General features: G+C 53.1%; 1 protein-coding gene across 1 annotated transcript; it reads right to left on the bottom strand.

The window, feature by feature from the left end:
• Positions 1-5,304: 5,304 nt before the first annotated feature.
• Positions 5,305-203,029, bottom strand: MYO5B (myosin VB). The gene is made up of 39 exons (XM_036323412.1): positions 202,752-203,029; positions 119,878-119,988; positions 113,750-113,921; positions 112,100-112,244; positions 93,106-93,262; positions 90,284-90,427; positions 88,703-88,784; positions 86,714-86,821; positions 85,483-85,592; positions 80,512-80,777; positions 72,877-72,958; positions 72,275-72,415; positions 69,163-69,285; positions 68,380-68,463; positions 65,240-65,389; positions 64,402-64,499; positions 60,095-60,181; positions 55,634-55,745; positions 53,755-53,966; positions 51,518-51,674; positions 50,062-50,301; positions 44,746-44,979; positions 40,548-40,632; positions 39,340-39,488; positions 38,118-38,237; positions 35,971-36,111; positions 33,464-33,529; positions 31,627-31,866; positions 29,854-29,954; positions 22,654-22,852; positions 19,395-19,488; positions 18,307-18,450; positions 15,695-15,846; positions 14,250-14,339; positions 12,896-13,046; positions 11,241-11,526; positions 9,981-10,155; positions 8,579-8,659; positions 5,305-6,619 (listed from the first exon to the last, which is right to left on the bottom strand). The coding sequence occupies exons 1-39, from the start codon at positions 202,776-202,778 to the stop codon at positions 6,467-6,469; spliced, it is 5,469 nt and encodes a 1,822-aa protein (XP_036179305.1). The 5' UTR covers positions 202,779-203,029; the 3' UTR covers positions 5,305-6,466.
• Positions 203,030-211,477: the final 8,448 nt, after the last annotated feature.

Genomic DNA, 211,477 nt, shown 5'->3' with positions numbered 1-211,477 from the left:
CTGACTCCAGGACCAATGCTTTTACCCTATGTCAGTGTTTTCGTTCCTAAAGTTCTCATTTTGCTGACGCTCTCCCTGAATTACTTGATTCTACTCTCAAGGTTGGTGGGCATCCTTATGACCATTTTTTTGAACTCTTTATCTGACAAATTCTCTCGGTTTCACTGGCTTTAGTTTCCGGGGATTTTGTTTTTTTGTTTTGTTTCTTCAGCTGAGAGATAATTCTCCTGTCTTTCGTTTTGTTTGACTTTCCACATTTGTTTACATGAATTAGACAAAACAGCTCTCTCTCACAGTCTTGAAAACAGGGGCTGTGTAGAAGTGACCTCTGTGTAAACTGGGTACCAGGTGGTCTTGGCAGGGCTGTTTGAGCCAGGCGGGCACTCACTGTGCCAGGCCGGAGTGGCCAGTTGTGTGTTGTGACATCCTGTTGGCTCTGCTTGCTCCCTTTGGGCTCCCGGCCAACGTGGGCTCCAGGCAGTTTGGCTGGGAAAGCGCTGCTGCAATCTTGCAGGTAGGCCAGAGCCTAGGAATAGAGCCACGCTTATCCTGTCCAGCGGTAAACATTAGTGTTTACCAGTAGCTCCAATCCTCCATCCCCACAGAGTTCGGAGAGCTCTCATGATTTCCTGACCTTTTCCATTCACTTTGCTTGTTGTGCAGAAGCTGTTCAATGAGCCTTTGGTTGTCTCAGGAGGAAATGCTATATGTATATAGTTGTATATTTTTGTGTGCTCGTCAGGGGGCGAGTTCAGGGTCCTTCTGTGCTGCTACCATCTTGAACTTCCTCACGTGTGGCTCTATCCCTCCTGTTTCACTGGTCAGAATTGAGGTGTATGCTCCTGCCATAGCTGCAGACATAGTTTTCTTGCTGAGGTCTTTTTTTAAAAAAAAATTTATTTTTCAATTTCAGCAGACATACACTATTATATTAGTTTCAGATATACAAGCCAGTGACTAGACATTTATATAACTTACCAAGTGATCACCCCAATAAATCTAGTACCCATGTGACACCATACATAGTTATTATTGACTGTACTGATATTCCGTATGATGAACTTGATCTCCCATGACTGTTCTGTAACTAGCAATTTGGTACTTCTTAGTATCTTCACCTTCTTAACCCATCTTCCCAACTCCTCTTCCTTTTGGCAACCGTCAGCATGTTCTCTGTATCTATGAGTGTTTCTGGTCTGCTTGTTTGCTTATTTTGTTTGGATTCCACATATAAGTGAAATCATATGATATTTGTCTTTCTCTGTTTGACTTCTCTCACTCAGCACAATGCCCTTTAGGTCCATCCATGTGGTTGCAAATGGCAAGATTTCATCCTCTTATTTTTCACGTATCTATAGATACAAAAGGCTGATATGCAAAGTGTCCCCTCGGGGGTTCAACAGGGAGACCAGAGTTCGATCGCTCGCTATGACGTGCGCTGACCACCAGGGGGTGGTGCGGAATGAAGGAAGGCCCCAGCCAGCAGCTGGAAGGCCCCCAATCAGCCGATCGCCGGCCAGGCCTAGGGACCCTACCCGTGCATGAATTTCGTGCACTGAGCCTCAAGTATTTTATAAACTCTTTCATACAGATCTTGTAAATATTTTCCCACTGATTTTTTTTTAATGCCATCCTGACCAGGAGCAAAGTTACACATATGACTGAGTCTGTTCCTACACCCAAACTGCCTTGTTTGAATTCTTTAGCTTTAAAGTAATTTCTCAATAAGTCTTGTTATTTTATGGGGAATGTGTCCCCCACCCCAACTTTTGCAGGCTGTAGTTTGCTAACCTCTAAACAGTCATGATGCATGTTTGAATACAGACCCCAGAATGATATTTCTCAAGAAAGCATTAAAAAATAATCTTTTCAGCCAATATGTAGCTACAGAATTTTAAATTTCATTTAGATCTATCACAGCACTTTATTTATTCAAAAGTATTTATTTCCACAAATTTTTATTCATAGTTGAATATTACAGTGACTAGTACAAGCATTTTTCTATAAACAAAGGTATAGTTTACAGATTTGTTCAAAATGAAAAAATATTTTTATTATTGTTTCTTCTACAATGTCAGATTCACTCCTGAATATGTGCACCCTGTCAGAGAGGCAATCCTTCATCTAAACATCAGTTGGTGGCAAAGTGTTATATACAAATCTGGATTATTCTGATATGTGTCACCTTAGAAAGTAGCTTAAATTCATTTCTGATTGACCCCTTTATCTGAATTAGATTTTTTTTTTTTGAGGAAAAACTGTCTTTAGTATCTAGTGACCTTTATAATAAGAGAACAAAAGTCTTGTGTTTTATTATCATTGGCATAAACCACTATTTTTCTGATACCCCCTACTTTTCTAATTATGGCACCAATGTGTATAAAAAGTGAATTGTGGATATTTGGCTCATGCAGCAAATTAATTTGAGAAACAGACCACAGAGAAATACTCTATGAGGAAAAACTACAGGGTCCTGCCCCATGCTGTCACACTTTAATATCTGTTTAGTCATACAGGCATTATACAAGAGTTCAATTTAGGATAACCTTGCTGCCTTAGAATTAGGTCAACCATATGAAAACGATTAAATTTACTGTATGCCAAAGAAACGGATTCTAATTTATTTGTTACTATAATCTTAACACATTATTTAATGTTCTAAGTAAATATTTGATGAATTGATGGTAGCAGTGTTATTTTTCTAAATTTTCCAAGTTCCTAGTTTTGTCACTTTTTTTTTTTTTTTTTTTTTTTTTTTTACAAAAGCCTTAAAATTTAGTATAGGAAAATCAAGAGAAGAAACTCCTATTGACGTGCTCCATGAAAAGAGAATAAAAGTCTTTCCCTTTGGGTCTAATCTGCTTGCCAGGTACCATATGTGGAACTGCAGATATGGACAGGGAGAATGCATGTCAGTAATATGCTTGCCAACTTCAGCAACAAGTATCTACACTAATAAAAGAGAAAGATGCAAATTGATTGTACCTTTGCGACGCCCACCAGCCAATCAGGAGTATGCAAATTAACCCAACAAAGATGGCGGGTTAATTTGCATACACAGGCGCTGAGTGGCCAGGGGTGGTGTGGGACGCTTGCGTCGTCGCCATGGCGTTCTACACAGCCCCAGCCACTCCAGGCCTCTGGGCAGCGCGGAAAGGCGGCTCCGGGGCCGGAGTGGAGGCGGTGCCGGCAGCCAGGGGAAGGAAGGCCCATTCTTGCACGAATCTTTGTGCATTGGGCCTCTAGTTAACCTATAATAATGAAAGCGTAATATGCTAATTAGACCAGACGTTTGAACAGCAGAATAACCATTCCTGATGACCTTCCGGATGAAGCTGGGGCTGCGAGGGCCGAGCCCCTTGCACAAATTTCGTGCATCGGGCCTTTAGTATGTACATAACACACATTACTATAGGTAAACGGGTAGGTCCCATATAATACTTAAAGCACAACTTGTTTAATCTATAGATACTTGATTCTTAAATAATCTTTAAAATGCTTCTAATGTTTTAAAAGACAAAACTTCACCATGATGTTATGCCAGGCATTAAAGTTCTTCCCACAGCAACACTTAGTTCAGAGAACTAAGTGATAAGTCAGTTATCTTAGTAACTGCTAAAGGCACATAGTGAGAAGTGTCAAATAAATTATAAATATTAAAAAGTAAAGACACATCTAGAACAGAGTTCAAACCTTTATGTTGAATTAAGTTATTTAAACTAAAAATACTGATTTCATGAAGTTGGAAAAAGTTTGAGTTGAACTGACTTTTAAAAATGCAAAAAAATATAAATGCTAACAAAAGATTATAGTTTCTCTAAAGATGCTTATTCCAGTCTCTAAGTGTTAAGTTAAATAGGGCAGATCTAAACATTAGGTAACCAACTACTATATTGTTTTATTGTTAGTGGTCTATAAAAGGCTATTTGTTTTTAAGTATATATAAATTTAGTTTCAGTGAAACACCTTTATGTTTTGGAAGAAGAGAACTAAATCTGCCATTTCTTAGGCTAAGTAGAGGACTGTTCATACGTTTTCCATTTATTCTAATTGCCAAGCTTTCATTTAGTGAGTTGTTGGCACCTGGTGATTAACCAGTGACAGCAGAGAGGTAGTGACCCAAAGAGATGGAGAGAATGAGGGTGTAAGTCAGAATGTAAGGACAGTAAGCCATGGCGTTTATGGAGTCACTGCTTTCAAACTCCTTGACTCTCTGACAAGGCATTTTTGGTTATCTTGAAGAGTAAGGACAGTCCTTAAATGAGAGACTCAGTTTTAAACACATTGCAGTAAAAAGTAAATTATCCTAGATAATAAAAGGCTAATATGGAAATTGACAGAATGGCAGAAGGACTGGTCGCTATGACACACTGACCACCAGGGGACAGACGCTCAATGAGGAGCTGCCCCCTGGTGGTCAGTGTGCTCCCACAGGGGGAGCGCCACTCAGCCAGAAGCCCTGAGCTGGACTCATGGCTGGTGAGTGCAGCGGTGGTGGCGGGAGCCTCTCCCACCTCTGCGGCAGCGCCAAGGATGTCCGACTGCTGGGAGCGAGCCTAAACCATCAGGTGGACATCCCCCGAGGGTTCCTGGACTGCGAGAGGGCGCAGGCCAGGCTGAGGGACCCCCCTCCAGTGCACAAATTTTGTGCACCAGGCCTCTAATACTTAATAAACATTTTAAAAAAGGGAGCCATGGACCCAATTGGTTTTAGACTGGCCTTCCACACACAGTGTGTGTGTGTCAAAGGGTGTGTGTCATGGATGTCAGATGATGTCACTGGAATTGGGAAAGAGGCTCAGCTCTGCGTACCAGTAGACACCCAAGAGCAGCCAGGATGTTGAATGTGGCAGTAGAGGGGGTGAGGTCAGTGACAGATTTGGGCATGGTGGTCAGCAGTCTTTGCCCCGGTGCTATGCCTTGTTCTGCCCAGTGGGCAGGGAGAATGACCGAGGAAGCTGAGCTGTAAGAGCACAGTACTCAGATTGACTGGTTAGGGCTTGGTGTGTGTTGTGTTTCCAAGAGCCATTTAAGATGAGTGGCTGCATTAACGGTGGGTGTGTGGCAGGGTGTTCTATGTGTATTTCATGGAGAAATCTTATCTTGACTCAATATGGAGGCTCTATGATTTGTAAACAACATCTGTTCTTATCATGAAAACAGCATACTGTTCCCTACCAGAAGTATGGAACAAATAGTAAAAACACGGGTGTGAAGAATATATGTAGGGTTTTCTAACTGAATGCCTGATTTTGAAGAGATGACGACAAATTTGTGAAAGCAGCAAACATATAAAATCTGTTGTAATATCATCAAATACTCTTTTAATCTTTATTTCAGAGCAGAGATATTTATGATTTTTATGTGGCAAATTTGAAAATAACACGAAAAGAGAAAGTTGGCTTAAGTTATTCTCCCTTTTAAAAGAATACTTACAAAAAAAAAAAAAATACCCCCAAGATCTCTTGTATAACTTAATTCTTGAACTGATTTTTACAAAGGTTTTTCAAACAACTTGATCCTCGAGATGGTTTGCTTTCCTGTATTATTTGGGTTATCTGGAATCACCAGTGCATTCTGTGATGTTCTCATTGGAGGTTTCGTGGCAGAAAGGGATTAAAGGCTTTCATACTGACTTGTTTGGTTCTTAATCTGTAAATAAAAGAGTTGCTACTCTTTTCTAACTTTTCGCTTATATAGGTTTTTGTTGACTCAGTAAGTACATGGACTAGCATTGGGAACGTTTTTCCTCCTTGCTCTCATCCTTAGTTTGGGACAGCAGCCTTTTTAGCATAATTCCAATAGACTCAGGGCTGCACAAAAGCGGCTGAGCACGTGAGGAACTGCCTCATCTAATTTTGCTTCAGAAACCAATACTCAAAATGTCTGGTCTGGAGGTCAGTTACACCATTGTCTCTGCATCACCAGGCATTAAAAAATACCTTTGGGAAACTTCTCAGAAGGCCCAGGCCTGTATTCCTGTTCTCAAAACATTTCCCCACAAGCTCATCCATACCTATAGTTTGTCACCCTGGGGAGACGTCACGCTATATGACAGTGTCAGGCGCCTCTGAAGGCAATTTATGTGACTCACGTAGTTTTAATATTTTATTTTGGACATTCTCCAGTTATATGCAGAGATCAAAAGAAGGCAGTTTCCATTTTGTAACTTGGCACCTTTTTTATGGCCACGGGGACTGCTTTGCTTGGTGGTATAAATGCTAATGTGAACTTTATTCTGAAATCGTACTTCAAAAACTCTCCCATACTTCAAGTGTTTTTATTCTGAGCAGTAGGTACAAAAAATAATGACAGCTGTGTTCTCCTTCTTATGGCTCAGCACTCGGCGCATCCTCTCCGTGTCTGATCTGATCCACTTTTAAAGCCTGGACAGACCCTTAAAGCCACTTGACCGTAGACGTCTTGTTCTCGCTGCCAATCCAGCCAGGCTGGCAATGCGCGTTGTTCAGACTTCAGTGAGGAACTCAAGATTGAGACACGCTGGGATGTGGATGGAGTCCATAGTCAGAGCGGACGGATTAAAGGGGAACAAAACGGGAAACATGTGCTTGTAGTCCAGCAGCAGTTGCTGAGGGTCATTCCGATCTTGTAGTTGTGCCTGAGGGAAAGGACAAGACCATGTAAAATACTTACGACACCTACAAATATTTCCCCCCTTTAGTCAGATGTATCAGTAGGCTCTGCTATGAAAGGGCTTGAAGAAATTGTGAAGGTGTGAGAGGACAGTATAAAAATGGGACAAAGTTAACGTATGTAAGTTATTACAACTCAGCAGCAAAAGGTGTGTATACATTTAATTATTTAAAATTCACAAAGTACCTGTAGTCATTTCACAGGAACCCTTTTGTGAATCCTTTATGAGTTTAACAAGCCCCTCAAATTAACATTTTCAAAGGTTTACATAGTCTACCCATACTGCCCTAGCAAATGGTTTGCTTTAATGACAACTTGTGTTTATCCTACCTAAGGTATGCACAAACATAGAAGGATAGCGTGGATTAGTCCACCATTTCCTCTGAGTACTGTCTAGGGAGCAATAAAACATAAAACTATAGCTGGAAAAACAAACACATTTTTAAATCCTCACCAGCGGATATGCTTTTATTGATGAGAGAGAGAGAGGGGGAGAGGGAGAGGGGGAGAGAGAGAGAGAGAGAGAGAGAGAGAGAGAGAGAGACATCAGTTGCCTCCAGTACGCACCCTGACTGGGGATTGAACCTGCAACCTTTTGGTGGATAGGACAATGCTCAAACCAACCGAGCCACCTGGTCAGGGCACAGAATTTGTTTCTGATAGAATTGCCAAATACTGAACTTGACTGCTGAGGAAGACTCGCAATCTGAGTGCATATATCTTTCAGAGAATATCCGACCAACCTCCAGTTACCTTTCTCCTCCGTCCTTCATTCAAACCCGAAGTCTGACTTGGCACATAATCTTTTACCTTTGGTCTGAATTCTGTTCTCGTAAACGGGGCCCTTGTAAGTTTATAAGCAGTTCCTTTCAAAACAGTGAAGACTTTCTAACCTTGCACTTTGGTTTGTGTAAAGTGTAAAAATCAGTAGCGGGCCAGATATTTCAGTGGCTTCTTCTCTGTCATCCAACTCCTCCTCCCCTTTCAGCAGTGACCTGCACATTTGTCCTAATAACGGGACTCACCATCAGTGCCCCTGCCTGCTGGCGTGGCCACGTTGGCGAGTCTCTGCCCGCTTCTCTCTGTGCCCGGATCTTTACTAACCCACTGCCTTTTCCCCACTGCACGTGGGGAACAACCTTTGATCTGACTTGGCCTCCTTCCCTTGACCTTCAGCCTCTATCCTCCACTCAGACACCATGCTAAAAGTCATTCATCCGTCTTCCCTGTCCCTGCCCTGACCACTTTCCCCATTTCTCTTTATCCTTGTTTCGTGTTGCCATGAATTCACTGGCTGAAGGGTGTTTTCCCACAGACAGCGGAGAAGTGTTCACTGTGTAATCTTGATATGAGTCATCATTCGGATGCTATCAGCTACAGTCACACCACAGGTTAGGCGCTCAGCCAGAATCACCCAGGGCTCAGCTTTAGGAAGCTCGTCTTTACGTGAGAAATCCCATCATTTAAAGGCCGATTAAATAACCATTTCCCTGGTGTTTTCTTTCGAGCATATTCCTAAGGGCAAATATTATAAGTCTTACAGGAAAGACTTAAGAGCTCAAATTGTCCTCTTAAAAGATCATTTCTAGTTCCATTCGTGAATAAGCTGATAGCCTTCTGCTTACTTTGTTCATGCCATTTGGCACTGTGGCTCGGAAACATGCTGCTGGCGAATGAAAGAATGCTTGGACTGTGTCTAAAATCTGAGAGGCAGAGATTATAAAAGTTCAGTCTTCTGTGTATATAATAAGTTATTCATGAGTGATGTGGTTCATGTTTATATTTACCTAAAGAACGTAAGGCCTTTTATCATATAATGTAACCAGTATTTTATTAATAAAGGGAAGGTTAAAAATCTGAACTTTCAATTTCCTTTATTAGTTTTAGACTAAGAGTTTATAAAATTGATTATTTAAAAACTCACCTGGATCGTGCGTATGAAGCCCACTGTTACTCGTTCTTCAAATTCATTCAAGGGAGTATAAAGGTTTAGAATTTTGACAATCTGTTGGAATAAAAAAAGGTTAGTGGAGAGCTAAATGAACATAAGGAAACTTGAATGTTAAGGACCGTGACATTGACACGAGTCCAGTCCTCTGTAGACAGGCCCACAACAGAGCGGGGCCGGAGTCACCGTTAGTAAAGGGGTTCCGAGCCTTGCCTGGTAGGTCTGAGCCTTCTCACCACATTCCTATCTCCTCCAGCCCCTCCCCCCCTGCTCTATGGCTTATAACATGAGGATTTTCGGAAACCTGAAATCCTCAGCCTCTTATCTACTCATAATTTAAGGGTTTTTTCAAAAGAGTACTGGGGATCTTACCTTAGGAAACAAAGGTCTTGTTTAGCCACCCCTCTCTCCCCCTCACCCTCCAAATCACTTATAAAGGAACAGATTTTTTCCTTATTTGAATGGAGGATAACCTTTGGCTGCCTATCAATTGTTTGGTCGTAGTAGCATGTCCCAATGCCAATCAATGGCAGTTGCATTCTGGAAATAAACTTAATATATTTAAAAGGGGGGAAAAAAGTTTGAAAAATTTCAGTGCATTTATAGAAGGGAAGCAGTTTTCTGAAGAGCTTGCTATTTCATCTTTTAGTAGTTCATGGAAGAGGTAAGGGAATTGTTTACTTAGTTTGGATTTTGCTGTTCTTTCGGTGCTGAGCAGGGAGAAGGTACATGATTTAATTCAGAAAGTCCCATTTTCTTGGTCTCATTTTGAGAAAGGGTGGGGTCCCCCTGTGTGTGGACAGGACTTATCTTTTCATACACTAGTAATAGCTCTGCAACCCTGTCCTAGAATAAATACAATTTTTTGGGGAGAGGGGGGAAGGAAAGGAACACTTAAATGCCTCTGGGTTCTTAATGATTTTATTTAAAACATGTAAATGGATTCTAAATGAAAGCATGAGCATAATGAGATTATAACTTGTAAGAAAACAATTTATTTAATGCCAAATGCCTGATGCTGCCAATTTAAAAATAAATTAAATTTCTAGGTGAGAAACATCCCAGACTTCAGTGTGAGTGTTTTTAAAAAGTTTGTACTTCAGATTAATGTTTGTGCAATTACTACCTCATCTAAGTGTGCAAGAGGAAGCAGACAGTCAGTGGGAAGCAGTGACACCTCCTTTCACAGACCAAAGTACTCTTTGGCTCCCCGAGGGATGGTATCATTAGGGGATAGAAAGACTGGAAGTGCAACCCTGAAAAACAGCTACCCACTGGCAAGAACAGACTTGGCACGCAGCTGGGCAGGCTCTGAGTGGCTGGCTGACGGGTGTGCGGGGGTGGGGTGGGGGCACTGGGGGGAGAGCAGTGGCCATACCTGCTGGGTGCTGAGGGAGGTGCTCAGGGAGCAGATGGCCTCAGCGTCCTCAGGCGTTTTCTTCTTTAACTGCAAGAGCTGGGCTGCTTGGATCAGGGGTTCCATGGTTTGAACGGCTCCACTCTGGTGAAGGTTTCTCCCTCGAAGCCACTCCTCCAGCTGACTTATGTTGTACCTTGGAGGTAAAAGGGGGTGCGGTGAGCTAAGCGGCCCTCCTCATTCAGGATGAGCACACCTGCAGTGTGTACTCTGCAGCCTCGGCACTACCCACTACGGTTATCGGTCTCCTCACTTTAATTGTCCCACATGGGCCAAAGCTTGAAAAGCGCCTGGCACTCTAACTGTGTTGAATGGATAGGTGCCTAAAACAAAACATGAAGTACCTAGAGGGGCTGTATAAGTTAATGGGGAAAAGAGCATTAAATATACTGAATTAAAACAACTAATCTATATACTAAAGGCCTAAGCGACCATTATGGTGGAATGACCAGAACAACCAGTTGCTATGATGGGCACTGACCACCAGGTGGCAGACACTCAATGCAGGAGCTGCCCCCTGGTGGTCAGTGCGCTCCCACAGGGGGAGCGCTGCTCAGCCAGAAGCCGGGCTGATGGCTGGCGAGCGCAGCGGCAGTGGCAGGAGCCTCTCCCGCCTCTGCGGCAGCACTAAAGAGCAGGGAGCTGGCGGGTGGTAAGGAGCGAGGAGTCCAGGACTGTGAGAGGGATGTCCACCTGCTGGCTTAGGCCCAATTGGGGTCCTCGACTGCGAGAGGACACAGGCTGGGCTGAGGGACCCTCTCTCCCCCAGTGTACGAATTTCATGCACAGGGCCTTTAGTATTTAATATTAACAAACTCACAGGGTGGAGCAAAAGGAGGTTTACAGTTGTGAGTACCTGAAACACAGAGTTTATTCTTGTATTACTATTTACTAGTTACTGTGTTTTCCACACGAACCACTGTAGACCTACTTTTGGACCACGGTGTTACACTTCTGTGTGAACCTTCCTGGCACTTGCCGCATTGATTTTTCTTTCGGACCTACCCACACTGTCTTTAGTCTTTCAATGAGAGTATGTAAATGTCTTTAAGCTTTGAACCAATTTGTTTACCAAGTCACCATCTCAGTGTTTGATGAATTTCACCAGCACATGAGAGGCGAGGGGTGTGAGGTGCACGCTGACTGGGACAGGACTGCCCGGTGGACGTGGGTTTCACTTGCAGAGAGGAGTCTCGGCTCTGACCCCGGGCCGGCTCCTACCTGAGCTGCATGCCCGTGCTCCAGGAGCACACGTCCTTCCGCAGGAGCAGGTTGTTGAGCGTCACGGCCGTGATCATGTAGAAGAGCTGCTTGAACACCTGCAGGATGATCTCGGGGTCCAGGCCCTGGTCGCACATGACCGTGTGGAAGGAGCTCATCTGGCGGATGACGGCTTCCAGGCAGTAGGCGTGGTCCCCGTCCGCCATGCTGGACGAGCGCTTCCGGTAGCCCGTGGGCTTCACCCCGGACAGGCCCTGGATGCTCTCGTTTTCCAACATGGCCGAAACTGCAAGGAGAGCACATGACAGAGGCCGGCACGCCCCCCGAGGTCCCCCAAGATCTGGCGCCCGGGCCATTCAGCCCTCTAGCACCCAGGCCCGTGGCAGTGGTACCAGCCAGAGGGTACAGTGGCCACATGCCCACAACTCACAGCATCAGCACAGACATTTCTAAGGCATTGGTCTCTCTGGAATAAGGGAGCTGTTGACCATTGGGGATGGGACAGAGGGGATGGGCATGTACCAACTCGCTTCTGTTTCTGCACTGGGTTCTGTGTGAAGGGTCCCAGGTTTGAGAAGTGAGCAACAGGGGTGTCATCCTGGCCCTGGACCCAGGGATCCTGCCGGTGGTCAAACAGCTCCTCCACCTGAGCCACTGACACGCAAACCGTAGGGTCCTGTCTACTGCGCAGCACTCGACTGCGAGCCGGGTACTTGAGGTTCAGGATTTCTCTTCATCTCCCAGCAACCTATTTGCTGAGGAAACCGAAGTGTACGGAGGCCACACTGCTAGGAAGTGGCAGGGCCAGGGGTTGAAGCCAGGCCTGTCCGACTCCAGAACTGGTGCTGCTGGCCGTCACGTTACCCTGAGTCATGAGGTATTCCCGTTCTCCCAGTGTCCGGTGAGAACACACTGTGCCTCACGGGCAGATCTCAGACAGGAGGGCGAACTCAGAGTGACCTTATCCAGGGATATACTTCTGGACGGCATGGACTCTGTCCTACTTGGAATTCTCCTCGGACCTACTTATGTTGTAAGAACCTGGGGAAAGCATGACATGTAGGTCCCGGGGACCATTTCCACCCCAGCCGCATGGGACAGCGAGTGTCATTCTTTTACCTTAAAGAACTGCCTTTTGTTTTTTGTTTTTAATTCGGGTGTCATGTTAAATGCCCAGGTGCACTGCCCTGGACAGAGTGGGCGCTCAGTCGCAGTTGCTGCATGAGCGCTCACCATTGCTTGCTTTCACACGAACACAGTTAATGCTTCCCTTTTCCCATACATGAAGCATCTCTACGGGCAAGAGGATTCTATATCTTTACGGCATATGTATTTGTGCCTTTGAACTTATATTTATGACCTATGGAAATTAGTTTGTTTGGGGAAGAATAACACCATGTGCTACAGAAGAAGAGATAAGGGGAAACGATGTATATTCTCCACCCCGGCACTATGGACTCCGATGGGAAGGCGTTGGAAATGTCGTAGCTCCTCTCGAGCGCTCAGCACACTGCTCGCAGCTGCCCTCACTGGGCGGTCCTGGGTTCTGGGGGCTGTGCCCAGTAGACCCAGTTCCCTAAGGGTAGGCAGGGCTCCCCACACCTCCCCCTCCCCTCAGACCCGTGGTGAGGCCGGGAGAGCAGCTGCCAGCTTACCGATCATGGGCTGCAGCACGCCCTCGGCGATTTTAATGAGCTGCTGGTAGATCTGGATGGAAAGGTCGCTCAGCACCTGGCGGTACTCGGTGAGGTCGAAGTTCTTAAGACAGTGCTCATTCTGCTTGGCGGTGTTCTGCGTCATGAAGCCCTGCAGCGGGAGAGGCTGGCTTTATTGAGGGGCTGGGGTCTGCCCGGCTTGGCAGGAGTCCTGATTGCTCTCTGTTTACCTGATGTGCTGTGAGTCCCTGCCATGTCACATGACAAAGGGGAACAGGGACAGAATATAGTCTGTTATCCCAGGCGGAAGAATGCGTCAATCAACCCTGTCCTGGCACAGACGGACTAGAGGGGAGCTTTGAACATTGTGCTATGCTGAGTGACACACACCTTGCCCTTGGGAAGGGTGGAGGCTGAGACGTGAAGGAAGGGGGACAGGAAAAGCGAGGGGACCCGTAGGGAGGGGGCAGTGTCTGGCACAAGCTGGGTTCTCACAGGTGAGACTGGAGTGAAGACATGCAGTGTGTTACCGCCCCGGGCCGAGTGCAGTGCACGGGGCACCAGTGCTGGGAAGGGTGGACTCGGTCAGATAAGTCTGGGCCCGAGCAGGGCATGACACAGTGAGGTCAGATGGCCGCAAGCCAAGGAACCGCATGTGGCTAGAAGCCGAAGCTGGGCCTCAAGGTCAGCCTGTGCAAATGGACTGGCTGTGTTGTACCTCTTTCCTGTGGTTCTCTGTGTGCACTTGAACGTGGACACACTTTGTCAGCTGGCATAGCAGACAGTCTGACGCACCAGACGACTGACTGGGCTTTCTCCCAGCAGGCACTGCCAGGCAGGGCTCTTAGGAAATTCAGTCTCCAGGTGTCCCTGGAGAGTCCCAGGTGCTCTCAGACGGGGGTGGGTTATGCAAACTCATTTCCTAATGCTGCTTACGTCATCCAGGGAGGGGAGCCCTCGGGGGCCCTCGGATCAGGGGGCCTGCCTCATTCCTGCTTCTAGCTCCAGGGAGAGGAAGGCTGCCCAGGGCCTGGTCTCAGAGGGCACTCCCCACACCTCACCCCCTCCTTAGGGAGAGGCACGGGGACAGAGCAGGCTGCCCAGGGCCTGGTCTCTGAGGGCGCCCCCCACACCTCACCCCTCTCCTTAGGGAGAGGCACGGGGACAGAGCAGGCTGCCGGATCCAAGGTGCTCCCCACACCTCACCCCCTCCTTAGGGAGAAGCATGGGGACAGAGCAGGCTGCCCGGATCCGAGGTACTCCATGTTGCTGCCGGCCCGAGGAAACTGCTGGAGGGTTTGGGGCACCTGAGGAGCTTCAAGGTAGACGCGGGGGCTTGTCAGGCGGCACTCACCTCGTCCCCACTGTACTGCTTCAAACAGTGAAGCAGGCGGCAGGTGTTGGACAGCCAGAACGATGTCATCTCAAAGTCGTCGCTGTGCTTCTGAGGAAAGGAAAAGCCGTCCCTCCTCAGGAGTCAGGTTCCCATTCGGTCTCACGGTTCCCACTCTTACCCGCAGGCCCCCAGCAGCCTGATGACCGGTGGGCACTTGCCGGTCACAGAGGCCAGACCCACCTCTGGGCATGGCACACAGACCCTCCTCCTGGTCCCCTGACCAGTGGCGCACACACCGGACAGGCTGCTTTCCCAGCTGAACAAACAAAGCCAAGTGACACCGACGAGCTGGCACCCAGGGGCCCTGGGTGGGCGGTCCTGGCAGGTCTCTCAGTGACCCAATGCGAGAGAGGCAGGAGCAGCCGTGAACTAAATATTCTGGGATCCCATTCACCCAGAGGCCGCATGGCCCCCGTGGAACTCTCTGGAAAATGGCTACCAACCAGCCGCTGCGGTGCAGTTTCTGCACTAAAACTAATGAGTCCCCGCATCGCCTCTGCCAGGGACACTGGCTATTCAGCAGGAGATAGGGGTGCCTGTGGGACAGTAGGATAGGAAGCTGAGCAGAAGGTGACGGCGGGCTGGGCATGCTAAGGAGCCTGGGGGTTAGGAAGTGACCTCTGAGGTCAGTCCTGGACTCACCTAGACTGGCCCAGGCCCTCGTACAAGAGGTCAAGGCAGGAGACACCATCTGGGAGTCGCCTGCATATGTTTAGAGCCGGGAGTGGATGAACGTGCCTACGAAACCCATGGCAGAGGCGGGGGTGCACCTACTGATACGAAGCTGGCATGAAGCTGGGCGGGAAGGCGGCTATGGCGCGCTCTGGAGGCAACGGGGCAGCCCGGCCCAGCGGGTGGCAGGATGGGTCTGGGCGCGGTGCTGCGAGGATGGCTTGCATCCTGAAGTGGCAGCTCGGGTGAGAACTGGAGAAGATGGGCTCCCGGGGCAGCGCCTGGGCCTGGGCCTGGGCCTGGGCCTGCTGGGAGGTGTAAAGCACTTCCCCTCCCACCTGCTGGCCCCCCGTGTGGCCAGGCCTCACCTCCCTCTGCCGCCCCCTGGGAAGCGGGCACCAGCCCCTTGGGAACGTCAGGGAGAGAGAGGGTCTGTGTTCAGGTTGGTCCCCTGAACGTCACTTCAGGGCGGGGCAGCCACATGGCTGAGGATGGACAGCTTCCTAACGCTCTGGGCCCTGGGGCTCCTGCCGTCTCCAACCTGAGGACCTGAGCATCCTTCTCTGGGAACCGCCAGGTCTCCCAGTGACACGCGTGAGCTGCTGCCGCCCTCATGTCATTTACCGGCAGAGTGGAGCCTGGAGGACTCCCTGCTGCAGCATGCAGACGGGGAGAAGCAATGGGGAGAAGTGTGAGTCCACCGCCAGCGCCCCCTGGTGTGGGGCACGTACCTTGAGGACTTTCTTAATGCCGTTGATGGTGGAGGTCAGCAGGGAGTGCACCTTGAGGTCGTCGTTGACGTAATCCGCATGCCTGATGCACATGTAGAGGATGTAGGCGGGAAGACAGGGCACTGTGCCCGCCAGCGCCTGGGGCTTCAGCTCTGAGCAACAGACACGAGGGTTAGACTTACAGCGATGCCTGGGGAGTGAGAATCATCTGCCTGCAGCTCACCTGAGAAGGACCGCGCACGGGACTGGAGGAGCAGGGAGAAGCTGCACCCAGGGACCCAGACTTCCCTCACCCTGACCACCAGCAGTTCCGGGAACTAGTTAAAACCCCTCGCAGCCCTGGCCAGTGTGGCTCAGCAGTAAGAGCATCGGCCTGCGCACCGAAGGGCTATGGGTTTGATTCCGGTCAAGGGCACGAACCCGGGTTGCAGGTTTGATCCCCGGTCAGTCAGGGCAACCAGTCAATATTTCTCCTCTCTCTCTCCCTCTCTCCTCCCTTCCCCTGACCCTTCCCCTCTCTCTAAAAATCAATGGAAAAAATATCCTCACTTCTCAGGTAAGGATTAAAAAAACAAAACAAAAACCCAGACACACACAGTGCTAATCACTCCGTCCATAACATTTGAACGGGCTCCATGCCTTGTCCTCACAACACGGGAGGAAAAGAGCCAGCAGCGGCTCCCGCCCGGATTCACACACCGTGGCCGAGGTCCTCGCCAAGGGGCCCAAGGGCAGAGGACAGCAGAGACTGGAGCGGCTCCCCCGCTGGGGAGGGTCCCACAGCACTGCTGTCATGGGCGCCAGCGCAGAGGAAAGATGCAGGAGAACGGTGCCTGGGTGTCAGACCCAGCTGTGCGGCTCCCCCGCTGGTGAGGGTCCCACAGCACTGCTGTCATGGGCGCCAGCGCAGAGGAAAGATGCAGGAGAATGGTACCTGGGCATCAGACCCAGCTGTGCTCACGGTGGCCCTCACCCTCCACTCTCATTACTTCCACCCCGATCTCCGCCCAGCCCGGGCCTCCCCAGGTACCTCCAGGCTTGGAATGACACTGAGGGAGGCCCCTCCTCTGCAGCTGCAGGTAGGCCACGGGGAGGAAGGGGCAACACCCTCAAGTCTTCTGCCAGGGCGATCCTGGAGGGGCTGGGATGTGCTGCCAGCATCTCCAGCTGGAACCTGGGCTCCTGTCCCCTCAGTACATCCCACCCTTCGGGCTAAATGCTAACTCTATGGGGCGGGAGGGCTAGAAGAGGTCAATGGGGGGAGAAAGAGGACGTATGTAATACTTTCAACAATAACAATAAAAAAAGAAAAAAGTGCTAACATAGGCCTAATGCTCTGGGTACATTTGGGCAGTTATAGGCTCAAGAGATGGCAGGGGCTTGGCCTGGCTTTAATGATAAGGCCAGTGACATTCATTGAGAAGAATGTATTTTAAAGCCCACACTTCCGACCCACAACTTCTCGCGTCGAGCCTGCCGCGTGCGGAGATGGCACCGCCTGTCCTGTCCAGCGAGCTCTGCCTGAGAGCGGGTGACCTCAGCCCGTTTCCCAGAGCTCGCCGGGTCTCCCGCGGAACACGAGGATCGGGAGCAGGGCATGGTCGCGCCCGCCTCTCGGTCCTCCACGGCAACCGGCCAAGGCCGGGCCTGAGGGGCGGTCGGACTGGCGTGGTGTTCGCCTGCATGGGGGTCTGTGGGGTGGAGGCGACGGGCTGCGCTCAGGCAGCTCACGGGCGGGGACCTGGCCTTGGCCACCTGAGCAGCGACCGTCTCCGTGATGGTGAGGATCTGTTATCTGTTACTCGGAGGCTGTGACCTTGAGTTTCAGTCACTAGAGATCAAAGGTTCATTCTTAGCAGCATTGGAACAACATGCAGCCTGTTTAAGGAAGTTTGAGATGAACTGGTGTCACACTGAGTTGTTGGACAACAGGGGGAATGTATCCTTTATGGAAAGAGCAAAATACTCTGCTGCGACCAAGGCAAAGAGCCGAAGTCACGCTCCCTTCCTCCTGTAGCCCTCGGCACAGTGGACCTTGATAAATTAAAATTTCTCTAAAACAACGCTTACCTCTTATTTGGGCTTCAAGTGCCCCCGCCAAAGCTACCTCTTCAGATTCCTCACATTACAGAGGGGCTCTGTGCGCTAACATTGCACGGTCACCTGTGCTATATTTCACGACCTGGGGGGGGGAGGGCAGTATCCTCATCCCCATTTCACAGGTGGGAGAACCGAGGCCCCGCAGAGAATGGAGCTGATGGCTCAGGGCCCAGAGGACCAGCCCACCAGCGTCCTTTTCTCATCCGGGACTCTCTCCTCTAAGATGCTCCCTCTGGCTCTGCGGGCGGCTGCTGCACTGGGCTGGGTGCCAGTTAGATGGGGAACAAGACGAGAGGAGAGGGAACCATACAGTTGACAGACCAGGCCCAGGGCATCTCAGCCCCCACACAAGCCACAGCCGCACCCCCAGAAACTCCCCAGCCACACAGCAGCTGGAGGCCAGGGGTGCGAGGGGGAGCAGAGAGGGGGCAGGGGTTGTGCAGGGGATTGGAGGACAGGGGCTGAGGAGGTGGAGGGTGACGGGAGAGGATGGTGGGTGCCACGGGCCTGACCTGTCACCAGGTTCCGGATGAGGAGGGCCTCGTCCTCCCGGTGGTACTCCAGCATGCCCTGGAAGTCCTTCTCCTTCCGCTGGACAGCGACCTGCCTGCTCAGCTCCTGGTGCCTCTTCCCGTTCTGGGCTAGCGTCTGGGCAGCTGAGGGGGAGGAGACAGCTGGTCACGGGGGTCGGGAGGGTGGACAGGGCACCCGAGGAGTCCCGGGTTCAAGATGGAGCGGCGACAGAGAGGAGCACCTTACTTATCAGAAAGCAGCAGCTGCCGCCGCCACCCGGGTGACCAGGAGAATGAAAGCTCAAGGAGTAGGAAGCAGGAACCCACAGACGGAGATGGGGGAGGGCAGAAATGGAGGGAGCTGGCCCGAGGCTGAGCAGGACAGACTGCCCTGCCCTCTTAGAGCCTCGCCGGGGGCAGCAGGCGGGCAGAGCGGGTGACGGAACACCTGTGACGGGCGCTGTGCCCCCTAGGCCCAGGGGCGGGACAGTGAGGGCTCAGCCCGCCCTGGGAGGCAGCTCCTGAGGAGGGTGGAAGGAGGGGAGCATCCAGGTGCTGAGGTGAGCAGGAGGGTGCCACGCGAGGTGCCATGTGCCAAGGGGTGGGGAGTGATACGGTTAGAGTTGCGGTAGAGAGTCAGAGGAAGAGAACGTTCTGGATGCTTCTAAAAGAGCAACTGAAACCTGCTTGACCTCTGTGGGCAGAAGCTGAGTCAGACCTCCCTCTCCTTGCTGACTAGCACGGCAGGCGTGAGGCCCTGGGGTGGGGACTTTGCATTATGTGGCTCCTTCCACACCAGGTCGTGCCTCCAGCTTCAAGCCCGTGGAGGGCAGGGCCACAGGCCACTGTCTGTCCGTCCCGCGCTCCAGCCCTCGGAGCTCAGAGTAAGCACCGAACACCTGCCGTGTCCGTGTCGTTAGCCCAGATTCTGGTAGGCGGGGTCAGGCGCAGCTCGCGGGTCTGAGCGATGCGGTTCCGTGGCTGGGCCCGCACAGGCACCAGGAGCAGGTGATGTGGACGGAGCGGCAGGGGAGGCGGGCGTGCGAGCACATCTGTGCCCCACAAAACCCGCACTCACATGCACCTACCTTCTAGGTCCTGGACTCTCTTCATGTGAATCTTCAGTTGTTTCTTGAGTTTCTTCTCATTCTTTTCCAGCTTTTCCACCAGTTCTTTCAAGTCCTAAAGCAGAAGGTGCAGAGGGAGAACAGAGGGCAGTGTGAGTGAGGAGCCGCCCGGGACGGGCTCTGTGCCTGGTCCGGAGGCCCGCCCTCGAGGCTCACTTCCCCCAGGTCTGGACCCAGGAAGTGGGAGGGAGGTCAGAGTTCATTCTCACAATCCAGATGGACCAACTCCTGCTTCAGCTCTGGCTGCCTGGTGCCCTGCTGAACCCCCTGGTTACCTAGGCCCAGCGTCTCCGGTTGCCATGCCAACCCCCCAGAGATACTCAGCCTGGGGGTCCCCAGCTGTGTGGGCAGCACCCTGGGAAGGGTGGACAGTGTGACGGTGGGGGAGGCACTCAGCTGGAAGAGCCACCAGGCTGGTGAATTACCTGGGGCCCAGGGTGAACGGGACACCGGCCCCTGCCCCCTGTGGCTACCAGTCCCTAGCAGCCATGGCCCTGGCAGCAGCAGCCCACTGGGGCAGGGAGCAGCATTAGCGTCACCCCTATTGTACGGGGCGAAGTCCTCTGGCCGGGGAGGCAGGGAGCCCCATCACCACCACGCCTCTGTGCCCAGGAGTGCATGGGAGACCAAAGCAAACATGCCCCCCGGAGCCCCAGCCACAGCTGGTGGCGCGTTTTTGAGGCCGATGTTCAACCGCAGTGCACGGCCTGACGAGCCACAGACCTCGAGGACGTCAACTATTTATCTTCATAAAAATCTTAAAAAGCTTGTCCACAGCACATTTGGGGTAAATGGAAGGGAACAAGTGCTGGCCCAGTGGGTGGTAAACGTGGGGAGCTACTGAGGCCCACAGTCCTCAGGGCCAGGATGAGGCTCAGGGAAGAGCGAGGGTGAGCCCCAGGCATCTTGGAAACGTGAGCACGCCTGGACCCCTCTCAGCTTTGCCAGCTGCCACCAGAAGAGACACCACCTCCTCCCTCCCGAGGCCTGTGAGTGTGTCCCTGTGGTGGCTCCGCAGGACCCGGGTGTGGTCCCAGGCACAGCCGCGCCCTCCACTGCGCTTCGCTGCTGGCACCAGGGAAGCACTATGTTTGCTCAGCCGGGAACCCTGCCCTGGAGCTCGGTGCTCGGCTTAAGGGCGCGGCCTCTCAGGCTCCTCCTGCTCCGGCCCCAGGGCCCAGGGCGGGGCCGAGAGGGGCCCCCAGTGCTGCCTCCTGAGCAGCACGGTTCCTCCATGGGGCACAGGCCTCCACACCGCTTGTCCGTATGGCGCCAGGGGATGGGCCGGCCAAGGCACTGCCCACACTGCCTCCTCCACCTGGACAAGCCAGTCCGACAACCTAGTACGTATATTCCTTCCCATACAGCTACCTATGTACACACCTGTGTGAGGCAGGTAGTGACACGCAGATGGGAGAGGGAGACTAATGGGGGGAGGGGGAAGGCAGTTCATTTGTATATGATCCTATTCAGGGACCTGTGGTCCAGGCCCACTGCACCCCTCGGACTCAGTGATCTGGCCACTGGCCACCCACCATAGGCCACCTGGCTGTACAGGGGAAAGGGCATGGGCCGACTGGCAGCTCTGCTGGAGGTGAGCCTGCAGGGCCGGTTTGGGCACTTCCTGCTGCTGCCCCATAGGCTGCTGGCCGTCCTGTGCCACCCCTCACCTCCCCACCCCTCTCGCCTGCCGAGCCTGTGTCCACAGCATCCCTCCTCTTCTCCACCAGCTACATGGCTGACACCCCTCCGTGCCTCCTGCCTCAGCTCCAGCCTCCTCTACAGGTTGGTCCTTTTCTGTTAATGATCCCGTGTAGAATCATGTTTTCAGAAACATGATATCTCCCTTTTTTATGTGTCTTATTTCCCCGAGTAACCTGCAAGCTCTCTGAGGACAGACTGCCTTTCCTTTCTCTGGCAGCTGCCAGGCTCCTTTGGTGACTGTCAGCAAGAAGGGCCACCAGCAGTTCCTCCCACGACTCCTGCTAGCAAGAGGGGTCTGCCCCCCCCCCCACATACTCACACACATATATACTCACACACCCATACACATATACTCACACTCCCCCACCACACTCACACCCACACCCCCATATTCCCCCATACCCCCACCCCATATACTCACACACCCATACCCCCATACACATATATTCACACTCCCCCTCCCCCCACACTCACACCCACACCCCCATACTCCCCCATACCCACACCCCATATACTCACATACCCATACCCCCATACACATATATTTACACTCCCCCTCCCCCCACACTCACACCCATACCCCTATACTCCCCCACCCTATACCCACACCCACACCCCCATATACTTACACACCCATACCCCCCGTACACATATACTCACACTCGCCCCCATACACACACTCACTCTCACACACACACACCCATACCCACACACACATATACTCACCCCCCCACCCCCCCTCTATCCGGCATAGCTTATTTTGATCAGTGAAAGTGGCAGAAGCGACGGGGGAGGGGGGGCATCTCGGGGACTGGGTCCTAAGAGGCCCCCTGCTGCTGTGTTCATCCTCCTGGAAGTCAGCTGCCACGCAAAGCAGCCCAGGGCAGACCAGAAGTGAGAGAGAGTGGAGAGAGACCCCACAGAGGGGACCAGCCGGCACCGCACCCAGGCCCAGGATGGGCTGCCTCAGGTCCTCCGGCCCAGCCACCGCCAGGGCAGCCGAGACAAGCCGTGCCCCTGCGCCCAGCCAGAAGTCCTGACCGCACACACGTGCTGCCCTAACTGCCACGCTTTGGGCGGTTGGTGACACGGTAGTAGATGACCGAGATATCCCCACAACCCTTGCCGGCTGGAGGCTTCTAGATCCTCTGTTCCTGCTACTGGGCCAAGGACATGCACCGTGTCCGTTTAGCTGAAGGCCATCCCTGATCCCACTGTCTCCTAAACCATCCCTGATCCCACTGGTCGGCAAACCGCAGCTCACGAGCCACATGCGGCTCTTTGGCCCCTTGAGTGTGGCTCTTCCACAAAATACCACGTGCGGGCGCACATGTACAGTGCGATCGAAACTTCGTGGCCCATGCGCCGAAGTCGGTATTTTGTGGAAGAGCCACACTCAAGGGGCCAAAGAGCCGCATGTGGCTCGCGAGCCGCAGTTTGCTGAGCCGCAGTTTGCCGACCACTGTCCTAGAACATGACCGCCCAGAGCTGGGATCTGCTGGGCACGGCTACTCACCAGGTTCTCGTTGGTCAGCCGGGACATCTCCTGCTGGACGCCAAATTCCACCTGGGCCTCCGGGGACAGCAGCAGTGTCTGGGAGAAGGTCTGCTGCTGCCTGTCCATCTCCTCCTTCAGGGCCTCCACCTGGGTCTTGAGGCACTCCACCTCCTCCTCATGGGCACGGCTCTGGGCCTGCAGCTGGGCCTCCAGCAACCTGCACCCGGGAGAGGCGTGCAGATGACGTGGGGCTGGGTCAGTGACCCCAAGTGAGGGCCCCGGGCGGACATGCAAGGGGAGCAGCCAAGCACGAGCAGCAAGTGCACGAGCCCAGCGGGCGGACGCTCAGGGGAAGGTCTATGCAGCTCACGGGGCCAGCAGGCCAGCCCTTCCTCTCGGAGGACTCGAACCCACAACCCTTCGGTGCACAGGATGATGGATGCCCAACCAGCTGAGCCATGCAGCCCGTGCCCTTGTTTGTCACTTGAGCACAGTCTGGTTGGCTTGGGGATGAGAGATTGTCTCCACGTCAAAATGTCACCAGCAGAAACGCATTTTGTACAGCATCTTCCAAACAAAAGCACCCACATTTGCCCCAAAGCTCAAGAGACTCTCCCTTAGATGACTCTGGCAGAGCGAACGAACCATTTGCACTTTCTCCCTATAGCAGATTCCCTGCTGGCTGCAGGAAGGCAGATCCTTAGCCCCTTTCCTTTTTATCTTCACCACTGCTACGCCCACTTTACCTCCAGCCGCACATAAACACCCCCAAGTCAAACAGAAACAGAGCCTCTGCAGATGACCTGGGGGAGGTGTGTCTCTGAGTCCAAAAGGCCCAGGGCCAGGGGCAAAGGTGGGAGAGCACCTTCTTCCATCGCAACCGAGGAGGCGCTTAGTGAAGGTCCCCAAGCAGCCCCCATGCAGGGAGTTAAACACCAGCACGGCGACGGTGCTCTGTGCCTGGACGGACCGCCTGCACACGCTTCCCGGCCCCGTCAACGCCACGTGAAGGGAGGTAGGAGGCTCTGGGTGAAAGCTTCCTGCCACGATCCCCCCATGGAAGGCTCACCCCGTCTTCCTGGGATGCAGATAAAGACTGTGTCCAGAGCCGGGCACAGCTGGCCCAGGGCAGGGAAAGGCTCCCCACGCCTGCCTGAGAGCAACACCAGCCTCTCTTCTCGGGAGAAGAGCGCCCAGGTCGCTGGCTCTTGGGAGAGTGTGTCTCCTGACTCTGGGTTCGGACGTGACCCACCACCTGTGAGCAAGGCAGCCTCTGGCTCCATTTCCTCGCGGGTAGAATAGAGCCGGCTTCGCTGGGTCCTCACAAGTCGTGGGGTGACACAGGACGAGCGTCCTGCGCATGGCAGGCATGTCGTAAGTGCAGAGTTTATTCTCTGCTATTATTCATTAATTACTGTATTACCTTCTATACAAACACTGTAACCCTGGTTTGCCCACCCCTGTATTAGCTGCTGTTTCTATTATAATGGTCAGATCCCTGACCCATCAAGAGGTTTGTTTTATTGGGGGGGGGGGGGGGGGAACGACTTCCTTGTGAAACCAGGGAGTTCCTCCTGGCCCTCTGTCCGCCCAGGGCCATTGGGTATTTATAGCATCATTCGCGGGCATACAGAATTATGAGCTTAAAAAGCAGCCTGCCACATCTGGTCAAACCTTGAATTACCTCACCCCTACTGCCATGGCCAAATGATTTCATGGGCCTTATATGGCCCGTGGGCCGGGCGTTCCCACCCCTGCTCTACTGGGGCCTCCACCGTGTCCTCCAGGCAGACCTCTGAGGAAGGTGCATGCGCCCGGCTCCCAGCTCCCGTTCTGAGCGCCCACCTCACGGAGCCTCCGCTTCCTCTGCGGGGAAGGAGCCTGCAGGCCCCGCCCACCCGTGAGACTCCGGTGCAGAGCTCTGCCTGGGCCCCACGAGCCGCGTGCTGGCAGCAAGCGTGTGACGTGGCCCGCGTGCTGTCACCGTCCATGTCTGACCCCCTCGCTAACCTGCTCACCACGCTGCAGGCCGTGGTTATGGATTCAGACTTCGGGATCAAGTAAAACCAGGGTCAAATTCTGGGCCTTCTGCTTAAGCTGCAAGCTCCCTAAACACTGCAGCCTTCGGTGTCCTCCCCCCACACACGTGCGGTGAGGGTCAGGCGTGACACATGCAGCATGCGTGGCCCAGGCTTGCCAGCTGTTGCCAGCTCCGGGCAGTCATGGGCGCAGCGGCCAGCAGGCGTGTGGAGGGACGCAGGCTCCCGGGAGCCCTGTGCCCGGAGCACAGCCAACAGCTCATTCCGGCCGGTGCTCGCAGCGGTCCTGCGGTCAGGTCCTGTGCCACGAATTAAATTCCCTTCTCTGCCTTGTTCTAAAGCAGCGGTTCTCAACCTGTGGGTCGCGACCCCTTTGGCAGTCGAACGACCCTTTCACAGGGGTCGCCTAAGACCATCCTGCATATCAGATATTTACATGACGATTCATCACAGTAGCAACATTACAGTTACGAAGTAGCAACGAAAATAATTTTATGGTTGGGTCACAACCTGAGGAACTGTATTTAAAGGGCCAGAAGGTTGAGAACCACTGTTCTAAAGGTAGCCGTGTGTCTGTGACGTTCCCCAGGCTGCTCCTTCAGACCCAGAGCCGTGCGTCGGACCGGGGGTGGGGGAGGGGAGCGGGGGGGGGGGTGGGGAGCGGGGTGGGGGGGAGGGTTTGAGCCATCAGGTGCTAACAGGCAGCTTCCCCACCTCATCCAGGCAGCCTGGACAGCCTGGACAGGGGCCGCTCCCACCCCGTGAACCGGGCCCCTCCCCCTGCACCCAGTCCAGCTGGCACACAAGCTCAGACACAGCAGGCAGGACAGACGAACAGACACAGGAGAAAGGCATGGATTCCACCTGGCAACTTGCTTTAGGCCTTGGTAGGCCAAGCCGAGTTCTCCGTCTTCATTCAAATAGCCCCAGTCCTCAGTCTTGCTAGAAATAAAGGACACAGAGACACAGGGCGTCCAGTGCAGAGGAAAGAAACAGGCAGAGAGCCCAGCAAAGCGAGGCGAGTCCGGCCGAGGGCTGGGAACCAGAAGGGGGAAGGCTCACCAAGTTGGGGCCCCGGTCCTTCCCCTGCTGTCTGCAGCGCGTGGGCGCCCGCAAAGGGCCACCTCTCCCCCAAGTCTCCTGTGGGACTCGCTATCCACACAGAAGGGAAAACCCGTGGCCGAGGAGCGAGCAGCGGGGCACCGGTGCGGGTAGTTCTGTGACCAGCAGGGGCTCGGGCTGGGCGGGCCTTACACGTTCTCACTCAGCGTCCTTTGCCCTTTCAGGGGGAGTCTTCAGGAGCAGAAAGGGAGGACCCGGGGATGCAAACAGGGAGGGGAGGCCCCAGCGCCCTGGGACCTGCGGGCACGCGGCGGGCCAGGGAAAGCAAGCAGACTGCATGCTCGCCTGCTTTCCAATGGCATTCCCTCTCACTACCTACGGGCAAAACAATGAACGCATCTCAACCCCAGCCCTCGCTGCAGTCTTGCAAAAAGCAGCAGCTAATGAAGACTTGTGATGAGAACTGATCTTCCCCCCTGGACCATGGGACTGGGGGTTGTTAGTCCTGTTTACTCCACTTGCAAATTCTTGTGCCCTCTCCAGATGCCAGCAGGCAGCGCCTGGAGGTCAGGCACATGTCACATGCACCTCTGCCATGTCCCTCTCCACCGCGGACAGCCTGGCACGCGGGAGACGGCCAGAGGCCAGCGGGCTGGGTGGCTCAGAGGCCAGCGGGAGGGGTGGGGGTTGCGGGCAAACCCCTCAGGATTCTGCCCCTTTGTCCCCTGTTCCTAGGGCCTCTGCTCCGGGGGAACCTCCTGCTGGTTGGAGCCCAACTTTCCTGGCAGGAGCTGCAGCCACGCTGCCTGTATAAGGACCAGCCCGCCCTTCCTAGCTCCCGGGGAAAAGCAGCCGTCCCCAGGAGGGTCTTGGCCGTGGTCAGCCTCTGTGCGGCCCGTCAGGCTGTGTGCGCCATCCAGGGGATGTAGCTACCATTCCCTCTCCCAGGGCTCAGCCGCCCGAGGAAGGGCCCACCCTCCAGGGCTCCCAGGCTGCTCACGTCAGCACCGGGCCCTCGGAGGAGCCTGCCTGGCAGGAGGAGGGAGGTGCGGCGAGCACAGCTCTAGGGCTACTTGAGGCCTCTGTCCCGGTCCTGCTGCTCACTGTCAGGCTTGTTCTCTCTCTGGTCAGGCCGTGGGGGAGGGCTGCCAACAGGCTTATCCTGGGCTCCCCTCCTACCCAGGGCTCCTGCCCACAGATGTCCAGAGCCCTCACTGGCCCCCAGACACTGCCTTTGCTTGAGGCTTTCTGCTGGCCCCTCCTGTGCCAGCTGCCTGTGTGTCCCCTTGATCCCTGCAAAACCCAGCAGTGACCGGGGCCATGGAAGAGGAGCTGACAGCTCAGCACCGCTCCCTGCGCAGGTACTGCCGCTTCCACTTCAGGAGGCAGGGCCTCTGAGTAGCCCGGGCTGTGACCCACCGCACTCTCTGGCGGGGCTGAAGGGACCCAGGGCGCCCTCACTCCCACACGCCAGCCCTCTAGCACACACGTGGGCACAGCAGGATGCAGATGACTTGCCTGATGCTGAGCTAGACCAGGTGGTGTCCGGTCCCTGGTCTAAAGCACCTTCCCTGCCGCCTCTCTTACAGCGTCCTCGCAACCCCGACGTTCCCAGGACAGCAGACGCTCCAGCCCTAACGCTCTCCAGGGAGGGGCAGGTGTGTGGCCGGGCTACCCAGGGAGAAGCCGGCACTAATCTCCCCGCCACCAGCCTCAGCGGGAGACACAGAGTTCCTCCTCCTGTAACGTGCCAGGTGTTGTGCACAGAGATGAGTAGAGAACCCTGCAGCCCCGGTGCAGCCCCGTCACCCCGCGGTGCTCGGGAAGTCAGGCGCCCGGGGAAATGAAAAACCAGTGGACCGACTGGCGTCCACCCTTTGTTCCCAGATGAGAGAGAACCAAATCCTCCACAGAGCGTCGCCCTCTCCCTCCTCCTCCCACACACCATTAGGGGCAAAGGCTGAGGAGGGAGCGCCACCTGGTGGCAGGAGAAGGAAGACCCCAGACAACTCAGCTCCTAGGAATCTGCTAAATGTTAAGTGATGTCAATCAATCAACAAATACTCATGGCCATACGCCCCTGTGCTAAGCCCATTCCCAACGAGACCACAGACACACTGTGAAAGTTACCAAGTGAAAACGGTTTTGAACTTGGGGACCATGGGCCCTTTAGAGAGGCTGAGGTTGGGTATGGGTCGTTTCGTATCCCTCTAGAAATATAATCAGAACCCACTGTATGTTTAAGCTCTTCCCAACCCCTCTTCCCCATCACCCCCACACGATACAATTTAGGTTTAAACCAGAACACCCTCCATTACAGGAAAACAGTAGGAGAGGAAAAGTGACTCTGTGCTCAGGGCAGCCCCCATGGTGACGAGATGTCCTCGCCAGCTGGACTCCAGGGGTCAGTCCGAGTCCTCCTGTCCAGCCTGGCAGGCCTACTCCCTGCTGGGATCCTGCTGGGATCCCCCAAACTGAAGACAAGCAAACCCTTGGGGTCACCCCAGGGCCAGCGGCCCCTTTCTGTGCTTGTCAGTTTCTCAGGCTGGCTCTTGGTTCCCTATCGCTCCCTGGGCTTGCTGCGAATGCGGTGATTTTAAGATATCAGAAAAGTTATTTTTATGTTATCACCATCATTACTGCTGCAAGGGAAGGCAAGTCCAGGGCATTAAGCAGCTCCTAGAAACCTATTTTGACAGCCACTGGGTGAAGAAAAAGGGAGCTGAAAACGGTGATGGTTCCCACGATCAGAAAGATGCTTACACTTGCTAGTCAGGGCCAGCCATGCCCGCTTCGCTCTCCCTTACATTTTAAGCACCCCCTGTGCTCTTTTTTCTCTTCGTCTCATTTCGTGTCGTCGCCCAAGATCATGTAAAATGACTAAATCTTGACTAGCTTTAGCACTGTGAGGTTCACCTGCCTTTTCTTCTCTCCCTCCTGAAGGGAAAAGAATTACATCTCTATTGAAATGAATTTAGTTTCCTCCTGGGGTCCTTCCAGTTACCTACACAGTGGGCTGGAGGCAGGCCAGCCTGGAAGCCAGGCCTCCTGGATGCTACCTTAACGCGGCTACAGGACGCTCAACCCCCCCGGGCCTCAGTTTCCCCTCTGCAGAAAGGGGTGAGATGAAAAGCTGTGGAAATCAGGCCACAGAGTCAGCGATCCTGGGCCATGCCTGCAGGCTGCACGTTGCTCTCGAGCGCCACCTGCTGGCATTTCCTGGAAGTGCGTGCTGTTCTCAGCAATCCCGAACAAATGCTTAGGGGTTGCTCCGCATTCTGTACATTGAGGTTGGGAGAGACAGGCAGCCCGGGCAAAGGCCAGCCGCCAGTGCCCACAGAGGCACAGAGGCACAGGTGGTGATAACGGGGACGACCACACGCTCACCACGTGCAGCGAGTGCTTCTAACTCGCGGAATCTCAATCACCATCGGAAGCATGCGGCTCTGATTGCCCCCAACTCGCAGGGGAGGACAAGGAGGCACTGAGCGGCCAGGAAGCAGTTACTGCGCAGTAAGCGGCTGGGCGGGGGAGTGCACATTCCCCAGCGTCCGCCACAGCCCGGGCCCTGCTGCTCCTGCAGGCAGTCACTCCTGCCTGGTAGCTCATCCTTGAGGAGGGCCCGGAGGTGGTTGGTAACTAAAACCCAGGGCAGTCTCATTCTAGCCGACATGGTAGCGGCCAAGTTCTCCGGCCCAACCTCTGGAGTGCCTGGCGTGGGTTCTAGGGGTGGTATTGCAGCCAAGAGCTGGGCAGGCCCCACCTCCTGCTTAGTGGACCACATGTGCAACTTCCCTCTCAGTGAGAAAAGCCGCTCTTTCCCTCTCCTCAGCCCCCAGGGAAGCTCCCTTCCCCAGTGCTTGCAGGGACCTGGCTCCTGCCGCTCCAGGTGCCACTGGAGTCCCGCCGAAGCAGCAGCAGGCTTCCTAGGGTGATGGCTCACTGCCTGCTCCTCCTCACTCATCTCCCAGAACAGAGGAGACACCCTGAGGAGAGCACAGTCAGGAGCGTGCAGTCAGTGCATGAGGAGCGCACAGTCAGTGCACGAGGAGATGAGGTTGGGCAGGACCCCTTTGCCAGTGACGGCTCCAGGTACAGACCGCGAGGCGGGACCTACCTGTTCGTCTGGCAGACCCCGTGATAGGCCTCGATGGCATCTTCCTGATCCACGTGCTTTTCACTGTTGGGCCAACTGGTCCTGGCATTAATGTTCGGCTCCTACAGGTCCCGGGGGAAATAAAGAAATAACTCCGGTTATACAAATAGCTGTCACGAAATGACTTCATATCCCCGGAGAAATTCAAAACACGAATCCAAGAAGACACGCAGCCTCTGTTCCCTGCAGCGTCACTGACCACAGCCACGACCTGGAGGCGGACACGTGCCCGCCAGTGGACGAGTGGACAAAGGACATGTGGTGTCTGTATGCGGTGGCATGCTGGCCACGAACAAGAATGAAGCCTGACAATTTGTGACAACGTGGATGGACCAAGAGGGTGCTGTGCTGAGTGAAACGAGTCAGACAGAGAAAGAGAAATTCCATATAATTTCACGTATTTGTGGAATCTAACGAGCAAAGGAAACATCCCCTGTGCTCCTTTTTCTCTTCGTCTCATTTCGTGTCGTCGCCCACGATCATGTAAAATGACTAAATCTTGACTAGCGTTAGCACTGTAAGGGTCACCTGCCTTTCTTCTCTCCCTCCTGAAGGGAAAAGAATGACGTCTCTGTTGAAATAAACTAAACAGAAACAGACTCAGAGATGCAGAGAGCAAAGTGAGGGTGGCCAGCTAGGAGCGTGGTGGGGGGCTGGGTGGAAAAGGTGTGGGACGAAGAAATACAAGTTGGCGGTGAGAGAACCGTCGCGGGGATGTGAAGTGCCACCCAGGGAACACAGTCAACGATAACGTGATGCCTATGGTGCCAGGTGAGTCCTAGAATTATCGGGATCACTTCATAAGTTATATAATTTTCTAACCACCATGCTGCACACCCGAAACTAATGCAAAATAACACTGAATGTCAACTGTAATAGGAAAAAAAAAAAAAAGGAATGACTTTCTACCCAGAGGATAAAGCGAATCTTTGGGGAGTGGCGCGAGCCCAGGACCACCTCAGGTCCCAGCAGTTAGCCGGGCAGGGACGTGACTTTAGGTCCCGTTGGAAGAATGGCGAGGCCTGGCTGGGGAAGGCACGGGGTGGGGGTGTGGGGTACGATGCGAGGACAGTGTCCCTGGAGGAGAAAGCACTCCAGGCCCAGAGGACGAGACCCAGATCTGTCTGCTTGGAATCCTCCACACCAGTGGTTCTCAACCTTGGCTGCACATTAGAATCACCTGGGAATCTTTTTAAAATCCTGATTTCTGGGCCTCATCCTCTGGAAATTCTGTTTCTTTGTTACTAATGTTGTGGCCCCACCCCCATAACAAAGAAACAGAATTTCCGGAGGATGAGGCCCAGAACTCAGGATTTTAAAAAGATTCCCAGGTGATTCTAATGTGCAGCCAAGGTTGAGAACAACTGCTACACACCCATTCCTGCCACCCTACCCCACCCCATCCTCCCGGCTCCGAAGCCACCAGCCTGACCCGGTGGCCTCTGCCCTTCCCTCCGCTCCACACTCTGTCCCAGACGCTGAAACATGGGGAACAAATGCTGAGTTGGACTTGTCACCCTGAGAGGACCAAGAAAGAGCAAAGACTTTCACCTCAAAATTTAAGTAAAGAGCAAGGGGCAAAGCACGAGGTGAAACACCAGGCGAGGGGGGGAGGGGGGGAGACGATCTGCTGGGACCCTAGTTCCTTCTGGACATGCTCGTATTGAGAAATGTTTTGAGGATTCTAGAAACTTGTCCCAACACACCCACCCACCGAGGCCGCCCTGCTGTTACCGCGCTCTTGCCCGCCAGGCGGCGCTGGTCGGCACTGACGATCTGGGTCCTCAGGATGAGCACCTCCTCCTTGCGGACCTCGAGTTCCTCGTTGGCCAGTCGGAGCTGGTTCAGCAGGAGGCCGTAGCCGTCGGGGGAGCCGGGGGCGGCGTTGTTCTGGGTGGCCTGGTCGGCCACGGCCTTCCTCAGCTCGTTCAGGTCATTCTTCAGCTTCTTGTTTTCTGACTCCAGCTCCTGCCTCTGGAAGACGGCCGAGCGACAGGCTCCGTCACTCCTGAGCCCACAGCGCTCTCCCCACGCGGGTCCCCCTCCGCCTCCCTCACCCAACCTGCCCATCCTCCCGAGGAACCGAGAGCAACTCGGTCGGTCGGGATCAGGGCGTGACCCGGGGCTGTTCTGGGCAACGCAATGGTTCCCAGAGTTATGTGTGGTCCCATCACACTAACCGACCCTGGGAGATGGGAGACGTTCCCAATGACGAGGCTCGGGGAATGGGAACGGGGGTGGGGCAGCTCTGATGCCCCTTTCTGCACACGCCCCCCTGCAGGGGGCCCACTCCCCCATCACAGCAGGAACGCAGGCCCCTGTGCCCTGGGCCTCTGGCCTCCCTCCCTCTACCTCCCCACCTCTCCCGGGCCAGCACTGGACACAGCGGGATCCCTGCCTCACATCTCTCCCTGAAAATCCTGATGGTTTGTTCAAAGTGGTTTTATCCCACTGGCCACATTTTATTAGAACTGAAACCGAATCCGGCAGGTAAGACATGTGACATAAGAAACGCGTGTTAATGCCCTAGCTGGTTTGGCTCAGTGGATAGAGTGTCGGCCTGTGGACCCAAGGGTCCCGGGTTCGATTCTGGTTAAGGGCACGTGTCTGGGTTGCCGGCTCAGTCCGCAGTGGGGGGCGTGCAGGAGGCTGAAAATTGGTGATTCTCTCTCATCATTGATGTTTCTCTCTCTCTCCCTCTCCCCGCCTCTCTGAAGTCAATAAAAATATTTTTTTAAAAAAGAAAAAGGAATACGTATTGAGTCTCTGGCCCCAGTTCCTGGCACAGAGCCTCTAAAATTCTTTTGTCACATCCTGAGTGTGTATGCTAATGAGGTGACTCTTGGAGGATGCGGATTGGCTGCCAGAGGAGCCAACCTTGTGATTAGAAAGCCCCACCCACTGACCTCCAGAAAGGGAGGGGGAGGGCCTGGAGATTGCCTTAAATGCCAATAAACTGATCAATGGGGCCTATGCGATGGAAGCACCATGTAAACCTTAAATGATGGAGAGCTTGGGGCTGTGAGCACACGAGGTGCTGGCAGGGCTGGGCCTGCAGAGGCCGCGGAGGCGCCCATCTCCCCTCATACCCGTCCTCTGCCCCCTTCCATCGGCCACAGCATCCTTATGCGAAACCAGCAAAGGGCTTTCCTGGTTTCTGTGAGCTGTTCTCACAAACGACCGAACCTGGAAGGGGGGGGGGGGGCGCTGATTTGTAGGCAAGATGGACGGAAGCGTGGGCAACCTGGGAGCTGCAAATGTGATGGCGTCTGAAGTGGGGACAGTCCTGTGGGACTGAGCCCCCAGCCTGGGGTCTGTGCTGACTCAGGTAGTCAGGGCCAGAGAGGAGGTCAGTGGCAGGACACCTGGGCGTCCACAGAGACGTGGACAATTGCTTGGTGTGGAAAACCCCAGGTTTGGGGTCAGAAGGAGGGAACAGTTTCCTGTTAACATATATGACAGCTCCTCGTAGTAAAAACAAAATTCCCTTCATTTCGAGGACATGGTGTGGGTATGGCCCTGCTTATTAGCAGCCTTATGGGAACCTCCCCGGCGGGAGTCTGAGCCTCACCTTCAGCGTATTGTAGGCTAGATCTGTGTCCTGGTCCAGGTCGATGTCGTTCTTTGGTGGCTCCACCTGCCCAGACAGAGGCAGAACGGTGAGCACAGACGCCCAGCTGTGGTCAAACTGTTTCCCCCACACACGTGTGCTCCCTCCCCACCTGCCACACGCAGCTCGCCACTTCAGGCCACCAGGAGGCGCTCCATAAGCATCTTCCCCAGCCCCCCAACTTTACTCCTTGAGGCTCACAGGCACCTGAATACGTGTAACACCCTGTTAGGGGTTCAGTCCCCCCAACAGATAGGATGAAATCCCAACCCCTGTTGAATGTCACCTAGTCTGGAAACCAGGTCTTTGCAGATGTTATCCAGTTAAGATGCAGGCATTAGGATGGGCCTCATCCACTAGGGCTGTCCTTTAAGGAAGGGAGGACAGACAGATGCCAGGATGCCAGAGGTGAGCTGCCACAGCTCAGACAGAGCGCGGAACAGGCTCCCCGAAGCCTACAGGGAACACGGCCCCGCGGACACCTTCATTCCTGACCTCCGGCCTCCGGAACTCGAGACAGGAAGTTCCTGTTGTGGTGCTTTGTTTCGGCAGCCCCGGGAACCTAGCACTGTGAGACTCAGGTCCTTGTTTAAGAGGTTAATTAACGCATCATAATGATGTAATTATTAATGAGGTGAAACCCGAGCTACTCAGGTGAAGGGGGCATGTGTGCACATGTGTATTCTGTTTTCCCAGTTACATCTCTGAGCCCTTGGGGAGGAGCCCAATTCCTCATCCACCCCACAGCAGACAGGGTGGCAGGCGCCCCCCCCCCCCCCCAGCTCAGCCAGTGCTGTGTGACACCAGAACTCGGGGCTGGTGGGTGTGGCCCAGGTGACTACCAGGCCTAGGAAAGGGAGCCGGGCAGATGGGAAAGGGACAGCCTGGCTGGCTGTCACCGCGGCCCCTCCTCAGGGCAGGCGCAGTCAATCCCACACAGAGGTACATCTCAGACGTCCCGGCATCCCTTCTGCAAAGGCTGGGCTCTGTAGCCGAGACCCCGGCCATCTCTCTCCAGAACAAAGACCCTCAGGGTTCTTGGGACCCAGGGCAGGTCCAAGGGCACGTCCTCAGAAAGCCTGGTCTCGGGGTGCTGCAGAGGGATCCATCACCCCGCCCCCCGCCCCCTCTTACTAAGCCCCGTGGGAGACAAGGCCGCTCCCCTTGAAGAGAGACCCTCGGTGCATCCACAGGGCTATGGGCCACACCTTCAGCTCCGACTCTTGCCGGGTCAAAGAGATGCCCTTTCTCATTTGGTATCCAGACAAACAAAAGATGTAAAGCCAGGATTTCAGAATGACGAGGCCTTTCCGTGGTGGGGACCGGGGAGCGAGTCCTAGGGGCAGCCGGGTGGGCCGGAAACCTGTGAGCCAGGCACCGTCCGCTGCCGTCCGTGCAGTTTTGAATATATCTGATCTGTGCTCACCTGTCAGGGCAGCTTTGCTTCTAACTGAGCGAGTCATTTATAAACCTAATCTTTTCCCTTGTCATTCGGAATCCAGCCCCCCCGAGACATTTAAATCCATCAAGCAAGATTTGCCTCCCCTCCCCACTTATGGCTCAGAAACCCCAGGAATAAACTAGCATCGGTGACACATCCGATCGGGAAGGGAAGTCAGGTGTTGCAGAAGGAGACTGTGTAGGGGAAGCAGGGGGAGGCAGGGCTGGGGGGGGGGAGAACGGTTGAACCCCCACAATGGGTAATTCGGATCTGAGAACAGGCCAGAGGCCCTGGACAAACCCACTGTGAGGTCAGCTAAGGATATGACCCGTGTCGGAAACGGTCTTGCATCGCTTCGAGGGTCCCTATCCCTCCCCAGCAATAGCAGACCGCTCTCCCCCATGTCACCCTCAGCTCCCATCTGTACCCACCCATAGTTACTTCAGCACGACAATGCTATTTCCTATTCCCCCTGCTTTACCCGGTCCTCCCGAACTAGCTTACAAATTCCTCATGGCTGGGGCTTCCTCTTACACCTTTATCTCCTCTCACTCAGTGAACATTTCAAATATGCATTCAGGTGCCCAGCGGGGCCTTGCTTTGGAGCGAGTGGCATGTCTGGGGACGCTAAGGCTTCCACACAAGCCACTGAGATAACAGGGCTGTGGTGAGGGTGGTCGTGGGAAGGAGGGGGGTGATGCAAGCTGGGCTGCCCGCCCAATGGGGCTGGACGCAGCCGGGAAGGGGCACTCGATGTTCTCTGCTCTGATTTCACTTCTCGTATTTATACTTTGACCCCACACCCTGCTCCACTTCCCAAGTGGGTGACGGACGGCTCGCTGGCCTCGCCAGTGGAACCCTTTGCCCTGGGGGCACTGTAACCCTTACTTCCGTCCATCCAGGGTGATGTGGGTGGCACACGTGCAATGATGACGTCAACACAAGACAAAGTTCCTCTCTGAGACCCACAGGGCGACACCCCCGCTGAGCCCCGGGCGAGCGGGCTCTGCGGCCGCAACCTCCGCACCTGGACTTTCCTGCCGTCCTGCTGCTCTCTCCTCTCCAGCTGCGCCTGCAGCTTCCTCCGCTCCTGCTCCAGCTCCCGCACGCGCTTCTGCAGCTTCAGGAAGACCGTCATGTCCAGGGCCGCCTTCTCCAGGCCGGTTTCCTTCGGAGGAGGGTGGGGCAGGGAAGAGGAGGCCTTAGGAGAAGTGCCCCGGGGGACGCACAGCACCTCACTGCCTCCCGCCACCTCGCTGTCCCCCCTCTCCTCCCAAACATCAAATCACGTCTTGGGTACAAAGACAGCCCCAACCGGCCATCACTTCTCATGTGAACATCGTGCTCCGGGCGCATTTCTGTCTGCGTAACATCTGAGTCTCAGCCATTTACATTCCTCCTGTGTGAGCCACGTAAGATGACTGATCATATATCCAAGAACAAACAGATGAAGACACAGCCATTTCATTTGGAAATTAAAAGAGCTCCCTTCTGGAAAACAGTCTCATCCCAGAGGAACGGTAAAACGCGGGACGTCTGCTTCCTGATGAGGGACCAGCGTGGTTACCAATCACGGCAGGTGGGCTGCCACCCCCACAACCGCGCCTGGAAACCGCCAGCAGGCACCCTGCCCCGGACCCCCTGCTCCTGCAGCTCTCACAGCTCCAGTCCCCACATTTCCCCTTAGATCCACACCCGGGGTTGCCCTCCTGAGCTCTGTCACATGTGGGGTGTATCTGGATGAGCCTATCCATGTGGATCTTTTAAGCACACGTATGGACATATGTGACAATGGAATTTGGTTTGCCCAGCATTTAATGAGGGCTTAGTGCACAGCCAGGACTGTGCCTGCTGCTCTGGCCATACAGCCACACGGAAGTGCTCCTGTCTGCATGTGATGGCCACACACACACACACATACCCATGGGTGGTGCGTCTAGAGTCCAGGCTGACTGCGAGTGCAGTGGCAAAACCAAGGCCTGAAGCCAGCGTTTATAAAATGCCTACTAAGTGCAGATGGCAAACAACAAACTGCACTTTTATTCCAAGGCCCTCCTTTTCTATCCTCCTATTCTTTTTTATTTTAAATCATTTTTTAAGTATTTTTATTGATTTCAGAGAGGACGTGAGAGGGAGAGATAGAAACATCAATGATGAGAGAGAATCATTGACTGGCTGCCTCCTGCACTCCCCTGCCCCCCCCCCCAATGGTGATTGAGCCCGCAACCTGGGCATGTGCCCCGACCAGGAATCAAACTGTGACCTCCTGGTTCATGGGTCGACACTTAACCACTGAGCCACGCTGGCCGGGCTCTCCTATTCTTTACTCCATCACTCACTCTCGTAACCTTTATTTTTCCTGACAGCACTGTTGTGCCTGCAATTATATCACAGACTTCCTCCATCAGCTCATTCCCGTCCATTCCCCATCAGACGAGCTCCATGTGCCCAGGACCTTCGCACTCTGTCACCGCTGTTTCCCCAGCACCTGCCAGCAACACCCAGCACAGGCGTGCTACACACACACACACACACACACACACGCACACGCTGCTATAACTGCCCCTCCCCCACACCCACCTTCACCTACTCCCTACGGTTCATACGCTCTCGGTTTTCTCCTTTTCAAAGGCCAGAGGAAAAACTGTGTCTTTGTACCTCTGACAAAATTACACATCGACTGATAAATCCACGGTGTGTACATTATGTAGCGACTCTAAGAGGCCATTACTGACAAAAATACAGTCAAAATGACTAGTATGTGTTGTCCTTCGAGTGTTACCCAGCCTCTGAGTCAGGGAGGAAAACGTTCTTGCGCATTTATGAGACTACTGTATGCACTGAGTGGGAACAACCAATTACACCCATTCTAATGGCTGAGCTGTTCCTTCTGTGCCACTTCACGTCTCTGCAGTCACTCCTCAGCTTTGCAAGAGGCACCCGGCCCTACCTCCTTCCTTCCTTCCTGGAGGGCGGGCAAGGCGAACGGCTGTGCGTCCAACAGCAATGCACTGTTTTGCACGGCCTGCTCACTCCAGAGTATTGCCTGTACGTCACTGCAGCCCAAGGGCCTGCTGTCGGGAACGAGCCCCCTGGGACTCTGGTCACCACCAACCGAAGAGGAAATCCCTGTGGGGCTCCCCGCCTGGGCACAGGGCGAGGCCTGCCGCTCACCTCCACCTGCTGCAGGGCGTCCTCCGTGTCTCCCACCTCAGACGTGGAGATGGAGGGGTAGTTGGAGTCCGATTCTAAGCTACTTTGGTTTGACGGGTTCCGCTTGTGGCCTGGGGTTTGCTGTTTCAGGAGACAAATGTGAAAATGAGCTCATGTGCTAAGAACTGTGACTTTCCACGAAAGGAGGCGCTGGAGGTGGACTCTGCCTCGCTGGTGAGCGCTGGGTTCCCTGGTCTCTTAACGAAATACACCCCCACCGAGGCCAGTCTCTCCGGGGAGGTCTCCCTTCCCCCCGTCCTGCGGAAAGAGCACAGTCCTGTCCCGGGACCCCGCTCCCACACCTGCCCTCAGGCCCCACGTCAACCTGCCTCCACCAACCGGCTTATGAAAACCGTCATCTTGTTAGAAATAGAGGCTACCGTCTATACTGTTCATTGAAAAATGCCTCCCCGCCCCTCCACCCCCTGCATCTGATTTGGAAACTGGTCTTGGTAGCAACATCTTAGATTTCTATATTCCTATGCAGCTTCTCTTCATGGTTTCTACGCAATTAACTAGTCCAGTGGTCGGCAAACTCATTAGTCAACAGAGCCAAATATCAACAGGACAACGACTGAAATTTCTTTTGAGAGCTAAAGTTTTTAAACTTAAACTATATAGGTAGGTACATTGTTATTAACTTAATTAGGGTACTCCTAAGGCTTAGGAAGAGCCACACTCAAGGGGCCAAAGAACCCCATGTTTGGCCGACCACGGAACTAGTCAGTCTTGCTTGAATGTGCATTTCTGGAGGGAGTGTTTGTAGGTGGTGAGAAACCATGACAAGTCGTGAAATATGACATTGCCACGTGGAGAGCATTTCGTCAACGATTAGGGAAAACGACCAGACGCCGGGACCTCTCAGTGTGCACACAACTGCAGCCGCGGTCAGAACTCCCCGCTCTGTTACTAAGGCAACATGGATGCTCCCCCAACAGGAAACGAAAGAGAACACATCCACTGACACTCCTGAGATCTCGGCGAGATCCCAGAGCCGGGAAAGGCCCCGTCCTGGGGCGTGACAGCCGGCCCAGCTCTCCTCTGTGATGCCTCCCAGGAAAGGCCGGGACACGGACACCACACAGATGCCCGAGCCTCGCGTGTCGGACGCTGCCCGGGGCTGGAGCTGCCCGAGACCAGGCGGGGAAGCCGGAGGGGCAGCAGGACCGCCCGCCCTCCTCGCCTTTATAATGGTCATCTCGTCCCGGAGGTTGTCGTATCTCTGCTCCAGCCGGGAGTACTCCTTCACAAGGTTCTGGTACCGGGACCGCTCCTCCTCCAGCTCCTTCTTCACCAGCAGGTTCTCCTGGGCGGAGCCGCGCGCCAAGTCATCTGGAAGCAAGACACGCATCCTTCAGAACACCCCGACATCCCCACGCGTGTTCTGACTCATGCTTTATGGTCGGCCCCTTGTCAAAGGCTGCCCACGCCAGCCCCTGGCACAGACACGGCGAGCTGACCCAGCGCCCTCACCTGCCTCCCAGCCCGGGAAAGCTTGCTCTAGCGGCTTACGCTTTAAGGGGGGAGAAAGCCGACCTGCCAGTGGGGCGTGGGGGGCAGACCAGGCAGCACACGGGTCAGCTCCCTGGCTGGACACACCAGCGGCTGCTGGAGCATCCCTGCAAGAACCTGGGCTTTGTTCCTGATTTCTCTCCTGTTCCGGGTCTTTCTAGTTCCTGGAGTTCAGGGAGGTTCAAGGCAATAAGGCAATGAGGCCAAAGGTTAGGGGGCTTTTCTCACACCAAAACGTATTACTGGGGGACGGGGGGTGGGCAGGAGGGCGACAGGGGGAAGAGTGATCTGCTGGAGGCCACACTGAGTCAGGCGAGAACCGGGGCTGGGACCCCACGGCTCCTCTGTGGCCAAGCAGGATGTGGGGGTGACAGCACCAGAGGGGCTGGTGGGTGCTTGAGACAGGTGACCTGGATGTGACCCACAACCCTCTCCTCAGCAAACGGAAACAGATGACCCCCCGGTAGAAGGAAGCACGGCAGGAACGGTGATGCTAACGAGGAATTTAACAGCAGCAGCCACTGGCCCCTGAGTGCTCGCTGCGTGTCCATCACCAGCGTAAGCGGCCGGCGCAGTCTCTACTCCTCCCTGAGCCCCGCAGCTCTGTGCCCGGATGCCCATTCTGCAGACGGAGAGGCCGAGGACGGCACTGCTCAAGGCCCGCAGGAGGGACCCCTGACTCCAAGCCCCAGGCACTACACTGTCCGTTACCCGTGTGTCTCCACGTGAAACGGAGGGCCCTCCTCCTGCACCTCCCGTCGACAGAAGCCCCTTCCCCACGGCAGCCCTGATGAACCCACGCTGGCTGGGCCCCTGGGGAGATCGCCGCGGGAAAGAGATGAAAGCTCAACGTGAAGACTCGAGCTCTTTGGAGCTTACCTTTCGACTGGCTCAGGATTTGGTGGTTAAGCTGTTCTTTCTCATCTTTCAAGAGAGCGTTTTCCTGCTCCAGGTCTGCGACGCGCTGAAAGAGAGGATCACAGAGCACGTGTTTCCCCAGAAGCTGGCAAAGGCGAGGCTCCTTTTGTGGGGTCTGACTTTTAGCTGGTTGAGTTCAAATGCTCTTTTGATGTAAGAAAATGGAACCAGGGAAAGGTGCTTTCCTTTCCAGGGAAAATGTGCAATGAAAGACAAAGTCCATTAACCATCTGTATACCATAAGCGTCTACAGACGCAAGCGGAGGACTTTTTAAATTAAATTCAAAATATCGTGGCAGCTAACTGGTTAAAACAAGACAGTCGAGCTCGTCACAGTTTAGGGTCTCCCGGTGCCCACAAAACCCCAAGCTCCCCTGCCTTGCTCAGGCCCTAGGCAAGATCCCAGTTGGCTTTACTGCAAAAACTGACAAGCTGATCTGAATAATCACATGGAATATCTAGGGATCCAGAACAGGCAAAATAATCTTGAAAAAGCACTAGAGAATTCATACTTATAATTTTAAAACTTACTACAAAACTATAGTAATAAGATAGTGTGGAGCTAGCATAAGAAGAGACACAGGGATCAATGGCAAGAACTGAAATCCAGAAATAAAGCCCCCATTATAAGTCAATAAAGAAAGAAAATTTTTTTTCAACAAACGTGGCTGGGACAACTGGATTTTCACAAACAAAAGAATGAAATCGAACTCCTACCTCACACCACATACAAAAATAAGCTTAAAATGTTTCAAAGGCCTAAAGGTAAGCGTTAAAACTATAAAAATCTGAAGGAAACATAGAAGCAAATCTTTGTAATCCACCAGGAGGCACATACTACATAGGAAAATCATTCTTTAAGTGCATCTAATTTGCTATTATTGGAGGCAGTTCACCCCCAATGGCTTCATGAGCGCCTTCAAATTAGTTTGGCAAATCATCGGAATAGCTTGCATTTTCCTTTCCTAGATGCCCAAGCCAAGTCATGGAGAACAGTGACAGAAGCATCCACGTGGGGGGTGCCTTCCACATGGAGCCTAGAGTGGGGCCTGAAGGTCAGGCGGCCAGGAACAGGCTGTCCCCCTGTCCTGGCTGACCTTGGGGCTGGGGGTGATGTCACAGCAGGCTGGGAAGGACGCGACCACGGAACTGGGACTCTGCTTCCCCTAACCGCGCTCTGAGCAGGCAGACGGCTCACCAGGCAGGTGTCACCCGAGAAGGCTCCCCAGGCCCCCCCGTCCTCGTCACTGTCTTCTGGGCACCCCGAGGACAGTCACATCCCTTGGAACTGGAACACGTCCTCGGACCAGTCAGAGCCAATGCCTCACCACTGGGTGGGACACGAAGCTCCATTCCTCCCAGCGCACCCGGCATCACCTCACTTCCCTGCAGCCGCTGTGGTCCAAGACCTCCGCCCGGACTGCCGTCGGGAGACCCAGGTGAGCGCACGCCCCAGGAGTCCTCTGTGTGCGGGAGCCTCATGTCCTCCCCCACCTCCTGCCAGGCTTGATGCGAGGAGGCTGGCGGCCAAGGCGCTGGCACTGCTGTTCTGAGCCATACATCAAAGTGGCACGGGCAGCGTTGCCGTTCCTCCTGCCTGAGCGGTTCTGGAGGTGGGCCCAGCGGTTCTGGAGCGGTCCGGCAGACAGACAGCAGGAGGGACGGTCCCCCCCCTCGCCTCCGCGTCCGCCTCCGCGTCCCGGGGGGCAGACAATGCTTCCCCAGTCACACCTCCCGAGCACTGGCCACCCTGCCTTCCCAGCTGCCTGGCGTGGGGAGTGTGCTGGCAGACAGGGCAGGCGACAGACTTCTGCAGCCAAACGGCCCCCCTTTGCGAGCTGTCAGGGATGCAGACGGCAGAAAAGGACACTTAACAAGAACCAGGAGCGTTCCCCTCAGCAGGATGGGGGGGGGGGGACCTTGACTCTCACAGGCAGTATTCCTGGGAGTGTCTCCTCTCAAAGGTGACCTGGGACAGACCGCCAGAGCCAACGCCGGGCAAACCTGCTCCTGTCAGGCTCACGGCGCCCGGGGAAGTGAAATGAAACGAATGTCCCGCCTCTCCCAGCTCATCTCTGGGGACACAGATGTAGCGCTGGGCTTTTGTTTCTCTCGACTTAATCTTTTCAAGTTCGGTGTTTGCACTGGAGAGCGAGCCAGATGCAAAGGAGCTGGTAGACGCTGTGGAACGAACGGCTGGATGCTGATGGTCAGGAAGGCTCACCGGCTACGGTTGTGACCGCGTCTTAGATGCCGCGCACCTACCACCCAGCAGACAGGACAGGCCCAGGGGCCCTGGGCTCCCGCAGCCACGGCAGGGCAGCCGCAGCCTGACAATGAGGACTGTCACGGTGGGGAGCCCCAAGTTCCCGGATGCCGGTTCTGACACAACATGTGCCGACAGAAATTCCAAATCCATCCGTTAAACATCCCCCGGCAGTCGGCTCGCTCAGCGCCGAGCAGGCCCTGGACAAGCCGGGGGAACCGCTGTCTGGTTACTCAGCGTTTGCCAGGATCGGACTCCGTGCCTTTGACTAGGCCCCGAAGGTGGAGGGGAAAACGCCAGCCGCCCCCTCACACCCCCGGCCTCAGAAATAAAGAGGCTCTGGAGGCCCTAGAGAAGGGATACATTTTGCTTCCACGTTTTTCTCTTCCTGGAGAGAGGCGGACATTGCACTTAATGAATCGTCTTATGCCCGTTGTGCTCCCGGTACCAGCTTGGGGCCTGCACGTTTGGGGTCAGGGAAGGTGCCGTGCTGGTTCTGCCTCGGCATCGACTGTTCCCATGCTCTCAGCGTCCTCGAATTTCCTCTTCCTGCCAGTTCCAGACTCTCATCGTCTGTAAGACCTAGCTCAACGCACTCCTAGGACACAGTAACACCTTTTTTAAAGGAGAGGGGCAGGGTGTCCATTTCTCCATTTTGCTCTGCCCAGGGAGATTTTTGTAAGAAACCGCAGGCTCCCCTGGATGGAGATGTGGATGTTTAAAAGTGTGCTGAGCCCTGGCTGGTTTGGCTCAGTGGATAGAGCGTCAGCTTGCAGACTGAGGGGTTCCGGGTTTGATTCTGGTCATGGGCTCGATCTCCAGTAGGGGGCGTGCAGGAGGCAGCTGATCAATGACTCTCAATATTGTGTTTCTCTCTCCCTCTCTGTTCCTCTCTGAAAGCAATAAAAATATATTTTTTAAGAGCAGTGTGCTGAACCCCCAGTCACAGTGCCCTGGGGCAGCCAGGCAGGAGGCTGGGGGTTGAGTCAGGGCTCTCTGTGGGGTGGAAACGGGAGACCCATATTGTGGATCTGCTGGGTAAAAGGATGTCCTGTGTCTTATCTGACTGGTCCCCTGAGGGAACCCCCTTTTCCGTTTCTCCCAGTGGCACCAGTCTCAAGTCTCCAGTTCTAACCTGGCCCTTCTCCTGCCTCAGACGCCCCTTCTTATTTTTATCCACGTGGAAGGGTTACCATCCACCAGTTCCTAAGGGTCAATGGACAACAGGTGCCATGGTTGGCAGGTGACGGGCTGTGGTCCCGTGTTCCCAGCACAACACACTTCACCCCAAAGGATGGAGTGGTGCGGCAGTCCCGTCACTGTGGAGTGTGGGAGAGAGGGGCAGGGTCCCGGGTCCGTGGAAGCCTCCCGCGGCAATCGGGGCAGCCCTGGTCTGAACAGCTCCCCTGGGAGTGGAGACCGGAGTGTTCGCATCCTGACTTTGGAGATGGGTGTGGGGGTCCATCCCAGGAAGATCTATCTTCTGGGGCGAGCACCCCGACCAGAGTGGGCGAGTCAGACGGAAACCATCAACACTGAGACGCGGCAAACTCCCCAGTGACGAGGACTGAGCACGAACAGGGGCGCGTGGAGGCTGCCTGTCAGCCCTGCAGGCCACGTGGAGAAGAAAGTCGCTACGTCTGCAGGTCCCCCTGCCAGCGAGGACTCAGGCCGCGGGGCGGACGCGGAGACCCCAAAGCCAGCGTGTGCACCCCTCAGCTCATGGCAGAAACTCACCCAGGCCTGAGGGTGCCTGACATCGAGCACAGAGAGACAGTCAGCAGGCGGACGGCCCCCAGGAGGCCACCCACAGCGTGAAGGAGCATCACCTGGAGGGGACGTGCGCGGCCAGCCCCCGTCCGCCGGCCGCCCCTCGGCCCGCCGCCGCCGTACCTTCCGCAGCTCGTCGTTCTCCCGGCTGTGGGCGTCCTCCAGGATCTTGCGCTCGGAGTGGGCCCTCTGCAGCTCCGTCCGCAGGCTCTCCACCTCCTCCTGCAGCCGCAGGCCCACGTCCCCGCCGGGGCTCTGCTGGTAGTGGGCCAGCTCCTTCCTCAGCTTCGTCACCTCCATGGCGTGGGCGGAGGCGGCCGCAGACAGCTGCTCCGACAGCGTCTTGAACTCTTTGTTCTGAGGGGAGACACAGGGAGAGGGGGGAAGAGGCGGAGAGCAGCGTTATCTGGCCGGAAAATACATGAAGGCGATTAGAAATAAAAAGGACGGTTCAAGGTGGAACTAAACCTCACAGTCCCTGCATGCTCGTGTGCCTCCTGGCAAGTCCCTGACGAAACTCTTTGTGGGGCGGGGAGAGCGAGAGGGAAACAGAAGTCACCAGCACGGATGCTCAGGGGGCGCCCCGGGCAGTGGGGCGCTGAGCCGGCGGCAGTTGGCTTTCCCCGGCCGCGGGGCAGACCCTGGGCCTGGTGTTCAGGTGGTGGGAACAGCGCAGCTGCTTCCCGGTCCTTCGCGGCTCTGCAGGACTCCCTGCTGTCACCCTGCCCTCCTACCCTGGGGCTCACGGCACAAAGAGCTGCAACCTAATCTCTGGCTATGAGACAAAGGACCCCTTCCCGCCCTCTCCCAAGGAGGCCCCAGGACCCCTCACCACCTGTCAGCTCGCCCTGCAGGGCTCCAGCTCAGAGACCGAGGCCCTGACAGAACCTTCCAGGCCGCACCCCATGGGTCACGTGTCCCCTCAGTGAGAAGCACTCGCCCCCATGGGCCTGGTGCAGGTGTGGGGGGCCGGGGACATGGACGCTGGCTGAGCTCACATGGAGGGAGCACTGAGGGCCCAGGCCAGTGTCGTGCACCCGTGTAAACATGGGCAAATCGGTGCTGCAGGAGCCGAGTGTCAGTGGGCAACGTGGAGAGAGAAGGGGGGCTCCCCACACACTCAGCAAATAGTCACAATGACCGCCCGCGGAGCTCCACGGAGAACAGAACTACTGGCTAAAACACCAATAAGCTGGCCATCAGGAATCAATGCTCATTGACGCCAGAAATTAAGCTCCATGGAAAGCAGTGAGGAGCAGAACAGCTGTTGGACCCATTCGCTGCCACGCCCGCCATGGGACCTCACGCCTGAGACACCCCTTCCTCAGGGCAGCGCTGCACCCGGGCTGCCGGGCAGGTGAGTTGGACTGGAGCGCTCTTGTGCCCACAGCCAGCTACCCTGTGCCATGCTCAACCCGACAAGCTATACACAAGAGCTTCGTGGTCCCCAGCCGGGGGGGAAGGAGGAAAACCATCACAAGACAGTATGCAATATGACAGTATGCACACATTCCATACACAGCACCAGCACTCAGTGGGGCGCTTGCTATGGGGCAGGCTCTGTACTACGTGAGTTCATGTATTAACTCATTCACTCCTCAAAAAACCCCTATGTAGTAAGGCTGACTCACAGTCCCATTTCACAGTTGAGAAAACCAAGGCACAGGAGGCCAAAAGCTGTGACTTATAACACACTGTTTTTCAAATGTAGATGGATGCTTTTGTAAGTCACAAACATTAGCTAATTTAACATATTTACTGAGTGCATGCTACGTGTACTGAATCAAATTGATTCACAAGGCTACTGACTGAATCCATGTTTGTGGGGTTGTTTTTTTTTCAGATAAAATATATTTAAATATAGCCATATATTCATAAGGTCTAAGAAACTTGACCTATAAAAAATTATAGGTGTGTGCTGGCCAGTGTTGCTCAGTGGGTTGGGTGTCATCCTGTGCCCCAAAAGGTTGCCAGTTTGATCACCAGTCAGGGCACATGCCCAGGTTGGGGGCTCAATCCCCATTAGGGGGCATGCAGGAGGTATTCGATCAATGTTTCTCTCTCCCTTTCTCCCTCTCCCTTCCTCTCCTTCTCCTTTCCTCTCTCTCTAAAAATCAATAACAATAGTTTAGAAAATAATTATAGGTGCAACTGGCCTAGTCACTCTACATGTTGTGCGTAAAGCAAAGCCGGAGTGATAGAAAGCCGAGTTCATAGGTTACAACATTTTGGCTGAAAAATGTCACACCACAGGCTTCAACCAGGGCTGCTGCAAAAAATGGTGGTAGAAACGGTCACTGTATTCATTGCTGAAGGATACTGCGAAGGATGTGGCTCATTTACTTCACGTGCCATAAAAACCCACAGGAAGCGTCAGCACCAAGGACAGCGCCAGCCCTCCTCCTCCTCCTCCTCCTCCCTCCCCTCCTCCCTCCTCCCTCCCCCTCCTCCCTCCTCCTCCTCCTCCTCCTCCTCCTCCTCCTCCTCCTCCGCCTCCTCCTCCCTCCTCCTCCTCCTCCTCCTCTTTCAACAACCCCCAGGTGACCCCACTTCCCTCTCACTGTTGTTTCCTTGGAGCTCAGCACCAATGTTGTGTTTTCCTAGTTGAGACATGAGCTTTGGGTGCCAGCCTTGCCCTGGGTTTACTTTTCAGTTTGCTCCCTTGCTGGCGTCTTGGCGGTGGGGATATGGTTTGAAAGTGTCCCCTCCCCCAAGAGTGGGAATCACTCCTTTAGCCACATCCTGGCATCATGCATCGCTGAGATCTAGGCCGATCCCCCTAATGAACTCAGGGCTCAACTAGAGATTGGCCATGACCCCAAGCTGTCAGCTCTGGGTGCAGGTATAACAGACAGAACTCAGGCCTCCCTCCATCCAGCTGGGAGTTCGTCCACGACCCTGTGCTGCTGTGAAAAGTACTTTGAGACGCTTCGCCTAAGTCAGTGATGGCGAACCTATGACATGCGTGTCAGAGGTGACACACGAACTCATTTTTTTGGTTGATTTTTCTTTGTTAAATGGCATTTAAATATAGAAAATAAATATCAAAAATATAAGTCTTTGTTTTACTATGGTTGCAAATATCAAAAAATTTCTCTATGTGACACGGCACCAGAGTTAAGTTAGGGTTTTTCAAAATGCTGACACGCCGAGCTCAAAAGGTTCGCCATCACTGGCCTAAGTCATCCCCAGCACACGTGTGTCCTCTCCTCTGCCTTGGGAACCCTGTGTATCGGGGGGGGGGGGGGCAGCCTGAGTTGTTCCAGGCATCACGGAAGGAATAAGAGCCTGTCCATTCCAAACGGCTGGCCCTTCTGCTAAGAGGCTGTGATAACTCACGAACCTCTGAAGAGCTGGTGCCACGGATTACACGGATGCCCCTCCCACAACAGGGGGCCACGCGTGTTCTGTGACGCCGGGTCACACACCCGCTGTGAAGGCCAGCCAGCCCAAGGACAGTACTGTCTGCGCTGGTCGGAGGCGGCAGAACATGCCGTGGGACTAGGTGGCCAAAGTTTAGTGCCAGTCGTGCTACTTACTCGCTGTGTGACCTTGGGCAGGCTATGTAACCACCCTGTGCCTCAGTTTACCATGTGAACAATATTAACATTATCTCACAGGGTTATGGTGAGGACTTAATGCGTTCATATATGAGGACAGCGACTGGCGCACAGTCGGGCAACATGGGGAGGGGTACAGGGAAGCAAGATCCCATCCACCCTACCCCTCTCCTCCGACCACCCTCTGCACACAGGCACCCTGCCAGGGAGGTAACACCTGCCACCACTCGCAGATGCTTGCCAAGCAGGAATCGCAAGGCAAAAGCTCTGTTTAAAAATAGGCCTTTTAAATCTGCTTCCCTTGGATGTTCAAGCACGTGAACTGTAAAATACCAGCTCTATTTTTAACCGCTCAAGTCGACTCTGGAAATCAGCAACGCCAGTGCAGGGCTGGCTCCTGGAAACCCAGGGGGAGGTGGCTGGCGGTGCCCAGGGCTCCTGGCAGGGTGCGGCCGCGCCAGCAAAGCCTGCTTGTCCCCCGGACTATACTTTGCTCAGAAGGTTCACTGGCAAAATCTGACCCAATTATCTCTTCTGGTCAGAGATTAACACACAATAGCAATCATGGAAAATGTGGTCAACGATGAGAGACGGGGTCTTCTCTGCGCAGGCATTTTCCCAATGGCCTGTCCCAGGGACCTGCCCTCTCCTGTCCACCTGTCCCTCCAGGTGGAGGCGCTTCTCCCGACCTGGCACATCGCGGCAGGCAGGTGCCGAGTGTCCTCTACCCACGTGAGCTTTCTGTCTTGCTTGCCAATCCAGACACCCAGTGAAACTCACACAGAACAGAAACATACAGTCTCTTGTCAGATTTTTTTTTTTTTTTTGCAAGCAGAGAAGCAAGCCCGTTTTACTGCTCTCTGCACTGCTTCTGGGCTCTTATTCTGGGCAGCTGACTATGGTGTAAATGGCTCATTTATTTTCTTGCCCTATTGGGGTCATGAGAAGCTTAAAAATACTTACTGTAGAGAAGGTACAATAAAACCAAGTGGCCTCCCAAGCAATGCCCGGTGACCCCAGCTCTAACTCCCCCTCTTCCTCCACACCCCACACCATGCGCACTCGTTGGTTCTCTCCCTCTCCCTTCTCGGGGGAACTGCGGGAGCCTGGTCCTGTGGTCGCCCTAACACCCCGCACGAGCACAGTAACATTGAGCCCACTTTCACTGCCACCGGGAAGGCCTGAAGCTGAGTGACGTTTGGGGTGAAAACATCAGCCTCACCCTTGCAGCTGTGGGATCCGACCAACCTGGGTCGAGATGCTGGTTCTACAACTTGCTAATTCTGTGACCCTGGCAAGGGACTCGATGTCCCTGATTCACAGTTTCCTCATCTGTAAAATGACCTCACGGAGTTGTGTGAGGACCAGATGAGAGGGAACATAAAACACCCATCCCAGGGCCTGGCACGTGGGAGGCGGCCAGAGAGTTCCGAGGGCAATGGGGGCTGTTGGCCCCATCGGCACAAGACTGCTCCCTCATAACCCAGCATCCAACGTGTCCAAGTCACCCTCTGTTCACCGAGCCGACGAAGTATGAGAAACAGTCCATAAAGCTGCTCTGAAGAGAGAACGAGGAAGACTGGCCACTCGGACACCAGAAGGGGGGTGCATGGGTGTGTGCGCACCCTTCCACGCCTCATCTTTCGCTCTGTAAGGCGACATAGGCTCTGGGGATTAGGACGTGGATATCCCCGGGGCTGCTAGTCTGCCTGCCATAGTCGTAGCCACTCTTGCGGAGAGGGTGACGACCTGGGGACACATGCCCGCTCTTGGGTCCTCCCCTGGCATGTGGTTCCCTGAGGGAGCCGTGGGTCCCGGTCACACCTGCCCCCGGAGCACCCACCACCCGCACCCCTGGGCGGGAGCTCGCGGCACCCACCTGGTCGTCGATCTTCCGCTGCAGCTGGACCACCTTGTTCTCCATGCCCACGTTGAGGCGCTTCAGGTGCTCTGCTGAGCGAGCCTCGATCTTGAGGGCCTTCAGCTCCTGCCTGGCCTTGAGCCTCCGGAAGGCGCACTGGATGACGATGGCCGCGCCCCGCAGCCGCAGGAAGTGCCTGCGCGCCGCCCAGCCCCGCACATGCTTCTGGATGACGGTGGCCTTGTGCTCCCGGAGGACCTGGCAGGGGACAAGCACACACCTGTGGGTTCCCACTGCAGGACGGGAGCGAGAGAGGCTCACACAGAACCCGGGCAGGTGGGGTGGAGCCGTGGTCAGCCTAGGTTTTAGGAGGCACAGAGAACAGGCCTCCCTCAGGCTCAAGCTTTCACGGCTGTTTGTTTTATGAACAGGTCCGCAGCTTGCAAGCCTGCAGGGAGGTGGCTGTCAAACCACAGGTGTGGGGGTGAGTTGGTGGACGGATACGCTCGGACTTGGGGCCACCTAGCCAGGTAGCTCAGCCTCTCTGGGTCATGGCCTGGCGGGGAGGAGGTCAGGGTCCCTCTCCTGACGGTGCCTTGCTGGGTTTAAGGCTCCTGGTCTGTTAATAAAGGATCTAGACCTGATGATGCCTATCACCCCGCTCTCATCTGAGCGAGCCCAAGATGGGCCACCAGGCTCTGCTGCAGGCTGAGTGTCCCGGGAGCGGGGGTGGGGTGGGGTGGGGGGGGGGGGAGGGTGGAATCAGCTTCTCCAAGCATCTTGGCTGTCGGAGGGGAGGGGTACACAGGTGTGCACCCTTCCTGGCTGTGGCAGTTCATCTTGTGTCAACTGGCCGTGGGAGCCCAGGTTAAGCACTGTTTCTGGGTGTGTCTGCGAGGGTGTATCCAAAGAGGTGAGCATTTGAGAAGGTGGGCTCAGCAGACTGCCTCCCAGTGTGGGTGGGCACCCCCAATCCACAAGGGCCGAATGGAACATAAGGCAGAGGATGGAGAATTTGTTCCTTTTTCACTGTTGAGCTGGGACATCTCACCTTCTCCTGCCCCAGAGGGGGGTTTGCACCAGGGCTCCGCTGGTTCTCAGGCCTTCACACCTGGCTGAATGCCGCACCAGGGCTCCCCTGGGTCTCAGCTGAAGTGAGACGCCGGCCTCCACAATCACTGAGCTTTGGCTCAAACACACACACACACGCACGCGCGCACACACGCACATGCGCACACGCATGCACACACATGTACACACATGTACACATGCACACACATACACACACACATGCACATATCTCCTATTGGTTCTATTTCTCTGGAGAACCCTGGCCAGTGCACCTCCTCATGGGACTCTGGGTAGGGCTCCATGAGGACAGAGTTGTGAAATTACTTAGGTAAACCAACATTCATGGTGGTGACAACTCATCTGCTGGGGCTGAGGGCTGGGGTCACGCCCCGCGTGCACACACCTGGCGGTAGATCCTCCGCACCAGCATGCCCCGTGTGCAGGCCTGGATGACAATGGCCGCTCTGCGGACCTTCCGGTGGGCCAGGCGGGCCCTCCGCATGCGGTACTGCTTCTGGAACACCACGGCCGCCCGTGTCCTCCGCAGATGCTCGGCCAGCCTGGGGAGGGAGAGGGTGGGCCTGCTGACAGGGCGCCTGAGCTGGTTCTGAACGGAGCCCCTCCCCCTGGGTCAAGGTCACCCCAGGTCAAGCCGGGTCTCCTCCTCTGACTGATGGTAGCAATGCCTTGGGCCCTGGACGTGCAGGCTCAGAACAGAATTAGCCTCTTCCTTGTAACTCCAAGTCTTCCCACAAGCCCCAAACTGTCAGCCTGACCACCTGTGCCCTTCCCCTGCCCACTCCTCACCTGCAAGCCCCTCACTGCCACCTGGGCACATCACGTGTTCGCATGTCTGTCTGTCTCTCTGTGCCCTGGGCTCACCAGGACTGGAGATATCAGGGGCCATGTCTCAATCGTCCTTGCACCCCCTGCATCTAGTGCAGGGCCTGGCCTGGCTGCCACTTGGGAAAGGTTTGCTGAGTGGACAGGACCCTCTCAGGCTTCCCGTTTCCTGTCCCCCAGCCCTTTCTGCCTGGGTCGCACGGCACGTGGACACTGACTTTGCTGTTGCATTTCCGCTCCCCTCTACCACCCTCCCCCACCCTCCCGCCAAAAGACAGAACATCAGTCTAAGGCGGTGGTTCTCAACTTTCCTAATGCCGTGACCCTTTAATACAGTTCCTCATGTTGTGGTAACCCCCAACCATAAAATTATTTTTGTTGCTACTTCATAACTGTAATTTTGCTACTGTTATGAATCGTCATGTAAATGTCTGATATGCAGGATGTATTTTCATTGTTACAAATTGAATATAATTAAGCATAGTGATTAATCACAAAAACAATATGTAATTATATATTCAATATGTGTTTTCCGATGGTCTTAGGCGACCCCTGTGAAAGGGTCGTTCGACCCCCAAAGAGGTCGCGACCCACAGGTTGAGAACCGCTGGTCTAAGGCTTCTTACCTCCTGAAGGGCTTGGGGACAGACTCACAGCCAGCCCTCAGCCGGAGACTCAGAATATTAGAGCTGGAGGGACTTGGACTTACCTAATGCAGCCCCATGGCCCGAGGTGCGCCTGACTCCCAGCTCCCCCAGGTTCCCCGCGTGGCTGGGCCTGCGTGTCCACTAGCACGGAGTCCCCACAGCGAGCTCAGAGCCACGCAGGCCTGTCCGTGAGGACGGTGGCACAGGTGGCTGTGGTCACTCATTGTTGCTACCACGGACAGTCCTCCCATTCTACAGCTTTGTCCCCGAGGTCGTCCCCAGCTGTCTGGAGGTCCCAGAGGCCTCACCGACTCTGGTTATGCTCAAATACACAGCCCCTGCCGGACCGGAGGGTGAGCAGCAGCGAGCCTCCGGGGGTACGATACAAAGGACCCCGCTCTGGGCGTGTGACTCAGGGGCTCATCATGTTCATAGTCCAGCAGAGGAGAGCCCGTTGCATTGGCTTCCAACACAAGACCTACGGCAATTACTGCCACTTCCCCAGGGGGATCCCGAGGGCAGAGGTCACTGGCTGCTCCTGCGAGTTCGTGTCAGTGAGACGCCCAGACCCTCGCCCAGTGACACCATCACGGGGGGAGCATTTCAGAGCGGGAGGCTCCTTGGCAGGGCAGCTTCTTAGCTGGGCAGCCTTTGGTTATAGTCACCCTCCGATGCTGACTCAGCGCAGCAACTCAAAGGGGCCCCCAGGACTTGCCAGCCCGACTTTTAAACTCCCAGGGGAGTCTGAAACTGTGAGTGTAAACCTGAATCGGAGTGTAAGCCAACTGACAGAAAGGCTAAATTTATCACTGTTTCTAAAAGAAGATCATTTCACTTTGGAGCTTAAGCAAAAGGAAAGTGGTGGTTTTGGGGGCACAACCAGCCAGTCCTAGGCTAGCAATGGGGGGATGGCTAGGCCGGGGGGGGGGGGGGAGGCAGGAGACCTGGGAACTAGACCTACTCCCTCAGGCGGGAGGGGCATGGAAGAGGGAGGCCCAACTCCTGGGAAGAAGTCAGGGTGTGGTCCGGGCCCAGCAGGAACCTCTCTAAGGACAGAGGCCAAGAGAGGCCACCCAGTTAAGAGAGCCGGTCCCGGGCCCCTGCCGCTCACCCACAAGCCGCTGCCCAGAGGGGCCCCAGCATGGCTCACCTGCGGGCCAGGTGTCCTCGGCAGTACCTCTGCAGCGTCAAGGTCGCCCCCTTCAACCTGCGGTATTTCACCCTTTGCAGCCAGCCCCGGACGGTCTTCTGGATCGTGATGGTGGCTGCCCGGAACTTGTCGGCCCGAAGCTTCTCCAGGTAGGCTACCTGGCCTGCCCGGAAGAAGATCTTGGTGCGGCCAAACTGGAACTTGTCCGGGTCCTTTACAAGGCAAGGAGGGCAGCGGGCTCGCCATCAGGGAGCAATGAGGTGACGTGCCCACCACTGCCCTCCCGTGCAGAATTCTCGGGCGGAGCTCACGGGCCCTGCTCCGTAGGCCCACAGCCACTCAGCGCTCACGTAACCCACGGCCGGGCCCTGCTCCGTAGGCCCACAGTCACTCAGCGCTCACGTAACCCACGGCCGGGCCCTGCTCCGTAGGCCCACAGTCACTCACATAACCCACGGCCGGGCCCTGCTCCGTAGGCCCACAGTCACTCAGCGCTCACGTAACCCACGGCCGGGCCCTGCTCCGTAGGCCCACAGTCACTCACATAACCCACGGCCGGCCCTGCTCCGTAGGCCCACAGTCACTCACATAACCCACGGCCGGCCCTGCTCCGTAGGCCCACAGTCACTCACATAACCACGGCGGCCCTGCTCCGAGGCCCACAGTCACTCACGTACCCACCCACGGCCGAGCCCTGCTCCGTAGGCCCACAGTCACTCACGTAACCACAGGCCGAGACCCTGCTCCGTAAGCCCACAGTCACTACACGTAACCCACGCCGGGCCCTGCTCCGGAGGCCCACAGTCACTCACAGTAACCCACGGCGGGCCCTGCTCGTAGGCCCACAGTCACTCACCTAACCCACGGGCATGGAGGCCAGTCAAGCGAGCCCTGCTCCGTAGGCCCACAGTCACTCACGTAACCCACGGCCGGGCCCTGCTCCGTAAGCCCACAGTCACTCAGCACTCACATATCCCACAGCCGGGCCCTGGCCGAGGGTCCAGGATGACTGAACAAGACGCCTGCCCCTTGAGCAACTGGCATGTGAGGGCAGACGGACAAAGACCAGGTATGTGTTCAGGTGAGGATGGGAAAGACAGAGCTGGGGTTGGGAGGGTGGGATGGGGGCTGTTTAAACAGGGTCACCAAGTCAGCCATCTTGACAGAGGGGGCTGTTTAAACAGGGTCACCAAGTCAGCCATGTCAACAGAGGTGACCTTGGAGCAAAGACCTGAAGGAACCGAGGAAGGCAGCCTGGAGGAGAGAGTTTGGGAGGGCAGAGCTGATGCAAATGTCTGTGGTGGCAACAAGTTGTGCATGGTGGAGGGACGGGAGAGCTGGCGTGACTGAGTGGGGAGTGAGGGTGGGTGGTGGGAGGAGCCAACCACCAAAGGCCAGAGCACTGGCGGGGGGGGGGGGGGCATGGGGGGCTCTGAGCAAGGGAAGGACCCGATCTGGTTGACATTTTATAAAGATTAGCTCCAAATGGCCAGTCAACTGAATAATTTCAGATTGCACATAACTCCCCAAGTCAATTTTATTTGGTTTCAAACTATGTTATGGAATGCTGGGGGGACAGGACGTGTAATTACTGTCTTAACTGCATCTATTTACGTTAAAATCAGTCACCCTTCCCTGTGCTCGCCCAGGGGGATGAGGGACACTGTGCTGAGCTGTGAACAAAGCCAGGATGTACCCCGGGCAGGAAGGTGAGGGGGCTTTTCCTTAGTCACTGATGTATGAAAAGGGACTCACCTCTTGAAATCAGTTCCAATGAGAAGGATGAAAACCCAAAAAGGCAGGTAACCCCCACCCCACCCTCCGCATCTCGCGGCGTCCCATTTCCCCCGGAGCCCGGCCGCCCGGCCGCCCGGCTCACCTTGATGAGGCTCTCCAGCACAGACCTGCAGATGGCCTTCTTGTCCCCGCCGGCGAGCTCTCTCTTCTTGATCAGCATCCGATAGCGGTTGAAGAAATCATGGTAGGTCCACCTGGAGGGACACAGGTGTATCAGGTGACAGGCCCTGCCTCTCGGCCACAGGAGGGCCAGGGGGTCCCCAACAGTGCCCCAGGGGGTCAGCATTTCTGAGGGCACTTCCCACATCCGGTATCATGGTTATTAGTGTCCTCACTTGTCTTATTTTTCCTTATGAGCTTGTAATTTCTCTGGGAAAATCATTAGAGCAGCATTCCACAGGGCTGAAAACATCAAATGCTCTTCATTAGAAAATTTCCCACTGCTGACGGTCCTATAACCCAGGGAGGCCACAGGCTAAGGAAATGACAAGAGAGCAGGGCCCTGTGACCACAGACAGACACCGCGGCGGGTACCGGAGAAGCTGGGGTAGAGAAGGAGAGGGGCCCGGCTCAGACAGTGGCCAGCCGTGTGACGTTCGGCGAGTCACGGCTGCACGCCTCACCTCCGCTGCCTGCAACATCCAGAGGCCGTCACCCACCTCCCACAGCGCCTCCCAGAGCGCCAGTAGCCAGGGGGTTCGTGGATGTGCAGTGTTTGGAAAGATGCAAAGCTTCCTGAAGACCGAAATTACACTCCCTTCCCGCCCAGCCACCCCCTCCTCCCGCCCCACTTCTCTAGGGTCCCAGTCAGGGCCCGACACTGGACGTAACCATCACCTGTGGGAACGCTGTGCCCGAGCCGCCCAGTGCCCAGTGCGGGCGGACGGAGGATCTGCATGTGCCGCCTCCCCTCTTGGGTAGGTCTCAGGAGGGCACTGCCTGGATGGGACCAACTCTGAGAGTCCTGCAGGACCTCACAGCCTCTCAGACCATGTGCACGACATCAGGCCACAGAGAAAGTCCCTGAGGTGGCGATCCAGGTGCTCACAGGCCCCTTAGAAAATGGTGAGGATCCTTCAGTTTGTCAGGTCAGGGTGAGGTGGGCAGCCCAGCACCCACTGCCCTGTCACACTCGACTTGGGCCCTAGATTCCTAGTGCAGAGGTTTCCCGAGACCACACCCACACGGACGTGAGGGGCGTGCTTTCCTTTTGGTCCGAGACACTTCGGGAGCCCGCCAGCCTTGCCAAAGGTGTGGGGGGCCATGTGCCCGGTCTGAGGGGGAGGGCCTGGCTTCTGAAATGGTCAGCCCCTTCCAGGTGACCACCAGGAGCCACCCAGGTGAAAACCCTGTGCCTGACTCAAGTGCAAGGACAGGAGCACAGCTCTCAGGCCAAGGAGCCAGAACTGGAGGCTGCAAGACCCCGAGTAAAGAATGACCACACTCCAAACATGTGTGACATCGTCCTTCCCTGTGGACCTTCAATAGCAGGGCTGGGACCCTGTGCGAGTTTAATCATGACTCAGCAGGAAAGCCAATCAGGCGTTTCTCGGGCCTCCTTCTCCGTCTACAGCCCTGAGCCACTCAGTTCATGGGGCGGGGATGGGAGGTGTGTGTGTGTGGCGGGGGGGAGCATCTTTCCAGAAAGCACACGGAGGTTGTTGTTGTTGTTTTATGTAAATGAGAGGAGATAAATGAAGTGAAGGAGAACTGAAGATGTAGGAAAAGGTGCTTTTGAAACTAATGATATATATTTTATTGATTTCAGAGAGAAGAGAGAGAGAAACATCAATGATGAGAGAGAATCATTGATCGGCTGCCTCCTGCACACCCCTACTGAGGATTGAACCCAAAACCCGGCATGTGCCCTGACCAGGAATTGAACCAGGGACCTCCTGGTTCAGCTGTATCTGGAACGACAGCTACTGAGCCCACCAGCCGGGCAGAAAAGGTGCTTTTAAAAAACACACTAAACACTGTCCTGGGTGAGTGGCATTTGCTTCACGATTCCTCCGGGACACAGAGCTGCTCTGAGCCCCCCACGAGGAGACGGATGACTGTGCGGGCCCAAGACAGAGGGGGGCGGGAACCGTGACGGCGGACCAGCCCCTCCCGGACAGAGCATTCATCACGGTGCTTTATGTACACGATAATGGACATATTTCTTAGCCTCTGCTGCACAGTTCCAGCTGAATGATTCATTTCCATTCTAAATAAGACTCACAGAGAGCACATGTCCTCAGAGGATAAAAATAGACAGGTGTACGGAGTCCGGGCGGGCGGGGAGCGCAGAGCGCTGCTGGCCGCGGGCTGCGTCCGCCCTCTCCGGTGGGGGCGGTGGGGCACTGAGCGCTGTTCATGGCAGAACAGGCTGAGCGCTGTGCCCAGGCCTCGGCGCTGAGCGCAGGGACTGCGCCTGGCAGCCCAGCAGGAAGCGTGGCCCTCGCCTGGGCTCCTGGGCGAGCCCCCGGGACCGGTTCACCCACAGCCTGCAACCCAGGACTGCATTTTCTTCCCTTTGCCCTTTTCCTCGTGGCAAAGGATATTTCCCTTTGGCCATGGAAGTGGGAGAAAAGCAGGAAAACGGTGAAAGTTATAATTCCCCTCATCGAGGAAGCCGCGAGGTTTCCTTTGGGAACAACTGCAGAATTGTGCGGTAACTTGACAAGCGAAAGCAAGCGCCATCGCTCTGCTGTGCCGGTCTCAGCCGCCAGGGGATGACCCACCCACTCAGGCCCCTCTGGTCCCAGACGTTCTCTCCACTCCAGGCCCCAAGTCAGCACACATGATGGGTGTTACCAGCTCGATGGAACCGGGTTCTGTAGAACCTCTGGCTGCATCTCCAGATACGGCCCACCTGCCAATTTCCTGGAGGAAGCAGGCGGGCAGGCAGCACTTTTTTAAAAAACCCAGTGATGCTACTCCAAGATCCAGCACGGTTACCATGGCTGGCAGGGGGCGGAGAGGGAGTCAGCTATCACAGGGTGGGAGCCGCCCACAGCTGCCCCTCACCACTCATCTTCACAGACAGATCACGCTGGGTGCCGTGGCCTGGAAGTGGGGAGGGGCGAAAAGGGACTGGGACCTACATGAGATACTATGGATGATTCCACTCTGCCTCAGTACTAGCAACAGTGCCACAAAACCACGGTGCCTCTTCCCAAAAGCTAGCTTTCAAAAGGTGGTTTGGGAGGGAAATCCTCTCTTTGAGCCTTTCGCAAAGCCTGCTAAGAACGTGAACGTGAGGAGGAGGTGCAAGGCAGCGTCCTGGATCCGAGCCTAAACCTCGAGACCACAGCTCCAAGGAACATCTTCTGTGATATCCTATAGTCCTCCCTTCCTTCCCTACGCTTTCCACAACGCCAGCCATTACAGAAACAAAAGGTACAGGTGCCCTTGTAACTATCTGCTGGGAAGAAGCCGGAGGCAATTAGGGAGGCAGAGAAAGGCATCCATCACGTCCCTACACGAGGCCGGCGAGTGGGTGGGCACCCCGGCTTTGCTGGAAACTCTGCCGGCAGCCAGATGGAGTGAGGAGTCGGAGGAGCCACTACCTACCGGGGCCTCAGGGCCTGCAGGAAATGCGCCCTCCCAGCTGCCACGCCCTCCCAGCTGCCACGCCAGAGGCGGTCTGATGAAGCGGAAAGCACACCTGGCCCCCAGGATGCTTCGCCGGAGGGTTGGGGTGGGGGGCTGGACTGCAGGACTGGGGCCTCTTCCCGAATCACTGGACGGGAAAAGCAGGTCTGGCTCCTTCCACCCCAGGACCTGGCCCTGCCCTCATTCCTCTGACGAGCCTGAGCTTGGACGCCAGCGCCTCGCCGATGTGGGGCCGTAAGGTGCTTGGCAAGGACCACCCAGCGGGCAGAGGAAGGTGGTCCAGCCACCCGGTGGCCTTGAGCAGCTCCCTTCCTTCTCTGGGTCTCGCGTGGGAAAGTCCATTTACATCAGGACGTGCCCACACCTGTATACAAACTGATGCCAGGTCAGGCCACGGCGCCCTTTCTGCCACCAACGGCTACCTTCTATCTTCCACCCGTTATTTCATTAAAAACCAAGATGCTGGTCACGACCCATTAAACTGATTTCTGACCCACCCACGGGTTGCGATGGGTTTTGAGGGACGCTGGATGGAAGGTGGGGGCTAAGGAAACCTTCCTGGGAGCGGGGACAGAAGAGCCAGGGGCAGGAGGGGGAGGGGGGCCGCGGCCTGTGGTGCACACTCAGAAATAGTAAATATGATGTGTGTTTTACCACAATAAGAGGGAAGAAGGTAGGGGGACAAGGTGGGAGCTGAGTAAAGGAGAAATCTCCTTTGCAAGCGGCCAGTGCATCACCCAGACCAATGCCAGGTTGAAATCTGAAAGTTGCCCCGAGGATGTCACGGGCGACCCCCACACTTTTCAGACCCGACGGGAACACTCGTTTCCGCCAGCACCCTGCCTGGCCCTCAGTGCTCGGGAACAGTTTTGAGGACCTGTTTCTGGCGGACAGCCCACGAGAGGGCCCCTGGGTGCACCAGGGCGTGGCCGGCGGCACGTACCTGGACGGGTAGCCGGCTGCGCTGATTCGGATCGTCTCCAGCACCCCGCACGCTCGGAGCTGCTGCACCGCTCTCTTCGGGTCAAAACTGCGGAACCACGAGACAAGCAGTGAGTGGCCGTCGGGCGAAGCAGAACCAGCGCCGGAGAGGGCAGCCCACCTCCTCCCGCCCTGAGCTGCCGGCCCTCCAGCCACTGAGCACAGCCAGGTGAGAAGCAGAGCGAGGACGCGGATGGGCAGCCTCACGAGCCATTTCAGCATCTCCGCTCTGCACGCATTCTTCTTTAAATATATTTTTACTGATTTCAAAGAGAGGAAGGGAGAGGGAGCGAGAGAGATGGAAACATCAATGGTGAGCAAGAATCAATGATGGGCTGCCTCCTGCATGCCCCCCTACTGGGGATGGAACGCGACCTAGGCATCTGGCAAAGGATTTTTAGACACAGCTCGAATCTTCGTCCCTGTGTCTGGATGACCTGGAGAAGGGACCCTCTATGTCCCTTCCCTCCCTGTGGGGAGGGTGCAGGAGGGCACCGGCCCTGGAGCTGCCAGGGTCATGTGGGCAGAGCACTCTCTCCAGCTCCGTCTCCTCCTTACTCAATGGAGTGAGGATATCTGCCAACTAAAATCCACTGGCTGCTGTGATGATCAGGGGACGTAAAAGGGGGATGCCATTAGGAGAATGAAGACACGATACAAAGAAGTTACTGTCATCATCGTTCTCTGTTCACCCTCCTCCACCCCCCGTAACCCACCCTCCGGGGACGTGTAAAGACAAACAGGCTTCTGTGTCTTCATCTTATCTCCCCGACAACCAGGCAAACTCCCTGCCAAATGCTTCTCGCATTCTACGAGCGTGACTAGGTGACTGGGAGGGAAAACAGCCCTGCTGGTGAACACCCGTTTCCTGGTGAACACCTGGTCAACGTGGGAGGCCCACGTGTGCTCAAGCAGCACTGAGTCTGGACTGAACAACTGCCCAAGATGCACAGGCCCACCTGCTGAACCGCGGGGCGACACTGTCCTCCGGTACAACGCGCAGGCTCCCAGAGCCGGGCTCGCGGGATGCAGAGCGAGACTCCGGGTGTCCGATCGGTTCCACCCCGGCAGCCATGCGCCACTTCCCCGATCTTGGCACGGCCGCAGGCTCCCCCGCCCCCCTCACCGGGCTCTGCGGCCTTCGGGGTCACACTGCAGGGCCCTGAGACTCTCAGCACTGCTCGCCTCTGCGACCAGGGGACTGGCCTCCGGAAAACCTGGCGGCTCCTCTGAGGAGCCGTCCCAGATGGCCACCCTCGCTCGGGGCCGCCGCCTCCTGGACGCAGCCATCTCTCCCCTCCCGCTCCTGCCCTTTAGGAGGCAGTCACGGCTATGCCATCGCCAGGTGACTCCTGAAGGATAAGGGATGGATCTTCTTCGCTGTCACTCCACCTGTCCGAGCCCAGTGCCCAGGGAGCCACAGGGGTGAGAGATGTTTGTTGTTGTTTAAATAAAGGAGGCAGCAGAGGGGAAAGGACTTGTACACAGGAGACACAGAGGCGGCTCTCCATTGGGGGGTGGCTCGGTCCTCAGGCAGCATTTGGCAACGTCTTAAAACACTGCAGTGTCACACGGTGGGGGTGCTACGAGCATTGAACGGATAGAGACAGGGGTGCCGAGCTCCCCACAGCGCGCACGGCAGCCCACAACCAAGAATTCCCTGGCCCCACGTCAGTGGCATCAGGGCTGAGAGAGCCTGGCGGTGCGGGACGGGTGGAGGGACACGGCACTCTCCTGCGAGGGTAGCGTCAATAACGCTACATTTTCATCATATAAATAACGTAAGTTATCTTCTTGAAGTCATTTATAATTGTTGTTTAACCTCGACTAACAGACGACGAAATGAGACGGAGTAAAGGACTCGCTTGTGAGTGGCCGAACCGCTGGGGCAGAGCCCGGACTGGAGTCCAGGTTCTGCATTGGTTCAGTCCTCTCCCCGCTTTCTTTACTGGGGGAAGATTTTTTTGGTCCAAAGGAAGGTCTCAGACAAATGGGGTGTTTGGACCAGAAAGTCCCTTTCCAAGTCCCCAACTTCTCTCCTTGGGAAGAGGAGGCCCAGCAGGAACACAGCACAAGGTGGGCGCCAGGCTCTGCGGGAGCTGCCCAAGGTCACGGCTGCGGGGCCCACGCTGTCTGCTGCCCGGCCTCCTCCCCTGCTCCTGCCCTTCACACATAATCTGTCTTTCACACACGCCGCTCTGCTAGCCGCCCCTTTCTTCCCGCGTCAGCTGGTAAACAGATGCCAGGAGGGCGGGGGGCCCTGAGCGTGTCTCAGACGCTGGGGGAAGGGAAGACAGGGCCCAATCGGCGCCCGTCACGGAAGGCTGGCTCAGTCCTGCCTCCCAGCCTTTCCAGCACGAGGCCCGTCGAGTGCCAGTCGGGCTTTATCGAGTGAGAGGAGCAGAGGCAGCTCAGGCATTCACTCCGAGAGTCAGAGTTGCCAAAATAAATGACTTCACACAAAGTGATTATGCGAGGACCCAAAGGAAATCAGAAAGATGGGAAGAAAGTGCTTAACATTTTTTAAAGAATGTGTGTTTCTGGCCAGAGGAAATAGCATGTGAGGAGGCTCAGGTGATGGAAGAAGAGGCTGCAGAGGTGGGACCATCAAGGGCTTTGGGCAGCCCTCCAGGCAAGAGAGGAAGAGGGTCTGAGACAAGGTGATGCAGGAAGGGAGGCAAGAGGGAGACCTGTTGGCCTCCGTGGGATTCTAACAATGACTGCACACTGGGAGGAAGGCAGGAGGAAGACCCAGGGGTGATGCTGTCCCATATGGCAGCCACTAGCCACCAATGAGCATCTGAACGTCACTGAAATGAAATTAAGAATGAAATTCAGGCCGGAACCGGTTTGGCTCAGTGGATAGAGCGTCGGCTTGCGGACTGAAGGGTCCCAGGTTCGATTCCGGTCAAGGGCATGTACCTGGGTTGCGGGCACATCCCCAGTGGGAGGTGTGCAGGAGGCAGCTGATCGATGTTCCTCTCTCATCGATGTTTCTAACTCTCTATCTCTCTCCCTTCCTCTCTGTAAAAAAATCAATAAAATATATTTTAAAAAAAAGAAAAAAAAAAAAGAATGAAATTCAGCTTCTTGCCTGGCCGGTGTGGCTCAGTGATTGAGTGTCAACCCATGAACCAAGAGGTCACTGGTTCAATTCCTAGTCAGGGCCCATGCCCGGGTTGTGGGCTCGATCCCCAGTAGGGGGCGTGCTGGAGGCAGACCGATAATGTTTCTCTCTCTCCCTCTCTCTCTCTCTAAAGTCAATAAAAACGTATTTTAAAAAGAAGGATTCAGTTTCTCAATCACACTAGCCACATTCTCAGCACCCAAGAGCCGCACGTGACCAGTGCTACCGCGAGGACAATGCCGATGACAGGGCGGTCCCGTCATCACAGGAAGCGCTAGTGGCCACACTGGTCCAGAGCGACTCTCGGGTTTCTAGTTTGCAAGACTGTCTGGTGGGTGGGTGAGACGTCAGGAAGCGGTTATGCATTCACCCCGACAGAGACCACATGAAGAGGAACCTGGCGGGGAAAAGGTGGGGTTTCAGACAGGCTGAGGGGAGGTGGCCCTGGGGCTGCCGTAGGCCTGCAGAAAAGACGGTCTGGGATTTGGCAGAAACCAGAGAGGGACAACAATCTTTAAGTATCGCGGTTCTCCAGATTCGGGTAGAATCCACCGTGTGAGAGTGGACAGAACTGGAAGGAAACGTTCAAGGTCGGCACAGAGGCCGGGTCTGGACCGGAGAAGGCTGGGGAGTGAGGGAAGGCGAGCGAGTGTGGACGGCCCCGGAAGCTCAGCGGCAGCAGGTGAGAGGAACAGGACCACCCGGTGTGTCAGCACTCCACAGGTCACCTGAGGCCAAGCTGCCTCAATGCCAGGAGCCTTCCCCACCACGCCAGCGAACCTCCGTGTCTGAGCTGGACATTCACCTGCATTCAAGGCGCACTTCCACGTGGTTCTCTATCGGATTCGAGTATGCACCCTCCGTGACACCACTGTGAGCGCCCCGGGGGGTGGGTGGGGGACTGTATCTTCTGACCCCCTGTCTGGGCAGCAGACAGGTGACCCTGGGAAATGTCTGAGGGCCTGCACTCAGCACAGAAACCATGTGGGGGGCGGGAGGCCAGCCACTCACCCCAGTGGAGACTGCAGACCCCGTGCGGCTGTGCCTGCGGCTCCCTGTTCCTCCCGAGCCCCTAACCCCTAAGGAGGCGTGAGGAGGCCGGGCTGGCCGACCCTGACGGCACAGAGCGGCCGCACACTCACTGGAAGGGGAGCTTCTCGTCGTTGGGCTTGACGCAGCGGACGTAGTGCGGCGTGGTGGCGTTCAGCGTCTCCATGAGCAGCTGCAGGGAGGTGCGGAACTGCGGGGAAGAGCAGAGCCTGGTCATCGACGCGCCTTTCACGCGATGCATAATAAGCATCCAGGCGCGCCCACAGCAGCGGCCGTCACTGTTACTGCTTTGATTATGACTGCGAACCCCGGGGACAGGAAGAAACTCGGAGCCCTGGGTCCGACTCTAGCTCGGACCCTCCTCCCACCGGGATGACTAAAACCAGTCCCTCCTGTATTTTGGCCTCAGGGTTCCCGGAACCAAACGGGGAGAGGCCACCCCCGCTGTGTCTAACTCAGGGTCGCGGATCAGAGGAGATGACGGGCGACCAAGTGCTAGGAGAGATGATCACAGTGCCTGGAGGCCTCGGACCCCTGGTCTGGGCCCCGGGGCCTGCACAACGGTGCCCGGCCGCTGGGAATGGCTGCATTTATATGAAAGTCCATAATAGGCAACTCCGGTGAAACAGGAAGCTTAGTGTGGCCAGGGCTTGGCAGGCACTCCCGTCGCTTCTCTTGGGAGACACGCTGGACGTGACATCCCATGAAGACTGAATGCCCCGCCTGGGGCTACAGCCACCCTTTCCCTCTCCTGCTCGCTCCCTGTAGAGAAGGTTCCGCAGTTTCCTTCTTCAAACAGCACAGAAAGACTGAGCCGGTGGCGGGCTGGGACACCGGGCCCCCTGGCCTCCCTCTGACCTGGTGGCTCCCTCCTCTCCACAGGCCACCCTGCCCGGCCGGCCCACAGCGTCCTGCCCCCCGCGGGCTGACCTGGTGGCCCACGGTCTTCTTGTGCTCCTTGTTGGAGGCTTTCAGCAGGGGCCTGGAGGAGCGGACCTGGATCTTGGAGCCCTTTGCAGAAGTGGAGGGGGCAGGAACAGAGTCCTTGTCGTCGTGAAACAAGTCAGCCACCAGGGGGCACTAGAAACAAACACAGGGAGGGCACTGCAAACAAGGCGGCTTGGACTTGAACTTTGCTCAAACTCGTTCAGAGAAGCTCCCCAGTATATACCCCAGAGGCGCGAAAACACGTCAAAACTTGTCCGCCACTGTTCGCAGCGGCCAGCCCCCAAGGGAAAGCAGCTCCGACGATGTCCACCGGCGGAGAAACGGTGCACAGAATGTGGTATGTCCATGCGGCGGACTGTTACTCAACAACATAAAGGAGTGGGGCCCCGACACACGAGACAGTATTATTGGATCCTGTAAAGCTATGGCACGTCCCTGAGCCCTAACTCATGAAGTCACCACACGAAGGCTTTGCAGAGCATAAAGCCCGAGCCGGGCGTAGCCTGGAGGCGCTGGGATGAGCGTAGAGGGGCGGGGGCTTCCCTGCCACCTGCCGGCTGAGTGAGCAGGAGCGGGCACTGTGGGCGTGTTGGTGAAAAACGGGGGTAACTGGCCTGACCCGAGGGAGGAAACCCCTTCAGCTTTGTCCCATGAGCTGGGGCATTCTGGAGAATTTGTATTTTCGTTTAAGAGCAACATGTGCTGCAGGTCCCTGCTATTGAGACTGCGTTTGAAAGGGCGGGACCTCCGGGAGGGAGAGGGAGAGGGGTGGGTCGGGACATTAACTCTAAGAAAGAAGGGGTAGGCTATGCATTCTACTCAGAATGCGCTTTATAAACTCAGTGAACGTAGAAAGGCATCTCGTCTGACCACAGGGCTGAAAGACCGTGTTTGACCTGGGGCTGTAGGCAGCAGTACAAGACCACGCAAGAAATAGCAATTACTGCACCACCCACCCCATCCACCACCTGGATGAGGGGCTGGGCCAGACAGGCACCTGAGGGGCCCACCTGTGAACCAACCTCCAGTCTCCATGAAAAGCAGCCGCCTTGACTAAGGATTCACGCAAAAGAACACACTTCTGAGTGAGGGAGACGATGCTTTTTCTTTAATTGACAAACTGCACGCAGGCCTTTTCAGAGCTATTGCCAAGTCTGTGTATACGCTGGCTCACTGGCAATGGACCTAATATAATTCCTCTTAAGCCATAAAAAACAGCATCCACCTGGGCCTTTAAAAAAATGTTCCCCCTTCAACCTTGGAAACACTCAGATGATACTTTCAAACCAGCCCAGCAGGTCCCTAATACTTTGCCACTATTTGCTTGTCCACAGGAACTGGCTTTGGCGTTCTCTGCTATTCAAGTTTGTATAGAGATTGTAAAAGCCTGAGGCAAACCTATTGGGAAGGGATTAAAAATATGAAAACACTTTCTAAAGACCATTTGACAGTTTAAGAACATTGTCAATTACAGCTATTCACATAGCTGTTACCTTGGAAATCGCATGGATTCACCGTTCACTTCTGTTTATAAGAACATAAAACATATTCCCCTTAAAACAGACATGTGAAACTAAAACAATACACTGTAGTAACCATTTGGTTGGGATCTCTCACCTAGCATCTTCTTTAAAATTTTAGTAAGCATAGTAAAAAAATAAATTTTCTTTTCAATCAATTATTTTACAAGGTACCCCTTTGGGGGAAAAAAAAATCTACACTTTTAAAGAAAGAAATATTTGCACGCAAAAGGGTTTTAAATGGACTTTGGAGAAAAAGTCTTAGCATTTCATCTTCCTACATTGGAAAGGGAATGGTCTGTTTATTCCAAATATCATTAGAAGCTTTTCAACTACCAGCACAAACTGATTTTATTTTACTTTGTTTTTTTAAGTTTTTTGGTTTTTTTTATTGCCCGGCTGACATGGCTCAGTGGTTGAGCATCAACCTATGAACCAGGAGGTCATGGTTTGATTCCTGGTCAGGGTACATGCCCAGGTTGTGAGCTCAATCCCCAGTGGGGGATGTGCAGGAGGCAGCCAATCAAATGATTCTCTCTCATCACTGATGTTTCTATCTACTCTTTCCCTTCCTCTCTGTAATCAATAAAAAAAAAATTTTTTAAAAGAAAGAAAAGCTTTAAAATTGATTTTTAGAGAGAGAGGGGGAAGACAGTGGAGGGGGAGAGAGGGAGGGGGGGAGAGAGAGAGAGAGAGATCAATTTGTTGTTCCACTTATTTATGCATTCATTGGTTGCTTCTCGTATGTGCCCTGACTGGAGATTGAACCAGAAACCTTGGCAATGCTCTAACCAATTGAGCTACTCAGCCCGGCACAAACTGATCTTAAACAGAAAGCAAATTAAATCAAATGCCTTTAAAAGCAAGTGTTTTATAGTATGTCGAATATATCTCAATAAAGCCATTATATAAAAATTAATTAAAAATTAAAAATAACGAAAAAAACATTAAAAATAAAAAGCAAACATATTTGCTCAAAATGGAATGTGGGTGTCACCTGTAAGGAACATGCCAGTATAGGAAGCAGCAGGTCTCCTTCCTGGGTGAGACGCAGAAAGGAGCCGGCCCTCTGAGCCCCACCGTGACTCTTGGACCCCAGGGCTGGTCACTGCCCACACGGTTCACCCGGCCTCTGGGCCATGCTGGCCTCGAGCTCCCTCTACTGAGATGGAGCAGAGAGATGGCACCTGGACTGTGTGCCAGGAAACTGCCCAGGACGACCCTTGTCACCTGGCACTTACTGGCAAACACTCGATCCACCGCTCGGCCCTCTGACCTATACTCAGTGCTGCCCTGGAATCGGAAATCTTCAGAGGAAAAATATTCTCGTTTGAGGTTTAATATTTCGTAAGCCAAAGCTGGGAGGGAAAGCCTCCATCCCCTACTGTCTAAAACACATCAGGCTGGAAGAGGCATTTCTTTACTAAGTATTCACCGCTCTCTGACGGCTGAGAAAGCAACTAGCTACACTGTGGCCTCTTAGGCCGGCATCGGGCTTCACTAGTTACATCCTCATCATCTCAGGTCTTGAAGGCCCTGGCTGTGGACACTGGCTGTCCCCTGGCTGTGGACACTGGCTGTCCCCTGCTTCTCCCGCGTTACCTTGCTGGCCTTCAGGATGTTGATCTGCTCCTCATACACCGTGTCTCTGTTTTTCTCCAGGAAGCCATCTGAGAGGTACTCCACCTGGGCCACAGGGAAGCACGCAGGAGTCAGTGCTGCGCTGGTCAGCTTCCCTGGGCAGTGTCGTCGGGCCCAGGCCCACACCGTGTGAACGGGGACCCCCCAGCTGCTCCCATTTAAAATGCAAACCAAGACGTGGTCGGGAGCTATGCAGAGGGAACTGGGCATCCCTTCTGTGGAAAAACAAACTGTTTGCAAAAGAAATTCTTTTTCTGAGGAGGCTTCCTTTTGGGGGTGTAAACGCAGCTGTCGGCCACACTCCAGACCTGCTGAATTAGAACCTGCGTGTGAACAAGACGGCAGGCACCTTCGTGCACATGGGATCTGAGCAGCACTGGGCCAGTGCATTCGGAACAGAAATCTATGGAGAAAAATCCCGTCTCCACCAGCTCCTGGGGAAGGAGGCTCCTGGGAATAGCGGCTCCGTTTCCCCTTCCGCTTCTCTCTCAAGCTCCAGGAGGGCCGACTCGGGCTCTGTTACGCTGCCGTATTCCCAGGAGAGACCTCAGCAAAGGTTTGTCAGGCGTACACCTGGGAAACCACGGCCACCCACTGGGTTCTGCCAGGTGGTGACGAGGTGGCGCACACACAGTTGGCGTGGGGAGGGAGGGGGGTGGGAGGGCACCCCACCTAAGAGACTTTAGGCTGCAGCAGCTCCCTCACAGGCCAGAACCCCGAGTCTGGGGCAGGGAGCAGACCCACCTTGTCGGCGAAGTGTGCCACGATGAAGGCCGTGTTGGACATGCGGGGTTTCTGGAAGTGCTGGCAGCCCCCGTGCCGGTCGTACAGCTTCTGGGCCCAGTTCTGGTCAGTTCCTTTGGGGACCTGCAGAACCACAAAACCAGGGGCTCCGTGAAGAGGACAAAGGAAGCCAAGGGCTGAGGCCGGGGGATGGAGTCCTCCAGGAAGTGGACCTCACGACCCTACGTGGACATGGAAAACAAGAGTCAACCGCAGACACGTAGGATCCTGCCACGGTATGTTCCCACACTGAGCCCGGAAGACCCTGCTGGCTGGTAGACGCTGGAAGGGTTAGAAGAGCTTGAAGATGGAGGCCAAGGTCACGGAGGAAAGTCACAACTCAAGGAACAAATCTGAAGAGGCTTCCTCCCTCCGGGCAGGCCAGGAACCAGTGTCACCAACACGCCCGGCCACCCGCAGCGCCCGCTCTGCTCACGCAGGCCGACAGGTGGCAGGAAAGCCCTCTCCGCTCTCCGCTCATCTCAGCGCCGCTGCCCGGCCCGGCTCCAGGCTGTCCTTCTCCCCAAGCCTTTCCTGACCGCTCCAGCTCACTCTGGAATTCCTCCCAGTTAAGCTCTCTCATACATACACCACCTAACACGGCTCATCGCTGGTTTTTGCATATTGTCTTGTCACTACAAACTGTAAGCTGGCTGAGTTCCGGCCGCACTTTGGGTGCTAAGTACCTAGTGATTAAGCTACTTGGTCCTGATCTCTGCTCCCCCAAATTTAAATGTAGATGCAGAAGTTCCACTACATTAGGGATGCTGCCCCTCTCACTACATTTAGAGGTGGCTTCAAAATGGCACAGCGGCTTGCTTTGTTGAAAATGTAAGAGTCACTGTAACCACCATTCCAACAGTCAAGGAAGATGGGAACCCTGGCGACGAGAAGGTGCCCCTCCTCTGTCACCCCGAACACCGTCGCACACCCCCGCACCCCAGGTAGGGGTGACCTATGGACTTGCCCGCCCTTCATTAGTTTAGGTTGCGTATTTGGACCAGGCAGGACTGAAGGTGACCCTTGCACTAGCTCTTGAAAAAGAGCTTTGTTTAGTAAATTAATGCAATCTGTGCCACATGGAAAATGCTTACACAGATGAGAACGAATTTCTCAAATACTTTGTAAGCAAAGAGATTTTTCTCAGTGTTCAATGTGGTATAGCTAGTATTGAACATCCAGGGCTAAGTGCCGTAGGAAATTCAAGCAAACTTTCTCTTGAAGGAGGCTACAAATTGTGGTAGGCAGACAAAATAAAATGTATAGAATTCAGCATTTTATATATATACTGTTTGATATTTAGAACCACCAGGTATGGGGGGCGGAGGGGGGCGGCCAGGGGATGAGCGCTGGTAGGCTGGGGTCGACAGGAAGGGCAGCACTGTGATGAGCAGCCCCACCTAAGTCAACACTTGTATTTGCTGGGATCAAAATCATGGTGCCTGGCCAGTGTGGCTCAGTGGTTGAGCATCAACCCATGAACCAAGAGGTCACTGGCTTGATTCCCAGTCAGGGCACATACCCGGGTTGCATGCTTGATCCCCAGTAGGGGGCGTGCAGGAGGCAGCCAATCAAGGATGTTCCTCTCTCATTGATGTTTCTATCTCTCTATCCCTCTCCCTTCCTCTCTCTCTAAAAAGCCAATAAAAACATATTAAAATCACCTTGTCTTGACAACGAAACTGGACTTCATAATCCTACATATGCACTAATTCAGACGGGCCTGAACCAATGAGCAAGGTCATGCGCACACATATTTCCTGATGAGGGTCAGTCTCTCTGCTCACGCCCCATCCTCAACTAAAAATGCAGGGCAGCAAGAATTCCAGAGAATACTAACAGCGAATGCCCACAATGCTGATTATTTGCCGGGCGACTTTCCTATAGCTTTTGGACATAGCAACTCATTTAATCCTCACCATAATCCTATGAGCTAGGCACTATGTTTAGACACATTCTATAGACAAGGGAGCTGAAACAGAGAGGGCAGGTAACTTGCCCAGGGACACACAGCTGGGAAGCGGCAGAGCTGGGTTCAGTCCAGGACAGGCTGCCTCCGGAGCCGTGTTCTTCCCTCTTATGCTCTCCTGTCTGACAACAGAGTTTTGAAGGCAGCCCAAAGGCAGGGTTAGATGGAATGAAGGCACTTATCTCCAAAAATCTGCCCATAGCAGTAGATTTAAAATGGGCACAGGAGAAAGAAAGCCAGACTTGTGTTCTGATAAAATCTAGACCGCGGCTATCAGCAACTCTGGAATATGCAGCAAATCGAATCCTTTAAAAAAGAAGGTACAACCAACTATATTTTACCACTGATTTCTGAATGGTGAGATGGGTCTTCTTGAATGGTTAGGGGTTTTTTTGAAGTAGAGTTTTTTTCATGTTTAATTTGTATTTGTAAGATACACACACACACACACACACACACACACACACACACACACACACACACTATCCAAATAGCAAAACTGTCGTGCCTTTTATTTATCTCTGATTCCAGTCTTGGCAATCGTTTTAAAGAAAAATACTTTTTAAAAGCCTAGCGGGGGTTAGGGGGGGTGTAAATGTACACGTGGCTTCATACAAATGCCTACACTCTCCTGTCAAGGTCCCAGGAAGAGGGCCCCGGTCAGGAGGGAGCCTGGGTCCCAGCTCTGCCCTCATCTGGGCAGGACCTGTCCCTCCGCCCCAACAGGTGGAGTCCACAGGAGCCCACAAAAGCTCAGCGGGGAAATCATGGGTCTCACCTGCCACCAGGCCAAGCCTCTCTGCCCCTCACAAGCCACCTGGCACAGCTACGGAGACCCCTACCCTCTCTCTGAGCCTAGGACACTAGGGCATCGAAGCCATGCCACCGTCATATCGTGACTTTCATGCCACCCAGTATTTGCCAAAAGGGGCAGCATACTTGCCAGTCACAGGACCTACTGGTACCTTCTGGTGTGCAGAACCGACAGTGCTTCTCTCGGCAAACTCCAGCTCTGGGACCCCACACTGCCCCGCACCATCCAGCTGCCCTGTCCCACCCCAGCCTGGAGCTGACCTAATGCAATGACAGCACCAGCAGCTTTACCTTACACTCCTCATCCAACAGGTCTAGGATGCCCAGCTTGGCTTCTATGAGATCGATACAAGGCTGGTTGTCGTAAAAGTCAATCAAGGTCCAAGGGATCTGCTCCTTCATGTACTCTTCTTGCTCCAGTTTGAAGACATGCTAGGGTGGGAGCGAAGGTCAGGGTCAGGGAGCTGCATGCAGGCCTTCACATCCGCCTGCCCTGAGCTGCAGCCACGGGGTCTCAGTCAGTCATGACTGCAGGGAAGAAAGCTCGGCGGAGGCCCGCCCTCCCAGGTGATCCCCTCTCCTCGACGTTCGAATCACCACCTGCAACGCCACACCCCAACCAGCCACAAGAAGCCTCATGCTGCTTGCAATTCTCAAATGGCCCAGACACCCAGGCTCAGGAGGGCTGGGTCGAAGCCATCACCCCGCTGCCCCATCCAGACCTCCTCTTGAGCAGCGGGGAGCACCTTCGTAAAGCGGGGGTGCCATCAGGAACCCTAGGAAGGTCAGGGCAGAGCCAGAGCCCCTGGCCCTGATGGAGAAGTGGCCGGGCCGTCGCTCTCGGGAAAACAGAGCCCCCACCCCGAAACCCCAGGTCCAGACACCGAGCCCACCGAGTTGAACTGCTGCTGCAGCTTCTCATTCGCGTAGTTGATGCAGAACTGCTCAAAGCTGTTCACCTCGAAGGTCTCGAACCTGCAAGGGAAAGAGGAGAGGACACAGTGAGAGCCGCTTCCTGTGACTGAAGGAATCCCTGGGCAAAGCTGCACTCTCCCTCCCCTCCCACCCATCCACCCTGAGTGCCGGCTCCAAGGCAGGGTCCTGCTCTTGAGCCTGGAGACCGCTGGTGCAGGTGCTGGCAGGGCAGAGTCCTGCTCAATCAGGAGAGTAAGGATGCAGAAAATTCAGGAAGGGCAGATATAACAGAGAAATCACCCGGGAGTCCACCACTCCCTCTGGCCACCAGTTACATTTCGGTAGGTTTCCCTTCACCGATTTTACGTTTTTCAGCACATTGGGATTACATGTAAAATGAGACCGATTTTTATCACTTAACTCTCCACGGCATGTTCCTCAGAGGCATCTGTCTTAGCATCTGCCCCATCGACCACTGCACGGATTGCCCCGAGGAGTGCACCGGGCGCCCAGGTGAGGGGGCAGGAGGCGTGGAAATGTAGCTGGTGGACCCCCTACGAGCTGGGAGAGGTCGTTCCACCCAGAGGCGAGCCTTTCCCCAGGTCACACAGAGGCTCGTCAAGGGCTGGCCGTGCCCCCCCGCAGACGCATCACAGTTTAACCATCTCCTGTTGAGGAACATTCTAATTCTTTTCCCACTTTTCAGCAGTAGCGACGCCGTGACAAATACTGCAGGTACATCTTTGACTTCGCGATTCTCTCCATAGGATGTGATCCTAGATGGAGACACACACTTCGGAGCACCGTTTCTTAAAAGGCAGAAGCAAAGTAACTTCCGGAAAGGAGGGACCAGCTCATGTTATCACCCACCCCCGGCCCAGCCTCCCAGTGCACAGCCGTGTCCTGTTCTCTCAATCCTGGGTGAGCACGATTTTTACTTTTTAACTACGTTCATGGTCACTGGCTTAGAGTTTACATACAATAAGATGCAGCAAATTGAAGGGTGTACTTCTATGAGGTTTTTGTTGTTGTTGTTGTTAATCCTCCCCAGAGGACATTTTTTCCCATTGATTTTTAGAGAGAGTGGAAGGGAAGGAGGGAGAGGGGAAAAGAGAGGAGAGAGAGAAACATCGATGTGAGAGAGACACTGTTTGCCTCCTGCACGCAGCCGGGGATCAAGGCTGCAACCCAGATACGTGCTCTTGACTGGGAATTGAACCGGAGTCCCTTCAGGGTGCAAGGGCCGGCCCTCGAACCACTGAGCACACCAGCCAGAGCTACGTGGATGGGTTCTTGACAAATGTACAGTGTGTGACGACCTCCACAACTCAGCTATCGGACAAGTTCCCTTGTGTTCCCTGGTCCTCCCTCACTGGGAATGTTCATGCATCACAGCTCTCTGGCTTTCAACTTCTAAAAGCCTCTGGTGACTTGGCACATGAATAATGTTTTTGTTGGAATTTTAATCTCTGGTCCCTAATGGAGCTCAACCTTCTTCTGTGTGCGGGTTCCAGTCATCTCACTCTGTGAACTGTCTTGTATCGTCGCTGACGTCTCTGCTGGGTTTTAACTTTAAAAAATGGATGTGTTTGAACTATTAATACTTCATCAACTCTGTCGTTTGCTCATCAGCTCAAATGTTTGCAAACAGCTGGATCCCTGGGAGGAGGGGGAAGGCGGAGCAGCAGGAGGCAGAAGAACCAGTACTTGGACCCAGAGAGTGATTCCCGAGGCCACATTCTTACTTTAGAGAAGAGTGAACGGGTCACTGGGAAGAGAAGGAAGCAATGGCCCGGAAGGGCTGTGAACAGGAAGAGCTTCCAGAAGAGGAGGTACTTGAGATGGAGAGTGGTGATGACTGAGGGCCCGGGGCTGGGGCACAGGCTTCCGCCTTCTCCGTGACCTTAAATCTTCACCTCGCTCATTCTTCAGTGTGGACACGGCACTTCCTCAGTCTTACGTAAAAGGATGCCAGTCCTTCCAATGGGCTCTGCAAGGACCACCCCAAACATAAATGTCGGTGCAGCCCTGGCAGGGGTTGGAGACGGTGCTGGTGGAGGGGAAGTGCCCCACGCAGAGGGACCAATAAAATAAATGCATCAACACCCAGCGGGCGGGCCAGTGCCCAGAACACCTCTGGCTTCCCTTCCTCCCCAGGGCCCACCTCCTGCTCCAAAGAGTAAGACCTGGAGACACAGAAAGTCACTTGGGGGTCAAAGGAGTCAACTGCTTGCCGGCAACCGCCTTAAAGAACAGCCCCGGTTGTGCCTGGAGGAGGCGTCAGTCTGGGTCAGTGGTCGACAAACTCATTAGTCAACAGAGCCAAATAGCAACAGTACAGCGATTGAAATTTCTTCTGAGAGCCAAATTTTTAAACTTAAACTATATAGGTAGGTACATTGTTAATAACTTAATTAGGGTACTCCTAAGGCTTAGGAAGAGCCATACTCAAGGGGCCAAAGAGCCGCATGTGGCTCGCGAGCCGCAGTTTGCCGACCACTGGTCTGGGTTAATGAGACAAGATCAAGGACGCAAAGTGCACGCAGGGGCTGCAGTCCGCGCCTCCAGAGCAAGCAGGGGGAGGCACTGGGTGGGCAGGCGTTGCCCTGGTCTGCGGCCCTCGCAGCCCGGATGGTGGTCCTAAGACCTGGTCATGTCACTTAGAACCTCACTTCCTCCCCGCCCCCACACGCACCCCACGAGAGGCTGCCAATGCCAACCAAGCCCCAGCAGAAATTTAATTAATAAAGCCGAGAAGGAAGATAAAAGAGCCACCCTAGCAACTGGCCAGATAATAGCAATTGTGTGTGCTTTGCAGGGTTTCTACGGAGCTCCACAGATAAAGGAATTAAATATCTCCCACTTATCACTTTTTAAAGGTTTACAGCGATAGCACTCCACAAAGAACATGCTCATTAATTTGCGATGGCCTGAAATTAGCTCCTAATTCCCCATTTCTAAGGATATTATCTGGGAACAATTCCTCTGCCATCCAGGATAATTACTGCAATGCTGAAGGGCCAGAGATGAACGAGGGGCCTGGGGAGCCCGGAAAATGTCTAAGATGACTGATCTCAGGAAGCCAGGGGGACAGGGCACCTTCTCCTCGACGGCGGAATTCTATGGGGAGTAACTCTTCCCACCGACAGAGATGACTTTTTAAAATAAACACAATGAATCAATGTATAATTCACAACATTAACACGTCACACAGACATTTCTATACCAGAGGGAACTGGATTTCCCCGGTAAAATCAACGTTGATGTTATTTAGGCCGATGCCTCGGGTGGGAGGAAGGTCAGAACAGGGACTAAGACCTGAGGCTGAGACCCGAGATCTGTCCTTGTGGGGGTCCGCGTCTCACCCCAGTTCGGTCTCCTCCTCGCTCCCGAAAGCAGGCGAAAAATCATTTCCTTCTCATTCCGCCCCTTGCGGAGCGTGGCAGGGGTCACGCATGCCTCTAGAAAGAAGGCAGTGTTTGCTGGAAAGTGAAACTGCAATAAAAAAAAATAAGCAGACCAGCCACTCCAACCACCACGAACCTCGCACCCCGGGCGGAGAGGCAAGGAGGTGCTGGGCAGTCGGGGAAACAGTCCTTCCTGGAGCCCGGGGCAAAGGAACAGCCATCTCTTAGCTCAGCCTCGTCTGTGTTTTACTAAGATCGCCCTCGACCATCTACTGTGAGAACACACTGTATGAGTCCGTACCTGTGAAGTATCGATTCCACTCACATGGAGGATCTAAAGTAGCGGACTCAGAAACAGAAGCAGAGTGGCGGGTTCCGGGGCGGCAGGAGGGAGGACGGGAGCGGCTCAACGCTCTGGAGACCCACTGCACAACCGCGTGCATGAACCTAACCCTCCTGAACTGTACACGGGACGATGGTGAAGATGGTGAATTTTATGATAAAGGTTTTTTTTAAGCACAATTAAAAAAATTAAAAACACATCATTCAAAAGCACTGAAGAGGGCTGGATGCTAATTTTAAAGTTAGGAAATACTGCAAGAGGCACAGAAAGTCACAGGAGGGCGGAGAGGACTGTGAAATACCAGCCAGCCCCACTTCCGGCTTCCTGGGGCCCATGCACCCCTCTCCCTGCTCCGCCCCCTGCCCCCACCTCAGCGTCAGGCACGAGTCTGTATCCTGCCTTGCTCCAAGTCTCCTCGGCCAAGTCCTCTCCCAGAACAGGCTGAGCACAGGCAAAGTCCCTGCTACCATGGCATGTTGAAGGCTCAGGTCAAAGACAAATAAATGTGTATTTTTTCCCCAAATTGAAGCCATTTCTTTCTTGTTGCCTTGAGGAGTGAGAGCAATGAAGGATATGGCTGCAATTAATCAGGCCCGTAGAGGCAAGCGCTGGCTAATGCAACATGAAAAGGGGACCCAGCCAAGCTGCCTGGCGCCTTCCTGTTCATCTCCACCCCCGGCTTGGTCAGGAATCCCCTGCAGCACCGTCACGGACCCTTCGCTAAGGGGGGACCTCGGCTTGGGTCGGCTAAATCGCTGAGGGTGCCGCTTGCTCTGCACTGTTTTGGAGCCGGGGCAGGGGAGCAAGGTGCAGGGAAGCCACCTTCTACTGGGCACTGGGTGTCTGGAAATAAATGCTGGGGAGCACCTGGGGGAAGGGCCTCTCGCCGGGGGCTCCTCGGAGGGTGGTGGGGGCAGCTGTGGCCCATGCACCGTATTCAGCGTTCAGAGCCCTTTCTGCCATCTGACCTAACCGCCGGCTAGAACGGCACGGCGGGAGGCGTGTGGGTGGCGATGCTGGCCCGTGCACTCTTTGCTTCCGTGTGTACAGACGGGAGTGTTTATTCACTCTGGCTGCCGCTTCTATAGTAGGAGGGTAAGCATTTGTAGAAAGAGCTGGAGTGGCTCATCTACCCGGCCAAGCTCTCTCCAGCTGTCTGCAGAGCGAGCTTGACTGCAGGGCCAACAACGCCACAGACAGGGCTACAGTTCACCCGGGGACAGTCGTGGTCTGTGGACGCAGCCAGTGCCTGCCTGTGGCGAGGGCAGCAGCTCCACTCTGTCTTTGCTCATTTCTGGCCTGAGAGAGAGCGCCAATCCCTTTTCAATACGCCACTTCTTTATGACATGGTTTGACAGCGTCAATTAGCTTCTGAGAAGGCACAGGGATGTAAAAAGGAGAAAAGAAAACAGCATGGCACCTCTGGAAGGAGGCCAGAAGGTTAGGAGAATTCCCAAGAGGGCTGGCGGGTGGCCCCATGCTGCTGGGCCCCCAGGACAGCTGTCAGGTGTCCCCAAAGGAACCCAGGCCGCTCTCGGACGAGCGAGATGCACGGGTCAGGGGTCGGCACTGGAACCAGGAGGCGGCATCCTCAGGGTCCCCACCCTCCCCAAGGACGAGTCCACCTGTGAGACCACAGACAAGCCCCCTGCCGTCTGCTTCTCCCCTTCGGGCAGCCACAAGCCTTAAAGAAAAGGAACTCGGCTGTAAAAATTAACAGGCAAATGCAAGCACGAAACCCAGCTGCATGGGATGAGCCCCACTCCCAGAGGCCCCTCAACCACAAGCAACGCCTCTTCCCGGGGGTCCCGGAGAGGGGACGCTGTCCATCAGCCATGAGGCCCAGCTGGGACGTGTGTGACCAGAACAGAACTGGCCTTTCAGACTTTACACATCGGGAGCACTGAAGTCAAGATATTTCACCCTGGCCAGTTTTGCTCAGTGGATAGAGCCTCAGCCTGCGGAATGAAGGGTCCCAGGTTCGATTCCGGTCAAGGGCATAGGCCCGGGTTGCGCGCTTGATTCCCAGTAGGGGGCGTGCAGGAGGCAGCCAATTGGTGATTCTCTCTCATCATTGATGTTTCTATCTCTCTCTCCCTCTCCTGCCCTTTCTGGAATCAATAAAAATTTTTTAAAAAGCTATTTTTACATATAATGAGTCTGTATGATAATCTTCCCCAGTCGAAAGCTCAGTAAAATGAGAATCTGCCCAGGTAGATGAAGGGATTGCTGCAGCCCTTTCTCTGGGGCCTACTGCAGAAGGTAACCCCAAAGGTCAGTGTTTGGGGAAATCCAATTAACCTGGAGATGCTCACGGCGGAGGGAATGGTGCAGAGCTAATTACTGCCAGTCGGGCAGCATGTCCCCGGGGCACAGGCCGTGCTGTGCTGTCCCGGAGCCACCAGGGGGCTGCGCACAAGGGCAGGCACTCGGCTGAGCGGGAGCAGGGACCTGCCCAGGGTCGCGCAGCTGAGAGCCCACACTGGCGACTCTCCATCCCCGGGAGGTCTCCTCTCACACTTTCTCCTGCTGCTCTGACTGTGCTCCTATTCCTAGAGGCGTGTCCCCGTCCCCTCCATGCTTTCACAAGATCCAGGTCAAACCTCCCCTCCCACAAAGCTTTCCTGGCTGTGCCCACCAGCGTGCTCTCTCCTGCCTCACAGCTCGTCCAGCGCTAAGTGTCTGGACCTCGGCCGGCCCGGCACAGCTTCTCCTGCGGTCTCCTGTGTGGCGTGGCCTGTGCACAGGCCTCTGCGACGCCAGAAAGCCGCGTCCTTCTGCCGTTATCTCCACTGCACGCGGCGAGGCTGGATGTGAAACCCAAGGATGGACAGAGCAGAGGAGGTGCCACGAGGGCCGGGTGGGCGGGGAAGTGGCCACTTTGAGAGGAGACGCTCCTTAACTACGGCCTCAGCGTCAGGGGGGTCTGGCCGATCAGCCCCCAGAGCAGCCGTTTCCACGAGAGCATCGCTGTCCTCACGCCGCTCTGCTCTGTGGGTCCGAGTTTCTATGTTAAGACAGAAGCCGTGGCTCCTACGATATGAAGACCCCCGAGGACTTTCTGTTACTAGCTCAGAGGGGGCAGGGCCCGGATCATAGAAGTGCACGGGGTGAATGGGGGGTGCGACCCAGCACATCTCCCTTCCCACAATTCCACGGGGACCAGAAAGAACCTCAGACTGGCTCAAAACTTCATGCCACGCTACGAGGACTACAGCGCAGACGGGCTGTCATCTGCAGTCACCCAGCGAGCTGTGGCAGCAAGGAATCCACGCGTCTCCCCAGGCCTTGCCACCACACGTCTGCTGTGCCTCTCCCTGCAGAACAGGCTGCTGTGAGTAACAACGGCCCTTCCCACCGGGTTAGAATTCTGATGGGAAGAGAAACCTCCCAGAATGAACACACAGCCCAGACCTGCCCGGTGCTGGGCACGATCACGGCATCAACATGACCACCGTGACTGGTGACCTGGGGAAGGAAGTCGGGTGGTAGATGTAAATGAAATAAACTGAAGACACGAAACCTGGATTTAAGTTCACAGTAACTTCCAGGCTGAGTTGGGTGAGACACTTCCCCCTCTGGCTGTTTCCTGGTTGTAGAAACGTATCTACAGGGTTCCCAGTCGGGGAGCTACTGGTGTTAGGACAGGCTCTGCTCCCCCTCAGGACTGTCCTCCATACTGTGGGACACCTGGCGCGCTGGCCTCGGGCCACCCCAGTCACCGTGACAACCAGAAACGCCACCCCCCACTTCACACTCCCCCACTGAGAACGGCCTGGGGGTCTCCAGGCCGGGCGGCCATAAAGCTCCAGCAGGAAGACACCCGGCCCCGGGAGGCCAGGGCAGGCGCGGGCGACACCCACCCGTAGATGTCTAGGACGCCGATGAAGGAGTGCTGCTTGAGGGCGGTGTGCAGCGCCTTGTTGACCTGCTCCACGATCCAGCCGAACAGCTGCGCGTAGATGTGCTTGGCCAGCGCGTTGCGGGCGTTGACCACCTGCTGCAGGGACATGGTCTTCACGTAGGTCTCCGCCGTGGTGACCAGCTTGCGGTGGCACAGCCAGTGCTCCATCTGGCTGTGCTCCACCCCCAGCAGGCGGCAGAAGGCGCTGAGGTGCTCATCCTGCGGCTGGAAGATGCACAGGGGTGGGGTCAGGGCGGGGATGGGGTTCCGGAGGGGCGTGGCGGACAAGCACCCCTGCGTGCCCTCTCCCCCCTGCCCAGGGGAGCATGGGCCCCAATGCTCCAGTCTCACCAACACTCCGCTAAGTGGAGAGGACAGCTAGGGCCCGAAGAGTGTCATTCAAGCTGATCATGACCCCTGCCACTGACCAAATGATCAGGGCGTTAGCCAACAAAACTCCCCCCTTTCCTGTCCCCTCCTCCACCGCCAGCTGGCTGCAGAGGGACTGGTTGAGAGGACACCCCGACTGCAGCGAGCGGGTAAACCATTAGGAGTGAGGAGCTGGGGGCCAGCAGGACCCAGGGGAGGCCGTGCCACCTGCAGAGCTCCATGCGCAGGGCCTGCCCTCAGCCAGAAAGAATCCGCACTGACCAGCGAGGCTCTGAGCGGCACTGGCACGGGTCTCAGCGCCGTGCCAGCAGCGAGCCCCAAGCCGAGCCTGCACGGACGGCACCTGTCCGGTCTTCCAAGCAGATGTTCTCTCATCGTAGCGCCAGGGCCACTAAATCACATGCCACTGAACTTTACAGTCTTAAAGCTCAGGGGAAAGTGAATCCAGGCGGGAAGCTGGACAAGTGGCTAAAGTATGGGACTGGTTTTGACCTGAAATATCACCCGGAACACGGCCTGCTAACGTCACAAGCTGAGAGCTGGGAAAACAGGACTTCCTCCAGCCTAAGTCCCTTCCCCCCACCCCCCACCCCGAGAAGCCCAGCCCTGCAGCAGTGCAAGGTCTCACCCAGGAGCCCAGGGCCCAGTGACCCAGAGAACCCAGCTGCTCCGTTGGCTGCACTTTATCCCGACCCTCCCTTCCCCCAGCCCCAACCACACCACCGGCCTCTGAGTCACTGAAACCAGATGTCCCACAGGAACTTGTCTCATTTCACCCAAGGTGCATGTTTCTTGGGCACTCGGGGACCCCCGGAAACCCCGCTTTTCCTCAGAGGTGCCCCATTATTCATCCCCCACCTCACTCCACACGGGAAGTGACCGCCTAGCCATGAAAGGGCGGCCGTGAAAACATGCCGGCCGCCTCCTAATGGCCCTGCATTGCTGGTGGAACTCCTTTTCGGACGAGGCTGACTAGCAGGCTTTGCATGAGGGCTACCACTTCCCTCTCAACACTCCATCCCCAGGCTGTGCTGTTTCTCCTAGGGATATTTAAAATCTAAACGGAATAAACACAATTACAAAGCAACAGAATGCCAGAGGAGGAGAGAACCTCCCCAAATCATTAAGGCCCAAAGCATGTTCTATGGAGCAGTAGTTACAATAGTTAATTGGCTTTTAACAAAAGGGGGGTGGTGACATCAGGTCGAACACAGCTGTGCTGGTTTGTGAACCTGTAAGCACCAAGAGGCAGACCCTGCACCACGCACTTCCTGGACGCTTAGAACCCAAAGAGCCCTCGCTTTCCCACGAAATGGCCTAGAGCAGTGATGGCGAACCTATGACACGCGTGTCAGAGGTGACACACGAACTCATTTTTTTGGTTGATTTTTCTTTGTTAAATGGCATTTAAATATATAAAATAAATATCAAAAATATAAGTCTTTGTTTTACTATGGTTGCAAAGATCAAATATTTCTAAATGTGACACGGCACCAGAGTTAAGTTAGGGTTTTTCAAAATGCTGACATGCCGAGCTCAAAAGGTTCGCCATCACTGGCCTAGTCACTGGCCTAGAGCCAGTGGTCGGCAAACTCATTAGTCAACAGAGCCAAATATCAACAGTACAACGATTGAAATTTCTTTTGAGAGCCAATTTTTTTAAACTTAAACTATATAGGTAGGTACATTGTATATAGGTATATAGGTAGGTACAAAGAGCTGCATGTGGCTCTCGAGCCGCAGTATGCCAACCACAGTGGTCGTGAGCCACATGCGGCTCTTTGGCCCCTTGAATGTGGCTCTTCCTAAGCCTTAGGAGTACCCTCATTAAGTTAATAACAATGTACCTACCTACATAGTTTAAGTTTAAAAAATTTGGCTCTCAAAAGAAATTTCAATCGTTGTCCTGTTGATATTTGGCTCTGTTGACTAATGAGTTTGCCGACCACTGGCTAGGATTAAGGTTCCCAGGAAAACACCTTGGGAATGGTCATTCTAACCCAATCCTCCTCCTTTCTCGGATGTGGCCCAGAGCGCCTCACCCAGCCTCGCGAATCGGCGTGGGCTGGTGGGTGTGGAGAGCCCCGTCTTTTCACTCTCTCAGCAAGTGGGGTTGCCATGGCCACTCTGCACGGACCCCCCATCTGCTCGCTCCCTCCCCCAAACAGAAAGCCATCCGTGGCAAAGGGAGGTGCCTGGGGGCTGCCTGGCAGGCAACAGGTTCTGAGGGGGCAAGTGTCCGACTTACTCATCGGACCTATTTCCAAGAAATTCTTCATTGCCGGGCACAGCACGGCAGCTGGATTCCGACATGCAGACGGCCTGCTACAGCCACGTCGCCGCCCACGCCTGCCCTCAGGTCCCTCCCCTCCCCGGCAGCTCCCAGGGGCACACGGTGGAGAAAATGCCGAGCATCACCTGGGACGGGATGGGTTCCCACCCACCACGGGGGGGGGGGGGGGGGGGTGGCTCCCCCTGCGTGACCCTCTGCTGACTGTTGATTACAGGTGCTAACTGAAGCTGATGTAACATCATGCAATTACATTTAGGCTTAATTAAATGATGCTAAATCCATTAACCAGAGCCAGCAGCACAGATCGCAGATTAGGTTTTTGGGCCGATGTGGCCAAATTCAAAAAAGCAAATCGCCTCTGGCGTCCAAGTCACTGCAAGCGGCTGCATCTCCCAGGCAGCTCTGGTGGTCGAGGACCACGGTTCCTGCTGTAATTAAAGATGAAAGCCAGCGAGCAGAAGGCACACTGCGCATGGATGGCAGCGTTTCCCTGGGAGGCCCACCCCCCACCCCGCGGAATAGACCACAACGCATCTGAGAGGGGACCCTCCCTGCATCCTCTTGGTGAGGCGTTTCTCGGGCACACGCTGCGTGCCAGCACTGTGCCAGGCACCAGCGGGGGCCGTGAGGCCAGGGGAAGGCGGCCCAGGCCCAGGAATGGGCAGTGTGCAGGGGAAGTTCGCTGGCTGGGCCTGGACTTGGCTTTGTGACCTTAGAAAGGAGCGTCCTCCCTCTGGGCCTGTGAAATGAGGAGGATGCCCCTGGGGTCCACTCTGGCTCTAACCACATGATGATGGTCGTTGAGAACTGAACCGTGGGCCCTGTGGTAAGGCAGGTGCATCACCCCCTTTGCAGACGAGGAAGAGACCAGGAAGGTTAAGGAACGATCAGTAAGAGTCAGATCCAGGATTTGAACCCTGGCGGTCCTGACTCCCAGGTCTCAGCTCAATAAGTTCTCTCCATGGCCTCTAGTTGGAGAATAATCCAAGACTCGCCAGACCCATGGTCGGCAAGCTGCGGCTCGCGAGCCACATGTGGCTCTTTGGCCCCTTGAGTGTGGCTCTTCCTAAGCCTTAGGAGTACCCTAATTAAGTTAATAACAATGTACCTACCTATATAGTTTAAGTTTAAAAAATCTGGCTCTCAAAAGAAATTTCAATCGTTGTCCTGTTGATATTTGCTCTGTTGACTAATGAGTTTGCCAACCACTGCGCCAGACCATGGGCCTGCGCTCAGAAGCCTCCGACTTGCAGGTACCTCCAAGGGCAAGGGCCTGCTGTGCCACGTGGTACCCAGACCTCTGTCTGTCAGGGGTCCTGCCCCCTCCTCACACTTGGCACCTCCCAGGACTTGGCGACAGCTGGGCCTAGGAGAGGCCTGTGATGACCCCACACAGAGTCACTGAGTCACGGCAGGACATCGGTCTTGTCAGCACAGCCCAACGAGATACCTGTGAGCACAGCACGGGGCTGTCCGTTCTGCTCCGGCACCCGCTCCACCAGCGGCCCAATAGACATGTTGTTATGGCCGCACATCGGGTACCACGCTGGGCACCAGGAAAGTAACAGTCATCGTGAGTGTGTATCAAGCGCCTTGCAGTGTGCAATGCCGTCACACGGATGTCTCAATATCCCGCCCCTGCTCTCAGGATCTCGGCAAGTGTGGTCAGCTGTCCTATCTCCCCAATTAGCTTGTGAAGCTCCTTGCAGACGGTCATGAGTGTGGAGCCTAACACGCCTTCACAGCCTTCCAGAATGGTCTGCAGGCGGGAGCTCCTCGCACTCATGGGCTGATCACATGGGTAGCATTCCAGGGACCTCAGGGCACTTGCAAACCAAACCATCAAAAATATTGAGGTCCGGCCCATGGGCTCGGTCGGTTAGAGTGCTGTCCCCATACGCCAAGACGGTGGGTACACTCCCCGGTCAGGGCACATATAAGAATCAACCAGTGAAGGCACCAACCCAATGCCTGTCTGTCTAGCTCTCTCTCCCTCTCTCGAAAGTCAATTAAATGTACTGAAGAGCCACTACATTCCCTGCCCTCCGTGATAGACATTTGATGGCAGCTGATTTGGAAAAGGATTTGTTCTTTCAAAACACTATCAGCAAGGGACCAGAAACCATTTCTGGGAAGAATAAATAACCTACGCGTGCCCTCTAAACGCACAGACGCGTTTCGGTCGTGGGGAACTGCGAGAACAGGGGGAGCTGCGGACATCTGCCTCCGCGCTGGCATGCGACTTACTGATACGCTACAGGAGTCATCCTGGCGCTCGGCCTGAATCTCCACGTTTCCCAGGTGCAGGATGGAAGCGATTATCTTAAAAATGCTTATCTGGTGGGACTCTCTCACTCCTGGGGGAAAAAAGAACAAATGACACTCAATCTCCACAGCAGGATAGAAAGGGCATTTCACCTTTTTAAGGGCCTTTTCGTGTTTTTTTTTTTAAAGGTTTGATTTGCCTTTCTGGGGCAGTGACTCCTAAAACGATTCCAGCTCCTCACCAAGTAATTGCCACTCACAGCACAGCTCCGAGGGCACCGGGCTCCCCGACTGAACGGGCGTGCCTCCGCTCTGACCGTCGTGATCAGACCAGAGGGGTCACGGCACCGTCTTCCCGTCTCCAGGAGCAAAGGAGGGGCAGCAATCTGCAGGCTCATTTTGGACTCAGATTTCCACCACACGCTTCATGGGTGTCGTGATGAGTTTAATAAGAATGGTCGTTTATCTGCCGCCATTTTCCTCCCAACACAATCTCCCACAAACATCTGCGGCACCCATCCAAAGTGCCGACGGGGGAGGGGGAGGAGAAACGCCCGGGAGAGCCGCGACGGCCGGGCGGCCAGGGAGCCGCTGCTGCCCCCCACGCCATATGCTCCCTCGCAGGGACAGGCACGCACGCCTTCCCCGAGCCACTGTGGCAGCAAACGCCCTGTCACATTTGTGTACGTGACTAAGTTGCCAAAGACATGGATAATCTCTTACAATGTTCACTTCGCTGTCAGGCATTATCCCGTCTCCTTAAATTGCAAAATATTTCAGAAGCAAAATAAAAGTTACGGAATAATGCAATGAACACCAGTCAGCCTACCACACTGTTGAGGAAATAATACAGTTGTTCCCACATATTCCTCCCCAGCTGCAATTAATTTTAAGGCAATCATTTATCAGACTAAAAATAAGTCAGTGACACCTATGTTCGTGGGAGTAAACACGTGTCCTGCCAGGATGGAAACCTTTGCTCATTTAGCCCAGAGAGCAGTGCACCCTCAAGTTCCCACTTTGAGGACAGGTCAACAAGAAGTGTGGACACCTGAAAGCTGGGGCGGGAGAAGAGCGAGGAAAGACTCGCTGAGGACAAGAGGCCTCCCCGTCCGCTGACGAGGGTGGACAAGCCAAGTGGGAGTGGCCATGCTTTTCTCCTCCCCATGAAAGGAACCCTGCCGGCCTCCCCCGCTCCCCCCAAGCTCCTTACCAAGGAGCGTGAAGGCTTGTCGAGTCTTCTCAAAGTCCTCCGCGTCGTCCACGCCCTCGATGGACGTGTCTCCTCCCTGGGACGTGTAGAAAAAGTCCTCGGCACAGGCTGTGGAAGGAAGGAGCGAGGCATCAGACATGGGGATGGGGGGAAGCACTGAGGGAGGAGAGCTTCACCCCCAGTTTACCCGCAGACAGTGATGCGTGGGGAGTCCTGCTCCCTTAGTAAGCCACCCCAGACCCGGTGACATCCCCAGTCCACATGGAACCCTCTCCCACATTATCTGACCTGACAATGGCAAGTGGAGAGAAAACTTAAATAAGGAAAGACAGACAATGACACCCACAGCCAGGATGAGGTGTCATGTTTGTGTAAAACGGTTCTGTGGCGATCAGGGGAAGGGACAAGATGAGCGAGGCAGGGCCATTCACCCCGGAGTAGAATTTGCCCAAGACTTGTTTCTAAAAGGGGCCTAATCCACACAGGCAGGTAAGATGTGCGCACACCTAGAATCCCAGGCTCCCATGACCTTCAACGACCTTCGCCTGAGCATCTTGTCTGATAAAGGAGGGGCAGCGATATGCCCAAGGGGACATGCATCTTTGGTTCATTTGTTTTACTAAGTTGAAGCACCCTTGAGCCACTGGGCACATGGACAAGGCTGGGACCCTCGCTGTTTGCTCTCAGCCCCCCACTTCATTCCTCTTCAGTCCGGCCTTGGGGGCAGCCGGGGCGGCAGGTGAGGGCCAGGCTCGGTACTAGAGCTCAGAGCCTGCCTTGGCAGAAGGAGTAACGGACACCGCCCGGGAGCATTTGCACTGTGGGGCCAGGAAGCTAGCATTTAAGGCCACAAACACACATGATCCAAACCACCCCGAAAAGCACTCACGTTTCCCACACTCTATGTAGCACCTTTGGGTGGTACAACCCTGCCTGGGACTTAGTATCTCCATGTGTATAACGTCTGATGTCGACATTGGCTGGTTTTCCTCCTCCTCTGAGCATGTGCCGTGGAGCACGCATCAGTGGAACATGCCTAGACGCCCCAGTCCTTCCTCAACACGACTTTCCAGTTTGACCTCCTAGCCACTTCTGAGTCTCCCTCCTTCCTCCACTCTGACTGGGTCTAACCTTCAGCGCCTGCTGGCTGAGGCCTGTTGCAAAAGCTTAGCCAGTCTCCTGCTTCTGCCCCGTGCCTGGAACAGCCAGCAACGCGCTCTCCGTTAAAGCGCACAGAGACCCCTCCTGCCCCGCTGCCCTCAAGGCAGAGGTCAAAGGCCCTCGAAGAGCCTGCTGGGCCTTTCTTCATGAAGTGGCCTCCCCTGTCCCACACTCGGGCCTGTCCTTCCCCACCTCTCCGTCCCAGCTTCCTGCTGCCATTCCTCACCTCACCCGTCAGCCCCTTAAATGGCCCTGCTCACCTCTCCCTCCTGGCCGCTCCCCATTTCCCACTTTGCACCCCGTGCTCCACGCCACTGAGCTTTGCCAGTGCCTCCGCCGGTCAAGCCCACAGTGCCAGGCCCAGCTAGGAAGCAAACAGCTCAGTCCCCAGCCCCCGCCTCACACAGCCTGAGCCGGAAGCATCAGGCGACACCTCTGCCCAGGAACGAGCGCCTAAGCCAGGCGTAGGGTAGGAAGGAGGGCTCCCTGGAGGAGCCGCTCACACGCTGGTGCCTGGAGGCGCTCCAACGGGAGAGGAAAACGTGGACCCTGAACTCACCACAGGCTCAGCAAAGGGAGAGCCTATGGAGGAAGGCACTTCAGGCCTCTGTGCAGGGACATGCTCAGCCCCCTCACATCTCACCGCGCTGAGGGCTCTGGCACAGAGCGAGCGTGCCAAAGGCTTGGTGAAAGCACCAGGTCTCATTTCCCTGTAGGCTCGCCTTTCAGAGCACCTCCTGTGAGGCCTACGTGGAGGCAACTGAAGGTGCATGCACCTGCAGCGCAGCCCCCACCACCACCACCAGGGCGGCGACGTGGTGCACTCACTCAGGGCGAGCTCCTTCAGTTCCGGGAGGCTGGCCGCCGCGCAGAGCTGGTAGAAGATGTGGTAGTTCCTCTCGTCGTCTGCCTGGAGGAGGACAAAGGTCAGCAGTTTTAGGCTGGTCACCCCCAGGAGCGCCCCCTCCCCATCCTAACCCCAGGGTGCTCCGGTGTCAGAGGTCAAGACTTCTCCACACCTGCCCCTCAACCCCACCTCCGATCTTCCAGCCACTCAAGTGGGGCCTTCTTCCAACCCAGGGGGTTTCCCCTCTGAAATGAAAACGTTATTTCCTTTCCCTTCTATGAACATCATTGCTATTCCGCACACGGCGTGTCCGCCATCAGCACCCACTCAGCCAGCCGTGCTGCCGGCTCCAGCTGCATAGACACACCTCCCGCTGTGGGCTCCTGTCTCCTCGGGAGGCCTGGGGCTGAGGAAGAGCCCGCTCTGGCCCACCGCCAGGCTGGGCAGCAGGAAAGGTCCCTGAGTGAGGCAGGGCTGAGGGCACATTCGGGCCAGACCTGCCCTAAGTTGGCACTGGTGTTGGCATCAGGTTGTTGGGGGGGGGGGGGAGGCCCGAATGAAGGGAGCCGGGGGGAGGAAAGCTCCCGGGTGCTGAGGGGAGTCTGGCAGAGCCTGGGCAGCACCTTACCCGCACCCCGTGCAGCGGGCTGTGTGCTTGGCTGCAGGGAAACGAAGACCGTGGGGCTGTCTAGTCAAACCTGGGAGGTGGAGAAGCAGCCTCAGCAACACAGGGAAAGAAAAACGACCAAGCTGGCTAAGGAGATCGTGAAGCCATTGCCAAGAGTCAGCACGGAGACGGGTGCCACGAGACACGAACACCTGAGGCCTCTTTTGATGTCCCCTCTGGAGGCGGCTGAAATGCCAGGGCAGGAAGCCATTCGCCGGGGGAGAGTGTGCGGCCGGCTCACACCCGGGCACAGACCAGCGTCTCGGTCCCGGGATGGGACATCGAAAGGAGCTGGAGGAGGCCCGTTCTCCTGCTGGGAGCCGACTGACCTCCACCAGAGGCCGGGAGGAGGCAGAGGGGGCCATCAAGAAGCCGAAGAGCAGTGGGAAGAAGGGAACGGAAGGCGAGCACAGAAATGAGGAACCGAGTCTGGGGAGAAGCGGGAACCCCATTAATTTGAAAAGAAAACTGGGTTGGTTTTTGCCTTTTTTATAACCTGCCAAGTAGGAAGGTTCCCGGGAGAGCTCAGCCCCATAGACGCCGTGTGGCATCCCCTGGCCATGCCGCTGAAACCCACGGAGGACTCCTTCCTCACGGCCCCTTCAGGGTCGAGCACCGGCTCGCACCTAACAGGCACTCAGTATGTGTGTGTTGACTGAATCTGAAAACAATACTCACTGGGAAATAACTGGTACCATGTTTTCCAGGCATGATGCCTACAGCACTTGAATGCATACTTAACGATGGAAGGAGAGAAATAAAACCAAAAGAACAAGCGTCTCCCATTCCAGGCTCAGAGGGTGAGTTGCTCTTCGGATGCAGGGCGTGGGGTCGGGGAGCAAGTCTCAGCGTCCATGGGGGGAAACATACAGAACGCGCCCCGTCGCCCCCTCACCTGGAAGACCACCCTGGACTTCTCCAGCAGGTAGGTCCTCATGTTGGCCCCGATGATGTGGTACCTCTTGTCAAAGCCAATCTGAATATACTTCCCAAAGCGGCTGCTGTTGTCATTGCGGGTGGTTTTGGCATTTCCGATGGCCTGTTCAGAACAAACAAACGAAAGATGTGCAAGACGAGGAGGGCTTGCCCGACGTCTGGGGATCGCCGCTGAGGGACACGCCCGCTTTACCTCACCAGGCTGCGTCAGGGAGTGACAGGATGGATCTACACGTGCTTTTAAAGTATAAAATGGTACCCACACAGGGAAGAGGTCGTATTATTACTACCAAACCCATAATCCCTACTGTGGGAATGAAGAACTTTCAATGTCTGTGTGTGTGAAGAACTTGCATGTCATTCTCTGGCTTTTAAACCCAGGCTGGGTTTTTCTGGTGACTGACCTAGGAAACATGTTGATGCAGGAGGGAAGCCAGTCCAATTGCTATGAATGATACAAATCCAAGCTTTGACCATCACTGAGTCCAGAGTCCAACAAAAGAGGCGGATACGATGCAAGTAGTTAAAACTTGGAAAAGGAGCAAATGATAGAAGCAGGAAATTACAGAAGAAACTCACATGACTGATGAACATCAGAAAAAGACACACGGCCTCAGCAGTAATCAGGGAGCGGCAGGCTAAACGGACAGACCAGAGTGGCAGTAACCAAGGGCTTTGAGACTATGAAATGAGGATGAGGCTGTACAGAAAAGGAGACTCGCACACGGCTGGTTCAATGTAAATGGGGACAACCATCTGGGCACATCAATAAAACTGAACACCCATGCCCCTAACAACTCATCACCGCTACTTCTAGACAGTACCTAGAGGCTGCATGTGGCAATACAAATATATAACCTAAATGTCCACCAATAGGGGGAAGAGACACATAAAATGTGGAACAGTCATACAATGGATACCATAAAGCTGTTCAACAAAGTACATTGGAGCATGATTCATGGATAAATAAAAAGACGTTGAGTGGCAAGCATTCACGAGATGGTGGATAGCATGTGGCTCCATGCATGGGGAACATCACGGAATAGGCTTCTTATTTGCATGCACACATATGGAGTAAAATAAAAGTGGACTGGAACGTGTCATTTCAACGTAACTGAGATTATTCAATAACCAGGTACCTCCTGTGCAGCATGGAAACAGAAGGAAGGGAGCCATTAGCTGGGCCCTGCAGACTGAAAGCAGCTTCACGTGTCTAATGAAGTGGATGTTAGAGGGCGACAGACTTTTACCCCCAGGGGAGGACGGGGTTCTGACTATAAATACAGCGTGGGCAAAGGGGCAGGGGCATGTGAGAGCACGGACACGTGTGAAGTGGGTAGAGTATGTGGACACATGAGAGAAGCCAAGAGGAGATGGGATCAGCAAGGGATGTTGAGGCAGATTCTTATACAGGTGAATAGTTATAGGCTTTCTTGTTTTTTTATCTTTGAAAAGAAAATTCAAGCCCTGAGAATGTGCATAGTAACTGGTCTTAGTTTCTATCCATTTCCCTAACTGAAACCCTGGCCTCCTTTCTTTCTCCCAGGATTTTTTTTTGGGGGGGGGTAGGTACCCTCTGAGGCTCCCACAGTTGTATGCCAGCAGACTCGTCACCCCAACAAGCCACGGGACCCCGTTGGCCTGAGCTGGGGTTCTGCCCCGACTCTAGCTGTCTCCTGATTACCAACGGCCCTTTAATCAGTGCTGACTGTGAGCGAGTCGCTGCCGGGCTGCTGATAAGCTCTTACACAGAACGGGGTCAGAGAGCTCTGCGCTGACACCGAATCAGGCCAATCCGTCCTCGAATCACTTTTAATTCGAACAACTGCCACTTGGCGCAGCCCCAGGGGAACTCGGCCTCCTCACACCCGCTCTCTCCCAGTCTCCCCCGGAGGCGCTGCCGTCGCTGGGCTGTAGACATCATGAGATGAAGACAGAACCATAGCCCGCTGCTTCGTGGGGAGGAGCACTCCTTCCCCGGGAGGGGCAGAGCCATCAGCAGTCGGCTGCCCCCTGATTAAGACGGGCCTGGCTTGGCCATGACCCTCTGAGGAGCCACTGGGCTCCCTGGACACAAGGACCCGGCTAGACTCTAGACTTATGACAAGTTGGCGACACTCTGACCCCACCCAGAGTTCTTCCTGCCCAAGTTCATATCCAGGATCTCGTATTAGTCTAACACTTAATAACAGCTCAAGGATGGTAAAATTCTACATTTGACAGAATGAGCCTTCGGGACTTACACAATTTCCCAAGTCCCAACTCTACAAGGCAGAAATTTAATGTTTTGAGCCCAAATGACTGTAGCATTTATTTGCACGACATCATGCAAGATTAGGCTGGTTCATGTACACACTCCTTCCTCCTTTAGACCTTAGCAACTGAACCCCATCTGTGTATTTGGGGAGCATATTGCACTCACATGTCTCCCATGCTACAGCACCCTGCCTGCCCAGCCATCCACTCACCTACCCAGGCCATAACGGATACTGAAGACAGAATTTAGATCACTGCCATTTAAAAATCATTCCCAGAACAGGAACTCAGGGAGATGCTCGCGTGCCCACGGTCACAGGAGCATTAGTCACAGTAGCCAAAATAATGGAAGCGATTTCTCCCTCGGCAGTGGACAGCAGGCTCTCGGTGAGAGACGTGAATGCTGACCGCCTGGGGTGCTCCCAAGGGTTCTTGTGAGCAGCCACCCAAGGTGGGCACCCAGCAGTCCTGCTGCCGGCGGAAGGGACTCCAACCAGGAAGGCCAAGGGCGCTGGAAGGCTTTACCTCCATGATGGGACTGGATGCCAGGACCTTCTCTTCGATGTTGGTGTCACTGGCTGAGCCGCCCACCGTGGCGAAATAGCGCATGGCGTACTTGGCGGACACCGTCTTGCCGGCTCCGGACTCCCCGCTGACGATGATGGACTGGTTCTTCTCGTCTCTGGAAGGGAAAGCACTGGTCAGGTGCTGGCCATGGAAGGCGCTGCTGCCTGCGGCCTGAGCCCGACCGGGAGCATCTCTGTCTCTTAGGGACGAAGGTAAGGGACAGGATCGGCAAAGTGGGAGCAGGAAAGGAGTTCTGAAAGGGCTTGCGAATGACACACACCCTTCTTTATGACACACAGGAAGGGGCGCAGCCCGCCGGTCACTCGGCCAGGCTCTCTCTGGATGCAACGCCCCTTAGGTCACCGCCATGTACAGATAAATCTCCCCTGAGAACGTACAGATGCATAGTCTCACCCTTATTTCTGTAATAGGCCCACCTTGTGCTGCTGGGTAAGTTACCATATTTTCAAGAACAAGGATCCTTTCTTCTCCCCTGGTAGCTGAGCCTAGCGTGCCAGCGGACAGTTTTGAACACTTCTGTCCGTATGTATGTATCACAAAGGGCAGCCATTCGCCACCGGGCAGGTCTCGCCTCAAGTTTCCCAGAAATGAGATAAACAGCTATCAATTACAATAAGAGGGATTTCAGTCGGACTAAATGGAAGGTAGAAAGAACTCTATGTCAGATAGAAATGTATCTATATTTATCCCTTTAAAACAGCAGGAAGACAGATGAGTGATGGAAAGAGCAGGCGATGAGGTTCAAGGAACATAGATGGTCAAGCAGAGAGTTGAGAACAAATGTTTGGGCCACGGGTTGGGAGGTGAGTTGCTTGTAAGGGCTACACTCAGCCATCTGCCTCCAGTTCACACGCGCACTGCCAGGAGGCAAACACTTCACTTTCCATCTCCAGTGCTTGGCACAAAATAGATCCTCAATATATACAGTTGGACTAGCAGCTTCTTAGGGATCAACCAGCCCCTCTTTTCCAGATGAAGAAACTGAGACGTGGGAAGGTGGGTTTAGAACTCAGGGCTCCTGGCACCAGCCGAAAACTCTTCACACCAGCCCCGTGGCTTGCTGGGCAGAGCGGGTTATAGGAGAATGAGCAGAGCAGCCACCACCTCACCTGGCTAATAACCCACACAGGTAGGCTGCAGTTTATCCGCACAGAGGGCTGGGCCAATGGCCAAGAAGCTGGGAAAGTGGTGCCCTGGGGTTGATGTTAACTGGAGATGGATGAGAAAGACAGAAAGGAGCTGGGAGCACCGGGGAGATGCAGGTGAGCTAACTGGGCTGAGGAAGCCTTAACCTTCAGCCACTCTTCAAGGTCAGCAAAGAGCTGTGTGGTCCGTACTCACACAAACCATCATCAATGGGGAGGGGCCTGAGTGAATACAGGTGAATGATAGACTCTGTTGAACAGATGAAAATGGAAAAAAAAAAGTGGATCTTGCACAACTGGCTATACAACCAATTGACTGAAAATGTACTTAGAACCCGAGACCTGTTAATTGGAGAACGGAATAAGCAGCAGCTTTCTGAGACCTCTTGTATTTCCAGGATGTCGCTGTTGTCATCAGTGTCTGCTGTGGATGCCTGTATTTCCAATCCTCGTCTACTTTGTTATCTTAATTTTATTTAACGTTCTCGGGACCCTGGGGACCATGACAGGTGCCATCTCTCTTCTCAATGCCTTCAAAGTCCATTCCTGAGAGAACTGTGCAGACACGCGGCCATCCCAGGCGGCCAGGCAGCTGACAAGCTGAGCACAGGCCTCTGCCACAGGCCCGAGTCTCACCTTAAGTCTCTCTACCTGCAACAAGGAGGACTGGATCGCAGAGTCACACCCAAATGTGTGGAGTTCTGCCTAAAGTCTGTATGTTTAACCTAAAATTAATGGATGAGCCCAGGATGTGCTCTTATGTTGATGTCAATTTCACAAGTTTTGGTTATTTTGGGCTGGCTGTGGGGAAGATATTTATAAGGAAGGAATTCTACCCAACGTCCTTCAAAAACATAACCCAGCCCTGGCCAGGTGGCTCAGCTGGTTGGAGCGTCGTCCCAATACACCAAGGTCACAGGTTCAATCTCTGTTCAGGGCACATACAAGAAGCAGTCAAGGAATGCATAAATGGGTGGAGCAACAAATCAATGTGTGTGTTTTTCTCTCTCTCTAAAATAATCAATAAAATAAAAATTTTATCCTATATAATAAAAGGCTAATATGCAAATCAACCGAACAGCAAAACGACCGGTCGCTATGAAGCACACTGACCACCAGGGGGCAGACGCTCAACACAGGAGCTGCCCCTTGGTGATTCAGCCAGAAGCCAGGCTCATGGCTGGCGAGTGCAGTGGCGTGGCAGGAACCTCTCCCACCTCTGCGGCAGCACTAAGGACCCCTAGGTGGACATCCCCCAAGGGGTCCTGGACTGCAAGAGGGCGCAGGCCAGGCTAAGGGGAGCCGCCCGCCCCCGTACACGAATGTCGTGCACCAGGCCTGTAATATATATATATATACATACACACACACACACACACACACACACCACACACACCCATGTGTGACTCCATCCATTCAGCCCAATACATGACTTAGCTGGCAACTGAGATCAAACTGCTTTTCTCCTGTGCCCAGGAATTTCATATCCAGCTTGGCTCAGGCTGCTGTCAGGAAGGTACCACTACCCCAAACAGGAACAGCCCCTTGAAGGTCTGTGCCTCAGGCAGGAAACAGAATTCTGCGTAAGGAGCCCAGCCATCGCCAGCTTCCAGGAAAGACTCAGCCAGCAGCACCTGCACGTACAGGTACTCCCGGTTCACACGGCATCCCCATCTGTGACACCCAGGAGGCAAGATCTAATTGCTCTAAACCCCTTCTCCTGCAAAAATGTCCCATCAAACCACAGTGGCATCTCCCCTCCCCATTCTGGCAGGACCCCCGGGGCTTCTTTCTTTATTCTTTCTGACTTTGCAGGGGCCTGAAGCTAGCCCAGCTCACCGATCTTCTCTTCCTTGATCTCACAACTCAGTTCCTGCTACTCAATCATCTTCTGCCTTAAGGAGGCTCGTCGTTGACTGTTTTTCAATGTAATTAATCACCTATTTACATCCTGGTCGAATGGTGTACAAAACCCTTAGCCATGTGTCTCTTGCTTGGGATTCATAGCTCTTCCCATTTTAAAGAAGCCAAACCTGCAAGTTGGAAAGCCAGGTGACATGCCCAATGCGACCCCAGCCCACACGCGAACATGGGCTCCCGTCTGCTGCGCGATTTCCATCTGGGCTGGGCTGTGACATCCCTATCATCCTTATACCCTTTGCTGAATAATAAAGCACCCCTGAGTGAACTCCCCTAACAAACCTGGCCTCGTCGAAGAGACAGACACGAACCAGGTGTCCTCAGCTTCCTCACTGAAACGTCACTTCGGAAGCCCTTCCCTCACCACCTACCTTCACAGCATTCACCATACAACTTGACTGGTCTCCCCTCCAGAACAGAAGCTCATGGTGGTCCATCTCAGAGGCAGGGGCTTGGATGGGCCGGCCAGCACCTGGCGTGTGTCAAGAGGACAGCCCAGCAATGGCTAGCACAGAGACTCACATAGAGTGGTCCATACAGCTGAGCCCAGGGTCTGGTGTGCAATTTACTGCCCACAAATCGGCCGTGGTGGTCTCTGCCCTGTGCCAGTCTCTGGGGCCTTCCCAGGAGAAGGGGCCCGAGCACAGGGGTCCCACGCCTCAGACAGGCAAACTCTACTTCCCTGAACGGGGCACTCCCGAGAGAGGACAGAGAGTGGGGGACCATTCACGCTGAAGCCCCTACCCACAGCGCGGTCTCCAAACAAGAGGGAGGGGCAGTGTGGCTCAGACCCAGTAGGAAGGATGCCCTCTCTGCACACACCATTAAGTCCCTCCGCCGTTTCCTCCTCCAGTGACAAAGCATCCGAAAATTTGGGTGTGTCAGTAGAATACATTCGGTTCCCTAATGGGATCATCAATCTACTGTTTCTTGCCTGTCTGTGCCTGCCTAGCCTCTAATTATATTTTCAACACCCTCTCACAACCCAGATCACCTACTACCGTTGTGTTTTTAACTAAGCTAGAGGATGGGGACACCAAGGATTTTTAATTGAGAATTTGTTCAACCAAAATGTTTGTGTCAGGACCATGGACAGAGTTAATAACTAGGCGACAGGCTAGGCAGAATAATGAAAAAGAATCTTGGATGCAACGCTAAAAAAAAAAAGAATGAAAATACTTTAGTGGGATGATACCATCTTTAAAAAATCTGAAAAAGAAATAACGCCGAAATTAAGGATACACAGACAGAACTCTATGAATACAAAATGGTATCAAAACCTTTTTAGAGTGGGGAAGTTAGGTCAAGTCAGTGGGGGGGGGGGGGGCAGATAAGACTGGGGAAACAACTTTGGATTCTGTAGGGGAAAGAGTAAGGCTGGGGGCCAGAGAGAGGTTAGGATGGAGGCTGAGTTAGGGGAGAGGGATACACGAAATTACGGTAAGGCACCCCGAGGCTGGGACGGAGCCCACGGCCACAGTGACTCTAAAGTCAAATGCTTCCTCCCAAGGCGGGAGTCACTAAAGGGCACTTCTGCTGTGAGCAGGGGCTGGGCCAGAACGCTCCAAGCACGAGATCCTATGGACCCTGCCAACAAGAAAGCCCAGCCTCAAGGAGACACATCCTGGCACCTGGAGGGGGGTGCCTGGGTGAGGGTCCTGCAGGCCCTGGGTTCCAGGCCTGTGGGAGGTGGACCAGTGTCCCCGAGTCCTCTGCCGTCAGACACTGATGTCCGACCCCCCTCACCCTCCCTCGGGAAGGGCTGTGCGCGCAGGCACAGCTCAGAATTCAAACCATCGGGCAGGCTGTCATGGTCACTGGAAACAACTTGATTGACAGTGGTCAGAGTCCTAAGGGTCTACTCGGAAAAAAGAAATTAAAGCTCTGACCGCGTAGGAGCTGAGTACTCAGCGCATGTAATATCCAAGGATCATGTTCCCACTCCAGTTCCACGGCGGCCCCTGGAGAGCCGAGTTCTATTTATAAGCCGCCATGTGGAGTGCGGGGCAGGTAGCGCCATGGGTCCAGCCCTTCCCTTCCTTGCGTTCCCAGAGAGGCTTCTCCTCTCGGATGTGCTGGCGTCGCAGGAAGAAGCCCGGGGCGCCCCAAGCCCACCCCCTGGCAGACAAGCAGGGGCGACAGACTGTATGATTCCAACTACATGGCACCCGGAAAAGGCAAAACTGTGGAGTCAGTCAGCAGACCAGTGGTTGCCAGGGGAGAGATGAAGCACAGAGGACGTTCAGGGCTGTGATGACCCATAGTGATGGGCACATGTCATTATGTATGAGACAAATGTATAAGGACATGAACGTACACCAAGTATAAACCCGATGTAAACTGCAGACTTTGGGTGACTATGAGGTGTTAATGTGGGCTGATCAATTGTAACCAACGTACTGTTCGGACAGGGGGATGTGGACACTGAGAGAGGCTATTTGTATGAGGCCGGAGTATGTGGGAACTCTCTGTGCCTCCCTTTCAATCTTGCTGTAAACCTAAAACTGCTAAAAAAAATTGTCCTAATGTAAAAACAGAGATATGTTGAGGAAGATCTTAACTACTTAGATGGGCCATTCTTTGCATGCTGTAGACCTCGTAAAAACGTGTGAAGACACATTTGAAATCCTTTAACATGTCAATGTAAAGATACTGTTTGAATTGGATGAACAGTCCATTATGGAATGCTTTACCCAGATTATAATAGCTAACTCATACAGCACCTTCCGCATGCCAGGCATTTTCCATGTGCCCAACAACAGAGTCACAGACCAGTCCTAGGAATGAGGTCCTATTGTGATCATTGCCACATGACAGGTGAGGAGACAGACTCAGAGAGTGTAGGTGCCCTGTCTGAGGCCACACAGCTAGGCAGTGGCAGCATGAGACTCAGCCTCTGGCAGCTGGCTCCAGCATCCATGCTCCGGACCACTGCACCGCACGGCCGCCTCTGAGAGGAGGAGGTTGTCATGGTAACCCAGCATCCTAACACAACCGTGTTAGAGTGTAACCATTTCAACTACCACCCTCAGGCTAATACATGGTGTATTTCACAAGCAGTTTTAAAGAATCACAAGGAAAGAAGGGAGGGGGGGAGGGAAGCAGACAGACAGATAACCCAAACGAATGAAAGAGGCAGCACACTTCTCTCCGGGGGAGCTCAGATGAAGATCTATCCCCCCGTCTCTGGGATCGCCCAGCCTGCACTGTTGCACTTCACTTGTCTAAAGTAAGAATAATGTGAGACCGTGTTACACTCCAGAGCCATTTATTCTCTACTTGGGAGAGAAGACAGTAAATCAAACACAAACACAACAGACCTCCACATCAAGCCTGGCTGGCGTGTGAGAAATGAAAAGTTCCTAAACACACTTTTAAAATACACTATTATCCTTTTTTTAAATGTATTGTTGGCAGTATTACAGATGTCCCCATTTCCCCCCTCTTTGTCCTCCTCCACCCAGCCCCGCCCCACCCCAGGCCTCCCTCCCCAAGTTAGTGGAGGAATTCCAACCTATTACACAACACGAAGTGGTAGAAGTCACAGTTTTTCTTAATATTTTCCTCTATGACGTTTAAAAGGTGGGCCGAAGGGTTGTTATTAAACTACAAATGACAGGACACAAACTAACCAGGGCTCGAGACTGCCTCCACTGCCCTTCTGCTGAATCCACCCACACCCCTTTCTTGTGTCGGCCACTCTGGATCTAGCCTCTCACTCAAGCCCATGTGTTCTTGGTCCAGGCTGTTAGGGGCCAGTGTTCAAGCTAGCCACGTCTTTGACAAATGGCCTCACAAACTAGTCATCCATCACTTAGTCTGAGAAATCCGTCGTTAGGTGACACCACTGGGAATACTAAAAAAGGAATCCCTATCATAAAAGATTTGACCTCGAAAGCCTTCCAGTTCCACGTGAGGGAATCTTAGTCGTTCTAGGCATTTCATGAACACATACCCTGCGAAATAAAGCAAGGGGCTCTACCAATACAAGGATGTCAAATGAACGGAACTGTCAAAATAACAATCGCACGCAAACGGGAAAAGAAATCTCGGCGTTGGACCGCTGTGCTAGAGTTCATTCACATGAACTCCAATCGTGACGGGTCATCTGGGCAATGACATAAGGAATAAAACTTCAGGGGCCCAGGGACCCAGTGGGGAAGCAGAACAAACCAGAGAGGGAATCCAGGGTGGGGAAAAGCAGGCTTACAGTGTGAGTACGCAAAACATAACTTATCCTTGTATTCGTATTCATTAATTATAGTCTTATTTTCCAAATGAACAATTATACAACTACTTTTACCCCACCCTCTAGATCTTCAATATCCTAAATAAAGATTGGTACTAGAAATTTAAACTAAATTCAGCTAGACTCTCACTAGTTCCTACACCTATATTCGTCTGTTCTCAATACCCTCTCAGCACACGTGACGTGGGGCACAGCTGTTATTAGCTGGCAAGGGTGACTAGTCAGAGAAGTTGCTGGGTGCGAGGGCTTCCCCCTGCTCTTTCTCGCCCTGCCGCTAGGTGTAAGGCACTTTCTGAAAAGACATCCCATCACTCTAAGGACTCTTGGTATTGCTTTTCTCAAGAAGTTAATTCCCCTTTTAACTACAAAGGACATCTTTCCTAAGCAGGCTATTGATCCTGCAGCGTTGTGTTCTCTGGTTCTGGGAATAGAGGGGACTGAATTAATTTCTGTCATCTTTTGGCCGTACCTGCCCCTCCTCTGGCTTCCCACACCATCGATCCCCAGGCAGGCTCAGAAAGCATTTGGTTTTAAATGCGCCCCCTGCGGTCCTACAGGAGGCAGAGGCGGGCTCTCTCCAGGATGGGCCGCTAGCCGCAGGCTTCCTCACAGAAGAGGCCCTCGCTTCCCAAGGCCCTGCTCCTGGCAAAGACCAGGTGCATTTCCTGGGTCACACGGGTGGTTTCAGCGAAGTTCTCTCTCTGCCTCACACAGACAGCATCTGGGAGTGAATACGTATCAGCACCTGAGCCCCATCGGATGAGCTCAGCCCCTGCGGGGAGCCTGGATGTGGGCAGCCAGGGTTGAGAATCATCTACTGACACTGAAGGAACTCCCCCTTCTAAACACACTTTCAACTTCCGGGCTTCTTTCCTTGATCAAAACCTCTCTCTGCTCCTCACTGGTTTCTGCATCGGACAATGAGTGATTTTAAACATAATAGAGTCGATGCTATGTTCCCTCCAGATAGACTGGCAACCATCTCCCAGCCTCTATAATTCTCCTCTACAAAGACCTGTAAAACAGCCGGGGGAACCTGCCAGCCGCGTGAAGCTGCCTTCCTTACACATTCGCGTGCCCCGGACTGTCCTTGGAGGGCGGCCTGTACAGGGACCCCACTCCGTGTTGGGTTCTTCTTCCAGCACAACTTCCTTCCTCCCTTCCTTCCTTCCTCCCTTCCTTCCTTCCTTCCTTCCTTCCTTCCTTCCTTCCTTCCTTCCTTCCTTCCTTCTCTCTCTCTCTCTCTCTCTCTCTTCCTTTCTTTTCTTTCTTTCTTTATTTTTTAAATATTCTTTTTTTTAATTTTATTGATTTTTTTACAGAGAGGAAGGGAGAGGAATAGAGAGCCAGAAACATCGATGAGAGAGAAACATCGATCAGCTGCCTCCTGCACACCTCCCACTGGGGACGTGCCCACAACCAACGTACATGCCCTTGACCGGAATCGAACCTGGGACCCTTCAGTCCGCAGGCCGACGCTCCATCCACTGAGCCAAACCGGTTAGGGCCCAGCACATCTTTCTTGGGGGCCCTGTGACTCCGTGATAAACATCACCTATGACTGACCATCAGTGTTACCACTCCCACCACCACGGTATTAGACACTTAACTGAACAGCTGCTCTGTACCAGTCCTCATCCTGAGCATTTTCATTCATCAGCTCGCTGAATTCTAACCATCTGACGAGTCAGACTGTATCTGCCCCATTTCACAGCTGCAGACACTGGTGCAGAGTGGGGTTGAGATCTGGAACTTGCCAAGGTCACGGAGCCGTGTCCTGAGAACCCAGGTTGTCCTGTCCCTGGGCACCAACCCGCCCCATCTCCTCGCATCCTCCTTCCCCACTAAACTTAGGCACCATGTCGGACCGTTCACAGCCGCTGTCTTCCAGCGTCTAAATATAAACACACGCAGTTAAAACAGGAAGAGTGGGTAAGGTGGCGTGAAAGGATGTAACCAGAAATGCCAGCTCACCCTGCCAGGCTTCACATTTTATTAGCTTTTTCCGCTGAAAATTACTTCAGACACCTTGAAAAACGAAACCTTACTCACATGTCACCATCGCTATGAATTCCAAACGAAACCCACATGGGGTGACAAGTCTGACTCTGACATCAGCACAAGGTTGTGTACGGGGAACGGCGGGTGGTCCCCTGGGCACTGCCCAGCGCGGGCTCTCCGCCTGGCGCCTCGCACACTTGAACCTGTTTATCTCTTACCATAACCTGAGGAGGGAAGGGGGTACATGCATCTTCGTTTCATTTGAGGACATGGAGGTGTCTTCAGTGAAAGAACTTGACCAGGGGGGAACAGGAGGGAAGCGGTGGGGCTGGGGTCTGTGCAGGCCACCTCCTCAGAATGGGCCCCCGAAAACCAGGGCTGACAACCCAGTGTGCACGGGTTTCAACAAGGCTGCACAATACAGGCAAGTGCCTGACTACGTTTTTAGTTCTATCAGGTTAAGCTGTTAGTACCTGGGGAAAGAACTGTGCTGACATGTTACCAAAATCCATCCAGACGAACACTTCTTCATGGATAAGACAGGCAACAGATTTGTTAAATGTGCATGAGTAACGATGGTTAAAGGTGCAAACTGCATCAAACCGGGGGGACCTGATACATCAGATACAAAAATCAGGACTCAAAAAGATACACTTGCCGCCCTGATGGAACACAGGGACAAAGGGTGAGATTTAACGCCGATACCTGTCAGTCCCGCCCAGCACGTAAAGAAATCCATGTGCAAGCGCAGAAGGAGGGCAATACGTCTTAAAGCAGCTCGAACTTACAGCGACAGAAAGCAGATCAGCGGTTACCTGGTGTGGGGTAGGGGGCGGGGATTTCAGAGAAACAGGGAAACGTGGGGGCGTTCATGAAACATTCACTTCCTGCGCTGTGCGGGGGTCTCACAGGTGTGTACATACAGCAAAGCGTGTCCAACTGTATGTGCCATCTAATGCGTGTCCGTGCAGTTTAAACACGCACAGTTGATTGCTGGTATATTAAACCTCATTAAAGTTGCAGTAAATAGTTCTTGTGCATATGGGGGTGGGGGTAAGGGGAGCAGAAATTTAACAGCTTGCAAATTTGGTAAAAGTCAACAATATGAAATGACTGCCAGAAATCAGTGCAATTATAGGCTCTGCTCACAGAAGTCCTGCATGAGAACGTCACTCTTCACCTCACCGGGCAGACCTACGTGCGGAGACCCCCGAAATCAGAGAGAAAGACCAGCTGGGTGACCGCATGGGACAGGTCTGAAAACCCCCCTCAGAAGGAGGGCAGCCAGGATGCTGGGCCCAGTGCTGGGGAGAGGAGGACCCAGGCGGGCGAGGCCACCGTGTGTGAGAAGACGCCCAGGGCCCAGGTTCTGTACGGCTGTGCCAGGCGGGGCACAGACCCGCGGGTGAGAGCACGCGGAGACCTCGCAGAGCACCTGTAACAGAGAAGCTCCCGACCATGGAAGCTGCTAAAAAGGGAACCCATTTGCAGGAGTTACCTGTCCTGGGGATGGCCAGGCAGCCCCCAAAGGACCAGTGGCCGGGGCGCGGTCTCCCCGCATTCTTACGGCGCACTCAACCTCTACCAGGGGACTGCAGGCTTCCTCCGTCCTAACAGGCTGTGGCTCCCCAGGTACGAGAGAGTCACTGAATACACTGAAGCCTCCTCCATCCTGTGACTGTGCTGCGGGACCTCACACCACGCTGGGTGCACTGCAGAGAAGCAATTCTTAGCGACACTCACGACCTCTGCAGTGTCAGAGAGGTTAGACCAGCGGTTCTCAACCTGTGGGCCGCGACCCCTTTGGCTGTCGAACGACCCTTTCACAGGGGTTGCCTAAGACAATCCTGCATATCAGATATTTACATTACAATTCATAACAGTAGCAACATTACAGTTATGAAGTAGCAACGAAAATAATGTTATGGTTGGGTCATAGCATGAGGAACTGTATTTAAAGGGCCAGAAGGTTGAGAACTACTGGGTTAGACCAAGGCCATGGTCCAGGCCTATTCCTTTCTGACCTCAGTTTTAAAGGATGACAACATATACGTATCAGTGTCTTTTAACATAGGGATGCCACGAGTGTCATTCACTGCACAATTAAACAACTTTCCGCTACACTCAGAAAATTAAACGATGAAACTAGAATTTTAGCCCTGGACAGTGTGGGTCAGTGGATAGAGTGCCAGCCTTCAACCAAAGGGTCAAGCGTTTGATTCCCGGTCAGGGGTGCATACCTGGGTTTTGGGTCCGATCCCTGGCCCTGGTCGGGGTGTGTGCCAGAGCCAACCAATCGATGTGTTTCCCTCACATGGATGTTTCTGTCTTTCTCTCCCTCTCATTCCCTCCCTTCCTTTCCAATCTAAGAATCAATGAAAAATATATCCTCAGGTGAAAATTAACAAACAAACAAACAAAAAACCCAAAACTAGAATTTTAAACATAATGGGTAGAAATATAGAGAATGCTCTATAAAGGATCTAAGAGCTTATAAAGGATCAAAATGACGCCACAGACCTCAGCACTAGGGGCCACTGAGGAGGGTGACGGGCGGGTGCTGGCACGGCCGGGCGAGAGGGCAGGGGGAGGAGAGCGAGGTGGGCAGGGACCAGGAGGCACAGGTGGCGAGCACAGTGAGCCTGCACCCCTGGGAGCCACTCGGGACAGGTTGTAGGAATGAGAGATGAAGACCATGTCAGAGCGGAAATGAGAGGCCGTCCCGTGTACAGATATCTCAAGCATCTCCTGTCCCGCGTCCTAAAGCGACCTGGTCCTGACTTGAAATCACAATGAACAGAAAGGAAAACAGAACTTCACCGGAAAGTCAGGGATGACTGAAGCCATGGTTTCAGAATCGACTGTAAACATTCAGCAAATTGCTGCTCCCCGATTCCTGACCTCACCAGTGATCCTATCGTTCAGCCAATGACACCCCATGGAGCAACTGGCTTTCCCATTCGCCCTAAACTTTCACTGTGCTCCAGGCTTTCCTCCCTCATGTGAAGAGAGTAAATGGATGAAGATGGAATCAGACTGTCTGCTGAGAAGCAACACTGCCTCCTTCAGTGGCTGCTGCCAGGTCCAGATCGTCTTCCCGAGAACAGAGTGGCCCGGGGTCCTCGGGGCACCCAGCAGCAGACCTTTCCCCTCCGTGGTGGAAAGTGTCTCAGATTCCACGGTGAGGATAGAGTGTTGGTGCATTTTTCTAGCCTCGCGAGTGGGACTGAGCCATCTTACTGGGCTGGCCAGGTCTGGTTCCTTTTGTGAGCTGTTTGTTTTTCTTGAAAGAGAGTGAGGATGCTGCAAAGCAAATTTATTTACTCAGGCAGTCAAGGTAATTGCACACACACATTTCCATCTGGCTCTGTTGTGCTGCAAAGCTGTGACTAATAGTGGAAGATGGGGCTGTGGTTGCCTGGGAAACGGGGGAAGGGCATGCAGCTAGGCACACCTGGGGCAATGGGCCCGCAGGTGACAGAAAGACCTGTGTGGGTGGCCCCTTCCTGGGATGGGGAGGGGTGACTGGAGGGAAAGCCTGTGGGGAGGGTGTGTAATTCATGAACCCTGGTTGGGTCCCCCCGAGTGTGTAGTTTGGAGAGAATTTGAAGGCCTTCCGGGGAGCAGCATGGAAACGAGATTCATAGTGGGAAAGGGGCTCCCCAAAACACTAGAAGCATTTCACTTGCATATACAGGCGGAAGAGAGTCTGAGGCTGAGGGAATGAGTGGAAGAGAGGGGCCGGCCTCTGTTGCCATTGACAACCCGAACGAATTGTTCGACATCCTTAAGTCTCTAGACCAGGGGTGGGCAAACTTTTTGACTCGAGGGCCACAATGGGTTCTTAAACTGGACCGGAGGGCTGGAACAAAAGCATGGATGGAGTGTTTGTGTGAACTAATATAAATTCAAAGTAAACATCATTACATAAAAGGGTACGGTCTTTTTTTTTTTTTAGTTTTATTCATTTTAAACGGGCGGGATCCAGCCCACGGGCCGTAGTTTGCCCACGGCTGCTCTAGACTCTAGAGTCTATCCTCACCTGTAGGGTGGGGCTAACCAACCTCACCTGGTGGTTTTAAAAACTAAAAGCACTAATGTGCTGAGCCTTTCTACTCTTCCTGGAATGCCGATCAGGTGCCCCGGGTACAGTGCTGGTGATACAGGCACGGCACATCCCACGCACCACCTGGCTTCAAGCTTGATCCCTCACTCCCTCTCATTCATTACACAGACCTTGTCTACAACAGACGAGGTGTTTCCTCAAGCATCTATGCTTCTCCTGAGATGTCCTCATCCTGTAAACCAGTGGTTCTCAACCTTGACTGCACATTAGAATCACCTGGGAATCTTTTTTTAAAAATATATTTTATTGATTTTTTACAGAGAGGAAAGGAGAGGGATAGAGAGTTAGAAACATCGATGAGAGAGAAATATCAACCAGCTGCCCCCTGCACACCCCCTACTGGGGATGTGCCCGCAACCAAGGTACATGCCCCTGACCAGAATCAAACCTGGGACCTTACAGTCTGCAGGCCGATGCTCTATCCACTGAACCACACCGGTTACGGCACTTGGGAATCTTTTTAAAATCCTGATTTCTGGGCCTCATCCTCCGGAAATTCTGTTTCTTTGTTATGGGGTGGGGCCACAACATTAGTAACAAAGAAACAGAATTTCCGGAGGATGAGGCCCAGAAATCAGGATTTTAAAAAGATTCCCAGGTGATGCTAATGTGCAGCCAAGGTTGAGAACCACTGATGTTTCCATTCCTCCCGGCCAGCGTTTCCCAGGGAACATCCGCCCCTGGAGATGATCCCTGGACACAGTTTGTGTAGAAATATGATCTGCAAACCCGGCATAATGCACCCGCTCCTTGGAGACTCAGACCGCACGTCCACACGCCTGCTTGGAGAGGCCCTGCCTGAAGGAAGATGTTTCATCTGACTAACCCAGGGTCTCCTGAACTCGTTGGCCATCTTTGTACCCTGTTAACAGGACATACTTTTCTCCCAAAGTTCACCCCACCCTTCACAGGCTTCCACAGTCTGGCCACTGGGTCTCTCACTGCACATCCAGGACTCTCCGACAGACCCCTCCCCTCAGAGTTAAGCTCCCCTGGGTGCTGTCCCCTGACCATGCCCTTCTGGGCACAATAGCTTCTTTGGGCTCTAATTCACAGAACACACACTTCTCCCATTTTAAAGCATGCAATTCAAAGGGTGTTTGCACATTTGCAGAGCTGCACAGCCATCAGCCCAATCAGTTTTAGAACCCTTTCATCATCCCCTTCCCTCCAAAAACAACATGTCCATAAACGATCACTCAAACCTCCAGCCTAGGCAGCCACTAGTCCACCTTCTGTCTGTGCAGATTTGCTTGTTCTGTACATTTCCTATCCATGGAATCTTACCAGACAGGGGGTGGACAAAAGTAGGCTTACAGTTGTAAACTGTACAAATACTACAATAATGAAAAAAATAATACCAAGAATAAACTGTACTCACAACTGTACCCTACTTTTGGGGTATTCACAACTGTACCCTACTTTTGCCCACACCTGTAAGTGTTCTTTTGTGTCTGGTTTCTTTCACTTAGCACAGTGTTTCTTTCCAAGGTCCGTCCATGGGAAGCACGTATCAGCACTGTGTTCTTTTTTTATAGCCAAGCAATATTCCACTGCATGAGCACACCATTCGTTGTTTATGCATTCAATACTTGGATATTTAGATTGTTTTCACCTTTTGGTTACTGTGAACAATGGTGCTATGAATATCTGTGAATAAGTTTTTGCCCGAAAATATGTTTTCATTTCTCTTGGGTACATATTTAAGCGTGGAATTGCTGGGTCGTGTGGTGGAAATATGTTTAACCTTTTGAAGAACTGCCAGGCTACTTTACAAAGCAGCTGCACCACTTTACACTTCCACGGGCCAGTGTATGAGCTTTCTGATGTGTCTGCATCCTTGCCAACACTTGTTTTTCTCTCTTTTCCATGACAGACATCCCAGTGAACACAAAGCGGTCTGGCCATGCCTTCTGATCCTGATGCTAGGGTCATGACCACTATTCCACCTACGCCTTCTTCTCCCTCTATGCATCTAACCAATTCGCCGAGGTCCAGCTGAATGCCTACAGTTTTCTTGGACCATCTGTGACAGTCACATCTCCAAACTCAATTCAAATGACCCGGGGCCTGGCTTCTATGTACAATCCCTGCAGGTCCAGCTTCTGGGTCTACTCATGTTTTCTCTCTCCAGCCAGACTGTGAGCTCCTTAAGACGTGGGAGGGTCTTACATTTCCCAGTGTTCATTCAGTAAGGCGCCTACCAGGTGACTGATGCTTCACAAGGGTTCACTGATAGCAGTTTATGTAGGAGCTGAGGCTGGAGGTAGGGCAGGTAAAAATGAGGGAGAGAGCGTTTCGGATCTCAGACTGGGAGGGAGGAGCAGAGTCCAGAGCCAAGCAGGGGAGGTCAGCCTCCTGTCTCACAAGGAACTATGTACAGGTTCTTATGCAAAGGACAGATTCACGGATTTGATGTTTCCTTCTTCTTCACTATGGATACCATTTTCTTCTTGTCTAGACTTGGTGAGTTCAACAGGGATATGGACAGTGAGCACATCCTCCTATGACATGCCCTCTTCCTTGCCTCCAGCACAGCGGGACCTGTGTGAACTCTCAGGATGGGGAGGAAGGCCTGTATCCCCTTGAGCTCCAGAGTCCCACCCCCCCACACCCACATTCAGATGGAGAGTCCCCTGTGAGCATATCGAGAAAGAAAAGCCAGTCCCCAGTGAATCAAGAGAAAGAATTGCTGAGTCCAAGGCCAATTGAGTTATAGCCTCCAGAGACAGGAAATCATTAGCTTTTGTTTCTCACACCCTTTATTTCACCCAGCTGTTCCAGAGGCTCAGATTCAAAGTGCACTGTGCTGGGCTATGGCTACTCAAATCACATAATTATTTCAATAACTACTGATGAGTCAGGAAGGCACAACACACAGTCGGCAAGTCCTGCTAAATGAATGTGGCCTACTATTCGACATTGCCAGAGAAGGCCCATGCTGGAAATGCAGCAAGAACTTTCCCTGCGTCTGAGTGTTGGTCTCCTCTTTCTTTGCACAGCAAGGATTCTCCTAAAGGCATCTCTCAGATCAATAACAGAAGCCCTGAGCTGCTGACAACAGAACATTCAAAAATAGCTCTCTCCTGTGGCCACGTGTGCTGGCCTTACACTTCCAATGCACATTCGTGAGCAAAAACTGCTCAAGAATTTCAGCAAAATTATTTGGCTACACCCTGGGACCCAGCAGGTAAAATGAGTATAAACTTTAAAACCTTAAAGAAAACCCATAAGGAGCAAATCCTGCTCCAACTTTAACGTTCAAACCCCTTAATCATCAACGCATTGCCCTAAGCAAGACCAGATCACCACCACCCTGGATGCCAACGCCCCCTTCCTTCTAATGGGTGTGAATAAGGACCCAAAAAAGTGAAGTAGCCCAAGTGTAGAGTAACCATGGCCCCAGCTTCACACATGGAAGGGAAGAATGGGGCCATCTAGTCGAGAGGACCTATGATGTGAATTAAGCTGGAGGTACAGAGATTCTCAAAGCTATAGGGGAATCTCAAGAGGTCTTTGATGAAGAAAGGCAACTTCTGATACATCTAAGTGCAACTGGCTAAGAAATGAGGATGGGTTGAAAGCAATCAAATATCGATAGCATCCATGAGAGGACAAGTCTCAGAGAGCTGCCAGAGCATTAGCATGGTAGAAAGTCATGAGAACCAAGCCACACTCGCCTTCTGTTTCAGATAAAAAACCATCCCGTAAAGGAGGGGAGATAGGTGTCTTCACAAGAAGCAAATGGAGACTCAGCTTAAGTGATTCTCCCAAAGCACAGAAGCCCGTCCAGACCCCGGGTCTCCCTCCGCTGTGCCACACACTTGACCTCCAACAGTAAAACACGGCCTGGGCTGTGGGCTACAACACACTAAGACTCGTTCTTCTCTCTGCAGGCTCTGACCTTGAACCAACCTTTCCGTTAGGAGGCGTGCATCAGTAGGTTACACCAAGCTAAGTGGCTCCTAGTCAAGCCCTGATAGCACATTCATATGCTTCTCATGGTATTCAAGGGGCCAACAGTTGCAACTGTTTTAGCTCCACAGTCTCTTACCACATTGTGGAGAAATGAAATGGTTACAGATCATTGTATTTATTAAATTGTTTAGTTCCCTAATCACAGATTATTTTGAATATGGTCACTGTATAACTAAAAGCCAACTTTTTATACACTAATCTTCACAGTCAGCAATAAAACATTACAAATCAGTAAGAAAGCCTATGAAACAATCTTCCCTCATGGGAACTTTCATTAGGATGAAAATTATACTTGAAAACCCGCTGGATAAACAGACCACCTTAAATGGGATTCTCCTGTCACTCCTCTCCCTAAATTAGCCTAAGCGAACCCCCAGCTCCCTCCCAAGATCTTGCCTATGAATGCTGCTGGCTCCACAGGTATTCTCCAGAGGTGGAAAGGAAGATTTGGCTGAAAGGATACAGCATTTTAGTGTTAACTGGAATATGCATTTCCACTGAACCTTCCATAAAACTGTCTTTCCCTACATTATGCCTGAAGAGTTCAAAGACCAACACTGTGGTAGTGAATTTTGTGTGTCAACTTGGCTAGGACATGGTACCCAGGCATTTGGTCAAACATTAGTCCAGATACTGCTGTGAAGGGATTTTTAGATGAGATTAACATTTAAATCAGTAGACTTTGAGTAAAGCAGATTTCCTTCCATAATGTGGGCGAGCCTCATCCAATCAGTTGAAGGTCATATGAGAAAAAATTTCACTTCTTCCAAAGAGAGAACTCTGCCGGTAGATTGCCTTCAGTCTCAAAATGCAACATCAACTCTTTTCTCTAACCTGCAAGCCTTGAGCCAATTCCTTGACATAAAAATCCTCACTCTCTCTCTCCATGCACACACACTTCACATTGGTTCTGTTTCCCTAGAGAACCCTAACAACAACCACCTAGCCCATCTTCTGAGGAAATAACCTGCACCTATCCTTCAAAGATAGGGGGGAAAAAAGAGCAAAAGTGAGGTCTACTTAAATGGCTAAACAGAACTCCACTTCCAGGTGAAAAACCCAAAACCACTATGCATGACTATTAATCTGAAATTTCTATTTCAGCCCCAAATGCTTGTCATCTCAAGAATTTGCCAAAAGTCCTGGTTCCTTTGAGAGAGGCCTCAGTGAGATCTGTCAAGGGAATGGTGATGCTATAACAGGGATTCATCACAGCAGGAGCGGAGGAGAGAGGGCCAAAGGGAAATCAAAGAGACGAAATGCCAGGCATTTACTGCATTGCTCAATGAGATCAGTCTCAGGAGCCACCGCCCTCCAAGCCGAGGTTCGGGCTCACAAGAATACAATGAAGACATGAGGAGACATGGTAAGAAGCAGGACCTGGGCTGGTTTTGTTTCGAAGATGTTTCCTCAGCTCTGGAACCACCCTTCCCAGCCTTGAGCTAAAGCAGCAAAGTCTGCCCCCACCTCCCCAGCGACCCAGGAAGACTTCTGGGCTGAGGTGGCTCTTACCTGGCCATCTGCTTGTAGGCTTCTTCTGCCACAGCAAAGATGTGGGGGTCCATATCACCCATGTTTTGGCCGCTGTAGGCATAGATGACATCTTGTCCATAGATTGGCAGCTGCTCATAAGGATTAATGGCAACAAGCACAATACCTGCAAACAGGCAGAGCAATCAGATTCCGGAGCACAAGGGCCCCCAGCACCCGCTCATGAAGGCCCCTGCTCATAGGGTAACAGAATGGTCCTAACCAATCACTCAACTAAGTCAAGACGCATGTGTGTATTTACCAGGCACTGGCTAGCAGAGTTGTATAAAACCCTCACTCGTGTGTATTCAGCTCAGATTCTGGTATGACACGCTGAGGTCACACATTGTCCTAAAATGTCTCAGCTCCCTCCAGGGCAGAAATGAGTGCCTCTTACTGAGTTGAATTCTGTGCTGCACCAGCCACTCTCAGAGCCGAAGCATCTGGGTAGATACGTACAGACACCAGGACTTCTCTTAGAGGATGCTTTTAAAAAATGAAGCTGATCAAAGAACTTATATGCACATGTGCAGAGCCCAAGGACACAATAGTGTAGCGAAGGCCTGGGGTGGGGCAGGGGCTGGGTGAAGGGGGGAAAGAGGAGGGTAGAAAGGGGGACGTCTGTAATACTGTCAATAATTTCAATAATAAAAATAAAAAGTGAAGCTGATGGTCATTTGTCATGTTCTCCTAAAAGGAGAGATTTTAAAAATCTTGTTAATAAGAACACTTATGGAAGGCTCTAGTAATGGATGGTTTCTTTCAAATAAACTCCCACTTGCAATTCGGATGAAGGAGCTTTTGCAAAACTACCTCACAAGTGCCGAAATAAACCCGCTATTAGCTACTTCTCAAAGCTGGCAGGAAAGCTCACTCTAACTTAGAAGCTAAGGGATCGATTCCAGACCAACGTGGAATATCAGGGTGAGCAGGTCCCTCGTGCCCTACAGCCCCACCCATGGTCACAGACACCAGGCTCTCAGGCCCACGAGGCAGCTCTCAGCCTGACGCCTCAGCCTCCTAAAATAAAACGTCCCTCCAGCAACAGCGTACAGGGCTCCTGTTTCCACCACACCACTGAACGATACTCTGCAAAGAGGAACCAACATTTAGAATGGGAAACTGAGAAATTTCTAGAAAAACAAGTATGAGAGAATTCCAGGGCTTTTAGGTGGAAGCATTTGTCATGGCTTCTGTTTATGAACTTGACAAATGTTTGTCATGCACCATGTTGGTACCTGGGCCAGCGAGAGGGTCAGAGAAAAAGGTGGTCCTTTCACTGAAAAATAAGCCAGGTATAGACACGGGAGTGCGCTCGGAGGCGAGAGAGACGCCCGAGCTAGGACAACGTTCTCCTAAGACTCCAGGCTGTGCCCAAGCCAGTCAAGCCACACAGTGTGGGCCCTGCTCCCTGGGAGAGCTGGGGGTAACACAGGTCACCCCACAGAGGAGTCAGGCAGCCGAATGAAGCCCCATCCACTGTCCGCAAACCTTCACAGGGTCTCAGATGGGAGGTGCTTATTATACAAATGAGAGTGAAAGCAGGATTCTTAACCACGGGAGTTTCACACGGAAAATCTGAAGGTTGTAAGCACGTTCAAAGGCATGCGCCCAAGAGACGCCCCCACTTACCACAGTACGTGTAGATATGGTTGGACTCCAGGAAACGGACCTTTAAGTTATGCAAAACGGCAGGCTCGTGGAGATAGCTAAGGGCAGTGAGGTCATTTTCTCCCACCAAGATATCTGGGTTCCGCAGGAAGGGCAGCTGCTTGCTTTGGGCATCGATGGGGTATTCCTGAATCTAAATGTAAGAACAGACGCAAAAAGGCAGGGTGATGAAGCATGCAGCCTGCGTTCCATTCCTGTCTTGCTGGCTGGGACCACTATCCTAGGGTGATTACAAGTGATGAAGATAAATAACATGTTTTAAAGAAAGGCACACTGAACAAAATACCTGTGTTGGACAAGACACCAGCCCAGGTGGAAAATCTGCTGATAACATAATCCCAGGGTATCAGGTAAGAGACCCAATGACACGAGAAATTCAGGAAGCACAACCAGATGGAGTAAAGCGCTCTGCTTCTCAACGGAAAAAAATACTTACTGAGCCTTTAATTCTGGTTGCAATAGGAAGACTGCTGTCTCTCCCACCCAGGAATTGCCCCACTGCATGCTGGTGTCTCTGTATTCTCTCTCCCATCAACCAACACATTCACTGTTTACTTGGATTACCTTGCAACTGACACACTGCCCTCCGTAAGTGTCCGCAAGATGTACATATATTTTCCACAACCTAACTGCAAGCTACTCTAGGGCAATCATTGCACTTTGACCTGAAGTATAATAGGAGCTTGAGTGTGTGTGTGTTTGTGTGTGTGTGTGTGTAAAATCAGGAAGTGTGAGTACACATCTTAAGTTCAAATCTCAAGGGCAGGGTGTACCCTTGTGCTCTTAGCACATGGACTACATAAGTTGACTGACAGGATATAATTATAACTCTGATTACATGTGCACCAATATATACATATAATTACTAAAAAATGGTGGTGGTGTTTTTAAACATTGAAACAGGAAGAATTTGACTACTGTTTTATCTAAGTGTACGTTTCTTATAAGGCTCTCAAGAATCATCTGAGAGCTTATAAAAACAGTTTCCCAAATACAACTTACGTTCAGGAATTCTGGGTGGGGCCCAGGAAGCTGAATTTTTAAAAATCCCCAAATAGTTCGAATACAGGTGGTTCATTATTTTAAGAATCACTATTCTGTACAAGCCTTTCATGACATTCTATGGACATAGCCTCAAGTTGCTGAGATAACAGTCAAATTCGGAGAGAATATACAGATCAATGCCCCGTCCTATCCCACTCTTAGAGGGGCTTGGGTCACCAGATCCTAAGGTATATTAATAAAGCCCACAATTGAAGTGCTATCATACTAGCGCTAATATAGGCAAATGAGTGAAATGGAATAGCAGATCCGGAAATAAATGCAAGCACTTATGGAAAATTTGTTCATGATAGCATCAAAATTGCAAATAAATGATTAAAAGGACTTTTTCAAATAAGAGTAGTAAACTAGCAGCCACTGAGGAAAAACATTGGGCCAGCGTTCTAGTCTCACTCCCTTACGCCAAAATAAATTTCAGAGAGAACACATGAAAATTAAAAACCAAAAAGAAAAACAAACCAGTAAGAAAATATGGGCAAATATCTGTAAAAGTTTTAGAAGGAATTGCAACTTTTAAAGATCAATGCAAAAGCTAGACTATAATTTGACTATAATATAGAACTTTAAAGCCATCATAAAACATGCCATAAGCAGAATAAAATGGGAGAAGGGGACAGCAATTCTGCATTATATGACAAAATTAATACTCCTAAAATCCAAAATGTTTTAGGAAATCAGAGAGAAAACCAACACCCCAACAGAAAATTGTGCATAGAATACAACACACACACACAGTACTGCCCCCCCCTCCCCCGGCAAATGTATACACACTTTAATAGCTGATAACTCACTTAATTTTCACTCCTTTTCAGGTTTAACTGATTTGAAATAATGGGTGACGCCAGACTAAGCTTTGAACAAAGAAAATTTATCCACTAGACTTTTTTATGGGGATACATAAAAGATAAAGTTTACAGCACAAAACCAGCAACAGTTGACAAATTGAGGGTGCACAAATACCAAATGAAATGATTCTTGATGTTTGCGATTCTGTTGCTTCGTGTTATCGGCAGTGCCTGGACCAGAACGGTTATCAGTTTGAAAACAGGCATTGACAAAAAAAAAAAAAAATGCTCATTTGTATAGATTCTCCTAAATTTTGAAAATAAACACTGACTTTATAAGCATTCAAACTGTGTATACATTTTTTTGGGACACCCAATAGATATTAATCAAGGCTCCTTTCTGCCGGGGTTCTTGTCCCGGCATCAAGAAGGGTTCAGGAATCTGGAGAAGGCTGTGGGTAGATGTTAAATAGGAATCCAGAGACTAATAGAGTCTGGAGACGAAATATAATTTTGAAAGGCATTGGGGGTCAGAGGAGCTTAGCTAAAGGAGCTAAGATCTAAGGTCTTAAGTCTAAGGCCTTAGGTTCTCTCCGTCCCCAGGACCTCATGCTTTTTATTAACACAACTTGTCCTGAGGCGAAGCAGAGATATACACTTCAAAGGGTCAGGATTTGGTACAGAGTCCATTGTCAGAATGGGGGAATTAGCCCACGGCTGTTCAGGTGTTTGGCCAGTAGGAGGCAATAACACGTAGATTAAGATGCCCTTTAACTGTCTGGCAGCCAAGAATCCATTTAATGTATCCTATTCAGGTTTGGGGAAATGCCTTTAGCCATTAACAATGGGTGACTACATGTGTGACTCAACCCAGCTGAGTCCCCAAGTCTCATCAACCTTTTGATGAAGCTCTTGAAATGATGACCTGCTGGAATTGGTCTCCGGCACCTTTCTTCCTGGGCAAAGCTCCTTTACTTATATCAACCTTACTCCACACAGGAGACAAGTAAACACTATATGAACATGATGCAGACAAAACTTCCAAAAGGCGGGAAACTAGGGGAAATGAAGGCTTGATCTTTATCTCAATAAATTCTAGAGGGGCTGGCCCCCTTCACCTCCTGCTGAGCAGTGGTACCCCTGGGACCCTAAGCAGACCTCCCTGAGCCACTGCAGAGTTCCCAATGGACCGTTCCTTCCTCAACCTGCTCCCCGCTAGGAGCCCATCTGCTCCCCAACTCCTCCCACCCCACCCCTCCACCCCCGTGGGGAAGAGGCACAGGGAACAGCCAATAGCAGGGCCCCAGAGGTCACCCAGCCAACTCCAGCTTTCAGATTCGAAAGCCGGGCCCTGAGCCCAGAGCCTGTAAACCCTGAAGCAGAAATGCTGGCATCCCATCTTTTGTCAGATGAATCTCCCCTCAAAATACTCTCCAGCAAGTATGCAGAGGGACACGCATATGCATGAAAACACGGCCCACAAATAAGCGAGTGGTATTGGTTACAGGAAAATTGATAAGGAGCAAAAATGCCCAGAGCAGCAGAAAAGGGGCAGAAGTGCAAGCTCAGCATGCAAAGCCACAGACTCCTGGGCCTGCGCACACCGCACACCAAGAGGGGCGGCGGGGCCTGAGACGCAGCGGATCTTTTTCTTTAACAGGAATTTGATTCTAACGCTGCCACAAGTGTCGAGCATGGACCACTAACAAGGTTTTATTCGAAATCTAAGTGTTTATGATGTGATCAGGGATCATGAACTTTTTGGCACAAAAGACTGCACTACATAATAACTGGGCCTTTGGAGGTGGGAAAAAAGACTGGATGTTAACAACACATCACAAAATTAATGCTCAGCCACCCACTTGGAATGGACCCCAGCCTCCGCCCGAGACCAGGATCATGAACGCAGCAGGGAACAGGCCGATGACAGACATGCACCTGGAGACGGACGGTGGTGATGGCTGCACTGCAATGTCAACGCCCTTGGTGCACTGACCTGGGCGCTTAGACACGGCTGGGATATGCCAAGACCTGGGTAGAGCACGTCCCCCTTTTTAAAGTTCGTGTGTTCCCGTCTTTCTCTCACTAAGTCTGGGCCCTTGCATACAGGGGGCCCTCGCCATCCAGGTGGCTGTTGGATAGTGGGTACAGAATTGAAATGCAAAACCATGGAAAGGGGGAAGTTATTCCGGCCACCAGAGGGCAGAGCCCGGCAGTTTGTAGGGGGCTGGGGCAGGAGAGAGGTGGCCTGCTGGGCAGAGTTCCACTCCCCTCCTGGCAAAGAACGAGGAAGCTACACTTATCTCCACGCTATGCATTCACGGAGCTGCAAGAGCCAGTTCGAAAACAGAGACCTGTGCTAAGGCTAGCACACCTCGAGGCTGTGCAGCTGGGAGAGAAAGAGAAGACACTGTCCACGCAGGGCAGGACTCGCTCGCAGCTGGGGAGGCACACATCGGCTCGGTTTTGGCCACGCGGATCACTCCTCACTACCTCCGGGCAACTCTTTCAAAACACCCACCCACTTAAAAGATCAACTGAAATGAAATCTGTTGGCGAGGACAAACCATTCGAGTGGGTGAACTAATTTCACTTTTGTCTCAGGCGGGGCGTGGGGTGGGAAGTGTTCAACGTGGTAAACACGGTTCCATCTGCTGGGAATTTTGTTTCTCGCTTCCAAACGAAGGGGAGGCTGGCAGAGCCGCCTGCCAGGAAGGGAAGGGAGCATGCACACCTCGGAGTCAGCATCTCCCACAAACTCCCTGGTCCGGCTTCATGAGGCACGTGCTCAGGTGGGTACAAATCCAAGTGAGTGGGGGAAGGACGGTCACGCTTCCCACTAACCAACGAGTTAATCACCAACCTCAGCAGATGCCATGTCAGCAAAGCCCAAGACACGGGCCATTTCTCAAGGGGGGTCATTAACGAACTAGAAAGACAAGACCAAAATGCTTGAAAGAAGGAAAAACAGTGAGAGGGAATGGTCAAGGGCTAAGGACAGGCACAAACTTGGTGCTCCTGCAGCTCAGACGGAGGCAAATGCCCCTCCTGCCGTCCTCCAAGCAATGCCTGCTCCGCAGCCCCTCACACTCAACCCCCCGTTCCGCCACCTCACTCAAAACCTGCTTCCTCCCAGGCTCCCCCACTGCAGACCTTGCACGGTGACCTCTCCTGCACCCTCCCCACCGCTGGCCCTTTCTCACTGGTCCCACCAGGGGCATTGGCCCTTCCTTCCCTTCATCACACCTAAGGGACACAGGGAGGCCTCTGGGCTTTGGCACACACACCTGCCCGGGCCCACGGCACCTGAATCATCAATGGCTGGCTCCCCCCCACTCCTCCCTCAACATCCCCACTCAGCAGGCTCCCTCCTTTAGGTTCCCTCCCACACCTCGCCCACGCCTCTGTGACTCCTGCCACTTGGCCACACCGTGTGCTCATGCTCACTGTGGCCTCGGGCACTGAGCTGCTCCCCCGAAGGGCAGGCCCACAACCACTCCCCCATGCACCCCCGAACCCAGCACAGAGCGAGCTTTCAAATAGTTGTGAAACGCACACATACAGAGGCGGCTGGTCACAAAGGCCCATGGAAAGAGAAACTGAAGCAGACGCAGGAGAACAGGACTTCACGGTTACTACCTGTCTTCCTTTCCAGCGAAGCCACCCGAAAGCCAGCTCATGAGAAAGAAATCTCGCTGCACAGCTAACACATGCCGAGTCCCAGGCTCCAGGCTCCACCCCGGGTCACACTGTAACTCCTCTCATCCTCAGAGTGCCCGAGGCGAAGTAACAGGCACAGAAAGTGCTGATCTGCACCAGGCACAGAGCTAAGGATGGCCACGCCGGGATCCCAACCCAGGCAGGGGCGTCCAGCCGGTGCTCCCACCACAGCACCATGCACTGTCTCCGTGCAGCAGCTACCCCGTCACCTCCCGGGATTGCCTCCCCACGGTGGACACCCCCATTCCCTCCACTCCACTGAGAAGAGTCTGGCCTCGGCAGGTTAAGCTGAGAGTCCATGAAGTAGGATGGACCTCCCAGCTGCTGACACCCAGAGGCACGTATGTTATGTGACATCCACGGAGCAGTTTCACGGTTTGGCACTGCCACACACATTATCAACAGCGACAGGAAAGATGCCCGGGGTTCAGAAGCCGCTCCTGCAGGAGAAATCCAAACCCACCGGTACCGCCCAGTCCTGCTCAGCAGACCCGGCAGGCCTGCCCCTCGACCCGCACTTACAGTGTCATCTTCCAGTCTGAGCTGGAGGCTCCTGTCCCCCTCCTTGTAGTCCCTGGTTAACTCGGCCGGGCGCCACACGTCCTCGGGGTCAGGGATCCAGACCCTGGTGTTCTGAAAGATTCAAACAGAAGGAACTTAGACACACAAGGCAGCTTCCAGGTTTCTAATCACCGCCGCTGTCTAAGGGGCCCCAGGAGAACTGAAGCCGCAGACACATTTCCCCCCCTCCTTTCAGGACCCACGGAGACCCAGCGCTGTGGTAACAGTGAAACACTCACAGGGAGCAGAGGGCAACCTCTGGGTCTAAGAGGATTTCACACATCAGTGACAGCAGAATTCTACCAGGGAGACTGCAAGCCTGCCTTTGGCTTTGATTTTATCCAGAGGTTTACGCCATCATCTCCAACGGCCGTACAAAATAGCAGTGTGCCGCAAACCACCAAACAACATGTGCAAAACCCAACAAGCCCGCAAATCTCCAATCTTCCAGATTCTTGGGACCCTCTGCTCTGATACTCAGAGGAATCAGTGAGGAGAGTGGGCATCGCTGGACACCCGGTGTACACATAAAACATACTGTGATAAGCACCCTGTAATCCAATACAAACATGGAGCTCTGTCCTCTGACCTTAAGGCACATGTAACCTAGTTGGGCAGGTAATTCACATAAAAATGTACCCTGAGGGGTGATGTGTCTGTTTCCTCAAGAGAGAGCAGTAGCTCCTCAGTGGGGGAGGGCAAGACGAGAGAGGGGAGGCAACAACAGTTAATGGCGACTTAGAAAGAGAGGAAGTGGACGGCCAAATTCTCCTATAAGTTTTTAAACGGTGGCGTATAACAGATCTGACTGAGCAAGCTTTAGACTCAGTCGGCATCTAACATGTGCCCCTCTGTGCCAGCTGCTGCCTCGTCGCCTCCGTCTCCACCATAGAGACGCACGTGGCTGCGTGCTGAGATGACAGCAGCGCGTTGTTTCTCGAGAACAAAGTAAACGCTGTGCTGTGAGAGCACCCATGGGTGACGTCCGCAGGCAGGTCCCCTCGGCTTCCTGTCTCCTCCATGCCTCCCACCTTCATCCTACTTCATGGACTCTCAGCTTAACGTGCCTACGAATTACTCAGCAGAGCTGTTTACCCAACATCACGCAGGCCACACTTGATGAGCAATTTACAGGACTTCCAAGGGCAATTCTAACCATAATCAAATTTTGCTTTACGTGCTGCCTTTGCAAACAACCCCCACCGCCTCTTTCCTCCTCCTCCACCAACCACCCCACAAAGATGCATGGCCTCTGGAACCCAGCACCAGGGGGGACATGATCAGTGCAAGGTAAGCAGCCGAGAGAACCGATTGAGAGAGGGGCGGGGCGGCACCACAGCCCCAGCGAAGACTGGGGGAAGCAAGGCGCGATCTGCACGGTGGAGATGGAAAGAGCTTGGAGGGGAGGGATTCCCTTGGGGTCATGAAAATGTTTTTAACTAGATAAAGGGGGTGGGTACACAACACTCTTTTAAAGGCCAATGAACTGTTCACTTTAAATAGTCAACTTTGTGTTATGGGAATTTCACCTATTTTTTTAAATTTTTTGTTTTGGCTGCAGACGAAGCCCACGCTCCCTGTACACTGTCTGCGGGCACGGGAAGGCGATGAGACAAAATGTATGCTTCCAACAGAAAGCCATCCTTTCTGAGAGCCAAGCAGATACGCTCTAGATAAACCAAGGTTCTTTGTTGCCTCTTCACGTTCTCATCTTTGAGGAATTCCTCCGAACAAATCCGACGTCTCGCAGCTTTCCTGGCGGCGGCAGGCTGTAGGGAAGACAAGCTCGCGCACAGCACTCATTCCAGTGCCATCTGTCCCTGCGGGACCTGGCATGGCCTTAAGGGATGGGCATGTTTGCTTTCATCATATCGAAGCAGAGTAACAAGTCAGCTCAGCTCACTTCCTCCCTCTCTGCAGGGCCCACAGAGGCAGCTCTCGGACCCACGGCTGCAGGGACTGGCCACCTGTGGCCACAGTGCTCCACCTTGGAGGCACGTCACATCCCCGGGAGCTGTGCCAGCTTCCCGAGTCAGGCAACCCTCAGGCCCACGGCATCCGTCTCCGGGTGGGAATCAGGCCGTGTTTTCAAGCTCCCCGATGCATTCAATGTGTGAGCAAGTTTGAGAACCACAGGCCATGTGGTTTGATTGGGTAACTGTGGCTCCCAGGGCACCACGGGCCCTAGAGGCTCCTCCCACCAGCCGGTGGTGGACCGAGAAGTCCAGCCCTGGAGTCTTTCTCCCGAGCTAACGCACTGGCTTCAGAAAGCCCCAGCTGAGATGAGAATTCGATGTCGAGGAGCGGAGAGCACTTCCCCGTGCACACTAATCACCACGCAGCGGGGTGGGGGGTGGGGGGGTGATGGAGCGGGTGGGCTCAGGGCCAAGCAGCCGGGTGGGAATTCCACCCCCACCAACACGTGGGCAGGTTGCTGAACGGGTCTGAGCCTCGGTTTCCTCGGCTGTGCATCGGTGAAAGGCAGACGCTCAGGAGGCTCTGAGAATGAGATGAGATCCCACGCCTCAGAGTACGTGATGCAGTGCGAGCAGGAGTGACAGAGATGCGGGTCCGGGTCCTGTTCCGCCTGGAAGGCAGGATCCGGACGGGAGCTTGCACAGGGTGGAGGGGTGGGAATGGGAAAGTGACCAGCCTCAGGTGTCCCACACGCGGGGCCCCTCTGGACATCCCACAAGTGACAGGGCACAGGTGGCCACGCCTTGCCTCTGACCGGTTCCTGGATGTAGCCTTCTTCCACTCCACCCTGCGAGACTCGGTTCTCAGTGCGGACTGGCATTTAAGAGCTACCTGCACATCTGAAAAAGAGACCAGCAGCCCCGGGTCCCACGCTCGAATAATGAAGATGAAAACTTTGGGAGTAGGGCCCAGCACTGTGGTTTTTGTTTTGTTTTGTCTTATTTTAAGCTTCGCAAGTGAAGGGTGTACCGTCCACGTTGAAACCACTCTTCCAGAGTGGGCCTCAGAGCCACAGGGAAGAGAGCCCTGGGCACCTGCTCCCTGGAATGACGGATGCCCCCTCCATAACCTTACACTAACGTGAGTAATTTCAGGCACTTTAATCACTCACGTTACTTTTAACACTAAGGTAAGGTAAGCAGGGTTATGGCTAATATTTCAGAGGAAAAAACCGTGGGTGCAAAGTACTAATTTGCCCAAGTTCACGGTGAAGAGGGAGTTTGGAGCAGGAGCAATATTTCTCCGTCTCCCCCTCATGGAGAAATACTGACTTTCTGATAGCAGCCCAGGGCCACCGCGTATACATTTCACAGAGTACAGTGTCTTGTAATTACACATGAGCAAGCAGTGCCGGTGCCCGCTTAGAATGACACTCCGAGGGAAGCCACCAGGCGGCTCCAGCGTGAATGACTGGGCAGATGGAAGTTTGGGTTGCAACCTCCCTTGCCTTGAGGCACGGGAGTCGGGGCAGAGTCCCCTGGAAATGGACGAGAGGGGACCCCCGCAGCTAATCCAGCTGCTGAGTGGGTAACTGCCTGTCCGTTCCCACTGTGTTTGGGGGACAAGGACAGGCCCACCTTGTTCATGGCTGTGCCCTCACACGAACGTGAGGCCAGGGTTTCGCGGGCGCTCACCTCTCTGCTCTGTAATTAAAATCCGGGCTCTGAGGGGGTGGGGGGAAAGGGAAGTCTTTTTGATAAAACAGAGGAAACAGTTGATAGCATTTGCTCAGGACATGAGTTTTGTTCTAGAACCCGGTGGGAAAGGTGCAAGACCTTGTTGACCAGCTTCCATCGCTCACGGAGCACAGAAGCCACCACATGTCTCCATACGGGACCAGTCTGAGGTCCATCCCAGAGGTTCGGGGAGGGAAGGAGACCTGGAAGGCTCCCTCCAGGGGCTCAGACACAGATGATCCCTACAGAACCTGTGCACACAGCCTCCCAGAGCGCAGGCCCTCCTCCCTCCCATCTGCTGGGGAGTCAGTCCATCCTCCTCCTGCAGCGGCAGGTCCAGCTTCCTGGTTTCCCTGTTTACTCATCCATTAAAGGCTTCCTGGACCATAATACCTTCCCTTTTCCCTGAATGCCAGAGGAATTAGATGTCACACTACATTAAAGATGCATAAGTACATTGTTTATCCAGAACTAAGTCACTGAAAATCCACGAGTAATTTCTGGGCTACTCAGGTGGGTTCCTGAGATCCAACCCAGGTCCCTTCAGAACTTGCTCCTGACTCTACTCCAGGTGAAGAGGAGCTGAAACTTAATGCGGAGATGGGGAGCAAAACCACGCAGCCTCCTTAGGTCAAGGAGGATGCAAAAAAAGCAGAGAAGCAAGCTTCGTTCTGTGACGTATGAAATGCATGGCTAAATGGCAACATTGTACTAAAACCCAATGCTTCCTTTTACTTAAATGAAACAAGAGTCAAACATGCCGAAGGCAGGGCCATCTCCATGTCTCTGGCACGGGCCAGCCCACACAATCATATCTTTGATATTTGCTACCTTACATACCAGACGTCGTGCTAAATGTGTTATATTCATCATTATATACCTGTCTTCAAGGGTGTCAGACACATCATGTAATTCATCTACCAGAAAGGGCCTAACTGCTTGGCCAGCACGGATATCCACAGCACGTGAAGGGACCTAACCTCGTCCGGGTCATCAGGACAGGCATTGCTGCAAAAGCAAGATTCCAGCTGAGCCTGGATGGACAAGGAGGAGGTGGACACGGCAGGGAGAGAAGAATGGCCTAGGCTGAGAGGGTATCAGTGGGACAAGCCCGGGGCGGGAAGGCGTAGGGCTCACAGATGAGCTGAAAGCGGCCAGTGTGGGTGGGACAGAGGCGGAGCAAAGGGCTCGGACTGACACAGGCGAGACCTGCAGGGGGTCCCCGGAGCCACGTGGCAGGTGTTTCATGTGACTGCATGGCTGATGGGAATGTCTGCACGGGCTTTAACCACGAGGAGAGAGACATGGTCCAAACCACACAGTTCAGGGATCGGTACTTTCAGATCAATGGGTGAGGGACAGAAGCCGGTCTCTGGGTTCAGCTAACTCTTCCAATGTTCGTGCTCCAGGCCTCCACCTCTGTCCTCCTGTGCACGCACACACACACACACCACCCCCGAAGCAGGGGGTGTCTCTGTAGTTTTGCCCCGAGTGTTCCTCTGACTGCACCACTAGGTACTTCATCATTCCAGACAGCTAAGCGCCATTCCCACGATACGTCACAGTGACACGCTTCCACAGGCCGATCCTCTTCACCCACGTCTCATTTTATTTCATCCTCAACCAGGTCTCCCTGCTTTTTCCCACGGTACTTTGTCCCCTGGGGCTTATTTGGAGTTTCATAGAGTTAAGCGGAAACATTGACCATGAAGAATGAATGTCGGGTCTGGGTACACTGGCAAACAGGCCCAGGAATAGCGTCTGAGGTTCCGGGGCCTCAGGGAAAAGGGGGGAAAAAGGCTCCACAAGCAACACGCACGCTGAGCAGCAGCCACGAACCTGACTGTGACTTTAGAGCTAAGACGTTCAGTGAGCGCCTCCTGATAAAACCATCGCTCACCAAAGCCCTTAAAGCTCTGCTTCTGGGTTCCTCCTGGTGCTGAGGATGACTGGGCAGCCATCATCACTAACGCAGCCCTCCGGTGTGGAACGGAATCATTCTTTGGAGAGCTCTCCCCAGCGTTAACATCAAGCAAATGTGCTGTCCGGGAGCCACAGATTTTCTCGGACGATCACGGCTAACGCGTCTTCTTCACGCCAGGTGATCATGTGTTAGCGACCAATTCAGATGTAGGTTTACGCTGAAGTGTCGCTTCAGGTCCTGTTGGAAAGTGACTCTGTGGTTTGAAAGAACTGCTGACCGACCCTCTAGGTCACTAACCAGGAAAGACTTGGGTTTTAGAAAAGAGGGAAGGACATGTGGCTGGTGTCGCATGGGCCCTTTAAGCTCTTTCCTGGAGGATGTGGTGGGAAAGGGAAGGACTCCGCTCAAGGAGACAAGCTAAAGTGAGAGGATGTGGGTTCATCTTCTCAGCCTAAAACTTCCCTCCCCCGAGCAGTTACCATGAAGACCCCTGGAAGAGGGGGTACAGAATGAGTGGGGGTCCCCTGCACCTCCTGTTGAACTTGTTCATGGCAGGCCCTTGCCGGAGCTCATTTTGGATGTGGAGATGGAGGCCTCTGCTTGCTGCCTCCCCCACTCACCTGAGCAGCATCAGCACCAGGTGAGCGAGCTGCTCTGAAAGGCATCAGGCTCTCCTTGCTCCTGTTAACACAGGGACCCAGGAGGGGAGGTGGCAAAGGAGGGCTCAGTCTTCCTTACCCAGTAAAGCACAGCACGTTCTAGGAAAGATATAACACTTTTTAAAATATATATATTTTATTGATTTCAGACAGGAAGGGAGAGGGAGAGTTAGAAACATCAATGATGAGAGAGAATCACTCATCGGGCCCACTGATTGACTGCCTCCTGCACACCCTCTCCTGGGGATCGAGCCTGAAATCCAGACATGTGCCCTTGACCAGAATCAAACCCAGGACCCTTCAGTCCGCAGACCAACACTCTATCCACTGAGCCAAACCACCTAGGGCTATAAAACACTTATAAACTGGAAACATTTTAAGTACAGAGGAACTAAAAACTCGGAGGCAACTTGAGTAAGACCCATTCTCCAAAAAATTCTCACTTTCATACAACTGGCTGACATGCTAGATCACCAATAAGCTCTTGGCAAACGCTTTAGTGGATTAATGGTGGGTATGGAAATAGATGTCATTCCAGGTCTTACACAGGCAAGGTGTTCAACCACTCAGATTCTCGGGCAGAGCCTGAGTAACACTGCACCCTTCCAGAACCACAGGTGCTAAAACAGGGATGCGCCCGGGCCCACAGCTCTGTCCCCGGGCCTGTGCTGGGGCCCAGCGCCGCGTGGATGGGAGCCTGGGGAGACATCCCACAGCGGCAGCTGCAACACCTCCTGCGAAGGTGGGTGGTCCAGGCAGGGCCCACCGTAAAGTGAAAACATACGAAAGGAAGAAAAGCTATCACCCCGCTTTGGTGCAGACGGAGTCACATTCACGCTTTCCACGATGATCGAGAACGTGGACCTGGGACGGTCCAGCAGGGGCGGCTGCGTCTTGGTGTGCAAGGTGTGCTGGTCTGGTAAGCAGGTTACCAGGGGCACGACCGCCCTCGGCGTCTAAATCACAGAACGACCATGAATTTCAAAGCATTCACATTCTCCAGGCCTTGGCTTCCCCAGTGAGTAGGCTGAACTAATGAAGCTCTGAACGCTACGTCTGCATTTATCACTCAGTCACCTCTACCCTTTAGCAGGTGAGGGAAACAGTGCCCAGAGCTCACTGCTCTCCAGAGTTAAACAGTGGCCTGGCCGGTGTGGCTCAGTGGTTGAGCGTTGACCTATGAACCAGGAGGTCACGGTGCGATTCCTGGTCAGGGCAAATGGCCAGGTTTTGGGCTTGATCCCCAGTCGGGGGTGTGCAGGAGGCAGCCGACCAATGATTATCTAAGTGCCCTGAGAACCAGTAGGGAATGGGTGAAAGGACAGAGTTCCCTGGTAATAAATACATGCTTAAAACAGACCACTTATGGGTCCCCTCTCCTGCTGTACCGACCATCTGCTTGTGTTTAACATGGCACCTTCATATTTTGGTATGAAGCCTGTTTTTACTGCTGACAGAAGGATGAAGAACAGCATCACGTTACGACAGCTTTCCACCCCTCACAGCTGAGATGTTAATCAGCAAAATGCCTGCAAATTTCTCCCTGCCGCGTCCTGACACCCCACCCCCACACTCAAGGGCTTCACAGGAGCTGGTGCTGTCCAGCCTCCCGTCCGCTAGCCCACAGCTGGACAAGGCACATGGCCCCTACTCCCCTGTGTCCCCACTAGAAACCCAGGAGGTCTCCTAGGCACCAGCAGGCCCTGTCAATCCTGTAGCGACTCCCTCCCCTCCTCTCCACGGGCCCCAGCAAACCCTGCTCTCAGCCCCGTGGAACTGATGCCACGAAGGAGAGCCGCGCCGATCGCCCAGGCAAAACGTGGCTACACTCCATCTGCGCTTTTCTAACCGGAGACCATCAGAGAAAGAATGAAGGCTGAATGGCCCTGAGCATTGGCCTGTGGCGGCTGAGGAAGAGGCCACAGTCCAGCGCAGGCTCCTCCAGGTCCCAGGGATCCAGTCCAAAGTCTGGAGAGCATCACACGCTGACGACAGCACAGTTCAGGGAGGTGACAGGAAACCACGCACGGTCGTGTGTTCAGGGAGGACGGGCTGAGCAAACGTCAGGAACGGGAGTGGGTGGTCTGCAGGCTGGTCCCCGTCGCGTCACTAACTGCTGCGGGACCAGGACAAGCCCCGAGCTCATGGAGGAAGGCCCGCTTCCTTCCCCAGTTTCCTCTTGTAGGAGCTGCCGGTCCTACCTCACAAGGGCACCAGAGGAGAAACACTCCAACCAGACATGCTACCCCTCCCAGGGGCAGAAGACGACACTGTGGCGGGAAGTCTTCTAAGACATGGTTTGCCCTGGGGGAGCTAGCAGCAGAGGTAAGCGAAGCATGAAGAAGCAAACGTGAATTAAACATCAGTTAAAGGTAAGTGGCAGACAGGACACGGAGTTAACGGACATGGGCACAGAATTAAATCCAGTGAGTGGCACCAGCCCTCAGCGACGCCAAATGGGAGCGCTCTCGGCCGGAAGTCCAGGAGGAGTCCCCAAAGAGGACCTGACCCGCGTGACCCGAAGCACGTGCAGGACAAGGGCTAATACTCCAGGCGGGAACGGGCGAGGCCACCTGGGCTGAAGCCAGGGACTCTGGGCAGGTGTGCTGGGCTAAGTTCAAAAGGCAGGTCGACGTCCCATCACAGCCGAGGACTTAATTCCTCGCCAAGGGATCCTCACCTGGTCCTTTACCCAGAAGAAGCCAGAGAAAACGGATGAGCAGCCGGGTGGTGAGTACAAAGTGTGTTTATAGCTTCTGAGCATCACACAAATGCTTTGTCACCGCTGCTATTCTCGGCACCTACCCCTGCAGCCCAGCACCGTGTACAGCAAGCATGTCAAACTCAAGGCTAACACGGGCCAAATAAACAAGGCATGCGGCCCGAGGGCTGCGAGTTTGACATGCTTGGTCTAAAGGGTACCCAGATGGCAGAATAAACACATTCAAAGACAAGACAGACCAGTGGATAGTTTATATCAATTTAATCACTGAACAGGACTCTGCACCAGATGGAGCAGGCAAGGTAAGAAAAGCCCAGAACCTCTAGCAGCGGTTCTCAACCTGTGGGTCACGACCCCTGAAAATACACCCTGCATATCAGATATTTACATTACGATTCATAACAGTAGCAAAATTACAGTTACGAAGTAGCAACTAAAATAATTTTACGGTTGGGGGTCACCACAACATGAGGAGCTGTATTAAAGGGTCGCGGCACTAGGAAGGTTGAGAACCACTAGAACATAAGCAACTGAACTCAAACAACCTGAGTTTAGAATGCAGGCTTTCTCTACGTGAATGTACCCTTAGAAGCCAGGGTTCTAAAACAACTTTTTTTTTTTTTAACTGTTTTTTTAAAATATATTTTTATTGATCTCAGGCAGGAAAGGCGAGGGAGAGGGAGACAGAACCATCAATGATGAGAATCATTGATTGGCTGCCTCCTGCACGATTGGGGATTGAGTCCACAGCCCGAGCACATGCTCTGACCAGGAATCGAACCGTGACCTCCTGGTTCTTAGGTCAATGCTCAACCACTGAGCCACCACAGCTGGGCTAATACAACTTTCTTGACCACATTCTTGGTCCTCCTCCTTCCCTGGCCACGTCACTGCTTAGATCACTGCCTCAGCCCCAGGACTAAGGTGCAGACTGGAGAGAGTCTCTGGATTCCGTGGGTCTGGGAGACGTCACAGAAAGAGACAGGCTGGTATCTCAGGTGCAGGCCAAGGCACGGAAGAATCCCAGTGTCCAGTGTCTACTGGACAGTGACGAGTGGGAGTGGGGAAGGCTGAGCCGGAGAGCAGAAGCACCAATTCCACGGCCTGAATCGGGCTATCGTTTCCCCCCTTCACAGCAGGTTAAAGGAAGGGACTGGCTTTCTGAGCAGCACTGTGAGTCGGCCATCACACCAGGTGTTCTCTGTTCAGTCCCACCTAATGCTCACAACTCCCCCCGTGGAGCACTACGCCCCTTGTTTCTATCGATGCTGGGGCTGCAGCCCATAGCAGGCAGGTCTCTCTGCCCAGGGCCATGCAGCCAGGGCAGAGCAAGCCCGGGTTCCAGCAGGCTCGAGGTCCTTCCCTCCCCATCCACGCCATGTGCGCTCCCCAAGAAAGACCAGGAGCTCTAGGCTTCTGGATTCCAGGAAACAGGCACCAAAAGGTCGGAGGGAGCACAGGACAGGAAGCCCAAGTCCCCCATAAACAAGCTGTGACGGGTGGAGAACAGCTTTCTGTCCCTCACATGAGCTTGAAGCCAGAAACCTGGGCCAATGCCTTCCAGCTCCGGCTCTCCTTCCTGCCACCACAGCCCCATTTCCAAAGACAAACATCAGTGGCAATCGGAAGCCCTACCAGTAAGCGTGCCTCGGGCCAGGGCGTGCCAGGCTGCGGAGTGACCAGAAGGCCGGACTTTGTTTCAGCGAGTCCCACGGTTCAGCGAGTCCTACCTCAAACTGCAATCCGCATCTAAGAATGCCTCAAGGATAACCCTGTTAACCTCCCCCACATCTCCTGCGTGAGCTCATTGCTTGAAAAATCGTCTCCAATGAAGCCACAGCTGTGGAAGCAAGAAGGTGGGACTGGCAGGGTGTTTTCCTTCTTTAATTGCAAACGATGGATGTGCCAACGAGCAGCCTTTAGCCAGAGGCAGAGCCCGTCCCTGCGAAGGGAGAAGGCAGAGGCTGGGGGTGAAGTCCAGACCCGTCAGGCTGTGGGAACGGAGTGGAAAGTGAGCCCAATTGTAAGCTCACACACTCGAGGCGGCAGCATGGGCCCACCCCACCCTGTTCCCTCCCAACACCCTCAGGGTGAGGCACTAGGGCGGTGATGGCGAACCTTTTGAGCTCAGTGTGTCAGCATTTTGATAAACCCTAACTTAAATCTGGTGCCGTGTCACATATAGAAATTTTTTGATATTTGCAACCATAGTTGCAAATATATTTTATATATTTAAATGCCATTTAACAAAGAAAAATCAACCAAAAAAATGAGTTCGCACCGAAACCGGTTTGGCTCAGTGGATAGAGCGTCGGCCTGCGGACTGAAAGGTCCCAGGTTCGATTCCGGTCAAGGGCATGTACCTGGGTTGCGGGCACATCCCCAGTAGGAGATGTGCAGGAGGCAGCTGATCGATGTTTCTCTCTCATCGATGTTTCTAACTCTCTATCTCTCTCCCTTCCTCTCTGTAAAAAATCAATAAAATATATTAAAAAAAAAAAATGAGTTCACGTGTCACCTCTGACACGTGTGTCATAGGTTCGCCATCACTGCACTAGTGATGGAGGGGTAGGACTTGCCTCCATAGGATGGAGCCAGAAAGAAGAACGCTCTCGATGCCCGTTGCTCCAAAGTGGACATTTTTATATGATGTGGGGGGAGCCAGTGGTGACGTGCCACCCAGAGTCGTGGTTCGACAAGAGGCCAGCAGACCTCCACGTGCGTCAGGATAAGGCAGTGGGAGGAGGGGCAAACGGAAAAATTGCTACGTCATCAAAATCCCCATGGAATCGTGCTGAATGATAAACCTATGGAGCATGTGCTACGTACAAAGCCCTGTGTGAATCATTAGGAGGAGCCGGGTTCCCACGTGAGGAGCACGTCACAACAGGCGGGGGGGGACGGGGGGGGAACGGGGAACCCCCATCCAATGTCCTGAGGCTTCCCTTGGGCAGGGAGGAGAGTGTCTGAAAAGCCTTGGGTCACCTGAGTCACTAGCCTGCCCATCCCACTCTGTCCAAGGAAAGAGCATTTCAAAGTAGGTGTTTCTTTAAAACCCTGAATTTGATCATGAACCCTAAAAATGACCAGGAAGTGGGAGCTAAGAAAAATATTTTCATGCGTCTGGTAGCAGCCAGACCTGGGGGAAAGTTATGAGTCACCTGAGACTCGAACATGCCTTCCAAGAAAGCATCCGCTCTCTGTTCTCCAGGCTCGGCCGGCAGGCCCTCCCTCCTGCTCCACCCTCCACAGGCCCACAAAGCCTGCATTCAGGTCAGCCTCCACAGGGGCGCCCTCCAGGGGCCAGCAGCCCTCAGGATGAATCATCCTAACCTAACTCACCAGGGATTGGCGGGCAGCTCTTCCCAGAGCCTCAGGGACCCCCCCCCCCCCCGCTGCCCCCGCCCATCCTCCCAAATGGATGATCCTCAACTCGTAGGAAAACCAACACCTGCTCCTTTTAAATAACTCGCTAACAGCCAACAAAAGCTAACCAGTGGCTCAGGACGCTGCCAGCTGATTCACATCCGCCACACACAGGTGACTGGTCCCCCAGCTCCTGCAGAGGGGGCGGAGGACAGACATCCTCCTGGGGAAGGTGTAAACACGCTCTCTCCCGGCTGGCTCAGGACCTTTGTTTGTCAGCCTACAAATCAGGTGCTGGGCGTAATGACTCACATGAAAAAAAAATTCTATTTCTGGGCGAATTTTTCAGTGCAAGTAACACTGAGTATTCTGATGTAAACATGCAGCCTTCTTCCCCTCCCCTCTGGTGCGTAAGCTTTGTTAGGAAATAAAACTGAAACCTGGAAAGTCACAACTTCCCACACAGAAGCACACAGAGGGGAAGCGAGAGGGTTTGAAGCTGGTCGAAGGACCCTTTGTGCCCCATTAACTCTTATGTCACATTTCCCAAATTCTTGGTTAAGACAGCTTGAAATTTTACCAAAAAGTGATTCGTTTGGTTTAACAATATTCTTTTCTAAAAAATGCAAATATACCTCTAATAGAAACATGGTATATTGGTGATTCACAACCCCTCTAACAAATCAGTTCAGTGCAGTGGTTCTCAACCTTGGCTGCACATTAGAATCACCTGGGAATCTTTTTAAAATCCTGATTTCTGGGCCTCATCCTCCGGAAATTCTGTTTCTTTATATGGGGTGAGGCCACAACATTAGTAACAAAGAAACAGAATTTCCGGAGGATGAGGCCCAGATATGAGGATTTTAAAAAGATTCCCAGGTGATTCTAATGTGCAGCCAAGGTTGCGAACCACTGGTTCAGTGCCATTTGGAGAAAAAAGAGTTGAGAGCAGCTGGGAGGGAGGGAGGTACCCCCCTAGTGGTAACACCCTGATTCCCAAGACCATCAGGGGTCTCTGACTCGCTCATCCTCAGGCATATCACCCCAGTCCACTCTGAGGGAGACGTACAAGTGAAAGTCCGTTACAAAATAGGACTCTGTCGTTTCCCTGAACAACTTCCATGGAGGTGTCACGTCAAACAGACCCGGAGCCAGGCTGCCTGCCACTGAGGAGCTGTGACTGGGCCAGCTGCTAACCTCCCTGGGCCAGCATATCATCGGATCCCCCGGAGGGTAGGCGGGGATTCCAGGACAGAAGATGCGGCGTTTTTAGAACAGCACCCGCACCTGTTAGCTGGCACTTAGCAACGCAGGTCACCCACTTGAGCTCAATTTCCTCACCTGTAAACAGGGGACAGAAACCAGAAGGCGTGTGCTCCTTTAGCCCTTAATCCAGGAGGAATCCGGTGGGGTTTATCCTCTCTTCGCTTTCTCTTTCCGGGTTGTATTCTTTTTTCTTTCTTGCTTGGGGTGTGTGTGTGTGTGTGTGTGTGTGTGTGTGTGTGTGTGTGTGTTTTGCCAGATGGTAGAATTTTATGGTTTTATTAACACAAGTGCAACGTGCACATCAGCTGTCTCTTCATTTTCTTTGCCGCGCAGCCTGGCACTGGGACTGGTGACTCGGGGCAGCTGGGCTGCCCTCTCGCAATGTGTGGTTCGGGGAGACACGGTGGGCAACCTCGGCACGTCAGCAGCACTTCAGGCTCCAGGATCTTCCAACGCCACGGGCAGCGTGTGCTTTGTTTTCCTGTTGCTCCCCGAGCCCGTGTTGGCCATCAGGATCGGCCTGGAATCCTGCTGGCCTTACCCCGGAGGAATCGGTGTGGAATCCGACAGAGTGGGGGTTTGTCTGCTCTTAGCTTTCTCCTTCTGGGTCACAGTCATTTTCTTAAAACTCTGCCTCAACCCCTTTTAGTTGTTCTACCCCTCGCCGTGGATTGGAAGGTAGAAGAGCACGTTCACAGGGAACGTAAGCTCCATCATCTGAGGGTGCAGCGGGCCCAGGAAAGGAACCTGCCACTCAACGTTCAATCCCTTCTCCCCGCGCTTCGGCAGAAAGATGGTTTGGGCTTAAAGACCCTCAGAGCCGGGGAACTCCTCACTCCCACAGCAGCTCTGCGCCCGCTGGAGACTCCCCGGTCCTTATGCTCCTCCCCTCTGCGAACATGCGGCCACATCTGTGCTGCCACAGACGCCTGATGCTTGTCGCCACGGTAATGGCCGCAGGCGGGTTACAGTTCGGAGGACTTTAAAACGTTATCGAGTTGGAACCTCACAACTTCTCTGAGATGTGTATTACTTTAATTAGGAAACCAAAGGCATAACAGGAAAGGTGTTCAGACAGCATGTTTCCTAGAACTTCACAAAATCCAACCTACAGCAATAATTAGCCGGTGACCAGCTCCGCCTCCACGCCCAGGCTAAACAGAATATTTTAGCCACTTACGTTCCCAGATGCCAGCAGCCACTCACCTCTCACCACCTCTGGAAATTACACATAACATAGAATTAAGATAACTCCACTGGTGAGAGCTCTGCATTATATGGTGATGTAATCAGCCACAGAAGCACAAAGATCATCTAACACGTGGAGGGCGTTTATGGCAGAGCTGTTATCGCCCACAGGGAAGGGCAATCCTTCACAATAGAGTATAATTTGCCTTGTTTTGCATTTCTGAGCGGCTGTATTTCCTATGTCAGCGTTGACCACAGCAGACACGTGAGGGGTTAGAGAGAGGACACAGTTACCTTACCCACCCATCCCCATACACTGCAATGTCCCAGGAAGGCTTTCGCCGCCTTGCTGTGGGGATGTGGTCCTTTTTAGTGCCAGAGACTGGGATGCTGCAGGCTGAGCTGACAGGAAGTGCTCCACATCCCAGTGGAGTGGGGAGGAGGAGGGGAGCCCGTGGCCAAGTCCGGCTGTCTCATGGTGCAAGGAAAGGGCTGTGGCCACCTGCGCTGGGGAGGCTGAGGAAGGCAGCCAGGCAGTGACTGCAAGCCCCCGGTCTCAGCTCAGAGCTCAGGGTCTCCTACCACGGAGCCTCCACAGCTGCTCCCGGGAAAGCCTGCCAGGCGGGGCCCCTTTCCAGGCTCTTTGTCAGTGTTTCCTACACCTAACGGATCATCTTTGACTCTCGGTACACAGGCAGGAGGTGTCCTCTGTCTTCACTAACAATGCCACATTAATAAAACATACTTGGATCCATTCATTCAAATAAATATTGAAGCGCCCGTGTGGCCGGTGCGAGGACAGATGCAGGAACGACTCAGGTGCAGTTCCTCTTCTCAGAGGCACCTCTGAGTTTGCACCCCAGTGTGTGGCCACCTCTCCTCAGCCCTCTGGGGTCACATCTGACGTGTCGTTGTGGGCATCAAACAACCGTGTGAGGCCCTCTGGGATGACAGGGGTGCCCACAGAGATTCTCCTTAAAGAGATGCCGGACACTGGCATAGCGAGTGGCCCTGAACACTCTCCGGCTGTCCTGTGCCCGGGAGACAGCTTCACACCCACGTGCAACAGGCAGTGAGTGTCATCGTGGCTGGGAAGTACACTGATTTATAAAACGTCCTAGGTCTGAGTGTGATCGGATGCCATGAGGGCGTGGAAAGGTGGGTGGGGCAGAGCCATGGCCTCGGGGTTCATCTGACACAGGACTGTGACCTCATCCAGTCCCTACTTCACTTCTCACTGAGGCTCACTAAACATACTTTTGCTGATCTATGACATATCACTGTCTTTTCTTTTTTAAAAAAATTGTAAAATATTAAAGACTATTTTTTAAGTACAGAGATATTAGAGCAGACATCCATATCCCCAACGCACATTTTTACATATTTTACAGCCTCCTCCTAGTTGCTTTATACATCTTTTAAACAAATTTATAGTTACTGTTGAGGGTTCCTTCCCCATTCCCTCTGCCTCGAAAGATAACCATTATCTTGACAATGGAAGGATTCCCTCACACCATGTGTGTGAGCCATGACCAAATATACATACATATCCCTCAATACACAATATTGTTTGACTGTCCACCTTAGATAAATGTAGCATGTCCCACATAGGCCATACTTCTGTTGTTCCCCACTCGCCACTGATATTCATCCTTGTTGATACATGTAGATCTGGTTCACTCATTTCAGTATTTCACTGCGCGTGTGAGTGTGTGTGCGTGTGTGTGTGTGTGTGTGTGCATACACGCGCTTGTACATTGTTTATCCACTCTCCCGTCAACGGGCCTCGACAAGTGTTCACTAACTTACTAATTCATCAAACATTACTCAGACTCTACTGTGTGTGCCATACACTATGCGGGCGCCAAAGACCTACAAAGAAACTATAAAATTCTTGCACTCAGGCCAAAGGTAAAAAGCTCCCTTGTGGCCATGCCACGGGTAGGGGAGGCCCGCGGACTGTGCCAGCGGTCAGCTGGGTGTTTCTGTCTAGAGCCCAGGAAGGGAGGGAAGGCTTAGCCATGAGCTTAGAGGTCTCGTGCTTCCAGGGGCAGGGGGAGGCCGCGAGAGCCTGCTAAGGGGAACTGACTAGCCCACCCACTGCAACATGCATAATAAAAACAGACTGTTGTTTTTATGCCACTACATGTTGGGGTGTTTGCTCGCAGCGACAGATAACCAAAACAGGAGGTCACTCCACCAAATCCCCAAATCGGACTGACGGCGAGGGTAGCCCTCCCAAGCAAGTCCCGTGGGCGGCCCCCATGATGGTGCGTCTGGCCCTGCTGGCATGTCTGACGGCTGCACAGAGTAACAGGCACGCTGACAGCTCCCATCAACATTTTGACACATCCTCTCACACAACCCACCCATTGTCTGGCCTTCAAGGACCAGCTCGAATCTGTATTTTAGACATTACCAGGTTTTTCTAATTGTCTGGATGATGTATTTGAGAATACTGCCATTTAAAATGTAATCATTCATGTATGTATAATTTATATCCCTCGTCTTTAAATAAAAATAAAAAATAAATACATCCCCCATCTTCCAAAAAAGATTGGTAGCAAAGCCATTCATTTTATACTGTCTTTCTCATCGTTTTGCATCTCTATCTTAGCTCCCCATCTGCAGGATACAATCCCTTGGAAGAAGGTTGTATATTATACATCTTTGGTTCTTCCAACATCTTCAGTGCAGGAGAAGGCTCACGCCAGTGCCTGACAGAGGCTTGTTGCTGGAGCTCTATCGCTCCCAGCCTTGGTAACATCCTTTGGGGGGAAATGTCTCTTTAAAATGTGTGTAATTCCTGGCCAGTCACCGGCCAAGGTATCCTTCCAGAAGCCAAGCCAGTTTCCTTTTTAAGTATCATTTTTTAAAGTTCATCTAAAGCTCAAGTGATGGGGACCCTTCCTGCAAGAACTGTAACTGTGCAAAGTAAGCAAACAGTTCCGGGAGGAGCTAACGAAGGCGTCCATGGGGGACAGACTCCAGGTCTGCGGTGAGAACGAAACCATGGCCGGCTGACAAGGTGCTGTGGACTGATTGCTGTGTCCCCCCCAAAATCACAGATGTTGAAGCCTAAGCCCCAGTGAGATGGTGTTTGGAGCTGAGGCCTTTGGGTCTGATTAGGTCACGAGGGTGGAACCCTGCTGAATAGGGGAGCGCCCTGAGGGCTGCAGAGAGCAGAGCTCCCTGCTTCCCCCAATGAGGACATGGTGAGAAGATAGCTGTCTAAGACCCAGGTAGCAGGCCTCCCCGAGGCTGAACCTGCCACAGCCCGGATCCTGGACATCCCAGCTCCACAGCCGTGACAAGTCAATGGCTGAGTTTATAAGCCACTCGGTCGATGGTAGTCGGTGGTAGCAGCCCACACGGACGAAGATGCAGGACTCCAGGAAATGACAGCTACAGGTTGTTAATGACTATCCCTCATTCATCACCACATCCCACTGGAATTCAACAACCAGCATTTATATGCTCTACAGTCAGCATTTATTCTAAACTGGGAAATCACCCCATCCCACTGCGGGTGGGTTTTCTGCTGCTGTTCCTGCTAATGCTATTGTACTCTCCCCCCCCCCCTTTTTTTTTTAATCCTTGGTTTAAAAAAAAATCACGCTCAGTGGTTGAAAGTCAACCTTTGAACCAGGAGGTCACGGTTCGATTCCCAGTCAGGGCACATGCTCGGGTTGCAGGCTCAGTCCCCAGTGTGGGGCCTGCAGGAGGCAGCTGATCGATGTTTCTCTCTCATCATTGATGTTTGTATCTCTCTCTCCCTCCCTCTTCCTCTCTGAAATCAATAAAATACACATTTTTTTTAATCACCAAGAAAATTTCAAAATATAATTTTAAAAATCAAGGCAGAGTAGCTCCCCAGCGTCTTATGCCCCAGACTCTTCCTACAACTGACCTGGTGCACGTTACAGTGCGACACAGGGGAGCGACTACCTCGCGGATCCATTGGGAGAGAGCCGCAGGGTCCCACCGCGTCCCGCTGCAGTACGGGGCGAGGGCTTTCTCATCCACGTGCAAGCGAGCTGTGTTCTGAGTTCTGAGTCTGGAACTCAGAATCCACTTTTTCCATAGGAACAGCCCTGCACACGATAGGCTCCCAGGACAGCCCACACAGCCGATAGGCCCAAAACAGGGTAAGCCTTTGTCTCTATGAGGAAGCGCCTTTCAGCACGTGTGCGCTGAGCATCCTGTGCCCCCTCCGCTGGGGCGGGGTGGGGGCCCTTGTGCATACAGACCTGATGCTTTGCAGCCACCACCCCCTGGTCCCAAGAAACCGGACAGCGTCCTCAACTGTCATTCAGATGCACTGGGGATTTATAAGGGACTTGTTAAAGCTCACAGCAGCTCATCTCACAGCGGTTTTGAGCCATCGATGTGCATTTAGGGATATAAATGCTGCACACTCCCCGCCTGTACCTGGTTGGTAGAAGTTCTCTCCTCTCGTGTTCTCTAGTGCTCTACCTGAAAAGTCTCCCAGGGGACTTACCCATTTTACTCACTTTCCACTTATTTGCATCCCTGTCCTTGCATTCTTAGACATTCAGTCACCACCACTGCGCGTACAAAAGCTATCATTACCATTTGGGGATGGCGCCTCATATTCTTAACAAACAAAACCCTCCACCCTCACAGCCCTCCCCTGAAGCAGGTACACTCAGCCAGTGGAGGGATGTACCCCAAACAACTGGTAGCCCCCAAACATCAACCTAAATCTGGCTACTCTCCGGCCTTCTTTCCCTGGCTGCAGGCTGCTTCTCTCCCCACACAGCAGGCTCTTGGGGACACGGGAAACCATTTGTTTATCAAATGAGCCACATGCTCCCCCCACACCTGACTTATTGCCACACCCTGTTTCACGCAGCTCAGTACCCCTGCCTTCTGTGTGGTGTCTGCTTGCTGCTTCCGCAGATTTAAACTGCCATTTACATACAGGTTTGTCCTGAAAATGTCCTAACCCTTTTTTAAAATATGTTTTTATTGATTTTTAAAGAGAGAGGAAGGGAAAGAGGGGGGGAGAGAGAGAGAGAAACATCTATGTGAGGGAGAAACGATTTGGAGGTGAGACCAAATCTGAAACCTGGGCATATACCCTGACCAGGAATCAAACCTGGGACCTTTTGGTGCATGGATGATGCTCGACCAACTGAGCCACCCTGGCCAGGGCAGTCCTAAAGCTTTTAATACCAACACGTTAAAAGGAAAAGCGGGTAAATGGGACTAGAAGGGCAAAGGTCTGGCCAAGGAATGATGATGCACTGAGGCCATCCTTAAAAGTATGAGAAATCGGGGACCAATATGACTGCCTAGTCAGGGCAGCCCTGTCACGAGCTGTCACAGGGATTACAGCCCAATGGTCTGGGCTATTTCAGGCTGCCTCTTCACCAGAGTCCAGCATCTGTTACGCCTCTAGGCTGCTAATTTCAGCGGCAGAGACAGAGTCCAGGAAACGAGGCAGACACATCTAAGGGCCTGCAGAAACAGAGAGAAGGTCCAAATAAATCACTGCCTGCCTCGAAGGGATTTCAAATGAGAGTCTCGAACGATGGAAAGACAAGATGAGAAGAGGAAAATGACAGACAAGAAAAGCATCGTAGCAGAGACAGCCCTAAGCCGAAATTCAGAAGAATCATGCAACAAGACACAGCGATGGCAGCGGCACTCAAAGGGCGGACTGGCTCTTGCACTAAATTAGTGTTTCTCAACCTTCCTAATGCCTCGACCCTTTAATGCAGTTCCTCATGTTGGGGTGACCCCCAACCATAAAATTATTTTCGTGGCTACTTCATCACTGTAATGTTGCTCCTGTTATGAATCGTCATGTAAATATCTGACATGCAGGGTGTATTTTCATTGTTCGTGACCCACAGGTTGAGAACCGCTGAGAGGAGCCGAGAGAGGTTAGGCGAGGAGCCCACGGCGTCACGGGGGAGGGAGGTGGCGGGCAGAGCTCCTGCTCGCGGGCACTGTCCTAACACAGCTCCGTGCAGCAGGGCGTGCTGGAAGCCCGTGACTTCGGCTAAGCGTCAGTTTTTAATGAAAAAGCGTCCAGTCTACGACGGAGCTATAACAGGGTCATGAAGGTGCCGCGGTGACCAGGAGGTTCCGGGAAGAGGTCGGTCAGATGCTGAGCTCAACCATAACTTGCGGGCTTTCCGACGGGATGACATTGGATTTCCTAGAGCCACCGTCCTGAACGACTGCCAGCCACACACTGGAGCTGAGAATGGAATTAAAGGGGCGAGGAAGTGATACTGTAATAAGGAGAAACAACACATTAAGTAGATAGGCCAATATTCGTTAACTTACGGAGTCACCGAATAAATGTCAAGACTGTTGGGCTCCAAAAATGATTTCAAGAATTGAAAGCCTGCGCTTGACATAAAATTCAGAATCCATAAAAAAGCAACGGACAGGTTTGACAGCACTCGTTTTTTAAAAGGCTCTCCGTAAACAAATTTATAAATGAATGACAGAAGATGGGAAGAAACACTCGCAAATGTACAGAGAAAGGTTTAATATCTTTTATTCCCGAAGCGCCTATACATCAGGAACAAGACACAAATGACCTGTCAATAGGCAATTCATCCCAGAGATACCCAGAGCCAACCAACAGAGAGAAAGATGCGCGGCCTCAGTCAGGATTCAAGAAATGGCCCATAAGCAATGAGACACCGTGTGTGAACCTACACGTTTTGCAAAATATCAAAAGACTGGTGGTACCAAGAGGTGAGGACAGAAAGGCCAACTAGATGAAACCTGGGAGGGCAGCTTGACCTAGTGAGGCCGAGTCTAGGCGTCTCCTCCCAAAGCAGCGGGCCTGATGAAGACGTAAACACACGGAGACGTGAGACCTGGCCTAAATTTCCACCAGCACGGGGCGGGGTGGGGGGTAGCATGTTGTTAGTGGTCACTAATGTGCAGTGGTAGACTAATATGGGTGATTTGGAAAGATAAACAAGGTGTGTTATATGCAAAACGTAAGTTACAAAACATTTTAAATAGTATGATACTTGTGTATTTTGTTTGTTTGTTTGTTTGTTTGTTTAAAATGGACCTATGATGACAAAGGGCTAGTGTGGAAAGTTTACACCAAAACCTAACAGTTTATCTCAAAGCAGAGCAGGCAGAATGAGAAGGAAGGAGATGTGTTACGTGAAAACCAGTGAGATTATGGATGATACTTTGTTTTCTGTGTCTTCTCGGTTTTCTAAAATATGAGCTCTTTTGTAGACAGGAAAACACTCAGTAAAGATACTAAAGATCTCATTATGAAATATGTAGAAAACGGCAGTTCGTTCTGTCCAGGGGAAACGTAGAGACAACCCTCACTCCCCACTATTCCCCCATGAGGACGTTCACCGAACGAAGAAATGAGTGTATGCAGACCAGGGCCGACTTTATCAGAGATGTAACACAGCCTGCGTCCTCTGGGGTTCCTGGAAGTCTCCGCCTGCACGCCTGATCACGTCACACATGATGCCGCTGGGCGTGGCACCGACTCTTTCTATAACTATTACGCCACTGAAAACTGAAGCAAGGACCCAGTGTCTGAGGCCCTGGATGGCTTACACATCCCACACCGGGGGGCTCTTGAATGCATACTCTGCAACCGAGTATCTCCCGCGGAACTGTCCCCCTGTCATGGTCTGCCTGACGAAGCCATTCATCCTTTGGGGACTGACACCTTGGCAGGGCCTGAAATTCTACCCATGAAACAGAAGCAGGAGCAGTTCCCTGCACTTCCCTCTCCAGCACACCAAGGCCATCGTTCACCCGTGGAATCAAGGAACTGAAGGAAGATCTTAGGAGTAGAAAGATGGACGCCTGCTTTACCACCGTGTGTTTCTGCTTCTCCACTGGATACATGGAACCTGCTTACATAGCGAAGCTGGCGTGCACTGGGCTCCAGGAGTGAGGACAGACACTGTGCCCCAACCAAACCTTTGATTCCCAGACCTCCTGCTCCCCGGCCCCTCAGAGGCCCTCAGGACAGACCCTGATACGTCATTGCACTGATGAAAAGTGTGTGGTCCACGTCTAACGTACAAAATGGCTTGAACGCAACTGTAAGAGAAGTCCCTGAACCACAGCGGTGTGGTCCGAGTAGCCCTATGTGGCTTTGCTCAACAGTAGAACTTATTTAGATGTGGACTTATTTAGTTCTGGTACGTTTGGGGGAAATCATTCGCCACTTCAGAGCAGCAGAAAGTAAGGATTATTTTCCAGGTGATAAGCCTGATGGATTCGTAGACACGACAGACAAAAGGCTTTAGGTTCTGAGGAAGGTGCCACCGAAGGACACAGCCAGCGGTCAGGGAGGGAGAGTAACTCCTGGTGCCAGCCCCGGACTTGCCAGGTCTAGAGGTGAAGCCCTGGCAGCTCACGAAGCAGCTGCAGGTGCCAAAGGCCCTGATGCCAACAGGGAAACCGGGGCAGCGATCACAGCCACTGGTGAAACCAGCATTCGAGCGAAACCAAGATACAGCGGCGAAACTGGAGACGGCAGTTTGGGGCTGACAAAGAAAAGTCCGCGGCCAGGGAACTGATCCTCGGCCCCAAACAAAGGTGAACTACACCTGTGTTGCCAGAGAGGCTGGTAGTGTGCGCCAGGAAAGGGCAAGACCGACCAGCCTCCCTGAAGTCCGGGCAGAGACCGCCTCTCAGGATGCGCGTAAACAATTCGCTGCAGGATAAAACACTGACTTTCACGGTGCCTCCACGATGCAAAGTGCTGACAGCTAACACTCTCCCTCGCGCAGGCCAATGCCTGTATTTACTCAGTGGTATTCATAGCAGTTAACGCTCCCAGATCCGTGGGGGTGCTATGCTGTCAGTCGTTTACCTCAGCCGTATATTGCTCCAATTGTTTAAGGGCCACGGTGTCCACCGGCAATTGTTGCCTTGGAGCTAATAGTTGCCATGTTCTCTGGATTCTGATTATAACGTTCATGGACGATGTCCCCAAGGTCCCCATCAAAACCAACACTAAATGCCCGTCAACTATGCCAAGCTGGTGGCTTCATGAAGAAAAGAGAGAAGAAACACAGCCCTTGCTGCACGGAGCTCGTGAGCGACAACTTGCCATGCGTGCTGCCGGAGCGCCCAGCGTGAACCATAACTGCGCTTCCAAAACAGCTGAGGGTCAGGAGAGGGGCACAGACGGCAAGCGCAGAAGCGTGGGGGCGGGGTCAACTGGGAGGGGCTGCCAGAGACAGTAGGATTTATTTTAGACAGAAGCAAGAGAAAGGCCAGAGGCTGAGGAACAGGAATAAACTAGTGCAGACAATGGTGATATAAGGTAGACAATGCACACGGTAAGCCCTCCTGTGCAGTCAATGCAGTGACTCGACTACCTGCTCGTGGAGCACAGGTACCTCGGGGAGCAGCAGCGACTGAGGGGTGGCTCGGGGAAGAGCGCTTCACCTGAGGGAGCAGTCAGACTGTGGAGCCTCAGGTCCGCGTGGCCTGCTGCTGTCTCCAGGAAGAAAACCCGAGGATGCCGAGGCCTTGGCCCCCTCTGGTCTCCTCCAGCACCCACCGCCTGCCCACAGCACCCACCGCCTGCCCCCAGCACCCACCGCCTGCCCCCAGCACCCACCGCCTGCCCACAGCACCCACCGCCTGCCCCCAGCACCCACCGCCTGCCCACAGCACACACCGCCTGCCCACAGCACACCTTCACACTCCCCCGGACGGAGCTGGAGACCAGACAGCAGTGGCCTCCATGTGAATGATCCAAGCACAACTGTAAGAGCAGAGTGGCCCTCAGCACCTGCTGTGAGACTTCAAGCACAAGGTCCCCGTGTAAGGAGTCAGTTATAGCCCTAGCCGGTTTGGCTCGATGGATAGAGCGTCGGCCTGAGGGTCCCAGGCTCAATTCCAGTCAAAGGCATGTACCTTGGTTGCAGGCTCCTCCCCGGCTCGGGCCCTAGTCAGGGCTCGTGCAGGAGGCAACCAATCGATGCGTTTCTCTCACATCGATGTTTCTCTCTGTCTCTCCCCCTCTCTTCCACTCTCCCTAAAAATCAATGGAAAAATATCCTCAGGTGAGGATTACCAAAAATAATAAAAAATAATAAATAAATAAATAGACTAATAGATAGGTAAAAAAAAATTTTTAAAGGAGTCAGTTATAACTAAGATCTATAATAGTCATTATAGTGCCTTCCATTGCTGTATGTTTGCAGGATGTTTTACAATTACCACCAGTAGTTATTAAGGTCCTTAAATTCTCTGCAGTTTATGCTGGCAAGTTCTCTCATTAAGGTAAAACTGTCAGGTGACTAACTGAACATGAGGGCTGGAGTTTCTAAGTCTTCGCCTTTTGGGTCATTCCTTTGATCTGCTGAAGGACTGCCTCTTACCAACTCATCCCCTCTTCCTGTGAGGCAATGTAAGCTTCACTAGAGTCACCGGGAGACCTTTATGTGATGCATCTATGGGGCACCTACTGTTTGCCAGGCAGGCTCTACACATTGGGGTGCAAGGGGAGGAATAAATAAGGTCGCTGCTCTCCTGGAGCTCACACATTCTAGCAGTGAAGGCAGACAAAATCAGACACACAGACGCCTGCCACACATAAAAGCAAGGCCTGGTAAGGGGCTCAGAAACAACCCAAGTGTGGGAATCAACAATGTTATTCAGACCGAGTGATCAAGGAAGGCCTCTCCACGGCAGTGACACTGAGAAAGGAAAGGACAGACATGTGGAACAAGGCGTGTGGACACCAAGCAGGGGAAAGTGTCATGAAGAAGACGGAAGCCCCTCAGAGAGGATCTGGGATGGGTCTACTAGACCCACTTTTACAAAACACAAGCAAAGCAACTCTATCACAGGTGCTCGAGGAGCCTTGTTAGAGAAACACTGCAATCAGATGAACAGGGAGTCCCTCTGTCCACAGCAGTGAGATAGTGACCCATCACAGAACGTACAGCATGAACACAGAGACGTCCCATCAAGATAAAGACAGGGCTCCTACTGAGCCAGCCAGCCACTTCCAGCCACCAGCTCCACAGGCAGACACGTGGTGGGGGCACCCATGTCCCTCGGCTCAGAAACACCACGGTGCCCAGACCAGCCACGCACCACCAGCTGTGTCTTCCTTTGAGCACCCACCAGGGTGATGCTGGACATGGCCACTCCCTATGAAGACCCTTTTTCTGTCCGCCCCAAGTAGGCGCAGACCCTTCTGGTTCTAAACACATACTCCCATCGTAGCAACGAACTCTCGTGGAAGGCTTCCAAACTGGCACGCAGCAGACACTCAATAGCCGGTCAGTGATAAATAACAGTGACTAATGACAGTGAAACGCCTACTGTCGAGACGCGTATGAACATGAACCCGTTTCTAACAGCACAACACCCAGCGCAGGGGCTTTCTGCTTTCCCTACAACACTGTACTGAAACGAACTGGGTCATTTAATTCAATAAGGTATTTGCTAATGCAACACAACCATCAAACCCCAAACACACAAGCCTATCGCCAACATTAAACGTTCAAATCGCCTCATTTAATTAAGGTTATGTGAGTGACTGCTTATGAATAATGCACTGTAGAGCCCTTTCCCATCACCAGGATTTAATGGCTGTTTCCCCGAAGAGACCGTTTCCACTGCCCCTCTCGCCCCCTGCCCTCCCCCGCTGCCCCGCCCGAGCTGCTGGATGTAAGTGGGCATTCTCTAAAGCTCCCAGCTCATTCTCCAAAAAAATGCCCGCTCAGCACCTCCGTGGCCAGCACTGCTTTCAGTACTGGGCGTGAACAGTGAACAAAACAGACACACCCATTAAACTGTTAATGACAACCCTAACTCATGAAGGAGGGGATCTGCCTATGTAACCACAGACAGGAAGGGGCGCGGGGGGGGTGGGGGGGCGGGCGGGGGGGGGTTGTGATAGAAAAGCCTAGAAAAAAGGATGGCAGGATAAGAAACGCTAAAGTTGAACTCTTACCAGGAGGAGGAGATTTGAATTTTATCATTTATCATGATGTGAATCCTAAATCTTTATTAAACTTTACTCTGAATATAAAAACAAAACGAAAATGGTCCCCGATGGCCCAGCATCACACAGGGCTGGACGTCCAACCAGAAGCCTGACCTGCTCTCCCAAGAGGCCCTGGTGCCTCCCTGCAGCTGTGACAGGTTTTGCCCACTTGCCGCCGGCTCACCAGGACTGGGAGGCAGATAACCACGCTGCACATCTGTGTAAAACTCAGGGGCAAGTGAACATCGGAGTAAAAGCTCATCGCCGGGCCTGGGACACGGCTCTGATACGGCTTAATTACTCAAGTCAGAGCAGCTATTTCCTTTTCTTCGTGTCTGAGCAGCAAGTGCGGCCTTGTAATTACTGGGTTCAGAGAGGGAGTTGCAATTCGTTTCTGCACATTAAAGAATGTCCAGCCCTAACCGGTTTGGCTCAGTGGATAGAGCGTCGGCCTGCGGACTCAAGGGTCCCAGGTTCGATTCCGGTCAAGGGCATGTACCTTGGTTGTGGGCACATCCCTGGTAGGGAGTGTGCAGGAGGCAGCTGATCGATGTTTCTCTCTCATCGATGTTTCTGGCTCTCTATCCCTCTCCCTTCCTCTCTGTAAAAAAAAAAATCAATAAAATATATTTTAAAAAATGTCCAAAAAAGCATCAACTGCCCGGAGATGGGCACTGCGCAGCCCGTGGGCTGAAGTCAGAGCAGGGGTTTGGCCATCGCCGCCTCCAGCAGGGGAGGCGGGGGGGAGGGGGGGGGGGACACACGCCTCCCAGCAGCCTCCCTCCCTTCCCACTCCCGTCCTGGCTTTCACTATTATCCTCCATGAGCAGCTCAACGACTGTTCTTATCCCCCAGGCATCTCGAATGCTATTTTGGCTTAAAGTACATGGGAGTTTAGCTTTTGTCCAAAGCTTCAAGAGCAGCTCCGCCGGTGGAAAAAGCGCACACAATTAATTTATTTCATTGATTTCCCAGGTTAAGTCCTGAGTCCGAACAAATGGGCTCAGATTGCAAAAGATTAAACTTCCATCTCGCAGCCCCATTGACAGCATTAAAACCTACCCACCACCTGAGCCTGACCTGGTGCTCCTTCCCCTCCTCTCTCTACAGCACCCAGCAGGCCAGGCTCTCGCTTCGCTGGGCCCGACGCCGGCTCTGCGAAGTGAGCAGGGGCCGTGGGCAGAGGAGTAACCCGAGGCACGGGTGTAAGAAGAAAAGGGTTGTGGGACTGGGCTTTCTTTTTAAAGCATCATACTGGTAGTATCATAATGAATGTAAGCCACGTGAAATTTGGAGACTGTACAAAAAGTCACGTCACAGCCGGCCAATAGGAAGCCCTCTCTCCACTATGGCCCAAGGCTTCAGCTGGTGGACGGGGAGGAGGCCTTCTGCCCGCTCGCCCACGCTCCGGTCATTCCCACCAGGCCTGGCCAGCTGCCCCATGTGCCCACCGAAGGAAGGAAGGGAAAAGTGCCAACCGCCCCCTTTTATATTGTATAGACGGGCACTTGCAATCCCAGAATCCATATCCACAAGGGTATTTCCCCAAAGCCTAGTGCTTGGCAGAGGGCATGACATGTGACTGAGAAACATGTGTTCAGTTAGAATGCATGGCAACTGCTGTCATTTAGACCAGCGGTCGCCAACCAGTGGTCCGCGGACAACCGGTGGTCTGTGAGGTCCGAAAGGTTGGCGACCACTGGTTTAGACCAAGAAATAGCCTTCTGCTCGCAGCACAAAACAGAGGAAGGGGAGGTGGGAGGAGGACAAGGGAAGGGTGTTAGAGAAATTCCTCCACCATGAAGTCATCCAGTGCAGGCTGAGGCCACAGCTCAGCACCGGGAACAGACCTGCTCACCGGTTCACTGTCGTCCGGGACCCGGACTGCACAGGGGTTCAGTGCAGCCCCCCCACCCCCCATGAGGGCAGCAGACCTGATGGCAGGCCCCCGCGTGCCATCTCCTCCCCCTTTGACTCTGGGTGGGTTATGGGTCCCGAGGCCCAGATCCCACATTTGCAAACAGGGATCCCAGACACTGGAGTGTCGCCTTGTAGGGTGATCATGAGGATTCATTACTATGTTGGAAGCAGTTCACATGAAGCCTAGCACAGAGCACGCGCTTTCTGTGTGTTAGCTGGTATCCTTGCTAAATCCCGAGTGAGGCTTTGGACGGCTGAAACCTCAAACGATCTACAGTGAAGTACCGTTGATGAAATTCCCAAACTGCCACAGACAGATGCTTTTGGAAATTACGATAAAAATGAATCACTAGAGAAGTCACAGCAACGTCAAAACGCCTAACTTCTAGGCACCTTCCAAGATGAACCACGGCCTCATGACTCCACTCAGGTCCAAGGGGTGCAAACGATCCTCAAAGACCCCCCAGGGCAACCCGCTGCCAAGGGCAGCTGGCTTCTAGTTAAGGGGTGACCGAGGCCTTGGGGGGATCAGGGTTATGTAATAAAGTTACATAACCCGTCCCCAGTTCAGACATTTGTGGAGCTGGGCAAGCGTGTTCAAGTGTCAGCTGACCCCCCGAAGCCTCAGCTCACACTGCCCCGGGGAACTTGGCGAAGAGCCACGGGACCAGGCATGGGAGCTCATCCCGGATCCCTCCACCTGAGGGTCAGTGCCCCTGCCCCGGGGAGCGAGCAGGCAATGGTCACGGGAGGCGGGGAGGTGCTGGGGGAGGGGGAGGCCTGGAAAGACCAGCGATGCAGGTGGAGCATGTGGTTGGGCGCTCACTCCTCAAAGAAGCCTTCTCTTCGGAGAAGATACACGCGGTTACCCACCTGCCCCCTTCCTCACCCGGAGGCTCCTTTCGCTCTGAAGAGCATTCTGCAAATCACAGATGGAACAGAGGGAGAGTGGGAAGCCAGGCACCAGGGTTCTACTCCGGCTCTATGACTAACAGGGGTTTGACCTTGGACATGTCACTTTCCTACTCCGAGCCTCAGATGCCTCCAGCACAGACTAGAAAGCTGAGGTGGCCATCAGGACCCCGCTGACTCCATGACCTGCTGGTCCGACCGGGGCTGCCCCTCAGTGTGCACTCCGGGGCTGCCCCTCAGTGTGCACTGGCCCATCACTTACACCTGACTCCTACCTGCGCCTCTGTCCTCGGCTCCATCCCGTTAGCGCCCACCGCGCCCACTGACCCTGATCCCGGGAGGGCGGGGAGTGGGGGCAGCAGCCTGAACTGCTTGCTCTCTCTCTGCATCTCTGCTCCCCACACACACTGCAGGGCCCGCTCTCTCCCGCAGGCCTCTTCCCCACACTCCTCACAATACTCGGGAGCGGGCCCTTGGCTGGTCTTCAAAAACGTCTGTGGAATTGCGTCTCAAGGCTAGACTCAGCCTTATGTAAGGGAGGCTGAGCATTATGTAACCGCTTCCCTTCAAAGAGAACGTCCACTCCCCATTCATCAAATGTGTATCGAGCACCTTCTGGGGCCAGGCCCTGTGCCAGGCTGTAGAGCAGCGATTTTCAACCGGGGTGTGCAATAATTTTTAAACAATACTTATTTATTAAATTGATTGGGGTGACAGTGGTCAACATGAACATATAGGTTCTAGATGTGGCATTGTTACAAGATCTGTATATTGTACTGTGTGCCCACCACCCAAAGTCAAATCTTCTCCTGTCACCTTATATTTTTAAAACATGCAATACCTGACGACTTAGCCAGGGGTACTGACCTCTTTTCCCTTCAATGATCAAATAAAAATAAAAATGGCAACAGCTAACACAACAACAGCCCTCCGGTGTGAACGAATCAAAATTATACCTGTTTTGGTTTTTTTGTCAGATCGGCAAAAAAATATTTTTTGGTGTGCCGCAGAATTTTAGTAATTAGTTCATGTGCCATGAGATGAAGAAGGTTGAAAGTCGCTGCTCTAGCAAGAGTGGTGAGGAAGCATGGGGCCTGTCCTCAGAGCTGAGGGGGCTGCTGGGGCTCAGGCAGCCACTGAGGAGGGAGTCTACGCACTAGCCTGGCTCCCAGTCTCATGGAACCACATCCTTGGGCCCCTCAGGAGCCTGCTCCAACGGTGAATGCCTGTTACCAGATCATCTGCTCTTAATGAGCGGCGGGGTTTTCAGGAGCAGTGAACAGGGTTTTCTGGTGAGGCGTGTGTGTGTGTGTGTGTGAGTGTGTATGTGAGTGTGTGAGTGAATGTGTGTGTGTGTGTGAGTGTGTGTGAGTGTGACTGTGTGTGTATGTGTGTGTGTGAGTGTGTGTGTGTGAGTGTGTATGTGAGTGTGAGTGTATGTGTGAGTGTGTGTGTGAGTGTGTATGTGAGTGTGAGTGTATGTGTGAGTGTGTGTGTGTGTATGTGTGTGAGTATGTGTGTGTGTGTATGTGTGTGTGTGTGTGTGAGAGTGTGTGTGTGTGAGAGTGTGTGTGAGTGTGTGTGAGTGTGTGTATGAGTGTGTGTGAGTGTGTGAGTGTGTGTGTGTGAGTGTGTATGTGAGTGTGAGTGTATGTGTGAGCGTGTGTGTGTGTATGTGTGTGAGTATGTGTGTGTGTGTATGTGTGTGTGTGTGTGTGAGAGTGTGTGTGTGTGAGAGTGTGTGTGAGTGTGTGTGAGTGTGTGTATGAGTGTGTGTGAGTGTGTGAGTGTGTGTGTGAGTGTGTATGTGAGTGTGAGTGTATGTGTGAGCGTGTGTGTGTGTATGTGTGTGTGTGAGTGTGTGTGAGAGTGTGTGTGTGTGTGAGAGTGTGTGTGAGTGTGTGTGAGTGTGTGTATGAGTGTGTGTGTGAGTGTGTGAGTGTGTGTGTGTGTGTGTGTGTAAAAGGGTGGCACTGCCTGAGGTGGGGGGATTTTGTTTATTTTTTAAAGGTAGGGGTTACCTGCTGCCCTTCCACTTTTGGAAACCCAGGCTTGGGATGTTTCCAGCTACAACTAGTAATAGATGACAAGAGAAAGACACAAATGATGCAACCTCATTCGCCCTGCCCACTCCTACCCGTCCCTTCCCAGCCTCCCCCTCTCGCCAGGACTCAGACATTGAACTAAAACATAGTGATGTTCCTAAGAAGTGGACTAATGTTTTCCTGGAAAATTCAAAATGGATCCAATAAACTTAAGAAAAACTGAAAGTGTAGGAGGGAATCCTCTGCCTAGTCGTGCCACACGTCCCTGCGGTCCTGAGAGGCCGCAGTTCTCAGGTGCTGGACATACAGCCATGGCCATCCCTCCATGCCAGGCGTGGCGGCTTTTCTCTCTCTCCATCCCCAGGGACACAAGGAGGGCTTCATCCCCCCAGCAGCTTTCTCTCTGCTTTTCGGATGGAGTACTTCAGGACCAGAGTGGCCTCGTCATTTATTTTCTAGTCCACAGCCATCCTCCAGGCGCTCTCCAATCAGTCTTTAGAAGTTCGCTTTCACTCAATGATTAAAAAGAGAACAGGGTGCTTGCTCCCCAAATCCAAGAGAGAAAAGCTCAGACATGAGTTAGGAAGCAGTTTTTCCAATAAAAGGACACAGGCTGGCTCTCGCTGACCCAAAGTGGGATCTGCAGCAAGAGACAAGGTCAGCTCTGACGCCAAAGAACACAGACCCGCTGAGTTCACTGAGAATAACGTGCTCAGCTAACGTGGTGGGAGACCAAGGCAGGCAAGACGGACCCCGGCCCCGGCGGCTGAGCCCTTGCTCTGGTTAGAAGGCAGCTCTCCGAGTGCGGTCCCTGGGTCCGCGGCATCACCTTCACCTGGGAGCTGGTTGGAAACGCACCGTTCAGGCCCCACCCTAGACCAGCTGAGTCAGAAGCTCCAGGGGTGGAACTTGGGAATCTGTTTCGCAAACTTCCCAGGTGACTCTGAAACACACCAAAATCTGAGGCCCACCGAGGAACAAACACAGAGCCCACGAAGCCAACGATACAGAGCGTCAGCGTCCATGACCGCCGTTACTTTATTTTTAATATGTTTTTCTTGATCTCAGACAGAAAACAAGAGGGAGAGATAGAAACATCAGAGAGAAACACTGACTGACTGCCTCCTGCACGCCCCCTACTGGGGATGGAGCCCACAGCCAACCGGGAATCGGACCATGACCTCCTGGTTCATAGGAGGACGCTCAACCACTGAGCAACACTGGCTGGGCCATGGCATCCTTTGGATAGGGACATGTTTCATACATAAGCCACGCTTACCAACCTTTCTGGCAACAACGCACCTGACTGCTGTAAGCGATTATTAAGTGCTATGAAGTACGTCCAGCAATTGCCATTCTGCTGTGAGGTACGCTACCATCCGCGCTGTTCTCTTTAACCATTTGTTCGCCGTAAGTGTCTACAGACGCAAGCGGCGGACCTTTTTAAATTAAATTCAAAATACTGTGGCAGTTAACTGGTTAATGATGAGCAAGCTCTGGATATTCGTTTGTATTTGGTAACTCTTTTCAAAAATGCCCTTTGCCAAGATATGATTGAATATATCCTTTGGTCCCGATTTGGGACTAAAAAAAAAGGACCTTAGGTGAAGATGATCATGACTAAGTTCCTTTATCAAAAAAGCAAGGGCAGCAGTAGGTTTCTACAAGTACGTCTGGGAGGAAATGCCAAATTCCGATAAAAAAAATTGTTCTGCGCATGAATCGTACGTTCTCGGGGATTTTTCTTCAAGGTCCTTCCAGGAAGAGTCAACATCTCAAAGGCCTGGGACAGCACCTCCAGCCCCATTCACACACCAGGGGAGCCTTCCACGATCTCTAACCACAGTGCAGACCCAGCAGACATCAGGGCGCAACCTGAAAAATGCATTGGATGATACAGCTCCACACACCATACCACTGCCCCTGCCTCCCAGGGACTGCGGTTTTCTTCCTCCCGAGAACAACCTATCCATAATAATAAAAGTGTAATATCCTAATTAGACCAGATGACCTTCCGGGCGAAGCCGGACCCTGGGTGCCAATGGGAAACCGGTGCCGGCAGCCAGGGAAAGGAAGGCCTACTCTTGCACGAATTTCAGGCCTCTAGTAATCTATAAAATGGGAGAATGAGCAATACCTAGTGGCTCCTTACATGCTCTGAAAAGCCCAGAAGGGAACACGAGCATGAAGGACACAGGGCCATTTCATTTTTTTTTTTTTAAATATATTTTATTGTTTTTTTTACAGAGAGGAAGGGAGAGGGATAGACAGTTAAAAACATTGATGAGAGAGAAACATCAATCAGCTGTCTCCTGCACACCTACTGGGGATGTGCCCACAACCAAGGTACATGCCCTTGACCGGAATCGAACCTGGGACCTTTTGTCCACAGGCTGACGCTCTATCCACTGAGCCAAACCAGCTAGGGCGACACAGGGCCATTTCTGCCTGTAGGCCCCGGCACACCCAGCAGAGCAGGAGGGAAAGTTACACGGGGCAGATGCTCAAAGAGCTTTCCAGCTTCAGCTCGTCAATGGAAATGCTGTTACTAAAAACATCCTTTCCTCTTTTGGACCCTCCCTGCCTCAGGCGTGAGCCCACAGAACAGGTCTCTCGGCTTATGCAATCTCCCGACCGCGTGGCACGCCGGGCTCGCATCCCAGGGGCTCGCACCCAGCATCGCACAGTGGCCACTCACGGCACAAAAGGAGCAGACGTCAGTGTGGGCCGTCTCACTCCCGCCGCTGTGCTCCCGCACTGGCCCGTCTCACAGGAGAAGAAAGGAAGGGAAGGGTAATGGACGCAAGCAGATGACAGCCATTCCTTACCCCAGGCTTAGGGAAAATTGCCCTTTTATTACCGCCTCAGCCTCCCACGCTCAGTGCCATCCAGGAAACGTTTGTCAAATGACTTCAACTTGGGCGGCTACAACCAACTTCCCTTTTTTGGGACCCTTCAATTCTCGGGCCAATGCTCTATCCACTGAACCAACCCGGCTGGGGCAGAAGAACCACTTTAGGGCAGTTCCCGGGCTCCTCGCACGGATCCAACAGGTGTGAGGTGGGCGCAGGAAGCGGGGCCTCCCTCCCAGGCTCCTCTCGGGGAGATGCTGATTCTGCAGCTGAGGGGACGCTCTCAGCAGCTGTTCTCCACCCGGCGCGGGGCCTTGGGCAGAGTTTATATCAACTGAACACGGAGCTGAGCAGCAATTACGCTGCAGGCTTTTCACATCGTTCAGCTTAATGTTTTTTTTAATCTTCAACAAATTCTATTTTCTCTCCTCACTCATTACACCAACAGCTGCATTCCGTGTCCCTCTGTCTGTGGATTCAGACTGCTGTCACTGCAGACAGAGTAATCTCACGGCTGGAGACGTTCCTGCTCAGTGGCTGCCCAGCTCCCGTGGCAGGTCGGCGAGAAACTCAGGCGGGAAGGACGCTCCTCACTCTGAAGCTGAGAGAGACTGGCACACGCAGTGGCTTCACCAAGTTCCAGTCAGTGAGTGGAAAGAATTCGTTCTCTTGACCTTCAACTAAAGTCTTTATACGTGTCTCCCATCCACCCCCGCTCCTCCCAAGGGAGGGTGTATTAAAGGGAAACAAGCCCAGCCAGCATGGCTCAGTGGTTGAACGTTGACCCATGAACCAGAAGGTCCCAGTTCGATTCCCGGTCAGAGCACAGGCCCGGGTTGCAGGCTCCACCTCTAGTGTGGTGCGTGCAGGAGGCAGCTGATCAATGATTCTCTCTTATCATTGATGTTTCTATCTCTCTCTCCCTCTCCCTGCCTCTCTGAAATCAATAAAAATATATTTAAAAATAAATAAAAATAAACAAATAACGGGAAACAAACCCACCAAGATAAATCAACCCAAGTTGTTAAGTCAGGCCAATCACTGAGTCTCCCTCCTGAGCTTTGTCAACTACTTCTCCCACAGCTTCTTGGAAAATTCTAAAAGAAAATAGGATTAGGTAGAGGGGAGGGTGCCAACAAAGGAAAAATGTCATTTGCTTTGGATCCTCCTAATGGCACAAACATTTCACATGAGCTAGTTAACTACTCCCTGTCCCAGAGTGGCCTGTAGGGGGGAGCTGGGAGGTGCAGCCTCCTGCTCATGGCTCCCGAGCTGACAGCTGAGTTTGCCAAGAACCTGATTCTCAACATACCTAGCTTCTACCCCGTGGGCATTCAGTCAGGTATTAAACAAGAGACCACTACCGACTCCACAGACGGGATGTTATTATGTGCACACGTTTGCTAAGTTTCTTAACCATCTCAGCAATCCTCTTCAACTTCTGTGGTCTAGAGGCAAGGTCACGGAGCACTGCTTTTCATTTTAATTTCTTTGGGAGACACAGCACGAAGTCTGAAACTGGTCAGCTTCCCGACCTTCACCGCCAGCCTTCTTCCTCTGCAGGGAACACTGAGTTTAAGTGTGGGAGAGGATCGAGTGGGTTTGCAGGGTAGGTCCGCTTGGGACAGGCCTCCTACAGAGCCCATGCCCCCTGGGCACAGGGCCTCCAACCAGAAGCCCTCCACCCTCCACCAGGAAGCAAGATTGTGTCTAGGTGTCTAGATTGTGTCTGTTTCCTGAGACCCTCCCCAGGTTCACTGAAGGTGTGACGTGGAAGAAGTTGGGGTGGCATGAGGGAGGCACCTCCCTTCTCAGGGCAGCCCTGACCTGCTGCTGGGACCCACAGAACCCTGAATGCGGTCCCCATGGGTCGTCCCAGGAGGCACTCCTGGAAAGTGGAGCTGTCCCAGCTGCCGGAGCACTGCTCTGCCGCCTGACTGGGAAAACAATCGGTGCCAGGGCGAGGGGCTGCGGCTGCTGGGGGGAGTCCACCCTGCTAGTTCACTCCTCGAGGCTGGTCCACCTTCAGAAGAGTAACCGATGGGCCCTGCGGCTTCCTGGTCGCTGGTGATGGAGAAAACTCACCCATGGGGTGTTTAAAAGCCTAGGAAGCCCTAGCGGGTTTAGCTCGGAGCGTCCGCCTGCGGGCTGAAGGGTCAGGATTCGATTCTGGTGAAGGGCACAGACCTCGGTTGCAGGTTCAATCCCGGTCTCGCTCAGGGAGCGTGCAGGAGGCAACCAGTCCGTGTGTCTCTCCCTGTCTGTCTCTCTAAAAATATCAATGAAAAAATATCCTCGAGTGAGGATTAACAATAAATAAATAAAAATAAAACATGTTTAAAAATAAATAAATGAAAGCCTATGAACCAGGAGGTCACCGTTCAATTCCCGGTCAGGGCACATGCCCGGGTTGCAGACTTGATCCCTGGTGCTTCTCTATCTCTCTCTCTCTCCTTCTCCCTTCCCCTCTGAAATCAATAAAAATATATTTTTAAAAATAAAAAGCCTTCACACATTCCAGGAGCTTGTAGGCCAGACTCAGCAACTGAGGGTCTCTTCTGCCCACCCCCAGCCTCTCTGCAGCCCAGGGCCGGCCAGGCCCGCAGCTTCCGGGCGCTCTTGCTGCCAGTCCTCTCCTCGGGGCCCCTGCAGACACCACTCCCCAGGCTCATCCTTCCGCAAAGCTGTCTGTCCTGAGAGTTCCCTTTCCTCCCTCCGAGAGCTTCCTGAAGCCTCCTCTGCACTCCCCAGCAGCACTGTGAGCCCCCGCTGCACCCCTAGTGGACCCACGGGGTCTTTATTTTACAGCCTGCACATCGCCCCCCTTCTAAGAGTTATAAGCATCTTAACACCCCAGTTCTTTCTTCACCCCCATGTCAATTAGCAAAGTGGCTTAAACACTGTTAGAATCCATGACCTAAGAGACCTCCACCCAGTTCCCGGGCAGGTCAGAGAGAAACGTCCCACCCTAACTGGGCTCCTCAGTAAGACAATTGCGCTATAGTACCAACGGCCTGTTTAAGTAAATGTCCTGTTTAAGTGCTGGTGTATTCACGCTAGACAAACTTAAAATGTAAAAATCCGATTTACCTGAGAGAACAAAGGGCTATTTATGTACAAGAGGACTCCCCGGAGAGCTGTTTTTTAAAACATCACCTGCCCATGCACTTAAAATAACATTCAGTCCGATAACTTTTCAGGTTCTGTACATTGTCACATGTAGCAGGTGGTCACTGTATTTGTGCAGGTAGCAGATAAGTGGTGTGTGTGTGTGTGTGTGTGTGTGTGTGTGTGTAGGGAGAGAGGGAGAGAGGGAGAGAGGGAGAGAGGGAGAGAGGGAGAGGAGGGAGGTTAGTTGATTGGCTGCATCCTGATGGGAGACCTCTTGCCCCTTTAAGAGGAGACTCTCACACTCCCTTTGACTTCATCAATAGCTCAGGGAGCAGTTCAAAACATAAAATATGTTTTAAAATAAGTAAAGGCCTAACAGCCCACAGAAAAGGCTGCCCGCCAGAGCCTGAGAATCTGAGGTCGTTGAACACGTCCTAACCCCTGCCTTCACCCCTCTGGCCTCAGTTTCCCTGCCCACGAAGTGGAGAACGACCGTGCCGTTACCTCAGGGAAGGCTTGCGAGGATGAAACGGGAGCCGGGAACGGACACTCAAGCAGAAGAGGCCCGGGCGGAGCAGGCACCCGGGAAACCGCCTTGGCGTGCCGTCTCCCAGGCCCGTGTCAGCCGGCAGCCCTGGGAGAGCGGCTTCCTATGGACACAACCGCCGAGGAGCCCTCCGTGGAGCACGCATGGGCCCTAATTCGTCACCGGAAACAGCCTGCTGATCTCAGCGGGACCTCGGCCTTGCACCTGCCTCCACACTAACGGGCTCAGCTGTGGGCAGGGGCCGGGCTGCTTGGGGAAGTCTTAGGACACGCCAGGTCGCGCCCCAGAGGTGAGGCTGATGGATGGGTGGCTTGGAGGTGCAGCCAGAGCAAGAGGGCGAGGACCTCAAGGAAAACAGTTCCTGCCACTGGTGCTGCGAACCCCTTGGTTACAAACCCATGGGCTGGGGCACACTCACTGCGAGCCCGGGGCACCCCCACCCCTCCAGGGACGATCGTGTCATTCTGTCCTGCAGACCACTGCCGGGAAGACCACAGACGCCCTTCACAGGGACAGGAAGGGAGACGGGAGATGTCAAACTCCGATAAAACAGAAAACTCAAAAAACTCGAGTCACGATTCTCCATTCAGCTTCAGGGAACACAGACCACTGAGCCGTGAGCAGGCTCACCGTGGAGATGGGATCCCAGCAGCTACACTGAGAGCTTACCGTGTGCAGGCCCTGCTTCCTGGGGCCTTTCCCACACTGGCTCCTTTCATGCTCACAGCCCTGAGAGATCGTATTTCACAGCCAGGAAACTGAAGCATGAAGAGGTGACTTCAGTTGCCCAGGGTCACTAGCAAGTAAGCTGGGATTCGAACCCGGGCAGGAGTCTGGCTCCCAAATCTGTGTCCTTTAGAGCAGCGGTCGCCAACCGGTGGTCCGTGAGGTCCAGAAGGTTGGCGATGCTGCTGTAGAGAGTGCCGGGTGCGGCCTAAATTCTCCGCCTTCCATCTCTAACGGGCAAGTAACGGGGCCACACATGCAGGGGCTTCTGCCCAACAAGAAAGGTCGGAGGAGCGGCTTCGTTTTGTCTGAACTTCCCTGAACTTCCTAACGTGAATGTGCTACGCTTCCTGCAGCACAAAAACCAAACCCACTGATTGGTTTTCAGCGGCTCCCCACCCTCCGTCAGACCCCCCCGTGGCCACCAGGAGACAGAGCAGCACAGCTGAACACTCAGCCACCTGCACACGGAACCAGCTCAACTAGCTCGTCACAAACAGGACCGCCCCTGCAGCCCCAGCGAGGCAGGGAGCAGCCCCAGCGACTCGGGGAGCCAGGCAGGCTGCACAGAGACTGGGCTGGGAGTGGCTGTCAGCTTCCTGGTGATCCGACTAGGAAATACTGGTTAGTGCTGGGAGTACAGTTAAAACTACATCAGCCCCATCTAAAACAAAAGCAAAAACCCTCCTGGGACTTTTTCCAAGAACTTACTCAAAATGCAAAAGGCTTTGCTGGTTAACGATTAGCCGGCAGAAGGAACTGGGATTTCTCATGAGGACTTTTTGGAAAACTCCCCAGCTGCCCCGCAGATCAATGGATGACAGTCAACAGAGAGGGCTTGTTCCCGAGAACACCCTCCCAGTTTCGAGGGAGAGTCTGGGCTAGCTCCATCGCCTCTGGAAGGTACACTGATAAGTGCACATGCTCGGTTCATTTTTGGGGGGAGGGGGCCACAGAAGGTCCTACTGGGCACTGGGAAGGCTCCTTCAAAGGAGACAAGAAGAATGAGCACCAGCCATGCCCAACTAGCGGGCGCTGACAGAAATCAGGAAGCAAAAGGCAGCCTCAGTGGTTACATGTTAATCAGGAACGCCGTGGAGGGCTTCTCTGTCCTGCGGAAGCACACAGGCTGTCATCTCTCCCACCCACTGGGAAAGGGCTCTGGGAGCCAGTGGAGGGGTGGCCCCGAGGAGCCAACAAGGCCCTCTGTATAGGGTGCCACCAGTCCTTCCCTGCACATATCCCATCTGCCCTCCCCTGAGCTCTATAGCACCCGGGGGCTCCAGCACCCTAACAGGGCTCCTCGGCCCCAGTCCATCTACTTCCAGTGCACTCTGCAGCCCTCCCTCTCGGGGCCTTTGAACTCTAGACGTCATGTATCCCAAGCTGAGCAGGTACACAGACAGGAGGAACGCTGGCCTGGCCCTAGGCCCATCGTGTCCCAGCTGGAGAGTGTGGGGCACACCTCTCCCTCCACCTCAAATTCTCCCAGCGATTGGACAAGGACCAGGTTCTTCTGCTCAGGACATGGCTTTCTGTGAGAACCGAGTGAGAGGAGTGTGTCATGGCACTTTAAAAACATCAAAGCCCCATGCTGGCCAATGTCAGTCATTGCTGCGTTGAGTCACAGAATAGCATGCATCCAGAGTCCTCGTGTTAAAACCACTTAATACGTAAGGACTTAATCGTTAACCAGCAAAGCCTTTTGCATTCTGAGTAAGTTCTTGGAAAAAGTCCCAGGAGGGTTTTTGGTTTTGTTTTAGATGGGGCTGATGTAGTTTTAACTGTACTCCCAGCATTAACCAGCATTTCCTAATCGGGTCACGAGGTAGCTGACAGCTGATCCCAGCCCAGTCTCTCCACAGCCTTTGAAGGAGAACTTAGTCCGTCACGCTGAGTGGAATCCAGTTCTCTCGTTAATGAGCAGAGAAGGAATAAGATGAACCTGTTGAGGGCCAACCCTTACAGGGGTTATAAGGAGCTTAGGCACCGCCCCTCTAAGAGGACACCCCACACAGGCGCTGCCTTCACCAGCAGGCTCTGGGCGACGTCTGCAAATGCGACTGCAACTCGAACATTCCGGGCAGAGAACTGAGCCTGTGCCCCTCTGGGTACCAGGCTTGCTAGGAGTGTGTTGTCACCAATGCCACAGATCAAAGGCAAAACCCTGGCCTTGCCTGGGACACACAGGAAGAAGACAGAACAAGCACCCAATGTTGTATTTCTATAAAAAGCGAACTTGAAATTAGAAGAAATAAAACATTGCTTTTTAGTGATCCCCAATAAGGTACAACTATTCCCGGCCTAAATCATTATTTCATGAAGGTATGATCAACCTAATTATATATTGATATGTCCTCGTTTTCCCTCCTCTGTCTTTGTTTCCACCACAAAGTCCTACTGAGAAAACCTGATTTGCTAAGGGTGACTCTGTTCTAAAGACTCAAGAAGGCCCTGGCCCGTCTGGCTCCGTGGAGAGAGCGTCAGCCTGTGGACTGAAGGGTCCTGGGTTTGATTCCGGTCAAGGGCATGTACCTCAGTTGCAGGCTCCAGCCCTGGTCGGGGGCAAGCAGGAGGCAACCAATCAATGTGTTTCTCTCAATCAGTGTTTCTCTGTCTCTTCCTCTCCCTTCCACTCTTTCTAAAAAATCAATGGAAAAATATCCTCGGGTGAGGATTAAAAAATAAAGCCAAAATCAGAGTCAAGAGAAAAGTAACAGGTGTAGGCCCCCTGCCCACCTGCCACCCCCTGTAAAGGCCCACCAGGTTAGCCTCCCTTCTGACACTGGCCCCAAGCATTTCAATACAGGGCACTTAGCGCGACCTTTGTACTCCCTGGAGCTAATTAGCATCATGCCTGTTACTATGCTTTGATAGCAAGGTGAGCGGAGTGGTGCTTTAAACACATTTGGAGCTCAAGAAGTATGGGGCGACAGGCAATTTGGAAGCATTTAGCTGGATACCGAGATTAGTGCAAAAGCCTATTTGTCACTGTGACAGGAGGTGATGATGTGACATTTCACAAGTTTCAAAACAGCAGGGGAAACCACCTCCCCTCTATTATTTGCAGCATTGCTGGGCTTCCCACTCCAAACACCCTCTCCGCGTGAACTATGAGTCACTCCAATTACTCAGCGGCCGAAGACCGAGCCAACCACGGTCCGCAATCAGATCCGTGCCCGAACCTTTTGTGACGAGAACATTTCTAGCTCCTGTGCCTGCAGGGTTCCCCACCAGCACCATTTTCCCAACGAATAATAATTTGCAGAATTCTTTATTGAAAGGGGCTCCTACTTCGACAGTGGGCACTGGCAAACACATTTCCTGTCTTCTCCCCTCCCCAACATGCCAATACTTTAAGAACATCAAGAACTGAGTATTTCTCACTAAATCAAGGACAGAAAATTATCCTGGGACACGGCCACGTTCTCTCTGCTTTGAAGCAGCGTCGCTGTGGTGCTTTGAGGGGCTCCCGGAAATTTAAGGACAGTGACCCTCAGAACGCGCTTGGCAGGGAAGAGTGTGGTATTTCTGTATCAGAGGCTCAAATCCTGGTTCTGCTGCTGCCTCGCTGTGTGATCTTATCAAAGTTACTAACCCTCTCTGGCCACAGTTTTCTCTGATGTAAAACAGAGATAATAGAAACACCCCTCCTTCCACGGTTGTAAGGACTGAATATGAGATTACTCTGTGTCGGGTACTGTGATATGATTCACATCATACCAGTTCAGTGTTAATTAACAACAGTAACTCTTTCTAGGACTAAGAGCCTAACCAATAGCAGGAAAGGCTGGGGAAGAAAATGCGCCTTAAGTGCTCGTTTCACTGTGGCAGGTAACATGCTTATCTCTGCCAAGCTCCCCCCTCTTCTCTACCATCTCTCTTCTTGAAACTAGGGCTGCCTGCTCAGAATTTATCCACTAATAGACGATGGTGGTTGTCACGGAGCAAACGGCAAGGGCAAACAGGCATTGGCTTAAGCTCCCATGTTTACAAACAGTTAAGGAGGGATGTGAAACTCAAGAACTTTAAGTCCCTCAACTGAAACGTAAAAGGCAAGGCAATTATACACAGAAACACTTCTGACCCCTTAAAATCCTTCCCATTTCTTGCCTCCACCTCTTCCTCATAGCACCTGGGTACACACATCCACTTAGAACGCATTCCCCTCCTCCCACTGAGGTAGGTTACGACGTTTAAAGACATCTGAAGTTGCATTTTTCATTCAAGGAGCCCCCTCTCTACTATCTGACAGACAGGTATTTAGATTTCTAAAAAGGCAAAGGATGAAATTATGAAATGTAAAAGTCTTAACCTAAATCAGTGTGGGGGGAGGGGGGGATGTTTTCTCACTAATTGATAGAGACCCGCTGTGCACAGTTATTTTCTGATAAGCCCTGAGGATGACTCTCCAAGACCAGCCTATGTTGCCGAATCCAAGATCTGATGGTTTCCTTCCTGTACGAGCAAAAACATCAGCAAGGAGGAGCGAGTCTCCGTCATTCTTTCATTCATGTCCCCTTAAAAGCACTTCCACATGAACCACCATAAGCCAGGCAGAAGCCCTAGCCTCCTCCTTTCTTCTCCTTGATTGGAAAGGTGACAATAGCGGCCAGGCGACACTCGAGGCCACGATGAGAGAGCTCCTGAGGAGGCTCACTGCTTTAGGGGAGACTATTGTTCTAGCAGAGGCGGGGACTCTGCCACAGAGCCATCGTCCTCACCGCCAGTAGCTTTAGGAGTCACTGAAAAGAACATGTCAGAGACCAAGGTGGGTTCCTGCAAGGGAAGTTCTGCAGGGAGAGCCCTGCCCAAGGTCCACGATGTTACTCACGTGCCTTTTTAGAAATTTAAATACTTCCTATCGGATATTGAAGAGGAGATTCCTTTCATGAAAAATGAAACTTCACAGGCCAAGATGACTTCTGAGATCCTGTCCAAGACTAACACTCAGTGATGACTGAAAAGCATTGTCCTAGTTCAGCCGGCCTAGCTCAGCGATTGAGCGTCACCCTATGAACCAGGGGGTCACGGTTCAATTCTCGGTCAGGGCACATGCCGGGGTTATGGGCTCCATCCCCAGTAGGGGCATGCAGGGGGCAGCTGATCAATGATTCTCTCTCATCATTGATGTTTCCCTCTCTCCCTCTCCCTTCCTCTCTGAAATCAATAAAAATATATTTAAAAAGAAAAAAAGCATCGTCCTACCTTCGCACCCCACGCCAGGCCTGCCCCGCTGCACACAGAGGGGTGCCGGGCGGCAGCAGGCCAGGGGCCCTGGGAGCTGGAGGGGGCAGTGCCAGGAGCACCAGCTGCTGGGAGCACAGCCCGCGGAACAGTCACCCAGGATGGACAGAGTGCTCAGCCCCAGCAAATCCCCTGACACCACGGCATTTAGGCACATGCCCCAAGTTTCACACACTTTTTAAGTAATTGCGGTCTTTTTCTATTTCCTACTTCCTACGGCCACACAAGAGCACCCGGTTGGGGGATTACAGCATTTCCCTCTGACCCTGCCCGGGAATAACGTTTCAGGCGTGTTTCAGGCAGTGGGGAGGGGAGCAGCATCCCTGGGGCACTGCTCAGAAAGGCTGACGGAAAGAATGGAGAACACGGACGAGAAGTGGAGAGAAAGGCTCGCAGTTCAAACGCGGAACCTCAGAAACAGGGAACCTCAGAGGCCAAGGCAGGTCAAACTGGAGATGCTGCCCGGGAATGGACAGCGAGTGACTGCTCCTCAGAACCAAGAGCCGGGAGGAGCTGCGCGAGGAACACGAGTCCCTACCCGCCCCCCCCCCGCCCCGGCTGCCTGCTGGGTCGCACCCCAGCTTCGGGAACCTGGGTTTCCAGACCATGGGGGACAGGCCGGTTTCCCCTCAGTCGGGGCTGGGTCACGTGTACGGCGTAGCCATCTGAGAGTATAGCCCAGAACAGCGGTCCTCGCCTCTGGTCCTTATCAGATTCACCTGGAGAACGTGGTCGGCATGCAAGGCCCGGCCCCGTCCTGCCCCACGAAGCCTCGCTCCCAGGGGAGTCTGTAGACAGCCCGGTTGAGAGCCCTGCCACACAACCATAAAAAAGAAATTCTTAAACCACCAAAGGGAACTGTGTTCAAAATCTGGTGCTAAGGAGAAGGAGCAATGGATGCACCACATTAACAGAACAACAGATAAAAATCACTTCAATCGATGCAAGAAAGCTTTTGACAAAATGTGACGTTTCAGGACTAGGAAGCATGATGCCAGCGCATGAGGGCGGGGTTTTGCTGGAAACTTGGTCACGAGGAACAAAGACTTGTTCTCTGCATCTTCCAGGTCAGCATGTGAATTTAAAGAGGGGAGGGGGGAGGGTACTATTGCCTAAGAGGAAAGTATATTTTATGTCCTTCCTCCCTGAAATCAATTTTAAAAAGCAAAAGAAGTGATTGGGGATAAATAAAAGTAGCAGGGAGTTCAGGCTCTCCTGCACACAAGCACCGTGAGCTGTGGCCCAGGGTCTTCCTCGTCCACGCCGGGGCTGCTGCGTGGGCTCCGGCAGTAAAGGCGGAGACGGGCCAGCCTCCTGTGAGGGAACAGCACCCTGACGCCGCTCAAGAGGCCCTCCTATGTCCTCTCGCTGAAATTTGTCTCCAAAGCCAACTCTAAACTCTTTGCAAGGAGAGACTATTCCTCAATCATCTTAATTATCTCCCTTGATGCCTAGAGTCAATGTCTGCCTCCAGCAAGTGACTCAGAGATCTCCCTTTCCCCGAGATAAAACTGTCATTGGGAAAACCCTGAGCTTTGGAATTAAGTTCCCAGCCGCTGTTATAAAGGCTGCTTTGAATTGCTCTGCCTGGGTGTAAGATATACTTCCCTCTATAACGACAATACCCTCCCCCTTTGCCTCTTTTTAAAAAATATTTTTATTGATTTCAGAGAGAGGAAGGGGGAAGAGAGAGATAGAAACATCAATGAGAGAGAATCATTGATCGGCTGCCTCCTGCACGCCCCCTACTGGGGATCAAGCCCGCAATCCGGGGATCGAACCTGGGACCCTTCAGTCCACAGGCCGACCCTCTATCCACTGAGCCAAACCAGTTAGGCCCCCCTTTTCCTCTTTAAATTCACATGCCAACCTGGAAAGTGCAGAGCACAAGTCTTTATTCCTCATGACCAAGTTTCCAGCAAAATCCTGCCCTCACATGTCAGCATCACAGTACTGAAACCATCTCCTAATTCTCATTCCCTCTGCTCCCTGGAGAGCTCCACGTGGCGACATTTCCCACCAGTTTCTCTGGTCCCTTCAAGGCAACCTGCTGAGATGTGAAGGCAGCTAGTGGATAGGTGAGTCCAAAAGACGACCTACAACTGCCGGGAGCCGGTCCATGCTTGCTGTTTCAAGGGACCTGGCATATATGGCATACTGTTCTTAATATGTTTGCTCACCTTCTTGGCACTATGTGTTTTAACCAAGGTCTCTGAGAAAGGTTGTTTCCCCAGATAGGGATTTTCCCCTGAAGTTAGGGAGGGAATAAAACCTCTTAACTAGTGCCAGGTGGGTAATTAATCACTTTAACTACAAACAGTCATGCTTAAGCTACATAATCTTTACTCCCTGGAATGAAGATAAGAAACGCCCTAACCTTTGTAATAGAGATTGATAGGATTGAATCAACTGGTATAAATACAGATGTAATAAGACAGCAAGTCAGAACTTAGAATACAGAGCTTAGAACACAGAACCTACAGACAGAAGAACTTCGCTGGAGAGAACATGGCAAAAGATCCTGGACTGAACCTGACTACAGAAATTGGCAAGAGAACCTGACTAGAACCTGGTGACTGAACCTGGCTGGAGAACCTGGACAGAACATGGCTACAGAACCTGGCTGGAGAACCTGGAGAACCTGGCTGGAGAACCTAGCAAGAGAACATGGACACAGAACCTGGCTGGAGATCCTAACCAGAACTTTGCTGGAGATCCAGACCAGAACTTGGCTAGAGATCCTGGCTAGGCTGCTGATCAACTGAACGCTGCCTCCGTGTCATTCCTTCTTCCCCGACTCCGTCCACACCTTTGGGGACCCCTGGACCTGCTGGGGTTGGACCCCAGCATCTGGCGCCCGAACAGGGTTCCCCTAGGTAAGCGCCCCACTCTCGGGATGGATAGGACTCCACCGTAGGAAGAGGGTGGATAGTCTTCGCCGACTCCGTCCACACCTTTGGGAACCCCTGGAACAGGATTCCCCTAGGTAAGCCCCCCCCCCATTGAAAACCCCCACACTCGGGACGGATAGGACTCCACCAGGGTGCTACAGACCCCCCTATAGAGGATAAGTAGGGTAAGAAGGTGGATAGTACAGAACTTAGATTGAGAAGATGTGCCATACTGAGTCCAAAGAAAGAAGACTCTGTATTGATCTTTTAACACATACGCTTGCTAGCAGAGGAATTAAGGTTACTCCCAGTCAGACAGAACGTTTTACACAAGAAGTATGTCCATGCTTTTCTGAGGAAGGAAAGGTAAATGTAAAGGCATGGGAGAAGGTAGGCCCAAGGAGCCTTATCCTTAACCCCACTGCAGCCTTTCCACCCCGGGAAAGTGCAGGATTGGCAAGCTCTCCCTGGGGTGATAGATCAGGACTCAGGTAATAGCGGAAAGCGCCAATCCTACTCTTAAAATGGATACAAGAGAGCATTTCGGGGTTTTCTTTTTAATGCCCGCTTTTAAAAAATAAAAAAGGGGGAATTTTCCGGGAGCCGGTCCATGCTTGCTGTTTCAAGGGACCTGGCATATATGGCATACTGTTCTTAATATGTTTGCTCACCTTCTTGGCACTATGTGTTTTAACCAAGGTCTCTGAGAAAGGTTGTTTCCCCAGGTAGGGATTTTCCCCTGAAGTTAGGGAGGGAATAAAACCTCTTAACTAGTGCCAGGTGGGTAATTAATCACTTTAACTACGAACAATCATGCTTAAGCTACATAATCTTTACTCCCTGGAATGGAGATAAGAAACGCCCTAACCTTTGAAATAGAGATTGATAGGATTGGAATCAACTGGTATAAATACAGATGTAAGAAGACAGAACGGAGAGAGACGGAACCTAGGCACAGAACCTACACAGAACGTTCTCTAGAGACAGAAGAACTTCGCTGGAGAGAACATGGCAAAAGATCTTGGACTGAACCTGACTACAGAAATTGGCAAGAGAACCTGACTAGAACCTGGTGACTGAACCTGGCTGGAGAACCTAGCGAGGGAACATGGCTACAGAACCTGGCTGGAGAACCTAGCAAGACAACATGGACACAGAACCTGGCTGGAGATCCAAAGCAGAACTTCGCTGGAGATCCAGACCAGAACTTGGCTGGAGATCCTGGCTAGAGATCCTGGCTAGGCTGCTGATCAACTGAACACTGTCTCCGTGTCCTTCCTTCTTCGCCGACTCCGTCCACACCTTTGGGGACCCCTGGACCTGCTGGGGTTGGACCCCGGCATACAACGAAGAGGACAAGCTCAGAGATGTCAAGAAGAAGACCTGCTCAAAGACATCAATTGTGTATTGACGAAAGGAGAATGGAGACTCCAACAAACCAAGAGTTGACGTATCTGTCTTTGCCAGAGTCAAAAATCCCCTTTAAAGCTTCCTTCACTCCCACGGGGACAGCCATACACACTTTTCTCTGGACAGCCCGGAACCCAGCAGGCAGGGGGATTCCAGGCCACCCAAAGCCACCTGCCTGCGCTTGAGTTAAAAACTCAATTGGAATTGATCATTCCCAGAGAGTAGGTGTATTGAATTGCTGAGATGGACAATTTTCTGTTTACTCCTTAAACACGGTGGGCGTGTTCCAAATAGCTGAGATTCCTTGCACGCTATCAGTCTCACTACCGTAAAAGTGGGCTTTCAAATGTCTCCAGCCTGCCCGACTGCTAGCAACTGTCACTACGGCATCATTCGGATTCCTTGGCCACGGACTGGGGAGGAAATCCTGCACATGCTGGGAACGTGCGCGTGTTTGTAAGTAGCTAACGGTTTTAGAGGACGCTGGAACTTACAAAGTGCCTTTCATGTCACCTCTCCTCACAAAACCCCCATGAGGCAGATAATGTTCATCATGGCCCCGTTTGACGGGAGAGGCGTCAAGAGGTGACTGGACTTGCCCAGGGTCACACAGCCGAACGCAGAAGATCCTCAAAGCTCACGGCGGAAATTAATTGTCCGTGGCACCACGCAGCCTCTCATGATCATGGCCTTCCAAGATCAGCCAAGGCAGGACGAAACGGACACCTCGGGGATGTCCCCAGGGTCACACAGCATGTCTGTGAAGCCTTCCTATGCTCTTGCCACTTAACTAGACTGGCCATTTCCTCTGGAACACCCCCATTTAGGGGCTAAGAAAGTTTTACACACGTATTCCTATCTACCTGCCTTTAGACTCCAAAAGGACTGCATCCACTGGTTTATAAGGGTATATATGGGGGGGGGGGTGTATCTTTGCAAATTAGCAAGAAAGAATCAAATGAGGTTGTGAATGTCATAGGACCGAGTGAGACAGAGTGTACTGACAAACAGAAAGCCTCTGTGTTGACGTCCCCTTACGCAGAAGGCCCTAACCCACTCTTCACTACCTGCCTCACAGAAATCTCTCCAAGGCTGAGCTCCAAGCTGACTTCCAAAAGGTCAGTGGGTGTACATGTGTGTGCACGTGTGTGTGCGGTGCAGTTCTGCGTGCAACCAGAGTAGGTGGGGTACAGGATGGAAAGAACACAGGCCTTGGAGTCTCACACATCTGGGTTCAAATCCCAGCCCTGCCACTTAGTTGCTCTTTTGGAAATACCCTCTTATTTCAAATCTCTCAAACGGAAACAGGAGACATCCTCCTTTCTTGGAAGATTACAGCAAAGGTCAAAGGAGATCATGGTTTAAGGCCCTAGTACAAGGCCCGGCGTGTAATAGGTGCTCAATAAATTACCATTAGGTCCATGAAGTATCCCCCAATGACCCAACTCTGCTGTAATCCCTCCATCTTCAATTGCCAAAGCATTCATAGGCCCTGTTGCCGGCACACGTGTGTTATAGCAACCGATGTCAACAGTTTATCTGCCCAAATAGATAAGAAAGACCTTGGGATGGGCACTGGGAGGAAGACTAATTCTTACCTTTCTTTCCCCGACAGCCACTTGTAAAATGCTGTTTACCCCAGGGGCTCCGTATGTTGGAATGAGCTAATTCAGGGAAAATGAGGTTCAAGCAGTTGCAAGGACGGTGGCCGCAGGGCAGTTTATTTACCAACCAAAAGGTTTTGCAGGTGGACATACCCCTGACACACCCCCTATCTACCCAAAGGGAGAGTCCCCACTCCATTTAGGTTTTCAACAAACATGATCTCATGGCCTCTGGCTGCCTGCCCTGTGCATGCCCTGGAGACCCAAAGGTCACTACAACACCGTGGGCAGAGGCCCTGGCAGCAGCAATCCCACCGGCCAGGGGCACAGGCAGGGTCCTGCGCTGCCGAGCTCCGCGGGGCCTCCGTTTCTCAGCTGGACATGAGAAAATTAGACGGCTGATCTCCACGGTCTATGGCAGCTCTGTCAATTAGTCTATTAACAGACCGCCTCTGGAGACCCGTTAAAAATATAAATGTGTATTTCTAAATGTAACTTCGTAATGCGTTAAGTGTTAAAAGGAGCATTTTCCATAATGAATCTAAATGAGTGCCACTTCGATGCCCAGAATAAAGAAATGTCGGTATTCAGCCATCTTTCCCACCCAGGAAACAGATTATTTATGGCAAAAAGTTATGAAAGAAAGGGACACAGGAAGTACACCCAGTGGGGAGGGGGCAGAAAAAGGGAGCCACGCTGCTTGGAGCAGGAACAGAGACGGGAGTTGGCAGCGGGCAATTGAGGAGACGACAAAATTCAAAGAAGGCCCAAGACAGAGGATTCATTTCTCTGGCTCCACTTAGAACGGGGATAGAAGGCCCAGCCCACCTCATCAGACCTGATGAAGGAATCTCACAGCTGCCGCACGGCAATGTTGGAGTCTTGTTGTGTGTGTTTGTTTGTTTGTTTTGTTTTTGGTGACTTCTAAGTCATCCAGAAAAGAGAGTGAAAGTATGCTCAGTAGCCTCTATTTGGTATCTCATGCTGTATCATTTCCAACTTTACTTTTGTTCCAACAACTAAGAAATTCTAAATAAATCCTTACACAAAAGTCCTGGCTCTTGACACCTGGCATTCTCAGAAATGGCGTTCTTCGTGGTCATAAGCTAGGCACAATCGAGTCACAAGCTGTCAAGGGAAAGGTGCAGGGGGGTGAAGGGAGCTCCTTAAAGAACAGTGGTGCCAGCATTTCCCCAGACCACGCTGCTGGCAGGCCACCCTGCAGGACCATGAAGGCCTGGAGTTCAGGGTGGATCCATGCAGGTCCCATCATGCACCTGTCCTCACTCTTCCCTGAGGAGGTGCCGCCCAGCAGGTGCACAGCCAGAGGCAGGGGGCTCAGCATGACCCTTGCTCCAGAGCTCCTTAACTACTTACATTTAAAAATCAACAAAAATTATACACATTTAATAAAAACCAATGTAACAAATGTATTAGACAAATGCCACAGTTGATGGGAGTGAATTCTTCAGCTTCTCATCAGAAAAGCATAATTTACAAAGGTCCGTTGTTTTTTTTTAAAGCTATAATAACCACCCAAGGGAGGAAAAGGCTTAAAATACTCCTTGGATGAACTACTAAGAAAGCAGCATAAGCATAGACTATTGGATGTAAACGTTTACCCTTGTATCTGCTCTGTGACATTTACATCACTCTTTAAAACTCACTATAATCAGAAGAGACCCCAAAAGTTCATGTTTGGTTCCAGACGTAACATTTAAGATGACATCACGCTGCTTGCTCTAGGCTATCTTCGTTGGTTAGTCAGCATTTTGGGAGAATGGGTGATTTTTTGCGTTTGCTATTTGCAAAAGGCACGAGGAAAGCATCACCCTATTGTCTTTTTAAAGCTAAAAATTAGCAGCTCTTCCCAAACAGGCTAAGTGGGTGAGTAGAGCAGAAAACCGAAGCGATGCCAGTGTGCACAGGGCGAACGGACAGGGGGAGGCCTAGGGTTATGGGGCAGTTGGACAAGATGGAGAGAAGCTGTTTCCCATATGGGGCTGGTGGCTCCACCTCAGAAGAACCACACCCACAGAGAAATACCCTCTCCTCCCTTCTGTCATCTACAATCAGAGCAGCAGGCAGCCTCCAAAGGAACAGAAGCCAATTCTTTCCATTCAGCAGAGAAGTAAAAATAGGATCGAATGAGCGGAGGGTGTGGAGCTCAGAACTGGGGCCAAATGTCCAGTTAGAGGCACAGCCCACATAATCTCCCTCACCTCTAAACCGCCTGCTGGGCAGGAGTCCTCGGGCTCAATGATTCACGAGGAGGACTGACGGAGAGCTGTTATCCTCACTGTTACGGTTTATTACACGGACAGGGTGCAGGCAGAATCAGCAAAGGCAGAGGCATGTGAGCAGAGTTCAGAGAAGTACCAGCTGCGTCCGATTCCTGGAATCCGTGTGAGATAACACATGCTGTCCCCCAGGGACGTGCACCCAAGCCTCAGGGTCAGAGTTTTATTGGGGCTCACTGTATAGCCATGATTGACTGCTGTGAAAGGAAGATAAATGTGGGTTTCTGCCACCAGCTCCTCATAGTTGGTCCTTGACCCTGGTTCCTGGGACAGAGCTCCTCAATCTCTTGGAATTTCCTGGTGACAGGAGCATCTCTGTCCTAACGGGTGGGCCTCCTGGATGGGTGGGAGCTGGGGGACAGGAAGATCAAACCATAATGATTATTTTTATTGATTTCAGAGAGTAAGAGAGAGGGAGAGAGAGAAAGAAATATCAATGATGAGAAAGAATCATTGATTGGCTGCCTCCTGCACACCCCGCACTGGGGATCGAGTATGCAACCCAGGCATGTGCCCTGACCGGGAATCAAACTGTGACCTCCTGGTTCATAGGTCAACACTCAATCACTGAGCCACACCGGCCAGGCTAAGCCATAATAATGAGAAGCTTAGAAATGTCGGTCCCATGCCCCATCTCTGGGAAGGGAGAGGGGCTGGAAACTGAGTTAGGTGTGCGTGCCAAGGCCTCCAGAAAACCCTTGAAGTTCAAAGAGCTGCCAGGTTGATGAGCACGTCCATGTCCGGGGGGCGGGGGGCACCCCCCAGCTCTCTGAGGTCAGGACCCTTCTGGGTCTCACTCTGTGCATCTCTTCATCTGGCTGCTCGTTGGCATCCTTTATAAGAAACCAATAAACATCCTTCTTTCCCCCAGTTCTGGGAGTCCTTCTAGCAAATTAGCAAACCCAAGGAGAGGGGTCACAGGAACTCCAGTTTACATGGGGGGGGGGGGGTCAGAAGTACAGGTCACAGCCTTGCCCTTGTGACTGGTGTCTGCAGTGGGGGGAGTCTTGTGAGACTGAGCCCCTAACCTGTGGGGTCTGACGCTAACTCCAGGTAGATAGTGTCAGAATTAAACTTAATCGTAGGACACCAACTGGAGCCTGAGATGTGGTCATTGTGTGTGTGTGGGGGGGGGGGGGGTGCGGGGGGAGAGTGAGTGTGGTGTCAGTGAGGAAGTAAAGGAACACTGTGTTTCCCAGACAACTGCCTACATGGCTGATCACATCATTAATCTTTCAGGCAAGGCTAAGGTGTGGCCAGTTCCCACCCAAAATCATATTGTTGGTCTTTCTAGAATGGCGAGTCCCCACCCTAAATCACATTATCAGCTCGTGACAAAGGCCAGACCTTGTTGCGGGCGAGGTTAGATTTTGTTAATATGCAGGAGGTAAAGGCTGTGCCAGGCATAAAGTTGGATACAGCACTAACCTCTTCACACAGGGCCGAGCAGTCAGGCCAGCCTCCTAGAGTTGAAGCCAGCCCCACTTCCTCCCTACAACACCTCTGTGGAAAGGGGGTGAAGAGCAAGGCAGTGACACCAGATGGAAGCTTAAAGGTAAAGCTGTCTACAGCCCACCTGGCCGGGTGGCTCAGTTGGTTGGAGTGTCATCCCAGACACCAAAAGGTTGAGGGTTCAACTGCCAGATGGGGCACATACCTAGTGTTCGGGTTCCATCTCTGGTTGGGGCTCGTACAAGGTGGCAATCAATCAATGTATCTCTACATTGATGTCTCTCTCTCCCCTCCTCCCCATCCTCTCTCTCTAAGTATCGGTGGAAACATTACTCAGGAGAAGATTGAAATAAAAGTCCCGTACACTCCCAGGAGGGAGGGGTAGTGAAGGGTCTGTTCAGTGAGTAATGTGGAGGGACCGGGCATGTTATTTCGCTTGGAGGGCCTTGGGAAGGCTGGGTCTCTGTCTACACCACCTACCAGCTATCGGCTAGGACACAGCAGGCTCTCCTGACCCCTGAGGCCAAGCAGCGTCACCAGGTGGGAGGCCGGAGGAAGCCCTCGGTGACAGGCAGAACCGCCTTCTAATCAGAAGCACAGCCTCCATCCATCGGGGGTGTCCGGTCAGACCTGGCCAAGGATTCTAGCTAACTTTGCATCAGTATTCACCTGGACACACGAAGGTTGGGAATAAGGAAGAATAAAAAAAGTTCTATAAGCTTAGGACACAGCAGTCAGAACTTAGTTTGCCACAGACTCTGTGTGTAGACACCCGACTGTTTCCTGTGCCCTCCCAACCCCTATGCTGGTCTGCACGGGACCTTCTGCCTTCCTGCTCCCAGAGGGCCCTGGTCAGGGCTGAGCGCCCAGCAGGCACTCAACAACCCACCAGCCACACAGTATCATCACCTTCTCACCCACAGGCCTTGGTTACAATAAGGAGCTGACGAGAGGCTCGGCTGTAGTGAGAACTCGGGCCTTGGTGATATCCACTCCCATTGTCCTACCCAGAAATAGGACTTAAGTGGAAAGTAAGAGAGAAACTTCTAGAAAATGCTCTCCGTGAGCTATACATGTGCAGGACGTAGCAAATAAACCCAGAAACCACCCTCAAGAGACCTGGAAGAGAGAATTTCATCCTTCGGTGATATAAGCACTGCTGGGGAGGGAAGGAGGAGCTGGCACCCGAACTGAGTGGAACATTAGTGAGACATCAACAAGGGTCCACAGGAAGAAGTGTAGGGATCACAAATTCCCCAGGCCCTTTGCCACAACCAAGAGAGCATGCACACCGTTCATCTAAACCAGGGGTGGGGGTGTCCAGCCCTCGGGCCGTACAGAACCCGTGAAATCATTTGGTCTGGCCCTGCCAAGGCGTTAGGGGTGAGTTCATTAAATGTTTGACCAGATATAGCACACTAATTTTTTAAGTTGATAATTTTGTATGACCAGAGGATCTATATATATAAAAGCTTAAGCGACCATCCGACCGTCCACTATGATGCACACTGACCACCAGGGGGCAGATGCTCAATGCAGGAGCTGCAGAACTGCGGTGACTTGGCAGCTGCAGTTCTCGGGTGACACAGAGGGAGCCCTGCCCTCTTGTAATCCAGAACCCCTCAGGGGATATTGGAGAGCCGGTTTCGGCCCTATCCCCACAGGCCTAGTGCTGTTATAAATATCCAAATGGCCCTTGGCGGAAAAAAGGTTCCCCACCCTGGCAAACAAGCCCCCCTCACATCACCAGGCCTCAGAAGACAGAGACCAGCTCCTTCCACCTACACGTGCCCAGGCCGGCGAGTCTACGTTCCGGGCACAGTTCTGGGCAGGACTCAGGCCCACACCCGTTCAAGCTCAGTACATGCTTCCAACCCTCCGTTAGTTACTCTGAGGACAGGGAGCGCAGGCAGCCATGAGCGCCCCCCCCCCCCCCCGCAGGAGGAGGTTCCGCCTGGAATTTCTGTGTCCTTCTCAGCACAGAGGGAGCTTGGAGCTCCCGCCAGGTTGTAAAAATTAGGGTGGCGACAGAGCGACCTACTTTCAATGTCTTTAAAAGTTTTGAGACCAGCCATCCCCCAGAGTGAGGTGTTTAAATAAAAAATGCTGATGAGGAGAACTTTAAAAATGTATTTCATTCATCACAAAAGTGTCTTTTTGCACTCGTTTAAAAAATGTATTCTAACGACACTGTATTCTCTAAAAAGGTCATCCAGCCAGCCTCACCCCAAATCACAAGAGGTTGGGATTCAAGTACCCCTGGCAGTCCCAGAAAATATTTCTGCAAATGAGGAGGGAAATGTCATTTGAAGGATACTGAGGCAAAGCGGGGGGGAAAAAAAATGGGATGGTTTTCCGCTAGAATGGTGTTTTAGGAACTGAAAAGCCATTCTAATTACATCTGCAAACTTGTTACAACATTAACCGCCACTGGGGCCTGTGACATTGATGGAAGAAACCATTTACCAAAAACCCATACACTTCAAAACACCTCTGCATGGCTCTCTTCATCTTAAAAAACCTTTTTGCTTTGTAAATTAAAGGAACAGCCCTTCCCATACACAAATGACTACACCACGTCCCTAGAAGGTAGAAAAGGTGGCATAAGACAGTTCAGTTTAATGATGATTTATTAAGGGCGAGTTAGATAGCATGTACTCTCTTTTCAATACACTTTCATATTCTACCTTCACTCAGTCTAACTCGTAGCAGGTAGATGAGCCAGGTATCATGAAATATTTATGCCAGACACGATCCTGGAGATCTTGGTCCATGCCCCTCATTGTAGAGACAGGAAAACTGAAGCCCAGAGAGGTGAAGTCACCAGCACAAGGTCACACAGCCAGCGGCTGGCAGGGCCTTACCCAGCCAGTGAAGAACGGCAAGCAGGAAGGACCCAGGGAGCGGGCACCGGGCTGGACTCGCCCACATGTTCAGTGAAAAAGCACAGACACCAGCAAATCATGGAGCCCGACTGTTTGGAACCAACATTTTCAGATTCTGTGCTTCCATCAAGGGCTGCTAAATCTGAACTAACTCAGCCCAAAGACTCCACCTATGTGTTGATGGGATCTCCTTCAATGTTTTGCTGTGTGAATCACAGACTCTCAGAACTGAGGGGGATGTTGTAAAAGTCAAAGCCATCTGGGTAAAAATAAAGAGCATGCATATTTAGGCTTGTTTAGGCTCCGAAGACAGCGGGAAGGATGCAGGAGGAAATGTTTGCTGCAGCTACGTCTGGGGAGGGAATGAGGAGAGGAGGGGTGGGGCAGACTTTATACTTCATTCAAGTCTTTCCTTTTTGCTTCTTTTTTTTCCCCAAGAGTGTGTTTTGCTGGCCTTCCTCAATCCCTGCACAGCTCCTCTCCCTGTCCCTTGAGCACCAGTCTCACAGGGCTCCCCTGGGGCCACCAGCCGGTCTCCTGCACCCTAGGAGGGGAGTGACAGCCCGCAGACAGTTTCTGCCTGGCCCTAGTCAATCCTAAATCCCTGCTTCCAGCCGGGAACGCCCTCCTAGGCTCTCGACTCTGCATCCCAAGCCTCACAGGTTGGTTCCACCGGCTGTTCCAGGCCTCTCCACCCAACGCGCCCCTCACAGAACTCGCTCTCCTCCCCTCTCCTTCCCACACTGCGCTCCTCCCTCCTCCTCCAAAGTGTCCAAATGGGAATCTGCCTTCCTCCCCCTCCACACCCCGTGTGCCCCTGGCTCTTCCGGGAGCCTCTGAAAGCAGGTTTCTCCTCTATCCCGGTCCCTTCTCCTGAGTCACCGATCAGGTGACTTCCTCATTAGCAGCCTCCCAGCCTCCGCGCACGGACCAGGGGCCCACCAGGCGGAGGCAGTTCGCTCACTGGTTCACTCAGTCCCCGCTGAGAAGTACGATGTGCCAGGCGCTGTGCTGGGTGCAGAGGCTGCGGCTGTCAACCACACAGACATGGTCCCCGTGCTCATGGACCTCTCATTGCAGTGATGACATCGACATTCAGATTCATTCCTGGCTCCCCATTCATGGCTCCAGACAGGTAGACTCCGTTCCTGCCCCCCGTCCCAACAGCCTCACCCACCTCACTGTTGCCACGTGTGGCCTCCCACCCCCTTCCCAGACATCTTGGATGGTTGCCAGGTCCCTGAATGCGCCCTCCTTCCTTGTGCTCTGTTCACACGGTTCTCACTGCCCGGAGCACCTTCCCTGCTCTGCCTCGTTACCTGGTCCTCCAAGTCTCTGCTCAGGTGTCACCTCCTCCAGGAATCCCTCCTTCACGTGATTCATGGAGATACCGTGCATCAGCATCCGCACGCAGGCCCTGCCAGCCCTTCCCACACAGTCCTGTACGTATGGATTTAATTTCCCCCCCAGATCAGAAACTACAGGCTCTGTTCAACTCCTCACATCTCTCCTGTGCCTGGCACAGTCGCGGATCCATACACACAGAATATTAAGGGATCTGCTTCCTAAGGGACTCGGTAACAAGGTTGCCGAGTCCCAGGATGCTGTGAGGTTGACAAGAGGCAGACACAGTCACCAGCACCAACAGGTGCGAAAATGGGACAGAACCACAGCACAGAACCCAGGATGAAGACTGACAACTCTGTCCTGGCCCGTGTGGCGCAGTGGGTAGAGCGTTGGCCTGCAGACCATAGGGTCCCGGGTTCAATTCCAGTCCAGGGCACATACTTAGGGTGCAGGCTCCTCCCCAGCCTGGGCCCTGGTCAGGGGTGTGTGCAGGAGGCAACCAATCGATGTGTTTCTCTCCAGTCGATGTCTCTCTGTCTTTCCCTCTCTCTTCCACTCTCCCTAAAAATCATGGAAAAATATCCTCGGGTGAGGATTAACAAAACAAAAAAAGACTCACAACTCTGTCCCCCGTCCCCCGCACACCTCTCCTTCAGGCGCTCCCTGATGTCCTGAACCTCGAGGGCAGGCCTGTGCCCGTGACAGGCTCCGTCATTCGCCAGCACGCGAGTGAGACGTGAGGGTTAGATTTCCAAGGCCCCTCCTCGCTGCTGCCTGTCCCGGGGAAGCCTGCCGAGATGCTGCTCTTAGAAACAAGCTCCTGCTCGCTCCCTGCGGCGGTTCAGGGGGACCCGGCCTTCCTCTCCCTCCAGGGCTCCGTCCTGGTGTTGCCTTCTTGTTCTTTCTAATCCCGCCACCTCCCTCCCCTCACACACCTGCACACACAGTACAGACAGCTCAGGACGTCCTGGCTCAGCACGGGAGTCTGGTCCTCGGAGGCGAGACTTTCAACCACACTGTGAACCACTCTGAACTCTTCCCGGGGCAGTGGGTTCCTGCCCAGCGTTGTGACCAGCAGGAGGCGACAGCGCCGCGGAGCCGCCACAGAGAGGGCCTGGGCCTGGGCAGGGTCCCTGTTTCTAGCCTATAGACACTCATGCCTTTGAGTTCACATCTGTTCCCTGTTATCTGGAAGCGCCATGCGGCTCTTTAAAACCATATGCTCAACGCGTGAAAATGCAGTCGTAACTCATTCGCTTGTTCAGCGAGTCCTCACGGGGACAGGCCCGGCGGAGGCGGAGGGACAGGAGTCAGAGGCTTTCCCAACACCAAGGGCTGTGGGAGGCCTGGCGTGACGGCCGGGAGGGGCCGACGCTCCTGTAGGACCAGGTGGGCCTCACCTGTCCAAGGCGCTCACCTGGAGGCCGCTGGACCCCGGCCACTGCGATACCGGCTTCCAGGGGCCGTCGGTGCTCTGCCTGTGACCCAACAGGGAGGTGTCAGGACAGAGTGACAAGCTCTGCTGTGGCACAGACAGACCCTCATCCCAGGTGCAACTCTTCTTCTTCTAGGGGCTTTCACTCCCAGACTAACCTGAGTTATGTATTTTTTAAAAAAAAATCCTTGTTTCCAAATGTATATGGGTTCGTCTGTATAAAGTTTCTGGGAGATGCTGCATAAGCAGTAGCTGCAGTCACTCCAGGCAGGAAGTAATCGTGGCAGAGACCACGAGACCTCATTTCGTGGACGTGGGTGAACTCAGAGTGATCTTCCCATTGTGTTCCGCCTTTATCTAACAGACAGCTCTTCGTTCGTGCAGCTTAACAGCTTTAACTGGCACTCTTACCATTGTCTTTTCCATAAGACCCATGTTAGGGCAAGATTTAAAAGACCCGCAAGCGCTTATGTCCACCAGCTCCATATCTTGGCCATCCCTGATAAAGCTTTCGTTCGCCTCACCCCGGTATGTCGGGTCAGATCTTCCTAAGGCCTGTGCGCCCATTACTGCTCCCGACCGCCTCCCAGCACGTTACCCACACGCTAATGAGAGACCAGGTGAGCCGGAGCAGCCCAATGGAGTGGCTGTGCCCAGTTCTCCCGATAGCGCAAGTGTTTCGTTCCACTTCCTGTCTCCGAGCAGATGCAATAGGGAAGAGGAGGAAGCTCATGCATTTGCCTAAGCCTGGCAGGTTTTGCTAAACTGGTTTGGCATCTTTTTTGTTTGGTTTGGTTGATGGAAATGACTGCATGAATGCAGCCTGCATGCAGAGCTGACCGGCTGGTGGGAGGACTTCCCGGCAGAGGGAGAGACGTCACCCGGCACCCGCTGGCCAAGAGGCTGCACTACCTTCTCAACCGCCTCTGGGCTCCCATCTCACAGGGAAAGGGCCATTTCTACAACCGCTCTGCGTGGCCCAAAGGCTTGTTTTGAAACCGGGTTCTAGAATTTACCTCTGTCTGCTAACACTCGCTAACAGCAGCAGCGTGAGGCAAATACTAGTAATCCACAGAGCAGTCTCCTCACCTCCCTGTCCCCAAGCGAGCTCCTGCCAAGAGCTAGCGTATGGCTGAAATGTCATCACGGCTCTCACTAGGAATCCCTGGGCCCAGTTTTGGCACCACAAATTAAGGACCCGGGAGAAGGGCTACCATGCGGTTCAACATCTGGGAAGATCGTACGGATCTACCATGCCCGGGAGCCTGGCCTCCCCGCAAGGGCGCTTTGCCGTTAAAGAGCATATTCTCTGTCCGGCTGCCAGCTCTGCTCAGCCGCAGCCTCGTGGAACTGGTCAGGGGGCCAGGAGACCTGTGACATTTTCTAAAGGCAACTAGAGGCCCCGGAGCCCCCGACCACGTCCCATTACCTCCTTAAGCACATGCCCTCTGCGGGCTGAGTCCCTAGCACATCAGATCAGACTGGGAAGTGTCCACGGTCTCCTGAGTCCTGCCCTGTGCCAACCTTTCAGGGTTGCCATCACCTGCCACCCAGAGGTGGGGCCAGCGGTGCCCACGTCGTGGGAAGGCACCTTGCGGTTGTGCGGCATCTCCCCGCTGACCCCACCTGTCCACTCTAGCCCTGCAGGACAGCACCTCCCTCTCCCCTGCCCAGGCCCCAGGAGCAGCATCCGTGGGCAAAGCAGACACCCTGGGTGCAGACCTCCTTTTACAGACCCGTGGAGGCAACCGTGTCTTCCATTTCAGTGATGTTTTGTTTCGTGTTCATGCAACCGGAGCTAATAACAAAACCGGCTTCACGGAACACAGTGCCATCAGCAGATCTTCCAAAATGAATTGCTACCGAGGTTGTCAGCTTTCCAAGACACAAGATGACTGAAGGCCTCGTGCACACAGACCTCCAGGGAATGGGAGGTCCAACCCAGCCCGTTGTGTTCATCCCTCCTCTCCCTGCACCACCTCCTGACCCTCCCGAAGAGGAAAAGTCCCAGATCGGAACGGGTCCACCCCGAGGCAGACCTGGGAGCGGCAGAGAGCCTGGCCCCACTCTCAGGGCGGGGGGTTCCCTCTAGGTGCCTCCCACTCCCCCCAGAGACTGGAGACAGGGGCCCCATTCATGGCCTGGTTTTCCCCGCTACTGCCATGTCAGCCCAGCCCTGGGGACTCAGACTTTTCCAGCCTGTCACACGAAGGGAGAGGGGAACCCCTGGCCGCAGCTCCGGGCAGAAACGGGCATAACTCCCCTGGGGCACGTAATCTCCACTTCTCTGCTATCTCGTTTCATTACCTTCAGGCATTGCCAGCCACCCAGGTGCCTGATACTGTGGGAAACTTCGCACACTGCATTTCTGATAGGACTGTGAGCACCTTTCCTAACAAACAGTCACCGACCTGGTCAGCTTCTCCTTCTAAAAGCTAGCGGGGCAAAAACCCCACAAAAACCCACAAAACCAAAAACACAAACAGCTGCGTACAGCAGAGAGCAGGCACCTCTCAAACCAGGAAGGTCCACGCTGCAGGGGACGAGGGAACCGCGAGCTGGCCGCCACCCGCCTCGACGCTGAGAGACACAGCCGTGACAAATCACGATGCAAATTCTGACTTGCTCCGAGATCCCGACAGACAGGTTCAATGGCCTCCAACATCCCTTCCATGTCTAAATTCGGTGAATTTCATATTGTGGCCATGTAGGCAGGAACAGAATCTTACTACTTTCAACAAAAATAGCAGCACAAAATAGGTCAAGCACCAGAGACGTAGCATTCCCAAGGAAAATTCAAGGAAATTCAGGGTGTCCCTTCTGCCTGAAGCCACCAGAGGTTTCGGTGATGGTGGACCCTCATGCAGGACCTGAGCACAGAAGCTGGTCACCGCCCCGTGGGCTCAGGCTGCTGGGTGACACCCCACTCGGGCCCTGAGCAGCGTTTGTGTTGTTCTTTGTACTTGAGTGATCTTCACTCAGTAGTTACCTCGGTCTCATTTCAATGATTCCTCCATGTGAGGCCTCGAATGTGCCCCCATAAGGTACATCTAACTAAGGGCGGCATTCTCGGCAAACACAGCACAACCTCCCAGCCTGGCCGACGACAGGACCGTCATGTCCACCGGCACATCCCCCTGCTGTCAGCGAGGCTACTGAGGGTTAAGAAATGCTAAGACTGGGAGTCAGCTCAGTGTTGACCAACATCCTGAGCTCCCAGCTGCTTAGCGGAGATCCCAGCCCTGCTCCCAGGAGGGTTTTCCCCTGTCCCTGCTGTGCAGGGGGGACCACCTGCGAACCAGGGGCTGCCTGGGGGCTTCCAAGGGTGGCATCGCTGAGAATATGCTGGCAAGTGAACTGGTGACCAAATCAGGAGAGAGATGCATTCGCTGGGTGATGTTCAGAACGGCCTATTTGGGAAACCAGGCCAGTCGAATTCTCCTTCCTAGGAGCCGGTCTGTTCACTCAGAGGCACAGCTGGACGGAAGGTACAAGACGGTTCCCTCAAGCTACAGGCCGGTCGGTCGGTGGCTCTCCCACACCCAAGGTCTGATGGCTCATCAACAAACATTCACTCCCAAAGCGCTGGTTTAACTCAGACAACTTGTCCCTGTTCTCTTCTTTTTGTCAGTTCCAGAGGAGCTGTTATGCCTCACGCCAGGTATCAGGCAGCATGCCACTGCTATCTTCCTGAAAGACATGCTGGCCTGAGGGCGCGCTGGCCACACATTTTGCGTGATCCCTGAGGGTGGGTTCACCTGACCAATGACTGATCGCAGCCGTTACACACCTGCCAAGGTCACTGCGTCCACCTGACCTTGTCCCCAAATTCCATCTGAGACTTCAAGCATTCTACGACCCTGAACATTGGAACAGAAGCCCGAGTTATAAACACACCAACCGGATACATCTTGATTATAGGCTGTTATAGTAGTCCTTGAAACATTTTCTCTAACTTATTAGTGCTTTAACAGTTACAAGCTCATAGCAAACAATAAAACTTTATACTTGTACACAAAATAGACAGCAGAATTTCCCTCCTACTCCCACGTCCCACCCCACCTCCCAAGAGAAACCACTTACAAGCTCTCAGCTGTGTTGCTTTCCTTTTTATTCCTCACCAGAGGAAATGTGTGTTGTTTGTTTGTTTGTTTGTTTTTCTTTCACTGTCTTTTAAAAAGAGAGGAAGGGAAAGAGAGGGGGAGGGGAGAGAAACATCAATCGGTTGCCTCCTGTACACAACCTAGGTATGTACCCTGACCGGGAATCAAACCCACAACCTTTGGGTGTACAGGACAACACTCAACCAGCTGAGACATCCGGCCAGGCTGAGCTTGATTACGAATCTTGATTTCATAAGATTCCTCACCAGGAGATGAGGCTTAGTCAAAGGTCTCATATAAAAACACCACTGACAGGGACTCAATGCATGGCTTTGGGATGGGGGGGGGGGGCGGGGGGGGGCGCGGGGGGGAACTAAAGCTTTTCCCCCCAGCTATGACCTGCTACATTTCCATCTTCAGTGAAACCAAGCACACAACATTTTACTTTATGAAGGTCACAACCTTGGGTATCAATTTTTATTTCATTTGGAGAGAACTGGAGTCTTGAATGCATACATGGAATCAATGGTTTCAATCTTTTAAGTGAAGGTAAAAGATGCCAAGAACGTTTTAAAGGACGCGCTCCCTGGAAAGGATACTAAAGACCTACAACGTTAACTGAATCCCTCAGGCACGCTCTCCCCGAGACTGCAACCTGGCAAGCTCACCCCAGCCGGGACCTTTAGAACAAAGACCACAGACTCTCTCGTCTTTCCTGGGGAAAATCCTTGCTGGGTTGCCCCAGGTTCCCTCTACTTTCATCTCCTTTCAGTGGTTCTCAACCTTCCTAATGCCACGACCCTTTAATACAGTTCCTCATGTTGTGGTGACCCCCAACCATAAAATTATTTTCATTGCTACTTCATAACTGTAATGTTGCTACTGTTATGAATCGTAATGTAAATATCTGATATGCAGGATGTATTTTCATTGTTCGCGACCCACAGGTTGAGAACCACTGCTATGTGATTCTACAATGTGAAACTTCAAAAACCATTACCTTATTTTTTTAAAAAACAGTAATTTTTTAAAACAAGACCATTACCAAGCACCTCTTGCCTATGAAGCAATGTGCTGGGTGCTTTCATGGGCGTTACCACACGTCTCAGGTGCCGAGGATGGCTTTTGTATAAGGTATGAGACTTCCTATCACCTACCCAGGAAGAAGGCGGCTTCCGCTCCAGTGATGGGGGTGAAGGACCCCTGGCATCGGCTCCGTCTATCCTCCCTCAGGTCCACATTCTGATCCAAACCATTAGACCTCCCCCTTCATCCTAGAGGTTATTTATCAAATGTCCCAAACTCTAGAGACGCATTTTACAGCAGATAGAAAAAGCCACAGTAGGCACATAGCTGTAAAAATCAGAACTGGGTCACCCCAAGAAAGGTCATAAGCACGCTTTCCCTCCTTGCTGGCCTCTGGCCCAAATCCTACTGGCTCCTGAGGCTCTGGCTCCAGACCCACCGCCTCCATGAAGCCCTCCCTGATCCCCACTTCCCGACTGAGACAGGCAATGACCCAGAGCCAGGAGATTATGCCCTAAGCCTCGGGCTCCTTTCATCCATTTTTTCAAAGCGATATACAGGAATACCACCTCGTTTTACGGTGGTATGTTACTCTGCTTCACTTTATTGTACTTCCCAGATACCAGGTTGTGTTCTTTGCTGTTGTTGTTTGTGCTTTCTTTGAACCAACTGCAAGTTTGTGGTAGACCCCGTGGTGAGCAAGTTTATCAACGCCATGTTTCCAAGCTCAGATGATGGTTGGCGTATTTTAGCAGTAACACGGTACGTGTACGTTGCTATTGTTTAGACATAACGGTATGGCACACTTAATAGCCTACGCAGTGGTCGGCAAACTGCGGCTCGCGAGCCACATGCGGCTCTTTGGCCCCATGAGTGTGGCTCTTCCACAAAATACCACGTGCGGGCGCGCACGTACAGTGCGATTGAAACTTCGTGGCCCATGCGCCGAAGTCGGTATTTTGTGGAAGAGCCACACTCAAGGGGCCAAAGAGCCGCATGTGGCTCGCGAGCCGCAGTTTGCCGACCACTGGCCTACCGCATAGTGTAAACGTAACTTTTGTATGCACTGGAAAACCAAAAGCCGTGTAACTCCCGCATCTCCGAGGCCTGCCTGTGTACAGCGTGACTGCTCCAGTCTCCAAAACAAACGAAGCCACGCCTACCTGCCATCTGGCCCCGCGTGCGTGGCAAGCACAGCTATCATCTGCAGAAGCCGAAGTGTTCAGCATAAAGACCACTGCTGCCCGGAGGGCTCGCCGCCCGGGTTAAACCAACAACTCGGAAATAAAATGAGCCATTAGAGAAAGCTGTAAAATCTCACAGAGGGCAAGGCTCTCCGTATTTATATTGCACTTAAATGAAGCCGCACAGGGGGCCTTGCTGGCCTTTTGGTGACTCTAAATTATTCAGCACCACCCTGATGTATTGCTAATTAAGATCTAACCCTAAGGCACAGACCCAGCTCGGAAGGCTGCACTGCCGCCTCTAACAGCATCTGAGGCAGACCCCTCTCGCCCTGGGCCTCCCCGCTCCGCTGCCAAAGCACCAGAAGGGCCTGATCCCTCCAAGTCAAACTCCACGGACAGCTCAGGAAGTAAAGTGGAAACCTGGCGACAAGGTGAGTGAATTACTGAGGTCCTTTCGGAGGCCGGCGGTCCCAGAAGCCCCAGGAAAGAGGGACAGTTCTAACACCTGGCGTTTTAGAACATGGGCTGCCTCCTCCCGGGACAAGCCAACCCCTTTGTCTCTCAGCTGGAAGGGAGCAGCTGCCCCCGCTGAGGGCCTTGTCTGAGCCTCCACCCCCTGCAGTGCGGACACAACCTGGGCCTTCCCGACCCCCTGCTCCTCAGCTACCCCAGTACCACCTGTGACACTGGGTAAAAACGAAAGGCATGTGAACAAAGTATACGCCTCAGTAACAGTGTGTTAACATTAGCGTACTCGCTGTAATAAATGCAGCATGCTACTGCAAGATGCTCACAAGGAAAGCTGGGCATGGGGTATATGGGAACTCTCTGTAATAGATTTACAGGAAAACTGCAAATATAAGACTTCTAAAATTAAAAGTTTATTTTAAAAAATAATGACAGCACAAAATGCTGATGAGGATGTAGAAAAACTGGATCACTCAGACATTTGGCAGTTTCTTTAAAGAAAAAAAAAAAAAAGAACCATAAAACCCAACATCTGCACTTCTGGGATTTAGCTCAGAAATTAAAACGTAACATTCACCCCAAAACCTGTATGTAAATGTTTAGAACAGCTTATTCACAACAGCCATAACCTGGAAACAAACCCAGGTGGGTGGACAAACTGTGGTAACCTGTACCATCCAATAATCAGCAATAAAAAAAGGAATCGTCAATGCACACACCAACCTAAACAAATCTCCACAAAACGCTGCTCAGTGAAAAAAAGCCAGCTCACATGTTGAAATCCTAACCCCCAAAGCAAGGGTCTGGGGAAGCGGCCTTTGGGGGGTGGTTAAGGCACCAGGGGCAGCCCTCCTGAGTGGGACCAGTGCCCTATAAATGAGACCCAGAGTTCCTATGCCCTCTCTCAGCCGCGTAAGGCGAGAGCCGCCTGCAACCGGGGAGAGAGAGGCCCGCCTGGAGCCTGACCCGCGGGCCGAACGCGGGCCGCAGCCTGAGGCGGTGAGAAACCTCCGCCGCTGAGAACCCCCAGTGTCTGGCAGTTTGTTACCACAGCCCAACTGGACTGAGATACTATCCTTAAAGTGAACTTTATTTTATTTTTCTTTTAAATATATTTTTATTGATTTCAGAGAGGAAGGAAGAGGGAGAGAGAGATAGAAACATCAATGATGAGAATCACTGATCAGCTGCCTCCTGCACGCCCCCCACTGGGGACTGAGCCCACAACCTGGGCATGTGCCCTTGCCCAGAATCAAACCCGGACCCTTCAGTCCGCAGGCTGGTGCTCTATCCAGTGAGCCAAACCAGCCAGGGCCCTTAAAGTAACTTTTAGAAAGTTACTTTATTCTAAAGTAAACTGGGACTTAGGCATCAATTTATATTTTATGTTTCTAAGCACGACTTACTTTTATTATCATTATGTTTCATGTCGGGTGCTACTTTTATTATCATAATATCTCAGGATGGAGATGATCTCTCCATCTCATAACAGCATCGCAATTAGGAAGCTCCGATCTAGTCCCTAACTGCCGGCGTTCTCCCTGGCCGGCTCCTGTGGCTCTCCCAGCTCAGGGCGGGTGCTCCTGCACAATCCTCTGCAGGAGAAAGCTCCATCCCAGCTCCACCAGGGCCCGGCCCCTGCTCCGTGGATGCCATGCGCAGTGCACCCCCGTTCAGCACACCCCAACCTCGAGCAGAACTCAGAGGGGCTACAGGAAGGCTGATACATCGGAAGCAGCCTTACCAGAAACTGCATCTGCAACAAGGTGAAGCACATGACCTTCTAACTCTAAACCTCTGTCTCTATGACTCATGAGCATTTCTATGACTCAAGGTTATTAACACATAAATCTCAACCTTATATTCTGATGGCTGGTCCACGTATCAGCAATGAATGAAATGCACACCAAAGTCAAAAACAAAACCCTTCCTGAAACTTCAAGTTTCCTTCCTACCATCATTTTCCTTTCATTCTCATTCCCAACCGTACCCAGACAAATCCTACTGCTTCTGTTTAACACACCGAAAAAGTCAAGAGAGAGAGAGAGAGACTTGCCCAGGTTTTCACAGCAAGAAAAGGGCATGAATGGAAGAAGCCTGGGCCTGACCCCTCTCCAGTTTCCTTCGCCTCAGTCCCGTGGCTCACCATTAACAGAACTGTCAGCTTATCGCACTTTCGTGTAAGTGGCCAGAACACAAGGTCGGAGTAGCAGGCGGGAGGGAAGGCATGCATGTTGCCTCTCCTTGGAAGAAAGAACGGGCAGGAAACCCAGCATTTCCCCCTCGCCTCCACTGCTCACGTTTCAGACGTGAAGCGCTGCAAACTCGCTCACCACTGTTCAGCCCACACCTGCCTCTGAGACGAGCGTCCCTCGGGGAGGACTTCCCAGGCCCTTGGGGAAAAACCTCCCAGAAATACCAGACTCTCAAAGCAGGGCTGCCAGCCCTGTGCGGCGCTGCCCCTCAAACCAGCCGGCTCCGAGCGCCTGCCACGAAGGGCACAGTGCTCGCCGTGGCAGGGTCTCCGCCCTCGTGGGGAAGGCGAGGAGATGAGGCAAACCTTATTGGTTTCAGAGAGGAAGGAGAGGGAGAGAGAGAGAGAAACATCAATGATGAGAGAGAATCCTCGATCGCTGCCTCCTATGAGCCCACAACCCAGGCAGGTGCCCTGACCAGGAGCTGAACCATGACCTCCCGGTTCATAGGTTGACACTTGACACTCAACCACGGAGCCACTGTGGCTGGGCAGGGAGAGGTGCTGTCAAGATCAAACTTCAGTCATGAAGTCAAAATGGGGTGTGGCGGAGGCTGGGTGGGGCACCAGCCACCACCGATGATTCCCACTTGCTGAGAGCTGAGCGCTGCCCACAGAGCTCACCCTCAGCACAGACCTGAGAGAGAAGATCACAGGGGAACCCAGACGGGGCGCTCCTGTCACAGCAAATCCAAAGCCGCCCCCCCCCCCCCCAGCACCTTTCCTCTCTCTAATCTCCTTCATTCTCCTTCCTTTCTGTCTGCACCCAAATTTACAGCCTACACATGGCTTTCTCCCATAAGAAAGGTACCAGATGGCCCCTTTATGTTGCCTTTCTCCCTCCCACCACGAAGTACCCACCGCCCCAACAGGGGACTAGAGCATTTGAAACTACTTTATACTAAATCAATAAATCCTTGGAATTCCCACTTTTTTTCCCTTTTTTTAAATGAGAAAGAATCATTGATCGGCTGCCTCCTGCATACCCCACACTGGGAATCAAGCTCGCAACCCCCGCATGTGCCCTGACCAGGAATCAAACAGTGACCTCCTGGTTCAAAGGTCGACGCTCAACCACTGAGCCATGCCGGCCAGGCCCACTCTTAGAATAAATTCAAGTGAGGTGGAAGCCTATTTCTTTAAGAGAAAGAAAAACTATGAATCACTTTATTTAGGTTTACTTTTTTTTTTCTTAAATATATTTTTATTGACTTTAGAGAGGAAGGGAGAAGGAGAGAGAGATAGAAACATCCATGATAAGAGAGAATCATAGTTCGGCTGCCTCCTGCAAGTCCCCCACTGGGGATCGAGCCCACAACCTGAGCATGTGCCCTTGACCAGAATTGAACCTGGGACCTTTCAGTTCGCAGGCCGACGCTCTATCCACTGAGCCAAACCGGCTAGGGCTAGGTTTACTTTTATAGATCAGCAGAAGCTCAAGAACAAAATGGTTTACTCCTTCCTTCCTTTACTGTTTATTTGAAATTATTCCTTTTCACCTTAAGTATATACATATTCCTCCCAGCAGTTTCAAGGTCTTAGGGGTCAAATGCCCATGCCCAGGCTGCTCGGACACCTGTAGGGAGGAAGCCCTCACTTCTGCAGCCCAGTCCACCCCTCAGGGGTCTGACCGGCCCAGTGCTCCTGCACCCCAAGCTAAATCTGCCTCCTGCAATGCGTACCCACAGTTGATCATGCTGAGCTTCAGAAGAACTGAGAGAGGGAGATATGAATTCCAAGTGACCGTCCCACAATATTTCAGGATCATGTCTCCTCTTTGCCGGACTGTAAGTCCTGGGTGCCCCAGGTGTTCCTCAGATGCTACATCTCCAGGCATCTACCTCCAGATGAGCTTCTTTCCTGGGATCCCCTTACGTGTGAAATCAACAGCAGAACATACTTGCGTGGAGTCACATCTTGGGAGGAGTAGGGGTTCAATTCTACAGTCAGTGATAACACGGAGGTCACGCCGCACCAAGTTCTCCCGGAAAACCCCTGCTGGTGCCCATCATCACACGGATGCTCTCGCTCCCAGAGGCCGGAACTGCCGACGGACACGGGTACCCTCCTCCCGTCTACCCTCACCCGGGGCAGAGCCTCTAAGCAGGGACAGGATTTTCTTGTTTTTTGGTTGGCTGGTTTCTTGGGGGTTGTTTGCTTTTGCCTCCTGCACATGGCTGCATTCCTGACATTTAAATGCATCTGTGAGCCAGTAGGAAGTGCCACTGTTACTTAGGTCTCTTCAAAGGACATCTGTATTCTTTGGGTCAAGTTCAACATCCCCTCCACAGCTGGTCCTCGATCCACACCAATGCTTCATGATGGCCAAACAAAGAGCCACCACTGGGCACAGTTCACCCAAAGAACTTTGTAAAACTTACATTCTCAAGTCTCACTTTTGCAAAGGAGGTCATAAGGAGGTTAATGTGATCGCAATCTCACCATAGTACATAAAATCGATAGCACTACCCTTCTCTAAAGCCTGAAACAATTTAAGCAGCTACAATTTTTTTTTTTTTTTTTTTTTTTGCCTAGAAGACAATTGTGCTCTCTTATGATCATCTTTTATCATCCCGGGTGAAAAAATTACTGGCACAGGTTTCTTGCCTGTGTGTTCCTGGTTACATCTGAAGTCGCCTTAGTGCACCAGCATCAGGCAAAGCAGAGTTCACATATCCTTTTAGGATTAAAAAATGCTATTTTACAAGGGAGATGATGAACATCAAGCTTTACAAGAACTTCATGTGACAGCCATTTAAAACACTCAAAACAGTAACACTAACACAATGACATGAATCAAGGCCATCCTAATTTTACGGAAATGAGGCCACCTTACAATACAAACAAACAAACAGCTGCTGCCAAACTAACTTTGTTCTCAAGAATAAGCTTCAACAAAGGACTATGGGTAGGATGAAGGGTACAGGTCAGTGTACTGGGGGCAGCCCTGCAAAGACCCATGCAAATTCTTCATACCCCGGGGTAAGACTGCATGTTCACCTCTTGAGGGACTCGTTCTTTAAAAGAAGGGTGTGACAGTAAATAAGCTCTGTGAGCGCTAGTAGACATCTTGCTTGGATGTTGATGCACCCCCGGCATTGCCTTCCTGCCCAAATGGCACGGTGTTTTCTGAGGACCATCCTTTGATATCGCTATTTGCTGTTTTCTCCATCTTGAAGGGCTGTGCAAACAAAGCTTCGGCCCCACCGTGCCCCGTGCAATCAGCCTGTTTGCCCCCTCTCCCCCTCTCCCGAAAGCAAGTCTCCAGCCCCAAGGCTGGAGGAGGACAAGCGGTCTTCCAGGTGAACAATGGGGCTCCTGCTCCAGGGGGCTCTTCCGGAGACTCAGAGGGGGACAGCTCTGCAGGCTGGGAGCCCTGCTGATGGAACTCTGACCCTCGTCACCTCGCACTGAAGTGTCTACTGGGCCCGGGACCTGCCCTCCTCCACGCTCAGGCAGGAGACAGAGGGCGTGCTGAGGGGCGGACAGGAGTGAGAGCTAAGGAATCTCACCAACCTTTTAAAAATTAATTTATTTATTAATCTTTATTGTTGATAGTACCAATGTTCCCCCTTTTACCACCCCATTCCCCCCTCCACCCAGTCCCCACCTCAGGTCACCAACTTTCTACTCAGTGGGCCACATCCCAGCAACTTATCATCTTGGTCAAATGCCTCACGGATACACTTCCGCTGGACGGATGCCGTCCCCGGGAATGGATACACTTCCGCTGGACGGATGCCGTCCCCGGGAATGGATACACTTCCGCTGGACGGATGCCGTCCCCGGGAATGGATACACTTCCGCTGGACGGATGCCGTCCCCGGGAATGGATACACTTCCGCTGGACGGATGCCGTCCCCGGGAATGGATACACTTCCGCTGGACGGATGCCGTCCCCGGGAATGGATACACTTCCGCTGGACGGATGCCGTCCCCGGGAATGGATACACTTCCGCTGGACGGATGCCGTCCCCGGGAATGGATACACTTCCGCTGGACGGATGCCGTCCCCGGGAATGGATACACTTCCGCTGGACGGATGCCGTCCCCGGGAATGGATACACTTCCGCTGGACGGATGCCGTCCCCGGGAATGGATACACTTCCGCTGGACGGATGCCGTCCCCGGGAATGGATACACTTCCGCTGGACGGATGCCGTCCCCGGGAATGGATACACTTCCGCTGGACGGATGCCGTCCCCGGGAATGGATACACTTCCGCTGGACGGATGCCGTCCCCGGGAATGGATACACTTCCGCTGGACGGATGCCGTCCCCGGGAATGGATACACTTCCGCTGGACGGATGCCGTCCCCGGGAATGGATACACTTCCGCTGGACGGATGCCGTCCCCGGGAATGGATACACTTCCGCTGGATGGATGCCGTCCCCGGGAATGGATACACTTCCGCTGGATGGATGCCGTCCCCGGGATGGCGCCAAACTGAATATAATTGTGAGCTCCTTAGGAAGAGCTACATCTCACGCACCCGTCCTGCCCAGCATTGTGCCTACATCAAGAAAACTCGCAGCGATTTGTCTGTTACACAACACTGCCCAACCCACCCAGACCAGGCGTGGAAGCCGCCTCGGCTGGCGGGAGGGCAGGGCGGCCCTGGCTCACAGGAGCAGCTGAAGACGGAATTCCTGGCACAGGCCGCTTGACTCAGCGCAGAGTTCACAGCCCAACTGGCACGTGGTGGCCTCCGTGCTGCCTCTGCCTGTGTAACACTGTGAGGTCACAGGCTGCACCCCTCAAAACTACGAACTCCCCCACCGCGCTGCCAGAACGAGCTGCTAGTCTAACCACCGTTTGCCAAGGGAGTAAGTACGTGAAAAATGACGGTTTCTTAAGGTGCCCGCCCTGCCCGGTAACTTAACAGAAAAACACTGAGATGCATAAACAGAGCTCCGCAGGGAAGTGCGACCCCTGAGCCCCTGGCGAAGCGCAAGAAGCATGAGGCGCGATTTTACATTCCAGCGTTAAGCCGGGGCTGACCTACTGGATCGCGGGCAGAGCAGTCGCAGCCTAACTAATGCGCGGCTGCACTTGGCCCCGGGGTTTCAGACACAGGCTCCTGGTCGGGGGCTGCTGGGGTTACATACACCCCGCACGCACGGCACTGCTCTGTGGCCGGCACTCGGGCAGCTTCTGATTTCTGAGATGGTTCACACTGCGCCGTGAGCGCCGTTCAGACGGATCCCCTTAGCATCTGTCCCATTCAGCAAGAACTCTCTACATGGCTGAGTGTTGTGTAACCCCAGCGGCAAGCTGAGTGGGGTTTGGTTTCACACAGCCAGTCAGATTGCAGGGATATTAACAGTAGGCGATCCCTAGGGCCTTTATTAAGGATGGATTACAGAGGTTAAGGAATGGGGGGGGGGGGGGGAGGGGAGGAAGCAACTGGAGAAAAAGGACCTAGAACACGTTCAGCAGAGATGGACAAAACCCAAAAAGAAAGGGGCTCTTATTGGCTATTTGTCACAGCAGGTTTTAAGGTCCATATCCCAGCACTGTTTTTGGGGTGTGAGAGCAAGTGAGAATGGGAACCATCACCCGAATCCAAGGCAGGAGTTGCTGGTGGTCAGAATCCAGACTAGGAACTCAGGCAGGAGGGTGCAAGCACCATAACTAACCAGATCTAGCCAGAAATGAAACCAGGCCCAGCAAAAGCCTCCCCCATCCTACTCAATGGGGTGAAAGGCAGCATCTACACTTTCACTAGCTCTGGGGGTCCTTCTGAGGTACCCCTACGTGGGAAACCCATGGCTCCAGGGCCTGCCACCCCCACAGCCTCTGCTTCGGAAAAGGCACGGTTTCCGGGGACTGGGACATCGTGGGAAGTTCCTTGAGGCAGAGCCACCTGGACCAGGTGCACCCATCAAGAGGCTGCCTGTACAGAGGCTTCAGAGCTTCTCTCGCTAGTGAACAGCGATGACATCACAGGCAGAGAGAGGAGCCCATCTAAACCGGACCTGGAGAGTCAGAAAGGCGTGGCGAGAAGACAGGGAAAAGAGCAGAGCCCTGGGGAGCAACTGCATCCCGGCGATGGCATCGGCCGCTGGCAGGATAGCCTGGTCCCTCCCGTCTTGGCGGTCGCGAGCATCTTCCTGGTTCCCTAGTGCTGTGCCTGTTAAGCCGTATTGCTCAGACCGGCCACGCCTGGCTCCCGAGAGGGCATCCTCAGAATAGAGCCCACATCTTGACATGCCCTTGAAACCAAAATAGCCAAGCACACCAAGTGCCAGGAGGGGCTACGGACAGACCCGGGCGTCCACTAGCGGTGTCCAGGTGGGATGCTCTCTCAGCACAAAGTGGGGGAAGCCCACCCCCCTCCACCAATTGTAAGCTACGGGCAGTCAGGTCTGAAGCTCTAGGGATGCAGATTTGAGATGATGGGGGGACCTTAATATGCCGTTTGCTTCATTCCTCCCCACACCTCAAAAGGGAAGGCACGTGCACGGCCTGGAGCTTCTCCAGCAGGGCTGGTGCTCGCCAAGGAGAGGAGCCATCCCAGGCTGGCGGCGGCCGCTCCGGGGCGGCTGAGTGAGCAGCCAGAGCACTTTCCCAGCCCTTCAGACTCTCACCTCACATGCCCTAGCCGGGCCTGGGGCTTCCCCAAGGACAAGACTTCTCCTAGCAACAGCGCCCAAGTTCTCCTCTTATCTCATCAGCACGCCCCAGGGTTGTTCAGCTCCCACTCTCTCCTCTTATCTCATCAGCACGCCCCTAAACTTCTGACCTTTTCTGCAGATAACAGAGCCTGGAGGTTAAGTGGTTGCCTAAGGTCACACAGCTGATTAAAGGGGAAAACAGGTCTCACAATCCAGGTCTATCCAGTCAGAAGATTATGCTTTTAACCTCTCCTTTTCCTGCCCGTTTCCCCTGGAATTTAGGGTTTTACTGAGGTATAACACACCATGTAAGATCTGCCTCTTAAGTGTACAGTTCAGGTCCCCGCTCCCTCCCACAACCGCCGTTCTGCTCTCGTCTCTCTGAATCTGACTCCTCCAGGTACCTCATGGATGTGGGCTCACACAGTATGTGTCCTTTGGTGACTGCGTTATTTCACTGACCATAATGTCCTCAAGGGTGTCGCATGTGCCAGGATTTCCTTCTTTGCTGAATAACATGCCAACGAAGGACCGGCCGCATCCTGCTTCCCCAGTCACCCCAATGGACACTGGACAGCGCCTACAACTCTTGGCTACTGTGAATAATGCTATGTTATCCTCCTGTCTCATCTTCTATTCCGCGGCTAACATTACAGGGGAAGGAATATACAAAGAGCTTCCTTCCATCTGCTTTCGAAAGAGCATTCTAGGAAGTGGAATAAACTCTCCACGCGATTATTCAATCAGCAGATATCTATTAATGCTTTCCACTTATCACAACATGAAGGCAATTACATACCCACATGTACCCATCTATGTGTGGATATTAATACAATTCAGTGGGACTATAAATCAGTGGTAACTATAAAATTCTGTGAGCCTTTAAGTTTTTAAGCAAACAGACCAGAACTGCTACATGCAAATGAGTCTTTTCCAGACAGGCGGAGAGCTCTACGCGATGGATCACAGAGGGCCCTGAGGCCTGGCTGTAACTCCCCCGGGGAGGAGATGTAGGAGAGCCCCGGAGTCACGCTTGGTCCGTAACAGAAATGTGTCAGTCAGTCCCTACCACACTCAACCAGCTCGGCTCTGAGTAACTCTTGGCTACTTCCAGGACAGAAAGCCTACACTCCGGCATAAAGGTATACTGCATATAAACAAAACAAGGACACACACACCACCGGATTTGAAGCCAATTTCAGAAAAGGTATTGGCGGGCTCCAGGATCCTCACCCCTCTGCCAAAGAGGCTATCCCGAAAGCAAAAGCATTCACGCGGAGGGGTGGGATCTAGCATGTCCGTTATAAACTAATCACAGTGTCAGGGTGTTCTCACCATTCCGGTGCAGCAGCTTGTTACATAGTTACACACACACACACACACACACACACACACACAGTAAAATGACAATTAAAAAGAGCAAGCCGCTTGATAGCAAAGAAACACAGTTTGTGGCTGAGGGGACTCGCCTTTTCCCTATTTTACAAACGAACATCAGCCCTCATTAGTGAGTACGGGCCAATTGAGAATGTGATTAAATCTGATGAGGTGAGATGGAGCCACGTATCTCCTTTTAATGTACTAATACCTCCTCGATGCTTAGTCACACAACCAATGAACCACTGGATGGGAAGAGCTCAAGGTCAAAAGGCTGCCCTGCAGCGCCGGGCCCTGCCGCTGACATGCACCCCGGAAGGGGGAAGGTGCCCGCACAGTCGTTGGCTGCGCAATGAATATAAAAGAGGGTCTGACTCTCCGGATGAAAACTATGAGGAGCATCATCGCCGTCCCCGTGGGAGAGAAGACAGCGGGAGCAGACGTGATCCATTTTCTCTTCCCGATTCGCTGTTGTCTCTTTTGAAAGCCACCTGCTTTGTCTGCTCACGGGAATGATGCAGACTCCGTCTGCCTCGACCCAATCACGCAAATATCGCCGAGTGCTGATGAGATCTGATTGGGAAAAAGTAAAGAGCTTATGTTTTTCATGTAAATGATAGGAAGGTGAGTGCAGAATATCTATCTGTGTGTGTGTGTGTGTCCTCGGAATTAGGTGTGAAATTAGGATATTCAAAAAGAAGGCAGTGACAGTTTACACATCCACAAATGTTAGTAGTGCTTCGCTGTTATTCCACATTCAAGCCTTGTGCCAAGCCTCTGGGCACAGAAATAAGAAAGGAAAACGACATTTCCTTATCTCCTGACGTGGACTCACATTCCATGGATTTAGGCAAGTGCCAGAGGGAGCAGATGGGCCTCTCACTGGGAACTCTAAGCCAACATGACAGGAGAAGGCAACGCTAGGGTGCAGGTAGCCCCTGCTGGAAAGAAGGCCTTTCCTCGAAGTGCCTTGGCCCGGAAACAGGAGAGCACAGGTGGGCTTTAAACCCATTCAGTGGCATTTACTGTTCCTACAGTACGCAAAGCTGATCTGCCTGCCGGCGTGGCTCAGTGGTTGAGCATCAATTTAGGAACCAGGAGGTCACGGTTCAATTCCCCATCAGGGCACATGCCCGAGTTGTGGGCTGGATCCCCAGTAGAGGGAGTGCAGGAGGCAGCTGATCAGTGATTCTCTCTCATCACTAATGTTTCTATCTCTCTCTCCCTTCCTCTCTGAAATATATATGTGTACATATTTATTCTGAATCTTGGGGACTGGGAGGGATATGAGCATAAGATTCAACCCAGATCTTCCATGAGAGCAGTTTTGCCAATACAGACACTCGACCATCCATTGCATGCACATAAACAAGTAAAATGGAGAATCAGAAAATCTCAAAGCTTTTTAAAATTTGGCTTTGGAGTTCATCCTATTTCCCGCAGCATCACCTTCTTTAGGATGCGTGATTGATGAGGTGCGGTAATGAAATGCCTGCGCACTCACCACGCTCTCCAGCAGATGCCAACTGCACCGCTTCCGCTCCGCCCCCCCACCCCCACCCCCCGAACTACCATCCCAGTTTTCCTTTCCCCATTCCCTGGCTTTTCCCTCATGCTTTTATCACATATAGAGCCTTATTCTGCTCATTTTGCTGATTTCAGAAATTCATAAAAATAGTATCATTCTGTATGTATTCTCCTCCAAAACACCTCCAATGACAAGGGCGCCACGTAATAAAGTCAGGCAGCATGTTCTGAGCACGCACCATGCATGGGTGGGACTGCACTGGGGTCTGGATGGGCAGTCAGCAAATACAAGTGGAACCAGAGTCTGAAGTGAATGGCGAGGGCACACAGTAGAGAACTGAATATGGCACAATTTGCCAGTTCAAATATTTCACCTTTTCTTTTCTTTTTTATTTTTTTTTAAATATATTTTATTGATTTTTTACAGAGAGGAAGGGAGACGGATAGAGAGTTAGAAACATCGATGAGAGGGAAACATCAATTCAGCTGTCTCCTGCACACTCCCTACTGGGGATGTGCCCGCAACCCAGGTACATGCCCTTGACCGGAATCAAACCTGGGACCCTTCAGTTCGCAGGCTGACGCTGTACCCACTGAGCCAATCCAGCCAGGACCAAATATCTCACCTTTTCATCCTTCCCCTAAGACGCACAGTGTGCCGTCACCGTGCACGCGGAACTGGCACACCGTTGCCCGGTGCCCTTCTCTCGCGGAGGCTGGTCTCTCAGCCGGGGGCCTGACCCTCTTCATGCCGGATTCTTTGAATTCCATGCAGAGGCGTCTGGATGTTCTCATTACCCTCAGAATTTCATGTCACAACGCATTTGAATTTTATAACCGCCAAAGCTCTCTGGAGAAACCAGGAACTTTTCATGACGAGCCTCCTCAGCAAAGGACAGAAAAGCCTACGGGCCCGTGTCACTGCCAGAATCGCTCCAAGAAGGGCAATGCTTTGAAAGTCAGTGGATAAATGTAAGTCAGAGGAGCATTCTGAGCCATGAACTCGGCGCGCAGATATATAAGCTTGGTCACTGCCACAGCAAATTAGCACGATATGACCAGTGCTCACCCACGCCACGACCCAGACCACGCGAAGAGCTCCTCCTCGTGTCCAGCTGAGATGCCCCTGCGTGGAGGGTGGCCATGCTGACGCCTGAGTGAGGACGATGGGCTCATTTTCCATCAGACACATGCCCAGCCAATAGGCGGTGAGCAGGGCACCCCCATAAAGGGGAAGACCGCTGATGAAATGCAGCATCAGGCACACTTTAACCAGAAGGAAACGGGAAGAAACTTACAGCTAAAAAGCCAGGTCTTCCAAGATGCCCGAGTGGGGAAACTGGGTGTCCGCAAATGGCTACAAAAGTTCCAGCAGGACTTGGGGGGATGAGGGTTCGGGGGGACCTAGGGGACAATCTCCCAAACAAGCCCCTACTAAGGCGGAGGCTCCCCGAGTGTTCCATACAGCCTCTGTCCCCCCATCTCAGCCTAAGTGGGGAGATGTGACATGAGAAAAATGATCAACAAGGCGGGGGCGGGGGGGGGGGTGCAGGTCACGCTTGTTTGGTGCATACAGGCAACAGGCAGGCAGAGGACAGGCCCTGTGAACTGACAATGTGCACGGAAACGCTGAAATGCTGATGGTGACCGGCAGGCCCAGGTAGGGCCCGCTGGGCTTATAGGCCCACCCGAGAAAGGGGTACAGAGGGGAAAGGGAGGGGGGACTCGGGGCAGGGAAGGACTGGGACTGGGAGAAGCCTGCATGACCTGATCCATAAGGAAGGGACAGTTAGAGGATAGCAGCCCAAAAGCACAAGAGGACTGGCCCCCAACTGGAGCCTTAGAGTGATGGCCCTCATGCTCAAAGTCACACCCTAGCAGCACCCAGAACCAGCACCTGTCCATTAAAACCCAAGCAGGAAAGGATTACCTAAAGGTAGGTTTCAGTCTGGTGATTTCGTCACTCTGCTGGCTAGAAGCATGCTGAAAAGCATATCACTGGACAGAGCAATATTTAAAATTTCACCCAGAACAACCATTGTGTGGGAGAAGACTTGCATTACTCAGCCTGAGGGAGAGGTTATGGATTCGACACTTTAAAAATCAGACCATTTTCTGCAATCATCATCATTAAACTGTGCTCGCCACGCTTACACGCGTTTGGGCGTCTTCCTGGAACCTGCACAAATTAAAGAGCCCACACTGTCTTTTCCTGTGGGCTGGAAGCAGAGTGGCAACACTCACCAGCCCCGCCTTGCCGTGCGAGTGGATGGGGCTGACTCACTTTGACATCACCCTCCAAGCGCGGGGCATGCCCTTTCCCCCCAGGAAAGCCGCCACACAAAGAAAGCGATTTCTCCAGGGCGAGGTGTGGGGTCTTCCACAAGCAGGAAGCCTTTGCTCATGGGAAGTGCCCTTTGCCAACGACTAAAACCAACTCCAAAACGAATACGTCCATTTCCTTCGACAACCAGGAACAGACCAGCAGACTAAGTCCTCACCTGAAACCTGAGACTTCATACCTACAGCTCATTTATACACGGAAACGTGTGTCTCGTTCCAATAACAACATCTGTCTCATTGCAATAATCACATCTTCCAACTGTATCGCCAAAGCAACAGGTATAATCAATAAAGGGCCTTGAAATTTCCATCCCAGTTATAAACGCGGTTGGTGTAATGGGTCCTTATTTCCATCCTGCATAATACAGTGAAGTGCGTGCCTGGATCCAGCGTGCATTGTTAGACAAGCAGGTTAAGAGTAAAAGGGATCACTGGCCATTTGGATGCTGCAGTAACATGAGCAAATCGTCCCCTCAGAAGCGCAGTGAATCAGAGCAGCCGCAGTTTCTCTGTCTGCCTTGTGATTCACAGCATCCTGAGAATCCAGCCGAGCAAGTGGGATGATGATGGTTGGAAAACAATGCGACTGCTTCTCACCGTCAGGCATGGGCGTTCCACTCTGCCAGAGAGAGGCCACTGCCCAGGACACAAGCTGGAGGCGACCGCGTTGCCCACAGAAACATCTCCAGTTCAGACCCATCCATCTAAAAACGATTAAGAACTAGAAACCCATTAACAGAGCAAGGCTCGGTCCCCCACAGCCCCAGGGAGAAATCCTAGTAACTCTTCCTGGATTATGCCAAACCCTCACACGAATGCAGAAGCCGCGTGTCTGGCGTGTCCTCCCGTTGCCTCTTCCTGGTGAACAGTTTGGTCCGCCCCCTGAAGTCCTGACAGGTACCTACAACCTGGACTCCGCTGGCTCACCACTCCCAAGTGAGCCTGCAACACACGCCTCGCCTGTCGAGTCAGACTTAACCGAGTGTTTTCCTCTGAGAGTGCTGCCTGCAGAGCAGCCCAGTGTGAACTCGCATCTTTCGGAAGGAGCGCTGAGGAGGCTCCAACAGAGAAGGGCTGGCTCCGTCCTCCACTCGCTCCATGACATGCAGCCGCCACTCAAGCCCGAGGCCAGGACTGGGCGATGCCCTGCAGTCAATTCACCGTCACTCGTTGGGGGACAGAGCTCGGCGCCTCACACTCAGGTTCGGGTCCCCCTGCACCCCTGGTCCCGCCCCCCGCGGAGGTCCCCATGCCGGCGTCCGGGAAAGAACTGGAAGCCTGGGCTCCGGAGCTCCGCCCCGGGTGCAGGGGGTGGGGCAGAGCTCTCTCCCCAAAGCCCGACGCGCGGAGGGTGCACGCGGCTGGAACCTCAGCCCCTCCCCTCCCAGCTGCCGGCGGCTGAGACCCCACCCCAGGCAGGTGACACCCTCGGTGGCCACCTCGCGCCCTCCCAGGTTCGCCGAAGGAAAGCCGAGCCCCCCCTCCCCCCGCCACCCGCAGGAGGTCTCGCCCGCGCGAGGGCAGCGACCCGGCCCCACGGCCCCGGTGAAGGGGCGGAAGGAGCTCTCCCCTCTGCCCAGCCTGCAGCCCAGCGGGGAGCTGGGCATCGCACCCCCGACCCAGACCCCCCCACCCCCCGCACCCGGACCTGCGCACAGGCACCGTCGAGTGTCCCGGCCACACACAGGCGAAGCGTCGGGGCACCTGAAACTTATGTTAGGAAGCGGGGAGGGCTGGGGCGCGTCCTTAGAGGCGCGCGTCCTTAGAGGCCCCCGTCCCCGCACCCCGCGCCCAGCTGAAACCCGAGGGACCCCGAGGCTCGGCACGGCGCTCGGGAGCGGCTGGTCCAACTGTCCCACCGCCGCCGCGTGGAAGCGGTGCCTGCCCGCCGCCCGTCCCCACGCACCCACCCGCCTGGGAGGCACCTGGACCCCCGCACTCCCTCCTCCCCGCACCCCACCCCCGGCTCTGCGTGACTCCGACCCTCCCCGCAGCGAGGCGGCCCCGGGAGGGCGCTCCCTGGGGTGGTGACCGCGCGGCCCCGCCTGGAGACCTGGGAGCACCTCTCGCTCCGGCCCACCCTCCCCCACCCGCCGCCGCCGCCCCGACACCAGGTTGGGACCCCCCTCTCTCTCCTCCCGCCAGCCCGGGGTCCCCTCGCTGGTCCGCGGGGGCAAGGACGCCTCGGGAACCTCCGGAGGCCGCCCCGGAGCTCCCGCCGCGGAGCACCTGGGTCCCCGGGGTCCCGACCCCACGGGCGCCCCCGGGGGGCTGTCCCCGCGCCCCGCGGCTCCGGAGAGAGCGGCGGCGGCCGGCGGGCTCGGGGAGGGCGGCGGGGCAGAGCCGCGGCCGGGCGAGCGGGCGCTCCCTCCCGGACGGAAACTTTCTCCGGCGCCGAAGTTCGGGGGCCGCGGAGGCGGCAGAGGGTGGGCGGCTCCGGGCGCCCCGACTCCCCGCGCCGCCCGCACCCACCTGGCTGTAGAGCTCGCTGAGCGACATGGCCCGCGGCGGCCGAGCCGGGCCCGTGTCCCGCGGGGGCCTCCTCGCGCCCGGCGCGGGCGGTCGGCTCTCGGCGGCGGCTCAGTGCGCGGCCCGCCCGCCTGGCGCCATCTTCCCGGCGGGAGTTGGTGCTCCGCGTCCCTTTCCCCGACCTGCCCGCCGGCTTCCTGGAGGCGCCGCGGCCGCAGCTCCCAGCCGCGACCTTTACTCCCGCGGCGGCGGCGGCGGGCGGGGGAGGAGCGGGCCGCTCCCCGCGCAGGTATGGGAGGCGGTGCGCGCGCGGGCGAGGGAGGAGGCGGCGGGCGTGGGAGCCGCGGCCCGGGCGCTGCCGCCGCCGCCTGGCGCCCTGCACGGCCGGGCCGCCCTCCCGCCCCCCGTCGCCGCGGGGTCGTCCGGGCCCGGGGCGGGGAGGGCGAGCGGCGGGCGCGGGCCGCCCCCTGCTGGACGCGGGCGCCGCGGGACAGGTGCGCGCCGGGGCCGCCGCACCTGCCGTCCCGGCTCGGTCCGCGCGGGCTGGGCGGGAGGCGGGGCGGGGACGCCGTGCAGCCGGGAGCAGGGGGGGAGCGGAGGGGGCCGAGGGGAATGGACGGAGGTGTCTGCATCGCGGATGTTTCACTGTGAACACCCAGCCCGCCGGAGGCGGTGGCTCAGGGGGCTTGCCTCTGCGCGCCCGGCGTCCTCAGAGCTGGGGCTGTGCCACTCCTCCCCTCCGTTTGCGGTTTCCCGCAGCTTCCAGGTGGCTGCCCTCGCCCCGCTCCGAGGGCGTGTGCTTTCCTAGGAAGTCTGCACGCTCTCCTCCCCGCGCACACTGCCGCCCGCTCCCGCGCCCTCCCCAGCACCTGGGCTTCGCCTCCTCTGCCGGGCGCCGGCTGCCCACAGCAGCCTCACTCCCCTTCTGCTTCCGCAGAGGCGGCGTCCAGCCCCGGCCCGCAGCGCACAGCCGCCCACGCACCAAAGGGTCGCGGGGTGGATACCCAGTCCAGAGCAGAAGGCAGTGAATCCATGTGTCTCTCTCTCACATAGATGTTTCTCCCACTCCTTCCCTCTCCCCCTCCTCTCCTCCTGGCCCCCTTTTTTTCCTCTAAAAAAATTAATGGGAAAAATATTCTCTGCGAGGATTAACAACAACAAAGAGTAGACATTTCAGCCAAAAAAGAAGATAAATAAAAGAGTAGACCTGCCCTGGTCGGTTTGGCTCAGTGGATAGAGCATCAGCCCTGGGACTGAAGCGGCCGGGTTCAATGCCGTGTCAGTCAAGGGCGTTACCTCATTTGCAGGCTCAACCCCTGGCCCTGGTTGGAGGCATGCAGGAGGCAACCAGTCACTGTGTCGCTCACATTGATGGTTCTCTCTCTGTCTCTTCCTCTCTCTCTAAAAATCAGTGGGAAAATATCCTCGTGTGAGGATAAACAAAAAAAAATGTAAAAGAGTAGACATTTCAGCCCCAAACGGAGCTAACTGGCAGGAGTTGGTGGAGTTGGTGGAGGGGAGCAGGACGCACAGGAGAGGTGGCCCTGGTTTTCTGGAGGCGGCCTCGGTGCCTGGGGAAGGGGCAGCTCCGAAGGTGGCTCCAGCCAGGGAGCCCATCTGCACCTGCTGGGCGGCTGCTCCAGAGCCGCGCAACCTGGGAGGGGTCTTAAGCTCCTCCTACTCAAGACCTTCCCACCTGGCGGGCAGGGTCCCCATTTAACTCACCTGGGGAACTAGAAGCGCTCTAAGGAAGCCCCCCCCCCCCACACACACACACACACTGTGAGGGATTCTGATCTATTGGCCAACAGTGGCCCTGAGCACCTGAATGTTTTCAGCTCCATCATTCTAAAAGATTGTACTTCCAGGGTTGACAAAGGCAGTGACCAAATGCTGTTCTCTGTTCCCGGGCAACTTTTTGAAGTGATGGCTCGCACCAGCTGGCTGCTCTCACTCACACCCCGTCCCTCCATAACTCACCGGCTCTCTACACTTCCTGCACGTTGGAGTCCCTTTTACAAAAACAGATGCCTGGCTCCCACTCCCAGAAACTCTATCTGGGATGCTGCCTGGGCAAAGGGGTTCTTCAGAGGGATGAGGCGGTTCTAACGACAGCCACGGTTGAGAGCCAGCGCTTCCGTTCCTTCCTAGCGGTTTCGCTCAGCCCTCCTGTTGAAATTGCCCTCCCCCTCCCAAGCATGGGGTGTAATGAACTCTCCCTGTCGGGTTAAACCACTCCTGTCACTTTTCTCCTTGTTCCCAGCCTGGCTTAACCACACCTTCCCCGCGTCCTCTGCTAGCTCTGCTTCCTCTTCCTGGTACCTGAATAGAACGGCGGCCCATTCCCAGAACTTTTCCTTCTCATACACACCCCGTTTCCCCTCCTGCCACAAATCCAATTCCAAGCTTCCTTAGACCAGTGATGGCGAACCTATGAACTCATTTTTTTGGTTGATTTTTCTTTGTTAAATTGCATTTAAATATATAAAATAAATATCAAAAATATAAGTCTTTGTTTTACTATCGTTGCAAAGATCAAAAAAATTTCTATATGTGACACAGCACCAGAGTTAAGTTAGGGTTTTTCAAAATGCTGACACGCCGAGCTCAAAAGGTTCGCCATCACTGCTTTAGACCCACCCTTGCACCTGTCAGACAGGCACTGCTAGCAATCCCCCTGGGATCCTGGCCCACCTGAAACTCATTTGCTTCCATCCTTTCTCCCCACCCCCAACTCATTCCAGCTTTCTGGCTTCCACCAGACCTGCACAACTTAAGGACTCAGTTCGTGCTGATGAAACGGAACCCCATCTCTAAGGAGAATACTACTTTCGGCCAGAGCTTCTGAATTTCTAATCCCACAATCAGATGTGCTCTTTCCCTCCTTTAAGTAATACCGCCAAGGAAGCTTGCCAAGTGGTTCACTTCTGTGATCTCGTCTGAGCCTCAGAGCCACCCCCTCCAGGAGGTCCCACCTGAGGAGTGGTGAGGGCCGGGCACTCAACAGGGAAGACAGGAATGTCGTAACTGTTTTCAAATATTTGAAAATCTGTCATGTGAAGAGAGATTGGGCTGGTTCTGCTGGATGAAGGCCAGAGCCAGACCACAGGGAGGAAGTTTCAGGGTGACAGACGGACAATCAGGAGAGAGAAATAAGAAGAACTGGTCACGAGAGGAGCAGGCACCTCATGAGAAGGGAGCCCGTTGCCCCTGGAGAAGTCAGAGGCCGGGTTATCACTGTCCAGGATGGTGTAGATTCTACCACTGGGAGGGTAGGCTGCACCCCCATGGTTGTGCCCTGGTGGCTGCCCTCCATGCGCCTGGCTCATGACACCAAAGCAAGTTGAGAGCTGTTTTCACCAGTGCTGTATGCCATACGTGTAAGGCTAACGTCAGGGAACAAAGCCCCCTCTCAAAGCTGGCTCCCTGGAAGGTTTGCTGTTAAGCCCTTTACAACTCAGTCCGACTGTAAGTCCTGTGCGCCCTTTAGAAGGGGTTCGCTGGAAGCTGGACTTTAATCCTAAATGGAATTAAAGGCTTTGGTTCCCACTAGGCATCTGACTCTGCTGCAAAAGGACTGGATTCTTTTCTGGGGGAAGAGGGAGAGGGTATTTCTATGCTTCCCCAGAACCTCCAAAATCTCTGTTCATAGAAGCTGTTCACGAGGCCGAGGGCTATGGTATAAATAACTGTAATGATGCCCTCCTGCAGGATGAAATGACAAATCTATTGGGGAGCAGAGAAGGGAGGAGAGAAACGAGGTGGCCCGGGTCAGAGGACATGCAGCGCTAACAGCCTGCAAGCCCACAGCCTGCACGCCCACAGCCTGCACGCCCCACTGAACGCATTCCGAGCTGCTGGTCCTCCTCATTCTCACTTGCTCCCAGGTAATCGGCTACAGGACCCCTTTCCAGAGGATGGCAGAGCCACATATAGTTCATCCACAGCCTCTTGCACCCTCTTCTGGACACTTCCCAGTAGCTGGTTTTATTTTTGCTTTTTCTATCATTTTCAGTATTTCATAATCCCCCAATCTTTCCAATAGGCCACTGTCCAACTGTCTCATTTTACAAACGAGAAAACTGAGCCCTGGCCGGTAGCTCAGTTGGTTAGAACATTGTCCCAATACACCAAGGTTGTAGGTTCAATCCCCAGTCAGGTACATACAAGAATCAACCAATGAATGCATAGAAAAATGGAACAACAAATCAATGTTTCTCTCTCCCTCCCTCCCTCCCTCCTTCCTTTCCTCTCTCTCTCTCTCTAAAAAAAAAAAAAAAAAAAAAAAAAAAAAAAAAAAAAAAATCAATAAATAAATTTAAAAAATAATAATAAAACCGAGGTTCAGAGAGGGGCCAGGATCTGCCCAAAGCCACACAGCTGGTCCGTGGCCAAGAGCAACCTGAACATTTCTGGGAAGAACTAGGATGTTGATATGGTTCACAGGCCCTGCCTGAGTAGCAGAGAATTTCACTCGCAATCTCTCCCCACCCGCTTGCTCAGAAAGCATGCCCTTCACCCCATAACACCCATTAATAAAGCAAAATTGAACCCAGGTCTTGCTGTGGGGCCCAGGTTTCCACCGGATTCCAGGTGAGACTTCCTTGTGTCCTGAGGCAGAGAGAGAGGGAATCAGAGCCAGAGGTTGGTGTAAGGATGGACCTCAGAGCTTGCATTAATTAAATAACCTGTAAATTACATGCTTTCTGTTTCCAAATCCTACCCATGCTTTATGAACATGATTCTCAGTCTTGGCTACACATTAGAATCACCTGGGAATCACTCCCAAAAAACTGACCCCTGTGCCTCCTCCTAGACCAGTGATGGCGAACCTATGACACGCGTGTCAGAGGTGACACACGAACTCATTTTTTTGGTTGATTTTTCTTTGTTAAATGGCATTTAAATATATAAAATAAATATCAAAAATATAAATCTTTGTTTTATTATCGTTGCAAATATCAAAAAATTTCTATATGTGACACGGCACCAGAGTTAAGTTAGGGTTTTTCAAAATGCTGACACGCCGAGCTCAAAAGGTTCGCCATCACTGCCCTAGAAGCTCCAATTTAATTGTTCTGGGGTGTGGTCCTTAAACACTTCCGGGTCATTCTAACGCAGAGCCACGGCCGAGAGCCTCTGCAAGTCCACACCGTGAGGCGGCTCTTCTCCAGGCCCACCCGTTAGTAGCCACCTGCTGGCACCTCTGATCATATTCGCATCCCCAGCCTCGGCAGCTTTGGAGTGTGGGGAAGCATATCATTGAGGATTTTATTTTTATGCTCTAGCTAAAAGTTTATGGTCTCTTTCCATTTCAACATATGTTACTCCATAAATTAGGCTGTGAAATTCTCACATGCATAAGTCATCTTTTGACTCAAGCATCTTGTTGTTGCTGCTCAAACTGGTCTTCAAGCTCAGTCCACCGGCGCTGAGAGTCACAACAGTCCGGCTCCTGGCTCCCCACTCCTCTCCCCTCGGCACCACCACAGGCAGGCTCAGCCTCGGAGCTGCTACCAGTTTTAAGCCCACGTCTCGTAACTTTGTTCCAATATTCACAGCATTCCCTCCTAGATGCTTGGACCTGCTTCTACTTTGCTTCCAGATTCCTGAGCTGTGATTACTCTCCTGTCAGGATTCCTGCTCCTCCCTGGGGGGTCTGCTTGGCTCTGGGGTCAGTGGTTCTTAACCAATGTCCCATGGCAGACTGAGGCAGCACTGTGAGCTGTCACTCTTGGGCCACCAAACGCTAACTACAATGTAAAATTAAATGTTGTTCCGACCGAAGATACCACTTCTATGAACTGCATGCCATGTGCTTTGAGAGGTAAGAAATGAGGCCCCCTGCTTGCCGGCACGTCCCAAGCTGGGCGTGTGGACAGCGCGATCAAGCCCTCCATCCACACGCGGGAGATCAGGGGCAGAGTGCTGGCCTGGGTGCTGTTACAGACACCGGAGGCACCGCGCTGCTGCAGTAACTACCGTGTTGTGTCCACCACCAACTTGTCTACTTTTGTGTCTTTCCATCCTTTCAGAGGTGTCAGAAAATATTCTGGCATTTCCGGTGTGACTTGAAACATACACTCTTTTGTATACAAAACACTTGAAGAAAGCCACAGGGGTCAGGTCCATCTTCCATAACTGAGCCCGGATTCATCATCTAACCGCTTCTAGTCAGTAGCATGGACGGGGATCTTGCTGGCTCCTTGGCAATTATGATCAGACATCGAAATGCACAGTCCCTTTGACCCAGAGATGCCACTGTAGGAACAGACTTTCCTGATGTACGAGTTCATTCGTTGCAGCACGATGAAATAACGGAAGACTGCAATCCATCTGAATGTCCATCTACGGCAGTCTCCCGGTGGCACGGCGCCCTAAGGAGGTTTGTCCATGGAGCTCTCGGTCCAAACCTGAGTCATCGCAGTCTCTGAGAGTAGTTTGCCAGAACATTTTCAGGCGAGGGCAGGGCATTGTATGCATGGGACTGAGGACAGGTGAGTTTGTGGTCAGAAAAGAAAGAACTGGCTTGGGGGTGTGGGGGAAGGTGGGCAGCTGTGTCCTTGTGGAAGAAAAGGACATGAGTGATGTGTCCAGAGGTGGGGTTATAAAGTGGGGTCCTGCCACTGGGTGCAGAGCTGAGACAAGAGATGAATGTCATGGGCGGGGGGGGGGGGCGGGGCGGGGGAGTGTCTGAAGGCAGAGCGGGAATTGCCAGAGAGCTTGATTTTGTAGTTTTTACTATGTAATGGGACTGGCACGGTGACTCCTCTGGCAGGAAAGGTAATTTCCCTGCCCAGTAATGGAAGAATCCCCCCAGTTCCTGGCCGAGGGGGCCTGCATGCAGCACGTTGTTGGGAAAGCACATTCAATCTGAGTGATTTCCTCCCTTGCGTTTCTGCCGCACATCAATTTCCCCCGTTCTTGGCCCCAGACTTGGAATTTGATTTGCAGCATTTACGATGAGATGATTTGTTGTTTGGTGTAATTGCTCTAAATCTTGATCTGGCCCTATTCTCCCCGCCCCAGTTTTCTACAAATCACTGAGCTGCCTCCAGCTTCTCGCCCCCTGTCAGGTGCCAGACCTGGCTGCCTCCTGGGCTGCAGCGAGACTCTGCAGTCAGCCCTTTGGAAAAAATCACCACACTGTGCACTTTTCACATTTTACTGTATGAATGTTATACCTCAATCACAAAAAGGAAAAAAAATCCCCGTCAAGTGCCCATGGCTATAATGAGGACCAAGTCAAACTAGAAATGCTTGTAAAATACCGAACACATCTGAATGGTTATTGGTAAGTAATAACAATGTGAAGACATTATAATAATGTCAAGATGTTAGAGCCTCACAAAAGCCGTGCTGTTCTTCTGGACCTGCAATAACTTGACCAGAACAGAAACTGAGCACGTGTGAGCAGGTACACGGTTTCACTGGAAGGACAGGAGACGTATTAGGATCTGTTTCTGGTGCTGAGTTTAGCACTTGGCATTTGCTGAGTGCTTGCCCTTGCTTGTATCATCTCATTCAGCTTGTGGCAGGCAAGACAGGTGTACTGCTGCCCTCAGTTCCTTGACCTCTCAACTGGCCTTGGAAGTCCATCGAGCACCCAGGCCCCAACTCTCAAGGCCACTAAGGCTCTGCAGGCCCCCTGTTGCCTGTCACCTAACGGTGCCCCTTCTTCCTCCTGTGTTAATAGTCCAGTTATTAGTAGTGTTAAATCATGCAATCAAGACTGTGCCCTTAGTGAGAAAGGAGGAAGGGTGGTCTGGCCACGCGGCATGCGTGGTGGGCAGTAACTGAAATTCCATTGAAATCTGGTGGGGTCTAGTGAATGTTCCTTTTTCTAATTTGGAGTATGGGACTTCCTGGTCTGCCCCAGAATGGTCTGCCCTCCTGCCCCAAGGTAGATCCACACATTGAGCTGAGTCCACTTCTCACTATGGAAGAGTCACCCTTTCTCCCCGCCAGCAGACTCACCTCCAAATATTCTCTTCCTTGTCTAGGCCATTTACACTTCACACCACCTCTAAGGCCAGTTCAAGTGCCACCTTTCCCCAGAAGCCTTCCTGGATAGCCCTACCTGTCATAAACCTCTCCCTTTCCCAAACTCCAGAGCAGCAGTGGTGTGGCTCCACAGTGGGACTTCCAAGGCTCTGAAAGCTCCCCCGAGAAGCTACTCCAAATAAACATAAAATCTACACAAAAACCGTGGGGTGCTGCCTGGTTGGGCATAGCTCAGTGGTTGAGCATGGATCTATGAACCAAGAGGCCACGGTTGGATTCCCAGTCAGGGTACGTGCCCGGGTTGAGGGCTTGGTCCCCAGTGTGGGGTGTGCAGGAGGCAGCCCATCAGTGATTCTCTCTCATCACTGATGTTTCAATCTCTTCCTCCCTCCCTCTTCTTTCTGCTCTGAAATCAATAAAAATATATTTTGAAAACAAAACAAAAAAGGGGAGTGCTCTTCAAAGGCAGCTTCAGACATGCTCTCTGCCCGTGTTCCAGCCAGGTATCTCCCTTCAGCTCGGCTGCATAGACATTCTGGAGCCTTTAAAGAAGGCACAACAATGTCTGGTCTACTCTCTTGATGGTATTTAAGACAGCACTTGGTTGTATGTTGCCTGGTGCTGTTGTCAATTATTTCTTGTTTGTCAGTCTTGATCTTCAACAAGGCAGTACCCTCCTCTGTCTTATTCCTTGTGCTCCTTAGGGTCCAGCAGAGGGCTTGTCA

Source organism: Myotis myotis, unplaced genomic scaffold, assembly GCF_014108235.1.
Source record: "Myotis myotis isolate mMyoMyo1 unplaced genomic scaffold, mMyoMyo1.p scaffold_m19_p_9, whole genome shotgun sequence".
Taxonomy (NCBI): domain Eukaryota; kingdom Metazoa; phylum Chordata; class Mammalia; order Chiroptera; family Vespertilionidae; genus Myotis; species Myotis myotis.
The sequence above is the reverse complement of the archived record's forward strand: the minus strand, read 5'-3'. Positions and strand labels throughout refer to the sequence as shown.

Coding starts and splice junctions, on each gene's coding strand:
- MYO5B (XM_036323412.1), bottom strand. CDS start 202,778: ATGTCGCTCAGCGAGCTCTACAGCCAG. Junction 36,112..38,117: donor ACGCCCTGCAGCAGGTGGAG/GTGAGCGGCAGG, acceptor CCTCCTCCGAAG/GAAACCGGCCTGGAGAAGGC. Junction 33,530..35,970: donor AGGACGGCAGGAAAGTCCAG/GTGCGGAGGTTG, acceptor CTGTCTGGGCAG/GTGGAGCCACCAAAGAACGA.